This window comes from Nerophis ophidion, linkage group LG04 (genome assembly GCF_033978795.1).
Source record: "Nerophis ophidion isolate RoL-2023_Sa linkage group LG04, RoL_Noph_v1.0, whole genome shotgun sequence".
NCBI classification, from domain to species: Eukaryota; Metazoa; Chordata; class Actinopteri; order Syngnathiformes; family Syngnathidae; genus Nerophis; species Nerophis ophidion.
The window spans coordinates 18,771,436-19,059,793 of NC_084614.1; the positions used below are offsets into that span (position 1 = coordinate 18,771,436).

General features: G+C 39.7%; 3 protein-coding genes across 9 annotated transcripts; 2 read left to right on the top strand and 1 right to left on the bottom strand.

The window, feature by feature from the left end:
- Positions 1-17,139: 17,139 nt before the first annotated feature.
- cpsf1 (cleavage and polyadenylation specific factor 1) lies at positions 17,140-57,939 on the top strand. 2 transcript variants are annotated; one of them, XM_061897349.1, is made up of 38 exons: positions 17,140-17,303; positions 19,609-19,778; positions 19,859-19,886; positions 25,119-25,252; positions 25,322-25,402; positions 25,485-25,636; positions 28,497-28,643; positions 29,819-29,958; positions 30,063-30,185; positions 30,244-30,337; positions 30,428-30,515; positions 34,008-34,151; positions 34,230-34,281; positions 34,360-34,433; positions 36,620-36,694; positions 36,781-36,861; positions 39,347-39,436; positions 39,516-39,698; positions 39,778-39,919; positions 41,653-41,831; positions 42,175-42,314; positions 42,377-42,557; positions 44,503-44,709; positions 44,788-44,877; positions 44,948-45,091; positions 45,162-45,314; positions 47,599-47,715; positions 47,804-47,894; positions 48,030-48,114; positions 50,472-50,613; positions 50,693-50,845; positions 50,917-51,093; positions 55,720-55,786; positions 55,864-55,911; positions 55,989-56,144; positions 57,249-57,378; positions 57,455-57,593; positions 57,778-57,939. In XM_061897349.1, the coding sequence occupies exons 2-38, from the start codon at positions 19,635-19,637 to the stop codon at positions 57,823-57,825; spliced, it is 4,419 nt and encodes a 1,472-aa protein (XP_061753333.1). In that variant the 5' UTR covers positions 17,140-17,303; positions 19,609-19,634; the 3' UTR covers positions 57,826-57,939. The 2 variants fall into 2 exon arrangements, with proteins under 2 accessions (XP_061753333.1, XP_061753334.1); XM_061897350.1 differs by having other exon boundaries at positions 30,063-30,173.
- Positions 57,940-59,049: 1,110 nt separating this feature from the next.
- adck5 (aarF domain containing kinase 5) lies at positions 59,050-73,653 on the bottom strand. 2 transcript variants are annotated; one of them, XM_061897351.1, is made up of 14 exons: positions 73,495-73,653; positions 72,842-72,921; positions 72,631-72,780; positions 68,703-68,778; positions 64,559-64,759; positions 64,229-64,483; positions 62,685-62,816; positions 62,533-62,616; positions 62,388-62,469; positions 60,222-60,300; positions 60,059-60,150; positions 59,744-59,996; positions 59,560-59,676; positions 59,050-59,496 (listed from the first exon to the last, which is right to left on the bottom strand). In XM_061897351.1, the coding sequence occupies exons 1-14, from the start codon at positions 73,516-73,518 to the stop codon at positions 59,394-59,396; spliced, it is 1,728 nt and encodes a 575-aa protein (XP_061753335.1). In that variant the 5' UTR covers positions 73,519-73,653; the 3' UTR covers positions 59,050-59,393. The 2 variants fall into 2 exon arrangements, with proteins under 2 accessions (XP_061753335.1, XP_061753336.1); XM_061897352.1 differs by lacking the exons at positions 72,842-72,921; positions 73,495-73,653 and having other exon boundaries at positions 64,559-64,754; positions 72,631-72,778.
- A 5,024-nt stretch (positions 73,654-78,677) lies between these two features.
- On the top strand, positions 78,678-240,355 carry ctdp1 (CTD (carboxy-terminal domain, RNA polymerase II, polypeptide A) phosphatase, subunit 1). Of its 5 annotated transcripts, XR_009806414.1 has the most exons (15): positions 78,679-79,190; positions 88,974-89,057; positions 89,390-89,483; positions 91,870-91,998; positions 92,070-92,220; positions 96,188-96,278; positions 97,200-97,366; positions 112,349-113,326; positions 123,580-123,721; positions 130,300-130,519; positions 135,266-135,424; positions 174,298-174,494; positions 237,716-237,879; positions 237,976-238,012; positions 238,274-238,380. XR_009806414.1 is itself a non-coding variant. In XM_061897354.1 (14 exons), exons 1-13 carry the CDS (start codon positions 78,898-78,900, stop codon positions 237,858-237,860), a joined length of 2,850 nt encoding a protein of 949 aa, XP_061753338.1. In that variant the 5' UTR covers positions 78,679-78,897; the 3' UTR covers positions 237,861-237,879; positions 237,976-240,355. The 5 variants fall into 5 exon arrangements, 4 of the variants coding, with proteins under 4 accessions (XP_061753340.1, XP_061753338.1, XP_061753339.1 ...); XM_061897354.1 differs by having other exon boundaries at positions 237,976-240,355; XM_061897355.1 differs by lacking the exon at positions 237,976-238,012 and having other exon boundaries at positions 238,274-238,382.
- The last annotated feature ends 48,003 nt before the right edge of the window (positions 240,356-288,358 follow it).

A 288,358-nucleotide genomic window follows, 5' to 3' on the forward strand; every position in this document is an offset into this window, starting at 1 on the left:
ACACTCTGCTTGTCTTTTCCTGCAGCACATATGTTCCTGTGATGAACAGGATAAAGGCCAACAAAGATAAGGTATTGTATCATAATGTATGTATAATGTAACATACTGTATGTATAATGTAACATACTGTATGTATAATGTAACATAATGTATGTATAATGTAACATACTGTATGTATAATGTAACATAATGTATGTATAATGTAACATAATGTATGTATAATAGAATAGAAAGTACTTTATTGATCCCTGGGGGAAATTCAGCACCATAATTTGCTTACAATAGACAATAATACATAATATATAACATATATTATATATATAATATATAATATAAATATATGCTACATATATTCTACATTTAAGTACAGTCAAGAAGGAACATATGCATTATACAGTCTGATGCAACATACTGTGTGTATAAAATAATATACTGTATGTATAATGCAACATACTGTATATATAATGTAACATATTGAATGTATAATGTAATATACTGTACGTATAATGCATTATGCTGTATGTATAATGCAACATACTGTATATATAATGTAACACATTGAATGTATAATGTAATAAGTGAAGTGAAGTGAATGATATTTATATAGCGCTTTTTCTCTAGTGACTCAAAGCGCTTTACATAGTGAAACCCAATATCTAAGTTACATTTAAACCAGTGTGGGTGGCACTGATAGCAGGTGGGTAAAGTGTCTTGCCCAAGGACACAACGGCAGTGACTAGGATGGCGGAAGCGGGGATCGAACCTGCAACCCTCAAGTTGCTGGCACGGCCGCTCTACCAACCGAGCTACACCGCCCCAATAATATACTGTACATGTAATGCAATATGCTGTATGTATATTGCAACATACTGTATATATAATGTAACACAGTATGTATAATGCAATATACTGTGTGTAATGTAACATACTGTATGCATAATGTAACATACTGTATGTATAATGTAATATACCGTATGTATAATGCAACATACTGTATGTATAACATTGTCTGTATAATGTAACATACTGTGTGTATAATGTAACATAGAGTATGTATAATGTAACATACTGCATATATAATGTGACATACTGTATGTATAATGCAACATACTGTATTTATAATGTAACAGAGTATGTATAATGCGATATACTGTATGTATAATGGAACATACTGTATGTATAATGTAACATATTGTGTGTATAATGTAACAGAGTATGTATAATGTAATATACTGTATGTATAAAGCAACATACTGTATGTACAATGCAATATACTATACGTATAATGCAATATACTGAATATATAGTGTAATAATGTAACATAAAGTATGTATAATGTAACATAGAGGATGTATAATGCAATATACTGTAAGTATACATTTGATTATTTCATGTAAAATCCAGTTTCTAATGGAAAAATGCAGCATTTCCAAAATCTGATTCAAAGCACTTTCTTAGTTACCATGGAATAAATATGAAGATTAATAACTAACTAATATTACCAAACAAGTACGAAATATTATATTTTCTTCTATTGTTAATATTCTCTCTCCTCTCCTTCACTTTCTTTTGTTTCTCCACTTTGCCCTTTATTCTTTTCTTTCTTTTTCTTTCTCTCTCTTTGCTTTCTTACACTTTCCTTATCTTCTTTTTTGTTTCCCTTTCTCACACATGCTTTTCTACGCCAAAATATATCTATTAATTCAACTTCTTCTTCTCCAGATTTTGGAGCGCTCTACCTTGCACATTTTTCACCCGGTTCAAACCGTTCTAACGTCAAACTCTTCAGCCTATTTGGGAATTGACAAATTCACAAAAAAAATCCCAGATTTCCCAGAATTTCCAGTTTTCCGGGACATTTTTCCCATTCAAAATGAATTGACCATTTTTCAAACTTCCTCCATTTCCACATTTTTCAACCGATTCAAACCATTCCACTTTCGACACATTCCACTCACCCTGGACATTCAAACTATTATTTTTCCAAGTTTAAAAAAAAATCCAGGATTTCACAGAATTCCCGTTTTTTCAAACCCTTTTTTTTTTTTACCCTGTTTTCTGACGAGTATTCCTTCCACATTTTTCAACCCACTTCAGTTGTTCTACCATCAAAACATTCTTCTTAATCAGGTCAAAAAACAACGTTATTTTTCGAACTAAAAAAATTCCCGGTTTTCCCGAAATTTCAGGAAATCTTTAATACCATTTCTCAATTGAAAATGTTACCGCTTCAACATTTCCTCAACCGATTTGGAAAAATTCCAACACCAACCATTTCAACTCATTCAGACCATCATTACCATTTTCAAAAAAAATCTCGCTGTTCCCGAAATTCCCCATTGAAATCAAAGGGCCATTCTTCAAAGTTCCACATCCCTCACATTTTTCATCTGATTCAAACGGTTCCAACTTCAAAATATTCAACCTGTTCGGGAATTTTGGCTCGACTTCAACAATACTAAAAAAAAAAATTCCAGGATTTCAGTTTCAGTTGGAGCATTCACGCGCAATCCTCTTTCCTTTCCTTTAATGTATTTCTCTTTTTCTTTTTTCTTGCCCTTTCTTTCTTTTACTTTATTTTCGTTTTTCATTCCCTTTCCGTTCTTCTTTCATTTTGTTTCTTTCTCGTTCCCTTCTATTTCCTTTTTTTCCTCTTTCCTTTCCTTCTCCTTACCTTCTTTCATTTCATCACCTTTCTTTCTCTTTCCTTCTCTTTCATTGTTCCACCTTTTTTCTCCTACCCTTTTTCTTTTATTCCCTTTACTTTCTTTGAGCACAGGCTTGTCGAAAGGGAATAAAAAGATCTTCAGTAGATCAGTATGTGGAATTAAATTATGGAATGGATTAAATACAAACCCCGTTTCTATGTGAGTTGGGAAATTGTGTTAGATGTAAATATAAACGGAATACAATGATTTGCAAATCCTTTTCAACCCATATTCAATTGAATGCACTTCAGAGACAAGATATTTGATGTTCAAACTCAGAAACTTTATTTTTTTTTTGCAAATAATAATTAACTTAGAATTTCATGGCTGCAAAACGTGCCAAAGTAGTTGGGAAAGGGCATGTTCACCACTGTGTTACATCACCTTTTCTTTTAACAACACTCAAAAACGTTTGGGAACTGAGGAAACTAATTGTTGAAGCTTTGAAAGTGGAATTCTTTCCCAATCTTGTTTTATGTAGAGCTTCACTCGTTCAACGTCGTATTTTACGCCTCATAATGCGCCACACATTTTCGATGGGAGACAGGTCTGGATTGCAGGCGGACCAAGAAAGTACCCGCACTCTTTTTTTTACGAAGCAACGCTGTTGTAAAATGTGCTGAATGTGGCTTGGCAGTGTCTTGCTGAAATAAGCAGGGGCGTCCATGAAAAAGACGGTGCTTAGATGGCAGCATATGCTGTTCCAAAACGTGTACGTACCTTTCAGCATTAATTCACCAATTATTTATTTATTTATATATCTATTTTTATTGTTACCTATGGAGTATGTTGTGAATAAATTGAGAACAGGAAGCGAACAAAAGTGTTAGCAAAAGGGGAATGATTAAATATGCTCTGCTCCTTTTCGAACATGTTAAACAGAGAAACTGGAAATTGTGATGTATCGTGTTGTATGCACGTATGTTCCAAATTAACTCAAACTCAACAAGTTTCTAATATTTATGTAGTAAAAATGTCCATTTTAACATAATGTAATTGTATTTGCTGAGTGCACACATAAGTGAATGTGTAAAAATATTACTAATTGTCACATGTGGCGAGGTCGGGTCGGGGTTTGTCCTCCCGGAATGCAGAACAGACAGCTCTGGACGACAGCGTGAGGTAGGAACTGATTTATTTTTTTATAAATCATAAACGTACCAAAAAGACAGAACAAACAAAAGAAAAATGTGCCGATCGCACGGGAAGCTAAGGAAACACAGGAGCGGGACTCAGGAACATGAAAACGTAACCGTTGCGTATAGCAAACAATGAAGCCAACCCGACTGTGGCGAGCAACGTGAATAAATAGCTCTCTGATTAGTGGTCAACAGCAGGTGAACGTGCCGAGCACTATTTATTTTATTTTATTTAGCCTTTATTTAACCAGGTAAAATCCCATTGAGATCAAAGAGCTCTTTTCCAAGGGTGACCTGGCCAAGAGGGTACATTAAAAACAGTAAGCAACAAATAAAACATCACATTTACAAAGTTTAAACTTGCTCATATGACACATGTGCATACAGACAAGGTAAACTGCAATCCTTTCACAGAAGCTTAAAGGGGAACATTATCACCAAACCTATGCAAGCATCATTATATACCCTGATGTTGCAGTAAAAAAGACCATGTATTTTTAAACCGATTTCCAAACTCTAAATGGGTGAATTTTGGCGAATTAAACGCCTTTCTGTTTATCGGTCTTGTAGCGATGACGTCAGAACGTGACGTCACCGAGGTAACACACCCGCCATTTTCATTTTCACATTACAAACACCGGGTCTCAGCTCTGTTATTTTCCGTTTTTTTCGACTATTTTTCGGAACCTTGGAGACATCATGCCTCGTCGGTGTGTTGTCGGAGGGTGTAACAACACTAACAGGGAGGGATTCAAGTTGCACCACTGGCAAGAAATCTGCCGCCAGACCCCCATTGAGTGTCAGCACATTATACCGGCGATGCTAAGACAGACATGGCACAGAGATGTATGGATAACCTGCAGATGCATTTGCAACGATTAAGTCAACGAAATCACAAAGGTGAGTTTTGTTGATGTTGTTGACTTATGTGCTAATCAGACATATTTGGTTGCAGCATGACTGCTAGCTAATCGATGCTAACATGCTACGCTAATTGATGCTAACATGCTATTTACGCTAGCTGTATGTACATTTGAAACTACATACCCACATTTAATGCGAAACAAAAACTTACCAATCGACGGATTTAAGTTGCTCCAGTGTCACAAGATGCGAAAGTCCTGATCGTTTGGTCTGCACATTTTACCGGCGATGCTAATAAGGCAGCCATGCTATGGGCCACTTCATTAGGTACACCCATGCTATGGCCGAACAGCGTCAATAGCTATTCGCTCAATAGCTTCAGTTTCTTCTTCAATTTTGTTTTCGCTATCTGCCTCCATACTCCGACCATCTGTTTCAATACATGCGTAATCTGTTGAATCGCTTAAGCCGCTGAAATTCGAGTCTGAATCCGAGCTAATGTCGCTATATCTTGCTGTGGTAACCGCCATGTTGTTTATATTGGCAGCCCTGTATGACGTCACAGGGAAATGGACAGTCGCATCGCAAATAGCAAAAATCAAGAACTTTGAAGCTTTTTTTAGGGATATTCCGGTAGGTGTAAAATTTTGAACAAAACTTCGAAAAATAAAACAAGCCACTGGGAACTGATTTTTATTGTTTTTAACCCTTTTGAAATTGTGATAATGTTCCCCTTTAAACTCATTTAATGTAACAAGGGTTTGAAGTTGAATAGTACTAATCAGAAACCCATTAGCACCCATGGTAACCAAAACAAACACCCAAAGTACACAAAACAGGAACTAAGGGAGTCCAAAACTAACCGAAAATAACTAAACAAAACTTGATCCGGACCATGGATCATGACACAAATGCCAACAAGTTACAAATACAGTCCTGGAAAATATTCTGTAAAAATGTGCATTTTTGGTGTTATTATTTAATTAGTATCAAGTATGGTACATTCCATTTGACAATAGAAAAACAAATCCAGCATTTTCTCACGTCTTCTCACATCCTGTCCTCTGCAGGTGTTGATATACAACCCAACGTTTTTCAAGTACGTCTACGAGTCTTGGCTGGAGGGACATGGACGCTATCCTTCCACTGGCTTCCTGAGCTTGATGCTGGCGGTCCACATATGTGATGAGGTATCGTCATCAGTTCTTCTTATTCCTTTCATGAAAATGCTTATAAACAAGCCACGTTAAGTTGACACTTTCATTGTTTTTTGTTTGTTTCTTATACATTTCCATGATCACAAAGGAGCAGATGGAAGAATAATATTCTTATGTTTATCTAAACCCCGTTTTTTAAAACAAAATATTTCAGATAACTTGATTAGTAAACCCGGAAAAGGGTGGAGTGCCATCTACGGGTTGGGGAGGAGATCTTTCCCCAAGTGGAGGAGTTCAAGTACCTCGGAGTCTTGTTCTTGAGTGAGGGAGGAGTACATCGTGAGATCGACAGGCGGATCGGTGCGGCGTCTTTAGTAACGTGGACGCTGTATCGATCTGTTGTGGTGAAGAAGGAGCTGAGCCGGAAGGCAAAGCTCTCAATTTACCGGTTAATCTACGTTCCCCATCCGCACCTATGGTCATGAGCTTTGGGTTATGACCGAAAAGACAAGATCACGGGTACAAGAGGCCGAAATGAGTTTCCTCCGCCGGGTGGCGGGGCTCTCCCTTGGAGATAGGGTGAGAAACTCTGTCATCCGGGAGGAGCTCAAAGTAAAGCCGCTGCTCCTCCACATAAAGGAGCCAGATGAGGTGGTTCGGGGATCTGGTCAGGATGCCACACGAATGCCTTACTGGGGAGGTGTTTAGGGCATGTCCAACCGGTAGGAGGCCCCTGGGAAGACCCAGGACACGTTGGGAAGACTATGTCTCCCGGCTGGCCTGGGAACGCCTCGGAATCCACCCGGGAAAAGCTGTACGAAGTGTCCTGGATGAACTGAAATAATTTTTTCCAATCATTTTGGAACTTGCAAGCGTACTTCTTCTTCTCACTCATCGTCTCCATATCTCTTCTTCGTTCTTCTGCTTCGTCTCAAACATGTTTTTGGACATTACTACTTGCCGTAGTTTTGAAGCAATGCATGATGGGATTCCGGATGTTGTTTGTCAGTGTATTAACGTGCCGGCTGGAATAAACACGCGCTGAGAAATAGCTCCGTGCCGGCCTACTTTATGGGATATAGATAAACCTATGGATATTGGAGACATTTATAATAGTCTCCTTTTCTGGTGAGAGAGGTGCCCTTAAGGCCCGCCCCCAATATTGTTGTCCGGGTGGAAATCGGGAGAAATTCGGGACAATAGTTTCCCCGGGAGATTTTCGGGAGGGGCAACCATTTTTTAATTTTCCTGAAGTTTTAATTTTCCTGAAGGAAATCTCCTGAAGGAATCAATAAAGTACCATCTATCTATCTATCTATCTATCTATCTATCCATCTATCTATCTATATATCTATCTATCTATCTATCTATCTATCTATCTATCTATCTATCTATCTATCTATCTATCTATCTATCTATCTATCTATCTATCTGAAATTCTGGAGTCTACCAGGAAAATCGAGAGGGTTGGCAAGTATGACCACCTGTGAAATCTAATCACCTGCCAGCTGTGTCTCTCCGTCAGCACTGCTACGCCCCCGTCTGATGGTGCTCTGTCCTTAGCACCATGGACAGAGGCGGTGACCTTTGCTCCCGCAGGCAACGCTGACAAAATCTCCTTCCACAGCCACTAACATAGGAGCGCAAGACAAGAACTAAACCACTACACAGAGGAAAACAACAAAACATTCCAAATAAGTCAGAGGGTGATGTGACAAGTGGTGACGGTACACCTACTTTTGGGACAAGAGCTTGGTTATGGTTTAAAGCAGACCTGGGCATGCGGCCCGTTGAGCTTTTCAATTTGGCCCGCCGGACATTCCCAAATAATTGTTTTGGATGTTTAAGATGGAAAGTGTTGCTGCCATTATGATGTGCATGGATGTTTTCTAATCCCCAAACAATACTAAGTCTTTCATTGCTTGAAATTTGCATCATATACTAGTTACTATGGTCATCTAATTAGTTACTATGGTCATCTAATAACTTACTATGGTCACTATGAGATATCTCAGAATGTAGGTGGGGGTTTTTTCACTATGTTTGTTGCATTTTGTTTGTTTTTCGGTTGATTGTAAAATATGTTCTTAATATTCAGTGTTTTATCATTCATAGTTAATATTGCAAATCCCACATTCTTTATTTTCACGTACATTCTGGGTGTCTCATTCAGTAAAAAAACATTTCAAATTGCATTCTGTTAAGGCGGTCTGCCATAACGTTTTTAGCTTTCAGTCATTATTGTGAGGTTGTCATGTCTTTGTGATCATGTTCAATCAATCAATCAATGTTTACTTATATAGCCCTAAATCACTAGTGTCTCAAAGGGCTGCACAAACCACAACACAAAGTTCTGTTTAGTTATGTTCTGTTTTGTTTTTGACTCCATTATTTTCTGTTTTTGCGCACCCTGGTTTGTTTTAGTGTCCATGACAACCATTAGTTTCACCGGGCTCATTTGTTTGGACTCATGCACCTGTCAATAATCTCAGCACTATTTAAGCCTGTAGTTGCCAGGCAGTCAGCCTGGCGACATCACCCTCTACACACCCTTGATACCTGATTGCTCACTTCTTGCCATAGATTCGTGCTTTTCACGTCACAGTAAGTGTTTTTGTTTTTGTGGTCCATAGTTCTGCCTTTGTGCGAGTTTTTGTTTTCATAGCCGAGTTTGTTCTCCGCCTTGTGCGCATCTTTTGTTTGTTCCTTTTTCGAATTAATATTAAAAGATGTCACGACCTTCACGTCGTGTCCGATCCAGTCGCTTTGCACCACGGGAAAACAAACCACACCATAGCCCAAGTTATGACAGAGGTTTTGTATTAGTGTTCCTAAAAATAGATATACCGGCCCCCAGACACACTTTTTTTTATCTAAATCTGGGCCCCCGAGTAAAATAATTGCCCAGCCCTGGTTTAAAATCATATCTGACTATTGTGACAATAACTTTTTACTGTCAACTGAGTTTAGTTTTTTAATTATTTCTGCCGGTGGTGTGCCTCCGGATTTTTTCAACTCTAAAAAATTGGTTGAAAAATTTTCTCTACAGTGGTGATGCTGCTTTTCAGAGCCACTCAAAAGTTTCTGCATTTTTTTCTTTCAGGTGAACGTGTTTGGCTTTGGCGCAGACCAGGACGGCAACTGGCACCACTACTGGGAGGACAATCTTCTGTCCGGCGCTTTTAGACACACGGGCGTCCACGATGGAGATTTTGAACATAACGTCACGCAGCTTTTGGCAGACAAACACAAAATCCGAATGTTTAAAGGTAGATGATGCCAGGCGCCATTTGTGCTGTTGGATGACCACCAAATGAACCAGGGGGGGGGAGAAATGTGCCACTTCAGTGGATGAGCTCTGGAGGTTGTTTTGTTTTTCACTTTTGCTATATTGCCAATCAAACAGCTTTGCCTCCATTGTGTGCCAAACCATGTCGGAGTCATACAACTACCTACAAACCCAAACCAATCAAGAACCTAATATTGATGCTCCTTATGTTTATTTTCATATATGTGTGAGTTTGGATCTTGTCACTGCTGTTAATACCACTTAAATCATCTGAAAGGTAGTTTCTGATACCTAAAATTAATCTATTGCTGCTCTTTGTCTATATCAGGGGTCTCAGACACGCGGCCCGCGGACCAATTGCGGCCTGCAAAACGTTATTTTGTGGCCCCTACCTTAAAGGGGAACATTATCACAATTTCAGAAGGGTTACTACCAATAAAAATCAGTTCCCAGTGGCTTATTTTATTTTTCGAAGTTTTATTAAAATTTTACCCATCATGGAATATCCCGAAAAAAGGCTTTAAAGTGCCTGATTTTCGCTATCTGTGAAGCCACCGTCCATTTTTATGTGACGTCATCCAGTGATGCCAATACAAACAAACATGGCTGATAGCACAGCAAGATATAGCGACATTAGCTCAGATTAAGACTCGGATTTCAGCGGCTTAAGCGATTCAACTAATTACGCGTGTATTGAAACGGATGGTTGGAGTATGTAGGCAGATAGCGAAAACTAAATTGAAGAAGAAACTGAAGCTATTGAGCGAATAGCTATTGACGCTATTCGCCCATGTCGGCCTTAGCATCGCCGGTAAAATGTGCAGACCAAACGATCAGGACTTTCGCATCTTGTGACACTGGAGCAACTTAAATCTGTCGATTGGTAAGTGTTTGTTTGTCATTAAATGTGGGTGGAGGGAAACGCTGGATGCAAATATAGCTACAAATGTATATACAGCTATCCTAAATAGCATGTAGGCATCGATTAGCTGCCAGTCATGCCGCGACCAAATATGTCTGATTAGCACATAAGTCAATAACATCAACAAAACTCACCTTTGTGATTTCGTTGACTTTATCGTTGGAAATGCATCTGCAGGATACCCATACATCTCTGTGCCATGTGTGCCTTAGCATCGCCGGTAAAATGTGCAAACCAAACGATCGGGACTTTCGCATCTTGTGACACTGGAGCAACTTAAATCTGTCGATTGGTAAGTGTTTGTTTGGCATTAAATGTAGATGGAGGGAAAGGCTGGATGCAATTATAGCTACAAATGTACATACCGCTAGCCTAAATAGCATGTTAGCATCGATTAGCATGCCGTGCTAATCGATGCACACTCTACGTAAATCAACTTGAATCTGTCCCTGATCGTGTGTTGTTACACCCTCCGACAACACACCGACGAGGCATGATGTCTCCAAAGTACGGAAAAAAGTTGAAAAACGGAAAATAACAGCTGATTTGACTCGATGTTTATAATGTGTTTGAGAAAATGGCGGATTGACTACCTAGGTGATGTCACAACGCTCTGAGAGCAAATAATAGAAAGGCGTTTAATACGCTAAAATTCACCCATTTAGAGTTCGGAAATCGGTTAAAAAAATTAATGGTCTTTTTTCTGCAACATCAAGGTATATATTGACGCTTACATAGGTCTGGTGATAATGTTCCCTTTTAATATGAAAGTGTAATGTTAGTGCAGCCCACAAGTTTTATATGAATGGCGCTTGACAGCGTTATTATTTGGGTCCAAAATGGCTCTCAACGTTCTGAGTTGCCTACCCCTGCGTTAGTGGAAAAGCGGCAAATGAGTGAAAGCCACAGAAACGTTGCCATGGAGACGAGGGTTTTCTTACGTGCCTGGCTGCAGTCACACCGCGACACCTGTCCGTCAGTAATAACAGTCCCCAATAACCTGGAACAATTCAAACCATTGTTTTTTTTATTATTGTTTAATTTGCATTGCCTCACACGATGAACACTGCATATATTTCTATATGACACCAGATAACACTCCGGGAGTCGTCACTTTTTTTGCGCTCGCTATCCTGGTACTTTCCCGGTCCTATTATCCGCTGACCGCCGTGTTGCTGTAGCGGAACGACACACATTGCGGAAATAACATTGTTCGCCGTGCATCGGCTAAATACAAATATATTCCACATGTCGTTTTCAAAGCCTGCAGTGAAGAATAAGGTTTGTGATGAGCAAAGACAATTCCAGGAAAAGTGGGAGATGCAATATTTCTTTGTTGAGCACAGGGGCACCCCGACGTGTCTTGTTTGCTCAGATAATGTTGCGGTGCACAAGGAATACAATTTAAAACTTCATTATACAACTAGACATGCTGAAGAGTATACACTTTTTTTTCAAAGAAATCTTTTCTCGCGGCCCGGTCTCACCCAGACTCTGCATCCAGTGGCCCCCAGGTAGTGTGAGTTCGGGACCCCCTGGTCTATATGTTACGACAGGAGCTAGCGTAGAAAATGTGTGCTAATTATTGCCGCTCTTTGTCATTTGTATTAGTATTGTTTTGTATAATCAGTCACCAAAAACTGCTGTGCCTTACGGATGTCCATGTTTGTGAGACGAGATGAAAAGTGCCTTAACTGAATTTAGCTTGCATTGTGGCTTTTAAATTCAACGACATTACAGCAATGTGTTTGTCAAATGTTTGCATGTTAGAATATCATATGGTTGGAGTTTTGCCATGTAATGTTTTGCTCCATGTGCCTTTAAACAGCAGTGCTTTTTTCCTTGTATTTCTCTTATTAGAGCACTTTCTGCGTGTGCAGCTGCCATTAGGTGTCAACAGTGCTATCTAGTGGACGTTAACGGTTACAACAACTCTTCGTTTATCGTCTGGTTAACTCACAGAAATAGTGGGCTTAGTTTTGTTGTGTTTTTTGCAATGATTTACACAATGACGATTAAAGAAACGGTACATGTGATGACTGTTGCCTTTTTTCAAAGAATTTAAAATGTTATATTGCTCTCATTTAATTGTTTTATACCCGTGTGCAGCTGAAATCGGCTCCAACACCCCCTGTGACCCCATAGCATAAGGGACAAGCGGTATAAAAAAGGGATGGATGTTTTATTGAACAATGAAACACACACAGTACATATTGAAAATATACACAGACAGTAAGGCACTTGTAATATATTACAATATATCAAATATTAACAAGGCTGAGCAGTCAATGAAATACAGTATGAGACAACAGAAATGGATTACAGTGAATACATTTATTTTAAAAACATATATTTATATATATATGTGTATATGTGTGTGTATGTATGTATATGTATGTATATATGTATGTATGTATATATACTGTGTATATATTTGTATATACATATATATATATACATATATATATACACAGTATATATATGTGTGTGTGTGTATCTATGTATATAAGTGTATATATATATGTGTACATATATGTGTGTATATATGTATATAAATGTATGTATATATATGTGTGTATATATAGGTGTATGTGTGTATATATGCGTATATATGTGTATACATATATATGTATATACATATATATATATGTATATATACATATATATGTATATATACATATATATATACATATGTATATTGCATACGTATATATATATATATTATACATATATGTATATATGTATGTATACATGTTTATATATGTGTTTATATATGTGTGTGTGTGTACATTTGTATAAATGTATGCATATATGTATATATATGTGTGTATGTATGTATATTTTTTTAAATTTTATTTTAATCTTCTATCCCCCCCCCCCTTGTTTACCTGTATGTCATCTTTTTTGTAAGGGGCGCTGGAAGCCGGCAGACCCGTCAGCGATCCTGTTCTGTCTCCCTGTAATGTTTGTCTGATCCTGAATGGGATTGTGCTGAAAATTGTAATTTTCCTGAAGGAACTCTCCTGACTGAATAAATAAAGTACTATCTAATCTAATCTAATCTAATATTTTTTGCAAGCCGGAGCTGTAATGTTTTTCTGATCTTGAATGGGATTGTACTGAAAATTTTAATTTTCCTGTAGGAACTATCCTGAAGGAATACATAAAATTTTATCCATCTATTTATCTATCCATCCATCCATCCATCCATCCATCTATCTATCTAAGTGTATATATGTATATATATATATATATGTGTGTGTGTGTGTATGTATGTGTGTGTATATATATATACATTTATGTATATATATGTATAAATATATGTATATATATGTGCATGTATGTATATATATGTGTGTGTATACAAATCCCGTTTCCATATGAGACGGGAAATTGTGTTGGTTGTAAATATAAACGGAATACAATGATTTTCAAATCCTTTTCATATTCAATTTAATACGCTACAAAGACAAGATATTTTTGATGTTCAAACTCATAAATTTTATTTTTTTTTGTAAATAATAATTAACTTACAATTTCATGGCTGGAACACGTGCCAAAGTAGTTGGGAAAGGGTATGTTCACATGTAACAGTCTGGATGGTTCGATTCCCCTTTGGTCCGGATGACACAATGTCGAATGTTTCCAAAAACACGAGATAGGCACCAGCGACCCCAAAGGGAATAAGCGGTAGAAAATGAATGAATGGATAGATGGGCTTGGTCCCTTAGTTCCAGTGATAGGAACTTTGAATGCTCCAGGATACCAAAACATTTTGGACAATTCCATGTTCCCAACTTTAGGGGAACAGTTTGGAGCGGGCCTCTTCCAACATGACTGTGCACAAAGCACTTGACTGGCTTTCACAGAGTCCTGACCTGAACACGATAGAACACCTTTGGGATGAATTACAACGAAGACTGAGAGCCAGGCCTTCTCGACCAACATCAGTGTGTGACCTCACCAATGCGCTTCTGGAAGAATGGTGGAAAATTCTTATAAACACACTCCGCAACCTTGTGGGCAGCCTTCCCAGAAGAGTTGAAGTTGTTATAACTGCAAAAGGTGGACCGACGAGATATTCAACCCTATGGGTAAGGAATGGGATGGCATTTCCTGTTCATATGTGAGTCAAGGCAGGTGGCCAAATACTTTTGGCAATATAGTGTATGAACTCTATTGAAATATATCTATTGATAAAGTGCTGTGGTGTTCACATTATTTTCTGTCATGACATTTTTGCTGGGCTTCACGGTGGAAGAGGGGTTAGTGCGTCTGCCTCACAATACGAAGGTCCTGAGTAGTCAGGGTTCAATCCCGGGCTCGGGATCTTTCTGTGTGGAGTTTGCATGTTCTCCTCGTGAATGCATGGGCTCCCTCCGGGTACTCCGGCTTCCTCCCACCTCCAAAGACATGCAGCTGGGTATAGGTTGATTGGCAACACTAAATTGGCCCTAGTGTGTGAATGTGAGTGTGAATGTTGTCTGTCTATCTGTGTTGGCCCTGCGATGAGGGGGCGACTTGTCCAGGGTGTATACCACCATCCGTCCAATTGTAGCTGAGATAGCCTTTAAAGGCCTACTGAAACCCACTACTACCCACCACGCAGTCTGATAGTTTATATATCAATGATGGAATATTAACATTGCAACACATGCCAATACGGCCTTTTTAGTTTACTAAATTGCAATTTTAAATTTCCCGGGAGTTTCTTCTTGAAAACGTCGCGGAATGATGACGTGTACGCTTGACGTCACGGACTGTTAGGAATATGAGCGCTGCGCACACACACAGCTAAAAGTCGTCTACTTTAACCGCTTAATTACACAGTATTTTGGAGATCTGTGTTGCTGAATCTTTTGCAATTTGTTCAATTAATATTGGAGGAGTCAAAGTAGAAAGATGGAGTTGGGAAGCTTTAGCCTTTAGCCACACAAACACACGGTGATTCCTTGTTTAAAATTACCGGAGGTGAAACTTTACTATGGATCACAGCGAACATGGATCCTGACCGAATGTCAACCAGCAGGTTTCGGTGAGAAAATTGTGGTAAAAAGTTGCTTCTTACCGGGGATCTGCTGAGCTTGTGCCGCCCATAAAGCTGCCGTCGACTTCCCTGAGACTTTGCGCGTCAAGACACCCATGGACACACCCCTCCGACTATCAGGTACTGTTAAACTCACTAAAACACGAGCAACACAATAGAAAGATAAGGGATTTCCCAGAATTATCCTAGTAAATGTGTTTACAAACATCTGAATCCGTCCCAATGCAATCGCTTTTTTTTTTGTAACTTGTTTTTTTTTCTAGTCCGTCGCTATCAATATCCTCAAACACAAATCTTTCATCCTCGCTCAAATTAATGGGAAAATTGACGTTTTCTCGGTCCGAATAGCTGTTTTTGATGGAGGCACCCATTAAAAACAATGTGAAGATGTGAGGAGCCATCAACATGTGACGTCATCAACTGCGACTTCCTGTACAGGCAGGGCTTTTCTGTTAGCAAACTTTATCATCGATGTTTTCTACTAAATCCTTTCAGCAAAAATATGGCAATATCGCAAAATTATCAAGTATGACGCATAGAATGGACCTGCTATACCCGTTTAAATAAGAAAATCTAATTTCAGTAGGCCTTTAAGTCCTCTTAATTCAATTTATATCTCATGACACACTATCTGTATTTAATATGGCTTTTAAATTTTTGCGGCTCCAGACAGATTTGTTTTTGTATTTTTGGTCCAATATGGCTCTTTCAACATTTTGGGTTGCTGATCCATGAAATAGAGCAGGGGTGTCAAACTTAAATACAGAATGGGCCAAAATTTAAAACTGAACAAAGCCGTGGGCCTAGGTTGAACAAATTAAACTTTTAAACAAGTTTTGCATTGAATATTGAACAAGCAAGGCTTATATAACTTTAAAGTGACATGCAAAATCTAATTTCAAATAATAGTAATACTAATACTTCAAAAATATCAATGCATATCAAGTAAAATTTTAATAAAAATTACATGCCTCTTTTCTATTTGCAACCTTCTGAGGTTAAATATCAAAATATTTTTTTTCCACAGGCTAATAATAAATTTCAAAACAAAATAACAATAATGAATGAACCAAACATTCAAGCTTTGAGGTAGCAAGAGAAAGTGCATGAATAAAACGTTAATTATTGCTCAGTGTGCTACACTGATTTGCTTTAACAACGCTTATACAACTTAATAGTGCAAAATCAACTTTCAAAAAAACACCAAAGAAATACAATTTAAATTAAAAAAATGTATAGCCTCTTTTTTATTTGCAGCCATCTGAGGTAAATATCAACATTAACTTTTTCCACAGACTAATACATTTTAAAATAAAATAACAATGAGGTGGGCGGGGTTGGTGGGGGCGGGGTTTGGTGGTAGTGGGGGGGGGGGGGGGATATTGTAGCGTCCCGGAAGCGTTAGTGCTGCAAGGGGATCTGGGTATTTGTTCTGTTGTGTTTGTTGTCTTACAGTGCGGATTTTCTCTCGAAATTGTTTGTCATCCTTGTTTGGTGTGGCTTCACAGTGTGGCGCTTATTTGTAACAGTGCATTCACTTATACAGGTAGAGGGACTATTTTTGCGGGCTTCACGGTGGCAGAGGGGTTAGTGCGTCTGCCTCACAATACGAAGGTCCTGCAGTCCTGGGTTCAAATCCAGGCTTGGGTTCTTTCTGTGTGGAGTTTGCATGTTCTCCTCGTGAATGCGTGGGTTCCCTCCGGGTACTCCGGCTTCCTCCCACTTCCAAAGACATGCACCTGGGGATAGGTTGATTGGCAACACTAAATGGTCCGTAGTGTGTGAATGTGAGTGTGAATGTTGTCTGTCTATCTGTGTTGGCCCTGCGATGAGGTGGCGACTTGTCCAGGGTGTACCCCGCCTTCCGCCCGATTGTAGCTGAGATAGGCGCCAGCGCCCCCCGCGACCCCGAAAGGGAATAAGCGGTAGGAAATGGATGGATGGATGGATGGAGTTGGAAAGCGCTGCTGTATCAAGCTTTCAGTGCAATGCCATCAAAATAACGCTAGGGGCGTCATAAACGCACACCAACGAAGAAGACAGACGCCGCAGCAACAACATAACAAGGAATTATACTCCCACGGCTGCTAAAGACTCCGCAACCTTCCTACGTGTGAAATGACGAATGAAAAAAGGAATAGCGGGACTTATTTGTTTTTCTAGTGAGTTCAAGATAGGTATGTCCACTTTTTTTCATTCATTTAGTAGTCGGCGGCGGCACGCACGGCGTCATGCTATGCTAATTTAGCTAGCACGGCTATCTGCGCCGCTATATTCCCAATGTCCACTTTCACTTGTTTTTTCCCCTTTTACAAGTTCCACTTGGCGAGTAGAAACACGCACATTGTCACGACTGCTCCAAACAATTGTGTGCTTTGGGTAACAGTTGGCCATTAAAAGGTAGCGGTCCACCTGTGTAGCATCTTTAACACGTGAATGCAGCGCAGTTGTTAGCGAGTGTCTTTTTTGTTGCGTACAATGCGGCAGTTTAATTAATTAATTTAATTAATGTTAGACAACTAAATCAAAGTTTTTGCTGTGTTTTTAATTCAATGGCAGTTGTGGGTTGCGTGGTGTTAAGCGCTACAATCAATCAATCATTGGGACGTCGCAACCCTGAAAGGGACTCGCGGTAGTAAATGGATGGATGGTTTAAGTGAAATCAGCATTATGACGATTCCGGTTATATAAGTTAGGGCTGGGTGATATGGCCTTTTATTAATTTCTCAATTTTTTTTAAGCCATGTCACAATACACGATATATATCTTGATATTTCGCCTTAGCTTGGAATTAACACCTGATGCATATAATCATAGCAGTATGATGATTCTTGCTCATACTGCATTCATATATGCTCATTTTAAACTTTCATGCAGAGAGGGAAATCACCACTAAGTCAATTGACCAAAACTGTATTTATTAAACAGTTAGCAGTAGCTCAAACGTTCATGTCATTTCAAAACAGAAAGTGCTAGATAGTCAGACACATTTTAAAACAAGCTATGAGTGCACTTTTTTGCATTATGTCACTAAGATGACATATCCAAACAACACTAAATTAAAGTGCAGTTTTTGTACAGAACGCCACTACAATAGTTTAAAACAAATAGTGCACTTTTGTGCATGTCACACAAGATATTTCAATGATTGTCAAATAAAAATGAGCTGCATAATAGGAAATCAAATGGTTTATGTCCTTCGCTATGTGGCAGGTTCGTGCGGACGTTATCTCCTTCTGTTGTTGACTAATTTTTTCATATGGTGTTGATCTGGAAACACCAACAGATGTTGACATTCTGAGTTTCAAACACTTCATTCTTTCACGGGTGAGTTTTCAAATGATGCTACAAATTAGCAGTGCTGCTACTTTTTGTAGCAACGCTTTTGCCACATACTTTTTCGTCATCTTCCCGCTTGAAGCCAAACCACCGCCAGACGATGGATCCCGTGCTGTTTTTCTTGGGAATTAATTAATTCCTTCATTTGTTACCAGATTTGCACGTTCTTTCTCTCGTATTACCACTCGCACCACTCCGCTAGCATCACAGTTAATATTACCCATGATGCTACCTCTTTGCTCAGCGAGGGTGTATGACGCGACAGTAGGTGACGTATGTAAAAGGTACGCTTGTTTTAAGTCTCTGTGAGAAGGAGAGACAAGAAAGAGTGGAAAAAAAGCCTGTTGTGTAACGCCCGCAGCTAAAAGCAATTGCGTGAGAACATATACTCGAATATCACGATATATATCAGAGACAAACCCGCGATATATCGAGTATATCAATATATCGCCCAGCCCTACATCCATCCATCTTCCGCTTATCCGAGGTTGGGTCGCGGGGGCTTCAGCCTAAGCAGGGAAGCCCAGACTTCCCTCTCCCCAGACACTTCGTCCAGCTCCTTCCAGGGCATCCCGAGGCGTTCCTAGGCCAGCCGGGAGAGATAGTCTTCCCAACGTGTCCTGCGTCTTCCCTCTGGCCTCCTACCGGTCGGACATGCCCGAAACACCTCCCTAGGGAGGCGTTCGTGTGGCATCCTGACCAGATGCTTGAACCCCCTCATCAGACTGTTCTCGATGTGGAGGAGCATCGGTGTTACTTTGAGCTCCTCTCGGATGGCAGAGCTTCTCACCCTATCTCTAAGGGAGAGCCACCAGCCACCCGGCGGAGGAAACTCATTTCGGCCGCTTGTACCCGTGGGATTAAAATGAACTTTTTACTCGCCAAACTTTGTGGCGGAGGTGCTTGTCCAATCCGAAAATTTAAATATTCCGTATAAACTAGGATGTGTGTTCTACGTCATAAGTAGTGGTGGTGAAAACAACACTTCCGCATGATCAAGCGCGAAACCGCTCTGAGCTGCCACTGCAGATATCCGGCCAGCGGCAAACATTCGTACCCACCTGGGTTGCCTCATGTTAAATGGTACTATCGTATTTATGTGAACGTATGCACATGGCCTGCAAGATGTGATGTGTTTTGCAGTCAGAAGGTGAGGGCAGCCTGCTGAGATGTATGCGGTGCACAGGCAAGCCCACACGCCCACCTCTGTGGAGTTCTCCGTCTACTGCAACTTCATTTCCAACAAGGAGAAGAATCTCGTGGTCGCCGGGACGTCACAGGTGTTTGTCTACAGGATTATCCACGATGTGGAGGTATTTGCACTGCCAGTACATCAAAAACAACAAAAAACAGTCATCGAGAAGCCACCTCTAACATTACATATATGTTTCAGACTACATCGAAGTCCGACAAGCCCTCAGGTATGTTTGAATATGGTTGTTGTACCATAGTCTAAGTCAGGGGTCACCAACGCGGTGCCCGCGGGCACCAGGTCGCCTGTAAGGACCAGATGAGTAGCCCGCTGGCCTGTTCTAAAAATAGCTGAAATAGCAGCACTTACCAGTGAGCTGCCTCTATTTTTTAAATTGTATTTATTTACTAGCAAGCTGGTCTCGCTTTGCTTGACATTTTTAATTATAAGAGAGACAAAACTCAAATATAATTTGAAAATCCAAGAAAATATTTTAAAGACTTGGTCTTCACTTGTTTAAATAAATTCATTTATTTTTTTTACTTTGCTTCTTATAAATTTCAGAAAAACAATTTTAGAGAAAAAAATACAACCTTAAAAATTATTTTAGGATTTTTAAACACATATAAATGGGTTGTACTTGTATAGCGCTTTTCTACCTTCAAGGTACTCAAAGCGCTTTGACACTACTTCCACTTTTACCCATTCACACACACATTCACACACTGATGGAGGGAGCTGCCATGCAAGGCGCTAACCATCAGGAGCAAGGGTGAAGTGTCTTGCTCAGGACACAACGGACATGACGAGGTTGGTTCCAGGTGGGATTTGAACCAGTGACCCTCGGGTTGCGCACGGCCACTTTCCCACTGCGCCACGCCGTACCTTTTAACCTTTTAAATTATTTCCTCTTCTTTCCTGACAATTTAAATCATTATTCAAGTATTTTTTTTAATTTTTATTTTAAAGAATAATAAATACATTTTAATTTAATTCTTCATTTTAGCTTATGTTTTTTCGACGAAGAATATTTGTGAAATATTTCTTCAAATTTATGAGTAAAATTCCAAAAAATTATTCTGGCAAATCTAGAAAATCTGTAGAATCAAATCTACCTTGAAGGTAGAAAACAGCTATACAAGTACAACCCATTTATCATTTATCATTTAAATCTTATTTCAAAGTCTTTGGAATTTATTTTAAAAATTTTGTTCTGGAAAATCTAGAAGAAATAATGATATGTCTTTGTTAGAAATGTAGCTCGGTCCAATTTGTTATATATTCTAACAAAATGCAGATTGGATTTGACCTATTTAAAACATGTCATCAAAATTCTAAAATTAATCTTAATCAGGAAAAATTACTAATGATGTTCCATAAATTATTTTTTTAATTTTTTCAAAAAGATTCGAATTAGCTAGTTTTTTTTGTTGTTTTTTTGGGTTGAATTTTGAATTTTAAAGAGTCGAAATTGAAGATAAACTATGTTTCAAAATTTAATTTTCATTTTTTTCCTGTTTTCTCATCTTTTAAACTGTTCATTTAAGTGTTTCTCTCATCATTTATTCTCTACAAAAAACCTTCCGTAAAAGGAAAAAAAATATACGACGGAATGAAGACAGAAATACCCATTTTTATATATATATATTTATTTATTAAAGGTAAATTGAGCAAATTGGCTATTTCTGACTATTTATTTAAGTATGTATCACACTGGTAGCCCTTTGCATTAATCAGTACTCAAGAAGTAACTCTTGGTTTCAAAAAAGTTGGTGACCCCTGGTCTAAGTCCATTTGTGGGCACCTTTTCTTGTAATTATTTTTACCGTTAACATTTGAACCCATGCAATACCAATTCCCAGTGCCAATTTTGGGTACTTTTGTGGGGTAATAAATGTTGATTGTTTGATGATGAAATTTTTTTTCTGTCCCTGGGGATAGGTTGATTGGCAACACTAAATTGGTCCTAGTGTGTGAATGTGAGTGTGAATGTTGTCTGTCTATCTGTGTTGGCCCTTGGTGGCGACTTGTCCAGGGTGTACCCCACCTTCCGCCCGAATGCAGCTGAGATGGGCTCCAGCACCCCCTGAGACCCCAAAAGGGACAAGCGGTAGAAAATGAATGGATGGATAATGTAACATTTAAAGATTAGCTAACTATGGCAACTGATGTCCATTCGTTATATCTTGTTTTCTTACACACATGAGTCTCATTGGCACATTCAAGACATTAGATGGCAATACTGTATAGGCTATCTAAGTTATGTTGTCTTAACGAGGAAGTAGCTTTTTACAGGAAGCTGATTGTGTTATGTTGCACCCTACAAACTGTTTATACTGTAAGGCATACTTGCCAACCCTCCCGAATTTTCCGGTAGACTCACGAATTTCAGTGCCTCTCCAAAAGATCTCCCGGGACAACCATTCTCCCGAATTTTTCACGATATTTAGCCGGACCTGAGTGAGGACAGCCTGTCGTCACATCCACTTTTCCTCCATATAAACAGTGTGCCGGCCCAGTCACGTTATAACATCTACGGCTTTTGGAGAGTGCACAACTGCACACACTACAAGAAGGAGACTATTATATATGTCTCCGTTATCCATAGGTTTATCTATAACCCATAAAGTAGGTAGGCACAGTGCTATTTCTCAGCGTGTGTTTATTCCAGCCGGCACTTTAATACACTGACACACAACATCCGTAATCCCATTATGCATTGCTTCAAAACTACGGCAAGTAGTAATGTCCCAAAAAAATAGTGACAGAGAATAGAACAAGGATGGACAATTCAACCCTAAACTCACTCCTTTCCTGCAAATTAAATGTCACAGATGCTGCCCATACCTATGCTCCTTCAAAGGCTGTGCTACTGGCTGCAAAGCGTTGCAGTTTCAAATACAACAATGAGTAGAGAGTGTTATGTGTGTGTATACGTGTAAATATATGAACACTAAAATTCAAGTATTTATTTTACATGTATATATATACCACATTTTTCGGATTATAAGTCGCTCCGGAGTATACGTCGCACCAGCCGAAAATGCATAATGAAGGCAAAAAACATATATGTCGCACTGGAGTATAAGTCCCATTTTTGGGGGAAATTTATTTGATAAAATCCAACCCCCCACACACACACACACAATCTCCCGAATTCGGAGGTCTGAAGGTTGGCAAGTATGCTTTAAGTATGGTGCTTATTACACACCAACTGTTTGGTTGTAACATTCATTATAGTTGTAGTTTTTATTACCAAATTTGGATGCGTTAAAATTGCCATGTAAAATCGCTAATGCCTGTTCTTGGCAAATCGCATGTAAATTAGCATCAAGCTAACACATTTTGGAAGAGTGGAGACATACTTTACCTTAGAGCGTTTCCCATCAAGCACATTTGCTTTATTGGTATTGAAAAATACAACATTACATGGAGGGAGTTTGGCTGAGTCCGCCCTCAGTGCTGCTTGAGTGATTGTTTATGTGAGCTGATGTTCAGTTTGCAGCTGTATGTGACATTACATACAAAAAAAGTATTGAAATATGGCACTGTTTGATGTGAATCGATGCCCGGTAGTACCGACGGAATTTGCAGGGTGCCTACACTGCAAAAAGTGAGTGTTTAAAAACAAGAAAGAAAAATACAAAAATGAGGGGTATTTTAATTGAACTAAGCAAAATTATCTGCCAAAATAACAAGAAAATTTGGCTTGTCAAGATTTTCCAAAACAAGTAAAATTAGCAAACCTCAATGAACCCCAAAATACCTTTAAAATAAGTATATTCTCACTAATAACAAGTGCACTTTTCTTGGTAGGAAAAAAACAAGACCTTTTTGCTCTATGTTGAAACATATTCTTAAAGTAAGTAAATGCTAGTGCCATTATCTTGACATGATGATTTGCGCACGGCATCATGATTTTTTTTTTCATGCTTGAAGTAAGAAATTATTACTTTTAAAATGTACTTTTATACTTGTGAGTGTTGATGACAGAGCTTTGCAACAGTTGATATTCTAGTTTCAACGGTGTTTTACTCAATATAGGTCATAAAATCTCAGCAACAAGCTCTAATATTTTACTGAGATAATTTGAGACCAAAACCCTTAAAACAAGGGGCCACCAACCTTTTTGAAACCAAGAGCTACTTCTTGAGTACTGATTAATGCGAAGGGCTACCAGTTTGATACACACTTAAATAAATTGCCAGAAATAACATATTTGCTCAATTTACCTTTAACTCTATGTTATTATTAATAATTAATGATATTTATCTTTGTAGAAACACTGATCATCTTAATAAATTCTCACAATAAATATATATAGAAACAGATACATATCAATATGCAACACTTTATTTTTATATTTTCTCTAAGTGCACATTTTTCAAATTGAACATTTTCAAATGATCACTTCTAAGACAGTCTTGTGAAATCACACTATCCCATTTTAACTAGCTAGCCACAAACATTTTTTAACAATTCATAAATTACTTTACACCATGTTTGTACAAATAATAACTCATGTAAAATACAAAATTCAACTCTCAATTTTTTAAATAAATCATGTCACACTTTGAACTAGACACCAAATCTGTTATGTTTCTTTGTCAGTTAGTGGGAAGCCTGGCATTGCTGTTAACTAGTGTGTTGTACTCTGGTGTGTGACTTGACATTGCAACTCTGAGTCTTGCAGATGTGCATCAGTGAGGCGTGTTCTGTGTTTGTTCTTGATGAAGTTTATGTAAGGAAAAGGCTGATTCACAAAGATAAGTTGAACCAAACAGGCTTGCAACCTTCATAGCTGCTGCGCATACACCACTGTACTTTTCTGTATCAACAAGGCACTAAAAGTTAGTTTGGTGCAGCCTGGTGGGCTTTAAATTTTAAATTGTCAGGAAAGAAGAGGAAGGAATTTAAAAGGTAAAAAGGTATATATGTTTTAAATTCCTAAAATTATTTTTGAGGTTATATTTTTTTCTCTAAATTTGTCTTTCTGAAAGTTATAAGAAGCAAAGTAAAGAAATAAATGAATTTATTTAAACAAGTGAAGACCAAGTCTTTAAAATATTTCCTTGGATTTTCAAAATTCTATTTGAGTTTTGTCTCTCTTAGAATTAAAAATGTTGAGCAAAGCGAGACCAGCTTGCTAGTAAATAAATACAATTTAAAAAAAATAGAGGCAGCTCACTGGTAAGTGCTGCTATTTGAGCTATTTTTAGGACAGGCTAGCGGGCGACTCATCTGGTCCTTACGGGCACCACGTTGGTGACCCCTGCCTTAAAACAAGTAAAACCCTCTAACATAAAATCTGCTTAGTGAGAATAATTATCTTATCAGACAGACAATAAGCAAATATCACCCTTATTTGATATATTTGATGTTACTTAGATTTCAGTTCTTGCAGTGTATAAAAGTGCAGAATTCGATGGCAATTCCAACTCTCCTTTTGTTTTTGTTTTAGATGGCAAAGCTCGCAAGGAGAAGCTGGAGCAGGTGGCCAGCTTTTCGCTCTTTGGTAACGTCATGTCCATGGCCAGCGTGCAGCTCGTAGGAGCCAGCAGGGATGCGCTCCTCCTTAGCTTTAAAGACGGCAAGGTCTGGGCAGAAAGAAGATAATTGAAAATTATTTGGGTTTGCCAACATTTTTCTATGTGCTCTCATCAGCTGTCTGTGGTGGAGTACGACCCGGGGACACACGACCTAAAGACGCTGTCCATGCACTACTTTGAGGAGCCCGAACTCCGAGTATGTACAATACCACAACGAAACATACAATCCACTTATATTTGGACACACTGACAGCAACCTGATGATTTTGAAATTGCAGGATGGCTTTGTACAGAACGTACACATTCCTATTGTCCGTGTGGATCCGGAGAATCGCTGTGCAGTGATGCTCATTTATGGCACCAAACTGGTGGTGCTGCCCTTCCGGAAAGACACGCTAACTGATGAACAGGAGGGTGGGGTCGGAGACGGGTGAGTGACCTAAAAAGTACATTACTATGGAAACGAAACTAAGTGATCTGTGAAGCGCAGCATTCATGCAGCCCCAGGTCACTACACGACCTCCACCATGCTTGACTCCTGTTGGTTATTTTCAGTGGAGCGTAAATCCATACTGCCACTAAAACTATACACTGACAGCTCTAAAGTAGGGATGGAAAAACGGGTTCCTAAGGCTCCTAATTTGGTTGCTGACATATGTGGTAACATACCGTATTTCCTTGAATTGCCGCCGGGCATATAGTATGCGCCTGCCTTGAATTACTGCGGGGTCAAACTCGCTTCGCAAAATAATTAGCGCATGCTTAGTATTACCGCCGGGTCAAACTTGTGACATCACGAGTGACACTTCCCCTGTCATCATTTTTAAAATGGAGGAAGCTGATTTCAATACCGGTAATTTGAAATCGCAAAAAGAGATGAAGATTCAGAGCTATTCAGTAGGATTTAAGTTCCAAGCTATTGAATACCGGTATGCTAAAAAGAACAGTAAGAAGCTATGTTATATTATATATACCGTAGCTGTGTATGTCAAAAATGAGTCATTAAATAACTCCCGCCTCCTCGTGGTAGAGGGCGCTAGTGATCCTTCTCGTGACTACTCGGCTGCAGAAGAAGTGACAATGAGTGACGTGATATGTGCTGGGACGGATATGACGCGGGGGGTAAACGACGGACCTTTTAGGATGGAACACTCCTCTACTGGCTATGTAAACAACCGGGCTGAAATAAAGCATGTTCCAGTCCTAAATACCCAGTATATTATTTATACAATAACACTTCATGGTGGCAGCGGTGGGATAAAGAGATGACTCACGGAGCAGAACGGGAGGGGGAGTTGTTCGAGGTTAATTCTGTCGTCGCCTGCACTTGAGGAGACGAGCTAACTGATAGCAGCGGTCTGATAGCAGTTTTCTAAACTGGACTTTCAATCGAAGCAGGAGGTAATAAAGGAAGATCTCCATCGAGACAGAGAGACTTTTAAAACTGAAGAAAGATAAGGAAGACTTCTATAAACAAGTTATTGATGCTTTTGATCAGAAGGAGCTGGCATGGACTTCATTTATAAGTAAAAGTAAGACCATAATAACTTTATTTTTATTAAATGTGCTTTTCATGATGTATCCTTACATCACACTCAAATTTTTACTGCATGCCTTTGGTAAGTGCCGCAGTGAGAAGAGTTTTTAAAATATTTAGTGCATGCTCACCATTACTGCATGCCTTTGTTAAGCGCAGGAGTGAGAAGAGGTTTTAAATTAATTAGCGCCCCAGCGGCAATTCAAGGAAATACGGTATTTCCGTATTTTTGGACTATTAAGTCGCTCCGGCGTATACGTTGCACTGGCCGAAAATGCACAATAAAGAAGGAAAAAAACATATTTACGTCTCACTGGAGTATAAGTCGCATTTCTGGGAGAAATTTATTTGATAAAATCCAACACCAAGAATAGACATTTGAAAGGCAATTTAAAATAAATAAAGAATAGTGAACAAAAGGCTGAATAAGTGTTCGTCATATGACGCATAAATAACCAACGGAGAGAGTGCCTGGTATGTTAACGTAACATATTATGGTAAGAGTCATTCAAATAACTATAACATATAGAACATGCTATATGTTTACCAAACAATCTGTCATTCCTAATTTGATAAATCCGATGAAATCTTCTTCCTCGATGTCGCTTCTAAACAACTCTGCCAACTCCAAAGGTACGCGCCGCTTCCTCTTGTCATTTTCTGCTGCATATTTCACTACGTCCATCTTGTAATCTGCAGTACATGATTTATTTTTCGGTGTTGTTTTTGTTCAGCCCTTCTCAGTTTACATAAGTTACCGTCAACGATGAAATGATCCATTTTAATAGGTACAGTACGGCAGTAGCATATAGCAGTTAGCATTCCATGACCCACAACGCACTTCTGCCATGACCCTCCCCCGCTGAATTCAACCACTTGTACGTGACGATTACTGACATTTTCTTGGTCTCTTCCGCGAATGAGATAAACAATAATATTTGATATTTTATGGTAATGTGTTAATAATTTCACACATATGTCGCTTTGGAATATAAGTCGCACCCCCGGCCAAACTATGAAAAAAACTGCGACTTGTAGTCCGAAAAATACGGTATATCCTCCTACAGTGTGTAGTGTAGCATGTTTGGCTATTTTTTGTCCTCTAGGGATTACACTTGTAAAAAAAAAAAAAAGGTTTTAATTTGCCACCATGCAAGTAATGATTGCTGATTTATTTGTGACTTTGCTGCACCCTGGAGGGACATTAGCCGCTAGCAAGGATGCGACATTGCATTGAGGATGCAGCGTGCGTTCGCTTGCCGCTGTCAAATTTGTAAGACACAGCTAGTTTTGTCATCAATATGCATTGTCTCGATGTAAGTGCAGTTATATGGTCAGACAAATTTATATAATTTAAATCGTCTATATTGCACAACCTTACTCTAAAATCCATCCATCCATTTTCTACCGCTTATTCCCTTCGGGTTTGCGGGGGGCACTGGAGCCTATCTCAGCTACAATTGGGCGGAAGGTGGGGTACACCCTGGACTAGTTGCCAACACAGATAGACAGATAACATTCACACTCAAATTGACACACTAGGACCAATTTAGTGTTGCCAATCAACCTATCCCCAGGTGCATGTGTTTGGAGGTGGGAGGTAGCCGGAGTACCCGGAGGGAAGCCACGCAGTCACGGGGAGAACATGCAAATATCCAAGTTTAATTTATTTAGTAATGTCTCCTTGGGAAGATTTGCTGCAATGAAAATACTTGCCTAACTGTGAGATGCTGTTTTGTGTACTTTCCTGCAGTCCCAAGTCCAGCTTCCTGCCGAGTTACATCATTGACGTCCGCGAACTGGACGAAAAGCTGCTCAACATCATCGACATGAAGTTCCTCCACGGCTACTACGAGTCTACGTTGCTCATCCTGTTTGAGCCTAACCAGACATGGCCCGGGTCTGTCCCCTGCACCCCACTCAATTCCTCACCTTTTAAAGGCCTACTGAAACCCACTACTACCGACCACGCAGTCTGATAGTTTATATATCAATGATGAAATATTAACATTGCAACACACGCCAATACGGCCTTTTTAGTTTACTAAATTGCAATTTTAAATTTCCCGCGAAGTATCCTGTTGAAAACGTCGCGGAATGATGACGCGCGCCCGTGACGTCACTGGTTGTAGCGAACATGTTCTTCCAGCACCGCTCACGGCTAAAAGTCGTCTCTTTTCATCGTATAATTACACAGTATTCTGCACTTCTGAGTTGCTGAATCGTTTGCAATTTGTTCAATTAATAATGGAGAAGTCAAAGAAAAAAGATGTAGGTGGGAAGCGGTGAATTGAAGCTGCCTTTAGCAACACAAACACAGCCGGTGTTTCCTTATTTACATTCCCGAAGGTGAAGCTTTACTATGGAACAGAGCGGTCAAGCGAACATGGTTCTCTACCACATGTCAACCGGCAGGCTTCCGTGAGAAAATTGTGGTAATAGGTCGGCTCTTACCGTAGACATGAGCGGAGCTTGCGTGCTCCTGCAGCTGCGTGGCTTCCCTCAGAGACACTGGCGGTCACCACAGCTGTGGCCACACCCCTCCGACTTTCAGGTACCACATAATCTCGCTAAAACACTAGTAACACAATAAGCAGATAAGGGATTTTCCAGAATTATCCTAGTAAATGTGTCTAATAACATCTAAATCGCTCTCACTGCCCTCGCCTTTTTTTTTTTTTTCTTCTAGTCCTTCACTCTCACTATCCTCATCCACAAAATTTTCATCCTCGCTCAAATTAATGGGAAAATCGTCGCTTTCTCGGTCGGAATCGCTCTCGCTGCTGGTGGCTATGATTGTAAACAATGTGAGGATGTGAGGAGCTCTACAACCAGTGACATCACGCGCACATCATCTGCTACTTCCGGTACAGGCAAGGCTTTTTTATTAGAGACCAAAGGTTGCGAACTTTATCGTCGATGTTCTCTACTAAATCCGTTCAGCAAAAATATGGCAACATCGCGAAATGACACATAGAATGGACCTGCTATCCCCATTTAAATAAGAAGATCTCATTTCAGTAGGCCTTTAAATCAAACAATTTATGTCACGTTCTTCTACCTCCTCCCTTCCAGGCGTGTGGCCGTGCGGCAGGACACGTGCAGCATTGTCGCCATCTCTCTCAACATCATGCAGAAAGTCCACCCTGTCATCTGGTCATTGAACAACCTGCCGTTTGACTGCTCGCAAGTCATGGCCGTTCCCAAGCCCATTGGTGAGCATCCTTCTTATCTTCAGAATCCTTTCTGTATTTTGTTTGTTTCCTGTGTGGTCATTTTTGTTTTGTATTTTCATTTCACTCCGCACCAATCTCCACAGGTGGTGTGGTGGTCTTCGCTGTGAACTCCTTGTTGTACCTGAACCAGAGTATTCCACCGTACGGAGTGTCTCTTAATTCCCAAACAAACGGGACCACAGCATTCCCTCTGCGTGAGCACAAAAGTGAACACACACTTCTTACCCTAAGTTTTGCCGATGTAACATGTTTTGGCTTTCTCAGGCGTACAAGAGGAGGTGAAGATTACCCTGGACTGCTCCCAGTCTGACTTTATTGCCCATGACAAGATGGTTATCTCTCTGAAGGGGGGAGAGATGTAAGTGCTCGCTGTTATTATTACTTAGGTTCAGCCCTTATATCACAATGCAATTATAAATGTCTTTCCCTGTCTCTTTTCTTGCCATAGTTATGTTTTGACCCTCATCACCGACGGCATGAGGAGCGTCCGAGACTTCCACTTTGACAAAGCAGCCGCCAGCGTCCTCACAACCTGTGTAAACGTTATAAGCAGTCTTTATTTCATATGCCGTAATTTCCGGACTATTACATGCACCTGGGTATAGGTTGATTGGCAACACTAAATTGGCCCTAGTGTGTGAATGTTGTCTGTCTATCTGTGTTGGCCCTACAATGAGGTGGCGACTTATCAAGGGTGTACCCCGCCTTCAGCCCGAATGCAGCTGAGATAGGCTCCAGCACCCCCCGCGACCCCAAAAGGGACAAGCAGTAGATAATGGATGGATGAATAGGCACTACTTTTTCCCCAAACTTTAAACCAGGCCTTGGCAAATTAAGGCCGGGGGCCACATGCGGCCTGTTAAGCTTTTCCATGTGGCCCGCAGGACATCCCCAAATAATTTAATTAGATCTCTAAGATGGAAAGTGTAGCTGCCATTATGATGTGCAGTGATGTTTTCTAATGACTCTAGGGTTGGAATGGTTGGAATCTGCACTTTTGCATGATATATTAGTTACTATGGTCTTCTAATGAGTTACTATGGTCATCTAATTAGTTAGTCATCATTGTCACCGACGTCCCACTGGGTGTGAGTTTTCCTTGCCCTTATGTGGGCCTACCGAGGATGTCGTAGTGGTTTGTGCAGCCCTTTGAGACACTAGTGATTTAGGGCTATATAAGTAAACATTGATTGATTGATTGATACTATGGTCATCTAATTAGTTACTATGGTCATCTAAGTCACAGCAGCTCAGACAAAGCACCAGGCAGTGTGGGTGGGGAGCATTTCCAGAGCCTGAAATGTGGGGGTCAGGGACAAATGCGGAAGGAGATTTTTACAACAAACTTCTGAGGCTTAGTGATATATCAGATGTATCAGACTTTTTTTTTTTTTTTTTTTTTTTACCCTTCGCGTTCATATTTCGCTGTTTGGTGCATTTTTGTTGTGTTTTGCTTTATTGTAAGATATTTCAATCAAGAGGGGGTTCATATGTTGTCAATATTCAGTGTTTTATTCTTCAAATTCCATTCCGTTGTTTAAGGCAATCTTTAATAACGTTTTTAGCATTAAATCTGACATTATTGTGAGGTTTTGTATTATGGTAAATGGTAAATGAGTTGTACTTGTATAGCGCTTTTCTACCCCTTTTTTAAGGAGCCCAAAGCGCTTTGACAGTATTTCCATGCAAGGCGCTTACCAGGACCCATCAGGAGCAAGGGTTCAGTGTCTTGCCGAAGCACACAACGGACGTGATTAGGATGGTAGAAGGTGGGGATTGAACCAGTAACCCTCAGATTGCTGGCACAGCCACTCTACCAACTTCGCCACGCTGTTTTTTTCTCAACATTTGGCCCCCCGGGTCAAAATACATGCCCAGGCCTGCTTTAAACCCTGCGCTTTTAATTAATCAATCATCCATCCATCCATCCATCTATCCATATGTTTTCTATCGCTTTTCCACTCTGGGGTTCCAGTGGTTCTGGAGCCTACCCTTGCTGCATTCGGACAGAAGGCGGGGTACACCCTAGACAAGTCGTCACCTCATCGCAGAGCCAACACAGACAGACAACACTCACATTCGTACACTATGGCTAATAGAAATTTATTTATATAGCCATTAATTACAAATGCCTCAAACAGCTTCACAAACTCACGACAACATCCCCTGAGCCAAACCATGATAATAAATCTCCAAACACACTAAACCCAAAAATTTGCGGATAATTTATGGATATTTTTTTTTTAGCATTTTTTTGGGTGAGATTAAAAAGAGATTACAGATCATAATGAATGAATCAGTATTGCTTGTAGGGATTTAAACATATTAATGATACCTGTGGTAAATCTCTTAAATTAAAATTATGGAAAAACCGTGATCAATTTACATACTGATACCGCCATCTTGGTAGCTCAAATGCTTACATGAAAACAAGACACATTAACATCATTCTCCATTAAGAAACAACATACCCCTAATCTAAATTTATATAAACCCATTGCTGTCTGAGTAACTAAGATATTCAATTGGGTACATTCAACCTACAAGCTCTGCTCTCTTTAAGTTAAAGTACCAATGATTGTCACATACACTAGTTGTGGCGAAATTATTCTCTGCATTTGACCCATCACCCTTGATCACCCTCTGGGAGGTGAGGGGAGCAGTGGGCAGCAGCGGTGGCCGCGCCAGCGAATCATTTTTGGTGTTTTAACCCCCAATTCCAACCCTTGATGCTGAGTGCCAATTAGAGCGGTAATGGGTCCCATTTTTTATAGTCTTTGGTATGACTCGGCCGGGGTTTGAACCCGCAGCCTACCACTAGGCCACTGAGTAGGTGGCCTAGTGGTTAGAACAGAGTGATCGCTCTATACTCGGATACGAGATGGAGGTCTTTTTACGGACCGCTGAACAGAATAGGACGCCCGCCAGAAGTAATGAATAATAATAATGGATTTGGTTTGTTAACGCACTTTTCCATTTGAATACATCTTAAAGTTCTACAGTACAAGACAATATTGAAAACAATAAATGCTTAGCAATTAAAAGTACGAAGACTTTTCAGTGAAAAAATACAAAACATCCAAAATAGTGGGTTTTCTATTTTATTTTATTTATTTAAATTTAAAAAAAAAAACTTTGTCAAAGGATTTCAATGTGTGTGTATAAGTACCGTATTTTCCGCACTATAAGGCGCACCTACAATGAATGGCCTTTTTTAAAACTTTGTTCATATATAAGGCACACCGCATTATTAGGCGCATAGAATAGATCTACAGTAGAGGCTGGGCTTACGTTATGCATCCATTAGATGGAGCTGCGCTCAAGGGAATGTCAACAAAACAGTCAGATAGGTGAGTCAAACTTTATTAATAGATTACAAACAAGTGTTCTGACAACTTTGTTCACTCCCAAAATGAATAAACAGCTGTTTTATTATTTTCCCCGTGGTAAAGTCAGTGACGCTGTATTTCGTTTGACGCAGGTCATCTTGTTGCTTCCTCCACTTCCGCACCACTGATTCGTTAATGTTAAATTCTCTCGCTGCTGCTCTATTCCTGTATTTCCTGCGTGACTGATCGCCTTGAGTTTAAACTGCGTCGTAAGAGTGTCTCTTAATAGGAGCCATTTTAGGGTCTTTACATGAACACACAAATGGAAATGAAACGGCACCCTTGCGCAGTCATATATCCCAGCATGCACCGCACGCTGCTTCTTCTACGGGGGAAAATTAAGTCTGCGGCTGCTTACCGTAGTTGCGAGACCTGCTGTGGCTCAGTATTGGTCCATATATAAGGCGCACCGGATTATAAGACGCACTGTCAGCTTTTGAGAAAATTGGAGGTTTTTAGGTGCGCCTTATAGTACGGAAAATACGGTACCTATTGTGATCATAATGATAACCATGATCCTTTTGGTCATGATAACCTTCATATGAAATGTTCATATCGTTACATCCCTAATCGCTTGACAAGACTACGTTTTAGCCGAGGCAGTCCTTCCTTCATTTGTTTGCTCCTTGTCCACCTCAGATGACCACCATGGAGCCGGGCTATCTCTTCCTCGGGTCCCGCCTCGGTAACTCCTTGTTGCTGAAGTACACGGAGAAGCTGCAGGAGACGCCGCCGGACGAGGTGACAGAAAAGCAGGACAAAGAAAAGGATAAGGACAAACAGGTGAGCATGTGTGACAATCATTTGTATCAGCTTTGTGTCCTGTTGTCGTTTTACTGAACAACAGTCAATGGTTTCCAGGAGGAGCCGCCGAGCAAAAAGAAGAAAGTCGAATCCTCCAGTAACTGGACTGGTATGTTTGCAAATGTGCTCTGTTTTTTTTTCACGTCAGGTTTGTTTCATTGTTGTGCTTCTTTGCCCACTTTAATAGATGAAGTGGACGAGATTGAAGTGTACGGAAGCGAGGCCCAGTCAGGCACCCAGCTGGCCACATATTCATTTGAGGTGAAAGAACATGCATGGATGGAATTTTAATTCCGGATGTCGCAGAGAAATACAACTTGTTTGGAGGTCGTGGCTTAAAGGGATTTGATGTGTGTTTTGGAGTAATGTTGTTATTGTATTTTTCGCACTATAAGTCGCAGTTTTTTTCATAGTTTGGCCGTGGATGCGACTTACACTCAGGGGCATCTTATGTGTGAAATTATTAACACATTACTGTAAAATATCAAATAATATTATTTAGCTCATTCACGTAAGAGACTAGCCGTATAAGATTTCATCGGATTTAGCGATTAGGACTGACAGATTGTTTGGTAAACTTATAGCATTTTGTATATGTTATTGTTATTCGGATGACTCTTACTATAATATGTTACGTTAACATACCAGGCACCTCCTCAGTTGGTTATTTATGCGTCATATAAGGTACACTTATTCATCCTGTTGTTCACTATTCTTTATTTATTGAACATTTCCTATCAAATGTCTATTCTTGGTGTTGGGTTTTATCAAATACATTTCCCCAAAAAATGCGACCTATACTCCAGTGCGACTTATATATGTTTTTTTCCCCTTCTTTATTATGCATTTTCGGCAGGTGCGACCTATACTCCGGAGCAATTTATACTCCGAAAAATACGGTAGATTGGAAAATAATTTTTCATTGATTTAATTTATGTATTAAATACCAAAATTAACAGAATGAAAAACTTCAGGTTTTCATGATCGCTTGATAATGTAGTTTTTTTACCTCGTACAATAGTATCTCAACTTTCTGAACTATTGTATCTATAATCGATCTGATTCCAAATAGTAGTAGTATCGGTGCCGATAACTGATATTTGGAGCCGTTAGTCCTTTTAAGTAAAAGTTATTTAAACATCAATAGTATCTGTCAATAAGCAGCTGGACAAGGCTTTAAGCGTTTTTTTAACATTATTTTTGAGGAAACTTCAGACCAGTATGGTAATGTTTTATGTGCACTAGTATTGTGGTATATTTAGCACCAAAGCACCTTCATTACGTGTGCCTAAGGCTGCGGGTCGGAGGAACATTGATATTTGAATTTCAAAATATAGAAAATCTCCTGAGAAAATTTGTAAATATATGGGATATTGCTACATCACAATAACTTATCATCTCAATTTTTTACAATTTTATAGCAATTTATGGATTTACTACATTGTAACGTTTCCTCATGAGGAACCCTGAAATATTGCGAACATTTAAATAAAAACTATTCTTTTAAGTAGCTTATAGCTGAGACAATTTTCAAGCTGGCTGACATAATTTTTCCCGGAAGTTACGAACATTATGAGAATGTGTGAGCTGCTGCCTGCTCTTCTTTACTTATCTAGTAATCTCCTATATGTTGAATAATTTACTCAAAGTTTGCAGGGCAAATTGTTTAGTACTTGAGCAGTGGTTGTCTACTTCACTATATATATATATTTATATATATATATGTATTTATATATTCACACATACAGACGCACACTAAATACTACTATCGTGTGTATATATTGTATCTGTTGTAGTTGTAAAAAAAAAAAAGAAGGCCGATATCAGTATAAAGGGGCCGATAGCAATACACGTCAAATTGCCAAATATAACTTGAGCTTTAATTAAGACCCTTATTTTTTTAAATTTATTTATTTTTTATTTTTTCATTAAATCTACATAAAAACACAAGATGAACTTACAAATAGTGTACCAACCCAAAAAACCTCCCTCCCCCATTTACACTCAATCACACTCATTCACACAAAAGGGTTGTTTCTTTCTGTTAGTAATATTCTTTTTCCTACAATATATATCAATACAATCTGCTGCTGGTACACTAATAGTACTAACCTTTAACAGTTAATTTTACTCATTTTTATTAATTACTAGTTTCTATGAAACTTTTTTTATATTGTAAAACCCTTATTAAAAATAAGTTTACCACATGTGTTATTGATATGACTTCTGATGAATTGCACAAAAATGACAGCCATATTGTAAGTAGCTAAAGCGAGCTCATGTTAGAATAAGTATCGTAAAAAATCCATCATTTAATGGACGCGGATATCTGGCCTGATGTCCCCTATGATAATTGTTATTATTGTAGGCCTTTTTACAATCTGTATTATGTTTAACTGAACATGTATTTCTTGCTTTTTCTGAGAGGTCATAAATTGTCTATACAGGTGTGTGATAGCATACTGAATATTGGGCCATGTGTCAATGGCTCCATGGGTGAACCTGCCTTCCTGTCAGAAGAGGTAGATGTATTTCAAATTCTAATCTAAGTCTTACTTAAATGTGTCACCGCTTTAGACCTAAACCACAACTTGTGTCCCGCCTACAGTTCCAGGGCAACGCAGAACCTGACCTGGAGGTGGTGGTGTGCTCTGGCTTCGGCAAGAACGGGGCGCTGTCGGTACTGCAGGTGAACACTTGTGTGCATGTTTCTAAAAGTCCGCACCAAAAACAAAAACCTGTGGTCGCAAGGCCCGTCTATCACAGGTTCAATGTTGGTGCTACATGAATTCTGGGTCTACCAGGGCTGTCTCAGAGAAACACGGAGTCGCCTGTAAATAACTCAGATACACATGCTTTTGTCTGCAGTACTTGTGTATAGTATCTCACATTTCAGCAATATTTTTTGTTATATCTTCTAAGGGGACAATACTATACAATTTTAGAGTAGTCTGCGTACTGAAAAAAGGTGCCAAACCGCCTAGTTTCCCAAAGGAGGGGATCTCTGCTCTTTTTTTACAATGACACAGCACTTTTGTTTCCCTCAATGAACCACAGCTCCCTAATGCGGACAATATTCATGCAACCCCAGACCGTGTTGCCAGCTACAGTAAGGGTTGTGTGTTGAGTCATTTGCAATGGATAGTAAATCTGCACCACTATAAAAACTGTACACTGGTTTAGGACTGGGCGATATATCGATATACTAAAAATATAGAAAATGACTACATTGTGATATTCGAGTATAGATAGATAGATAGTACTTTATCGATTCCTTCAGGAAAATTTAAAATTCCAGCAGCAGTATACAGAGTTGAGATCAATTAAACAGTAAAAAGTAAATAATGGGGTTATAATGGAAACAAAATAGAAAAATATTACAATAAGAATAAAAATAAAAAGCAACAATGAGAACAAAAACATAACAGCAAAATAAGAATATAACAAGAGAAACTAAGCAGTAGTGACCATGTTATGAAAACGTATTGCACTGTTATTGTTTTGCATCCCCTGTCATCCGAGTACCCCCACCTCCCCTCCCCAGAGAGGAGTTGTACAGTCTAATGGCGTGTGGGACAAAGGAGATTTTGAGTCTATTAGTCCTGCACTTGGGATGGAGCAGTTTAGCACTGAACAGGCTCCTCTGGCTACTGATAACTGTATGCTGAGGGTGACTCGCATCATCCAGGATGCTCACTAGTTTGTCCACAGTCCTCTTCTCTGCCACCGTCACCAGTGTGTCCAGTTTCATTCCGAACGTAGGACCAGCCAGGCTAATCAGTTTCTCAAGTCTGGAGCTGTCCTTATTAGATGTACTGCCCCCCAAGCACACCACCATGTAGAACAGAACACTGGCAACCACGGACTGGTAGTACATCCACAAGAGTTTTTTGCAGATGTTGAAGGAGCGCAGCCTCCTGAGGAAGTATACGTTTTCACGCAGTTGTTTTTAGCTGTTGGCATTACACTACAGGCTCTAATCACTCGTTCTTGTCTCTCTTTCTCACAGAGACAAAAAACAAGCGCGCCTTTTTACATACGTCACATATTGTCGCATCATACGCCCTCGCGGAGCAGAGAGGTAGCAGCATGGGTAACGTTAGCTGTGGTGCGAGTAGTAATATGAGAGAAAGAAGGTGCCAATCTTGTAACAAATGAAGGAAGAATTAATTCCCAAGAAAAACAGCAAGGGTTCAATTGTCTGGCGGTGGTTTGGCTTCAAGTGGGAATATGTCGAACAGACAACCGTAATTTGTCAAGTGTGGAGCAAAAACGTTGCTACAAAAATTAGCAGCACTGCTAATATGTAGCATCATTTGAAAAGTCACCTGCTAGAGAATGAAGAGTGCGTACTCCGCACGTCAACATCTCCATTCGGTGCGAGACGCCCACACCATCAAAATGCTGAGGCAAACATTTCCAGATCAACACCGTATGAAAAAAATAGTCAACAACAAAAGGAGATAATGTCCGCAGTAACCTACCACATAGCAAAGGACGAACACTATTTGATTTCCTATTATGCAGCTCATTTTTATTTGACACTTATTGAAATATCTTGTGTGACATCATGCACAAATGTGCACTTTATTTGTTTTAAATTATTGTAGTGGCGTTCTGTACAAAAAGTGCACTTTAATTTAGTGTTGTTTTGATACGTCATCTTAGTGACATCATGCACAAAAGTGCACTCATAGCTTGTTTTAAAATGTCTGACAATCTTGCAGTTTCTGTTTTGAAATGACATGAATTTTTTTGCCACTGCTTAATAACTGTTTAATAAATACAGTTTTGGTCAATTTACTTAGTTGTGATTTCCCTCTCTGCGTGACAGTTTAAAATGAGTATACACTGTACATTAATGCAGTATGAACAAGAATGTTTTAATGTAGACACATAGAATCATCATACTGCTGTGATTATATGTATCAAGTGTTCATTCAAAGCTCAAAAAGGCTCAAACTATTGAGATATATATCGTATATCGCGATATGGCCTAAAAATATCGATATTAAAAAAAGGCCATATCGCCCAGCCCTTCATTGACCACTGTAAAATATATTAATTTTTCACTTCGACAGTATTATCCCTTGGGAATATGAACTCCAAAATGTTTTGCTGAAATGTGTGGGGTGTACTTACATATACTGTAACCTTTCCTTTTATGTCATTAGCGGAGCATCAGACCGCAAGTAGTCACCACGTTCGAGTTGCCAGGGTGCCACGACATGTGGACTGTCATCTCATGTGAAGCCAAAGAAAAAGTACTGTTGTCACCTGACAGCCTGAGTTTCAAATCAGCATGTTTTTTTTGTTTTTTTTGTAACTTTGTTCTTATTCCAGGCAGCAAAGAGTGAGGAATCGGACGACAAGGCCGAGAAGGAGATGGGTGAGGACAAGGGGGAGGAAGACAAGAAGGAGGAGGAGGAAGGGAAGAAGACAGAGGAGGAACAAAAAGAGACGCCACTGGAGGACGACGCCAAGAAGCACGGTTTCCTCATTTTGAGCCGAGAGGATTCAACAATGGTAGAAGCCCCTTTTTTCACTTTATAGGCATCTTTTCTTATTTTATATCAAGAATAACCAACGCTGTTTTGTGCTGCAGATCCTGCAGACCGGTCAGGAGATCATGGAGCTGGACACCAGTGGATTTGCTACTCAGGGACCTACTGTGTTTGCCGGCAACATTGGTGACAACAAATACATCATCCAAGTCTCCCCCATGGGCATCCGGCTGCTAGAAGGGGGTAAAAACAACACACAATAGTATACATTTTTACTTTGTTACAGTACGTGTGTTCATCCTAAACATTCCTGCCACTTCATTTTACACTCTATAGCAGGGGTATCAAACTCAAATACAGAGTGGGCCAAAATTTAAAACTGAACAAAGCAGCAGGCCGAGGTTGAACAAATTAACCTTTTAATAGGGACCCAAACAAGTTTTTCATTGAATATTGACCAAGCAAGGCTTATATAACTTAATAGTGACATGCAAAATTGAGTTTCAAATAATAATAACAAAAATGATAAAAAAATGGGGCTTCACGGTGGCAGAGGGGTTAGTGCGTCTGCCTCACAATACGAAGGTCCTGCAGTCCTGGGTTCAAATCCAGGCTCGGGATCTTTCTGTGTGGAGTTTGCATGTTCTCCCCGTGAATGCGTGGGTTCCCTCCGGGTACTCCGGCTTCCTCCCACTTCCAAAGACATGCACCTGGGGATAGGTTGATTGGCAACACCAAATTGGCCCTAGTGTGTGAATGTGAGTGTGAATGTTGTCTGTCTATCTGTGTTGGCCCTGCCATGAGGTGGCGACTTGTCCAGGGTGTACCCTGCCTTCCGCCCGATTGTAGCTGAGATAGGCGCCAGCGCCCCCCGCGACCCCGAAAGGGAATAAGCGGTAGGAAATGGATGGGATGGATGGATGGATGGATAATAAAAAAATATCAATGGCATATCAAATCATATTTAAATATAAAATGAATGCCTCTTTTGTATTTGCAGCCTTCTGAGGTAAATATCAACATTAACTTTTTCCACAGGCTAATACATTTGAAAATAAAATAACAATGAATAAATCAACCATTTAGGCCTTTTTACTGCTCAGTTAATGCTCAGGTGGGCAGGCGGGTTTGTTGGTAGCGGGGGGGGGGGGGGGGGGGGGGGGGTGGGGGGGGTGTATATTTTAGCGGTACGGAAGAGTTAGTGCTGCAAGGGCTCGGTATTTGTTCTGTTGTGTTTATGTTGTGTTACGGTGCGGATTATCTCCCAAAATGTGTTTATTTTTGTTTGATGTGGGTTCACAGTGTGGCGCATATTTGTAACAGTGTTAAAGTTGTTTATATGGCCACCCTCAGTGTGACCTGTATGCTGTTGATCAAGTATGCCTTGCATACATGTGTGTAGAAGCCACATATATATTACGTGACTGGGTGGGCACGCTGTTTGTGAGGAGGGAAAACAGACTTGGCGACAGGTTGTAGAGGACGCTAAAGACAATGCCTTTAAGGCACACCCCCAATATTGTTGGGGGTGTGCCTTAAAGGCACACCCCCAACACAGATTATTAACACAGATAATATATAATATTATCTGTGTTAATAATACTAACACAGTCACTTGGAATTCGGGAGAATGGTTGCACCGGGAGATTTTCGGGAGGGGCACTGAAATTCGAGAGTCTCCCGGGAAATTGGTGAATGCGGTGTTACAGCGGCACCGCCGTATAACACCGGCGGGCCAGTTCTAATGTTAATTTGATATTGCCTCAAGGGCCAAATGAAATTACTTGGCGGGCCACATTTGGCCCGCGGGACAGAGTTTGACACCCATGCTCTATAGCATTTTTGGGTCTTTTTTGTTGGACATGCACTACAATAATATTGTACAGTGGCCTTAATATTGTGATTATCATACCAAGAGATTTTTATATCGTTACATCCCTTTTTCTAACCATTTTTTTTAATTTTTTTTCCCCCAGTTACGCAGCTCCACTTCATCCCAGTGGACCTGGGCTCTCCCATAGTTCACTGCTCTGTGGCAGACCCCTTTTTGGTTATCATGACTGCCGAGGGAGGAGTCACCATGTTTGTGCTAAAGACCGACTCGTACATGGGAAAGACGCAGCGGCTGTCTCTGCAGAAACCTCTGATCACCATGGTGAGGAACCCAACATTCATTGTCATAACATGCCTCTTGCTGGCTTAAACGAAAACCGTCATCATGCAGACCTCTGAAGTCTGAGGGATAATGTTACAATATGTTTATTGTTGTGGTTGTAGTTTGCACAGCCTTTTTCGTGTAGCTAAATAATCCAAATGTTATCAACAGCTCTTCGTGTGATGAAATTTTACACCACTGCAAACTACATCCACCCTCATAAACGTCAAGTTTAATTAATACAGAGATAGTAATTGGATCTCATTACACCTAATGAAGCGTCTAGAGGGTGTTCACCCTTCTTTCACTATAATTAAAAAGTTTTAAATTGTCTCCCGCCAAGCAACCTCGGGTGATAGCGCTGTGTGCGTACCGAGACGTGAGCGGAATGTTCACCACGGAGAACAGGGTGAGCTGTCCTGTCTTGGAAGACACAACCATGAAGAGTATGTCTGAAGTGGAGACGGTCATTCAGGACATCAGGTAACAACCACTGGGTTTAATTTTATAAGCTGCATGTGGACTGATGGTGGATGTTTGCACAGTCACGCAATGGACGATGAAGAGGAAATGCTATATGGAGATTCAAGTACGGCCACAGCGGCTCCTAGGGAGGAAATGAATCGCACTTCTGGTCAAGCGGCGAGCTCTGGGAGTGAAGGAGGTCCTTTCAAAGCTGAGCCCACCCACTGGTGTATGATTGTGCGGGAAAATGGCGTCATGGAGGTCAGGGGCACACATGACCTCATCACAACTTCTATTTACATTGGAACCTCGATTTATGAACTTATCGCATTTTCCTGGTTATAGGGCGCCAGAACCCACCAAATTGTAGTAAAAATATATTTTTTTACGTACATTAGTCGCACCACATCGTAAGCCACAGCTTTATACTGGTACAAAATAATTTGTAAGTGTTTATTTATTTACCGAAGATGTCATTGTGGTTTGTGTTGTGGTTTGTGCAGCCCTTTGAGACACTACTGATTTAGGGCTGTATAAGTAAACATTGATTGATTGATTTACCTTAATTGTGTCCCTGCAGTGCTTGTAACACTGCAGTAATACAGCTGATCAAACAAAACTGAAGTCATCGTCATGGACCGACTAGCTAAACAGACTCAATAACTCCACGGTAACCAATTTGGACAATTTACGAAATGGAAACAATACAAGAAGAATGTCATTGTAAGTTAATAATACTAACACAGTCACTTGTAAACGTGTTAGCATATTTGCTAATGCTAACGATCGCTTACATGATTACATTACGATAGCACACACAAATATTCATGAAAACACTTATAAAACATCACACATTTGACAGTTTAGTAAGTATGAATTGTTTGTAGTCAATTTGTGAAACTGCTTGGAGTGATAAATGACAAATCTTTTTAAACAGAAAACGCTATGGACAAATACAGGAGTTGCATTGTCACCCCTCAGCACCTGCAGTGAGCGAACTCGTCCAATGATGGCGCCATAGCACAAACAATAACACTTTTTTAGTGTGTCTGTCTGTGTTTTATTAAAACTATTTGTTGAGTACAGAAGATTATGGCCTATAGCGAAGAATAATCCATACATAAGCCGCACCATTTTACAAGCAGCCGGGTGTAAATCGTAGGAAAAAGTAGAGTTGTTGTCTGAAAAATATGGTAATTGCTTCTTAAATAGTGTTCTTAAATCCAAAAGTTTGTATAGTGAAGCAAATTTCTTCATAAAAAATATGTACAAATATGAATAATGGGTATCAACCTCGACAAATGTCCATATTTTAGTGAAGGTTTGTCCACTTTGAACACAATACAAAGTGCAATACAGTACTGTATAGCAAACAAACCTAAAGGGGTGATTGATTTAATTAATTTTAATTATAAAACCAAAAAACAAGAAGCTGCTTTGCTCTATGTGCTACTGTTCGAAAAAATCCCACGCACGGAAGTCACTTTGGTGCCCTCACAAATAATCAGAAATCACAAAATTAATAGATTTACCAACCATATTGCTACAATTACAAAAAAAAAATACTTTCATTACCATCGCAAAGGAGGAGCTGACGGGAAAGGAGCAGACAGTGGGAGGGAGAGAAGGAAAGGTACAGGGGAGAAAGACGCTGTGTGTGCTTTGAAAAAGTCCCCACTGAACATGAGATAGCTTTTCTCCGCTGTGGAGGAAGTTTGCTTTGGCATCTTTTTGCAGAAAAATTCAGTCTCATTACAATTAAAACTCGGTGTAGTCCAAAGCCTCTTCTGTCGATTCTTCCGTACGTGTGGGAGCTATTAAGGTACTGCTCGCAAATAGTCTTTTTTATTTTTTACTCCAGAGCGATTCCCTCTTTTTTACCACGCTTTTTTGGGTTTTTTTTGGGACTCATTGAGTTATAAAAATGGACAAAAACTTGTCAAAAGGTAAAACAAACTGAGAAAGGTCACACAAGCTGAAGCACTGAGAAGTGACTAGTACTTGTACTGCCCCCTGCTTTTTACCTGCAAGCGGGACACAAAACGAATGATGTGTAAAACGTTTGTACCCAGAGATAAGGTTCGCCCGCCGAGGCATATTTGGCTCAATTGAAAAGTTCATAAATCGAAAAGTTTGGAAATAGAGGGGGCTTGTAAATCGTAGTTCCACTGTATACATATTTTTACCTAAACTTTTCTTTAAACAGATATATCAGCTGCCAGACTGGAGATTGGTTTTCCTAGTAAAAAACTTCCCCGTTGGTCAGAGGGTGCTCGTGGACAGCTCGTCCGGCCAATCAGCAACGCAGGGTGAAGGGAAGAAAGAGGAAGTCACTCGTCAGGGAGACATCCCGGTGGTCAAGGAGGTGTCTTTGATTTCGCTTGGCAACAACCGCAGTCGCCCATATTTACTAGTGAGTAGATTTTTTTCCCCCGAAAGGTGCCCCCCCCCATGCATCATTCCTCCGTTTCAACATGCTGTTGTTTCCCAGGTGCATGTGGAACAAGAGCTCCTCATCTATGAAGCCTTCCCTTATGATCAGCAACAACCTCAGAATAACCTCAAAGTGCGCTTCAAAAAGGTATGATTGCAATCACACCAAAAGGGGATCACTTCTCGACGATGCCAATCCTAAGTTCTGCCCGACACAGGTGCCCCACAACATTAACTTCCGAGAAAAGAAATCGAAGCCAAAGAAAGATAGGAAGGCAGAAGGTGGCCTCGCTGATGACACAGCGGTCAAAAGTCGTAGTTTGAGGTTTAGATACTTCGAGGACATCTCTGCATACTCGGGGGTAAAAACATCATACAACAACATTTTGTCCGTAATTTCCGAACTGTTTTCATGTATTGTATGTTTCTCAGGTGTTCATCTGTGGACCCTCCCCTCATTGGATGCTGGTCACCTCTCGAGGCGCCTTGAGACTCCACCCCATGACCATCGACGGCACCATCGAGTCCTTTTCCCCCTTCCATAACATCAACTGCCCCAAAGGCTTCCTCTACTTCAACAAACAGGTAAGCACAAGACATATACGTGCTACTGTATCACTTAAACCCGGTGTGTCTAAACTTATTCCACTGAGGGCTGTATATTTAAAAAAAAATCAAAGGACGCATTATTTGGATATTATTTTATGTTTAGGCTGTCAAGCGATTCAAATATTTAATCGCAATTAATCACGTTGTTCATTGTTAATTCAAAATTAATCGCGAGAATCACAGGTAAATACAATTTTCAACATTAATAAGTATACCATACACAGATCATTTTCAAGTTTTTTAAACTATGCTTGGACAATTTGTTCGCTGTAATGACATGTTTATTATACATTATGCTTTTTTAAGAGAGCTCAACACGAGATGGACATGAACACACCTTTAACGACAATATTAAATTATCTGCAGTGCGTGGGTGTATCCCCGACAGAATTTTAATTCCTGCTGTAGGGCCACTAGCATTCAGAGGAGAGGAGCTACAGTACATTCCATTTTCAGATGCCTGTTTCACGCATTAATAATACAAAATGTGGATTGTTACGAAGATGTTTGGTAATGTATTGTGATATTTCTACCTGAAAATTGCTTCTGATATTTTTTATATTACGTGTTGTACAAGTCAATGGTATTCATATTTTTGCATGACGATGTCTCAACCTTCTCAATGTATTAATAAAATACAATATTCAGCCATCTAAACATTCAAGTACCCCTGGGAGTACTTGAAGGTATGTCAAGGGGTACGTGAGATTTTTTTTTAAATATTCTAAAAATAGCAACAATTCAAAAATTCTTTATAAATATATTTATTGAATAATACTTCAACTGAATATGAATTTCAGTTCATAAACTGTGAAAAGAAATTCAACAATGCAATATTCAGTGTTGACAGCTAGATTTTTTGTGGAAATGTTCCATAAATATTTATGTTAAAGATGTATTTTTTGTGAAGAAATGTTTAGAATTAAGTTCATGAAGTGAAGTGAAGTGAATTATATTTATATAGCGCTTTTCTCTAGTGACTCAAAGCGCTTTACATAGTGAAACCCAATATCTAAGTTACATTTAAACCAGTGTGGGTGGCAATGGGAGCACGTGGGTAAAGTGTCTTGCCCAAGGACACAACGGTAGTGACTAGGATGGCGGAAGCGGGAATCGAACCTGCAACCCTCAAGTTGCTGGCACGGCCACTCTACCAACCGAGCTATACCGCCCCAGATGGATCTCTATTGTAATCCCCAAAGAGGGCACTTTAAGTTGATGATTACTTCTATGTGTAGAAATCTTTATTTATAATTGAATCACTTGTTTATTTTTCAACAAGTTTTTACTTATTTTTACATCTTTTTTTCCAAATAGTTCAAGAAAGACCACTACAAATGAGCAATATTTTGCACAGTTATACAATTTAATAAATCAGAAACTGATGACATAGGTGCTGTATTTTACTTCTTTATCTCTCTTTTCAACCAAAAATGCTTTGCTCTGATTAGGGGGTACTTGAATTTAAAAAATGTTCACAGGGGGTACATCACTGAAAAAAGGTTGAGAACCACTGAAGTAGAACATATTAATAGTTAATATAAAAAAATAGACTCAATATTAGAGCCTTCCTCAAAAAATCTCCACCCCTATTCCTCAACTGATGTACTCGCAGTTATTTAGAAAGAAGTATCACAGATATGACTCATAGCGCTTTTTTTTTTAAGCCGGATGCATGTGATTGGTTTGAGAAGAGGTGTCTATAAATGTTTTGCCGACAGACCAAATGCTTGCACTAAAAAACTTCCTGCCTACCGTTTTGTTTTTTCTTGAGCTTGTGTCCTATCTTACTAAAGCAGTTACGGTAACAATCTACATTTTTTGTTACCACTGCACTGAACTGTGAACACAGAGAGAAACTCCACCTCTCTGAAGGCAAGCGCACTGGCGGAAAGGTGCACTAGTGGTGACCGCTCATGGTAATCATGAATAAAACTAGTCTTGTCGGGAGAACGACTTAATATGTCTTTGGATCTGGGCTTTTCATAATGTACCCTTTTCTTTGTCCGTTATTGCTCGCTGTTTTAAATTTTCCCACAGTACTGAGGGTCAGACAGAACGTGTGCACGTTAATCTGGGGTCAGAAAAAAATAGTGCCGTTCAAGGAAATGATAGTTAACTATCATTGCCCTGATTTTTTTATGTTGTAAAAAGGCTCTATTTTCCCATTTTGTATTTGTTAATTCTACAATGTGCCACTCTTTGGACATCCGTCACTTAAACCACGTTTCACTGTGTGTGTGTTTGAACATGCCTGCAGGGGGAGCTGAGGATTAGCGTTCTGCCCACCTACTTGTCCTATGACGCTCCATGGCCGGTGAGAAAGATCCCATTGAGGTGCACCGTCCACTACGTCTCCTACCATGTGGAATCCAAGGCAAGGCTCTCACAGCTACAGGAATTTCAGGAATGATCTCTGATATGACGTTAATCTTAACTAAGTATTCTGGTGTCTTGCGCTACAGGTGTATGCTGTGTGCACCAGCGTGAAAGAGCTGTGTACGCGCATCCCCAGGATGACGGGAGAGGAGAAGGAGTTTGAAACCATCGAACGAGGTAACATATGAACAGACATGTATACGTTGGACACATTAGGTACACCAAATGTGCTTATTGAAGTGGTTAGTTTTTCCTTTCATGTTTCTACATTGATCCAGTGTTGTTTACTATTGCGCTTTTGTCCCCTTGCAGATGATCGCTACATTAACCCTCTACAGGAGAGGTTTTCCATCCAGCTCATCTCGCCGGTCAGCTGGGAGACAATTCCCAACACACGGTAAAATTGATCAAAATGTAGCATTTTTGAACAAGTTCTTGGACAAAATCTAGCAGTGAGGTTTAAAAGTGCTTTTAGTAACCCCTACTAAAAATTTGTGATCAACCGATATGGTTTTTTTCAGGGCTGAGTCAAAATTAATTGGTAGTAAAAGTTAACAAAACAATATTAGTATACGTCAGAAAATAGCTGAACAAAGCTCTCAGTTGTAGTTGTTTTTTGTTTTTAATTAAAATTTTAGGAAGCATTGGAGAAATAGCAAAATATTGTTTTATGCGGCGATAATGTTGTTGTAATTTAGCACCAAATAAAGTCGGAGGATTTCACAAAAACACTTTTATTACGTGTGTCTAATGCAATTTTACAAGGAAATCTCCCTCTGAATATGGGATTCAAATCAATAGAAAAAATGAAACAAATATTTAATGGCCTACTCTGGAACAAAAGTTATTTCCATCACAATAACTCGCCATACACTCAATCACATTTTTTGTAGTTTATGAATTTAAGGTTTTCTTGTGAGGAACATTTAATATGAACAATTCTGTCTTCTTTGACATAGCTTATATGTGAGACATTTTTCAAGCTGGCTGACATTATTTCTTCCTTGATGTGACAGAAAGTATGAGAATGTGTGATCTGCTGCCTGCTCTTCTTTACTTGTATATTAATTATTCAATTTGTCTAGATATTTATGCAAAATTTAGATTTGTGGCCGAGATATATTTTTTGTCGTATTCATGTCCATCCATCTATGTTGCATTGTCATTTGATTGAATCATTGAACATTAAGCTTGCAATACTTCTCTATAAAGTTAAAGTACCAATGATTGCCACACACACACACACTAGGTGTGGTGAAATTCTCTGCTTTTGACCCATCACCCTTGATCACCCCCTGGGAGGTGAGGGGAGCAGTGAGCAGCTGTGGCGGCCGCGAATTAGCACACGTTCAGAGTGTTGCGAACGAAGGCTTATCGAGCGACTCCATTGCTGCAATAACGAAAACAAATAAAGTGGGAAGACGCCAGGAAAGAAGGACAAAATATGGATATCGCTGCAAAAAGAGGAAACATGTTCTGTAGATCAACATTGCCTTTAGAAGGAGGGCGTGGTCGCGTGGGCGCCGTTGTGAACACAGCTCAGCAGACCGAGGAAGAATCCTCACAAAAACTCAGATAAATGCCTCATCAGATATCAACACATATTTGGGGGAAATTATTGACGATGAGAGTATTTTTAATTGAATGTTTTAAAATTAAAGGGCTCGAACAAATGGGACACTTTTCTCATGCAGGGAAAATGGGCTGGTGCTTGAACACTGCCTGGGTTTTTACAATCTATTTGACCATTTTTTTGCATTTTTTCTTTTTTCAACAGTGGTATCAAATCAAATTTGTATATATTCTGTATGCTGGTGTAGTTATAGTTGTTAAAAAAAAAAAAAAAAGTACTATGCTGATATATGTCAAAATATCAAATATGCCTGTCTTACAAACTGTATCCACGCCCCTTACATTGTTGGTTAATCATCTTGCTGTGCAGTCGAGGAGAGGAGGAGGGAGGCAGTGTCAACAACGCTGTAGATACTTAATAAATACTGCAAATACTTACTCCTGCTGGAATTTTGATTTTCCTGAAGGAATCAATAAATTACTGTCTGTCTATCTAAATGTTTTGAACCATGCATCATTTATCCATGGTTGTCTATGGATACATTGAGCTGGCAGAACTAAAAAAAAATAAAAAGGCTAAAAAAAACATTTAAAAGCACACAACGTGGCAATTAGCACAGTAGCTAACAGCAGCTCTGCTGACTGAATGAGCATGGTTATCAATAAGCCCGCTCACAATAGATATGCTGCCGGCCAGAAAACAGATCAATCAATCAATGTTTGTTTCTATAGCCCTAAATCACTAGTGTCTCAAAGGGCTGCACAAACCACAACGACATCCTCCGTAGAGCCCACATAAGGGCAAGGAAAACTCACACCCAGTGGGATGTCGGTGACAGCGACTATGAGAAACCTTGGAGAGGACCGCATATGTGCGCCCCCCCCCCAGGGGACCGAAAACAATGGATGTCGAGTGGGTCTAACATAATACTGTGAAAGTTCAATCCATAGTGGATGAATGAAACGTTTGTACACTGAGACAAAGTTTGTACGGCAAAGCATTTTTTTATTTGGCCTGTGGTTTGAAATGAAAAATATCCTATAACGAGGAGTTTGTAAATCAAAGTTTCACTGTATATTACTGTTACAACTTTATCAAAAAGCCCATTATGCGTCACAGGGGACCTTTACAAACATTGCGTCGTATTCATCCCGGTTGTTGACCTTTTCTCTCTCAACCAGGATCGACCTGGAGGAGTGGGAGCATGTGACCTGCATGAAAACGGTGGCCCTGAGGAGTCAGGAGACGGTGTCCGGCCTTAAGGGCTACATCGCCGCTGGGACCTGCGTCTTGCAGGGGGAGGAGGTCACCTGCAGGGGGAGGGTGAGCAGCACACAGCCATGTGATCATTGCAAAGGTGTGTCACACTGGCAAATTCTTTTTCCTGTGTTCATCTTTCAAGATTTTGATCCTGGATGTGATTGAAGTGGTGCCAGAGCCGGGTCAGCCACTCACTAAGAACAAGTTCAAAGTGCTTTATGAAAAGGAGCAGAAAGGCCCTGTGACGGCGCTGTGTCACTGCAGTGGTTACTTGGTGTCGGCCATTGGACAGAAGGTATCCCTTTTTAAAAAGAACCACATTTGGGGAAAGGTCTGTATTAAAACCTGTTCTCACATTTTTCCTAGATCTTCCTGTGGGTCCTTAAGGACAACGACCTTACCGGCATGGCCTTCATCGACACGCAGCTTCACATCCACCAGATGTTCAGCATCAAGAATTTCATCCTGGCCGCCGACCTGATGAAGAGCATCTCGCTGCTGCGCTACCAGGAGTCGAGCAAGACGCTCTCGCTCGTCAGCAGGGTAAGCCGCGAACACAAACCTTCAAAGGGGACCTGTGATGATTTTCATCTTCTCTGACTTCTAAATGTTGTTACAATGTCGGATACTTGTGTTAAACTACCGTATTTCCTTGAATTGCCGCCGGGGCGCTAATTAATTTAAAACCTCTTCTCACTCCGGCACTTACCAAAGGTATGCAGTAAAAATTTGAGTATGATGTAAGTTTGGACCTTAAATCTTACTGAATAGCTCTTAATGTTCTTCCCTTTATGCGATTTCAAATTACCGGTATTGAAATCAGCCTCCTCCATTTTGAAAATGATGACAGGGGAAGTGTCACTCGTGATGTCACGAGTTTGACCAGGCGGTAATACTAAGCATGCGCTAATTATTTTGGGAAGTGAGTTTGACCCGGCAGTAATTCAAGACAGGCGCATACTATATGCCCTGCGGCAATTTAAGGAAATACGGTATGCCAAATCAGTAGGTTCATGCGTTTACGTGAGGGCTTGCATGCAGTTTTGTATTCCTCTGCCTGCAGTGTTTGAGTCTTTTTTTAAGATTGGCTAAGCTACGACGTCAGTTAACATTGCTTACTTACTTGTTCGCTCTCCGAGCCACAACGTTAACAGCTTTCTACTTTGCTACACTGTTAGTTCCGAACCAGTCGTAGTTGTAAAGTATTTAATAGCAGCCAGCAAGGAGGTACATTTTTGAAGGGACTGATTGTAAACAGAGGTCACAACACAGGGAGTACGTTACCGGAAGGGGTGTGGCTACAGGATAGAGTTGCCAAATGGGAAACAAGTTTTTTGCATGCATGTTATTGAATTGGACATTTTCACTATTATGTTAGAGCCACCATGGACTGGACTTTCACAATATTATGCTAGATCCACTCGACGTCCACTGCACCGGTCACCCGAGAGGAGTGGGGGTCTACCACATCTGCGGTCCTCTCCAAGGTTTCTCATTGTCATCCCACTGGGTTGAGTTTTTCCTTGCCCCGATGTGGTATCTGAACCGAGGATGTCGTTGCGGCTTGTGCAGCCCTTTGAGACACTTGTGATTTAGGGCTATATAAATAAACATTGATTGATTGATTGATAATAATGTTTGTAAATGATCTAGTAAAATTGGTGTGGTCGATTACATGGGACATGTAAATGTCAAAAAGACTGCTGAAACAGGTTAATTCTAATGTTAAAATAATTTTTTTTCCGTCAGTTTTCCATTTTTTTTTTCTTAAAGGGTGCTCACATGCCTGTAGTCTAATTTAATGCCCTCCCATTTGCACTACCGTCTATAAAATAAAAATGTTCATGTTAATTTGTCTTTACGACATTTTACACGGGACTGTTCTCTCAAGATGCACCAGTGCAAACTGGATTAGCCGCGAAACTCTAACGGGAAAAGACTGCACTATTGTGACAATATTACTTGGTTTGAGAGACCATAAGAGAAGGTAGGATGAAGTGTTATTTTCATATAATCTTGGGATGTGCATAATAACGTTGACGTGTGACATGCAGTGACATAAATTCTGCTAAAAATAGTGTGTAAAAAAAAAAAAAAAAGGTATTGTGTGAATGTTCAGGTGTAGAGTGGGTTAAGGAAAGTATTCACATCCCTTTAAATGTTTCACTCTATTTCATTCCAGCCATTCGCTAAAAGAAATTTAAAAAATCACTTTATTTCTCATAAATGTACACTGAGCACCCCATATTGACAGAAAAAAAGCAAAATGTAGAAATATTTGCAAATGTATTAAAATTTAAAATACTTTTGGCAGCAATTTTTGGCAAAGGTTGACAGCCTCAAGTCTTTTTGAACATGATGCCACAAGCTTTGCACACCTATATTTGGGCAGTTTCGCCCATTCATCTTTGCAGCACCTCTCAAGCTCCATCAGGTCTGATGGGAAAACTTAGTTTTCATCCAGAATGTCTCTATACAATCATCGTAGTCCAGTCAGGGAGGTGACCAAGAACTGAAGGGTCACTTTCAGAGCAACAGCATTCTCCTCTGTGGAGAGAGGAAAATCTTCCAGAAGGACAACCATCTCTGCAGCAATCCACCTGTATAGCAGAGTGGCCAGACGGAAGCCATTTCTTAGCAAAAAGTTTTCCAAAATGCACCGAAACGACTCTGACCATGAGAAAAAAAATTCTTTGGTCTAATGAGACAAAGATTGAACTCTTCGGCATGAATGCCAGGCATCATGTTTGGAGGAAACCAGGCACCACTCATCACCAGGCCAATACCATCCCTATAGTGAAGCATGGTGGTGTCAGCATCATGCTGGTGGGATGGTTTTAAGTGGAACTAGGAGATTTGTCAGGATAAAGGGAAAAATGAATGCAGCAATATAAAGAGACCACCTGAATGAAAACCAAAAAAGTATGTTCTTACCACATTTAAAACTTGCTGTGGCACAAAGTCTGCTTCGTCAATCTTTTCAACACGAGCAAATGAATGAACATAGCTTTTGTACACAGACACAGAAGAATATTTGATGCGATATAAAAGTTCATTAATCGGAAAAGTTCGCAAACAGAAGGGTTCATAAATCCTGGTTCCACTGTATCATGTTTATGAAGTGTATTTTTGACCGTGTCTGGAAATAACAGCAGTGACATTCCTCTTCAAGATATACAAACCCCGTTTCCATATGAGTTGGGAAATTTTGTTAGACGTAAATATAAACGGAATACAATGATTTGCAAATCCTTTTCAATCCATATTCAATTGAATGTACTACAAAGACAAGATATTTAATGTTCAAACTCATAAACTTTGTTTTTTTTTGCTAATAATAATTAACTTAGAATTTCACGGCTGCAACACGTGGCAAAGTAGTTGGGAAAGGGCATGTTCACCACTGTGTTACATCACCTTTTCTTTTAACAACACTAAATAAACGTTTAAGAACTGATGAAACTAATTGTTGAAGCTTTGAAAGTGGAATTCTTTCCCATTCTTGTTTTATGTAGAGCTTTAGTCGTTCAACAATCCGGGGTCTCCGCTGTTGTATATTACACTTCATAATACGCCACACATTTTCGATGTGAGACAGGTCTGGACTGCAGGCGGGCCAGGAAAGTACCCACACTCTTTTACTACGAAGCCACGCTGTTGTAACATGTGGCTTAGCAATGTCTTGCTGAAATAAGCAGGGGCGTCCATGATAACGTTGCTTGGATGACAACATATGGTGCTCAGAAAACTTGTATGTACCTTTGAGCATTAATGGTGCCTTCACAGATGTGTAAGTTACCCATGCCTTGGGCACTAATACACCCCCATACCATCACAGATGCTGGCTTTTGAACTTTGCACCTATAACAATCCGAATGTTTATTTTCTTCTTTGTTCTGGAGGACACCACGTCCTCTGTTTCCAAACATAATTTGAAATGTGGACTCGTCAGACCACAGGACACTTTTCCACTTTTCATCAGTTCATCTCAGATGAGCTCGGGCCCAGCGAAGCCTGCGGTGTTTCCGGGTGTTGTTGATAAATGGGTTTGGCTTTGCATAGTAGAGTTTTAACTTGCACTTACAGATGTAGCGACCAACTGTAGTTACTGACAGTGGTTTTATGAAGTGTTCCTGAGCCCATGTGGTGATATCCTTTACACACTGTCGGTTTTTGATGCAGTACCGCCTGAGGGATCAAAGGTCCGTAATATCATCGCTTACGTGCACTGATTTCTCCATATTCTCTGAACTTTTTGATGAATTTACGGATGGTGAAATCCCTAAATTCCTTGCTCGTTGAGAAATGTTGTTCTAAAATTGTTCGACAATTTGCTTACAAAGTGGTGACCCTCACTCCATCCTTGTTTGTGAATTACTTAGCATTTCATGGAAGCTGCTTTTATACCCAATCATGGCACCCACCTGTTCCCAATTAGCCTGCACACCTGTGGGATGTTCCATTTAAGTGTTTGATGAGCATTCCTCAACTTCTATCAGTATTTATTGCCAACTTTCCCAATTTCTTTGTCACGTGTTACTGGCATCAAATTCTAAAAGTAATGATTATTTGCAACAACAAAAAAAATGTATCATTTTGAACATCAAATATGTTGTCTTTGTAGCATATTCAACTGAATATGGGTTGAAAATGATTTGCAAATGATTGTATTATGTTTATATTTACATCTAACACAATTTCCCAACTCATATAGAAACAGGGTTTGTATATTCAAACAGTTGTTTTTAAGAAAAAAAATATATATACATATTTATGATTACTTTTGGAGAGGTTTGGGTGGGGTTTTATTTGCAATCTGGGAACGCCTTGCAGACATATGCAAAAAGTAGGTTTAAACTATGACTCTGGAGCAAAATGTACACTATAGCATATCCAATACATGATGTATATTAAAATCATCATAGGTGCCCTCTAACAATGGTTAAGCACTTGTGTCATATATTGGATGTTGGACTCTCTTTTGCTGTGGGTCCTTAAAACAGCAGAGTGGTCTGGTCATATAAAGGATCTTTAACTAGCTTTTTTTGCAGTAGGTTCTTTAAAAACAGGTGTTCCAACCAGTCTTGAAGGCAGCAACACAGGCAGTAGACGATCATTCTGGGTCATCTCTGGTGGCATTGAGCTGTTTTCTTCTTGTTTTGGGAACAGGACGCAAAGCCCTTGGAGGTGTACAGCATTGAGTTCATGGTGGATAACAACCAGCTTGGGTTCCTGGGTAAATATACAGATGCCCTTTTGGGAGAATGGAGGGGGGGCAGAAAATACCTTTCACTTAGTATTATGTCCTTACAGTGTCTGATCGAGACAGGAACCTCTACGTCTACATGTATTTACCTGAAGGTAAAAGTCATATTGTTTCCCATTAAAAATCTAAACAGCCAACCACACATTTGCTGTGACGTTGTTTGTGCTTGCAGCCAAAGAGAGCCTCGGAGGTATGCGCCTGCTGAGGCGAGCGGACTTCAACGTGGGCGCGCACGTCAACACGTTCTGGCGCATGCCCTGCAGGGGAGCTTTGGACGCCAGCACCAAGAAGTCTCTCACCTGGGACAACAAGCACATCACCTGGTTTGGTGAGTGAAAATAAAAACTACCTAAAGGCCTACTGCAATGAGATTTTCTTATTTAAACTGGGATAGCAAATCCATTCTATGTGTCATACTTGATCATTTCGTGATATTGCCATATTTTTGCTGAAAGGATTTAGTAGAGGACATCCACGATAAAATTCACAACTTTCGGTGTTAACAGAAAAACCCTGCCTCTACCGGAAGTCGCAGACGACGTCACATGTTGATGGCTCCTCACATCTTCACAGTTTTTAATGGGAGCCTCCAACAAAAACAGCTATCCGGACCGAGAAAACTACAATTTCCCCATTAAATTGAGCGAGGATGAAAGATTTGTGTTTGAGGATATTGATAGTGACGGACTAGGAAGAAAAAAAACGGATTCAGATGTTTTTAAGACACATTTACTAGGATAATTCTGGGAAATCCCTTATCTTTCTATTGTGTTGCTAGTGTTTTAGTGAGTTTAACAGTACCTGATAGTCTGTGTGTGTCCACGGGTGTGTTGACGCGCAGTGTCTCAGGGAAGTCGACGGCAGCTTTATGGGTGGCACAAGTTCAGCTGATCTCCTGTAAGAAGCGACTTTTTACCACAATTTTCCCACTGAAACCTGCTGGTTGAAATTTGGTCGGGATTCATGTTCGCTGTGATCCATAGTAAAGTTTCAACTCTGTGAATTTTAAACAAGGAATCACCGTGTGTTTGTGTGGCTAACGGCTAAAACTTCCCAACTCCATCTTTCTACTTTGACTTCTCAAATATTAATTGAACAAATTGCAAAGGATTCAGCAACACAGATCTCCAAAATACTGTGTAATTATGCGGTTAAAGCGGACGACTTTTAGCTTCGTGTGCGCAGCGCTTATATTTCCTTACAGCCCGTGACGTCAAGCGTACACGTCATCATTACGCGACGTTTTCAAGAAGAAACTCCCGGGAAATTTTAAATTGCAATTTAGTAAACTAAAAAGCCCGTATTGGCATGTGTTGCAATGTTAATATTTCATCATTGATATATAAACTATCAGACTGCGTGGTGGGTAGTAGTGGGTTTCAGTAGGCCTTTAAGTTGAGACTTTCCCCTTCATGTTTGCCTGTTTCCATAGCTACACTGGATGGAGGGATGGGGTTTCTCCTCCCCATGCAGGAGAAGACATATCGCCGACTTCTCATGTTGCAGAATGCTCTCAACACAATGTTGCCTCATCACGCCGGGCTCAACCCAAAAGCCTTCAGGTTCCCGTCAGCCCGCCGCGCAATTTTTACCACAACCTGGTCGGCAGTCGCTTACATGTTCATGTCCGTGCTCCAGGATGATGCACAATGACCGACGAGGCCTGCAGAATGCTGTGAGGAACATCCTGGATGGGGAACTCCTCAACAAGTACTTGTATCTGAGCATGATGGAGCGCAGCGAGCTGGCCAAGAAGATCGGTACCACTCAAGATATTGTAAGGAAACCAGCAAGCAAGTAGCTTATATTTTTAGCAATAATAGTTATGCTTTTGATTGAATCTCTGCCTCTCACCCAAAGTCGGCTGGAATAAGCTCCTAATCACCTGTGATCCTAACAAGCATAGGAAGTACATTAGAGTTTTCCTTTCATTTATGATTTTCCTTTTTTTTTCTTTACAGATCTTGGATGACCTCTTGGATATTGACAGAGTAACAGCTCATTTCTAAGAGCCACATTCCCGTATTTTATCTACTGATTACTGTCTGTTTCATATCTAATTTGCTAAGTCATCATGATGGAAAACCTTTAGATTTTTTATTAAAAAAAGGTCAGTAAACTTATTACAGTTTTTTTTTTTTTATAAGTTTGTAATATTTTGTTTAGCGATTAACCAATTTTTTTTTTTCAAGGTCGATACCAATTATAAGTAGCCAAGGAGGCTGATTATGGATATTTGGAGGCGATATTCGTTTGCAGTAAAAGTTTGCTAATTTGTCACTAAACAGCTGCACAAGGCTTTAAGGTGTTTGAAAATAGAAACAAAAAAAGCAAATGTCAGTAGCAACATAATGTTTGGGTAAATTTAGCACCAAAAACCGCAGGGGATTTCACAAACACTTATGAAGAGCATTGACATTTGCAAATGTCAAAAATAGAACATTTCCTGGGGAAAAATGTCCTTCCTCGACATCACAATAACTTGACATCTACTGAATTTTACAGCAGTTTATGGATTTATTTCATTGCAAGCTTTCCTCGTGGGGAACCCTGCAATTTAAATAACAAATCTGGACTCCTTCCTTATAGATGAGACATTTTTCAAGCAAGCTGACATTTCTTTCTGGATGGTACAGAAAGTATGAGAATGTGTGAGCTGCTGCCTGCTCTTCTTTACTTTTATATTTGTCAAAATATTTACACCAAGTTTGGGTTTTTGGAAAAGATATATTTTCGGTCAGCACCTCTTTGTCGTGTTATTGATTGAATCACGGAACATTAAACTTTGTGCGGACAAAGACTTGTTAAGCATACTCCCAATCGCTGCAGTTGCGAAAACAAACAAAACTAGACTGGCAAGACACCAGAAAACGAGGGCAAAAATTGGATTTCCACACAAAAATGTAAAGTTTTGATGGTAGACCAGAGAATAATTCTCACAAGAACTCAAATGTCCTCTCAGATATCAAAACATATTTGGGGAGAATTACTGATTTTTTTTTTATACCTAAATACATTTTTAAAAATGGGCTCCATCAAAAAGGGACTTTTTCTCATGCAGGGCAAAAAGGCTTGTACAAATAGTTGTTTTTTTAACTAAAAAGTGGTATCATGTGTATATATTTTTTTTAATTTTTACAACAGAACTACATCAGCAAAAAATGACTATGTAAAAATGCCAAATATCGATAATCCATCAATTTCTAATTCGCAGTGATAATGACACCAGTATCTTGGAAAAACAGGAGGTAGAGTAATTTATTAACATTGTCAAAATAACTTATGAACATTTGGTTGTTTAAAGCATTGAAAGTGAGAAATGAATGGACCCCAACATCAGGACACACTTATCTCAATCAAGCAGATATCCTTTTAAAAATTGTCTTCCATTTAAAATATCGGCTAAATACGCTGCTGCAAAACCAAATCCAGCAGCTTAAGGCAATATAGTTGCCTTCAAAAGTCAGTACCTATGTTTCATTTCCTTCATTAAAAGCATAAAATTGTGGCGTGAGTACATCCTGATTGTCCGACTGCGTAGCTTTAAAGAAAAGGTCCACAAGTTGAGGTAGGAGAACTATCTCAGGTATTCGTAAAGGTCAGAGTCCAGAGAGATGAGACCAAAGTAGCTCAGCAGGTTTACAAGTGAGCGCGTCATGCTCATCGCCGCCATCTCCGTCCTGCGGGGGAATTTATTTTAAGCGTGACAAACACCGTAAAGTAAGAATTCAGATTCGTCTAACCTTAACGCCAGCTCAAACTTGAGGCCCTCCCATCCTGTCCACAACCAGCGTACGACCCAGAACCTGTGCAGCATGCTGGTCCTCTCCGCCTGGATCTTCCCCCAGCACCGCACCGCGCTAAGGACCAATCACAAATCTGATCACTTCCCGTTGATTGGATGGGGTCGCCCGCCGTGCTACCAACCTCTTGGCCATGATGAAGTAGCGGTCCACGGGTGCCCCCAGGGTAATGTTGATGCTTCGGACTGTGTTGATGTTGCGGAAGACCAGCAGCATGGGGCGAGGCATGGACTTAAGCACTTGCATGATGCTGTTGAAGCGGTGGATGGCCATCTGGCGCATGTAAGCTGTCTCCTCCCGACTCAGGATGTTGGACAGACGCAGCTGCCGCATGTTGATGGGCCGCTGCAGCAGCATCTCGCAGAAGAGGAAGTACTCTGCCAAAGTAGGTTTTTTACTTTTAACACTGGCACTCACTGACGACTGAATTTGTACTTACCTTTCACCCCTAAGGCGTTGGAGTACTTCTCCATTGCGGCCTCGTTTCGCAGGACGATGGACCTCCATAGTTTGCACAGAGCCGCCCTGTCGCTGAAGGAGAGTAGAAATATGGTGTTATGGTCAGAAGTAGAAAGAACTCTTTTGAACAAGACAACTCTTACTGTTGGCTGAGGTATTCGTACAAGCCGTGATCCAAAAGCACCAACTCTGCCTTGCTGTCGGGGCCTCGCCTCACAAGGACTGCAGAAACACAACAAGGCTGTAGTTATAGACAACTTGCAAGCTTTTGTTAGAATTATAAAAGCATTACCGTATTCCCCAAAAATAGTGGCCATTCATTGGCTCAAACGGGTTTAGTTTGTAACAAAACATATACTCAAGGAAAAGACAATCAGTTTTAATAGATTGATTTTTTTATCTAGACGTGTCAACTGTTTATTACAAGTGCAACATTTATACCCATACAATAGTTTTTTATTTTAAAGGTGACTTAATCAGGTTTTGAATCATTATTTCCACAAAAAAATACTGAGAATTCAATGTTGAAGTATGTATTGAAAAAATAACAGGCATGCACAACTAAATACTAGTACAAGTATAGTAATCCCTTGTCTGTCACTGGTAATTGGTTCCAGACATTACCGCCATAAATAAGTTTCCGCAATGTAGGAGTGATTATTATAAATCAAATACCTTGTTTATTACCTTCTTATTAAATACATCAACATTATGAGAGCCCTATTGACATAAAATAACACCCTTTTGTCCAGGACTTCTCAAATAGTGGGCAGGTCTACTTGGGGGGTGTGGTGTGATGCAAGGGGGGAACATGCTTTATCAGTATAATTAATGCTTTAAAACGCACTTGGAAAAGCTGCTCACTATAAAAATTGCTCATTTTAGCTATTATTCCTGACATCTTAATTTTGATTTTTTTAAAAAGCAGCACAAATTGTTTTAATATTTTTTGTCCAGTCGGTTAAACTGTTTTCTGTATTGTCCTTCTGAGTTAATGTTACTGATAAATTTGAATTTATTGAGCTAATTTAATTTTGTGTATCAAATGGTAATAGTTTAATACTTATATATATATTTTTTTTCAGGCAAATTGATTCACTTTAAATATTTGTTTTATTGCAGACTAAAACAACTATACACTACAAACATACTTATAGATATATACATAAGGATACAGTGTGCATAAAACAAGATAGTACTTTATTTATTTCTCTTGAAGGAATAAATAAAAGTACTATATCTATGCACATGTGTACTTAATTTTCTTAGAAATGGTACTTTATAGTTGTGGGGTGTGGAATTATTTGTTCTTTCTACAGAGGGCGTAACAAAATAATTAAGCCACACTGGTTTAGTCATGTTGACACTCTTAATCCAATATAGTAATGCTCACTAAGACTTGAGCCAATCAGTGGCGATTATATTGAAAAGTATCATCTGATTGGTTTGGTATTCCGCCAATGCTATTGCAGGATTGATTTCTAAAGTTCCATTTTAATGCTTGGAAATGCTTAATTTAGGGTAAAAATATTATAAAATAGGCTTTAAAAATAAACTACCATGTGGTCAATATTTGACGTGGCGAGGGACAACTGTACAGTGTTCCATTTGGCAGGAGGCATTTATTTATACAATATTACATTTACAATATTACTTAATCATTAAGTCCACAAAAATACTGGTAATTTTACGCGATTGAAATTTTTAAATAATTTGTATAATACATTAACATGCAAGTCCAATTTAATTTTACTCCTGCAATACATGGCATGTTTATTAGAAATGACACCTATTGTATTGTTTGTTTTACCTTTTACACAATAAATTATGGTAGTTTTAATTATTTCAATATATATCATAAAATGCTGCCAAAATATTAGGTTCTCATAGTCATCATTGTCACCGACGTCCCACTGGGTGTGAGTTTTCCTTGCCCTTATGTGGGCCTACCGAGGATGTCGTAGTGGTTTGTGTTGTGGTTTGTGCAGCCCTTTGAGACACTAGTGATTTAGGGCTATATAAGTAAACATTAATTGATTTAGGTAATGTTGTGATGACTTACCAATATCATGAAATTGTATTTTGTGAGTGATTCTGAATATTTTAATGAGTATTATTCATCATGGTTCAAGTTATTTACCTGTGTATATATTTTTTTAAAGGAGTTATTTAAAGTGTAGCATTTCATTTGTCCAAGTCAACAACACAAGCGGCTTAATTGAGGTGGGCGCCTATTTGGGTAAATGGGATGATTATACTGTTTCAGTATAATTTTTAGTTTTACATTTAAAAATCCCAAACTTCCTTACCGTTTCCTGGGTGAGGATCAGCATGGATGAAACCCGTGTAGAAGATTTGCTCAGCAAACGCTCGGATCAATTTGTCTGCAGTCTGTGAAAGTTGGATGGTAATTTCATCATGACAGTTTATTCATAGAAAAAAAAACTAACGTACGTCTTTCAGGCTCAATCCTTGTCTTTTAATTTCTTCCACGTTGTTGATCTTGCAGCCGTTGCAAAACTCAGCAGTCAGCACTCGCTTTGAAGTGAAAAGGGGGATTTTAATAGATCAGCACATCAAGTCATCTTACGAGTCCTAAACCTCACCTTACTCGTTTGTTCCCAGAAGACTTTGGGCACCACGAGGAACTTGAAGTGTTTCAACTCATCGGCGCACCTCTCAGAGTTCCTGGCCTCGTTCTCAAAGTCCAGCTCTTGAGCCAACGTGCCCTTTAGGTCCTAAACGGTGATCAAAGTCAGAAATAATCTGCATCTGTCAAAGGTGCCCTATTATGCCTTTTTATTGCTGTGTTCAAGGTCCTGTGTCCCTAAAGCTTGGTTCTGTGAAGGGTCAAATGGGACATGTTTAAATGTGTCAATTTAATTACTTCAAGAACCTCTGTAGTGTCAGTGCATCATTAAATTAGTTTTCACCCATTAAAGTCAATGGGCGGATCCTAACACCTGATTGGTTATTCGGAAAATCCACTTGTCTGTGTGAAGCAGAGGAGTATTTAGTGTGACTAGATTAGATTAGATTACTTTGTTTCCAAGGGAACAATGCAATCTCATAAAACAGATGGTTAAATAAGCCAGAATTAGGCTAGTTTTTATCTGTAGTCCCCTGGCCGTGTGCAGAAATAACTTCCAACGATTTCAATAAATTGATCTACATAAACTAACATTCTCTGGGTCAGTAGGTCTTGCTTCCACAAACGCTGCAAGGTCTGAAATAAATAGAACCAAAAAGAAAAAGTATACACTCAGACTCCAAAAGACTAAGTTTCAAGTTTTAGACCAATCATTGATCTAAATTTGTGTTAGCCCCACCCATTGTTTTTGATGGGTGAGTTACACGTATAAAATACATTCATGAACCCAGGTCTGTGAAAAAAATTAAATCATAGAGATGTAACGGTATCAAAATTAGACAAACTTTGTTGATCCACAAGGGAAAGTGCATCTCACATTACGTTATCACAGTATTAAGGCCGCAGTATGTCGTACTGTACATACAAAAAAAAAAGATTTCGTAAAGTGTGTAAAATGCAGGCATGTGGGCACCCTTTGGGGAAAAAAACAAGGACCATTTTTATCAGCACAAAGTGCTGCCACGCAAACTCCGAAAGAAAATTTTGAAAATCAAGACTACATTTTCTGCAATTGGGTACATGTATATAGTAAATTTTACCTTTAGATGTATTCTCATTACAAACCTCTTTTGACTGTCTTTTTGACACTTACATGTGCCGTGTAATATACCACATATTTTTTTTGTTTTTTTTTCCATAAATAATTTACCAACATTATCATCATTCGAAAGTTTCTCATTTGGCAATTTGATTCTGTAGCCATGCCCCCACAGGTGATATGCTTCCGGTGTTGTGACTTCTGTCTACATCCATCCAACCTACTCAGTGGCCTTATTAGAGTGTGCGCCCTGAGATTGGTAGGTTGTGAATTCAAAGGGAGGAGGCAACTTCACACAGATATATGCTATAATAATACAGCCTGACCCACCCAGTGTGTACATTCACCAGTTGAAATGTGGAGAGCAGCATTGTAAAACAAGAAAATAAATGCAGGCTTCGCTACACATCTTAAAGCCTGGGGCTCTGCTATATGAATTATGTATTTAAATGCTTGCTGACCTTAAGGACCCATCGGAAGCCAAAGCTTGGGTGCATGAACTTTACGATGTCCAGCAGGATCTCCAAGGTTCTGATGTCGCCGTCAAAGCGGTCCCTGAGGTCGATGTACTGCACTTTGACGGCGACCAAGGTTCCATCAAACAGTTCCGCCTTGTGAACCTGTGCCAAGCTAGCAGCAGCTAGGGGCTCGTAGTCAAAGGTTTTGAAAATCTGCAGTGGACTTTTGTTGAAGTCTTCTTGGAAAAGAGCATCCACCTGTTGTGTAGGGGAAAAAAGCCTGAGAAATCTCACCATGTGCTCTTTAGGTTTGTTTTCCCTTTCAGTCCTCACCTCTTTGTACCTCCTGTTCAAGGCTTTGTCTTCCAGGATCTGCAGCGTGCGGATGTACTCGGGCGGCAGGAGGTGGTTAAAGGAACAAAGACCTTGGCCCAGTTTGATGTATATGCCGCCGTTTTTTACCGCACCCTCCACCATGCTCTCTGCTGCCCTCCGGTGGCATTCCGACATGCCGGCCAAGTAGGATGGGCTGCTCTGGCAGGTAAGACGTGAACAGTAGTAACGCTCGCCGTCATTTGGCGTTCAAAAACAGCAATATGAGCATTTTAAGATTGCAGTTCAGGACATAGATAGGGAGCACATTCTTGCTAATGAAAAGGACTGTGACAAAAATAGTAACTTAATACCAACCACATTGAAGAAAACGATTCAAAACTTTACATGCAAAATTAAACAAAAATAACACAAACTCGCTACCTTGGATGAACTAAAATATTAGACTTATAAAGGATCATGACCATGCTATACAAGTATTACTTAAACCAGAGTCAACGAATCGGCAGCTTTTTACATGCTTAAAGGCCTACTGAAACCCACTACTACAGACCATGCAGTCTAATAGTTTATATATCAATGATGAGATTGCAATTTAGTTTACTAAATTGCAATTTGAAATTTCCCACAAAGTATCCTGTTGAAAACGTCGCGGAATGATGACGCGTGCGCGTGATGTCACCGGTTGTAGCGGCTAAAAGTCGTCTGCTTTAATCGCATAATCACACAGTATTCTGGACATCTGTGTTGCTGAATCTTTTGCAATTTGTTCAATTAATAATGGAGACTACAAAGAAGAAAGATGTTGTTGGAAAGCGGAGTATTGCGGCCGGCTGTAGCAACACAAACACAGCCGGTGTTTCCTTGATTACATTCCCGAAGGTGAAACTTTACTATGGAACAGAGCGGTCAAGCGAACATGGTTCCCGACCACATGTCATCCGGCAGGTTTTGGTGAGAAAATTGTGGTAATACGTCGGCTCTTACCGTGGTTATGAGCGGAGCTTGCGTCCTCCTGCAGCTGCGGATTCTCTTACCTCCTCCCACCGGAGACACTGGCGGTCACCACACCCGTGGCCACACCCCTCCGACTTTCAGGTACCATATAATCTCACGAAAACACTAGTAACACAATAAGCAGATAAGGGATTTTCCAGAATTATCCTAGTAAATGTGTCTAATAACATCTGAATCGCTCCCACTGCCCTCGCCTTTTTTTCTTTCTTCTAGTCCTTCACTATCCTCATCCACGAATCTTTCATTCTCGCTCAAATTAATGGGGAAATCATCGCTTTCTTGGTCCGGATCGCTCTAGCTGCTGGTGTCCATGATTGTAAACAATGTGAGGATGTGAGGAGCTCCACAACCCGTGACGTCACGCGCACATCGTCTGCTACTTCCGGTACAGGCAAGGCTTTTTTATTACAGACCAAAAGTTGCGAACTTTATCGTGGATGTTCTCTACTAAATCCTTTCAGCAAAAATATGGCAATATCGCGAAATGATCAAGTATGACACATAGAACGGACCTGCTATCCCCATTTAAATAAGAAAATATCATTTCAGTAAGCCTTTAAATTACCAGTGGAGTGTAAAAACAAGTTGACTTTATATGCCTAGTTGTTTTTCCTTGTATCCAGTAAACCATATCCAATTGTATTTACAATCTGCAAAGTATGTGAAAACACAGTGTAAAGATAAAAAAATGCAACAAATTCAGTCAGCCATTTTGAATATTGCGCTCTGAATACCCTTGACTATTTTCGGACATTGACGTCAGAGTATGAACACTTCTGCTCTCTGACCAAGTTATCATATCAGTCATACTGGAAATATGCAAAAAATTGGAAAGAGACGTACTGTTTTATTCACAATCCTTATGTCAGACAAGAAATCATATGTGTGGCTTTTTTATGCATTTGAAATCGGAAATAAATCGTCAACAATTGATTCAACAAATCAAGTGTCCTTAATTGTTCCCATTGTACTCTCTTTAAAAACATCCAGGAGCTGCCAACAATATTCCATTTACCTGAAAATTATCCAAGTATGAGTGATATCATCATAAGCACCAATGCAAGCTTGACTATTTTAGTGGCGCATTAACAGCATTGAGCTAATGCTGGCTCACACTGCTATTGTTGACACTGAGCCGGCGGCTGTTTCTGCTTCGTCTCATTAAACTTACTAAAAGTAAATTCTAGATTACAATTCAAGCATCTCTCACCTGGGACTAGACAAACGTGGCCATGGACCGAGAGACTGGTAGACTTTGACATCCCCCAGGATAACAAAATGAACCCCACAAGACTTTCTGCTGGAACAGTTTCTAACCCTTCACGAGAATTGCGATTGAATCTTCCTTATGTGAGCGTCCCGTCAGTCGGCATCCCAGCAAGAGTGGAAATATTACAGTGTTTGTTTTATTCTGTTTTTTTATTGTTAGTTTGAATGTTTAGCGCCTGGCCATGCAGCAGATGCTAGTGTCACAAGGAAATTGCATCCATCAGTCAGCTTCTAAATCGTATTGCTCATCCTCGTTGTGTTCGGGCTCAAAAATACAAAGTCTTGTATCATAATTTTTCCAAAAGTAATCGTTGTTGGCTCTCACAAAGTCTGCCTATTTATCATTGTTGTTGATGGGGAAAGGATCTTTGGTTCCTAGCGCAAAGTCAAGTTATCACATGACTGGCTTCCTCATCATCTCTCAAATTCATACTATTTTAACCATATCTATCTGTTCGCAACCTTTGGAAGTATTTTGGTGTCATAAAAGAGATATATATGATAATAGCTTCAATATAGAGGCAACTTGTTTTTACACTCTACTGGTACTTTAAGAGAACAAAGTTGTCAGAATGATAAGAACATCCATCCATTTTCTACCGCTTGTCCCGTTCAGGGTCGCAGGGACATAAATAATTATGAATGACTTAATAAATAATTATGAATGACTGTCATATAGTTGTTCATAAAATAACTAAAAAATAATAAATAAAAAATCGATCCATTGTCATGTCTCAATGATCGTGAACGATAGGCAAAATTCCAAAAAAGTGCAGTTCCCCTTTATGCTGCATTTAGAAGTAGATGTAAAAATTAAAGCCATAAATATGTGTATGCTTTATTATCCGACAAGTTGAATACTCGTTAAGCTAGTCAATGAATGACTAATACATTACAAATAAACTACAGCTTAACATAAAAGCCATTGGCAATGTTATTTTAAAAAAAATATCAATTTCAATGTGCAACCGGATGTTTATGTGTCAGGTCAAATGCTTCAGGTTACATTTTTTGGACTTCAGATGGATTATTAATTAAAATTGAAATCACAAGTTAAAAAGGTATGCAATAAAATCTCTCAAACTACTGTTTCATCAGAACGTAACTATCACTCAGTGGCGCAACTGTTTCCATGCACGCCTTGATACGCTCCCATATCAAATACTGTTTAACTACCTGGTCAAATATAAAGGTCACCACCTTCAAACCACTGGAATCCTTGTACAAACAAACAAAGATACTGGATGGAAACCCATGGATTATCACTTTCGTACAGTATCACGCAAACGCAAGCTTCTAAATTGGGATAAAATTATCAAATACACAAATCTCTATGTCTCCCATTTAAAATGTTCAATGGGCTGCCTTCACCACCACTCAGTTTATCAACATCAGATCAGCTCAAAGGGGCAGTTGGCCAATCCTCCTGTCTTACAGCAGTGCATCTCTGGATCTCTATCCCCAAAAGCATGAGAGAATCAACATCTCTCAATAATTGTATAATTATTTTAAAGAAATGGCTGATGGATAACAATCAGTGTTCACATGGGTGTCTACTATCATGAATGTTGTCTCTTGTTCAAGTGTGTGTGCATTTGCAGAGCTGTATGCTCAACTGTGTGTATGTAGGGAGCTGATTGTAACAGCCCTTGCGTGTCTCCATGCATGGTAATAGTTTTAATTAGAAAGGTACGTTTATTGTTTTACCCTGTCTTTTTCAGGGTCTAAATGTAACATCTGTACAGGGTCTGCAGATGAAAATGTGCCTGATAGCTAGATCTGGTGCATTTACAGAAATGCTCATTAATGTAAACTTTTCCTGTTGGTGCAGCATTGTTGTTGTGTACATGAAGCTTACCTCATCCAGGCCACGAAGAGCCACATTGGTGGTCCACCAGTAATCCGCCGATATGAATAGTCCCACAGAGAGAGATCTAAAACAAGCGAAATGTGATTTAAAATGGAAGTAAATACTATCCAAAAGCCACGCGGGCCAAAAACGCCACACAAAACCAGTAGATCTGACCCCTTGTACGCTTCTAAAGCTCACAAACGCTCTTTATTAGAGATGGCCGATAATGGCTTTTTTGACGATATCCGATATTGTCCAACTCTTAATTACCGATTCCGAAATCACCCAATACCGATATATATTGTTAACACATTATTATGCCTAATTTTGTTGTGATGCCCTGCTGGATGCAATAAACAAAGTAACAAGGTTTTCCAAAACAAATAAACTCAAGTTATGGAAAAAAAATGCCAACATGGCACTGCAATATTTTTAATTGAAGTCACAAAGTGCATTTTTTTTTTTTAACATGCTTCAAAACAGCAGCTTGGAATTTATATTGTAACTTCCCGGAAAAGTTAGTGCTGCATGGGATTCTGGGTATTTGTTCTGTTATGTTTATGTTGTGTTATGGTGTGGATGTTCTCCTGAAATGTGTGTCATTCTTGTTTGGTGTGGGTTCACAGTGTGGCGCATATTTGTAACAGTGTTAAAGTTGTTTATACAGCCACCCTCAGTGTGACCTGTATTGCGGTTGACCAAGTATGCCTTGCATCCAACTGTGTGTGTGAAAAGCCGTAGATATTATGTGATTGGGCCGGCAGTCAAAGGCACCAAATCTGCCCAAAGCCTTCAGAATCAATAATGCGGGGTGTAAGTGAATTGACAAACAGTTGCGATAGCCAACCAGATCACAAGTTTTTGTCAGTGAGGCCTTTTATATGGCCTAAGGCAGAGATATATATATATATATATATATATATATATATATATATATATATATACATACATACATATATATATATATATACATACATACATACATATATATATATATATATATATATATATATATATATATATATATATATATATATATATATATATATATATATATATATATATATATATAGAGTAACGTTCGAGCTACGTAACATAAGAACTCCCATTACCCAGCATGTGCAACAGCCCTGTTTAGGTTGTTGAATGTAGACATGCAGCAGGATGTTTTTGATGAGCACGCTGGGGAGTAAACTTTAAGAACTCAGCCAACACGCCTCGTCTGCATCTTTAATGATTACACAAGACAACACATATTTGCAAGGCCATTTTCAAGAAGGATAGTTAAAGAGAAACTACATCTTGTGAGCCAGAATCAAGCTCAGCTGTCCCGGCGATGAAATGAGAGTTCAGATATTTTATTTCTTAATTTTTTCCACGTTGAATATGGTTTTTGGCAAATTTAAATTTTGACACTACCACATAAGATACTTTTTAATTGCTGATGTGGGTTTATTGATTTTTATATGCGCCAGAAAATAACCTATTTTGTACAATTTGCAGTAGTGCGTAAATGTGTTTCTGTGTAGTATTTCTCCAGCAATGGTCATATGGTGACATCAATGATGGTTTTTTGAAAGGTAATCCGTGAAGTCGGACATCACTTAAGGCATAGGTGGGAAAGGCACGGCCCCCCACTGCTTTTTAAGCTACATTAGTGGGCCAAAATGTTGTAACTAGAGATGTCCGATAATAGCGGACTGCCGATGTTATCGGCCGATAAATGCTATAAAATGTAATATTGGAAATTATTGGTATCAGTTTCAAATGTATGACTTTTTAAAAACGCCGCCGAGAGAGAAACAGAGGGCCAATAAACCTTAAAGGCACTGCCTTAGCGTGCCAGCCCAGTCACATAATATCTGCGGATTTTCACACACACAAGTGAATGCAAGGCATAATTGGTCAACAGCCATACAGGTCACACTGAGGGTGGCCGTATAAACGACTTTAACACTGTTACAAATATGCACCACACTGTGAACCCACACCCAACAAGAATGACAAACATTTCGGGAGAACATCCGCACCATAACAACATACACAAAACAGACCGAATACCCAGAACCCCTTGCAGCACTAACTCTTCCAAGACATTACAACAGGGGTCGGGAACCTTTTTGGCTGAGAGAGCCATGAAAGCCATATATTTTAAAATGTATTTTTGTGAGAGCCATATAATATTTTTTAACACTGAATACAACTAATTGCGTGCATTTTTAAGTAAGACAAACATTTTTAGAGTATAATACGTCTATTATTTTAAATAAATAACATTGTTATTCTGAAGCCAACCAATTATAAATAAAATACTTCTTACCATTAATGGGACTTCTTGAACAGGTGCGGTATAAAACGGATGGATGGATTAAAATGCATGAGAATGTTTTATATTTTGAACCTGATTTTTAACACATTGTATACCAGCGGAATTATCGTGTTAAACAATATCAGCTGAGATTTAACTGAGAGCCAGATGCAGTCATCAAAAGAGCCACATCTGGCTCGAGAGCCATAGGTTCCCTACCCCTGCACTACAATATACACCCCCCACAACCCCACCTCAACCTCCTCAACCTCCTCATGCTCTCTCAGGGAGAGCATGTCCCACATTCCAAGCTGCTGTTTTGAGGCATGTTTAAAAAAAAAAGCACTTTTTGACTTCAAAAATAAATATGGCAGTGCCATGTTGGCATTTTTTTCCCATAACTTGAGTTGATTTATTTTAGAAAGCCTTGTTACATTATTTAATGCATGAGTGTCAAACTCTGGCCCGCGGGCCAAATCTGGCCTGCCGTGTAATTTAACTTGACCCTTGAGGCAATATCAATTTAGCATTAGAGCTGGCCCGCCGGTGTTATACAGTGTCGGTGCCTCTGTAACACAGCATTCACCGCTAATACTCATACTTGCCAACCCTCCTAATTTTCCCGGTAGACTCGTGAAGTTCAGTGCCCCTCCCGAAAATCTCCCGGGGCAACCATTCTCCCGAATTTCTACCGATTTCCACCTGGACAACTATATTGGGGGTGTGCATTTAAGGCACTGCCTTTAGCGTTCTCTGCAACCTGTCGTCATGTCTGCTTTTCCTCCATACTAACAGCGTGTCACATAATATTTGTGGCTTTTACACACACGCACAAGTAAATGCAAGGCATACTTGGTCAACAGCCATACAGGTCACACTAAGGATGGCCGTATAAACAACTTTAGCACTGTTACAAATATGCGCCACACTGTGAACCCACACCAAACAAGAATGACAAACATTTTGTGTGAACATCCGCACCGTAACACAACAGAAGAAATACCAAGAATCCTTTGCAGCACTAACTCTAACGGAAAACTTCCAGCAAACTGACCAATAATTAACGTTTTATTCATGCATTTTCTCTTGCTACTTCAAGGCTTGAATGTTTGGTTCATTCATTATTATTTTATTTTCAAATTTATTATTAGCCTGTGGAAAAAAATTGATATTTACCTCAGAAGATTGCAAATAGAAAAAAAGGCATAAAATTTGTATTTAAATTTTATTTGATATGCCATTGATATTTTTTTTATTATCATTATTATAGTTTAAAACTGGATTTTGCATGTCACTAAAGTTATACAAGCTTTGCTTGTTCAATATTTAATGCAAAACTTGCTTGGGTCCCTATTAAAAGGTTAATTTGTTCAACCTCGGCCGGCGGCTTTGTTCCGTTTAAAATTTTGGCCCACTCTGTATTTGAGTTTGACACCCCTGATTTAATGCATTCAGCGGGGCATCACGACAAAATTAGGCATAATAATGTGTTAATTCCACGACTTTATATATCGGTTGATATCAGTATTGGTAATTAAGAGTGGGACAGTATCGGGATATTGGCAAAAAAGCCATTATCGGACATCTCTAGTTATATCGCCACTCATTATGCAGTTTTACACATACCTGCAAAAACGGCCAAAGCCTTCGACGACTATCCTCATCTTCCTCCTCTCTCTCGGGTCCGACACGGCGTACTTGACGCCTGTCGCCGCCGGCACGCCGACAGCAACGGCAGCGAGCGTCTTCCATAACAATCCCCCGCGTCTGCCTTCCCTGTCAAATAAAATAGATTAATTATCATCCAGTTGGGACAGTGTGGGCTCACATTTAGTACCTGAGAGTAGTGAAATGTCTGGAGCTCTGCAGCGAGGAGTCTGAATGTCTTTGGAGAAGATTCTGCACACATAATCTACACTAGAGGGGAAGAAAGCACAACATTAACTATTAAGTATTTGTAAGTAACGATCCGGCAAAAAAATAAAGTGAACTGTGGACTTTAAGCCGAGCAGTGGTTTGCCTGATATTTAAACAAGGCAGAACCCAAGCAGGCTCTAACATTCCTATAATAACATGAGTTTCATGGAGTGTTTGCCGTGTGTTATGAGAGGAAAGAGGGCAAGGAGGGTGGGAGTGTAAGCCAAGGCCAACGTAGCCAGCCCAGGACATGTTTGTTGTTTTTGTTTTGAACGCGAGGGACGCAATGTCTCAAATATATGCCCGAGATGGTCAAGTCACGTCAAATAAATAAGATAATTATTCTTGTCGACAAAGAGGCTGACTAGTTACACATTCTCAAACTAGATAGTTAATAACAACCATGACCAAATTGATGGAAAGACATAACAGCATGCAAAAAAACAACTTCGTACGCCTAATTAGCATATGTTACTCAGTTGGTCACTAAGCACCTTTGTTAGCGTCTCGCTAACTTTAGCTGACTAGGCTACTTTGAAAACACGGCTTCGAAATGAAATGTGAGCGACATACAGCTCCCTGGATCCTCCTCGTCATGTTTCCTGAGTTAATGACGCCTCTTCGCCGGACGAACTTGTGTCCAAAGTGACCACTTTCGCGTGTAAAAAAAAAAGTGCTTCTTAATGACGTCCGCCTGGCCAGCCTTTCACCACGTGTCACCGTACGAGCACGCTATTGGTCAAACTGGTCAAAGAAGGCGGGAACTTAAAGAAGGTTCCCGCCGACTCACTTCCGCTTTCGCCGTTAAGAACATCATTAACTAATATACCATCCAACGATCCATTTCTACTGCTTGTCTTTTTCTATTTGCTCACGAGAGTAAATAGAAATAGAGATGCTATTCACACACTTATTTCCACTGTTTTATTTCCTTGAATTGCCGCCGGGGTGCTAATTAATTTAAAACCTCTTCTCACTCCTGCGCTTACCAAAGGCATGCGGTACAAGTAAGCATGTAAGATTACACACCTCCTCTTTCTGCTGTAAAAAATGTGAATGATCCAGTTGACACTGCTGTGGGGAAACTTTGCTTTGATCAGAAAAATAACAGAAAAATCCGCAGCTTATTCCAAAATGATTGTGTGTCTGTGTCCTATGTAATTGCCCCCTGGAATAAAAGTGAAGTGAAGTGAATTATATTTATATAGCACTTTTCTCTAGTGACTCAAAGCACTTTACATAGTGAAACCCAATACCTAAGTTACATTTAAACCAGTGTGGGTGGCACTGGGAGCAGGTGGGTAAAGTGTCTTGCCCAAGGACACAATGGCAGTGACTAGGATGGCGGAAGCGGGAATCGAACCTGCAACCCTCAAGTTGCTGGCACGGCCGCTCTACCAACCGAGCTATGCCACCCCACAATAATGTTGTAAATGATATCTGTTGGGTCTAAATGTGGTCCCTTCCTAACAGGTATTTACTTACCAACAAAGTCAAAGAGATATCTTTTAAAATCATTCATGTTATTACTCTGTAAATACTGTGATGGTTAGATACAAGAAGGACATTGATGTTACCTGCATCTTTTGTAACATGCACCCAGAGACTGTTAACCACTTGTTTGGGGCTTGGGAAAACACTCGGTCACTATGACAGGGCATCTGTCGCTTCATCCTGGACAATATTCATGACAAATTTGTGCTTTGTTTTAAAGCTGTGATGTTTGGTTTTACACTGTATGAACAAAAATTTGAAAATTAATTCTACCTTCGCAACCTCCTTATTCTATTGGCTGAGTTTTATATTCATAAATGTAAGTTTCTCAATACCCGACCTGTCTTTTGTGCCTTTAAAAAAGATTTTGAACTTTGCATTAAAACGCTCTCTACATCTAACAACAAAAAAAGCTGTGAAAACGATGATGCTGTGTTCCAAATTTTAATTTATTTAATGATTCTGAACCTGGGGATAGGTTGATTGTCAACACTAAAATGGCCCTAGTGTGTGAATGTGAATGTGAATGTTGTCTGTCTATCTGTGTTGGCCCTGCGATGAGGTAGCGACTTGTCCAGGGTGTACGTCGCCTTCCGCCCGATTGTAGCTGAGATAGGCGCCAGCGCCCCCCGCGACCCCAAAAGGGAATAAGCAGTACAAAATGGATGGATAATGATTCTGAATGAGCTTATGGCTTTGCACTTTGTTTATTAAATACCGTATTTCCTTGAATTGCCGCCGTTTCGCTAATTAATTTAAAACCTCTTCTCACTCCTGCGCTTACCAAAGGCATGCGGTAAAAGTAAGCATGCGCTAATTATTTTAACACCTCTTCTCACTCCGGCACTTACCAAAGGCATGCAGTAAAAATTTGAGTGTGATGTAAGCTTGGACCTTAAATCCTACTGTATAGCTCTTAATCGTTTTCCCTTTATACGATTTCAAATGACCGGTATTGAAATCAGCCTCCTCCATTTTGAAAATGATGACAGGGGAAGTGTCACTCGTGACGTCACAAATTTGACCAGGCGGTAATACTAAGCATGCGCTAATTATTTTGGGAAGCGTGTTTGAGCCGGCAGTATTTCAAGGCAGTCGCATACTATATGCCCTGCAGCAATTCAAGGAAATCCGGTATATATATTTTTTGTATTCTATTTTTGTTATTTTGAATTTACAACCCCCTGGTGCTGTTTTGTACTGAACTCTGCAGCCCGGATAATCACCAGAACCCCTTCAATCCAGCACATCACCCCTGTTCTGCAGCAACTCCACTGGCTACCCATCACACATCGTATTCACTTTAAAATAATTCTCCTCACTTTCAAAGCCATCCATAACCTCTCTCCATCATATCTCTCTGACCTAATCCATGTCGCCCACGCCCTCACGTTCCCTAAGATCCTCTTCATCCATCCATCCATCTCACTGTCCCCTTATTTAAACTGTCCACCATGGGTGCCCGAGCTTTTACAAAATGCCAAAAAAGGAAATTTTTCTTAATATCTCAATGACAAAATGATTCAACCCTCTAGTTACATGCATCTTTAGTACTTAGTAGAACACCCTTTGGCAGTAATGACATCCTTCAAATGTGATACATAACCGGACACAAGCTTCTTGCAACCATCTACAGGTATTTTAGCCCATTCCTCTTGGGCAAAGGCCTCCAGTTCATTCATATTATTGGGCTTGGGTGCTGCGACTGCCTTCTTCAAGTCCCACCACAGGTTTTCTATAGGATTTAGGTCTGGCGACTGTGAAGGCCACTCCAGAGTCTTCCAGCCCTTCTTCTGCAACCACTCTGATGTTGATTTGGAGGTATGCTTGGGATCATTGTCCTGTTGGAAGGTCCAACGTCTCCCAAGCCTCAGTTTCGTCACTGACTTCATGACATTTGCAGCTAATATATCCTGGTAGGAAATAGAATTCATAATGCCTTGAACGTGCTGGAGATTCCCGGTACCTGAGGCTGAGAAACAGCCCCAGAGCATGATTGACCCCCCACCATGCTTAACAGTAGGAAAGGTGTTCTTTTCTTTGTAAGCTTCATTTTTTCTCCTCCAGACATAACGTTGATTCATAGGCCCAAAGAGTTCCAGTTTTGTCTCATCACTCCATAGAACAGTTTCCCAAAAACCTTTGGGGTTTGTCCCGATGACTTTTGGCATACTGGAGTCTATTTATCTTGTGCCTGCTAGTCAAAAGTGGGGTGCGCCTGAGAGTTCTGGCATGGAGGCCTTCATCTCGTAGTGCGCGCTTTATTGTCTGGGACGAAACCTGCGTTCCCCCCTTTTGCAATGTCCTGTTGTAGTTCCTCAGCTGTTACCCGGGGGTTTTTCACCACTGTACGCACACAGCATCCTCTTTCTACCACGCCCAGGTAGTGTTTCCACTGTGCCTTTAGCTTTAAACTTGCGAATTATGCTCCCAACTGTGTCTCTTGGAATGTGTAATGTCTTTGCTATTTTTTTATATCCACATCCTTTCTTATGAAGAGAAATTACCTCCTCTCTTGACTTCTTTGACCACTCCCTGGACTTCACCATGTTGCAAATACACCATTGACCATCTACAAGAAGCTGAGCGTCACAGTCTTTTTCAATCAGTTTAATTGTTGCTCGTTATGGTTCTAATCACATCTACAGGTGTTTTCAACACCTGATTGAAAAGACCTTGTTCAAATTCTGTTCTTAAGAGTTATGATCTTCAAGGGGTTGAATCATTTTGTCAATGAGATATTAAGAGAAATGACACTGTTTGGTATGTTACAAAATATCAATCAATCAATGTTTATTTATATAGCCCTAAATCACAAATGTCTCAAAGGACTGTACAAACCACTACGACTACGACATCCTCGGAAGAACCCACATAAGGGCAAGGAGAACTCACACCCAGTGGGACGCCAGTGACAATGATGACTATGAGAACCTTGGAGAGGACCTCATATGTGGACAAATCCCCCCCCCCCCCCAAGGGACCGAAAGCAATGGATGTCGAGCGGGTCTAACATGATACTGTGAAAGTTCAATCCATAGTGGCTCCAACACAGCCACGAGAGTTCAGCTCAAAGCGGATCCAAGACAGCAGCGAGAGTCCCGTCCACAGGAAACCATCCCAAGCGGAGTCGGCTCAGCAGCGTAGAGATGTCCCCAACCGATACACAGGCGAGCGGTCCATTCTGGGTCCTGACTCTGGACAGCCAGTACTTCATCCGTGGCCATCGGATCAGAACACAAGGGAGGTGGTGACAGAGGAGAAAAAGAAAAGAAGCGGCGGATCAACTGGTCTAAAAAGGAGGTCTATTTAAAGGCTAGAGTATACAAATGAGTTTTAAGGTGAGACTTAAATGCTTCTACTGAGGTAGCATCTCAAACTGTTACCGGGAGGGCATTCCAGAGTACTGGAGCCCGAACGGAAAAGGCTCTATAGCCCGCCGACTTTTTTTAGGCTTTAGGAATCACTAATAAGCCGGAGTCCTTTGAAAACAGATTTCTTGCCGGGACATATGGTACAATACAATCGGCAAAATATAATGTTGTAATTCACGTTGCATTCGTCTATTTAATGCATTTTTATTTGATATGACTATAAACAAAATACAGAATAAATGTCCAACTTGCTAAAACACCAACATGGTGTGGGGGTTAAATAATTTTGATCACAACTGTATCTTTGTTGTTATTATTGTTGTTTTTATCCTATTTGATTGTTATTGTTTTGATTTTGCCACCCAAACGCCTCCCTAGGGAGGTGTTTAGGGCAAGTCCAGCCGGTAGGAGGCCACGGGGAAGACCCAGGACACGTTGGGAAGATTATGTCTCCCGGCTGGCCTGGGAACGCCTCGGGATCCCCCGGGAAGAGCTAGACGAAGTGGCTGGGGAGAGGGAAGTCTGGGCTTCCCTGCTTAGGCTGCTGCCCCCGCGACCCGACCTTGGATAAGCGGAAGATGGATGGATGGATGGATGTATTGATTTTGTACGGTGTCCTTGAGTGCCCAGAAAGGCACCTTATAAATAAAATGTATTATTATTATTATTTTCATAATTTTTTTGTAATGTTTTATATTGTTGTTGGACTTGTTTTTGTTGAAATGTATACATATATATATATTTTTTTTTGATATTTTAGAAAAAAAATACAATATATTGTGTTACAAAACTATAATTTTAATGAACTACAATGAATATCCGATATGAAATATAAAAACATTTCTATTATGCTTCGTGTTTTTCTTGTTTTAACCGCCGGAAGTTGTCGTCGTGTCTGCAGTGTTTCCACATCCTGTTTACGGGCGGGAAGAGTGAACGAGGCTGCGTGTCGACAGTGGCTTTAAATCCCGCACTTTTCTTTTAATTCCCCCCGCCAGCCTGTCGTTTAAAAGTTTTTAAATGTTTCTAAAATCCCAATTTGTGGCGGGTACACTTTAAACGGACCATTAGAGGCTAATATTTCTGCGTTCGCGCGGCCACGGAGCAGATGGAGGACCTCCCCGCAGATTCAGGCGGCGGCGGGGATACATCGAGGCTGGGCCCCGCGGTGCAGGTGTCGGATGTCCGCTACACGTTCGGCACGCACCCCTGTCGGCTCCTCGAATGGAAAGTCAAGCCTGGCTCTCACGTCAACGTGGACTCCGTGTTGGCGCTCTGCGTCCCCATCGTGGCGAACAAGCGGGCAGCGCCGACCAGGATCCCGGAGAAGAAGGTGAAGTCGGACCGCGCGGGGGTGGTGAAGGAGCTGTGCTGCCAGCCCGGACAGGTCATACAACCTGGGTGAGTGCTGCCCGCTTTTCAGGCCTGTTGTGGTTCAGGTGGAAGACATTGCTGCTGTGTTATGCTAACTTGGCTAACGAGCTAGCTCGTTTTGTACACAGCCATCAAGCGCGCTCGCACAATGTGTTAGTTTGTTTGGGCTTTCAAAATAAATGACTTATATGTTAGTGAAGCTAAGTCGTTGCGTTGTTGGTTTAAGTTTACTGGGAGGTTCTGAATTATTTAAATTGCTAAACATTGATAACTGGGATTACCACGCTTGATTTTAAGCAGCTACATGTGTTCGCTCTTATTTTGAAACCGGAAGTGGGACATTGTATGAAGCGCTCATTGATTCGTCACATAATTCCTTACATTTATTTTAAATGTCTACAACAGTGGTTCTCAACCTTTTTTCAGTGATGTACCCCCTGTGAACATGTTTTTAATTCAAGTACCCCCTAATCAGAGCAAAGCATTTTTGGTTGAAAAAAAAAGAGTAAAATACAGCACTATGTCATCAGTTTCTGATTTATTAACTTGTATAACAGTGTAAAAATATTGCTCATTTGTAGTGGTCTTTCTTGAACTATTTTGAAAAAAAGATATATACAAATAACTAAAAAGTTGTTAAAAAATAAACAAGTGAATTAATTATAAATAAAGACTTCTACACAAAGAAGGAATCATCAACTTAAAGTGCCCTCTTTGGGGATTGTAATAGAAATCCATCTGGATTCATGAACCTAATTGTAAACATTTCTTCACAAAAAATAAAAATCTTTGACATCAATATTTTTGGAAAATGTCCACAACAAATCTAGCTGTCAACACTGAATATTGCATTGTTGCATTTCTTTTCACAGTTTATGAACTTACATTCATATTTTGTTGAAGTATTATTCGATAAGTATATGTATAAAGGATTTTTGAATTGTTGCTATTTTTAGAAATTTTTTAAAAAATCTCACATACCCCTTGGCATACCTTCAAGTACCCCCATTTGAGAACCACTGGTCTACAATATTACTCGATTTACTGTATTTATGTAGCTACAACATTTCAATTATAAATGATTGTAAATTAAATAACTTTAACCTTTTAGATAATTTTTTTTGTTTCCCTGTTTCTATAAAACTGGTTCTCAAATGGGGGTACGTGTACCCCTGGGGGTACTTGAAGGTATGCCAAGGGGTACGTGAGATTTAAAAAAAAATAAATTTTAAAAATAGCAACATCTCAAAATCATTTATAAATATATTTATTGAATAAAACTTCAACAAAATATGAATGTAAGTTCGTAACCTGTGAAAAGAAATGCAACTACGCAATATTCAGTGTTGACAGCTAGATTTTTTTTGTGGACATGTTCCGCCCGATTGTAGCTGAGATAGGCGCCAGCGCCCCCCGTGACCCCAAAAAAGGGAATAAGCGGTAGAAAATGGATGGATGGATGTTCCATAAATATTGATGTTAAATATTCCTTTTTTGGTGAAGAAATGTTTTGAATTAAGTTCATGAATCCAGACGGATCTCTATTACAATCCCCAAATAGGGAACTTTAAGTAGATGATTAGTTCTATGTGTAGAAATCTTTATTTATAATTTAATCACTTGTTCAAGGAAGACCACTACAAATGAACAATATTTTGCACTGTTATACAATTTTATAAATCAGAAACTGATGACATAGTGCTGTATTTTACTCCTTTATCTCTTTTTTTTCAACCAAATATGCTTTGCTCTGATTAGGGGGTACTTGAATTAAAAAAATGTTCACAGGGGATACATCGCTTAAAAAAGGTTGAGAACTGCTGTACTAGGAGGTCTGAATTATTTAAATTGCTAAACATTGATAACTGGGATTACCACGCTTGATTTTAAGCAGCTACATGTGTTCGCTCTTATTTTGAAACCAGAAGTGGGACATTGTATGATGCGGTCATTGATTTGTCACATAATTCATTACATTTATTTTCAATGTCTACAATATTACTCGATTTACTTTATTTATGTAGCTACAACATTGCAATTATAAATTATTGTAATTTAAATAACTTAAACCTCTGCAGAACAATAATTCCTTAAATTTATTTTAAATGTCTACAATATTACTCCATCCATCCATATTTCAATCAATCAATCAATCAATGTTTATTTATATAGCCCTAAATCACCAGTGTCTCAAAGGGCTGCACAAACCACAACACAAACCACAACGACATTCTCTGTAGAGCCCACATAAGGACAAGTAAAACTCACCCCAGTCCAGTGACAGTGACAATGATGACTATGAGAAACCTTGGAGAGGACCGCATGTATGGACCACCTCTCTTCCCCTAGGGGACCGAAAGCAATGGATGTCGAGCTGGTCTAACATGATACTGTGAAAGTTCAATCCATAGTGGATCCAACACCGCTTATTCCCTTTGCGATTTACTTTATTTATGTAGCTACAAAATTGCAATTATTAATGATATTAAATTAAATATCTTTAACCTTTACAGAAGTTTTTTTCCCCTGTTTCTATAAAACGTGCACCTGGGGATAAGTTGCTTGGTAACACTAAATTGGCCCAAGTGTGTGAGTGTGAATGTTGTTTATGTGTGTTGAACCGTCAATGAGGCGGCGACTTGTCCAGGGTGTACACTGCCTTTCACCCGAATCCAGCTGAGATAGGCTCCAGCGACCCCAAAAGGGACAAGCGGTAGAAGATGCATGGATGGATGTTATGTAGGGCTGGGCAACGATTTATCACGATATAAGTAGTTTATATCGTTCGACATCGATATTTTTTATGTCCTAATTGAAAATAAATACCTGAAGAAGTTGTTTTTAATAATTGTACTTAAAATGTAATTAGACTTAGACTTAGACAAACTTTAATGATCCACAAGGGAAATTGTTCAACACAGTAGTTTAGTTACAATGATGGAAAGTGTAAGGATGGAAAGGACAATGCAGGTATAAATAGACTAGGTATTGCAATGTAAAATATAACATATCTGCGAATATATACAACATATACTTATCATGTGTACAGTATATAATATATACAGATATAATATGTCTATAACATATATACAATATATACCAAATGCTATGTACACTATCACAGTATATTTGGCAGCCCCAGCATAAAAAAGAGAGTAAATCCAGCAGAAAATAGAATATAGACATTAACAACAAAGAGAAGTAGCTGACATAGAAGGTGTCAGGTAATAGGCGGGTATTATCTGTTGCTGTATGGGGAGTGATTATACAGCTGGGTGGAGTGTGGAATGAAGGAGTTCTTGAATCGCTCAGTGCGGGAAGGAAGCTGAAGGAGCCTGTCCCTCAATGGTCTGGTGGAGTGGGTGGGAAGGATTGTCCATGATGGCCAGCAGTTTGTCCAGTGTCCTCTTGTCCCTCACTGATACAAACCCCTCTAACTGCGAGCCAATAGTTTGGCCGGCTTTCCGGATCAGTTTATCAATCCTCTGTCTTTATCAATCCTAATGTCTCTCTGATTGTAATCCCCTCAGATATCAAGGCAGAAAGGAAGGGAAATTTAAACAACTTTAACCTTTACAGACCTAGTTTTTTCCCCCTGTTTCTATTATGTAGGGCTGGGCAACGATATATCACGATTAGGGTTGGGTATCAAGTATCGAGTATCGATTGGAACTGGGACTAACTTTCCGATTTCTCCCGGAATCGTTCAAAAGTTTAAATTTCGATTCCTAGTTTCGATACCCAGTCCGCCGACTGGAAAAAAATAATACGTCCGCCGACCCAGAAGAAGAAGCCGCTTAACACCAACAAAGAAGCGCCCACCGCCGGAATTGTTAGCGAGTCAGTCAAGCATGGATAGCGGGCGTCAATGGTCGAAAATATGGCTTTATTTTACTAAAAAAAAATTAAATATCGGCGAAATGTAACACGTGCGACAGGACTGTTTCGTGCTTAGGAGGGTGCACGTCGAACATGATGAAGCACCTCCGAGTTCATGGAGTACAAATAAATGCGTGTCCCGTCTTCGACAGGAGACACTATCTGTCCAGAACACTCACGCATCCTTCCTGAGAAGGCAGATATGGTCATTTTCCTAAACAAGAACAGTCTCTGATTTTATACTGTACCTGCTGCTAATCTGGACTGGGTTTTGCAAGTTGTTTCTTATTGTTTATTTGCTTTTCTGCACCAGGTTAGCCCATCAGTGGGAGCACAGTAACATGTTTAAGTACCTGCAGCATCATACACTTGTGTGTGTAAATGTGTTTTCATGAGGTTTTCAAAAATAAAGCTCTCTTGATGAAAGTGTACCCCTGTGAAAATGTTCAAGTTCATAGATTTGATATTTATATTCTAGTTGAAAACAGCCCTTTGAGGAATTTTTAGTAAAGTTCATAAAAAGTTAATAGAATTAAAATTGATGGTGAATGTCAGACTATTTCATTCAGAAAGACTGTAGGTTAGCTAGCTCATTTCAAATATCCTAAACTTTTTTTTAAAGAAATTATCGGAATCGAGAATCGTCAGGAATCAGAATCGAAACAAAGAATCAGAATCGTTCGAATTCAAACAATACCCAACCCTCATCACGATATAAGTAGTTTATATTGTTTGACATCGATATTTGTTATGTCTAGGGATGTCCGATAACATTGGTCAATAAATGCTTTAAAATGAATTATTTAAATTGCTAAACGTTAATAACTGGGATTACCACGCTTGATTTTAAGCAGTTACATGTGTTCGCTCTTATTTTGAAACCGGAAGTGGGACATTGTATGATGCGGTCATTCATTCGTCACATAATTCCTTACATTTATTTTAAATGTCTACAATATTACTCGACTTACTGTCTTTATGTTGCTACAACATTGCAATTATTAATGATTGTAATTTAGATAACTTTAACCTTTGCAAAACAATAATTCCTTAAATGTATTTTAAATGTCTACAATATTACTCCATCCATCCATAATTCTACCGCTTATTCCCTTTGCGATTTACTTTATTCATGTAGCTACAACATTGCAATTATTAATGATTGTAAGTTAAATAGCTGTAACCTAGGGCTGGGCGATATTGCCTTTTTTTAATACCGCGATATTTTCAGGCCATATCGCGATATACGATATATTTCTCTGGATTTTGCCTTACCCTCGAATGAACACTGGATACATATAATCACAGCAGAATGATGATTCTATGTGTCTACATTAAAACATTCTTGTTCATACTGCACTAATATATGCACAATTTAAACTTTCATTCAAAGAAGGAAATCACAACTTAGTTAATTTACCAAAACTGTATTTATTAAAGTTATTAGCAGGTGACTTTTCAAATGATGCGACATATTAGCAGTGATGCTACTTTTGGTAACAACGCTTGTGCCCCACACATGACAAATTAAAGTTGTCTATTCGACATATTTCCGCTTGAAGCCGAACCACCGCCAGACGATGGGCCCCGTGCTGTTTTTCTTTGGAATTAATTCTTCCTTCATTTGTTATGAGATTCGCACCTTCTTTCTATCGCAACAACCCGGTAGCATCACAGCTAACGTTTGCCACGCCGCTACCTCTCTGCTGGGCGAGGGCATATACGTATGTGACGTATGTAAGAATGTGCGCCTGCTTGTCTGTGAGAAAGAGACACAGGAAAGAGCGAGGAAAGCCTGTAGCGTAATGCCCGCAGCTAAAAGCAAGTGCGTGTGTCGGAGGCGATGACCAAGAAGAACGCGTAGTTGGAATATAATTACAACACTTTATGTACATATTTATATCCAGATTTGAACAATTAGTTATTCACTGAAATATATTTATTAATTGTGCCCGATCACAGTTGAAATCTTGAAATCAAGGGCCTTTAATGGCTAAAACATTAACCTGAAAACATTTTAACAGCTGGTTGGCTCAGATTTTATTCTTTTCATTGCATTCAGTTGCTGCAGTGGACAGTGCACAATTTAGCTTTCAGTGTGTTTTATTGACAACAGGGTTATAACCTGGACACGTTAGCTCGTCAGTATGGTAACACAGTGGTTCTTAAATGGGGTACTTGAAGGTATGCCAAGGGGTACGTGAGATTTTTCAAAAATATTCTAAAAGTAGCAACAATTCAAAAATCCTTAATAAATATATTTATTGAATAATACTTCAACAAAATATGAATGTAAGTTCATAAACTGTGAAAAGAAATGCAACAATGCAATATTCAGTGTTGACAGCTAGATTTTTTGTGGACATGTTGCATAAATATTGATGTTAAAGATTTCTTTTTTTGTGAAGAAAAGTTTGGAATGAAGTTCATGAATCCAGATGGATCTCTATTACAATCCCCAAAGAGGGCACTTTAAGTTGATGATTACTTCTATGTGTAGAAATCTTTATTCATAATTGAATCACTTGTTTAATTTTTAACACATTTTTTAGTTATTTTTATATCTTTTTTTCCCCCAAATAGTTCAAGAAAGACCACTACAAATGAGCAATATTTTGCACTGATAAATAATTTAATAAATCAGAAACTGACTACACAGTGCTGTATTTTACTTCTTTATCTCTTTTTTTCAACCAAAAATGTTTTTCTCTGATTAGGGGGCACTTGAATTAAAAAAAATGTTCACAGGGGGTAATCACTGAAAAAAGGTTGAGAACCACTGCGGTAACAGGTAAGGCTGGGCGATATGACTAAAAAATATATCACGGTGTAAGTGTTTCATATCAGTCGATATCGATAATTATTGATAAAAAAAAAAAACTATTCTAAATAAAGACCAGGAGAAAAAAGGCTGAATTTAAATACTTTTATTTTAAATATAACTTTTTACCTTTAGAACAAGGTCAGCATTATGAAAAACAGTCAAATATGTGAAAATACTGGTCGATGTGCAAATAATGACTTTAAATAAATGCTTAATCCAACAAAATGTGCAAAGTATTGTAATTAAGAAATTAGTAGTGTACAACTTAGGCTTTAATGCCATATTGGTAACAATATATACAAATAAATAACAGTCACATTGAGCAAGCAGAAACAAACATGTCTTACAGAATATTGTAAACATCAGAATAAACTTGTGTCTGAACATCTGTGACAAAATACTGCCAAACTGGTGACGTGACGTTTCCTTTTTTATTTACAATTTCCTCTCGTGCTGCCGCACTCATATTCCCGTTTCGTATCATTCCTCGTCGTCAGCTAGCCGATGTTGCCTTTTTTTGTTTTTTTTCCTGTTAGCATTTCCCAGATTGGTCGTGATAGGTCGAGAGGCCAAAGCCCTTCCTCTGCCTACACCCCCCAGAATGCCGTGCGGTTCCGCATCGGCCTTTCTTCCTATTTTTTTCTAACAGAACTCAGTGAAATTATCGAACCTTGTATCGACCCCATTTTCTATTGATATTGATCACATGTCTATCGCGATATATATTGTTATTGTTTTATCGCCCGACCCTAGTAACAGGTGACTGTTACTGCGTGCGTCTGCCTCGGTCCTGAAAATAAAAATTAAGGAAATCCGAGTCGGTGCTTCACACTGCACAGGTTCGGACCACTTTTGAACTTGTTTGCCAAGACGTCTTACCCTCGTATTTTGGTCCGGTCGGTCCGTTATTCCTTTACTTCGTCGTCGTCTTCTTCATCTTCTTCTGACCCACCAGGGGAATTAAGTGCAATTGGCGGCGTTACAATGCATAGTAGGCTACCGCCACCTACTGCACCGGAGTTGTAACAACAAGCTCCATTCACAGACAAGAGTCCCATTGCTTTTATGAGCTTTCGAGCAAGTCAAAAGCCGAAAAATCTATTTGTGGCGACCGTAATTATTTCGTGGCGGGCCCCCACAAATAAATGAATGTGTGGGGAACCCTGACCCTGCCTTTCACCCGAATGCAGCTGAGAGAGGCTCCAGCGACCCCAAAAGGGACAAGCGGTAGAAGATGGATGGATGGATATTATGTAGGGCTGGGCAACGATTTATCACGATATAAGTAGTTTATATCGTTTGACATCGATATTTTTTATGTCCTAATTGACAGTGTTACCTGTTTCTATTATGTAGGGCTGGGCAACGATATATCGCGATATAAGTAGTTTATATTGTTCGACATCGATATTTGTTGTGTCTAGGGATGTCCGATAACATCGACCGATAAATTTTTTAAAATGAAATATCGAAAATTATCGGTATCGGTTTCAAAAAGTATAATTTATGACTTTTTTAAAACGCCGCTGTGTACATGGAAGTAGTGAGAAGTGCAGAGCGCCAAAATACCTCAAAGACACTCCATCTTCTTGCCGGCCCAGTCACATAATACCAACAGCTTTTCACACACACAAGCGAATGCAAGGCATACTTGATCAACAGCCATACAGGTCACACTGAGGGTGGCCGTATAAACAACTTTAACACTGTTACAAATATGCGCCACACTGTGAACACTAGGGGTGTAACGGTAGGTGTATTTGTATTGAACCGTTTCGGTACGAGGGTGTATCAAACGAGTTTGTATCTAAAGTCTTAACAAGCTGCTCTGCTTTCTGCCTCTGTCTGAGCAGTGAGCACCCAGCATTGGCCCGCCCACACAACCATCTGATTGGTTACATACAAAGCCAATCAGCAGTGCGTATTCCGAGCCATGTAACAGCCGATCAGCAGTGCGTATTCAGAACGCATGTTGTAAATGCTTCATTGTCGAGCAGAGGTGTTTAGCAGCGGACATCGTACACTTCCCAAATTATAAAAAACACTTTCCAGTCACAACTATTACAAACCTCAGTATGAGCCCGTTGACATTTTAAAAACTTAAACTGCAGTTCACAGTTCTGGCTTGAGGTGATGTGAAGGCTAATTAGCTTTTAGCGTTACGTTAGCTCATTTTGCTGTGTTTGGGTGTGTGTACGTGCGTGTGAGTACGTGCGTGTGTGTGTGTGCGTGTGCTAGGGGCAGCAAAGCCCTGTCTGTCTGTTATTTCACATGAACTAACATAAACTCCATAGATTTCCGGGATGAATAGTCTCTCCTATTGCTATTGTACTATTTTTCAGCTATAGTTACATTAATCATACGTAATGTAGCAGCCTAGTTCTGAATGTCAGGGTCCCTGCTATCACATGTTGACAAAAATATAACATTTACATAAGAAAAGTCAACTACAGGCTTCCCAAATGCTGTGATAAATCAAGCATGATGAGTTGACTTGAAACTGTTTAATGTTGCACTTTTTATATGTAGAAGAAAAGTTTTGTCATTTTATTTAATCAAAGCAACAAATTGAGGCAGATTAACGTGGGCAGAATTATTATAGTGTTCCCAATGTTAAAAGGATAAAGCCATTGTTTACAAATTTGGTAAATAAATAACCCAAAAAATTATATTTCTTTGTTTTCTTACTGTACCGAAAATGAACCGAACCGTGACCTCTAAACCGAGGTATGTACCGAACCGAAATTTTTGTGTACCGTTACACCCTTAGTGAACAAACAAGAACGACAAACACATTTCGGTAGAACATCGGCAACGTAACACAACATAAACACAACAGAACAAATACCCAGAACCCCTTGCTCGGTTACCAAAGAGCTATTGTCTTTATTCATGCAACCAACCTTGCTTCACTAACTTCTTGGCTTCGCAACTTCCGGGTCTCTTACGGCGAAGAAAATTTTTATTTTTATTTTATATAACTTACGTGTCTGTCGTAAGATATAATCATATAGTTTTATCGCCCAGACCTAGTTTTATGCTCATATTCATCACTGTCAACACTTACTAAATTTGTACTGTCTTTTTGTGTGTTTTTATTTTTCCAGGGGTGTCATCGTCAGAATATTAGGATGCAACCACCCTATAGTGATGAAAGGCTTATGTGCTGAATGTGGACAAGACCTGACTCAGTAAGGAAATATAATAACAAAAACAAGCAATGTTTGTTTACACATATTGTCAACTGAGTTTGTGATGCATCAAGTTGATTGCTAAGCCAGCTGCTTGAGTCCGTTATTGTAGCTAATAGTATTTGCTCTGCCTTCATTTTGAGATCATACCCTCAGGTGGCGCCAGAAGACAATATTGTGGTAATAAATCATTTAGCTCGAATCTCGCCAAATTCAATTGGAAACACCTCCAACTCAAAAGCGTTTCTCTTCTGAGTCACCTTGTGTTCAAGGACGTAATAGACACCGGCAAAAAGCATGACACCCACTCTCTCTCTTTGGCTGTCTCTCAGGCTGCAGAGCACAAATGGGAACCAGCAAACTCCCATCTCCACGGCAACAGTCTCCATGGTGCACAGTGTGCCGGAGTTGATGGTCAGCTCTGAGGTGAGGCATGTGACAGTGGTACCTGTTTTTTTTCTTCTTTGTGTGCATTATTCTTATTATATGATATACATCACAGGGACATTTTGTGTCATTTTTTTTTTTTTTTCAGTGTTAAAATGATCTAGGTTAAATTATCCACTAGTTTCATTACATTTGCCTAAAATGGCAACACTACACCAGAAAAGTGTCTTTTTATTGCAAATGAATGAAAATTATTTTTTGATACCACATTCGTTGCGTGAAGAAGCCTACAACTTTTGGTTGTGTTTTTCCGGTCCATTTGCTGAATGGCGATATACGATATATATCTGTATATTTTTTCCGTAAAGTAAAAACAAAACAGTCCTAGTTACCTGAGATACTAAGTACGTCATTATTATGACTTAGTAATTTACTAAGTCAAAATAATGACAAAATAATGGCTTACTAAGTCAAAATAATGACTTACAAAGTCAAATTAATGACTTACTCTATGTAAGCGTTTGCAATAAGTGTTAGGAAAAAAAAGAGTTAAAAGTCGGGCCATATGCTGACATATGCTCAACTCATCGTGCGTATTTTATTACAGCATTTGGGAAGCCTGTAGTTGATTTTTATGATGTAAATGTTATATTTTTATCAACGGGATAGCGGGGACCCTGCCATTCAAAACTGGACTGCTACATTACCAATGATTAATGTAACTATAGCTGAAAATATAGTACAATGGCAATAGGAGAGACTATTCATCCCTTAACACCATGGATTCATGTAGGCTTTATGAAGCAGTTACATTATTATATCAACTACCAGAGAGAGAAACTCTTCGTTTAACGTAATGTCGTTTTTTGCTGCTTCAACAAAGCTCAATCAACACAGAAAAAAGTCAAGTGAAATAACTTAGTTTTTAATGTAAGTCAATATTGCTTGTCTTTCTCTAAGGCAGACAGGGCTTTGCTGTCCGTAACACACACACACACACACACACACACACACACACACACACCGCACAGTGAGCTAACGTTAGCTAAAAGTTAATTAGCCTTCACCTCAAGGACTACGAACAAGCTGAGCTGCCGCTTTTGTTTATAGTTCGTCACCAGGCTCATAGTGATGTTACTAGTAGTTGACTGGGAGGTGTTTTTTATAATTTGGGGAGAGTCCGCTGCATTATGCTCACCTGCTAAACACCTTTCTGCTCACCCGACCATCTCTCCTCTCTGCCTGCCTGAGCATTGACTCCATGCGCTCTGAATACGCACTGCTGATTGGCTGTTACCGCTCTGCAATCAGATGGTTCTGTGGGTGGGACAATGCTGGGTGCTGCAAAGACATATTGAGAGAGGCAGAGGCAGAACTAAGCGGAGGAGCTTGTTAAGACGTTAGTTTAGGCTTTGGATAGCAACAAACCGCCGCGGGAAACCCTGGAATAGATGACATCATTGTCTTAATTTGCATAATTGGCCATGACTCATGTGGATGTAATCGTCTAATTCGAATAGACCTTGTAGGAGAGACCAAAAGTGAGTAAAAACCTGTAACGCAAAGCAAATACTGTATGTGTGAATATATATATATATATATATATATATATATATATATACTTATTTTCCACCATAATTTACAAATAAATGCTTTAAAATTCCTACAATGTGAATTCCTGGATTTTTTTTTTCACATTCTGTTTCTCACAGTTGAAGTGTACCTATGATGAAAATTACAGACCTCTCTCATCATTTTAAGTGGGAGAACTTGCACAATAGGTGGCTGACTAAATACTTTTTTGCCCCACTGTATATGGGAAACATCAATGACGATTGGTTGGTTTACGGATAAGAAAGTCGTTGGTTGGTTGGTTTACTATGATGTGTCACGATTGGTTAAGATTGGGGCAAAACATTACGGACAGGCCAATCAGAGGTGGGTCATCGATCTAGGAAAGGAAATCACAACAGACATCCCAAATGACGACGAGAGAGTCGGAGAAGAGAAGAGGGAATTTTAGAGCGGGCAATTTATTTACAAAAAGCACTAGTGGAAGATGGCAGAGGAATTCTCTTCCTTAGATTTTTCTTTTAGCGATGTAGACAACGTCCAGGAAACCCACAATGCGTCTACCGTACTTGTCTGAGTATAAGTCGCACCGGCCGAAAATGCATAATAAAGAAGGAAAAAAACATACATAAGTCGCACTGGAGTATAAGTCGCATTTTTTGGGGAAATTTATTTGGTAAAAACCAACACCAAGAATAGACCTTTGAAAGGCAATTTCAAATACATACTTGGCTCAGATCCCACATCAGGGCAAGAAAAAACTCAACCCAATGGGAGCAATAAACTTTGATTGATTTATATTGTGGTCTAATATAACGGTCATTAAGGGATTTTTCCCTCTCCAACCAAACAGCAAGCAGAGCAGCTTGGCCGGGAGGACCAGCAGAGGCTGCACCGCAACAGAAAACTGGTCCTGATGGTGGACTTGGACCAGACGCTCATTCACACCACCGATCAACACTGCCAGCAGATGTCAAATAAGGTACTTTTCACAACACACATCGAGTTTATTTTACAAGAGCCAACGCTTTGATGCTCTGATTTTTCCTGCAGGGCATTTTTCACTTCCAGCTGGGGCGAGGAGAGCCAATGCTCCACACACGACTACGCCCACATTGCAAGGAATTCCTGGAGAAAATTGCCAAATTGTACGAGTTGCACGTCTTCACGTTTGGGAGTCGCCTTTATGCACATACAATTGCGGGTAATTTGCTGTCTCATTACCTGTTGTTATTATTATTAGTAGTAGTAGCAGTAGTAGTGGTGGTGGTATACAAGTACCAGTAGAGTGGAAAAACAAGTTGCCGCTATATTGAAGCGGCGTGGCGCAGTTGGGAGAGTGGTCGTACCAGCAACCTTCAGGTTTCTGATTCGATCCCCGCCTTGTACCAACCTCGCCAGGTCCGTTGTGTCCTTGAGGAAGACACTTCACCCTTGCCCCTAACGGGTCGCGGTTAGGGCCTTGCAAAGCAGCTCTTGCAATCAGTGTGTGAATGTGTGTGGGTGAATGTGGACATAGTGTCAAAGCGCTTTGTGTACCTTGAAGGTAGAAAAGCGCTATACAAGTTAGGGTTGTCCCGATCCGATATTTGGATCGGGTCGGCCGCCGATATGTGCCAAAAAATGCGTATCAAAAAGCCATGGGGAAAATGCCGATCCAGATCCAGTTTTTAAAAAAACTCCGGTTTAAATAATACATTCCACTCTTCTGCTGCTCCCTAAACTCCGTTCTACATTTTCCATAACACCTTCAAAACATCCACAGGTCTGCGTTCTAACCGTTCAGACAGCCGTGTGAATTAAAAGTTACGGTAAAAATGTCAGCTGTGTAGGATTATTTTATCCTACAAAACGAAAAAGATTACGAGGTGGAGTGCAAAACATGCCACAATATCCAGATCCAGTTTTTAAAAAAAAACTCCGGTCCGTGTTTTCCAACACCAGTTTAAATAATACATTCCACTCTTCTGCTACTCCCTAAACTCCGTTCCGCATTTTCCAGAACACCTTCAAAACACCCACAGGTCTGCGTTCTAACCGTTCAGACCGCCGTGTGAATTAAAAGTTACGGTAAAAATGTCAGCTGTGTGGGATTATCTTATCCTACAAAATGAAAAAGATGAAGAGGTGGAGTGCAAAACATGCCACAATAAAGTCAAGCGTGGTGGTAAAGTTGTAAGACATTTTAATGACTCTTTAGAGTGAGAGGCTTTTTAGCACTCATCATAGATGAACACAGGAGCAGGCTGACACCTGAGCATCTTGAAGTGCTTGTCTTTGTTAAAAAGAATCTCCCCATTATGCTTGGACTTCAATTGTTTGCCCCCCCCTGACTGGGGCAAACAATTGAAGGGAGTGTGTAGATATATATATATATATATATTTTAAGTTTACACTTGTTCAAAAACAAGTATTGATGCTGAGTTATAGACATTTTATCCCACTCAGGTTGTTTGTGTGTTTTGCTTTTTTTAGTAATGTTTAAAGCATTATTTGCACTTTATACTGTTCACTTTTTTACTATTTAATGATGCCATTTCTGTTTGTCATGTATAATTTTTGATATTTTGTGTTTATCCTTGAATACCAACTATTGTGTATTATTCAAACTCACCTAATTCAGCTGGATAGTTGTTATCAAGAGTACTAAAATCCTTTTCAGCATGAATCTGACCACTAAGTAGGCTAAATAACTTCAAACTTTAATACATGCTCGGATAGGCCAGTATCGGTATCGGATCGGAAGTGCAAAAACAATATCGGTATTGGATCGGAAGTGCAAAAACCTGGATCGGGACATCCCTAATACAAGTATAACTCATTTACCATTTATGACACCAAAAGACTTCCAAAGTTTGCAAATAAATAAAAATAATCAACATTGTATCAATCTCATGGAGACTACCAAGCCATTTGAGAGATAAAAACGTCACAAGATCGCGTGACATCGCGCTAGGAACCAAAGATCCCTTTCCCATCAACAACACTGCTAATCAAGCAAACTTTGCTAGAGCCAACAAAGATTACTTTTGGAAAAATTATGTTACAGGACCTTATATTTTTGAGCCCGAAAACAAAGAGGATGAGCAATACGTACATTTTAGAAGCCAACTGATGGATGCAGTTTCATTGTGACGCTAGCATCCGCTGCATTGCTCGGTGCTAAACATACAAACTAACCAGAACAAAACAAACACTGAAACACTGTAATATTTCCACACTTGCTGGGATGCCGACCGACGGGACGCTCACATAATTCGGTTCAGATGATGATTCAATCGCAATCCTCATGGAGAGTTAAAAAAGGTTCCTGCAGGAAGCTCTTGTTGGGTATATTTTGTCATCTCGGGTGATGTGAGAGTCGACCAGCCTGTCAGACCATGGCCACATTTGTCTACTACCAGTTTAGAGCTGCATGAATTGTAATCGAGAATTTACATCTAGCAAGTTTGAGACGAAGCTCAGTGTGTCAGCAATAGCAGCAAAAGCTAACATTTGTTCACTGCTATCAATGCTCCACTAAAATAGTCTGTCTGCATTGGCAGTTATAATAACAATATCACTCATACTTGGTTCATTTTCAGGTAATGACATGTAAATGGGATAATGTTGGCAGTTTCTGGATGTTTTTAGAGAGAGTTTAATGAGCGCAACATAATTTGTTGAGTCACTTGTTGGCTATTTATTTACGATAGTGAATGCATTAAATGTGTTTTTGTCCTCCATAAGGATTGAGAATGTTAAACAGCACGTATCTTTTCATTTTTTTGAGTATTTCCAGTATGACTGATCTGATAACACGGTCAGAGTGCAGAAGCGTGTAATCTGTGGTGTTACTGTGGTGTTAATTTCCCAAAATACCCCAAGGTGTTCAGAGTGCAATATTTTAAAAGGGCTGACTGAATTTTTGGCATTTTGTGATATTTTCAAATACATTGCAGATTGTAAATTGGAGATGGTTTAATAGATGCAATGGAACACAAATAAGCATATAAAGTCAACTTGTTTTTTCTTTGCTAGTTGTACTTCCTGTTTGTGTCCATATGGGGGAGCTCTCTGCTAGTTTTTTGTGTTCTATGTACAGTATGGTTAGCTATAGATCAGTGGTTCTCAACCTTTTTTCGGTGATGTACCCCCTGTGAATTTTTTTTTAATTCAACTACCCCCTAATTAGAGGAAAGCATTTTTGGTTAAAAAAAGAGATAAAGAAGTAAAATACAGCACTATGTCATCAGTTTATGATTTATTAAATTGTATAACAGTGCAAAATATTGCTCATTTGTAGTCGTCTTTCTTTAACTATTTGGAAAAAAAGATATAAAAATAACTAAAAACTTGTTGAAAAATAAGTGATTCAGTTATAAATAAAGATTTCTACACATACAAGTAATCATCAACTTAAAGTGCCCTCTTTGGGGATTGTAATAGAGATCCATCTGGATTCATGAACTTAATTCTAAACATTTCTTCACAAAAAAGAAATATATTTATGGAACACGTCCACAAAAAAATCTAGCTGTCAACACTGAATATTGCATTGTTGCATTTCTTTTAACAGTTTATGAACTTACATTCATATTTTGTTGAAGTATTATTCAATAAATATATTTATAAAGGATTTTTGAATTGTTGCTATTTTTAGAATATTTTTAACAAATCTCACGTACCCCTTGGCATACCTACAAGTACCCCCAGGGGTACGCGTACCCCCATTTGAGAACAACTGCTATAGATCAATCCAGCCATCAGATTCGGATTTATCAAGAGCATAAATTACACCTTCATGTGTATTTTCCATTTTTTTCCTCTTTCTCCACCAGTCCGACAGGAAATAGTCCAAAACTTTCAAATATGAAAACCTCAGCAAAATTGTGATTGAGTGTTAGATTAACTTGAGGCAGGCCAGCCATGCTTTATCACACGGTACAGTATATAACCCCGGTCCAGCACTATTTTGCCGCCATATGATGAATGTTTGATGCCTTTGGAATTGAAATTTACTACTCCCTGTGATGAGGTGAGCCCGGTGAGGTTCATTGCAGCCGCTGTGTGCTTGATGTATATCCCGTCAGGAATGAGAAAGCGCTTGTGAAAGGATTGAAATGGTTAAAGCAGGATGGTTTTTATCAGGCTCAATGTGCTCATATGCTCTTTTAATGTCGTTTTCTTAGGCTTTTTGGACCCTGAAACGAAGCTGTTCTCCCACCGCATCCTTTCGAGAGACGAATGCATCGACCCCTATTCTAAGACTGGGAATCTTAGGTGGGAATTTCCTCCATTTAGATCATGGGTGTCAAACTCTGGCCCGCGGGCCAATTTTGGCCCGCCATGTAATTTAATTTGGCTCTTGAGGCAATATCAAATTAACATTACAGCTGGCCCGCCGTTATTACACAGCAGCGGTGCCACTGTAACACCTCAATTTCTCACACTTGCCAATCCTCCCGAAGTTCAGTGCCCCTCCTGAAAATCTCCCAGGGCAAGCATTCTCCCGATTTTTACCCGGACAACAATATTGAGGGCCTTTAGCATTCTCTACAACCTGTCGTCACGTCCGCATTTCCTCCATACAAACGTGCAGGCCCACTCGCATAATATATGCGGCTATTACACACATAAGTGAATGCAAGGCGTACCTGGTCAACAGCCATACAGGTCACACTGAGGGTGGCCGTATAAACAACTTTAACACTGTTACAAATATGCGCCACACAGTGAACTCACACCAAACAAGAATGACAAACACATTTCGGGAGAACATCTGCATTGTAACATAACATAAACACAACAGAACAACTAACCAGAATCCCTTGCAGCACTAACTCTTTCGGGACGCTACAATATATTTTGATATTTACCTCAGAAGGCTGCAAATAGAAAAGAGGCATTAAATTTGTATTTAAATTATATTTGATATGCCATTGATATTTTTTAATTATTATTATTATTATTTGAATCTTGATTTTGCATGTCACTATAAAGTTACTGTATATAAGCCTTGCTTGTTCAATGTTGAATGCAAAACTTGTTTGGGTCCCTATTAAAAGGTTAATTTGTTCAACCTTGGCCCGCGGCTTTGTTCAGTTTTAAATTTTGGCCCACTCTGTATTTGAGTTTGACACCCCTGATGTAAATGCAAACACATGGCGTCATCAAGCTGAATTCCCTCCATTGTCCGAACAGGAATCTTTTCCCCTGTGGGGATTCAATGGTCTGCATCATTGATGACCGCGAAGACGTATGGAAGTTTGCACCCAACCTCATCACAGTAAAGAAATATGTCTACTTCGAAGGCATCGGGGACATGAACGCACCGCCCGGCTCGCAGGAAGCTGTCACAGCCAAGAAAGGTACATAAGTCGTGTCATTTTTTTTTTTTACTATACATCGTCCATGGTTTCCGCTTCCCTGCACAGTCCCCTCTTAGGAAGCGCTTTGAAGTTAACTACAAAGATCTCCTGTTAGGCTGTTGTCTAAAGGCAGTGCTGAGTTTTAAATGAGGGCACAGAGTGCAGCCCACTGTTTGTCTGAATATTATTCACTTTGACACAACTAACCACAGGACAAATACTTTACAAATGGGCACCCAATAGTTCTTTAAGTCAAAATGTTCGGTAGCAAGAGATATTTAGTGCAGAAAAAGTTAGTGAAGACAAAGAAGGAAAAAAAGATGACGTGTGTTGAATATATTCTAACACAGTTTCACTTAATATGGAAATTAAATTTAATGGGCTGTCATTAGTGTTGGCTGCACTGCACTGAAATGAAAGAAATTGTGAGAGTTAAAGTGGAAGATGTTACATAAGACCATTTATAATATGAGAATAGTATCATTATTATAGGGAACGGCGTGGCGCGGGTTGGGAGAGTGGCCGTGCCAGCGACCTGAGGGTTCCTGGTTCAATCCCCACCTTCTACCAACCTCGTCACGTCTGTCGTGTCCTTGAGCAAGACACTTCACCCTTTCTCCTGACGGGTCGTGGTAAGGGCCTTGAATGGCAGCTCCCGTCGCAGTTTTTTTCATAGTTTGGCCGGGGTGTGCGACATATTCTCGGGAGTGACTTATGTGTGAAATTATTAACACATTACCGTAAAACAGGGGTAGGGAACCTATGGCTCGCGAGCCAGATGTGGCTCTTTTGATGACTGCATCTGGCTCTCGAATAAATCTGAGCTGACATTGTTTAACATGATAAGTAATGAATAATTCCACTTGTATTGTGTTAAAAATAATGTTCAAAACATAAAACATTCTCATGCATTTTTAGTCCATCCATCCGTTTACTACCGCACTTGTTCAAGAAGTTGCGTTAAGAAGTTATTTATTTATTATTGGTTAGTGTGGGGCTTGTCCTCCTGGGGATTCTTCAGACCACCAAGCACCGACATGAGAGCCTGTTTCAGGGTTACACTATTGTTTTATTTTTCAATAAGTCTCTCAGTTGCTTTCCAGCAATTGTATTTTTCTATTTTGTTCTCTCTCTGGCTCTGGCTCCAGCCCCAACCCCGTCTCTCTTCCTGGCTGCTGGTTATAACAGAGCAACAGGTGATTAGATAACAAGGCTCAGGTGGGCCACCTACGCAGCTCTCGCTGATTTCGAGGCCGGTCCTGGCACACCCCAGTTTGCTGCAGGCCCGCGGGCCACGCCCCCTCCACAGTTAGCTTCAGAATAACAATGTTATTACAAAGAATAAGAGACGTATTTTACTCTAGAAATGTTGGTCTTACTTAAAAATGCACGCGTTTAGTTGTGTTCAGTTTTAAAAAAAAATATTATATGGCTCCTACGGAAATACATTTTAAAATATTTGGCTTTTTGGCTCTCTCAGCCAAAATGGTTCCTGACCCCTGCCGTAAAATATCAAATAATATTATTTATCTCATTTGTGGAAGAGACAAAGAAAATTTCAGCAATCGTCACACACACGTCAACCAATAAGAATCCGGCGGGGGAGGGTCATGGCAGAAGTGCATTGTGGGTCATGGAATGCTAACTGCTATATGCTATATGCTACTGCCATAGCTATTAAAATAGATAATTTCATCGTTGGCGGTAACTTATAGAAACTGAGAAGGGCTGAACAAAAATTGCACCTAAAAGGAAATCATGTACTGCAGATTACAAGCTGGACGTAGTGAAATATGCAGCAGAAAACGACAAAAGGAAGCGGCGCATACCTTTTGGAGTTAGCAGAGTTGTTCAGAAGCGACATCGAGGAAGAAGATTTCCTCGGATTTATCGATTAGGAGTGACAGATTGTTTGGTAAACATATAGCATGTTTTATATATTATAGTTATTTGAATGACTCTTACCATAATATGTTACGTTAATTGCATCATATAACGTACACTTATTCAGCCTGTTGTTCACTATTCTTTATTTATTTTAAATTGCCTTTCAAATGTCTATTCTTGGTATTGGATTTGATCAAATACATTTCCCCCAAAAATGCGACTTATACTCCAGTGCGATTTATATATGTTTTTTTCCTTCTGTATCATGCATTTTCGGCCGGTGCGACGTATATTCCGGAGCAATTTATAATCCGAAAAATACGGTACCTTGAATGTACTCATTTACCATTATTGAAGCTTTTTCTTCAAGAAAAAAAGTTCCTTTGTCATGAAAAAGGGAGGCTATTGTCATGAAAAATTGAGGTTTTTTTGGGGTGGGTGCACTAATTGTAAGTGTATCTTGTGTTTTTTATGTCGTTTTAATTAAAAAAACATTTTTATTTTATTTTTTTTTTTTTTTTCAATTAAAAAATAATTAAAATTAATAAAAAATTCTTCTGCGGCCCGGTACCAATCGCACTGGTCTACATAACATGTGATGGTGGTTCTTTGGTCAAAATGTTGCATAGATGATGTTTTACAGACAATCAATCAATGAATGTTTGTTTATACAGCCCTAAATCACAAGTGTCTCAAAGGGCTGCACAAGCCACAACGACATCCGCATGAGGGAAAGGAAAAACTCACCCCAGTGGGACGTTGATGTGAAACCTTGGAGAGGGCCGCATATGTGGGCAACACCTGTGTCCCCCCTTCCGCAAGGAAAAGGGGGGCAGAGGAGAAAAGAAGAGAAACGGCAGATCAACTGGTCTAAAAAGGGGGTCTATTTAAAGGCTAGAGTATACAAATACATTTTAAGATGGAATTTAAATGCTTCTACTGAGGTAGCATGTCGAACTGTTACCGGGAGGGCATTCCAGAGTACTGGAGCCCGAATAGAAGACGCTCTATAGCCCGCAGACTTTTTTTGGGCTTTGGGAATCACTAATAAGCCGGAGTTCTTTGAACGCAGATTTCTTGCCGGGACATATGGTACAATACAATCGGCAAGATAGGATTGAGCTAGACCGTGAAGTATTTTAAGTAGTAAAACCTTAAAGTCACATCTTAAGTGCACAGGAAGCCAGTGCAGGTGAGCCAGTATAGGCGTAACATGATCAAAACTATCTTTCTGACAGTTTCTTCAGGATGCGTCATTTTGTGGGACGGTCTTATTTACGTGGCTCCCCTTCGAGAGCCTCTTTTCCCCCAACATCTTTGTTGTACCGGTAGTTTTTAGCACTTCCATAGCGAGTCTACTCACAGCTATAAATTAGTACCGTATGCTACTTTATATTAGAAATAGCGACAGCAGAGGATGAATGTCCCACAACAGGAGGATACAGAAAAATAAGGAGCTTATTGACCACGGCAAAAGCTACAAAGACGGACGCGCGAACATTTTTGGGACTTATGCAGATACCAAATAGACAACAACAGTAACCAATAGGTAAGAACAAAGTGCCAGATTAAGTCTCCTTATAGGTGCCGTTTTGGGGTACTTATATAAACCCACCATAATAATACCTATATGCTGAAGCACAGCACGTCTGACCACGGTAGCCATAATATGGCGACTATCCATCAAGCGGAGGAGCTTTGTAGCCTACCAAAGTCATACTTCAACATTTTTGACACTGTGTGTAATCTTCCATATTCTCAGTGAAACATCAAAGTTTTGGGCTGGCTAACGTCATTTATTGAACAGGCGACAACCTGCAGTCAACACATATATCTAATGTGTAGCTGCCATCCACTGGTCACACTCAGCATTACACTATGCACTAATGCGGTTAAACCTCGGGTCGGACGGTTGACATGACGAAAAAATTGATTTTAATTAGATTCGGGCGGGTGGCGGTTGAATCATCCGGGAATATTTGATATACATGGTTCTGGGTTCGGTATTCTTTGCCATTCAAAGAGCCTTTTAGGACTCGTGTCATTAAGCGAAGGAGAAAATAGGGAACCCCATTCTATTTTAGGCCCCATCCTGTTCGCTCTTTATCTCCTCCCTCTTGGAGATATTTTTAAGAAACACTTGCGCGTCCCTCTTTGTAGCTTTTGCCGTGGTCAATAAGCTCCTTATTTTTCTGTATCCTCCTGTTGTGGGACATTCATCCTCTGCTGTCGCTATTTCTAATATATCACTTTTATGCAGATGACTGCCAAATTTATATGCCGATTTCAAAAAGCCACGGCCCCCTTACACCCCTTCTTAACTGTCTATGTGACGTCAAGGCTTGGTTAGCCCAGAATTTTTTAATAATGAATGAGGGAAAAATGGAAATTTTAGTTTTTGGTCCGGCCCTTACTGACTTGAGACCATTGCAAAATTATGTGCGTCCCAAAGTCACCAGCCTTGGCGTCACTATAGACAGCGATTTTAAACTAGACAAACAAATCAATGGCGTTTTAAAATCGTGTTTTTATCACCTTCGTCTTTTAGTAAAGGTTAAACCGTTTTTATCTTTTAACCTTTTTGAACAAGTCGTGCATGCTTTTATTTCAAGTCGCCTGGACTACTGCAATGCACTTTATGCTGGCATTAGCCAAAAAGCTCTCTCCCGGTTGCAGTTAGTCCAGAACGCGGCAGTACGACTTTTAACAGGGGCCCATATAACCCCAATTCTTCAGAGTTTGCACTGGCTCCCTGTTCATTTTAGAATTGAATTTAAAACATTGCTGTTTGTTTTTAAATCTTTACATGGACTTGCACCTCAATATATCTCGGACCTCATCCAAATTTACATCCCTGCGCGCGCTCTGAGGTCCGAGAGCCAGCTCCAGCTCGTGGTGCCCAAGACCAGACTTAAGACCAGGGGAGACAGGGCCTTCTCTGTGGTCTGCCCTAAGCTCTGGAACACTCTGCCGCTCCATGTTCAAACTGCTTCCACAGTGGAGTGTTTTAAGTCTCGTCTTAAGACCCACTTTTATTCTTTGGCTTTTAACACTACGTGAGTTGTGTGGTCCTCTGACCTCTGTTGTCCTCTGTGTTTTTTATACACTTTGATTTTTATTTTACTGTTTTAATTGATTTTACCCTTTAAAATAGTTTTTAATCATATTTGTTTTTATACTGTTTTTACTGGTTTTATTTTTATAATTTTTTTGTTTTATTCAGTCATTGGTGGAGCATAATATTGTTTTTAACATGGCTGTGCAGCACTTTGGAAACATTATTGTTGTTTAAATGTGCTATATAAATAAAGTGGATTGGATTGGATTGGATTGGAACGCTATTAATCACTTGAATTACTATCTGCAGTCACCCAGATATTAAGTATAGGGCGTGCTATGAAGCCATTGGCTTTGTCGCTTTCTACAACATGTACGATCTGCTTGTCAGTCCAGTATCATGTTGTGTGTTCCTTCCGCAGCAACACGCACACGACTGCAAGGCATACTGGGTGACACAGAGTACACTAATGGTTGTGATATAAACAATTTTAACACTCTTAGTAATATGCGCCACGCTTTGAAGCCACACCAATTAAGAACGACAAACACATTTCGGGAGAACATCCTCACAGTAACACAACATAAACGCAACAAAACAAATACCCATAATCCCCCCCCCCCCCGTGCGTCGGTAAGGTGGGCGGGGTCAAGGGCGTGGGGGTGTAAAATATATTCAGGGAGTGTCACGGATACAAAGGATTCTGGGTATTTGTTGTGTTGCGTTTATGTTGTGTTACTGTGAGGATGTTCTCCCGAAATGTGTTTGTCAATATTGTATTGTGTGGCTTCACAGCGTAGCGCATATTAGTAAGAGTGTTAAAGTTGTTTATATCCCAACCATCAGTGTACTCTGTATCACCCAGTATGCCTTTCAATCTTGTACGTGTGATTGCGGAAGCTGCACACAACACGTAGCTGGACCAATAATAGGTTCGTACATGTTGTTGAAGGTGTCTAAGGCAATGACTTCGCAGCATGCCCATGTTCTTGTCATCAGGATGAACGCTATTGGAGAGTCGCGAGAACGTTAACAACTCCAATTGTCTTCATTACTCTGTGAAACCGGTTCTAAATGGCTCTGTGAGTGGTAAAGATGTCCAACCTCTGATGAAATTCAGCGGGCGGGTACGGCCCTGATTAAATATTGGTTCGGGTGGACGGCGGGTGGATGACGACTTTGATGATGCGGATGCGGGTGATATAATTGCCTATCCGCGCATCTCTACTGGGCGGTATTCCGGTATTACAAACAATACTGGTATATTTTAGAAAGAGGTATGTATTTGAGACATTACCGCCATACTGATATTAAATCCTACATGAATACTCTTAATGAAAAAATAATTCAGCCAACAATATGGTCCGTTTGACTCAAGCTTTGGCATCACTGCAATTTACATAATTCTATCAAATCACCAACTTGAGAGAGATGGATGCACTTTAAAGCGATGAAGAAGAGAGTTCTGCCAAAATATAAAATGTGTAAAGAGATGCGGTCCACGTTGCAACGGTATGAAAAAAAAGGATTTAAAACGCTGCCAGAAATAATAAGTTTGTCGTGAGTTTCCCCAGTCACAACTACTTTGCTCAAGTACCACTGTCACAACAAATGTACACACAATCTGAAAGGGTGTTTAGCTGCAGTGACAATATTGTCAGCTGCCACAGAGCATCCTGGAGGTGACAGCTTGGTGTTCCTGGCTTAAAGTTTTAGGGGAAACGAGGGTCTTCTAAAAATTCTGAGCTAAAAAAAACACTTTTGTTTTAAGTTGCTGTTGATGTTTAAAATGTCCTCTTAAACCAGCGACTTTGTTTTGTATCTCCTTCTTTTGTGTTTTTCTTATTAGCTGAGGATTTCAGCATAGCTAAATGTTTGTTTTAATAAATATTATAGTTTACTATTCCATATTATTTTCAAGGCTTTTTATTATTTGTTTGTGCATCTATTTATTAGGGGTGTAACGGTACGTGTATTTGTATTGAACCGTTTCGGTACGGGAGTTTTGGTTCGGAGGTGTATTGAACGAGTTTCCACACGGACATATTAAGTAGCGTACCGCACGTTGTGTAAACAATGCACACTGATGTAAAACACACGGCATGCTAGCAATTACCGGGCTACGATAGACTGACCATACCTCCTCTTTTCACCGGATATGTCCTCTTTTGCGGGGCTGTCCGGGTGGAGTTTCTTAAATGCCTCAAATGTCCGGCATTTTAAGTTAGGGTTGCGTGTATTTTCAATGTACGTTCAGGGTTAGGAAGGGGTTAAAAACAAAACAATTTGTGCATGGTGCAACATTCGTGAGGGAGGGGCTGAGACCGAGAGAGCGAGAGAGTTATGATAAACGCGCATGCGTCGCCAGGCTCTGCTTTTTACCCATATATTTATCAGATTTTATTTTTTATGTTGTCCGTCTATCTGTAATGAGGTGGCGACTTGTCCAGGGTGTACTCCGCCTTCCGCCCGATTGCAGCTGAGATAGGCACCAGCGCCCCCCGCGTCCCCAAAGGGAATAAGCGGTAGAAAGTGGATGGATGGATGATCTATAGCAGGGGTGTAAAAAGTGTGCCCCGGAAACCCGGCAGCCCACAAATAATGTTTTAAAGGCCCACGGCATATTCTAAAAATACTATTAAAATAAAGAAAAACATAAACAAAAATGAAATAAAAAAGCTTAAAGGCTAAATGTAATCTAAAAAAAGTTGTATCTTTGACTAATAAAACAAAGCTGGTTTTTTTTTCTTTCAAACTGTCATTGCTCAAAACATAATATTGAATCAAAATCAATGTTATTATGAATTATTGACCTATCCAAGGTTCCCATTACTTCACATCAAATATTCCACTAAGAAAAATATTTTTGGTGGAAAATTTTGCAAATTTGGTAAATAAATAATTAGCACATGCTTAGTATTACCGCCTGGTGAAACTCGTGACGTCGCGAGTGACACTTCCCCTGTCATCATTTTCAAAATGGAGGAGGCTGATTTCAATACCGGTAATTTGAAATCTCATAAAGGGAAGAAGATTAAGAGCTATTCAGTAGGATTTATGGTCCAAGCTTACATCACACTCAAATTGGTACTGCATACCTTTGGTAAGTGCCGGCGTGAGAAGAGGTTTTAAAATAATTAGCGCATGCTTACTATTACCGCATGCCTCTTGGTAAGTGCAGGAGTGAGAAGAAGTTTTAAATTCATTAGCGCCCCGGCGGAAATTCAAGGAAATACGGTATCTCAGCTGCATTCGGCCAGAAGTCGGGGTACACCCTGGACAAGTCGCCACCTCATCGCATGGCCAACACAGATAGACAGACATCCATAAGGTTGCGACCATCGTGTTGTGAATGAGAAGGTTTGGCCTGTACTCAAAAAAATGAAATATTGTGCAAATGTTAGTTTCCATTCACACATTTTCTACCACTTGTCCCTTTTGGGGTCGCTGGAGCCTATCTAAGCTGCATTCGGGCGGAAGGCGGCGTTCACCCTGGACAAGTCGCCACCTCACCTTGAATTGATTAACGTGGACCCCGACTTAAACATGTTGAAAAACTTATTTGGGTGTTACCATTTAGTGGTCAATTGTACGGAATATGTACTGAACTGTGCAATCTAGTAATAAAAGTTTCAATCAATCAATCAAAACCACAGGCTGACAAGATCCTGTATTTGCTTTTAGATAGATAGATCTATTCACTTTATCTGTTTTGACGACATAGACTTCATGTAAAATTACATATTTTTTTCTTTATTTTCATAAATTAAAACTTTTGTCTTGCAGTGTAGCAAGTTTGAACTTGGTAAGGGGGACCAATGATGATTTTCTACACGTTGACTTTTAAATGTTGTTAAAATGTTGGATACACGTGTTAAATAATGCCAAAGCATCAAATTAAAAAGGTCATACATTTGTGTCTAAGAATGTGCGCAGTTTTGGATGCCTTTAATTTTTTTCTATTTTTTTTTAACTGTGGGCGATTTTAAACATCACAAATTGACAGATGTAGTTAAGTGGACATTTCTCATATCTGCTGTCGGTAAAGTGTTATGTGCATATTATCGAGGCATGCACAAAATAACACCAATGTGCAACATGCAGTGAGACAAATGCTGCTTTTTTCTGTGGCATTTATTCAGTTCATTTTTTTGTGTTTAAATGTTCTAATTCGAGATGTGTTTTTGTCTGTCAGGGGCCAATAATAAACAAGCTGCGAGCCTCAAATGGCCCTTAGGCCGTGCTTTGGAGACCACTGAACTTAATGTATTTTATAAATAAAGACTTGTTTGCATAAAATGTCGGATTTAGTATTTAAGATGATTATATCAAGTTATTAATTTTTGATTCATTCTTTTATTCTTGTAAAATCATTCTGAATTATTTTAAAGGCCTACTGAAATGAGATTTTCTTATTTAAACGGGGATAGCAGGTTAATTTTATGTGTCATAATTGATCATTTTGCGATATTGCCATATTTTTGCTGAAAGGATTTAGTAGAGAACATCCACGATAAATTTCGCAACTTTTGGTCGCTAATAAAAAAGCCTTGCCTGTACTGGAAGTAGCAGAGGATGTGCGCGTGACGTCACCGGTGTGAGGGCTTCTCACATCCTCACATTGTTTACAATCATGGCCACCACCAGCGAGAGTGATTCGGACCGAGAAAGCGACAGTTTCCCCATTAATTTGAGCGAGGATGAAAGTTTCGTGGATGAGGGTATTGAGAGTAAAGGACTAGAAAATAGAAAAAAGGCAAAGGCAGTGACAGCGATTCAGATGTTATTAGACACATTTACTAGGATAATTCTGGAAAATACCTTATCTGCCTATAGTGTTACTAGAGTTTTAGTGAAATTTTATAGTACCTGAAAGTCGGAGGGGTGTGGCCACGGGTGTGGTGACCGCTAGTGTCTCGGTGGGAGGAGGTAATGGTCCACAGCTGCTGCAGGAGGATGCCATCTCCGCTCATAACTACGGTAAGAGTCACAATTTTCTCACCGAAACCTGTCGGTTGACCTGTGGTCGGGAACCATGTTCGCTTGACCGCTCTGATCCATAGTAAAGCTTCACCTTCGGGAAATTTAAACAAGGAAACACCGGCTGTGTTTGTGTGGCTAAAGGCTAAAAGCTTCCCACCTCCATCTTTCTACTTTGTCTTCTCCAATATTAATTGAACCAATTGCAAAAGATTCAGCAACACAGATGTCCAGAATACTTATAAAGCAGACTACTTATAACTTGGATCGGGCTGGAAAATAATGTCCGCTACAACCCGAGACATCATACCGCGACGTTTTCAACAGGTCACTTAGCGGGAAATTTAAAATTGCAATTTAGTAAACTAAAAAGGCCGTATTGGCATGTGTTGCAATGTTAATATTTCATCATTGATATATAAACTATCAGATTGCGTGGTGGGTAGTAGTGGGTTTCAGTAGGCCTTTAAATATTATACTTACAAATTTTCATAATACTCCCCCAAAAATGTTTACGCAGCATTACACTAAGCATGTTGCGATCAGGGTTTTTTGCTATCGATTCAGATAGTGATTATGCGTAAGTGAGATGGCTCAATACTGATAAATGATAAATGGGTTGTACTTGTATAGCGCTTTTCTACCTTCAAGGTACTCAAAGCGCTTTGACACTACTTCCACATTTACCCATTCACACACACATTCACACACTGATGGAGGGAGCTGCCATGCAAGGCGCCAACCAGCAGCCATCAGGAGCAAGGGTGAAGTGTCTTGCTCAGGACACAACGGACGTGACGAGGTTGGTTCTAGGTGGGATTTGAACCAGGGACCCTCGGGTTGCGCGCGGCCACTCTCCCACTGCGCCACGCCGATTCCAATACCGATCATGTTGATTAACTTGACATTTTTCACCTTATTTATGGTGAATGCTATTATCAGTTTAACAATATCAAAACACACTATTTCAACTAGTTCTTTAAAGTTAAAGGATTGTCACACACACACTAGGTGTGGCGAAATTATTTTCTGCATTTGACCCATCACCCTTGATCACCCCCTTGGAGGTGAGGGGAGCAGTGAGCAGCAGCAGTGGCCGGGCCCGGGAATCATTTTTGGTGATTTAACCCTCAATTCCAACCCTTGATTCTGAGTGCCAAGCAGGGAGGTAATGGGTCCCATTTTTATAATCTTTGGTATAACTCGGCCGGGGTTTCAACTCATGACCTATCAGGGCAATCTTTTATTACATGCAGTTTTGCACAATAACTAAAGAAAGCAAAAACTACTCAACTAAATCTTTTAGTTTTTACCCTCTCAGTGCTCCTGTGTCCAGGCCCAAGGACTTATTCCCGGATTTTGCAAACATGAACAAAAATGAAAACAAAAACTATTTTTCCTAAAATAAGAATATCGTCCTAATCACTCCAGTATGGATCATAAACCGATGCTACCTTTGGTATAAATCATTGCTCGATCTGATCCTCGTCTTATATGTGACAATGCTGACAGACAACAATTGTTGTTATATTTTCTTCTCTCTACTTGTAAAATGTCCACCTAATAATGGCTTACTTTCTGCTGTAACATTGTTCCATCTACACTTCTTAAATTTAACCAAGTACTTTTTTTGTGTTGTTTCAAGCTAGTTTAGTGTTTACCGTATTTTCCGCACTATAAGGCGCATCGGATTATAAGGCGCACCTTCAATGAATGCCATCCATCCATTTCCTACCGCTTATTCCTTTTGGGGTCATGGGGGACGCTGGTGCCTATCTCAGCTACAACCTGGCGGAAGTTGGGGTACACCCTGGACAAGTCGCCACCTCATTCCAGGGCCAGCACCGATAGACAGACAACATTCACACTCACATTCACACTTTAGGGCCAATTTAGTGTTGCCAATCAACCTATCCCCAGGTGCATGTCTTTGGTCAAAGACCTTCAATAAATGGCCTATTTTAAAACTTTGTTCATATATAAGGCGCACCGCATTATAAGGAGCATAGAATAGATGCTACTGTAGAGGCTGGGCTCACGTTATGCATCCTTTAGATGGAGCTGCGCTAAAGAGAGTATCAACAAAACAGTCAGATAGGTCAGTCAAACTTTATTAATAGATTACAAACCAGCATTCTGACAACTCTGTTCACTCCCAAAATGAATAAACAGCTGTTTTATTATTTTCCCCGATTCAATAGACACGTAAAAAACAGTCTATTGTTTCGGTAAATCAAACGTTAGTGCAATCACAATATAGTAACACTCCAAATAGTGCAAAGCAATAATATATCAATAACTCAACGTTGCTCAAACGATAATGTCACACAACACAACACACAAAATAAACATGTAAAGCTCACTTTTTTAAGTTATTCCTCATCCACGAATCCCTCAAATTCTTCTTCCGTGTTCGAATCAAACAGTTGGGCAAATACGGCATCCTACATGCCCGGCTCCGTTTCGTCGAAGTCGTCATTAAACGAGTCAGTGTCGTTGCTGTTAATGTTAAATTCTCTCGCTGCTGCTCTATTTCCGTGTTCTACTGTGTGACTGATCGCCTTGAGTTGAAACTCTGCACAGAACCGGCACGCCTCCCGCAGTCATACATCCCAGCACGGGGGAAAATAAGGTTGGCGGCTGCTTACCGTAGTTGTGAGACCTGTTGTGGCATGTTTAATTCGGACACTAAAGAAGAATTTGAGGGATTCGTGGACGAGGAATAACTTAATAAAGTGAGCTTTACATGTTTATTTTGTGTGTTGTGTGACATTAATGTTTAAGCAACGTTGAGTTATTGATATATTGTTATTGCTTTGCACTATTTCGAGATGTCGTTAGTGGAGTCAGTGTCGCTGCTGTTGTCTAGCAGTTCAGTGACAATTCCTGCTTTCCTGAAATCATGTCTCTCAATAGGAGCCATTTTGGGTTCTTTACATGAACACACAAATGGAAGTGAAAACGGCACACTTGGCGCAGTCATATATCCCAGCATGCACCGCACGCTTCTTCTCCCACGGGGGAAAATGAAGTCAGCGTGTGCTTACCGTAGTTGTGAGACCTGTTGTGGCTCAATATTGGTCCATATATTAGGCGCACCAGATTATAAGACGCACTGTCAGCTTTTGAGAAAATTGGAGGTTTTTAGGTGCGCTTTATAGTGCGGAAAATACAGTAATTTGGCTATTAGCTGGCCTGTACCATGTTTAGCCTCGTCCTCCAGTTATAATGATACATGATGATACTTTAGATCAGGATCAGGGGTGTCAAACTCAAATACAGAGTGGGCCAAAATTTAAAAGCTGAACAAAGCCGCGGGCCAAATTGAACAAATGAACCTTTTAATAGGACCTAAACAAGTTTTGCAATGAATATTGAACAAGCAAAGCTTATGTTACTTTATAGTGACATGCAAAATTGAGTTTCAAATAATAATAATAATAATTAAAAAATATCAATGGCATATCAAATAAAATTTGAATAAAAATGTAATGCCTCTTTTCTATTTGCAGCCCTTTGAGGTAAGTATCAAAATGAACTTTTCCAAAGGCTAATAATACATTTGAAAATAAAATAACAATAATGGATGAATCAAACATTCAAGTAGCCAGAGAAAGTGCAAGAATAAAAACGTTAATTATTGCTCAGTTTGCTAAACTGATTTGCTTTAACACCGAATATAAAACAAGCAGCGCTTATATAACTTAACAGTGCAAAATCAACTTTTAAAAAACAAACGAAAGAATATCAATGGCATATTAAATAAAATGAAAATTTAAAAAATGGTGGTAGCGGGGGATGTATATTGTAGCGTCCCGGAAGAGTTAGTGCTGCAAGGGATTCAGGGTATTTGTTCTTTTGTGTTTATGTTGCGAATGTTCTCCCGAAATGTGTTTGTCATTCTTGTTTGGTGTGGGCTCACAGTGTGGCGCATATTTGTAACTGTGTTAAAGTTGTTTACACGGCCACCTTCAGTATGGGTGTTGACCAAGTATGCATGCATTCATTGCGGTGCGTAAAAGCCGCATATATTATGTGACTGTGCTGGCACGCTGTTTGTAGGGAGGAAAAGAGGACATGACGACAGGTTGTAGAGTACGATAAAGGCAGGGTCCTCAATATTGTTGTCCGGGTGGAAATCGGGAGAAATTCGGGAGAATGGTTGCCCCCGGGAGATTTTCGAGAGGGGCACTGAAATTCGGGAGTCTTCTGGGAAAATCGGGAGGGTTGGCAAGTAAGAGTATTAGCGGTGAACGATGTGTTTCAGCGGCACCACTGCTGTATAATACCGGCGGGCCAGCTCTAATGTTAATTTGATATTGCCTTTAGGGCCAAATTAAAATACACGGCGGGGCAAATTTCGCCCGCGGGCCAGAGTTTGATACCCATGCTTTAGATAGTAAACAAATCAGTTTATTTTCCATAATGGAGGTGATTATTAGCGTAGTGGAGCGGCTACACACTGTGTATGGAAATAGATAATTAGTTGCGAGTTGCTTGTCAGGCAGTAGGGGTGCACAAAAAATATCAATCCACATTTAAAACAAATTATATATGTAAACTTAAAAAAAAAAAAAAGTTTTTAGGTCATCTCAATGCAATCAGAAGAAGCTTTTTGAGGGTAAACTTTTTTGAAAAAGTTTCATTAAAATTATTTTATCAAATAATCGATTTGAATCGTGTTGGATCGAGAATCGGTTATAAATCGAGTCATCACCCCAAGAATCATAATTGAATCGAATTGTTAAGTACCCAAAGATTCACTTCCCTATCAGCGTTTGTGATCGACATTTCCCAAAAATCGGCCGAGACTGATCAAATGGCACATCACAAACGACAATTCCATTTTTGTTCAATTATGACTTTTTCTAAAATAGCCTTAGTAATGGATTTACAGGTATATTCTGGTAAAGATCATTCCCATTAGATTCCAACTTTATTCTTGTGAAATGTGTCATCAAGACTTGACCCATTTGCCAAGCTTCCTAAAACTGTTCATCCAGTCCCTCTGATGTCCTTGAATTCCAACTGATTGCTGTGCCTTGTGTTCCCTGCAGGAAGCCCACCATGTCGTCAGTCAGAGAGCACAGAACCATCAGAGACCCCCGGTGCAGACGAGCACAATAACGGCCTCAGGAAAAAGTCAGTAAACGAGGGCGCCGCGGCGTCTCTGCGCTCTCAGGGAGTCCCCGCAAATGAACGGACGCATCCCGCCGGGCCAGTGCAGGACGATGCGTTAAGTAAAACATCAGAGGCTGATGACGAGGCGTCTGAGGCCACGTCGAAGGAAACTCAGGGCAGTGATAGCCAAGAAACCAGCAAAGAGGAGAGTGTTAACCGGACAGATGATGCTCAGGACACTGTCAACTCTTTAACAGCAAAAGGTGACTCCAATAATTTAGACTTTGACCTTTCCAGTGACAGCGACAGCGAGTCTGTAAGAGACAAGACTGTGGCGGACGGCAACAGTGGCGTCAGCCAAGCAAAGACGTCTGAGCACGAAGGAACCTCACAAGATATCCAAGAGGAGACTAAAGATAAAGCTCAAAGCGAGTCACAAACAAATTCTGATGTTCTTCTCCCCGAGCTTGGGAACGGCTGCTCAGACAGGAGGGAACCGGAAACCGAGTCGCAGAATAGCGAACAATCTGGGGTGACCATGGGGGAGGAGCTCCTGGACCAGAGCATGGAGGACGAGGAGGACGAGGAAGCCGACCACGACCAGGACGATCACCTCATCTACCTGGAGGAAGTGCTGGAGAGGATCCACACAGAGTACTACGCCCGCTATGAGTCCTTCCTGAAGAAGGAGGCGCCTGACACGCCGGATATTCGCAAGATTGTTCCTGAGCTAAAGAGCAAGACCTTAGAAGGCACCACCTTGGTATTCAGTGGCTTGTATCCAACCAACTACACGTTTGAGAGGACTCGGGAGTACTACCACACCAAGGCACTGGGAGCAAAGATCTGCAAGAATCTGGTTCTTAATTCCCAGGAACCCAATGTAACAACGCATCTCATTGCAGCAAAATCTGGTAAGTAAATATCTACAAAATACTCTCGCTAAATATCTATTTAGCGAAAATGCTATGAAGATGGAGGTGCTTTAGTAGGAAATGGTTAATAAAAATGTATTTAATTTGTGTTGTATAAAGCAACTTTAATATTGGATTTGATTTTAGTTAATTTAAAGAGGACAACACATATCAGAGTTTCCCGCAGCGCTTTGTTTTTAAGGCAGCCGCCTTAACAACAAAGAGCCACTTCCTAAACTAAAGTCTTAACAAGCTGCTCCGTTTAGTTCTGCCTCTGGCTCTGTCAGTACGTCTCTGCAGCACCCAGCATTGTCCCACCCACAGAACCATCTGATTGGTTACACGCAGAGCATGTAACATCCAATCAGCAGTGCGTATTCAGAGCGCATGTAGTCAGTGCTCCTTCGGTGGAGTGAGCAGAAAGGTAAGCATAATGCAGCGGACTCTCCCCAAATTATAATCAACACTTACAAGTCTACTACTAGTAACATCACTATGAGCCCGTTGACGTTTGAGAAACATAAGCTGCAGCTCAGCTCGCTCGCATTCCTTGAGGTGAAGGCTAATTAGCATTTAGCGTAACGTTAGCTGACTGTGCAGTGTGCCTGCCTGCATGCATGTGTGCGTGTGTGTGTCTGTCTGAGCGAAAGACAAGCATTATTGACCTACAATTAACAACTAAGTTATTTCACTTGACCTTTTTCTGTGTTGATTGAGCTGTGTTGAAGCAGCAAAAAAGGACATTTATGTTAAATGAAGAGTTTGTGTCTCTGATAGTTGATACAATAATGTAACAGCATCATAAAGCATACATGAATCCATGGTGTTCAGGGATGAGTAGTCTCTCCTATTGCACCATTTTTTTTCAGCTATAGTTACATCAATCATTAGTAATGTAGCTGCTTAGTTTTGAATGGCAGGGTCCCTGCTATCAGATGTTGATAAAAATATAACATTTACATAATAAAAATCAACTACAAGCTTCCCAAATGCTGTAATAAAACAAACATGATGAGTTGAGCATATGTCAGCATGTGGCCCCACTTTTAACTCTCTTTTTTTAAGACGCTTATTGCAATCGCTTACTTACAGTAAGTCATTAATTTGACTTTGTAAATCATTGTTTTTGTATCTCATGTAGCTAGGACTGTTTTGTTTTTACTTTACGGGAAAAAAATATATATACATACATACAGGCTTCTTCACGTGACAAAGCCGGCCTACGTCACCACAGTCTGTAGTCCTTTGCCCCTCAAAGTAGAATATTGCAAATTTGCAGGCACAGAAGCAGAGGTTCAGAACCTTCCTATCCCTTTTTAAAAGTATCACAGTTGTACCATTATTTACGAGCACATAACGAGCTCGTATTTTAAATCACCCCATTGAAATGAATGGAAATCAATTATATTTTTGCTTGGCGCTCCTAAAATACCGATATTTTACCATGATGTAATATGTCTTTGGAAGAAACCCAACAAACTTTTAGATAAGAAATATTGATTGAAAAACATTACAATAGCATGTATTACAAACAACTCCAGTAGTTTTATTTGGGAGCAGACCTTTGTAGGGGTCTCCAACAGGCTGCTTCTCCGTCGTTAGGGATCGATACCGCAATAACAAATGCCAACAAAAAAATGGACTCAAAAAATGCTGAAGCATAAGTTAAGTAAGGCTCCACTTTTTGAAAATGTGCTAGTCTAATGCTCATAGACATTGGCTTTGTTATTGACATTCTACTGATTAGCATTAGCGATTTTACATGGCGATTTCAACACCTCCAAATTTGTTAAACATAAAAGTGCCTAATAAATACAATATTTAGAGTATTAACACGTTGTAGGGCGCAGCAGATAGCAAATACTGAACTGAAAACCCAGGACACAGTCGGCTTGTAACTTCAGTTATTCTCGCTACTTAAAGCATAAAAAAGCCCAGAAACAGCTCGTACCTCAAACTACTCATAAATTGTGGTTTCTACTCTAAATAAAAAAAAAAAAAATCCTTAAAATGTCTTAGAACCTATTTCACACCTACCAATTAAATGAAGGGCCTGTTTTTGTGGTTTTTGTCCCAAATTTCCCTTCAGTGGATTCAGCCAGCTGAGACGTGCTCATTGAGGTGGAAGTGATGGAAGGTTCTCTTTCAGCTTAGTGATGCTGGAGTGATCGAAGGCTTGTTTTCATGTTCAGCTTTACTGGCATATTGGCAGTAACGTATGACCGAGCCCTGTCGAAAACTTGATAAAGAATTCCTATATACAGGTAATGGATAATTGAGTTTATTTCAAAAGAGAACGTTAGTAAAATGCGTTTTTACTCTTGGCTCGGAAACAGCGAGGAAACATTTCAAAAAGGCTGTTATATGCCACCAATTTAATTTGCTTTGCAAGCAAACGCAGGAAGTGGCGACGGTTGCCTTGGGAGCCTCACTTGGCAATCACTCACATTGTTAAGAAGAAGACTGGGAAGTGGGTATGGGGGGAGGAACACAAAGGAAAACAGGACATTGCAAAGTTTACTTAATTTGGAATGAACCCAAAAATCTCTTGGGTGTGTTGTCAGCAGAGAAGCACAAAGCGGTGATTGGACAGGTAGTCATCCAGAATCTGCGTTCTCTTGCCAATTAGCTCCACAAAGTTAGTTTTATTTTTTTCCCCCTACAACTTCTTGAAATACTCTCAGAGAAGTAATTTGTGCACAAGAGCAGGGTTCTCCCCTACCTTTTGTGTGTGTTAAACCTGCAGTGTTTTTAAAAATGATGTCTTTAATTGTGTATAGAAGCAAATTAATCTCGCCATTCATATTGACCTCACATGCTTCTTTACCTTAAAGGCCTACTGAAATTAGATTTTCTTATTAAAACGGGGATAGCAGGTCCATTCTATGTGTCATATTTGATCATTTCACGATATTGCCATATATTTTCTGAAAGGATTTAGTAGAGAACATCGACGATAAAGTTCGCAACTTTTGGTGCTGATAAAAAAGCCTTGCCTTTACCGGAAGTCGCAGACGATGACATCACAAGGGTGAGGGCTCCTCACGTCCTCACATTGTTTATAATGGGAGCTTCCAGCAGCAAGAGCTATTTGGACCAAGAAAACGACAATTTCCCCATTTAATTTGAGCGAGGATGAAAGATTTGTGGATGATGATATTGATAGCGAAGGACTAGGAAAAAAAAAATTATATATATATATAAAAAAGGCGATTGTATTGGGACAGATTCAGATGTTTTTAGACACATTTACTAGGATAATTCTGGGAAATCCCCTTATCTTTCTATTATGTTGCTAGTGTTTTAGTGACATTAAATAGTACCTAATAGTTGGAGGGGTGTGTCCACGGGTGTCTTGAGGCCAGTCTCTGAGGGAAGTCGACGTCAGCTGCATGGACGGTGCAAGCTCAGCTGATCTCCGGTAAGAGGCGACTTTTTACCACAATTTTCTCACCGAAACCTGCCGGTTGACAAGTGGTCGGGAACCATGTTCGCTTGACCGCTCTGATCCATAGTAAAGCTTCACCTCCGGGAATTGTAAACAAGCAGTACATGACCACCGGATCGGACCGGACCCCCTCCACAAGGGAGAGTGGGACATAGGACAAAAAGAAAAGAAACGGCAGATCAACTGGTCTAAAAAGGGAGTCTATTTAAAGGCTAGAGTATACAAATGAGTTTTAAGGTGAGACTTAAATGCTTCTACTGAGGTGGCATCTCGAACTGTTACCGGGAGGGCATTCCAGAGTACTGGAGCCCGAAATGAAAACGCTCTATAGCTTGCAGACTTTTTTTGGGCTTTAGGAATCACTAATGAGCCGGAGTCCTTTGAACGCAGATTTCGTGCCGGGACATATGGTACAATACAATCGGCAAGATAGGAGGCAGCTAGACCGTGTAGTATTTTATACGTTAGTAGTAAAACCTTAAAGTCACATCTTACGTGCACAGGAAGCCAGTGCAGGTGAGCCAGTACAGGCGTAATGTGATCAAACTTTCTTGTTCTTGTCAAAAGTCTAGCAGTCGCATTTTGTACCAACTGTAATCTTTTAATGCTAGACATGGGGAGACCCGAAAATAATACGTTACAGTAATCGAGGCGAGACGTAACAAACGCCTGGATAATGATTTCAGCGTCTTTAGTGGACAGAATGGAGCAGATTTTAGCGATATTACGGAGATGAAAGAAGGCCGTTTTAGTAACTCTTTTAATGTGTGACTCAAACGAGAGAGTTGTGTCGAAGATAATACCCAGATTTTTTACCGTGCCGCCTTGTTTAATTGTTTGGTTGTCAAATGTTAGAGTTGTATTATTAAATAGAGGTCGGTGTCTAGCAGGACCGATAATCAGCATTTCCGTTTTTTTGGCGTTGAGTTGCAAAAAGTTAGCGGACATCCATTGTTTAATTTCATTAAGACACGCCTCCAGCTGACTACAATCCGGCGTGTTGGTCAGCTTTAGGGGCATGTAGAGTTGGGTGTCATCAGCATAACAGTGAAAGCTAACATCGTATTTGCGTATGATGTCACCTAGCGGCACCATGTAGATGCTGAAGAGTGCAGGGCCAAGGACCGAACCCTGGGGAACTCCACACGTTACCTTAACGTAGTCCGAGGTCACATTGTTATGGGAGACGCACTGCATCCTATCAGTAAGATAAGAGTTAAACCAAGACAGGGCTAAGTCTGACATACCAATTCGTGTTTTGATAAGTTCTAATAAAATGTTATGATCGACGGTATCGAAAGCAGCGCTAAGATCGAGGAGCAGCAACATAGATGACGCATCAGAATCCATCGTTAGCAATAGATCATTAGTCATTTTTGCGAGGGCTGTCACCGTAGAGTGATTTGCCCTGAAACCGGATTGAAAGGTTTTGCATAGATTAATAGACGCTAATTGTTCATTTAACTGCTCCGCAACAATTTTTTCGAGGGTTTTTGAAATAAAGGGAAGGTGAGACACCGGTCAGTAGTTTACCATGAGGTCAGGATCGAGGTTAGGTCTTTTAAGAAGAGGATGAATAACCGCTTTTTTGAATGCTAGGGGAACAGTGCCCGAGGAAAGTGATAAGTTTATAATATTTAGCACTGATGGACCTAATAATACAAAGAGCTCCTTGATAAGTTTCCCAGGAAGAGGGTCAAGTAAACATGTTGTTTGTTTTATTCCAATTACACGTTGTAACAATTACTCTAATGTTATTTCCTCAAAACGAGGACAATTTGTCAAGTGTGGGGCAGAAGCGTTGCTACCAAAAGTAGTATTACTGCTAATATGTAGCATCATTTAAAAAGTCACCTGCTAACAACTGTTTAATAAATACAGTTTTGGTCAATTGACTTAGTTGTGATTTCCTTCTTTGCATAAAAGTTTAAAATGAGTATCAATTCAGTATGAAGAAGGTTTTAATGTAGACACACAAAATAATCATACTGCTGTGATTATATGTATCATGTGTTTATTCAAGGCAAAATATCGAGATATATATCTTGTATCGCGATATGGCCCAAAAATATCGAGATATTATAAAAAGGCCATATCGCCCAGCCCTGATTGGTATGACCATTACTGACTCTGGCTGTAAAGACTCGGTATTGGACCAATAACCAACAGTGTAGTAGTATCTGTTGGGCTCGGTTGTGATCCCAAAACGCGGAAGTCAGCAGGAGAACAGCTTCCAGGTAAAAATATATTACATGTAGGCGTCGGCGAAACGCAAAAACTCTCGTGCAGGCAAGCGCATGCAAACAAAAACCTGAGAGCACGAAGACATAAAATAGCTAAACAACAATTACCAGGAAAAACTGACGGTTTAGCATGAGACAAACCATAGTAGTCAATAATTCAGAAACTACAAATGCGTGAAACTGATTGCAAATAATAAACAGGTCTTCACAACAACGCTCTGAGGCAGGGGTCGAGTCACTGTCCACTAACACATACAAAACTGGAAGTCAGCCAAAACCAAAATCACCAAAAACTATTCCCGAGCGCAGCCACCGCTGCTGCTCACTGCTCCTCTCACCTCCCAGGGTTGTGGAAAAAGGAGTGTGTGTGTGTGACTATCAGCGGTACTTTAACGTTAAAACAAGAGCGACAGATTGGAACTGTAAGACCAAACATAGGGAAAGGCCAATAAATTCAAAATAGAACACGAGCTGTCATGACAGATCCTGACAGTATCGTCTAAAACTATCCCAAAAAACAGAAGAATGCATATTTGTATTATATTTCAACAGAAGTGTAGATACAACCATGTTAGAACGGAAAGTAACCAGCAAGTAATTTAGCAAGTGGAATAATAATACGACTGGAAATTATGCAATATGTTACCACACATGTCAACAGCCAAATTAGGAGCCTTTTAGCCTGTTTTAAAATGCTTCTAATATCAATTTCATTCCAAATATTATATCATATTTGCAGGAGGCTGCAATACATATCGCAACATAGATTTCTGTACTTATCGCACATCCCTAATAAGAAGAGTAAATGCTCTAATCATATATATTAAAGTATGACGTTTTCTTATCACGGTTATTGTGACCAAAATTATCACGGTTATCATTATCGCGGTATTTTTAAAATAGTTTAAAATTTTCAAAAAGTCCTTATGCTCAAATCTTTTAACCAAGTTGGATTTAACAAAACACACATTCAAAATGGTTTTCTTTGTAGAAGAAACATTATTGTAGATAAAAACGCTGTTTCAAGTACCTCGAATACAAATTTTATGTGCAAATAAAAGTAACACAGACATTATAAACAAAATAATATGGCAGGAAAAAATAATAACATAAATACATTAAATAAATGTGACAATTTTGCAGGATGGCACTAGACATAAAAACAAATGTAAAAAAATTGCAAAGTGGATCCTGATGGCAATAAGATGTAACTGCAATTTTTGTCCATACAGATAAAAATAGTGTTCATGTTGTTTTTATCAATATTGAAATTACTATTATTGATTATGTGAGATTTAACAGTTTGGGTGGGGTGTGAACGCGACCCCATCGTGTAATTTGTAATGTCTAATAAAAAGGCTATAAATGTTTCCCCTATATATAAAGACAAATGTTTTTTTGTTCAATGATATTATCAACGTGTAATCTTTTTCTCATTTTCTATCTCTATTTTTACATTTGGATGGATGTATTTTTGTTGAAGTTATGTACATATATGTAACATGTAGATGCTGTATTGGCACAGATCCATTAAGAGTTTGAGCAGAAATATGTTGTATAGGAATTAACTATACACAAAAAAACATGATTAAAATGCTATGTCACATGAATGTTTTTTTAAATTAATAGCTTTGAAATTAAAAAAACACAAGTAGTGTAAAAAAAAAAAAGTCTAATAAACAAGCTTTGTTTTTCTCCAACTCCACCAAGATTGGCCAACAAAAGTAGAGTGATATCTCTCACATCGAATACACAATCTTCCCAGTCTGCGTTCAATTAGATGAGATGACAAAACATTTAGATAGTATTTATGTTATTTGAACACTGATAAAGGTTGCAGTTAAATGAAGGACAAGTGAGTATCCCAGTGAATAAACTAAACACTTTATGAACAAATTGTGGCAACAACTCAATGTTCCCGAAACATCGCCTGCTGCATGTTTACTCACATCACTAACTCTCAGTCACAGCAGGACGCTGTATTGAGAAAATGAATACATCAACTAGTTTTCTCCTTCGCTGTATATTTTTAGTGTGGGACAAGTGAGTCAGTCTCCCTTATTGTCCACACCTGTTGCCATCTAAAAACAGCAGTGCACTCTTAAACGCACGCCGAGACTCCACGGAAATGAAGCGAGATAAACCAAGCGCTCGGCTCTGTTTACTCCGAGAGGAAATCTCTGTAGCAAAATTGGTGTAGTTGTGTTCCTCCATAGAATTTCAAGCTAAACGACGATAGTGCGCATGCACCAGAGCTGCTGTGACTCCGTTTCCAGGAAGTAGGCGGTATTGCCTAAAACTAGGGGTGTAACGGTACGTGTATTTGTATTGAACCGTTTCGGTACGGGGGTTCCGGTTCGGTGCGGAGGAGTACCGAACGAGTTCCACTCGAACATATGAAGTAGCCGTCTATGCTAAAGTCTTAACAAGCTGCTCCGCTCCGTTCTGCCTCTGTCTCCTACACAGCACCCTGCATTGTCCCTCCCACACAACCATCTGATTGGTTACAACCGTAGCGGTAACAAGCCAATCAGCAGTGCGTATTCAGAGCGCATGTCGTCAGCACTTCAGCGTCAAGCAGATAGGTCTTTAGCAGGGGAGCAACGGACTCTCCCCAAATTATACTAAACACTTCCAAGTCAACTACTTTCTAAACATCACTATGATCCCGTTGATCTTCTAGAAACAAATTAAAGTTCAGCTCACAGTCCTGGTTTGAGGTGAAGGCTCGTTAGCTTTTAGTGTAACGTTAGCTCATTTTGCGGTGTGTACTTGTGTGTGTGCGTGTGTGCGTGTGTGTGTGTGTGTGTGTGCGTTTGTGTTACGGACAGTGTTGATTGAGGTGTGTTGAAGCAGCAAAAAAGGACATTATATTAAATGAAGAGTTTCTGTCTCTGATAGTGTATATAATAATGTAAGTGCATCATAAAGCCTACATGAACTCCATGGTGTTCAGGGATGAATAGTCTCTCCTATTGCTATTGTACTACTTTTTCAGCTATAGTTAGGATAATCATTAGTAATGTAGCTGCCTGGTTTTGAACGGCAGGGTCCCTGCTATCACATGTTGATACAAATATAAAATTTACATAATAAAAATCAACTACAGGCTTCCCCAATGCTGTAATAAATTAAGCATGATGAGTTGACTTGAAACTGTTTCATGTTGCACTTTTTATATGTAGAAGAAAGGTTGTCATTTTATTTCATCTAAGCAACAACTTGAGGCAGTTTAATGTGGATTAACGTGGGCAGAATTATAGTCTTCCCAATGTTAAAAGGATCATGCCATTGTTTACAAATTTGGTAAATAAATAACCAAAAAAATTGTATTTTGTTGTTTTCTTACTGTACCGAAAATGAACCGAACCATGACCTCTAAACCGAGGTACGTACCGAACCAACATTTTTGTGTACCGTTACGCCCCTACCTAAAACGCATTAATAAATGACTGTTTTTCGGTAATTATAAATTGAAAAGGTATCACTAACCGTCTGGAATTTTACAGCGGTTTATCAATACATCGTATATCATTACATCACTATTGTATCTTAACTTCAACTGGTGAGAGGACGGGGCATGAATTTTAAACCAGCATTAATCATTAGATATGTCCGGGGGGTGTTATATTGTAGCGTCCCGGAAGAGTTAGTGCTGCAAGGGGTTCTGGGTATTTGTTCTGTTGTGTTTATTTTGTGTTATGGTGCGGATGTTCTCCGGAAATGTGTTTGTCCCTCTTGTTTGGTGTGGGTTCACAGTTTGGCGCATATTTGTAACAGTGTTAAAGTTGTTTATACGGCCATCCTTAGTGTGACCTGTATGGCTGTTGACCAAGTATGCATTGCATTCACTTGTGTGTGTGAAAAGCCGTAGATATTATGTGACTGGGCCGGCACGCAAAGACAGTGCCTTTAGGGTTTATTGGCACTCTTCTCCCTACGTGTACCACTCCGTACAGCGGCGTTTTAAAAAAGTCATAAATTATACTTTTTGAAACCAATACGGATAATTTCCGATATTACATTTTAAAGCATTTATCGGCCGATAATATCGGCAGTCCGATATTATCGGACATCTCTTTTAATCATAAAGAGGGTTTTACTTCCCCAAAAAAACCCCAAATTGTTATATTCTCCTGAGAACCAGTGTATTCTGCTGTGGACATTTTGTTTTTGGTCTGTTTTTTGTGTCAGTGTTTCAAATTTAGGGGAAGAATGTAGCCCTGTTATGCACAACACAAATGTTGTCAGGGGGATACGTAACAAGCTGTGCCACGATATCAGACATCATTACGTTTCATCCGAGCACTACTCTGGGGATTTGCCCAATGAAGACATGCCTTTTGGATGCAGAGCGTTGACAGCAAAGTGAAAGGACAGCGATTGCAGAAGACTAATCGTCCTTGTTATCTTTATCAGCCTATCAACCTGGCAATTATTTTCTCCTCTCTCTTCCAAAAAAAAAAGGATCATTGATCCAGGTTTGTTTAGTGGTTTTGATTGGGCAGGTCAAAACTGTCACCCCTTATGACCTTTTTTTTTTTTTAATCTTTGTCAACCAGGCACGGAGAAGGTCCGTCAGGCGTTGGGGTGCCAGCATCTCCACGTGGTTAACCCTGATTGGCTGTGGAGTTGCCTGGAGCGCTGGGAGAGGGTGGAGGAGTCGCTCTTCCCTCTAAAAGAGGACTACTCCAAGCAGACACGGTACGGTAAAGATCGAAATAACCAGAGTTGATTCATGACTCAATAGAGAGCAGACATTCACCAATGCTGATCTGTAATACCAGATGGTGAAATCAACCCCATTTTAATTGTTTTAATTATTAAATTAGTTGTAAATTGACCGCTTAGTTTATAGTCCAGGAGCGTAGGTAAAAAATAATCACTACTCACACTTAAGGATGGGCCAATTATGGATTTGTCTCCAATAAATTGATTATGACACACTGTTGATTGATTTCATCTTGAAGCAGCTGAAACAAATTAGAGTAATAACATAATCTCTTATTGCATGATGCATTTTTTTTTTCTGGTTTGCACTTGCATGACGAGTGTCAATGTTCCAATGGCTTTAAACATTTAAAAAATAAGTTGTAACAGCTGAGTATTTTCAATAGGACGAAGCGGTTTTTCAAATTAAGGCTATATTCACACGAGGTCCATTACGATTTTTTTGCAAACACGGTGACGTCTTTTCTCTGATGCGTTCCGTTCACATTAGACCAGGGTCTCAAACATGCGGCCCGCGGGCCAATTGCGGCCCGCAAGACGTTATTTTGCGGCCCCCACCTTGATATGAAAGTTTAAAAGCCTACTGAAATGAGATTTTCTTATTTAAACGGGGATAACAGGTCCATTCTATGTGTCATACTTGATCATTTCGCGATATTGCCATATTTTTGCTGAAAGGATTTAGTAGAGAACATGGACGATAAATTTCGCAACTTTTGGTGCTGATAAAAAAGCCTCTCCTTTACCGGAAGTAACAGACGATGACGTCACAAGGGTGAGGGCTCCTCACGTCCTCACATTGTTTTTAATGGGAGCCTCCAGCAGCAAGAGCTATTCGGACCGAGAAAACAACAATTCCCCCATTAATTTCAGCGAGGATGAAAGATTCGTTGATGATGATATTGATAGCGAAGTGGTCCGGTACCTTCCGAAGGACTGAGCGACAATACATAACTGTGGTGCACTGGACCCTAGTGCTGATACTCCAACAGAGAGTCGCTGGGCGAATGGGACGTGTAACACGTTAGTCGTGATGTTAGCCCGTTCGGGGCTAATTGTGCTACCGTAACTGTAAACTCCACGGCGAGCCCTCCCACCCCCCACTCCCTGCGGCTCCAGACCGATACAATTTTTGTTATTTGGCTCCAAAATGGCTCTTTCAACGTTCTGGGTTGCCTACCCCTGCGTTAGTGGAAAAGTGGCAAATGAGTGAAAGTGACGGAGACGTTGCCATGGAGACGAGGGTTTTCTTACATGCCTGGCCGCAGTCAGTCACACCGCGACACCTCTCCCGTCCAAAGGCAAAACCCAGTAACTCAATTTTGGTCAAAACTGAGCTGATAATAATTTTGGAGTTCCTAGGTGATATGTTTTACATTAGCGTATGCGATATTGTAATTTGTTCCGTAAGTAAGCTGTTACGCCTCCCTAGGGAGGTGTTTAGGGCACGTCCAACCGGTAGGAGGCCACGGGGAAGACCCAGGACACGTTGGGAAGACTATGTCTCCCGGCTGGCCTGGGAACGCCTCGGGATCCCCCGGGAAGAGCTAGACGAAGTGGCTGGGGAGAGGGAAGTCTGGGTTTCCCTGCTTAGGCTGTTGCCCCCGCGACCCGACCTCGGATAAGCGGAAGATGATGGATGGATGGATGGTAAGCTGTTACGCGCATGGCAGGACCTAGCAACTACCACATAACCGCGTAGATATAACAGAAAAACATAGTATCTCAAGGGACCAATCGGAGCTTCTTTGTCAGTCGCCTTATTGTCTTTAATGAGACATTTGCACGAATGGGGGCCGACGGTCAACCTGATTATGTGATATTATGGCACGAGGGGATATTTGGAAGATTGGCCCAGGACGTTGCAAGCACCTTCATTAAATGTATTGTTCTTGATTCTTCCCCTTGCATACTATTTTGGGCAGATAACTGTGGAGGTCAAAATAAAAACTGGACGCTGTACACGGCTTTTGCCCAATGTGCAAACGCAGAATGGGGCCCACCCGAGATTGTGATAAAATATCTGGAGAAAGGGCACACGTTCATGAGAGCAGATTCAATCCATGGCTTAATCGGCAAGAAAATGAATGCTCAGGAAAACATCTATACGTTTGATGACTTTGTAGATCTTTGTAAGACAGCATCAAGATAGATTGGTTTTCCTTTGTTTTCTCAAAATCCGTGAGTTACTAGGTTTTGCCTTTGTACGGGAGACCTGTCCGTCAGTAATAACAGTCCCCGATAACGGGATGAATTCAATCTGTTAGTTGTTTTTTTTATTGTGTAATTTGCATTGCCTCACACGATGAACACTACATATATTTCTATATGGCGCCGGATAACTCTCTAAAGCCGTCACTTTTTTGCGCTCGCTATCACAGTACTATTATCCACGGAGCGCCGTGTTGCTGTAGGGAGGAAAAGCGGAACGACACATATTGCGGAAATAACATTATTCTCCGTGCGTCGCCTAAATATATTCCACAACCCCAAACATGCATTTTTCAAAGCCTGCAGTGAAGAGAAAGGTTAGTGATGAGCAAAGACAATTCCAGGAAAAGTGGGAGATGCAATATTTCTTTGTTGAGCACAGGGGCACGCACCCTAACGTGTCGTATTTGCACAGAGAAAGGTGCGGTGCACAAGGAATACAATTTGAAACGTCATTATACAAATAGATATGCTGAGGACTATGCAAATACCAGGGAAATGAGAGCCTGAACCGGGTTGAAAATTTTAAAACCAGTCTACTGAGGCAACAAGACTTCTTCAACAAAGCAACTGAAAAGAGCGATCAAGGCAGTCAAAGCTGGTTAAATAGTGAGTGAGATGGTTGCTAGGGTGGGAAAGCCATTCAAAGAAGGTGAATTCATTTAAAAATGCTGGTTAGATTTTTTTAAAGAAATATTTTCTTGCGGCCCAGTCTCACCCAGTTTCTGCATCCAGTGGGCCCCAGGTAAATTGAGTTTGAGACCCCTGCATTAGACCAACAGACCTCATAACAACATAAAGTGGCAAGAAATATGTCACTATTGAATTTAGCTAAATATGTTCTGGACCAAACATCACTCCATATTCTCTACTGCTCGCCACTGTTGTGTTACCATATCTTAGTTGTTGTGCAAATATATGGGGAAATAAGTACAAAAGTAGACTTATACACATAGCATGTTACAAAAAATAAAGATCAGTCAGTATAATACATAATGAGTGATTCATACAGTGATTACAAATACATTAGATGCAGCCACCGCAGTTGATTGATTGAAACTTTTATTAGTAGATTGCACAGTACAGTACATATTCCGTACAATTGACCACTAAATGGTAACACCCGAATAAGTTTTTCAACTTGTTTAAGTCGGGGTCCACTAAACGGGAATATAGCATGATTCTATCAGTTGGCATCCTAATGACAGCAGACATTATACAGTAAGTGCCCACGTTGATCAGTTCATGGTTCAAATATATACTATCAGCATAATAAAGTCATCACACAAGTAAATCATCAGGGTATATACATTGAATTATTTACATTATTTACAATCCCGGGGGTGGAATGCGGAGGGGGTTGGGGCGAGGGCGTTAGGTTAGGTTGCTATCAGCATGCTTCAGTCAACAATTTTATCATCTGAGAAATGGACATTGTAACAGTGTAGGTCTCACTTCGTAGGATATGTACAGCGAGCGGTGAACATAGTGAGCTCAGAAAGCATAAGAACAAGTACTGTATATACATTTGATTATTTATATTTGATTACCGTATTTTTCTGAGTATAAGACGCTCCGGCTGAAAATGCATAATAAAGAAGGAAAAAAACATATATAAGTCGCACTGGAGTATAAGTCGCATTTTTGGGGGAAATGTTTCTGATAAAACCCAACACCAAGAATAGACATTTGAAGGGCAATTTAAAATAAAGAATAGTGAACAACAGGCTGAATAAGTGTACGTTATTTGAGGCATAAATAACCAACTGAGAAGGTGCCTGGTATGTTAACGTAACATATTATGGTAAGAGTCATTCAAATAACTATAACATATAGAACATGCTATATGTTTACCAAACAATCTCTGTCATACCTAATCGCTAAATCCCATGAAATCTTATTCGTCTAGTCCCTTACGTGAATGAGCTAAATAATATTATTTGATATTTTTCGGTAATGTGTTAATAATTTCACAAAGAAGTCGCTCCTGAGTATAGGTCGCACCTCTGGCCAAACTATGAAAAAAACTGTGATTTATAGTCCGAAAAATACGGTATTTACAATCTGGGGAGGTGGGATGTGGTGGGGGCAGGGGGTTAGGCTCAGTGTTAATTTTGTTGCCGAAAAATTTTCGTCATAGTTATCGTCAACAACCTTTTTTTTCTGACTAAAACGAGACAATAACTAAATAAAAAATAATTTACGTGGAATAAGACGATGACGAGGTGTATTGACATATTCGTCAACGAATAAAAACGAGACGAAAATGTCTGCCAGAGACAAGATCCAATCGGAACTCATTTTGTTAGGAAGAGGCGGGAGGAGTTGGTAAGAGAACCAATCACAGCGACCGGGTAAGGAAGTTCCGTAAACGCAGTTTGCGTTTGAAACTGACCCGGGAAAGCGCTGCAGAAGACAACATGTCAACGCCGGGGAGGAAGAGGAGAGAGGACATATGGGGAAATTTTATATTTGAGGTCAAAGATAACAAGACGCAGTGTAAGAAATGCAGCGCGAGGATTACGGGGAAAAACACAACAAACTTGAAGCGACATTTACAGTCCAATCACCCCGAAATCCACACACAGGTAAGCATTTTCCACAACATACAACTCACTCCACGTTATCCCGTTTATTACACGGCTTACTCGTGAAATACTAAATTTGAGACATGATTTTCATCAAAATACGACTTGTATCGGTGATTTTTCCGCTGTTTTGCTTTGACTTTCAGAAATTGAAGGGAAAGTTTACAAGTTACCCTTTAGTCGACTATATCTACTGTAGTTTTCGTGGACTATAATCTTATGATATTTCGTCAACTAAAACTAGACTAAAACTAAAACAATTTAAATAACTAAATTATGACTAAAACTAAATTACATTTTAGTCAAAAGACTATGACTAAAACTAAATCAAATTTCGCTGTCAAAATGAACACTGGTTAGGCTAGGGTTGTAGTTGCCTGGAGGTGTTTTTTTAGTGCGATTTTGAACGGGGGTAGAGATGAACTTTCTTTTTACACCTGAGTGTATTCCATATCTATGTGGCATAGAAAGTTGAAAAACTTCACAGAAAAGTCATCATTTCTCTGCAATTGTTGGTCCAAAGCTTATGAAGTTTTTGGCAAAATGAAGAAATAAGTTATTTTTTCTGTCGTTGTGTGTATTTATTTTTTTTTACAGTTTTTTACAGCGCCGTCAGGTGCCTGTTAGAGTGCCTGCTGCTCACTAAACACTGCAAAAATGTAGCAGCAGATTGGGTCAAATACAGCCGGAAAATTCATGTCTCACAAAATAAAATCATGTTTTATTGTAAGATTAATGAGCTGGGGTATGTTTAGGGCATATTTTTTTTATACACGACTTTGCTCCGAGCCAAATCCGTGTATGGCAGTGGTTCATAACCTTGTTGGAGGTACCAAACCCCACCAGTTTCATATACGCATTCACCGAACCCTTCTTTGAAGAAAAATAAAATGTTATTTTTTTCAAATTCAAGACAAATTTATATGTTTTTGGTCACACTTTAGTATGGGGAACATATTCCTTAGTAACAAAGACTTAATTGAGAGTTATTTGGACACTAGGGGAAGATACCGGTATTCTAAGTAATAAAGACTTAATTTTGAGTTATTTGGTTATGGTTAGGGTCAGGGTTAAAGGGTTAGGGTTATAATAAGGCCATGCAGAATAAGGCATTAATAAGTACTTAATAATGACTAGTTAAGAGCCAATATGTTACTAATTTGCATGTTAACTAATTAATGGTGAATGTGTTTCCCATATTAAAGTGTTACCATGTTTTTTTTTTTACATGAACATCACCTTGTTCAAACAACAGAACCAACTCACAACAAAATACACACCGGCAAATCAGTCAGCTGTTGCCGTATCCGTAATACGCCGATAGGGAGAAGTTTGTATTCACACGATGAGTCGGGTGTGTTTTGACCTCCGCCGAACCCCTGAGGCCAACTCACCGAACCCCTAGGGTTCGATCGAACCCAGGTTAAGAACCACTGGTGTATGGAGAGAGTATGGACAACTCGGTTTCATATTTTGTCCTAAACATGGCGCCCTGTAGTCACATGAGGGTCTTTTGACCAGTTAGAGAGAGTTTTGCCCGACAATCTCTTAAATGATTGATCAAAAGCCCCTCACCTGACTACAAGGCGCCATGTTTAGGATCAACTGTGAAATTGAGTTGTTTATACTCTCTATAGACAGCTCTGCTCCAAGCAACAATACATCAGAAAAGGTGTTGTTCCAAGGATTATTACAGGATTGACTTGCATCGTCAATAGGATCTTTCATTTATTTTCTTTCTCCTGATCGAAGGAGCAACAGCCCAGCGGCTTTACAATGGGACACCCGGCAGCAGCCTCATTTCCAACACCCCGCTCCAATTCAACACAAACCTCAGCCACCACCTCCCGAGGTGCGAACCTACGACCCCATCACCGGGAAGCTGATTCGCAGGGCCCCTCGGGCATTGCCGTCAGCGCCTTACCTCCAGACGTCGAGACCTTCCCTGTCTGATCAACAAGAGCAGACGTATCTCAGGTACTGCTGTATATTGATTACATAGTCATGCAATTATATTCTAGCACAGTGGTTCTCAAATGGGGGTACGCGTACCCCTGGGGGTACTTGGTCTGCCAAGGGGTACGTGAGATTTTTAAAAAATAGCAACAATTCAAAAATCCTTTATAAATATATTTATTGAATAATACTTCAGCAAAATGTAATGTAAGTTCATAAACTGTGAAAAGAAATGCAACAATGCAATATTCAGTGTTGACAGCTAGATGTTTTGTGGACATGTTCCATATATATTGATGTTAAAGATTTTTCTTTTTTTTGTGAAGAAATGTTAGGAATTATGTTCATGAATCCAAATGGATCTCTATTACAATCCCCAAAGAGGGCACTTTAAGTTGATGATTACTTCTATGTGTAGAAATCTTTATTTATTGAATCACTTGTTTATTTTTCAACAAGTTTTTCGTCATTTTTATATATTTTTTTCTAAATAGTTCAAGAAAGACCACTACAAATGAGCAATATTTTGCACTGTTATACAATTTAGTAAATCGGAAACTGATGACATAATGCTGTTTTTATGGGGTACTTGAATTAAAAAAAATGTTCATCAATGGGGTGCATCACTGAAAAAAGGTTGAGACCCACTGCCCTAGGGCAGTGGTTCTCATATGGGGGTACGCGTACCCCTGGGGGTACTTAAAGGTATGCCAAAGGTTACGTGAGATTTTAAAAAAATATTCTAAAAATAGCAACAATTAAAAAATCCTTTATAAATATATTTATTGAATAATACTTCAGCAAAATATGAATGTAAGTTCATAAACTGTGAAAAGAAATGCAACAATGCAATATTCAGTGTTGACAGCTGGATTTTCTGTGGGCATGTTCCATAAATATTGATGTTAAACATTTATTTTTTTGTGAAGAAATGTTTAGAATTAAAGAGGGCACTTTAAGTTGATGATTATTTTTATGTGTAGAAATCTTTAATTTAATCACTTGTTTATTTTTCAACAAGTTTTTAGTTATTTGTATATGTTTTTTTCTAAATAGTTCAAGAAAGACCACTACAAATGAGAAATATTTTGCACTGTTATACAATTTAATACATCAGAAACTAATGACAAAGTGCTGTTTTTAGGGGGTACTTGAATTAAAAACATGTTCACATGGGGTACATCACTGAAAAAAGGTTGAAAACCACTGCCCAAGGGCAGTGGTTCTCATATGGGGGTACGTGTACCCCTGGGGGTACTTGAAGGTCTGCCAAGGGGTAGGTGAGATTTTAAAAAAATATTCTAAAAATAGCAACAATTCAAAAATCCTCTATAAATATATTAATTGAATAATACTTCAGCAAAATATGAATGTAAGTTCATAAACTGTGAAAAGAAATGCAATATTCAGTGTTAACAGTTGGATTTTTTTTGGACATGTTCCATAAATATTGATTTTAAGGATTTCTTTTTTTTTGTGAAGAAATGTTTAGAATGAAGTTCATGAATCCAGATGGATCTCTATTACAATCCCCAAAGAGGGCACTTTAAGTTAATGATTACTTCTATGTGTAGAAATCTCTATTTATAATTTAATCACTTGTTTATTTTTCAACAAGTTTTTAGTTATTTTTATATCTTTTTTACCAAATAGTTCAAGAAAGACCACTACAAATGAGCAATATTTTGCACTGTTACACAATTTAATAAATCAGAAACTGATGACATAATGCTGTATTTTACTTCTGTATCTCTTTTTTTTCAACCAAAATTGCCTTACTCTGATTAGGGGGTACTTGAATTAAAGAAATGTTCACGGGGGGTACATCACTGAAAAACGGTTGAAAACCACTGATCTAGCAGATATCAGCGAGAGTATTGTTTGCTCTAATGGCTATGTTTTGAGAAATAATGGCAACATGCAAGCACCAACCTTCGGGTATTCAAAGCTACTATATATTTGTCTGTGTTCTATTGACCAAAAGACTCATTCATAACGTATCTTAACTACATTGTTAAGTCCACTGTGTCCCGTTTGCTTCCATTCCTTCTCCTTAAACAAGCGCCTGTGCTTCCGATACGACTCCCAATGGAAACATGCTGTTGCCTAGTCTCCTCAACAGTGCGGCAAAACACACGCTTAAGGGGTTATTTGTTGTTTCTCTATTACTGCTATGTCAACATTACACAGGAAGAATTACGTTCTATTTGGAAATGATCCACAGGGGGGGTGAGCACGGCTTGAGTTGCGTCTCTATAGTGGCCGACTTGTGGAAAACAATTTAGACCAAATGTCTTTGATATTGGATAATGATGAAGAAGGATAAAAGTATCTTAAGTACGCCCGCGTGTCTATTTACCTAAACAGGGTGTTAATTGGACGAAGGCCATTATTTCTCAAATTTGAAAACTCATAGTATACTGTATGAAAACTTTTATACGGTTGTTTTTTGTGCTGCCGATAGGGCTGTGCGATATGGCCTTTTTTTAATATCTCTTTATTTTTAGGCCATATCGCGATATACGATAAATATTACGATATTTTGCCTTGGCCTTGAATGAACACTTGATGCATATAATCACATCAGTATGATGATTCTCTGTGTATACATTAAAACATTCTTCTTCATACTGCATTAATATATGCTACTTTTAAAGGGGAACATTATCACAATTTCAAAAGGGTTAAAAACAATAAAAATCAGTTCCCAGTGGCTTGTTGTATTTTTTGAAGTTTTTTTCAAAATTTTACCGGTCCCGGAATATCCCTAAATAAAGCTTTAAAGTGCCTTATTTTCGCTATCTTCGAAACCACTATCCATTTCCCTGTGACGTCATACAGGGCTGCCAATACAAACAATATGGCGGTTACCACAGCAAGATATAGCGACATTAGCTCGGATTCAGACTCGGATTTCAGCGGCTTAAGCGATTCAACAGATTACGGATGTATTGAAACAGATGGTCGGAGTATGGAGGCAGATAGCGAAAACGAAATTGAAGAAGAAATTGAAGCTATTGAGCAAATAGCTATTGACGCTATTCGGCCATAGCGTGGGTGTACCTAATGAAGTGGCCCATAGCATGGCTGCCTTATTAGCATCGCCGGTAAAATGTGCAGACCAAACGATCAGGACTTTCGCATCTTGTGACACTGGAGCAACTTAAATCCGTCGATTGGTAAGTGTTTGTTTCGCATTAAATGTGGTTATCTAGTTTCAAATGTACATACAGCTAGCGTAAATAACATGTTAGCATCGATTAGCGTAGCATGTTAGCATCGATTAGCTGGCAGTCATGCCGTGACCAAATATGTCTGATTAGCACATAAGTCAACAACATCAACAAAACTCACCTTTGTGATTTCGTTGACTTAATCGTTGCAAATGCATCTGCAGGTTATCCATACATCTCTGTGCCATGTCTGTCTTAGCATCGCCGGTATAATGTTCAGACACTCAATGGGGGTCTGGCGGCAGATTTCTTGCCAGTGGTGCAACTTGAATCCCTCGCTGTTAGTGTTGTTAAACCCTCCGACAACACACCGACGAGGCATGATGTCTCCAAGGTTCCAAAAAATTGTCGAAAAAACGGAAAATAACGGAGCTGAGACCCGGTGTTTGTAATGTGAAAATGAAAATGGTGGGTGTGTTACCTCGGTGACGTCACGTTCTGACGTCATCGCTAAAAGACCGATAAACAGAAAGGCGTTTAATTTGCTAAAATTCACCCATTTAGAGTTCGGAAATCGGTTAAAAAAGTACATGGTCTTTTTTCTGCAACATCGAGGTATATATTGACGCTTGCATAGGTTTGGTGATAATGTTCCCCTTTAAACTTTCATGCAGAGAGGGAAATCACAACTAAGTCTATTGACCAAAAGTTTATTCATTAAAGTTATTATGCAATGACACAAACATTCCAGTCATTTCCAAAACATAAAGTGCAAGATTGTCAGAGACATTTTAAGTGTCAAATAAAAATGTAATATGAACCATATTACATTTTTCTTTTTTCCTTTTCCATACAATTTTGAAAAAGCTCCACGGAGCCACCAGGGCGCCGCTTAAGAGCCGCGGGTTGCTGACACCCGATCTAAACCCTTAATTTTTAGTTTTGTTTAAAGCTAACTGATGGGTTCGCTTAGCTATTAGCATGCCTGCTCATGGCTTTCTCTCGTTGAGTTCCATGTTTTGCCCTGTCCTCCAGTGATAATGTTACTTGGTAATGATAAGATAACATTAATTCAGTTCATTTGCCACAATGGAGGTCATTGTTATTAGCTCAGGGGAGCGGCTTCACACTGTGTATGGGAATACACAATTAACTGCTTGTCAGCTGGGGAACTAAAAATTAAAACAGTTTCAGTAAAACAATGGCAATCACATCATCTTTTACAAAAATCGGCATATTGCTCGGTGGCCCATCGATCGGTACATGCCTACTATATTTTTGAAAAAGTGAAGAGTAGCTCTTTTTATCACTGTGGTGATTTATTAACTGCTGCTGCCACAACTCTGATAAGGAGGAGGAAATGTAAGGATGGATGGCAGAGGTGCATAAGGTTGCTCATTATGGGCGGCGTGGCTCAGATGGTTCAGCGGTCGTCCAGAAACCGGAGGGTACATCCTAGTGGATTTTAGTCATGACAGAAGATCTCATTAATGAAGTAGAAGATTAAAATGAAACATGGAAATAAATAATGTTATTCTTGGATTTCCTTTTTCAAACTGCTGTATGTTGTCTTCTTTTTTATTTCATACCTCAGGAGAACGCCAAATAGTCAACAAGACGTGGCAGCGGGGCCCAGCCAGGATGACAATTCATCAGGGCCAACGCGTCGAGAACGTCAGCCGAGCATGTCAGAAACTATGCCGCTATACATGCTTTGCAAAGAGGATCTGGAGAGCATGGATAAAGAGGTAAGTCCGGTCGATACTGGTCTTTGTTTTGATACACTCAATTTCATTAGTACTCAATGACGCTCTATGCCTTTAAGAGGAAGTTAATAAGTACAGTGGGGCAAAAAAGTTTTCAGTCAACCACCGATTGTGCAAGTTCTCCCACTTAAAATGATGACAGAGGTCTGTAATTTTCATCATATGTACACTTCAACTGTGAGAGACAGAATGTGGAAAAAAAATCCAGGAATTCACATTGTAGGAATTTTAAAGAATTTATTTGTAAATTATGGTGGAAAATAAGTATTTGGTCAACCATTCAAATCTCTCACTGATGGAAGGAGGTTTTGGCTCAAAATCTCACAATACATGGCCCCATTCATACTTTCCTTAACACGGATCAATCGTCCTGTCCCTTTAGCAGAAAAACCACCCCAAAGCATGATGTTACCACCCCCATGCTTTACAGTAGGTGTGGTGTTCTTAGGATGCATCTCAGTATTCTTCTTCCTCCAAACACGACAAGTTGAGCTTATACCAAAATGGATACATGGATGATACAGCACAGGATTGGGAGAATGTCATGTGGTCAGATGAAACCAAAATAGAACTTTTTGTTATAAACTCAACTCGTCGTGTTTGGAGGAAGAAGAATACTGAGTTGCATCCCAAGAAGCATGGGGGTGGACACATCATGCTTTGGGGCTGTTTTTCTGCTAAGGGGACAGGACGATTGATCCGTGTTAAGGAAAGAATGAATGGGGCCATGTATCGTGAGATTTGGAGCCTAAACCTTCCATCAGTGAGAGCTTTGAATGGTTGACCAAATTCTTATTTTCCACCATAATTTACAAATAAATTCTTTAAAATTCCTACAATGTGAATTCCTGGATTTTTTTTCACATTCTGAACTGTACCTATGATGAAAATTACAGACCTCTGTCATCATTTTAAGTGGGAGAACTTGCACAATCGGTGGCTGACTAAATACTTTTTTGCTCCACTGTACATACTGGGGAAGCATTGCTTCTCACGCCGTGACTTTCCTGATGTTTGCGGTATGAGTGAACAATACACTTTATTTATGAAGATTTCATATGTTTTTGTCGTTATCCTTGAGCTTACTCATTAACGGTTATATGTCATACATGGAAATGAGACTTTGTTAAATGGAATGTGACCGTAAGAACTTAAATGTGACTAGGGCGGTTTAGCTCGGTTGGTAGAGTGGCCGTGCCAGCAACTTGAGGGTTGCAGGTTCGATTCCCGCTTCTGCCAACCTAGTCACTGCCGTTGTGTCCTTGGGCAAGACACTTTACCCACCTGCTCCCAGTGCCACCCACACTGGTTTATATGTAACTTAGATATTGGGTTTCACTGTGTAAAGCGCTTTGAGTCACTAGAGAAAAAGCGCTATATAAATCTAATTCACTTCACTGTGATTGGTGACTCTTTGAATGATAAACTTGACAGAATTGATTTTGATACAGATCTAAAGCCAGCCCACAGTTAATAACTCATTTTAAGTAACTCTGTATAGCTCTAGGCGGCAATTCAGGTTTGGAAACTGCTGAGCCATGCCGTTTTATTTTTGTTCCACACTTTTTTCTTTCCCAACACATAAGTATTAAAGATGCAGCCTTCTATAATGCTTGCAATGCAAGGATGGAGCCAGATTCAATAGGAATGGTAAAGCATTTAGATAACAATAATTCTCTGTAATCATCTTAATTGAAGTTGGCAATCTGTTTAAAATAATTACATGAAAATAACGGGCATAAAAATAAAAAAAATATATTGTGCCTATTCACTGCTATTATTGTATTTTATTAATAGAATTAATACAAAATAGAACATGTACTTAATATAAAATAAATGAGTGTCTTTGGAAAGCACATACCCTTCCTGATCCCGCCCGGGATGTCAAATAGAATGTAGTTTTAATTCTAAAAAGTGTTCACTGGAAGCAGGCTAATTTTTTTACTTTTAAAATGTTTTGGAGTGCATGAAAAAGTGGATAGGGAAAATGTAGTTGTCTTTGATGGATATTGCACAGCACTAACAAAGCAGGGGATGTGCCGATCAATCGGCCTCCAATCAGTTTTTGATGACTTTCCTGAATATGAATGTCACCATCACAAATGCCGCTCCCCTCTGATTAATTTTGTATTTACTTTTAGTCCCTAGGCTGACAAACTAGCACCTATTTCTGTATCACCATATACAGTCTTTTACCACTCCCTTATGTTAATAATAATCACTTCCACTTATGGCAAATAAAAATGTATTTATATATCAAAGATATCAAGTATCATTATCAAGTATTAAGACAAGGCTAAACATGTTTGATATTAGAGTGATTAGGTCCATATTTTTTATTTTCTAAAAAAAAATGTTTTTATTGTTTTCACTCATGTTTAGAAATTCAGAGAATATATATGTTCCTGGACATAGATTAGTTTAGATTTATATTTATTTGTCCCCGTTGGGGAAATTCATTTTCACTGCTGTACAGTTAAACAATAGACATTACACATCATGAACAAAAATAACAAAAAGACATCATACATGACCAACACGCTTGTCAGACAGGTCAGCCGGGCTGGCTGTTTAGGACGGCTATAGCTGCAGGAATAAGGCTTTTCCCAAGGTGGGCCCTCCGGAATTTGATGGTTCTGTACCTGCGCCCTGACGGTAGTAGGATGATGTATTGGTGTAGTTGGTGAGTGATATCCTTGACTATCATGTTTGCTAGTCGAATGATGGACCTGTGGTTTAAATCTGAAATGTTGGGTGTGGGTAGGCCGATGATTTTAGCTGCAATGTTTGTACCGTATTTTTCGGATTATAAATCGCAGTTTTTTTCATAGTTTGGCCGGGGGTGCGACATATACTCCGGAGAGACTTATGTGTACTGTAAAATATTAAATAATATTATTTATCTCGTTCGCGGAAGAGACGAAGAAAATGTCAGCAATTGTCACACACACGTCAACCAATAAGAATTCGACCTGGGAGGGTCATGGTACTCTAACTGCTATATGCTATATGCTACTGCCGTAGCCATTAAAGGGGAACATTATCACCAAAACTATGTAAGCGTCAATATATACCTTGATACTGCAGAAAAAAGACCATATATTTTTTTAACCGATTTTCGAACTCTAAAAGGGTGAATTTGGCGATTTAAACACCTTTAAATTGTTCGCTGTCGGAGCGATGACCTTTCACCCGTGACGTTACAATGGGAAGCAATCCCGCCATTTTCTCAAACACATTACACACACACAAGTCAAATCAGCTCTGTTATTTTCCGTTTTTTTCGACTGTTTTCCGTACCTTAGAGACATCATGCCTCGTCTGTGTGTTTCCGGAGGGTGTAACAACACGATCAGGTACGGATTCAAGTTGACTTACGTGGAGTGTGGTAATCAGACATATCAATGGTCACGGCATGCTAATCGATGCTAACATGCTATTTAGGCTAGCTGTATGTACATATTGCATCGTTATGCCTAATGTGTAGCTATATTTGCATCCAGCCTTTTCTTCCACCCACATTTCGTGCCAAACAAACACATACTAATCGATGGATTCAAGTACACCAGTGGTCAAAAGTTGCGAAAGTCCCTCATTTGTTCTGCACAATTTACCGATGCTTTCGACAGAGATGGCACAGAGATGTGTGGATATCCTGCGACACTCAAAGCAGATGCATTTCCAACGATAAGTCAACGAAATCACAAAGGTGAGTTTTGTTGATGTTATTGACTTATGTGCTAATCAGACATATTTGGTCACGGCATGACTGGAAGCTAATCGATGCTAACATGCTATTTAGGCTAGCTGTATTTACATTTGCAGCTATATTTGCATCCAGCCTTTCCCTCCACCCACATTTAATGCCAAACAAACACTTACCAATCGACGGATTTAAGTTGCTCCAGTGGTCAAAAGATGCAATCGTTGGTTAGAAGGCGATCGCCGAATGGCTTCAATAGCTATTCACTCAATAGCTTCAGTTTCTTCTTCAATTTCGTTTTCGCTACCTGCCTCCCCACTCCAACCATCCGTTTCGATACATGCGTAATCTGTTGAATCGCTTAAGCCGCTGAAATCCGAGTCTGAATCCGAGCTAATGTCGCTATATCTTGCTGTTTTAACCACCACGTTTGTTTGTATTGGCGTCACAATGTGACGTCACAGGAAAATGGACGGCTGGATTTACAGATAGCGAAAATCAGGCACTTTAAAGCCTTTTTTCGTGATATTCCATGATGGGTAAAATTTTGAAAAAAAATTCGAAAAATATAATAAGCCACTGGGAACTGATTTTTATTGGTTTTAACCCTTCTGAAATTGTGATAATGTTCCCCTTTAAAATGGATCATCTCAACGTTGGCGGTGACTTGAAAAACTGAGAAGGGCTGAACAAAAAATGGCACCGAAAAGGTAATCATGTACTGCATAGTACAAGCTGGATGTAGTGAAATATGCAGCAGAAAACGACAAGAGGAAGCGACGCATACCTTTGGAGTTGGCAGAGTTGTTTAGAAGCGACATCGAGGAAGAAGATTTCATCAGATTTATCGATTAGGAGTGACAGATTGTTTGGTAAACTTATAGCACGTTCTATATGTTATAGATATTTGAATGACTCTTTCCATAATATGTTACGTTAACATACCAGGCACCTTCTCAGTTGGTTATTTATGCCTCATATAACGTACACTTATTCAGCCTGTTGTTCACTATTCTTTATTTATTATAAATTGCCTTCCAAATGTCTATTCTTGGTGTTGGATTTTATCAAATAAATTTCCCCCAAAAATGCGACGTATGTATGTTTTTTTCCTTCTTTAATATGTATTTTCGCCCGGTGCGACGTATAATCCGGAGCGATTTATAATCCGGAAAATACGGTAATACGTGTGAGTTTGGTCCGGTTGTTTACAGAAAGCATAGTGAAGACACATGTGGAACAGTACATAAGGATGGGTTGAACAATGCTTTGGTAAAGTAATAACAGGAGGTGAGGTGCAACATATAGTCCTTTAAGTTTACGGATGGCGGACAGTCTTTGTTGACTTTTATTTTTGAATGTCCCTGTTGTGCTGATCAAAAGTGAGTTTATTGGACACAGGAAGACTTTGAGGGCAAAAATGTTTTCAATGAGTAGTAGGTACCGTATTTTTCGAACCATGGGGCACACCATATCTTAAAGTGCACTGCTGATGAGCGGGTCTATTCAGGTGTATTTTAATACAAAAGGCGCACCGGATTATAACGCACATTAAAGATGTCATATTATACATTTTTTGACATGTAATGGTCGTTCTTTGATCAAAATTGTGCATAGATTTTGTTTTACAGACCGACTTCTGCCCACATCTGAGGTCCTCTCCAAGGTTTCTCATAGTCAGCATTGTCACTGGCGTCCCACTGGATGTGAATTCTCTCTGCCCACTGGGTGTGAGTTTTCCTTGCCCTTTTGTGGGTTCTTCCGAGGATGTTGTAGTCGTAATGATTTGTGCAGTCCTTTGAGACATTTGTGATTTGGGGCTATATAAATAAACATTGATTGATTGATTGACTTCAAAACGCTTTCTGACCTTCTTTTCAGGATGCGCAGTTTTGTGGGCTGGTCTTGCTTATATGGCTCCACTTCAACAGCGTCTTTTCCCCGTCATCTTTGTTGCACCGATAGTTTTTAGCACTTCCATAGCGAGTCAGATACAAGTTCAAACTCTGCGCTACTTTGTATTAGAAATGGCAACAGCGGAGGATTAATGCCATACTACAAGAAGATTGAGAAAAAGGAGGAGCTTTAGGAGGACGGTGTCGCGCAGACTTGTGCAAATTTATGCAGACTTATGCAGATCCCAAATACAGAACAGCAGGAACCACTAGGTAAGAAAAGTTTGTTTTGCGTAATAGGTCGAAAGAAAACACCAGATGTTTTGTAATGGGTGACAATTTAGGGTCCTTTACGGTAGCCGTAATGCGCCGACAATCCATCAAGCGGTACGTAGCTTACCAAAGTCATACTAAAACATTTTGACGGATTTTTGAGCACAGTGTGTAATGTTGTATATTCTCAATAAAACATCAGCTTTTGGTCTTGCTGGCTCAAGTTATTTACAGGGGGTCAACCTGCAGTCTACACATATCTCTTATATGTGACTGCCATTTACTGGTCACACTTATCATTACACCATGTACCAAATGAAATTTCTTCGAGGTCAGGTAAATACAGACAAAATGAATCCATACATTAGTCCGACAAATATGGTAGTCGTTTTTGTTCAGATATTGTGTGCGATTGACCTTTTTTCTTTTTTTGCTCAGTTGTATGTACAAACCCCGTTTCCATATGAGTTGGAAAATTATGTTAGATGGAAATATAAACGGTATACAATGATTTGCAAATCAATTTCAACCCATATTCAAATGAATATGCTACAAAGACAACATATTTGATGTTCAAACTGATAAAGATTTTTTTTTGCACATAATCATAAACTTTAGAATTTGATGCCAGCAACATCTGACATAGAAGCTGGGGAAAGGTGGCAATAAATACTGATAAACTTGAGGAATGCTCATCAAACACTTATTTGGAACATCCCACAGGTGTGCAGGTTAATTAGGAACAGGTGGGTGCCATGATTGGGTATAAAAACAGCTTCCCAAAAATGCTCGGTCTTTCACAAGAAAGGATGGGGCGAGGTACACCCCTTTGTCCACAACTGCATGGGCAAATAGTCAAACAGTTTAAGAACAACGCTTCTCAAAGTGAAATTGCAATAAATTTAGGGATTATAACATCTACGGTCCATAATATCATCAAAAGGTTCAGAGAATCTGGAGAAATCACTCCACGTAAGCGGCATTGAATGACCGTTACTTTCGATCCCTCGGACGGCACTGTATCAAAAAGGACATCAATCTCTAAAGGATATCTCCACATGGGCTCAGGATCACATCAGAAAACCACTGTCACTAAATACAGCTGGTCGCTACATCTGTAAGTGCAAGTTAAAGCTTTACTATGCAAAGCGACAGCCATTTATCAACAACATCCAGAAACGCCGCCGGCTTCTCTGGGCCCGAGATCATCTAAGATGGATTGATGCAAAGTGGAAAAGTGTTCTGTGGTCTAACAAGTCCACATTTCTAATTGTTTTTGGAAATATTCGACATCGTGTTATCCGGACCAAAGGGGAAGCGAACCAGCCAGACTGTTATCGACGCAAATTTCAAAAGCCAACATCTGTGACTGTATGGGGGTGCATAAGTGCCCAAGGCATGGGTAATTTACCCATCTGTGAAGGCACCATTAATGCTGAAAGGTACTTACAGGTTTTGGAACCACATATGCTGCCATTTAAGCGTCTTTTTCATGGACGCCCCTGCTTATTTCAGCAAGACAATGCCAAGCCACATTCAGCACGTGTTACAACAGCGTGGCTTTGTAAAAAAAGAGTGCAGGTACTTTCCTGGCCCGCCTGCAGTCCAGACCTGTCTCCCATCGAAAATGTGTGGCGCATTATGACGCGTAAAATACGACAGCGGAGACCCCGGACTGTTGAACGACTGAAGCTCTACATTGAACAAGAATTTTGAAAGAATTCCACTTTCAAAGCTTCAGCAGTTATTTTCCTCAGTTCCCAAACGTTTATTGAGTGTTGTTAAAAGAAAATATGATTTAACACAGTGGTGTTACATGTGTTGCAGCCATGAAATTCTAAATGAAATATTATTCTTTTTTTGAATAATTAAGTTTATGAGTTTGAACATCAGATATCTTGTGTTTGTACTGCATTCATTTGAATATGGGTTGAAAAGGATTTGCAAATCATCGTATTCCGTTTATATTTACATCTAACACAATTTCCCAACTCATATGGAAACGGGATTTGTAATACAAGATAATAAGGAACTAGTTTAGATATTGTGTTGATATTGTTAAGCTGTCAATAGCACTCACAATAAATCAATTTAAATTTTACAGTTGATACTTGTGATCGGTATTGGTATTCACGCAATTTCACGCAAGGATTATCGTGTTAGTCGCGTAAATCTCTGATCGGAACATCGCTAAACAAAACCAATGTTTTAGTAGCGTTAAGGAGCAAGCTGCTCAGTCAGCAATAACCAGTTCCTTGTAAACAAAAGTACGGCAACTGGAACATGCACAAGTCTCATACCAACCGCTGAGTAACTACCAATAAGCACATGCAGAGAGCTGCTGGATGCTTAAACTGCAGCTACTGCCACCTGGTGGGAAAAGTACATCAGGTTGTCCACAGCCACAGCCTTTAATGTTTTGTCCACCACGCACCCATCAACTATAAGAGACTCGGCTCTCAGAGATAACTCACAGAATTTAGAGTTTTAACAGTCAAATATTATTGTCTATTGCTTTGGGTCAATCTTCATGCAGCAGGGAAACATTTTCGCAGCATGATGCCGACTGAATCACTTTTCTTTGTCATTAATAATGTGGAAATGGCTTATTATTGCAGCCGATATTAGGAGGCATGCCAGGGAGACTTACTGTGAAGTGTGTTTTTTTTCACCTTCTTTCTATTCATGTAACGAACGTCTGAGAACTATAATAGCCCCCGCGGACGTTGCTATGGCAAGTCTCGGACCGACTGTGAAAATGATGTCACCAGTGTTGTTCCATTATGTCCTTCCACCGAGATATCAGCTGGATAATCTGTCCAATAATTGTCACTGCGTGTAGAAGGAAATTGCGAGCTCAGATCATTGGGCGAGGACATGCACTTTCATTTTATTTATTTTTAAACCGCCAACGATCTGTTCTGTTCTGTTTGGAGCGCTTATTAATTAGTGGCATTGTGTACATTGGCATGTTGTAATGGACATAATTAATTTTGTGCAATAATTACAGGCCATCTTATTGTGATGTAGCACTGTTCTGCCTGGTTAATGAGGCGCTCAGTTCTCCAAAGGCGATTGTTGTGTAAATTGACTTTTTTTGCATAAACATTAAGTCGGTGTAGTTCATCTAGAAGTGTTAACGACGTTAGATGATAATGTCATGGATTCCTATGATGGTGTGTTTTCTGGAGCTTATTGTTTTCAATGTTCATTTGGTTGCTTAACTCTAACCACAGAATGAGATGGTTTTATGTAGAGAAGTCCGATAATGGCTTTTTTGCCGATATCCGATATTGTCCAACTCTTAATTACCGAATGATATCAACCGATACCGATATATACAGTCGTGGAATTAACACATTATTATGCCTAATTTTGTTGTTATGCCCCGCTGGATGCATTAAACAATGTAACAAGGTTTTCCAAAATAAATCAACTCAAGTTATGTAAAAAAAATGCCAACATGGCACTGCCATATTTATTATTGAAGTCACAAAGTGCATTATTTATTTTAACATAATAAAAATAATAATAATGGATTAGATTTATATCGTGATTTTCTATCATTAGGTTAGTGCGTCTGCCTCACAATACAAAGTTCCTGCAGTCCTGGGTTCAAATCCAGGCTTGGGATCTTTCTGTGTGGAGTTTGCATGTTCTACCCGTGAACGCGTGGGTTCCCTCCGGGTACTCCGGCTTCCTCCCACCTCCAAAGACATGCACCTGGGGATAGGTTGATTGGCAACACTAAATTGGCCCTAGTGTATGAATGTGAGTGTGAATGTTGTCTGTCTATCTGTGTTGGCCCTGCGATGAGGTGGCGACTTGTCCAGGGTGTACCCCGCCTTCCGCTCGATTGTAGCTGAGATAGGCGCCAGCGCCCCCCGCGACCCCGAAAAGGGAATACGCGGTAGGAAATAGATGGATGGATAGATACTCAAAGCTCTCACAGAGAAGGCAGCTTGAATTTTGGGATATGCTCTCCCTGATTTTGGGACATGCGCTCCCTGAGAGAGCATGAGGAGGTTGAGGTGGGGTGGGGGGTGTTATGGAGTAGCGGGGGTGTATATTGTAGCCTTTGATTGATTGATTGATTGATACTTTTATTAGTAGATTGCACAGTTCAGTACATATTCCGTACAATTGACCACTAAATGGTAACACCCGAATAAGTTTTTCAACTTGTTTAAGTCGGGGTCCACGTTAATCAATTCATGGTAGCGTCCCGGAAGAGTTAGTGCTGCAAGGGCTTGTGGGTGTTTGTTTGGATGTGTTTATGTTGTTGTTGGTGCAGATGTTCTCCCGAAAATTTTGTTATTCTTGTTTGGTGTGGGTTCACAGTGTAGCGTACATTTGTAACAGTGTTAAAGTTGTTTATACGGCAACACTCAGTGTGACCTGTATGGCTGTTGACCAAGTATGCGTTGCATTCACTTGTGTGTGTGAAAAGTCGTAGATATCATGTGATTGAGCCGGCATGCAAAGGAAGTGCCTTTAAAGGCCTACTGAAATGAGATTTTCTTATTTAAACGGGAATAGCAGGTCCCTTCTATGTGTCATACTTGATCATTTCGCGATATTGCCATATTTTTGCGGAAAGGATTTAGTAGAGAACATCGACGATAAAGTTCGTAACTTTTTGTCGCTAATAGAAAAGCCCTCTTTTACCGGAAGTATGTGCGCATGACGTCACGAGTTGCAGGTCTCCACACATATTCACATTGTTTATAATGGGAGCCACCAGCAGTAAGAGTAATTCGGAAGGAGAAAGCGACAATTTCCCCATTAATTTGAGCGAAGATTCGTGAATTAGGATATTGATAGTGAAGGACTAGAAAAAAAAGCGATGGCTCCGGGCGGCGGCAGTGTAAGCGTTTCAGATGTAATTAGACTTTTACTAGGATAATTCTGGAAGATTCCTTATCTGCTTATTGTTTTAATAGTGTTTTAGTGAGATTTTAAAGATTGTAAAGTCATACTTCGAGGTCGGATGGCTGCGGTGAACACGCAGTGTCTCAGAGAGAAGCCGAGGAACCAAGCTCATAGCTGCCTTTTTTGACAGCTGCTGCAGGACGACAAATAATCCACTGATGTCTCCGGTAAGATATATTTATCACAATTTCCCCATCCCAAAACATGCTGGTTGACGTAGAGGAAACATGTTCGCTTGACCGCTCTGCTTCACAACAAACAAAGAAACACCGGCTGTGTCTCGCTGCTAAAGACATCTGCAGTCAACCGCTTTCCACCAACAGCATTATTCTTAATAGTCTCCATTATTAAATGAACAAATTGCAAAAGATTCAGCAACACAGATCTCCAAAATACTGTGTAATTATGCGATTAAAGCCGACAACTTTTAGCCGCTAGTGGTGCAGCGCTAATATTTCCTTACAGTACGTGACGTCACGCGTAAGCGTCATCATTCCACAACGTTTTCAACAAGAAACTCGCGGGAAATTTGAAATTGCAATTTAGTAAACTAAAAAGGCCGTATTGGCATGTGTTGCAATGTTAATATTTCATCATTGATGTGTAAACTATCAGACTGTGTGGTCGGTAGTAGTGGGTTTCAGTAGGCCTTTATGGTTTATTGGCACTCTGTACTTCTCCTTACATCTGTTTTACAGAGTCGTAAATTTTACTTTTTGAAACCTATACCGATAATATCAGATATTACATCGTAAAGCATTGATAATATCGGCAATCCGATATAATCGAACATCTCTAGTTTATGGTTACATAACATTTTTCTTCTTTACCACAATGCTTTTTTTTTCACCAGACCTTCCAAAAACTGAAATGTGTTAAACTCTGCCTTCAAAGCAGAGATTAGGACTCTTTGCTTTTTTAAAGACCAATCCTTGTCGTACACGTTTGTACCCCAGGAAAGGTAAATGGAATGACAGAGCTTCTGCAGAAACATTGCATTTCAAATGTCACTTGAGCTAAAGGGCAGTTTGTGACACTACTAAACGTTCTCTTTCTTCAGGGCAAAAGCAGGGGAATAAAACAGGTTTAATTGAGTGAAGCGAGGTATACATCCTGAGTCGCGGCGACAGGCGCACACTTATATGTTGTAGATGGTGCTGTGTCGTAATCGTAGGTTTGTCCTGCAGAGAAAATATGATGTATATAAGGTCGAAGACAAGTAGGTACGTTTGGACTAAAATGTTACTATCTTCCGTCCATGTTCTAGTTGGGAAATCTATTTTAATCGTGTAATTGTGTGAATGCTCCTTTTTTCTGTCAAAGACTCTTTCCACATTCTTCAACCCACTTCAACCGTCTCACCGTCAAAACATTCCTCTTAATCAAGTCAAAAAACAAAGTCTTTTTTGGAATTACAAAATTCCCGGTTTTCTCGAAAAGCCAGGAATTCCATTAATAACATCTTCTAGTTAAAAATGTTACTACGTAAACATTTCTCGACCGGTTTGGAAAATTGCAACACCATACACTATTTCAGAACATTCACATTGTATAGCATTTAAAAAAAAAATCCTGCTTTTCCAGAAATTCCCTAATTTCCATGAAATTTCTATTGAAATAAATAGGACATTTTTCAAAGGTCCACAACTCCCACATTTTTCATTCGATTCAAACCGTTCAAACTTCAAAATATTCTGTTGTGTTCATGTTGTGTTCTCCCTTTCAACAATCATAAACAAAATTCCCGGATTTCCTCGCATTAAACTGTAAATTCAGTTTTAACAAAAGAAAGTATATATAAAAAAACATTTCAAGTACCATATTTTTCGGACTATAAGTCGCAGTTTTTTCATAGTTTGGCCGGGTGTGCGACTTATACTCAGGAGCGACTTATGTGTGAAATTATTAACACATTACCGTAAAAAAAATCAAATAATATTATTTAGCTCATTCACGTAAGGGACTAGACGAATAAGATTTCATGGGATTTATCGATTAGGTATGACAGATTGTTTGGTAAACGTATAGCATGTTCTATATGTTATAGTTATTTGAATGACTCTTACCATAATATGTTACGTTAACATACCAGGCACCTTCTCAGTTGGTTATTTATGCCTCATATAACGTACACTTATTCAGCCTGTTGTTCACTATTCTTTATTTATTTTATATTGCCTTTCAAATGTCTATTCTTGGTGTTGGGTTGTATCAAACAAATTTCCCCCAAAAATCCGACTTATACCCCAGTGCGACTTATATATGTTTTTTTTTCCCTTCTTTATTATGTATTTTCGACAGGTGCGACTTATACTCCGGAGCGACTTATACTCCGAAAAATATGGTAAATAAAACGTGGAGCATTTTTGTAATGGGGACTGAGTCTTACAAATTTTTCATTAATAGCACATAAAAGTGGCTGTGTTATAGGCTACATTAAAGGGGAACCACACTTTTTTGGTGTGTTTTTTGCCCATCATTTTAAAAACATTATGTGAGAATTATTTTTTTTAATGCTTTCTCGCAACTTAATGAAAATTACAGTCCACTTAGAACGAAGCCACTGGTGGGCCCTCTATGCTGCCCATAAAACCAAACAAAATAACTAGAAATGTCTGATAATGGCTTTTATGCCGATATCCGATATTCTGATATTGTCCAACTCTTAATTATCGATTCCAATATCAACCGATACCGACATATACTGTCGTTGAATTAACACATTATTATGCCTAATTTTGTTAAGATCCCCCGCTGGATGCATTAATCAATGTAACAAGGTTTTCCAAAATAAATCAACTCAAGTTATGGAAAAAAATGCCAACATGGCACTGCCATATTTATTATTGAAGTCACAAAGTGAATTTTTTTTTAACATGCCTCAAAACAGCAACTTGGAATTTGGGACATGCTCTCCCTGAGAGAGCATGAGGAGGTTGAGGTTGGTGGGGGTTGGGGTTGAGGTGGGGGGTAGCAGGTGGTGTATATTGTAGCGTCCCGGAAGAGTTATTGCTGCAAGGGATCCTGGGTATTTGTTCTGTTGTGTTTATTTTGTGTTACAGTGCGGATGTTCTCACGAAATGTGTTTGTCATTCTTCTTTGTGTGGGTTCACAGTGTGGCGCAAATTTGTAACAGTGTTAATGTTGTTTATACGGCCACCCTCAGTGTGACCTGTAGGGCTGTTGACCAAGTATGCCTTGCATTCACTTGTGTGTCTGAAAAGGCCGTTGATGTTATGTGATTGGGCCGGAATGCAAAGGCAGTGCCTTTAAGATTTAGTGGCACTCTGTATTTCTCCTCGTGTACCACTCCGTACAGCTGCGTTTTAAAAAGTCATCAATTTTACTTTTTGAAACCGATACCAATAATTTTTGATATTACATTTTAAAGTATTTACCGGCCGAGAATATCAGCAAACCGATATTATTGGACATCTCTAAAAATAACCATCCAAAAAATCGCCAACAATACAATAATTTTGTGACTTAAATATGAACCAGGTATGAGTGATAGTGTTAATATAAGCGCTAACGGAGACAATCTATTTATAGCGGCGCCTTGAGCACAAGGTTATGCACCTTTTATTGACATCTTATTGACGCTGTTTCCTTGCTTCCTTCCTTGTGGAAATTCATGGTAGGTCATAAATCATGCCTTCCACCTGGATAATAAATGGTAAATGGTTGTACTTGTATAGCGCTTTTCTACCCCTTTTTAAGGAGCCCAAAGCGCTTTGACAGTATTTCCACATTCACCCATTCACACACACATTCACACACTGACGGTGGTAGCTGCCATGCAAGGCGCTCACCAGGACCCATCAGGAGCAAGGGTTAAGTGTCTCTCCCAAGGATACTACGGACGTGACTAGGATGGTAGAAGGTGGGGATTGAACCAGTAACCCTCAGATTGCTGGCACAGCCACTCTACCAACTTTGCCACGCCGTCCCCAATAACCAACTATGTCAAATTTTCCCCCAACGTGTCCCAATAGTTTTTGCTACATTTGTGCTGGTTTGTGCCGTAATAATTTTTTGTTTAATAACATTAATAAGATGAAACAGATTATTAAGAAAAACTATGTTAATTTGACCCAAAACATTTTGCATCTTTCGGTCCAAGTTTGGAGAGATTTTGACATGGTTGGTGGTGTGGTTATGAATAATAACACGCTAATTACACAGCAATAACATAATAACTATAATAGAGAAAAAAGATTGCATCACAAACAATTGGGACAAGTTTGGGGGGGGATTCGACAACACTGCAAAAACTGAAATCTAAGTAAGATTAAATATTTCAAATAAGGGTGATATTTGCTTATTTTATGTCTGATAAGATAATTCTTCTCACTAATCAGTTTTTATGTAAGAGTGTTTTACTTGTTTTAAGGGTTTCCGTCTTAAATGATCTTAGTAAGATTTTACAGCTTGTTGCTGAGATTTGATGACCTATATTTAGTACAAAAATGCTTGAAACTTGAATATCAACTGTTGCAAAGCTGTATCATTAACACTAACAAGTATAAAACTACTTTTTTAAAGTAATAATTTCTTACTTCAAGCATAAAAAAAAATAATCATAATGTCAAGATAATTTCACTAGCATTTACTTAATTTAAGAATCATTTTCAACATATTGAGCAAAAAGATCTCTTTTTTTCCACCAAGAAAAGTGCACTTGTTATTAGTGAGAATAAACTTGTTTTAAGATATTTTTGGGTTCATTTTGGTTAGCTAATTTTACTTGTTTTGGAAAGTCTTGACACGCCAAATGTTCTTGTTCTATTGGCAGATAATCTTGCTTAGTTCAAACAAAATACCCCTAGTTTTTGTATTTTTTTAAACTTGTTTTTGAACACTGACTTTTTGCAGTGAAGGTGGGAGCTTGTTTTTAATAACACGTTAATCACATACCAATAACAAAAACCATGAGAGTTGTTAAGAGTAGTAACATGTTGATTACACAAAAACAAAAAAGATTGATAGGAAAAGCTGTATTAATCCGACAAAACATGAATAACTGTAAAATGTTAACAACATAAAAACTACAATAGACAAAAAAACTGTTTGCATCACAAACAATTGGGACACGTTTGGAGGGAATCCGATAGGGTGGGAGCTTGCTATGAATAATAACACGTTAATTACACCTTAATAACAAAAGTAGAATGGGAATGACATAAAAACTATAATAGACAAAACATGTTTGCATCACAAACAATGGGGACAAGTTTGGAGGGAATCTGACAAGGTGGGAGATTGTTTTGAATAACTACACGTCAACAACAAAACTGTAAATTGGTAATGACATAAAAACTAAAATAGACCAAAAATGTTTGCATCACAAACAATTACAATAAAAAGATGAGGACATAGCCATAAAAGTTGGTACACAGCCAATTCAGACCTGGAAATGGCGTAAATGACACACGAAAAGACGTTACACCCCCATTTCCTTCATGAGGATTATGAGTCATTCTTCACCTAAAAGAAAATATAACACCATTCTGTCAATTGGCATCCTAATGACAGCTGACTTTGTACAGTCAGCAATGTTTTATTATGTTTGTTGGTTCTCAGGAAGTCTGCAGTGAGTTATAATCAATGATGTTGGGGGGAAAAAGCAAACGTCGTGATGCGTTTTTGAAATTAATGCGGCGCCGTATGTTTAAAATGAGTAAAATGCATTGTTATTATAAAAGTGCCTGTTACTACTTTACATATATACTTACCAGTGTGCATATTAAACCTTAATGGATGTGTTTGGCTTTTTTAAGGGCCTTTATAGGCAGAAAAGAACTACTCCCACATGCTACCTTGCAAGCAGAGTTTTGATTGCATTAATTTACTATTTAGAATGTAAAAAAAAAAAAAAGATAAGCATGTGTTCTTCTCTTACATAAAAGATGTCAATGATAGGCTACATTTCCAAAAAAGTGAGGTTCCCCTTTAAGTTGTGTACAATTTCAAATGAATCCGGGGTCAAATTTTGAAATGTGAATGAAGAATTGAGCAGTGAATGCAGGTAAAGATTTAGACATGACACATCTGCCTTTGTGCGACCCTTGGAGACATACCTCGTTAAGCCCTGTTATGGTCGGAGATGGTGCCCCAGTCATCACTCACAACGAGCCCAGCTCTTGCAGATATTGATCTAGAGGTTTAATCCTTTTAGACGCCGGAGGGATCGACACGCTTCTCCTTCAGTCTTCAGAAAGTTTATCGGAAAATGCGGCCATCTCAAACCCGCAACAGATAATTTTTTTGTCTCCCTTCTGTCGCCCTAACCCCGGTAGTCATGAAGTGATTAGACAACCATAATGTCAATGTGAATCCCTTACTGTGCGCTAGGGCTGGTCGATATGGCCTTTTTTTAATATCTCGATATTTTTAGGCCATATCGCGATACACGATGTATATCTCGATATTTTGCCTTAGCCTTGAATTAACACTTGATGCATATAATCACAGCAGTATGATGATTCTATGTGTCTACATTAAAACATTCTTGTTCATACTGCATTCATATATGCTCATTTTAAACTTTCATGCAGAGAGGGAAATCACAACTAAGTCAATTGACCAAAACTGTATTTATTAAACAGTTATTAAGCAGTGGCACAAACATTCATGTCATTTCAAAACAGAAAGTGCAAGATTGTCTGAGACATTTTAAAACAAGCTATTAGTGCAGTTTTGCGCATGATGTCACTAAGATGACATATCAAAACACTAAATTAAAGTGCACTAAAGTGCAGAACGCCACAACAATAGTTTAAAACAAATAAAGTGCACTTCTGTGCATGATGTCACACATGAGCTGCATAATAGGAACTCAAATAGTGTTCGTCCTTCACTATGTGGTAGGTTACTGCGGACATTAACTCATTTTGTTGTTCACAATTTTTTTCATACGGTGTTGATCTGGAAACGTTTGCCTCTGCATTTTGATGGTGTGGGCGTGTGGCACCGAATGGAGATTTTGACTTGCGGAGTAAGCACTCTTCATTCTCTAGCAGGTGACTTCTCAAACGACGCTACATATTAGCAGTAATGCTACTTTTTGTAGCAACGCTTTTGCCCCACACGTGACAAATTACGCTTGTCTGTTCGACATATTCCCACTTGAAGCCAACCCCCCACCAGACGATGGACCCCCTGCTGTTTTTCTTGGGAATTAATTCTTCCTTTATTTGTAACCAGATTTGCACCTTCTTTCTCTCGTATTACCGCTCGCACCACAGCTAACGTTGCCAATGCTGCTACCCCTTTACATCCAACACAATTTCCCAACTCATATGGAAACGGGGTTTGTAGTTTAGCTTCTTACTTTTCACCCTTATATTTGAAGTCCTTGTTTACATTTAAATAACATAATATGATGCGTATGCCAACAGGAGACAACTTGCTGACATTGCCGATCTCCATTTTCAGAGGTTTTGCAAAAAGATTTCAGTTTTACCTTTCAGCCTTCATGTCAACACAAACATCTCTCAAGACTGAATTGAGTGTCTTTAAACCTAGAACACTGTGACGATTCACCCTGCTCTCATTTCCATTCGAACACAGTTCTTGGCAGGCAATGCAGAAATATTTTCATTCACCCGACTGTGGCAAGATGTCTTGCTTTTTCGCTTGCTTAAAGGACGTGTTGTGGCATAAGGATTCCAGAACAGTCTCTTCTTATGTTCAAGACGAGCCATCTGTATCTGGTCTTTTAATCATCTTTCACATTTTAAACAGTAACATATGTTGAATGGTCCAAGGAAATCGAAAGAAAATGTGGAGTTGGTCACCGAAAGACGGCCTTGATCTCCTTTCTAGTTTATTTAATTGACTTCATGCGGTTTTCCCAAGTGTGCCTTAATGGGCTTTTTTATTATATATATATATATATATATATATATATATATATATATATATATATATATATATATATATATATATATTACAGCATTTGGGAAGCCTGTAGTTGATTTTTATTATGTAAATGTTATATTTTTATCAACATTTGATAGCAGGGACCCTGCCATTCAAAACTAGGCTTTTAAATTACTAATGATTAATGTAACAATAAATGAAAAAACTAGTACAATAGCAATAGGAGCGACTATTCATCCCTGAACACCAAGGAGTTCATGTCAGCTTTATGATGCGGTTACATTATTACATCAACTATCAGAGACAGAAACTCTTTATTTAACATTATGTCCTTTTTTACTGCTTCAACACAGCGCAATCAACACAGAAAAAGGTAAAGTGAAATAACAGACAGACAGAGCTTTGCTGTCCGTAGCACACACACGCACGCACACACACGCACGCACACACACACACGCACGCACACACACGCACGCACACAAACACACACTCCACAAAATGAGCTAACGTTCCGCTAAAAGCTAATTAGCCTTCACTTCAAGGACTGTGAGTGAGCTGAGCTGCCGATTATGTTTCTAGAACGTCAACGGGCTCATAGTGATGTGGCTAGTAGTTGACTGGTAGGTGTTTATTATAATTTGGGGAGAGTCCGCTGCCTAATGCTTACCTGCTAAACACCCATCTGCTCATCACGACGCTGAAGCACAGACTCCATGCGCTCTGAATACGCACTGTTGATTGGCTGTTACCTCTCTGAATACGCACTGCTGATTGGCTGTTACCGCTGTGCATGTAACCAATCAGATGGTTCTGTGGGTGGGACAATGCTGGGTTCTGCAGAGACGTACTGACAGAGCCAGAGGCCGGACTAAGCGGAGCAGCTTGTTAAGACTTTAGTTTAGGCAGTGGCTCTTTGTTGTAAAGCGGCCGCCTTAGCAACAAAGCGCTGCGGGAAACCCTGATAGATAGGTATAGCCTATACATATATATATATTTACATATCTTATAATTAAACAATATTTATTAAGAATATGTGAAAGTTTGACCATTTTACCTTGTTTACTTCAATGGCGACTTTACATTTTTGTAATCGATCAGAAATATGAAGCAACTAAAATGCGCCAACCATGGATAAGTGATTTGCATTTTTCCCATCATGCATTGTAATGGATATAAATTGGTGTAATGTTCAATTGTTTACAATTCTTTGACATTTTTTTAATAATATGCACAAAGGCCTGTTTTGTTATGTTTTTGTGTTAGCTGCATATTTTTGTGACATTTGTCACTGCAAAAACTGAAATCTAAGTAAGATTAAATATCTGAAATAAGGGTAATATTTGCTTATTTTCTGTCTGATAAGATAATTCTTCTCACTAAGCAGATTGTATGTTAGTGTTTTACATGTTTTTTAAAGGGTTTTGGTCCTAAATTATCTCAGTAGGATATTACAGCTTGTTGCCGAAATGTTATGACCTATATTGAGTAAAACATGCTTGAAACTAGAATATCAACTGTTGCAAAGCTGTGTCATCGACACTCACAATTATAAAACTACTTTTTTATCATAATAATTTCTTATTTCAAGCATGGAAAAAATCATGACTTTGACACAATTGTGTCTCGTGGCGACTTGTCCAGGGTGTACCCTGCCTTCCGCCCGATTGTAGCTGAGATAGTCGCCAGCGACCCCGAAAGGGAATAAGCGGTAGAAAATGGATGGATGGATGGATTAAAACAGATGACATCCAAATGGACTTTGCTGTTTTATTTTCTATGAAACAATACAAAAATACGTGCTCATATAGTAGTGCAGTTGTTATTAGTGAGAATATACTTATTTTAAGTTGTTTTTGGGTTCATTGAGGTTAGCTAATTTTACTTGATTTGGAAAGTTTTGACAAGCCACATTTGCTTGTTCCATTGGCAGATGATTTTGCTTAGTTCAAATAAAATACCCCTAATTTTTGTTTTTGTTTTCTTGTTTTTAAACACTGACTTTTTGCAGGGTATGGAAGTTGTTTGGTTTCGGTCGTATAACTAAATGCTGTACCGTGTTCAGTACCAAGCACTATTAATAGTCATTGACCTGATTCACTCACTTTAGCCACATGATGGCGGCAAAATTGAAGCAATCAGTCAGGTATTTAAAATTAATTTGAATACACCCCGCGGGCCAGATTTCTTAATAAACTTATGACGTCTCGTGGGCCAAACTGAAGACACTTGCAGGCCGCAGCTTGGACACCCCTGGGATAGAGAAATAGTGTTGACAGTCAAAAATCATAAGTATACTCTAAATCAGGGGTCATCAACCTTTTAGAAACCAAGAGCTACTTCTTGGGTACTTATTTAATGTGAAGGGCTACCAGTTTGATACACACTTTAAAAAATTGCTAGAAATAGCCAATTTGCTCAATTTACCTTTAATAAATAAATCAATATATATATATATATATATATATATATATATATATATATATATATAAAATGGGTATTTCTGTCTGTCATTCCGTCGTACATTTTTTTTCCTTTCACGGAAATTTTTTTGTAGAAAATAAATAATGAATAAAACACTAAATTGAACGGTCTAAAAGAGGAGAAAACACGAAAAAAAAGAAAACTAAATTTTGAAACATAGTTTATCTTCAATTTTGACTCTTTAAAATTCAAAACTCAACTGAAAAAAATGAAGAGAAAAACTAGCTAATTCTAATCTTTGAAAAAATCTAAAAATAATTTATGGAACATCATTAGTACTTTTTCCTGATTTAGATTCATTTTCGAATTTTGATAACATGTTTTAAATAGGTTAAAATCCAATTTGCACTTCGTTAGGATATATAACAAATTGGACCAAGTTATATTTCTAACAAAGATTTTCCAGAACACAATTTTTAAAAGGAATTCAAAAGACTCTGAAAAAAGATTTAAATTTGATTCTTCAGATTTTCTTGATTTGCCAGAATATTTTTATTTTATTTTAATCATAATAAGTTTGAAAAAATATTTCACAAATATCATTTGTCAAAAAAACAGAAGCTAAAATGAAGAATTAAATTAAAATGTATTTATTATTCTTTACAAAAAAAATACTTAAACATTGATTTAAATTGTCAGGAAAGAAGAGGAAGGAATTTAAAAGGTAAAAAGGTATATGTGTTTAAAAATCTTAGAATCATTTTTAAGGTTGTATTTTTTCTCTAAAATTGTCTTTCTGAAAGTTATAAGAAGCAAAGTAAAAAAAATAAATGAATTTATTTAAACCAGTGAAGACCAAGTCTTTAAAATATTTTCTTGGATTTTCAAATTCTTTCTGAGTTTCGTCTCTCTTAGAATTAAAAATGTCGAGCAAAGCGAGACCAGCTTGCTAGTAAATAATAAAAAAAAAAAATAGAGGCAGCTCACTGGTAAGTGTTGCTATTTTTAGAACAGGCCAACGGGCTACTCATCTGGTCCTTACGGGCTACCTGGTGCCCGCGGGCACCGCGTTGGAAACCCCTGCTCTAAATAGTTCTATTCTTAGCTTGTCCTTTAAGTAACAGGCAGTTGAGTTAACACCTCAGAGCTATCTGCATGGCCTTGAGTTCACCCTGAGCTAATAAACAACTCAGGTGAATGTTTTTCTGGCTGCCTCTCTCCTATTGTGTGTTTTTTGATTCTATCCAAAATCCCCCCAGGCTTCAAATGAGCTTTCCGGTATGAACGCAAATACTTAATCCTCCTTTGTTGCGGCAGCATTAAACGACTACCTCGCCATCTTCCGATTGAAACGTCAAGTGCCTGACCTGTTAGCACCTCCTCACAAATTAAGTTGGTATTTCAGACGGGATAAAGCCCACGTAATCCTTCTTCAGTGGGTGTTTGCTGTGTAAACATTGAGGTTGCCTGCCGCAAACAAAATTGGACGGTCAGAAGCTGCCAGTGCGGATTTACACCTTTCTTAAGGTTAGATGGTTTATGAACATAACAGTGCAATATCCTCCGTTCTCTTAGGTGGAGATTATTTTTTGCTTTTTGGTCTAGGTCTTTTATCAAAGTTGCGCATGTTGCAAATAAAATAGCTCTGTTATGCAAAACACAAAAACCCACTGCAGAGGCTCTCAGGAGGATATATTCCCAGTGAAACCTATGAAGTATACGTCAATTGGGTCTACCCGGTACTAAGGATAAACTCTGAAACTTGGTACCATAAAGGTATTACCGCATTTTTCGGAGTATAAGTCGCTCCGGAGTATAAGTCGCACCTGCCGAAAATGCACAATAATGAAGGAAAAAAAACATTTATGAGTCGCATTTTTTGGGGAAATGTATTCGATAAAACCCAACACGAATAGGCAATTAGAAATAAATAAAGAATAGTGAACAACAGGCTGAATAAATGTACGTTATATGACACATAAATAACCAACTGAGAAGGTGCCTGGTATGTTAAAGGCCTACTAAAACCCACTACTACCCTCCACCCAGTCTGATAGTTTATGCATCAATGATGAAATATTAAAATTGCAACACATGCCAATACGGCCTTTTTAGTTTACTAAATTGCAATTTTAAATTTCCCAGGAGTTTCATCTTGAAAACGTCGCGTAATGATGACGTGTACGCGTGACGTCACGGACTGTTAGGAAATATGAGCGCTGCACACACACACACAGCTAAAAGTCGTCTGCTTTAACCGCATAATTACACAGTATTTTGGACATCTGTGTTGTTGAATCTTTTGAAATTTGTTCAATTGATATTGGAGAAGTCAAAGTAGAAAGATGGAGTTGGGAAGCTTTAGCCTTTAGCCACACAAACACACGGTGATTCCTTGTTTAAAATTCCCAGAGGTGAAACTTTACTGTGGATCAGAGCGGTCAAGCTAACATGGATCCCGACCGAATGTCAACCAGTAGGTTTCGGTGAGAAAATTGTGGTAAAAAGTCGCCTCTTACCAGAGATCAGCTGAGCTTGCGCCGTCCCTAAAGCTGTCTTCCCTGAGACACTGGCGTCAAGACACCTGTGGACACACACCTCCGACTTTTAGGTACTGTTAAACTCACTAAAACACTAGCAACACAATAGAAGGATAAGTTATTTCCCAGAATTAGCCTAGTAAATGTGTCTAAAAACATCTGAATCTGTCCCAATGCAATTGCGTTGTTTTTTTTTTTAACAATTTTTTTGTTTTTTTTCTAGTCCGTCGCTATCAATATCCTCAAACACAAATCTTTCATCCTCGCTCAAATTAATGGGGAAATTGTCGTTTTCTCGGTCCGAATAGCTCTTTTTGTTGGAGGCTCCCATTAAAAACAATGTGAGGATGTGAGGAGCCCTCAACGGGTGACGTCATCGTCTGCGACTTCCGGTAAAGACAGGGCTTTTCTGTTAGCGACCAAAAGTTGCGAACTTTATCGTGGATGTTCTCTACTAAATCCTTTCAGCAAAAATATGGTAATATCGCGAAATGATCAAGTATGACACATAGAATGGACCTGCTATCCCCGTTTGAATAAGAAAATCTCATTTCAGTAGGCCTTTAACGTAGCATATTATGGTAAGAGTCATTCAAATAACTATAACATATAGAACATGCTACACGTTTACCAAACAATCTGTCACTCCTAATCGATAAATCCGATGAAATCCTATACGTCTAGTCTCTTACGTGAATGAGCTTAATAATGTGTTAATAATTTCACACATAAGTCGCTCCTGAGTATAAGTCGCACCCACGGCCAAACTATGAAAAAAAACTGCAACTTGTAGTCTGAAAAATACGGTAATAGATGGAAAAACCAACTTTTGGTGACTCATTTCAACATCAACAGTACAACACACGCGAGTCGTTACAAGAGCTGCAACAATTAATCTGCTATTTCAATAAGTAACTCGCCTTGATTTATATTCTGTAGCTTCGATTAATCGTTAAATAGGTGAAGGGTCTAGAACATGGGTGTCAAACTCTGGCCCGCGGGCCAAATTTGGCCCCCTGTGTAATTTTATTTGGCCCTTGGGGCAATATCAAATTAACATTAGAGCTGGCCCGCCGGTATTGTACAGCATTCACCACTAATACTCATACTTGCCAACCCTCCTGAATTTCACTGTCCGTCCCCGAAAAACATTCTCCCGATTTCCACCCGGACAACAATATTGGGGGCGTGCCTTTAAAAGCACTGCCTTTAGCGTCCTCTACAACCTGTTGTCACTTCCGCTTTTCCTCCATACAAACAGCGTGCCGGCCCAATCACATAATATATGCGGCTTTTACACACAGGTATGTGAATGCAAGGCATACTTGGTCAACAGCCGTACAGGTCACACTGAGGGTGGCCGTATGAACAACTTTAACACTGTTCCGAATATGCGCCACACTGTGAACCCACATCAAAAAAGAATGACAAACACATTTCGGGAGAACATCCGCACCGTAACACAACATAAACACAACAGAACAAATACCCAGAACCCCTTGCAGCAATAACTCTTCCGGGACGCTAGAATATAAAATCCCCGCTACCAACAACCCCACCCCCCCACCCCATTTATTTTCAAATTTATTAGCCTGTGGAAAAAGTTAATGTTGATTTTTACCTCAGAAGGCTGCAAATAAAAAAGAGGCATTTATTTTTTTGTTAAAATTGTATTTAATATGCCTTTAATGTGTTTTTTTTTTAAAGTTGATTTTGCACTATTAAGTTATATAAGCGTTGCTTGTTCCATATTCAGTGTTAAAGCAAATCAGTGTAGCAAACTGAGCAATAATTATTGATATTTTATTATTATTATTATTATTATTTGAAACTGGATTTTGCATGTCACCATAAAGTTATGTAAGCCTTGCTTCTTCAATATTCGATGCAAAAGTTGTCCGGGTCCCTTTTAAAAGGTTAATTTGTTCAACCTTGGCCCGCTGCTTTATTCAGCTTAAAATTTTGGCCCACTCTGTATTTGAGTTCGACACCCCTGGTCTAGAACTTTGCATACACTGACATAGTTTCTGCACGGCCACTGCAACCAACCGCAGATGAGAGTGGTGGGGTGTGGGTGCCTGTGTGGCAGAGAGGGTTTTTTGTTGAGTTTTTTTGTATAAATGCACTCATGTTGAAGGTGCAATTTTAATGTTGGTGATATATGCTTTCATTCAGGGTAGAACTGAGCGATATGGCCTTTTATTCATATCTTGATATTTGTAAGCAATGTCACAATATTTTGCCTTAGCCTTGAATCAACACTTAATGCCACTACAATAGTTTAAGACAAATAAAGTGGACTTTTGTGCATGATGTCACACAAGATATTTCAATAATTGTCAAATAAAAATTAGCTGCATAGTAGGAAATCAAATAGTGTATGTCCTTCACTTTGTGGTAGGTTCCTGCGGATGTTAGCTCCTTCTGTTTTTGACAATTTTTTTCGTACGTTGTTGATCTGGAAATGGTTTCTTGGGTATTTTGTTGGTGTGGCATCGAATGGAGCTGTTTACATGCAGTGTTTCAAGCACTCCTCATTCTCTCGCGGGTGAATTTTCACATGATGCTACAAATTAGCAGTGCTGCTACTTTTTGTAGCAACGCTTTTGCCGCATACTTTACATGTTACGGTTGTCTGTTCAACATTGAAGCCAAACCACCGCCAGATGATGGAACTTGTGCGTTTTTTCTTGGGAATTAATTATTCTTCCTTAATTTGTTACCAGATTCACACCTTCTCTCTCTCGTATTACCATACGCACTGCTCCTCTAGCTTCACAGCTAACGTTACTCATGCCGTTACCTCTCTGCTCCGCGAGAGCGTATGACGTTGCATGTGCGACATTATGTGACGTATGTAAGGTGTGCTTGTTTTATGTCTCCGTGAGAAGGAGAGACAAGAAAGAGTGAGAAAAGCCTGTAGTGTTATGCCCGCAGCTAAAACTACTGCGAGAGAACGCATACTCGAATATCACGATATAGTCCTTGTCTACACTGCACAGAGTCAAACCCGCGATATATCGGGTGTATTCGATATATCACCCAGCCCTAATTCAGGGTATCAGCGGTGTCTTAAAATGTCTTAAAGTCTTAAGTCCAATAATTCGAATTTAAAGCCTTAAAGTGTCTAAAATGATCCTTAAAATCTCATCAAAGGTCTTAAATACAATTATGAAAGGTCTAAATATCTATAAATTTGACATTTATTTAAAACATACATAGTTTTGTTCACGAGTGAGGGGAACATGGATCGTGAGATTGACAGGCGGATCGATGCGGACGTTGTATCAATCCGTTGTGGTGACGAATGAGCTGAGCTGGAAGGCAAAGCTCTCAATTTACCGGTGGATCTACGTTCCCATCCTCACCTAAGGTCATGAACTTTGGGTTATGACCAAAAGGACAAGATCACGGGTACAAGCGGACGAACTGAGCTTCCTCCGCCGGGTGGTGGGGCTCTCCCGTAGAGGTAGGGTGACAATCTCTGCCATCCGGGAGGAGCTCAAAGTAAAGCCACTGCTCTAGAGAAGCGCGGTTTGCGGTCTCATCCGCGGAGTCCGCGGATAAACCGCGGGTCGGGCGGGTGACATGACGAAAAAATATATTTTAATTAGATTCGGGCTGGTAGCGGTTGAATCATTCGGAAATATTTGTTATACATGGTTCAGGAATCGGTATCCTTTACCACTCGAAGAGCCATTTAGGACTTGTGTCACAAAGCGAAGAAGACAATAGGAGCCGCAATCATTCTCTAGAATGACTGCCGGCAGTCACCCAGTTAATAAGTATTAGGGCGTACTATGAGGCCATTGGCTTTGTCGCCTTCTACAGCATGTACGATCTGCTTGTCAGTCCAGCAACATGTACACGTACAAGATTGAAAGGCATACTGGGTGACACAGAGTACACTAATGGTTGTGATATAAACAATTTTAACACTCTTAGTAATATGCGCCACGCTGTGAAGCCACACCAAACAAGAATGACAAACACATTTCGGGAGAACATCCTCACAGTAACACGACATAAACACAACACAACAAATACCCCAAATCCTTTGCATCCATGACACTTCCTGACTATTTTATACACCTCGCTAGCAGCAGCAACCCCCCCCCGCTTGTGCGTCGATAAGGTGGGCGGGGTTGGGGCGCGGGGGTGTAAAATGTATTCAGGAAAAATCACGGATGCAAAGGATTCTGGGTATTTGTTGTGTTGTGTTGTGTTACTGTGAGGATGCTCTCCCGAAATGTGTTTGTCATTCCTGTTTGATGTGGCTTCACAGTGTGGCACATATTAAAGTGTTAAAGGTGTTTATATAACAACCATCAGTGTACTCTGTATCACCCAGTATGCCTTTCAATATTGTACGTGTGATTGCGGAAGCTGCATACTACATGTTGTTGTTGAAGGTGCCAAAGGCAATGGCTTCACGGCACGCCCTTATTCTTGTCATCAGGAAGAACACCATTGGATATTCACGAGAACGTTAGCGGCTCCAATGTCTTCTTTACTCTGTGAAACGGGTTTAAATAGCTCTTTGAGTGGTAAAGGTAGCCGACCTCTGATGTATTTCAAGGGGCGGGTGGCAGGCGGTTGCGGTTCTGATAAAATGTTGGTTCGGGTGGACGGCGGGTGGATGACGACTTTGGTGATGCGGTTGCGGATGATATAATTGCCTATCTGCGCATCTCTACACTGCTCCTCCACATGGAGAGGAGCCAGGTTCGGAGGTTCGGGCATCTAGTCTTCCTAGGGAGGTGTTTAGGGCACGTCCAACCGGTAAGAGGCCACGAGGAAGACCCGGGACACGTTGGGAAGTCATCTGGCTGGCCTGGGAACGCCTCGGGATCCCCGGGAAGAGCTGGACGAAGTGACTGGGGAGAAGGAAGTCTGGGCTTCCCTGCTTAGGCGTGAGAAGATGGATTGATGGATGGATAAACTTTACTCTTGCTTTTAAATGTTGTGATTTTTGAGGACTCTCTACCGTGACTAAAAACAGGACCAAAGTAGGCAAACTGTGTTGCCATGGTTGGAATTTTCTGGCACCATCAGCTAGTGTGCTGGGCGCTCGCAGCAATGCATTGTTACAGCTTAGCATAGCAGCGGTGGAAACTAAACGAAAACTCACAGCAAAGCCGAATTACTCGCAGAAGATGGTTCAGTGCAAGTTCAATGATCAATTGAATGTACAGGTGCGGTTCATATTATTAGAATATCATGAAAAAGTGGATTTATTTCAGTAATTATATTCACAACGTGAAACTTACATATTATATCAATTCATTACACACATAGTGATATATTTGAAATGTTTATTTCTTTAAATTTTGATGATTAGTACTGACAACTACTGAAAATCCCAAATTCAGTATCTCAGAAAATTAGAATATTAGTTACGACTAGTACCAAAAAACATTTTTTAGAAATGTGGGCCAACTGAAAAGTATGAACATGGAAAGTTTCAGCATGTACGGCAATCAATACTTAGTTGCAGCTCCTTTTGCCTGAATTGCTGCAGCAATACGGCGTGGCATGGAGTCCACCAGTCTGTTGCACTCCTCAGGTGTTATGAGAGCCCAGGTTGCTTTAATTGTGGCCTTCAGCTCTTCAGCATTGTTGGGTCTGGCATCTCGCATCTTCCGCTTCACAATACCCCATAGGTTTTCTATAGGTCAGGTGAGTTTGCAGGCCAATCAAGAACAGGGATACCATGGTCCTTAAACCAGGTACTGGTAGATATGGCACTGTGTGCAGGTGCCAAGTCATGTTGGAAAATGAAATCTTCACCTCCATAAAATTGGTCAGCATAAAGTGTTCTAAAACTTCCTGGTAGACTGCTGCATTGACCCTAGACCTCAGGAAACACAGTGGACCAACACCAGCAGATGACATGGCACCCCAGACCATTACCGATTGTGGAAATTTGACACTGGACTTCAGGCAACGTGGATTCTGTGCCTCTCCTGTCTTCCTCCAGACTCTGGGACCTTGATTTCCAAAGGAGATACAAAATTTACTTTCATCTGAAAACATAACTTTGGACCACTCAGCAGCAGTCCAGTCCTTTTTGTCTTGAGCCCAGGCGAGAGGCTTTTGACATTGTCTCTTATTCAAGAGTGGCTTTACACAAGGAATGCGACAGCTGAAGCCCATATCTTGCATACGTCGGTGCGTGGTGGTTCTTGAAGCACTGATTCCAGCTGCAGTCCACTCTTTGTGGATCTCCCCCACATTTTTTAATCGGTTTTGTTTTACAATCCTCTCCAGGGCGCGGTTATCCCTCTTGCTTGTACACTTTTTTTCTACCACATCTTTGTCTTCCCTTTGCCTCTCTATTAATGTGCTTGGACACAGAGCTCTGGGAACATCCAACCTCTTTGGCAATGACCTTTTGTGTCTTGTCGTCCTCCTTTAAAGTATAAATGGTCATCTTTCGGACAGTTGTCAAGTCAGCAGTCTTCCCCATGATTGTGTGTCATGCAGAATCAAAACGAGAGACCATTTAAAGGCTTTTCCAGGTGTTTGAGTTAGTTAGCTAATTAGAGTGTGGCACCAGGTGTCTTCAATATCTGACCTTTTCACCACATTCTAATTTTCTGAGATGTTGAATTTAGGGTTTTCATTGGTTGTCAGCTATAATCATCTCCTTTTTGGCAAAAAACACTTGAAATGTATCAGTCTGTTTGGAATGAATGTATACATTCTACAAGTTTGACTTTCTAAATGGAATTAATGAAATAAATCAACTTTTTCGTGATATTCTAATAATATGACCAGCACCTGTATGCTCGAAGCCGGTGGATGGAAGCGTGTAAAGTGTTTTGAACCCGGATGTGGAGCCATCAAGGAGGGAAACTTTTGTAAACATGGTGGTGAAAAGTCAAAAATCTGGGATAAGTCTTTTGATTTATTGATTGATACTTTTATTAGTAGATTGCACAGTACAGTACATATTCGTACAATTGACCACTAAATGGTAACACCCGAATAAGTTTTTCAACTTGTTTAAGTCGGGGTCCACATTAATCAATTCCTGGTACAAATATATACTATCAGCATAATGCAGTCATCACACAAGTTAATCATCATAGTATGTACATTGAATTATTTACATTATTTACAATCCGGGGGGTGGGATGAGGACCTTTGGTTGATATCAGAACTTCAGTCATCAACAATTGCATCAACAGAGAAATGTGGACATTGAAACAGTGTAGGTCTTACAGTAGGATATGTACAGCCAGCAGAGAACATAGTGAGTTCAGATAGCATAAGAACAAGTATATACATTAGAAGTACATTTGAGTTGTTTATAATCCAGGGAGATGGGATGTGAATGGAGGAGGGTATTAGTATTGAGTGATTGATTGATTGATACTTTTATTAGTAGATTGCACAGTACAGTACATATTCCGTACAATTGACCACTAAATGGTAACACCCGAATAAGTTTTTCAACTTGTTTAAGTCAGGGTCCACGTTAATCAATTCATGGTAGAGTAAAGTGTTGAAGTTGCCTGGAGGTGTTGTTTTAGAGCGGTTTTGAAGGAATATAGAGATGCACTTACTTTTATACCTGTTGGGACTGCATTCCACATTGATGTGGCATAGAAAGAGAATGAGTTAAGACCTTTGTTAGATCGAAATCTGGGTTTAACGTGGTTTGTGGAGCTCCCCCTGGTGTTGTGGTTATGGCGGTCATTTACGTTAAGGAAGTAGTTTGACATGTACTTCGGTATCAAGGAGGTGTAGCGGATTTTATAGACTAGGCTCAGTGCAAGTTGTTTTACTCTGTCCTCCACCCTGAGCCAGCCCACTTTTGAGAAGTGGGTTGGATTGAGGTGTGATCTGGGGTGGAGGTCTAAAAGTAACCGTATTAGCTTATTCTGGGATGTTTGGAGTATAGATTTGAGGGTTTTGGAGGTGCTGGGGTACCACCAAGATGTTGGAATGCCAACAACACATGCACAACTATACAAGGATCAACTTGAGCAACTGTGGGTGTAAAGTGGCGCCAATTACTGAAGGAGATCAATATGAGATGTTTACTAGTAAAATCAAACTACTCCATACAGTAAGCACATGCTAATTAGTACGCGAATACTACTGTACTCACAGCAGTAAAACTATTTAAAAAAGATATACTTCTCATATATTATTTATATTATTTATTTCAATAATTTCAAATCACCTTTTCATTCCTGATCTGTCATCCAAGTGTATACAGCAACCGACATTGAAAGCTTTCAAGGTTGCATTTTTAGTGTTTACACTCAGTTTATGGGTGAGTGAGGAAAGCAAGGAAGATTTGCGATGAAATGAAAACGAGTCCTTGTACATGAGCAATATGTTGTCAAAAACAGTTAAACATGTATTCATAAATACCAATGAGCTGAACAAATTTGAATGTTATCCACATTTACATCAAAATTCTGCTTGCAAGCCATAATCGCCTTCTTTCTTTTTAGACAATCGCTCTCGCCGCACTGTTTTTCTCACCTTTGTGCAGGTAAAGTAGTAGTACTGTAGATGTTTGTATCTGTTTGCTCAATTCTGGCAGTCTCAAAAATAGTGTAAAAGCTAAACATTTAGATTTGGCAAAGATCCTAATAGTCCATTTCACAGAACATATATTGTTGTTTTCCTCTACCATTGCTTACATTGTGGTTGTTGTTACACAAAAACACTTTATATAAAGCACACTGCACCTTTTGCAAGAAATTTTTTTAATGGCAAATCTGGAAAATGGCTGTTTTAATGTTTGCTAGTTTTTTTTCAAGTTGTTTACCAAAGAGAAGGTTGTGGTATGTTTAGTTCATTTAACCGTTTTGTTTTTTGAATGTGAAAAAGCAGTGAATGAAATCATATGCTTACAATTCAATTCTGGCCCTCTGGTTTTCCTTTGTCTTTATACTTGATGCGAAACGGTCTGAAATTATGTTCAATATGGTCTTAAAAAAGTCTTAAATTTGACCTATTAAATCTGCAGAGATCCTGTTATTATAACAAACAGAAAAACCCTTAAAACATATTTTCCTTAAAGTACACATTGAGCCTATAACGTGTGATTTATCTGATTAGTCGATTAATTAAACAAATTAATAGCAAGATTACTTGATACTAAAATAATTATGTCACAAAATCGGCTAACAATTTGGCACCAGTATTGGATGGCATGTAAACGGTACTAAACTGGCACCGGTACTGGTTTATCAGGTCTTGTTGGTATACAGTAGGCTCCACGAGAATTTAACATAATAAAACATCACTTACTGTATAGTGTCTGCTGTCATTAGGAATGCCAACTGATAGAATAATGCAATATTCCCCTTTAGTGGACCCCGACTTAAACAAGTTGAAAAACTTATTCGGGTGTTACCATTTAGTGGTCAATTGTACGGAATACAGTGGGGCAAAAAGTATTAGTCAGCCACCGATTGTGCAAGTTCTCCCACTTAAAATGATGACAGAGGTCTGTAATTTTCATCATAGGTACACTTCAACTGTGAGAGACCGAATGTGAAAGAAAAATCCAGGATTTCACATCGTAGGAATTTTAAAGAATTTATTTGTAAATTATAGTGGAAAAGAAGTATCTGGTCAACCATTCAAAGCTCTCACTAATGGAAGGAGGTTTTGGCTCAAAATCTCACGATACATGGCCCCATTCATTCTTTCCTTAACACGGATCAATCGTCCTGTCCCCTTAGCAGAAAAACAGCCCCAAAGCATGATGTTTCCACCCCCATGCTTCATAGTAGATATGGTGTTCTTGGGATGCAACTCAGTATTCTTCTTCCTCCAAACACGACGAGTTGAGTTTATACCAAAAAGTTCTATTTTGGTTTCATCTGACCATATGATATTCTCCCAATCCTCTGCTATGTCCATTTTGGTATGAACTCAACTCGTCGTGTTTGGAAGAAGAAGAATACTGAGTTGCATCCCAAGAACACCATACCTACTGTGAAGCATGGGAGTGGAAACATCATGCTTTGGAGCTGTTTTTCTGCTAAGGGGACAGGACGATTGATCCCTGTTAAAGAAAGAATGAATGGGGCCATGTATCGTGAGATTTTGAGCCAAAATCTCCTTCCATCAGTGAGAGCTTTGAATGGTTGACCAAATACTTATTTTCCACCATAATTTACAAAAAAGTATTTAAAATTCCTACAATGTGAATTCCTGGATTTATTTTTCACATTTTGTCTCTCACAGTTGAAGTGTATCTATGATGAAAATTACAGACCTCTGTCATCATTTTAAGTGGGATAACTTGCACAATCGGTGGCTGACTAAATACTTTTTTGCCCCACTGTATGTACTGAACTGTGCAATCTACTAATAAAAGTTTCAATCACTGAAAGATGAAGAATGACTCATACTAGGGCTAAGCAATATTGCCTTTTTTTAATATGTTGGTATTTTTAGGCCATATCGCGATATACGATATATATTAAGATATTTTGTCTTGTCCTTGAATTAAAACACTTGATACATATAATCACAGCAGTATGATAATTCTATGTGTCTACATTAAAACATTTTTCTTCATACTGCATTAATATATGCTCATTTTAAACATTCAATGCATTGAAGGAAGTCACAACTAAGTCAATTGACCAAAACTGTATTTATTAAACAGTTATTAGCAGGTGACTTTTCAAGTCATGCTACATATTATCAGTGATGCTACTTTTGGTAGCAACGCTTGTGCCCCACACTTGACAAATTAAGGTTGTCTACTTGACATATTCCCGCTTGAAGCCGAACCACCGCCAGACGATGTTTTCCTTGGGAATTATTTCTTCCTTCATTTGTTACCAGATCACCTTCTTTCTCTCGTATTACCACTAGCAACACTCTGCTAGTATCACAACTAACGTTAGCCACGCTGCTACCTCTCTGGTGGGCGAGGGCGTATACGTATGTGACGTATGTAAAAAGGTAGGCTTACTGTCTGTGAGAAGGAGACACAAGAGGGAGTGGGAAGAGCCTGTAGTGTAATGCCCGCAGCTAAAACAACTCAATCAATCAATCAATGTTTACTTATATAGCCCTAAATCACTAGTGTCTCAAAGGGCTGCACAAACCACCACGACATCCTCGGTAGGCCCACATAAGGGCAAGGAAAACTCACACCCAGTGGGACATTGGTGACAATAATGACCCAGTGGGACGTCGGTGACAATGATGACTATGAGAACCTTAGAGAGGAGGAAAGCAATGGATGTCGAGCGGGTCTAACATGATACTGTGAAAGTTCAATCCACAATGGATACAACACAGTCGCGAGAGTCCAGTCCAAAGAGGATCCAAGACACAGCAGCGAGAGTCCCGTTCACAGCGGAGCCAGCAGGAAACCATCCCAAGCGTAGGCGGACCAGCAGCGCAGAGATGTCCCCAGCCGATACACAGGCGAGCAGTACATGGCCACCGGATCGGACCGGACCCCCTCCACACGGGAGAGTGGGACATAGAAGAAAAAGAAAAGAAACGGCAGATCAACTGGTCTAAAAAGGGAGTCTATTTAAAGGCTAGAGTATACAAATGAGTTTTAAGGTGAGACTTAAATGCTTCTACTGAGGTGGCATCGCGAACTGTTACCGGGAGGGTATTCCAGAGTACTGGAGCCCGAACGGAAAATGCTCTATAGCCCGCAGACTTTTTTTGGGCTTTGGGAATCACTAATAAGCCGGAGTCCTTTGAACGCAGATTTCTTGCCGGGACATATGGTACAATACAATCGGCAAGATAAGATGGAGCTAGACCGTGTAGTATTTTATACGTAAGTAGTAAAACCTTAAAGTCACATCTTAAGTGCACAGGAAGCCAGTGCAGGTGAGCCAGTACAGGCGTAATGTGATCAAACTTTCTTGTTCTTGTCAAAAGTCTAGCAGCCGCATTTTGTACCAACTGTAATCTTTTAATGCTAGACATGGGGAGACCCGAAAATAATACGTTACAGTAATCGAGACGAGACTTAACAAACGCATGGATAATGATCTCAGCGTCTTTAGTGGACAGAATGGAGCGAATTTTAGCGATGTTACGGAGATGAAAGAAGGCCGTTTTAGTAACGCTTTTAATGTGTGCCTCAAAGGAGAGAGTTGGGTCGAAGATAATACCCAGATTCTTTACCGTGTCGCCTTGTTTAATTGTTTGGTTGTCAAATGTTAGAGTTGTATTATTAAATAGAGTTTGGTGTCTAGCAGGACCGATAATCAGCATTTCCGTTTTTTGGGCGTTGAGTTGCAAAAAGTTAGCGGACATCCATTGTTTAATTTTATTAAGACACTCCTCCAGCTGACTACAATCCGGCGTGTTGGTCGGCTTTAGGGGCATGTAGAGTTGGGTGTCATCAGCATAACAGTGAAAGCTAACACCGTATTTGCGTATGATGTCACCTAGCGGCAGCATGTAGATGCTGAAGAGTGCAGGGCCAAGGACCGAACCCTGGGGAACTCCACACGTTACCTTAACGTAGTCCGAGAACGTATACTCAAATGTTACGATATAGTCATTTTCTGTATCGCACAGAGACAAACCCGCGATATATCGCGTATATCGATATATCGCCAACCCCTAACTCATACTACTCGCAAAGAAAAGGGGCGTGGAACCAATCGTTTTTTTGTGTGTGTCATTCTTGCCCTTTCTGGGTATAAATTGGCTGTCAATTGTAACAACTTGTCAGATTACATCCTCATCCTTCTGCTATCAATCAATCAATCAATCAATGTTTATTTATACAGCCCTAAATCACAAGTGTCTCAAAGGGCTGCACAAACCACAACGACATCCTCGGTAGAGAGGATGATCTACAATAAACTTCCACAAGCAGGGTAGTGAGGAAACAGCAAACCCCCTGATGTCAACTTAGGCACACACGCTATAAATAGTTGGTCTGCGTTACTGCTTATAATAACAATATGATTAATACGTGGTTAATATTCAAGTCACAAAATGTAAATGGGGTATTTTGGGCATTTTTTGGATGTTTTGTTATTGAGTTCCATGGTGTAATAGAACAGTGCTTCTCAACCTTTTTTCAGTGATGTACCCCCTGTGAACATTTGTTCTAATTCAAGTACCCCCTAATCAGAGCAAAGCATTTTTGGTTGAAAAAAACAGGTAAAGAAGTAAAATACAGCACTATGTCATCAGTTTCTGATTCATTAAATTGTATGACAGTGCAAAATATTGCTCATTTGTAGTGGTCTTTCTGGAACTATTTAGAAAAAAATATATAAAACTAATTAAAAACCTGTTGAAAAATAAACAAGTGATTCAATTATAAATGAAGATTTCTACACATAGAAGTAATCATCAACTTTAAGTGCCCTCTTTGGGGATTGTAATAGAGATCCACCTGGATTAATGAATTTACCGGTAATTCTAAACATTTCTTCACAAAAAAAGAAATCTTTAACATCAATATTTATGGAACATGTCCACAAAAAAATCTAGCTGTCAACACTGAATATAGCATTGTTGAATTTCTTTTCACAGTTTATGAACTTACATTCATATTTTGTTGAAGTATTATTCAATAAATATATTTATAAAGGATTTTGGAATTGTTATTTTTAGAATTTTTATGACAGAATTTTTTCTTCATATAAAAAGTGCAACATTAAACAGTTTCAAGTCAACTCATCATGCATAATTTATCACAGCATTTGGGAAGCCTGTAGTTGATTTTTATTATGTAAATGTTATATTTTTATCAACATGTGGTAGCAGGGACCCTGCCATTCAAAGCTTTTCTGTCCGTAAAACACACACACACCGCAAAATGAGCTAACGTTACGCTAAAAGCTAATTAGCCTTCACCTCAAGCCAGAACTGCGAGCGAGCTGTTTAAGTTTCTAGAAGGTCAACGGGCTCATAGTGATGTTAGTAGTAGTTGACTGGGAGGTGTTTATTATCATTTGAGGAGAGTACGCTGCCTTATGCTCACCTGCTAATCACCTATCTGCTCGACGCTGAAGCATTTACTCCATGCGCTCTGAATACGCACTGCTGATTGGCTGTTACCTTTTATATATGTAACCAATCAGATGGTTGTGTGGGTGGGACAATTCTGGGTGCTGAGGCAGAATAAGCAAAGCAGCTTGTTAAGACTTTAGGTTTGAAACTTGTTCGGTACACCCCCGTACCGAAACTGTTCAATACAAATACACGTACTGTTACACCCCTACCATTGGATGAAGTAAAGCAAACTGATACATGGTTCAAATAATTTGACAACTTGATTGAACCTTTCTGTAAGATTAACTGCGACCGCTTTCTATTTTCCGCAAAAGACATAAAAGAAAATCACTGCATTTCACCTTTCACCAACTTGAAGAAAATATATCCACTTCCTTGGGTACACACTTTGACTGCAGTGTATTTGCAGCTTGTGTACTAGCTTTAGGGAAGGAAGAGGGTGGTGGAGCTGTGTTCTGCTGAGCTCTGAAAGCCTCTTTTGCACTTGGCGTGGCCTTTGGATACAGCCAGGAATTGGATGTTGTCATATATCTCAGGATTGTTCACACGTCCACTTTGGTAAAAGGTCACATGCGTCATGACAGATTTTTAAATTGTGGCAATCGGCATCACATGAATGCATCGTGCATTCACTGTTGTGAGGTTAGAACCAAGCTGTAATCATTTTTAGCTTTACTGGGGAAAAGATGTCAAGACAATTGACCGCCATTGTTGTTCTTGCTTTTTAGCCGTCTTGCTTTTGTAACTAAAATAATGATGCTGCAGCACTTGAGTGTATTTTACATTTTTCAAAAGGAGCGGTTAATGTGCCTTCAAATGCCGTGTTTCATATGAGCACATTAAAGTCTCATAAAAGGCAGAGAATGACATTTGTTTGAATTTCTGTGGAAGGCATTTGGAAATTGTAGCAGCAGATTTACTGACCTCATGTAGCGAATTGAAATAGCTTTCTTGACCATAATAATTATATTACTACAGGCTAAATGAACGAACACTACTCCAGGGGTGTCCAAACAATTTTATTACTTAATTATTTTGCTAAACTGCTACATTAAAAAGTATACATAGCCTACATAAAAAGGTTTATTTGTTTGGACAAATTTGAGAATTCAGTTCAGTTGGTCCACAATGCAGCAAGTCTCATTAATTAGTCCCCTGTCTATACTGTCAGTCCACTGCCATTCATCTTGTCTTTTTTTTTTTGAATAGGTGGATGACATCCTTGGCGAGGAGAGCGACAACGAGAGTGAGGGACGAGGGAAAGAGAAAGCTGGTAATGAGGAAGTAGAGGAAGAACAGCAGCAAGGAGCTGGACCCCTAACAGGAAGAAGAAGAGGAGGAGGTCCTCAGGAGCTGACACTGGGTGAACAGGTCCAAGCGACAACAAGTGGGACTACTGTGTCAAGGTGAGACCGACAACCCATTCATATTATTATTTTTACGGTGAAAATAGTTCAATATAAGCGGTCTCACTGTTTCAAATACAGTCAAGTAGAGATGTTCGATAATATCGGCCTGCTTTAAAATGTAATATCGGAAATTATCGGTATCGGTTTCAAAAAGTAAAATTAATGACTTTTTAAAATGCCGCTGTATGGAGCGGTACATATCCCAGTCAGCAGCTTCTACCCTCTCCCGTCTCCCACACACAACACAGGAGTTGACGACAGCAGCATGAGAGATTTACTGGCAACGCTTGATGACCTCATCAAACCGCCGCGAGCGCTGCATAACAACAACAAGAGTGTGTTGTTGCCGGTGCCGTAGCCGTGGCTAACAAGCCAGCGAGCTCGGTGACTGACTAACGACACCATGTCTATGGTTTGGAATTATTTTAAAGTGTCTCTGACGGATAAAAAACTGGAAATTAGCAATGACTGCAAAAAGTTGGTTATGCGAGGAGGAACCGAGATGTCTTCCTTTAATACGAGCAATTAGATCTCCCACCTCTTCAAGAATCATAAGGAGATACACGATGAATACAAGCGCAAGATGGACGAAAAGCAAACACCGAAAAAAAGTAGTACCACACAGTTTTCGCTTAAAGGGGAACATTATCACAATTTCAAAAGGGTTAAAAACAATAAAAATCAGTTCCCAGTGGCTTGTTTTATTTTTCGAAGTTTTTTTCAAAATTTTACACCTCCCGGAATATCCTTAAAAAAAGCTTTAAAGTGCCTGACTTTCGCTATCCGTAAATCCCCAGTCCATTTTCCTGTGACGTCATACAGTGCTGCCAATACAAACAACATGTCGGTTACCACAGCAAGATATAGCGACATTAGCTCGGATTCAGACTCGGATTTCAGTGGCTTAAGCAATTCAACAGATTACACATGTATTGATACAGATGGTGAAAGTATGGAGGCAGATAGCGAAAACGAAATTGAAGAAGAAATTGAAGCTATTGAGCGAATAGCTATTGACGCTATTCGGCCATAGCGTGGGTGTACCTAATGAAGTGGCCCATAGCATGGCTGCCTTATTAGCATCGCCGGTAAAATGTGCAGACCAAACGATCAGGACTTTCGCATCTTGTGACACTGGAGCAACTTAAATCCGTCGATTGGTAAGTGTTTGTTTCGCATTAAATGTGGGTACCTAAATCTAAATGTACATACAGCTAGCGTAAATAGCATGTTAGCGTCGATTAGCGTAGCATGTTAGCATCGATTAGCTGGCAGTCATGCCGTGACCAAATATGTCTGATTAGCGCATAAGTCAACAACATCAACAAAACTCACCTTTGTGATTTAGTTGACTTTATCGTTGCAATTGCATCTGCTGGTTATCCATACATCTGTGTGCCATGTCTGTCTTAGCATCGCCGGTAAAATGTGCAGACACTCTGGCAAATTCAATGGGGGTCTGGCGGCAGATTTCTTGCCAGTGGTGCAACTTGAATCCCTCCCCGTTAGTGTTGTTACACCCTCCGACAACACACCGACGAGGCATGATGTCTCCAAGGTTCCAAAAAATAGTCGAAAAAAACGGAAAATAACAGAGCTGAGACCCGGTGTTTGTAATGTGAAAATGAAAATGGGGGGTGTTACCTCGGTGACGTCACGTTCTGACGTCATCGCTAAAAGACCGATAAACAGAAAGGCGTTTAATTTGCCAAAATTCACCCATTTAGAGTTCGGAAATCGGTTAAAAAACTAAATGGTCTTTTTTCTGCAACATCAAGGGATATATTGACGCTTGCATAGGTTTGGTGATAATGTTCCCCTTTAAAGACTCTGCCGAGAAAAACAAATATAAAACAAAAACCACCCCAGGGCGAAAGCCCTCGTTGTGGTCAGGGACAACGCACGCAGTTTGGCAAAAGCTACGCCGGAGTTTGGTATGGCGCACACTTTGCAGCTTGCAGTGAACGGAGGTGCCCTGTCTCAACGCAGCATTTCAGAAGCTCTGACTGACTGCTAGGCCACTTCAAGCACTCACCACTCGCTTGCAGCACATTTTTGTTACTCATACAAATACATTAGAGCAGGGCGGATTTAGCCCAGTTTATAATTTCCTGTTATACAGTATGCCAGGCAGTCTACTAATTGTTATTGTTATTGTTTACTTTATTACTCTAGTATACTCTGGTCAGAAGCTGTTTGCCTTCATTGTTTTTGTAGCTGTTGTTTTGAGGCATGTTTAAAAAAAATAATGCACTTTGTGAAAGTCAAAGTATAGCATTTCCCATAGTTGTAGTGAGTATCAGGATTATCTCAGGGAGAGTATGCCTAAAATTGCAAGCTGCTGTTTTGAGGCATTTAAAAAAAATAATGCACTATGTGACTTCAATAATTAATATTGGAGTGCCAATTGGCACTTTTTTCCGTAACTTGAGTTGATTCATTCAGGAAAAGCTTGTTACATTGTTTAATGCATCCAGCAGGGCATCACAAAAAAATTAGGCATAATAATAATGTGCTAAATGTACGACTGTATACATCGGTATCGGTTGATATCGGAATCGTTTTTTAAGAGTTGGGGAATATCGGATATCGGCAAAAAAGCCATTATCGGACATCTCTACAGTCAAGTAACGTATTCGGTCAAACATAATTGACCCACATATAAGACAGTGTTCATTGTCCCATCTTATATTTGAGGTCTCAAGATTTAGACATACAAAAAACTTCAAACTAGTCTGAAGGCTGTAACATTTTGCAGCACCACTGAAATTGTAGTGAAGAAACATGCATTACCTGTATTGCCTGATGTGTCACATTGTTGCGCTTTACAGAAGAATCCTTTATTCCCAGCCAAGCGCTAAACTTTAAATGCTAATCTTAGCCAATCCCAGGAGTGAAAAACTACACTGACTCAGATATAAGAGTATTTTTTCACAAGACAGAGATGTCTCAAAAACTCAGGTTGTTTTACATTCTGGGTCTGTTTTATGACTTCTTCCAAAATGATTCTGAGCTTTTCTTCTTGTCACTTACGCCAGCGACCCGGAGCGTGGCAGCTGAAATGAAGTTTCCCAAAAGTTGGGAAAGTTAAGAAAATGAGTTTTGATGCTAATAATGGTGATTAATAAATTAATGATCCAAGAACTGTTAAGCAGTTAGGAAATATACAAAATAAAACACTGTTCTCTTCCCAATCCCCGCCCTCTCCTCCCCCACAACCCCCCCCCCCTCTCCATACTATAAAAACATCTTAGATTGTTCCGAAAGTATGCCTAATGTAAAGCTTTGTCTTGGTCAGTACGGTCATTTAATTGGCGCAAGTGAGTTAAATTGTATGATTGGACTTTCCCACCTCCAAAAACATGCACCTGGGGATAGGTTGATTGGCACCACTAAATGGTTTATAGTGTGTGAATGTTGTCTGTCTATCTGTGTTGGTCCTGTGATGAGGTGGCGACTTGTCCAGTGTGTGCCCCGCCCTCCGCCCGAATGCAGCTGAGAAAGGCTCCAGCACCCCCGCGACCCCAAAAGGGAAAAGCGGTAGAAAATGAATGGACGGATGGATTGCTACGATATGCTGTGATGTATTTATTTCCTTAGCATTGGCATTTATTAGGGCAGGGGTCTCAAACTCAATTTACCTGGGGGGCCACTGGATGCAGAAACTGGGTGAGGCTGGGGTGCAAGAAAAGGTTTCTTTAAAAAAATCTAACATGCACTTTTTAATAAATTCACCTTCTTTGAATGGCTTTCCCGCCCTAACAACATACTTGACAACTCTCGCGATCTTTCCGGGAAACACCCTAGTATTAGTGCCCCTCCCGACAATCTCCCGGGGCATTTATTCTCACGGTTTTCACCCGGATAACAATATTTAGGGCTTGCCGTGATGGCACTGCCTTTAGCATCCTCTACAACCTGCCGTCTCGTTCGCTTTTCCACTATACAAACAGTGTGCCACCCCAGCCACTTATAGTATGAGGCTTCTGCAGACCCACGGAAATGACTGCAAGACATACTTGGTCAACAGCCATACAGGTCACACTGAGGGTGGCCGTATGAACAACTTTATCACTGTTACAAATATGCGCCACACTGTGAACCCACACCAAACAAGATTGACAAACACATTTTGGGAGAACATCCGCACTGTAACACAACAGAAACACAACAGAACAAATACCCAGAATCCAATGCAGCCCTAACTCTTCCGGGCTACAATAGGGGGCGGGGTTTGGGGGGCGGCGGTGTATATTGTAGCCCGGAAGAGTTAAGGCTGCATGGGATTCTGGGTATTTGTTGGGTTGTGTTTATTTTGTGTTATGGTGCGGATGTTCTCCCAAAATGTGTTTGTCATTCTTGTTTGGTGTGGGTTCACAGCGTGGCGCGTATTTGTAACAGTGTTAAAGTTGTTTATACAGCCACCGTCAGTGTGACCTGTGTGGCTGTTGATCAACTATGTCTTGCAGTCGCTAACTATGTCTACAGAAGCCAAATACAACATGTGACTGGGCTGGCACGCTGTTTGTACAATTTGTAGAGGACTATAAAGGCAGTGTCTCCATGGTGCCCCCCTAATGTTAAGTTAGGGTGAAATTGGGAGAATGATTACCCCTGGAGAGGCACTGAAAATTGGGAGTCTCCCAGAAAACTCGAGGGTATACAAGTATGACGCTGTAAAGCACCATTTATATAAATCTTGCAGGCCGAACCGCACAAACAATAAATTTTCATATCAAGGTGCGGGCCGCAAAATAACGGCTCGCGGGCCGCGTGTTTGAGACCCCTGCATTAGGGCAACAGCATTTTCTTGAAACCGTAAATAAATAATACCTATTTTATTCAGGTTTTGTAATTGGAAAGAATGCGAAACGTGTATCAAAAATCCTTTACGAGTCATTCGCCACTTTGCCGTTGCTACCATTTTGAAAAACTGGCCACTTAGGTTGTTGGTTTCTCACCAGGAGCAGGCAGAGTGGTCTGCTGCCATGGAGACATCTAAAACGGAGAAAACCGTTGTGAGCAGGAGTCTTACTTTCTTCCGAAGGACACTGAGCTTGCGCAGTTTAATTCCAATTCTCATGTCTCTTATATGCCTCATAATTATCTTACGCTGTTTATTTTTTCAGTCTCGAGTTTCAGGGCTCTTGTTTTCAATCAAAACCTCCATTATTCCTCTGTTACTCCTGAGCAAGGTGAATTAGTAGTTGTCTATTCAGGTTCTCAGCACCATAACAGACGTACATCTGTTGCTAAGATACCACAGTGATGCAGGTGTCCCTCGCCTTGTTCTTACCCTTTCCGGATGATGACAATAATGTTGCTGTCTGCCCTTTGCCAGCCCAAATGCGCCGCTTTTTTAAGGGCATTGATTTCGGTCATTGTACACAAATCTCCGCTGCCTCATTGCAAGTCCCGGAAATCGTTCTGCAATATTAGCTTCATTTAATTTTTCGCCAGAGAATAACCTTTGAGTGATTACGCTGATTCCAACTGGTGATTATTTTCAGCACATTATCCTGACTATCATCCCCAAGTGTTGGCAGCCCGGTTCATTTTAAGGGTAAACATCTGGCAGACCGTTGTTTCAATCTCTCCAACTTTGAAGCTTATTAGATGATTTTTTTTTTTGACTCGCGGGACTCTACAGTGGAGCAGCTCATCCGTTTTGAGGCTGGTTTAATTGATGTGTCTGAAAAGTAGTTGATGTAATTGGCATGGCGTGATCAAGCAGCCCCAGTAGATTGTTCATGACAGGCAAATAAAAACAGCCAGTACTTAGGGGAACCAGGCAGAATACTCTTTAATGTACTCTAACCCAGTGGTTCTCAAATTGGGGTATGCGTACCCCTGGGGGTACTTGAAGGTATGCCAAGGGGTACGTGAGATTTTTGAAAAATATTATAAAAAATGCAACAATTCAAAAATCCTTTATAAATATATTTATTGAATAATAATTCAACAAAATATGAATGTAAGTTCATAAACTGTGAAAAGAAATGCAACAATGCAATATTCAGTGTTGACAGTTTGATTTTTTGTGGACATGTTCCATAAATATTGATGTTAAAGATGTCTTTTTTTGTGAAGAAATGTTTAGAATTAAGTTCATGAATCTAGATGGATCTCTCTTACAATCCCCAAAGAGGGCACTTTAAGTTGATGATTACTTTTATGTGTAGAAATATTTATTTATAATTGAATCACTTGTTTATTTTTCAACAAGTTTTTAGTTATTTTTATATCATTTTTTCCAAATAGTACAGGAAAGACCACTACAAATGAGCAATATTTTGCACTGTTATGTCAATCAGAAACTGATGACATAGTGCTGTATTTTACTTCTTTATCTATTTTTTTTTTTCCAACCAAAAATGCTTTGATTCGGGGGTACTTGAATTAAAAAAAATGTTCTCACGGGCTACATCACTGAAAAAAGGTTGAGAACCACTGGTCTATGGTATCATTATAGTCCTCAATTGAAACTGGGTCTGGAATCCTTTCTTCCAATTTTGGTCCAATATTTACAAAATAATTATTAAAGCTTTCAACTAATTCCTTTATGTTGTCATTATGTTTATTTCCATATAAGAAGTATCGGGGGTAATCCCTCTTAGGGCCATTTTTAATAATGCCCCATGTTGCTCTCATATTATTTTTGTTCCTGTCCAATAATTCACTGTAATATTCTTTTCTACATGATCGTAGTATGTTTGTTAACTTGTTTTTAAACGTTTTGTACTTAATTTCTACCTCTTTAGTTCTTTGTGCTGAAAATGTTCTATACAGGTGCTGTTCATATTATTAGAATATCATGAAAAAGTTGATTTATTTCAGTAATTATATTCAGAACGTGAAACTTACATATTATATCAATTCATTACACACGTAGTGATATATTTGAAATCTTTATTTTTTTAAATTTTGATGATTAGTACTGACAATTACTGAAAATTACAAATTCAGTATCTCAGAAAATTAGAATATTAGTTACGACTAGTACCAAAAAATATTTTTTAGAAATGTGGGCCAACTGAAAAGTATGAACATGGAAAGTTTCGGCATGTACGGCAATCAATACTTAGTTGCAGCTCCTTTTGCCTGGATTGCTGCAGCAATACGGCGTGGCATGGAGTCCACCAGTCTGTTGCACTCCTCAGGTGTTATGAGAGCCCAGGTTGCTTTAATAGTGGCCTTCAGCTCTTCAGCATTGTTGGGTCTGGCATCTCGCATCTTCTGCTTCACAATACCCCATAGGTTTTCAATGGGGTTAAGGTCAGGTGAGTTTGCAGGCCAATCAAGAACAGGGATACCATGGTCCTTAAACCAGGTACTGGTAGATTTGGCACTGTGTGCAGGGGCCAAGTCATGTTGGAAAATGAAATCTTCACCTCCATAAAATTGGTCCGCGGCAGGCAGCATAATGTGTTCTAAAACTTCCTGGTAGACTGCTACATTGACCCTAGACCTCAGGAAACACAGTGGACCAACACCAGCAGATGACATGGCACCCCAGACCATTACCGATTGTGGAAATTTGACACTGGACTTCAGGCAACGTGGATTCTGTGCCTCTCCTGTCTTCCTCCAGACTCTGGGACCTGATTTCCAGAGGAGATACAACATTTACTTTAATCTGAAAACCTAACTTTGGACCACTCAGCAGCAGTCCAGTCCTTTTTGTCTTGAGCCCAGGCGAGACGCTTTTGACGTTGTCTCTTATTCAAGAGTGGCTTTACACAAGGAATGCGACAGCTGAAGCCCATATCTTGCATACGTCGGTGCGTGGTGGTTCTTAAAACACTGACTCCAGCTGCAGTCCACTCTTTGTGGATCTCCCCCACATTTTTGAATCGGTTTTGTTTGACAATCCTCTCCAGGGCGCGGTTATCCCTCTTGCTTGTACAGTTTTTTCTACCACATCTTTGTCTTCCGTTCGCCTCTCTACTAATGTGCTTGGACACAGAGCTCTGGGAACATCCAACCTCTTTGGCAATTACCTTTTGTGTCTTGCCCTCCTTCTTTAAAGTATCAATGGTCATCTTTTGGACAGTTGTCAAGTCAGCAGTCTTCCCCATGATTTTGTGTCATACAGAATCAAAACGAGAGACCATTTAAAGGCTTTTCCAGGTGTTTTGAGTTAGTTAGCTAATTAGAGTGTGGCACCAGGTGTCTTCAATATTTGACCTTTTCACCATATTCTAATTTTCTGAGATGTTGAATTTAGGGTTTTCATTGGTTGTCAGCTATAATCATCTCCTTTTTGGCAAAAACACTTGAAATATATCAGTCTGTTTGGAATGAATGTATACATTCTACAAGTTTGACTTTCTAAATGGAATTAACGAAATAAATAAACTTTTTCACGATATTTTAATAATATGACCAGCACCTGTATAGTGTATTCTTCTTCTTACAAGCATTTTTTAAACCTTTTAAACCTTTGTCATCGTTGGTTGATTATTCTTTCTCTGCTTACTACTGAGTTGTTTCCATGGACAATGTTTGTCATAAAGTATTATGAACTTGTTTAAGAAATGTTCATATGCTTCATCAACCTCTTCTTCATTGTGTACACATTGTCCCAATCTTGCTTTTGTAGCTCAATTTTGAAAGCAATCATCCTCTTCTCTGTGCACAGTCTTCAAAATGTCCTTTTGTCTTCCATGTTCTTTTTGCAGTTTCCATCATATATTGTAAAAACTGGCAGATGATCGCTAACGTCGGTTATAAGCAGACCACTTGTAGTGTTATCAAAATCATTGGTAAAAATATTATCAATAAGCGTGGCACAGTGCTTGGCTTTCTGATTTTAGGATATAAACTGATGCTGTACATTGTATCATCGATAGACTTTTGCTTTTTAGGGTTCAATAAGTCAATATTAAAGTCACCGCATAAGAAAATTATTTTTTTTACCATTGTCCATGTAAATTGCCTTAATCCAGTCTTCAAATGTTTCCATATGTGACTTAGGTGATATGTTTATACAACTATACAACTGATGAATATGTTTTTGCCTTTTTCCTGACACATTTCAATGGTAATACATTCTAAGATATTATCTATAGCAGTGGTCCCCATCCACCGCTCGATTGGTACCGGGCCGCAGAAGAATTTTTTATGAAATGTATTTTTTTTTAATTTATTTATTTATTTATTTATTTTTTTTATTAAATCAACATAAAAAACACAAGATACACTTACGATTAGTGCACCAACCCTCAAAACCACAAATTATCAAGCATTGACTGGTCCGCAGCTAATAAAAGGTTGGAGACCACTGATCTATAGCAAATGACATGTTTTTAACCACTTTGTAGTTCAGGTTCTTCATCACATACACAGCTACTCCTCCTCCATTTTTGTTGGTTCTGTTGATATAGCTTAGTTCATATCCTTCCAGATCAAAATCTATTACTTTTTTTTATCATCAATCCATGTTTCTATGACGGCGATCACTTTGAAGGGGTCGTTCATGTGTTCAAAGAAGTTCTTAATGTAGTTTGCATACAAGCTTCTGCTATCAAAATGAATAATTGACAATTTGTTATCACATTTAATGTTGCTATTATATTGCTCATCTGTGTAATAAAAACAATTATTACTGATGTGGGAGAAAAAATTTGTATCTGGATCTATATCGTTTTCCCAAATCCTGGTTTTTGTGATCTATGTTGCAGAAGTTTTTTAGTTCCATATTTTCTTGTTCAACAATCTTTGATGTTGTTTCAATAATCTCTATAAGTGTAGGTGGATGCAATCCTGAGTCTAGGTATTCTTTTTTAGTCGTCCCTTGGATCATAGTATTGTTGTTGTTGAATTTAGGTGCTTGTTTTCTGTCAGAGTCCACTATCATCGTTGTTGTGGAAGCTGTGTAAACTTTAAAAACTGTCCAGGTTCTTGATGTCATTGACAACAAGTACTCTTGCTTCTGGAACTCCATTCAGCTTGATGTAGATTTTACAGTTGGCGCTCCAAGTTCCCTGGATTTTTCCCTGCTTTCTCAAGTCGCGTCCTTTCTTGGCGATTCGAGTTTTGTGAGATGCTCATTCATGTACACATTTGTTCCCTTCCGCTTCTTTCCCTGTCTCAGCAATGCCATTTTAGATTTTCTGTTTATAAGTTTCACGAGCACGACTGGAGTGGCGTTGTTGTTTCTTCTGTCCAGTGGGATGCATGTCTCGATGATATTATTGTCGATTTCAATTTCCTTTGATTGCAAAAAGTTGACCACTTGCTGTTCTGCTGAGACGATTTCGCCTGGTTAACCTTCATTATTCACAGCTTTCGCATAGGATGTTAGTTTATTTCGGTGCCCTATCACAATGATATCATTCATTCGTTTATCCTGCTCCATTTCATCTATGATATTCCACATCATGTAGTTGTCTTCTTGAAGGGTCTTCATTTGTTGCCGCATATCTTCTTGAAGGGTCTTCATTTATTGGAACATATCAGCGACTTCATTTTTTTTTTGGTGTTCTGAGTTTGCAGACTTTCTATATTTTGCTGCAGACTTTTCACATCTTGTTTGTGTTCTGTTGTTGCTTTTCTGAGACTGAAAATGTTCTTTTATCTGTGCTCGACAAAAGAAAAGTAGTGAGAATATCTCCATGTTAAGAAACTCAGCTTCGGCTCCGCTATGTTGTCTTGTTAGTAAACACACACACACACACACACACACACAGCGCGCCTCTTGTGACACAGGAAGAATCAGGACAACACCACAGCTCTCCAATAAAACAGTCAGATCTTCTCAGTTTCTAGCCGAAACTACATAAAAAATACCGTAAAATAACGCATCATGTACTAACGGTAACTGAGTTACTGAATTTAAAAAATAACGCGTTAGACTACTACTTACCGCCGAAAATAATGGCGTTACAAGTAACGCGTTAGTCCCAACACAGCCAATAGGTAAGAAAAGTTGGTTTCACATATTAGGTCCACTTTAAAACAAGTAAACATGCACCTTTTTTGATGACATATTAAAATGAAGAAGTAAACGGAAGTTAAGTACTAAAGGATGACATATGATATGATCACAAATTAGCATACTTGCCAACCTTGAGACCTCCGATTTCGGGAGGTGGGGGATGGGGGGGCGTGGTCGGGGGTTTGGCGGAGGCATGGTTGGGGCGGAGGGCGTGGTTAAGAGGGGACAAGTATAATTTACCAACTCGAGTATTTCAAATACATTTAATATATATATATATATATATATATATATACATATGTATGAAATACTTGACTTTCAGTGAATTGTAGCTGTATATATTTATTTTATTATATATATATAAATAAAATAAATAGTTGAATTTCTGACGGCACCAATCAAATACACAGTAATAAAAACACAATTTTTCTACTAACTGTACTGTGCTTGCTGGTTACTAAAAAACAACAACACTTACCTTTCACTATTTGAGTAACCTTTGTTCTGCCATTTGCGTACTGGCGAGCAATCTCCGAATCCGGGAACATATCCTTCACGGATTTGTTGTAGACATCCGCAAATGAGAACAGGATGTTGCTTCCAAGTTCCAGCATAGCCATTTTTGTCTCAGCAAAAGTTACACCATCGGGTCTCCATTTTGGGAGGTGACCCATAATACTGGGTTGTGAACGATGCTGCGCTGCGGACGCTTTGTGCTTCGCTGACCGTTCATGACTGAGTATGTCCGTTTGGCCACCTGTTCTACAAAATTTACAGGCAGCATACCCCTTCTCCTTCGAACTCTCCTGGATAAACTGAAATTCTTCTTTCCATTTGTTTTGGAACTTGCAAGCGTATTTCTTTATTTTGCTCTACGACGGTGTAATATATTGGGTTGGAGTCAATAACCAGGCGTCATGATGAAGTTACAACTCTTTACTGTGGGCTTCAGAACAGACTCTCTAATGCATATGTTCCTTGACTGCACTTAAATGTAGAATATAGGAAGAATATATTTATATTATTCATATATTCCATCCATTTATTTTCTACCACTTATTCCCTTTTTGAGGTCGCGGGGGGCGCTGGCGCCTATCTCAGCTACAATCGGGCGGAAGGCGGGTTACACCCTGGACAAGTCGTCACCTCATCGCGGTGCCAACACAGATAGACAGACAACATTCACACTCACATTCACACACTAGGGTCAATTTAGTGTTGCCAATCAACCTATCCCCAGGTGCATGTCTTTGGAAGTGGGAGGAAGCCGGAGTGCCCGGAAACCACGCAGTCACGAGGAGAACATGCAAACTCCACACAGAAAGATCCCGAGCCTGGGATTGAACCCAGGACTGCAGGACCTTCGTATTGTGAGGCAGACACACTAACCCGTCAGCCACCGTGAAGCCCTATTCATATATTATATTATTTATTATTATCATTTTTTATTGTGAGCGAACTGTGGTGCTGAATTTCCCCCAGGGATCAATAAAGTACATTCTACTCTATTCTATGTACAGTAGATGGCAGTATTGTCCTGTTTAAGAGGGTCACAACATTGCTGAGTCAGGTCCGCATGGAGCTGGAGGGGGCGTGGCCTCCAGCTCCGCCTGAATTTCGGGAGATTTTCAGGAGAAAATTTGTCCCAGGAGGTTTTTTTGTGAGAGGCGCTGAATTTCGTGAGTCTCCCGGAAAATCCGGGAGGGTTGGCAAGTATGCTAATTAGCTAGTCAGCAGCTAATACTAGCATCTATCCATTTTTCCACCGCCTGTCCCTCTCAGGTCGCCGAGGTGCTGGAGCCTACCCAAGCTGCATTCGGGCGGAAGCAGCGCTAATGTTAAAAGCTTAAGAAAAAACAAAACAAGTTATTTATTGGATGGTAACGACATTTGGCTCCAGAGAGGTATTTAAGGATTTGAGGTCATACATCAAAAGTGAGGGCCGTTAAGGTATCACTGTAAAATTCACGACCATAATTGGAACCACTCGTTCCCACGCGTCCGCCGTTATGAGCTGTTGTCTTGTTTCATTTCCTCTCTCTGTGGACACGTTCACTCTGCTGTGGATTTCATTTCCGATTCGGGGTGTGAAACTTGACGCTTGGTCCAAGCGGAGGGAAGGTGGCAGTGGGGGCTGCTGCGGTGGTGTTAGGGTTGCTGTGGGTTGTTAGGGCCGTGGCTCAGGTTCTCGGAGGACCATGTGTGAAATACGAAAATGTGTTTCATCTCGTTTATCCTTGTAAGTAAAGTTAGTCCGCTGGCTTGATTGGTTTGTTTCTTTGTTGTGATGGATGCGTGAGTCAGTCTTTTAAAACTCCATCAGCCCGAAATAAACATATTAAATATTAATAATATTTATGGCTTTTTGAAGGCCTGTGTTTTTACATGACTTGTTTTTTTTGTTGTTGAAAGAAACAAAAATGGGTATATTTTCAGGCGTATTTGCCTTGAGTATAATTATTTTATTATTGTTGTTAAGCCCTGAGTGTACTGACTAGAATTTTTGAAACACATATTTTAAAAAAATATACAGTGGGGCGAAAAAGTATTTAGTCAGCCACCGATTGTGCAAGTTCTCCCACTTAAAATGATGACAGAGGTCTGTAATTTTCATCATAGGTACACTTCAACTGTGAGGGACAGAATGTGAAAAAAAATCCAGTAATTCACATTGTAGGACTTTTAAAGAATGTATTTGTAAATTATGGTGCAAAATAATAATTTGGTCAACCATTTAAAGCTCTCACTGATGGAAGGAGGTTTTGGCTCAAAATCTTAACACGGATCAATTGTCCTGTCCCCTTAGCAGAAAAACAGCCCCAAAGCATGATGTTTCCACCACCATGCTTCACAGTAGGTTTGGTGTTCTTGGGATGCAACTCAGAATTATTCTTCCTCCAAACACGACGAGTTGAGTTTATACCAAAAAGTTCTATTTTGGTTTCATCTGACCACATGACATTCTCCCAATCCTCTGCTGTATCATCCATGTATCCATTTTGGTATTGACTCAACTCGTCGTATTTGGAGGAAAAAGAATACTGAGTTGCATCCCAAGAACATCATACCTACTGTGAAGCATGGTGGTGGAAACATCTTTGGGGGCTGTTTTCCTGCTAAGGGGACAGGACGATTGATCCGTGTTAAGGAAAGAATGAATGGGGCCATGTATCGTGAGATTTTGAGCCAAAACCTCCTTCCATCAGTGAGAACTTTGAATAGTTCACCAAATACTTATTTTCCACCATAATTTACAAATAAATTCTTTACAATTGCCACAATGTGAATTCCTGATTTTTTTTTCACATTCTGTCTTTCACAGTTGAAGTGTACCTATGATGAAAATTATAGACCTCTGTCATCATTTTAAGTGGGAGAACTTGCACAATCGGTGGCTGACTAAATACTTTTTTGCCCCACTGTATACAATATTGTTCCACTTAAAACAATTAAAATACATATTTGGAAAAAAATTTAGACAGAAATATATATCAAATGAATCACTATGGACTGGACTCTCACTATTATGTTAGATTCACTTTGGACTGGACTTTCACAATATTATGCTCGATCCACTCAACGTCCATTGCACCGGTCGCCCGAGATGCGGTCCTCTCCAAGGTTTCTCATTGTCATCACACTGGGTTGAGTTTTTCCTTGCCCTGATGTGGGATCTGAACTGAGGATGTGGTTGTGGCTTGTGCAGCCCTTTGAGACACTTGTGATTTAGGGCTATATAAACAAACATTGATTGATTGATTGATTGAAATACTTATACATTTTCCATGGATATCTCTACTCCAATATTTTATTAATCAAAACCCACCTGACATATACAGTAGGAAGGGGATTTATATGGCCCCATTCTTCACGGTTTACCTGACACCTGAAATGTGACAAATTTAGTCACCAGATGGCAGTAGTGTTGAACATCCTATAATGTGTTTTGTGGCATTTCCAACTTTAACCACATTGTCACTTGCGTTTTCCATGCTTTTTTTTTTTTAGCAGACATAATTCGAATATGATTAACCTCCCTTTCTCCTATCCCGCGAGATCCACCCAGGAATGTGGCCATAGGCGTCCCTTCCCCACTGTATATCAATCAATCAATCAATGTTTACTTATATAGCCCTAAATCACTAGTGTCTCAAAGGGCTGCACAAACCACTAGACATCCTCGGTAGGCCCACATAAGGGCAAGGAAAACTCACACCCAGTGGGACATCGGTGACAATAAAGACCCAGTGGGACGTCGGTGACAATGATGACTATGGGAACCTTGGAGAGGTGGAAAGCAATGGATGTCGAGCGGGTCTAACATGATACTGTGAAAGTTCAATCCATAATGGATCCAACACAGTCGCGAGAGTCCAGTCCAAAGCGGATCCAACACAGCAGCGAGAGTCCCGTTCACAGCGGAGCCAGCAGGAAACCATCCCAAGCGGAGGCGGATCAGCAGCGCAGAGATGTCCCCAGCCGATACACAGGCGAGCAGTACATGGCCACCGGATCGGACCGGACTCCCTCCACAAAGGAGAGTGGGACATAAAAGAAAAAGAAAAGAAACGGCAGATCAACTGGTCTAAAAAGGGAGTCTATTTAAAGGCTAGAGTACCGTATTTTCCGCGCTATAAGCCGCCCCGTGTTATAAGCCGCACCTTCAATGAATGGCATATTTAAAAACTTTGTAAACCTATAAGCCGCACCGGGTCATAAGCCGCGCCCACGCTGCGCTAAAGGGAATGTCAAAAAAACAGTCCGATAGGTCAGTCAAACTTTAATAATGCAAACCAGTGTGCGAATGTGCAATCACAACAATAGTAACACTCAAAATATTGCAGAGCAATAGCAACATCAATAACTCAACTTTGCTCGAACGTTAATGTCACAGCACACAAAATAAACATTTAAAGCTCACCTTCAGAAGTTATTCCTCATCCATAAATCCCTCGAATTTTTCTTCTTCTGTGTCTGAATTAAAAAATTGGGCGAATACGGCATCCAAAATGGCGGGCTCCGTCTTGTCGAAGTCATCAGAGTCAGTGTCGCTGTTGCTGTCCGGCAGTTCCATGAATCCTGCCTTCCTGGCCGGATCTTTTTTCAGCTATCTTGTTTTTACAATATGCGTGGAAAGTAGCCAGCTTTTCTTGAAAGTCTTTTGGCAGTTGCTGTGAAATAGTAGTCCGTGTGCGGATGGAGAGATTGCGTCTTTTCATGAACCGGAAACACCAAGAAGCACCACCTTTTAAAATCATCCAAGTGAAGTTCGCTTGCAGGCGCTGTTGCCTTCATTGGAATAGTGATGGTACAGACACTTCTGCTTGCTGCTCGAGTTTGTCCTCCAACTGTTGCCATCTTGCTTTGTTCCCTCAAACTCTGTGTTGTCTTCTTTACTTGGCGCAGGTCATCTTGTTGCTTCCTCCACCTAAGCACCATTGATTCATTTATGTTCAATTCTCTCGCTGCTGCTCTATTTCCGTGTTCTTCTGCGTGACTTATTTCCTTGAGTTTGAATTCGGATTAGCCGCGCGCTTCTTCTTCTACGGGGGCGGGTGCTTACCTTGGCGGTTGCGTACCGTAGAAGAAGAAGCGCTTCCTCTTTCCCGGTGGGCGGGTGCTTACCGTAGAAGAAGAAGCACTTCCTCTTTCCAGGTGGGCGGGCGCTTACCTTGGCGGTTGCTTACCGTAGAAGAAGAAGCGCTTCCTCTTCTACGGGGAAAAAAGATGGCGGCTGTTTACCGTAGTTGCGAAACCTAAACTCTATGAAAATAAATATTTATATTAATACATATATAAGGCGCACCGGGTTATAAGCCGCACTGTCATCTTTTGAGAACATTTTTGGTTTTTAACTGCGGCTTATAGCGCGGAAAATACGGTATACAAATGAGTTTTAAGGTGAGACTTAAATGCTTCTACTGAGGTGGCATCTCGAACTGTTACCGGGAGGGCATTCCAGAGTACTGGAGCCCGAAATGAAAAAGCTCTACAGCCCGCAGACTTTTTTTGGGCTTTGGGAATCACTAATAACCCGGAGTCCTTTGAACGCAGATTTCTTGCCGGGACATATGGTACAATACAATCGGCAAGATAGGATGGAGCTAGACCGTGTAGTATTTTATACGTAAGTAGTAAAACCTTAAAGTCACATCTTAAGTGCACAGGAAGCCAGTGCAGGTGAGCCAGTACAGGCGTAATGTGATCAAACTTTCTTGTTCTTGTCAAAAGTCTAGCAGCCGCATTTTGTACCAACTGTAATCTTTTAATGCTAGACATTAGGAGACCCGAAAATAATACGTTACAGTAATCGAGACGAGACTTAACAAACGCATGGATAATGATCTCAGCGTCTTTAGTGGACAGAATGGAGCGAATTTTTGCGATATTGCGGAGATGAAAGAAGGCCGTTTTAGTAACGCTTTTAATGTGTGCCTCAAAGGAGAGAGTTGGGTCAAAGATAATACCCAGATTCTTTACCGTGTCGCCTTGTTTAATTGTTTGGTTGTCAAATGTTAGAGTTGTATTATTAAATAGAGTTCGGTGTCTAGCAGGACCGATAATCAGCATTTCCGTTTTTTTGGCGTTGAGTTGCAAAAAGTTAGCGGACATCCATTGTTTAATTTCATTAAGACACGCCTCCAGCTGACTACAATCCGGCATGTTGGTCAGCTTTAGGGGCATGTAGAGTTGGGTGTCATCAGCATAACAGTGAAAGCTAACACCGTATTTGCGTATGATGTCACCTAGCGGCAGCATGTAGATGCTGAAGAGTGCAGGGCCAAGGACCGAACCCTGGGGAACTCCACACGTTACCTTAACGTAGTCCGAGGTCACATTGTTATGGGAGACACACTGCATCCTATCAGTAAGATAAGAGTTAAACCAAGACAGGGCTAAGTCTGACATACCAATTCGTGTTTTGATACGTTCTAATAAAATATTATGATCGACGGTATCGAAAGCAGCGCTAAGATCGAGGAGCAGCAACATAGATGACGCATCAGAATCCATCGTTAGCAATAGATCATTAGTCATTTTTGCGAGGGCTGTCTCCGTGGAGTGATTTGCCCTGAAACCGGATTGAAAGGTTTCACATAGATTGTTAGACGCTAAGTGTTCGTTTAACTGCTCCGCAACAATTTTTTCGAGGATTTTTGAAATAAAGGGAAGGTGAGACACCGGTCGGTAGTTTACCATGAGCTCAGGATCGAGGTTAGGTCTTTTAAGAAGAGGATGAATAACCGCTTTTTTGAATGCTAGGGGAACAGTGCCCGAGGAAAGTGATAAGTTTATAATATTTAGCACTGATGGACCTAATAATACAAAGAGCTCCTTGATCAGTTTCCCAGGAAGAGGGTCAAGTAAACATGTTGTTTGTTTTATTCCATTTACACGTTGTAACAATTCCTCTAATGTTATTTCCTCAAAACGAGAGAAACTATTTTAGAGGGCAGTATCCACCGTATATACAATCGTGTCAGTGTTAATAGAACCCCGTTGTAGCTGGGACGCATTGTCTTTAATCTCCTTTCTAATGACTTCAATTTTCTTACTAAAGAATTGCATAAAGTCATCAGCTGAGTGGGTGGAGCTACTGGAAGGAGTCCCTTGTTGGGTTAGCGATGCTACCGTGCTAAACAAAAATTTAGGATCGTTTTTATTACGGTGGATGAGATTTGAGTAATATTTAGCTTTAGCTAAGGTAAGCATGCGTTTATAAGTTATTAAACCATCACTCCATGCTTGATGGTGCACCTCAAGTTTAGTCGTGCGCCATTTGCGTTCCAGCTTTCTGCATAATAATTTCTGAGCTCTAGTTTCTTCTGTAAACCAAGGGGTGCGCTTTTTTGGAGCCTTTTTTAACTTTAGCGGTGCTATGTTATCAATGGTTTCGCGCAGGGCGTCGTTAAAGTTGTTAGTGAGGTTATCAATAGAGCCCACATACTTTGGGAATGGTGCCGTTACCGAGGGCAGTAGGTCAGCATGAGTTGTCGTTGTGGCCGTATTAATGTTGCGGCTGCTGTAGCAGTTGTTATTATTATTAGTTTGACGAACATGCGTCTGAACCTCGAATTTTATAAGGTAATGATCGGACAATACTTTAGTATACGGGAGTATCGTAACTTTGGAAACGGTGATACCCCTGACAAGCACTAGGTCTATCGTATTACCGTTGCGATGCGTGGGTTCATTTATTATTTGTGTGAGACCACAGCTATCAATTATAGTCTGGAGCGCTACGCACGGTGGGTCCGATGGGGTATTCATATGGATATTAAAGTCCCCCATTATGATTATATTATCGGCGTGTGTCACTAGATCAGCAACGAACTCTGAGAATTCATTGATAAAGTCCGAATAGGGCCCTGGGGGGCGGTAGATAACAGCCAGGTGTAGAGGGAGCGGTGTGACAGACTTCATAGTAAGCACCTCAAACGATTTATATTTACTATTTATGTTAGGACTAAGGTTAAAGTTTTCGTTGTATATTAGTGCGACCCCCCCACCCCTTTTAAGCGGACGGGCAATATGCGCATGTGTAAAGTTAGGAGGACATGCCTCATTTAGCGCAAAAAAGTTGTTTGGTTTAAGCCAGGTTTCACTGAGACCGATGACGTTAAGATTGTTGTCTCTGATGATATCATTAACTAACAACGTTTTGGGAGACAATGATCTTATGTTTAAAAAACCTATATTATAAGTAGTCGGCTGTTTTAGGGAATTTTTGATCAAATTATCCGTAGTAGAAATATTAATAATGTTGTGTTTATTATGCCCAGTGCATTCAGTATAATTACGACCATATCTAGGAATTGATACGACGGGAATTTTCCGATTGTTTGATTGTTGCTTTGATAAACTGCACGCATCATGGTTAGCCACCTCATATCCAATGCTAATACTTCTGAATGGGTATCTCTACTCCAAAATGTTCCATCGATATGATTATTTGTGGGAATGATTGTCTGTCTTTGCCCTGCAATTGGCCATGCTATTTCGAGTTATCTTATCTGTGAGCAAGTAGCTCACAGATAAGATAAGATAAGAGCACTAACGGTGGCGTTAGTGCTCAACTTTCATCCTCCACAATTGTATTGCTTTTTTCCAGTTTATTCCAAATTATATTTATAATATAACATGATTTCTACATGCATGTGCACTTCATGTGAATATATAATGTACTTTCTTTATATGTGTGTATTTATTATATTAATATAATGCATATATATTTAATGTAATTGGATAAAAACAATATGTGAAAGTTTAACTCATTTTGATTACTTTTGTGACGACAAGTTTTGTAATCAATCAGAAATATCAAGCATTTAAAGTGCGCCAAAGATGGATAAGTGTAAAGAGAGTGTTTTGCATTTTCCTCAACATGCATTATAATGGATTTAAATGAGTGCACTTTTTTATGGTGCGTGGATATTTAAAGTTCAGTGAGCAGGTTGTGTTATGTGTGATCACGTGTGTTGACATTTTGTGTTTGTTGCTTTTTTTTGTTGCGCCATGACTAGGGAAGGTTGTTCGGATTGGTTCATATAAGTACATGCTGTGCTATGCTCACCTCAAAGAACAATTCTTTGGAATTGACCTGAATTATTCACACTGTCCGCACAATGGCGGCAAAATTGCAGCATTAAAAATAGCCAGATATGTAAAATTTAGGGTTGTAACGGTACACAAAATTTTTGGTTCGGTACGTACCTCGATTTAGAAGTCACGGTTCGGTTCATTTTCGGTACAGTAAGAAAACAAAAAAATATAAATTTTTTGGTTTGAGGTGGCGACTTGTCCAGGGTGTACACCGCCTTCTGCCCGATTGTAGTTGGGATAGGCGCCAGCGCCCCCCGCGACCCAAAAAGGGAATAAGCGGTAGAAATGGATGGATGGATGGTTATTTATTTACCAAATTTGCAAAATCTTCCACCAAAAATATTTTTCTTAGTGGAATATTTCATGTGTGGTAATGGGAACCTTGGATAGGTCAATAATTCATAATAACATTGATTTTGATTCAATATTATGTTTTGAGCAATGACTGTTTGAAAGAACAATAACAGCTTGGTTTTATTAATCAACATTGCAACTTTTTCTAAATTACATTCAACTTTTAAGCTTTTTTATTTAATTTTTGTTATGTTCTTGTTTATTTTAATACTATTTTTAGAATGTGCCGTGGGCCTCTAAAACATTAGCTGTGGGCCGCAAATGGCCTCCGGGGCGCACTTTTGACACCCCTGCTATAGATAATGAAAAATAAAATCTGATAAATCTATGGATAAAAAGCAGAGCCTGGCGAAGCATGCGCGTTTATCATAACTCTCTCGCTCTCTCTGTCTCTACCCCTCCCTCACGAATGCTGCTGCGTGCACAATTTGTTTTTTTTTTAACCCCTTCTTAACCCCAAACGTACATTGAAAATACGCGCAACCCTAACCTAAAATGCCGGACATTTGAGGCATTTAAGAAACTCCACCCGGACAGCCCAGCAAAAGAGGACATGTCCGGTGAAAAGAGGAGGTATGGTGAGTCAATCGTAGCCTGGTTGCTGCTAGCATGCCGTGTGTTGTGCCTCAGTGTGCATTGTTTACACAACGTGCGGTACGCTACTTAATGTGTCCGTGTGGAAACTTGTTTGGTACACCTCCGAACCCAACCACCATACCGAAACGGTTCAATACGAATACACGTACCGTTACACCCCTTGTAAAACTAATTTGTAAACACCCACGATCTAGATTCTTTAATAGTTAAAAAGATGACGTCTCGCTAGTCAAATTGAAGACGCTGGCGGTCTGCACTTGGCACGTGGGCCGTAGTTTGGTCACCCCTGTCTTAAGTGTTGAACACATCGGCAAGGATTGTTTTCATAAAATGAGACTACGATATTCTTGAGCGTTCCGTCGTGTAGCAGTTACCCCTTATTGCCACCTGTCCTATTGCAATGATGGACACTGTTCTTAGTAATACATTTGTAATAACAAAAACATGAGGACAATTTTCTGAATAATAGCTTAAAAGGGAACATTATTACCAGACCTATGTAAGCGTCAATATATACCTTGATGTTGCAGAAAAAAGACCATATGTTTTTTTAACCGATTTCCGAATTCTAAAAGGGTGAATTTGGCGATTTAAACGCCTTTCAATTGTTCGCTGTCGGAGCGATGACCTTTCACCCGTGACATTACAATGGGAATTAATCCGCCATTTTCTCAAACACATTACACACACCAAGTCAAACCAGCTCTGTTATTTTCCGTTTTTTCGACTGTTTTCCGTACCTTCGAGACATCATGCCTCGTTGGTGTGTTGTCGGAGGGTGTAACAACACGATCAAAGACGGATTCAAGTTGACTTACGTGGAGTGTGCATCATTTAGCATGACATGCTAATCAATGTTAACATGCTATTTAGGTTAGCTGTATGTACATATTGCATCAATAAGCCTCATTCGTAGCTATATTTGCATCCAGCCTTTCCCTCCACCCACATTTAATGCCAAACAAACACATACCAATCGACGGTTTCCCGTTGCACCAGTGTCAAAAGATGCGAAAGTCCCTCGTTTGTTCTGCACATTTTACTGACGATAGCGATGCTACGACAGCGATGTGTGGATATCCTGCGACACTCAAAGCAGATGCATTTCCAACGATAAAGTCAACAAAATCACAAAGGTGAGTTTTGTTGATGTTATTGACCTATGTGCTAATCAGACATATTTGATCACGGCATGACTGCCAGCTAATCGATGCTAACATGCTATTTAGGTTAGCTGTATGTACATTCGTAGCTATATTTGCATCCAGCCTTTCCCTCCACCCACATGTAATGCCAAACAAACACTTACCAATCAACGGATTTAAGTTGCTCCAGTGGTCAAAAGATGCAATCGTTGGTTAGAAGGCGATCGCCGAATTCGTCCACGTTGCCTCAATAGCTTCAGTTTCTTCTTCAATTTCGTTTTCGCTATCTGCCTCCATACTCCAACCATCCGTTTCAATACATGCGTAATCTGTTGAATCGCTTAAACCGCTGAAATCCGAGTCTGAATCCGAGCTACTATGCTATACCTTTCTTTGCTATCCGCCATGTTTGTTTGTATTGGCGTCACACAGTGACGTCACAGGAAAATGGATGGCTGGATTTACAGATAGCGAAAATCAGGCACTTTAAAGCCTTTTTTCGGGATATTCCATGACAGGTAAAATTTTGAAAAAAAAATTGAAAAATAAAATAAGCCAATGGGAACTGATTTTTATTGGTTTTAACCCTTCTGAAATTGTGATAATGTTCCCCTTTAAGTGTGTGCACTTTTCTTCAGCTAATGTTTGCTCTAGGCAGATGTGCCTCGGTTGTTAAACTAAGTGTACACTTCACAGTGTGAAATGCACTGCACCTTAACAGATTGTGAGCAGTGTTGTCATAAGTGATGATCCAGCAGTATTAGTTGTAGTGTGTTGGATGAATTATTGAAGGTGCACATAGGGAATTAATTACCCTACACGCATTCCCGCATAGACAAAAGTCTGCCACGTATTTTCCTCCGACCTACTTGTGAGCTGTTTTTAAATTCTCAATCTAGACATTTCTTCAGGTGCAGTTCATTCTGCTCAATATTTGCTCGGTGCAGAAGTGCAGCCTATTTTCCCAGGAAAAGCGTTTCCCAATATACAGTACGTCCTTGTGGAGGTTTAGTCTGGGGCTGATGAAACTACTCCTGGTTCCAATTTCTCCTATAGTCATTATTGCAGTGGTCGGAAGAAAAATCGATTTAATTTTCGCAGCTTGTGAATTACTTTTTCATGTGGTTCGAGCTCAAGTCTTTATCTTGAATATATAACTTGATCAAAGAAATATGGAGTACAAAGTGTCCCAAGATTTTGGGGGGTGTTAAAGTCTGGTTTTTTTTAGAGTGGAATCAAACTTGATTCGTTAAGGCCCGACGTAGGGCTGGGCGATACATCGATATACTCTGCATGAAAGTTTAAAAAGAGCATATATAAATGCAGTATGAACAAGAATATTTTAATGTAGACACAGAATCATCATACTGGTGGGATTATATGCATCAAGTGTTAATTCAAGGTTAAAAGGGAACATTATCACCAAACCTATGCATGCGTCAATATATACCTTGATGGTGCAGAAAAAAGACCATGCATTTTTTTAACCGATTTCCGAACTCTAAATGGGTGAATTTTGGCAAATTAAACGCCTTTCTGTTTATCGGTCTTTTAGCGATGACGTCAGAATGTGACGTCACCGAGGTAATACAGCCACCATTTTCATTTTCACATTACAAACACCGGGTCTCAGCTCTGTTATTTTCCGTTTTTTTGACTATTTTTTGGAACCTTGGAGACATCCTGCCTCGTCGGTGTGTTGTCGGAGGGTGTAACAACACTAACAGGGAGGGTTTCAAGTTGCACCACTGGCAAGAAATCTGCTGCCAGACCCCCATTGAATTTGCCAGAGTGTCTGCACATTTTACCGGCGATGCTAAGACAGACATGGCACAGAGATGTATGGATAACCTGCAGCTGCATTTGCAACGATAAAGTCAACTAAATCACAAAGGTGAGTTTTCTTGATGTTGTTGACTTATGTGCTAATCAGACATATTTGGTCACAGCATGACTGCCAGCTAATCGATGCTAACATGCTACCCTAATCGATGCTAACATGCTATTTACGCTAGCTGTATGTACATTTAAATTTAGATACCCACATTTAATGTGAAACAAACACTTACCAATCGACGGATTTAAGTTGCTCCAGTGTCACAAGATGCGAAAGTCCTGATTGTTTGGTCTGCACATTTTTCCGGCGATGCTAATAAGGCAGCCATGCTATGGGCCACTTCATTAGGTACACCCACGCTATGGCCGAGTAGCGTCAATAGCTATTCGCTCAATAGCTTCAATTTCTTCTTCAATTTAGTTTTCGCTATCTGCCTCCATAATCCGACCATCTGTTTCAATACATGCGTAATCTGTTGAATCGCTTAAACCGCTGAAATCCGAGTCTGAATCCGAGCTAATGTCGCTATATCTTGCTGTGGTAACCGCCATGTTGTTTGTATTGGCAGCCCTGTATGACGTCACAGGGAAATGGACAGTCGCATCGCAGATAGGGAAAATCTAGAACTTTAAAGCTTTTTTTAGGGTTATTCCGGGAGGTGTAAAATTTTGAAAAAAACTTCGAAAAATAAAACAAGCCACTGGAAACTGATTTTTATTGAGTTTAACCCTTTTGAAATTGTGATAATGTTCCCCTTTAAGGCAAAGTATGGAGAGATGTATAGTGTATTGCGATATGGCCTAAAAATATCGAGGTATTAATAAAAGCCCATGTTGCCCAGCCCGAGCCCTAAGGTTACTGGATTCTCATGATTTAATGGTTGAGATGAAGCCCGGTTCGGTAGCCGAGTAGCTATTGCTAAAACACCAATCAAATATCTTCTATAAGACAAGACTGCACTGCTCTTATTAAGAACACTTGTCAAATATTCTCTGCATGCCCCTGACAATCAAGTACTTCAAATATATTTTATTGACAATTACTCCATCTGTGCAAGACATAAGAAAGAATTGAGACATTTTTCTCTCACTTTTACTTAAAAGCACATTTCTGGGAGAGAGTGGGTTGAATCCAAGCTTGCCACCAAACAGTTGTACAACAAAAAAGGCAAGGAAAATGAAACTTCAAAGACACTACAGACAGACGCCATGTTGTTGCCACTGGACAAAAACGCACACTACTCCTCTGCAAAACAACCAAAGTCCGGACTTGGGGGAAAGAACTGTCACTGACTGATTTTTTTCAGGTTTTTTTAGATAGATACCTAATTGAGCTCGAGGGAAACTCAAGACATCCAGTAGCAGTGTACAAGACATGTTACACATTTTATAAGAAAAAAAAAATCCCCTTGTAATGCTAAACACATTGTCCACTGCCGAGGCCGCCGGTTCTCAGACATGCTTCAAAAACACTTATCAAAGCCCCTGTATGTAGCAAGGTTGTGATGGCCCCATTTGCTCCCAGGTTTTGACACTCATGTGGAAAATGTGGCCCCATCTATTTCAGGTGAATAGCCATGGTCTTCACTAACAATCAAATTTTTTTGCAAAGACAGGCTGAAAAGATGCAAGGCAGAGTATCATTTGTAGAGTAAAGTACCTTGCTTGTATGTTGTTGGTGTGAAAGCATGGAATTCTCAAAAAAGAACGACTTAAAAAGATGTCAGAATATCTTTGAATTTAAAAAGAGTTACAAAAAGAGAAAACTTTTTTCTTTCATTTCTTTTCATAGTTTATTTCGAACATGAGCACATTTACAACACAATACATCACACAGTTTCATATCACCTGTCTGAAAAGGAGTAGGAAGAAGCAAAGCTTATTTATCACGTCAGAGCGCCCAGAAATATATACATTCATCTACTGACTTAACTTATAGCAAAATTACATCCATGAATGAGTAATAGAACAGATCTGTAACATGTTATTAATTAATTCAGTCATTACCAACATACTGAGATGAAGAACATCTTATTTTCAATAAGGTTGAAAGTGTTTCTTATAATTCTTCTTCTTTGTACTTTGTAAGCACTATTAATTTGAGCATCCTCTTAAACTGGATCATATCAGTACAATGTTTAATTTCTTTACTTAATCCATTCTATAATTTAATTCCACATACTGATATGCTAAAGGTTTTACAAACCCCGTTTCCATATGAGTTGGGAAATTGTGTTAGATGTAAATATAAACGGAATAGAAGGATTTGCAAATCCTTTTCAACCCATATTCAATTGAATGCACTACAAAGACAAGAAATTTGATGTTCAAACTCATAAACTTATTTTTTTTTTGCAAATAATAATTAACTTAGAATTTCATGGCTGCAACACATGCCAAAGTAGTTGGGAAAGGGCATGTTCACCACTGTGTTACATCACCTTTTCTTTTAACAACACTCAATAAACATTTGGAAACTGAGGAAACTAATTGTTGAAGCTTTGAAAGTGGTATTCTTTCCCATTCTTGTTTTATGTAGAGCTTCAGTCGTTCAATAGTCCGGGGTCTCCGCCGTCGTATTTTACGCTTCATAATGTGCCACACATTTTCGATGGGAGACATGTCTGGACTGCAGGCGGGCCAGGAAAGTACCCGCACTCTTTTTTTACGAAGCCACGCTGTTGTAACATGTGGCTTGGCATTGTTTTGGTGCAATAAGCAGGGGCATCCATAATAACGTTGCTTGGATGACAACATATGTTGCTCCAGAACCTGTATGGACCATTCAGCATTAATGGTGCCTTCACAAATGTGTAAGTTACCCATGCCTTGGGCACTAATCCACCCCCATACTATCACAGATGCTGGTTTTTGAACTTTTGTGCCTATAACAATCCAGATGGTTATTTTCATCTTTGTTCCGGAGGACACCACGTCCACAGTTTCCAAATACAATTTGAAATGTAGACTCGTCAGACCACAGAACACTTAAGCACTTTGCATCAGTCCATCTTAGATGAGCTCGGGCCCAGCGAAGCCGGCGGCGTTCCTTGGTGTTGTTGATAAATTGCTTTCGCTTTGCATAGTACAGTTTTAACTTGCACTTACAGATATAGCGACCAACTGTAGGTACTTACAGTGGTTTTATGAAGTGTTCCTGAGCTTATGTGGTGATATCCTTTACTCACTGAGGGATCAAAGGTACGTAATATCATCGCTTACGTGCAGTGAATTCTCCAGATTCTCTGAACCTTTTGATGATTTTACCGACCGTAGATGGTAAAATCCCTAAATTCCTTGCAATAGCTCGTTGACAAAATGTTGTTCTTAAACTGTTCGACAATGTGCTTACAAATTAGTGACCCTCGCCCCATCCTTGTTTGTGAATTACTTAACACTTCATTGAAGCTGCTTTTATACCCAATCATGGCACCCACCTGTTCCCAATTAGCCTGCACACCTGTGTGTTTTATGTGCATTCCTCAACTTTATCAGTATTTATTGCCACCTTTCCCAACTACTTTGTCACGTGTTGCTGGCATCTAATTCTAAAGTTAATGATTATTTGCAACAACAAAAAAAAAGGTTAATCAGTTTTAACTTCAAATATGTTGTCTTTGTAGCATATTCAATTGAATATGGGTTGAAAATGATTTGCAAATCATTGTATTCCGTTTATATTTACATCTAACACAATTTCCCAACTCATGGAAACGGAGTTTGTAAGTGTTGTGCGTGCATACAAATGTTTTCAATTAGATTTTCCTCTAAGGTTATATTTCTCCTCTTTTGTTGAGAAGAATTGTTGTACACTCTTTGGTAGCAGGTTATAATTTGCTTTGTACATCATTTTAGCTGTTTGCAATTTTATCAAATCATCTAGCTTTAATATTTGTGACTCATTAAATAAAAGGTTCGTATGTTCTCTATATCCAACATTATGTATTATTCTAATTGATCTTTTTTTTAACAGGGATAATGAATGTAGCGCACATTTGTAATTATTTCCCCATATTTCTACACAATAACTCAGATATGGTAACACTAGCGAGCAGTAGAGAATATAAAGTGATTTTTGGCCCAGGACGTATTTTGCTTTATTTATTTTTGAAATATTTTTGCCACTTTATGTTTTATGTTTTGTATATGACATTTACAGTTCATTTTATCATCTATTAATACTCCCAAAAATCTGGTTTCTTTTACCTTTTCAATATCTACTCCGTCTATTTGTACTCGTGTATGATGCTCTTTTCTACTGTTACCAAATAGCATTATTTTAGTTTTACTGAGATTCAAAGATAGTCTTTTTTTATCAAACCATTTTTTTAATTTGTTCATTTCTTCCGTTATTATTTGTATCATCTTCTGTGTGTTCTCTCCTGAACAGAAAGCAGTTGTGTCGTCTGCAAATAAAACTAACTTCAAGTCCTTTGTAACTTTACAAATGTTGTTTATATAAAGATCAAACAATCTTGGTCCCAGTATTGATCCCTGAGGTACACCACAAGATATATCCAACTGTGTTGACATATTTTCACCCATCTTTACATATTGCTTCCTGTTGGTTAAATAGCTTCTTACCTAGTTCAATACCAAACCTCTGATGCCATACCGTTGTAGTTTCTGTATTAAAATATGATTAATTGAGTCAAATGCTTTTTTTTAATCCATGAATACTGCGGCTGCACATTCTTTACCGTCTGTTGCATTGGTAATTTCCTGTTATTTTGATTAATGCTATTGATGTTGAGAAATTTGCTCTGAATCCAAATTGGTTCTCCACGAGCGTCCCACTTTTGTTGATAAATGTATCTAATCTGCTATTGAATAGTTTTTCCATGATTTTGGAAAAACTGAAATTATATCAAACTGAATTTTGATTTAGATTGGACGTGTCATTGTGAAAATGCTTAAAGGAAAGACAAAAAGTATGTTGGAGTTTGGGTGTTGGTGGATGGAACAATTATAAAGTCATCTAAAATAATTTGTGTTAAAGGGGAACATTATCACAATTTCAAAAGGGTTAAAAACAATAAAAATCGGTTCCCAGTGGCTTGTTGTATTTTTTGAAGTTTTTTTTTTCAAAATTTTACCGGTCCCGGAATATCCCTAAAAAAAGCTTTAAAGTGCTTGATTTTCGCTATTTGCGATGCGACTATCCATTTCCCTGTGACGTCATACAGTGCTGCCAATGTAAACAAACACCGGCGAATGCCACAGCAAGATATAGCGACATTAGCTCGGATTCGGACTCGGGTTTAAGCGATTCAACAGATTACGCATGTATTGAAACGGATGGTTGGGGTATGAAAGTATTGAAGAAGAAACTGAAGCTATTGAGCGAATAGCTATTGACGCTATTCATAGCCATAGCCTGGCCAAATAGCTGCGTTAGCATCGCCGGTAAAATGTGCGGACCAAAAGATCAGGACTTTCGCATCTCTTGACACTGGAGCAACTTAAATCCGTTGATTCGTAAGTGTTTTTTTCGCATTAAATGTCGGTGGAAGGAAATGTAATATAGTTGCAAATGCATCTGCAGGTTATCCATACATTTCTGTGCCATGTCTGCTTTAGCACCGCCGGTATATAGCATGTTAGCATCGATTAGCGTAACATGTTAGCATTGATTAGCTGGCAGTCAACATCAACAAAACTCACCTTTGTGATTTTGTTGACTTTATCGTTGCAAATGCATCTGCAGGCTATCCATACATCTCTATGCCATGTCTGCCTTAGCACCGCCGGTAAATAGCATGTTAGCATCAATTAGCGTAGCATGTTAGCATCGATTAGCTGGCAGTCACGCCGCAACCAAATATGTCTGATTAGCACATAAGTCAACAACATCAACAAAACTCACCTTTGTGATTTCGTTGACTTTATCGTTGCAAATGCATCTGCTGTGTTATCCATACATCTCTGTGCCATGTCTGTCATCGCCGGTAAAATGTGGAGACACTCCGGCACATTCAATGGGGGTCTGACGGCAGACACTTTCGCATGTTCGGGCCGGTGGTGCAACTTAAATCCCTCCCTGTTAGTGTTGTTACACCTTCCGACAACACACCGACGAGGCATGATGTCTCCAAGGTTCCAAAAAATAGTCGAAAAAAGGGAAAATAACAGAGCTGAGACCCGGTGTTTGTATTGTGTTGAAAATGAAAATCAAGGCATATACTGACGCTTACATAGGTCTGGTGATAATGTTCCCCTTTAAAAAGGGGGCAGATAAATATAGGAATAGTATTCTTCCATCTGCTCCTTTCTGATCATGGAAATGTATAAAAAAAGAAAAAAACAATGAAAGTGTCAACTGTACATGGCTTGTGTGTATGCATTTTCATGAAAGGAATAAAAATAAATGATGATGAAGAACTCAAACAAACAAATGAGACTGTAGCCAAGCCCGTTGATGATTTGTTGTTTTGTTCCTCAAACTAAACTGCGTTTGGGTTGATAAATATTCATCAGTGGTACACAATGCCTTCTGTGCGACAGGCAGCTATTAAGGCAGCATTCACATGAAAAAGTTAAATATTTGGCTAAATACTACCTTCCAGGACAGTTTATTCATCAATTGTTGGCAGACAATACCTTATTGAACAAATCATCCGTGAAATGTACTGCCTCATTTATTTGAATGGGCAAGTAGAACGACAGTAGATCTGTTTCAACAGCAACCACAAGCAGTTTGCTTGATTGTAAATTGGTTTTCTCCACTTGAATAATATGCTCTACCCGGGTTTAATCGGCCCAAATGCAGTAAATTGCCTTACTTTGCATTGATCACCTCATCAGCCCTGTGGCGGTGTTGGAAGTATTACCTCCTTTGAGTTGGCAAGGCCTTGTAAGCAATATTTCCTGAGGACAGACTGCATGTCAGCTCCCAATAAGTGTTGTCAACCTTAAATGCTCAAATTTTTAATATGCATGTCACATATTTCAGGAGTGTGATTTTTCCGTCTAAAGTCGGAATTAAGTCTTTTTTAATCTCGGGGGAAAAAAGTGTTGACCAATCAACTTACGCCGTCGTTGATTGGTCGATATGTTCCTTGTGACCAATCAGGACATCTGTTATGAATGATGACGTTATTACCGCCATTTTCCAAATGTAAACGATGTCGGTTCTCGAGACGAAGGACGCTTCACGAGTAAAAGAAATTGATAAACATGTCAGAAATAAGTTTCAATGGGACTGGATGGAAAGGGAAATCACTGATACTGTTGGGAAGAAGGAAGTTACGACTTTGTTCGGCGATTTTATTTGGAAAATCGATCATCCCGGAAAAGTTTTGTGCACGTGGTGTCATGATAATATTCACTATGGATCACGAGGTTTCAAGGCTTTGGAAGTACATGCGAATCGCCAAAAACATAGGAAACAACTTGAAGCAAGGAAAACAAACTTTTTCACTAGCTGGTACTTTTGAATGTCAACCGAAAGTCAGCAAACCTTACGGACTTCATCCTTTGTTTACATCGACAACTGCCGTAGACATCGAGAGGAAAGATCCACTTCAGTTGCAGACAGGGTAGTTAATAATGAGGTAAGCTAAAAAAATATTTGCTTGCGAAATACGCATATTTGTTTTAAATATTAACCAATTATTGTTTTCCGAAATATAAATGGGTTTTTCTAAAAATAAAATGCCACGTGAAAATATATTATGAAATTACAGAAATTCAAACAGTCGCATTATTGATTCCAGTTAACAATTTATTTGAAATAAATTTGCATATGATACTAGAGGCAGAAGTTGGCAGTGAAATCCAAAAAAGAAGCTACAAAAGCAGAGACCAAAAGGAAAATCCAGGCTGTTCAGAAATGTCCAAGGAAAGCTCATGTTAGGGCTCTCAAGGCAAGTAAATGTGTGAAGTGAACTGAAGTAATGTGGTAATACTGTAAATAAACTGTAGATAATAACACTGATCAATGTGAAATGAACACAAGATGTAAATATTAGTGACTAAATACTGTTGGGACTGAACCATATACAGTGATTCAATGGATAATTGGGGTATGTATGTTCTATTAGTGATGTTTTCATGTCTTTAAACTAAAATATTTTCTTCAAATGGTGCTGTCTTTGTTAATTTTAGCATGTTAAATTGGTGAAAAACCAGGAGCTTCGGGGGGCGTTGCCCCCCTTGTACCCCCCCACCAGGGCACCGGAAATTTTTTCAGTCTTTTTCATTGTGGTCAAATCACATGCCTGATATTTACTATATATTAAATATTAGGGGTGTAACGGTACACAAAATTTTTGGTTTGCTACGTACCTCGGTTTAGAGGTCACAGTTCGGTTCATTTTCAGTACAGTAAGAAATCAATAAAATATAAATTTTTTGGTTATTTATTTACCAAATTTGTAAACGATGGCTTTTATCCTTTTAACATTGGGAACACTATAATAATTCTGCCCACGTTAATCCACATTAAACTGCCTCAATTTGTTGCTTTGATTAAATAAAATGAAAAAACCTTTCTTCTACATATAAAAAGTTTAACATTAAACAGTTTCCATTGAAACTGTTTAATGTCAACTCATCATGCTTAATTTATTACAGCATTTGGGAAGCCTGTAGTTGACTTTTATTATGTAGATGTTGTATTTTTATCAACATGTGATAGCTGATTGGCTTTGTATGTAACCAATCAGATGGTTGTGTGGGCGGGACAATGAGGCAGAGACAGAGGCAGAAAGCAGAGCAGCTTGTGAAGACTTCTGCTTCCGAACTTGTTCGCTACGCCCGCGTGCCGAACCGAAGCCTCCGTACCGAAACGGTTCGATACAAATACACGTACCGTTACACCCCTATTAAATATATGTTGAGCCTTTCAGAATCCAATGTTTTTTGTTTTTTTGGGGGTTGATGAAATAGGGCTGAGCGATATATCGAGGGTTTGTCTTTGTGCGATATGGAAAATGACTATATCGTGATATTCGAGTATACGTTCTCACGCAGTTGCTTTTAGCTGCGGGCATTACACTGCATGCGATTCCCACTCTTTCTTGTCTCTCATTCTCACAGAGACTTGAACAAGCGCACCTTCTTACATATGTCACATGTGCAATGTCACACTCTCCCGCGGAGCAGAGAGGTAGCGACATGGTAACGTCAGCTGTGATGCTAACGGTGCGGTGCAGGTGGTAATATGAGAGAGAGGTGTGACTCTGGTAACTAATGAAGGAAGAATTCATTCCCAAGAAAAACAGCACGAGTCCATCGTCTGGTGGTGGTTTGGTTTCAAGCGAGACGATGTCGAACAATTATGCGGCAAAAGCATTGCTACAAAAAGTAGCAGCACTGCTAATGTAGCATCATTTGAAAAGTCACCTGCTGGAGAATGAGTGCTTGAAACTCCGCATGTCAACATCTACGTACGGTGCCACACCAACAAAATGCTGATGCAACCATTTCCAGATAAACACTGTATGAAAAAAATAGTCAACAACAGAAGGAGCTAACATCAGCAGGAACCTACTACATAGTGAAGGAAATATACTATTTGATTTGCTATTATGCAGCTCATATTTATTTGACGCTTATTTGAATATCTTCCGTGACATCATGCCTAAACGTGCACTTTATTTGTTTTAAACCATTGTAGTGGCATTCAGTACAAAAAGTGCACTTTAATTTAGTGTTGTTTTGATAAGTCATCTTAGTGACATCATGCACAAAAGTGCACTCATAGCTTGTTTTAAAATGTCTCTGGCAATCTTACACTTTCTCTTTTGAAATGACATGGATGTTTGTGCCACCTCTTAATAACTGTTTAATAAATACAGTTTTGATAAGTTGACTTAGTTGTAATTTCCTTCTCTGCATGAAAGTTTAAAATAAGCATATATTAATGCAGTATGAAGAAGAATGTTTTAATGTAGACACATAGAATCATCATGCTCCTGTGATTATATGCATCAAGTGTTCATTCAAGGCTCAGGCAAAATATCGACATATATATCGTGTATCGTGACACGGCCTAAAAATATCGAGGTATTAATAACAGGCCATATCGCCCAGCCCTAGGGGGAAGATGTCCATAAAATAATTTCTAAGGACTATACAGCATATTAAATGTCGAGTTGTCCCGATCGCGACGATAGCCCAGCCGATTTTTACCACATCTGTGGTAGAAAATAAACTAGGTTTCTTGCAAGTAGAATTATCTATGCAGGACATGGCTAGGCATGATAAACACCAAGCAGGACGACACAAGAAGCCATGCTAAGTGCTAAATCTTCAATGTAAAAAGGAGTGATTAGTCCAAATATTTATACTATGAATAACTAGTATAGTATCAATATATAAACAATTTTAAAACTATTGGATCAATATTTTTCTTATTCTTATTATTACAAAATAACGTTTAATGTCATTTGGATAGGTTGATTGACAACACCAAATTGGCCCTAGTGTGTGAATGTGGGTGTGAATGTTGTCTGTCTCTCTGTGTTGGCCCTGCGATGAGGTTGCGACTTGTCCAGGGTGTACCCCGCCTCCCGCCCGATTGAAGCTGAGATAGGCGCCAGCACCCCCCGCGACCCCAAAAGGGAATAAGCGGTTGAAAATGGATGGATGGATGGGTAATTTGTTGTTATAGTGTACAAACTCAGGGAATAAGTCCCTGGATATAGAAGTGTTTGGGGGCAAACCCAAATAGTTTAAATAAGAGTCAATAATAATGTTTGCTTTTTTTTTTGTTATTGTTTACTAGCCACTTTATTTTTCTCAAAAATGTGTATGTAGAATTTAATTCCACACGTTGAATATGTTATTGGACATAAAACAATACTAACAAATTCCAAATTTTATGAATATCCATCCATCCATCCATCCATTACCTACCGCTTGTCCCTTTTTGGGTCGCTGGAGCCTATCTCAGCTGCGTTTGGGCGGAAGGCAGCGTACACCCTGGACAAGTCGCCATCTCATCGCAGGGCTTTTTATGAAATCTTCATAAAAATGTGTCAGTGTTTACTTTGTGTTTACTGTGTTTACTTATTTCAGTTCCATAATCCATTGTCAAAGTATCCGATCAGCACTCGAAATTAGATCGACTTTGAGGCCAAAACATCAGAGAGGGATATTAGTGGATTATTTTACTGCATGCTTTGACTAGGAAAAAGTAGCACCATCTTGTGGACGAATGTTAAAATTGACAGCCAGTTATCCAAATAAAACCTTAACAAATGGTTACATTAGTTGAGATACATTTAGGATAAAAAAATATATAATCTGTATTTCTTTAAATAGCCGCCAGGGCGCCAATTAATTTAAAACCTATTGTCACTCCTGCGCCTATTCAAGGCATGCGGTAATAGTAAGCAGGCGGGGTGCATTCTGGGTAATTGTTATGTTGCGTTTATAATGTGTTACAGAGCCGATGTTCTCCAGAAATGTGTTTGTCATTCTTGTTTGGTGTGGGTTCACAGTGTGGCACATATTAGTAAGAGTGTTAAAGTTCTTTATATCACAGCCTTCAGTGTAACCGGTGTGGCTGATGTACAAGACCCTTGGTTTACACAATAGTACAAGCAGAAAAAACTATTTTTGCTGTGTAATTTCATTATACATTTCAAAAAAGTTATGCGGCTCCTGTTGTCGTTGTGAAATGGGTCAAAACAGCCCTTTGAGTGGTAAAGGTTGCCGACCCTGCTGCCTCCGCCATTTGAAAATGACGGCAGGGGAAGCATCACCCGTGACGTCACGACTTTGACCCGGCGGTAATAGTAAGCATGCGGTAAAAATTCTGGCAAGCAAGTTTGACCCGGCAGTAGTTCAAGGCAGGCGCATATTACATGCCCGGCGGCAATTCAAGGAAATACAGTATATATTGTGTGTGTGAAGTTTTTATCTCTGCCATTTTAGGAATATTTAAGGCACAGAGATGACATTTCTAAAATGTTTTAGAAAAAAAAAAATATCTGGCTAATGTAATTTAATGATCATCCAACTCAGCCAAAATGGCTTAAAGTAAAAACAGGATGGCGGCAAAGGGTTAAAAATGTCCATTATGGATATATTCATATTGATTTCCGCTGTTAGGTTGGATTTCCTAATCTTTCTATCATAAGAAACAAGTCTGCATGCGAGGCGTCGTATGTCGTATTCCCCAGACGTGAAATCTTATTGATGGATGGAGAAATAAGCAACGTCATCATATTAAAACGCACTCAAGCACACGCGTGTTCAAATAAAATATGCTGCGGCGCACCGGGGAAAAAGAAATTCAATTATTCAAATCTGGCAGCTTATCTGACTCCTCTGCGAACAGCAAAACACAAACAGTCGCCTCAGTGTTTGTTGTCCTTTTGATCACTGTGTGCTTTGACCCACATGAAAAATACACAACAAAAATATAGTCCATCCTGCAGCGTAAATTGGCTCCTCTAACTCCCTACTCCAGTCTTTGCACCCTATATGGAAGACATGTTGTCTTAAAGGGGAACATTATCACCAGACCTCCGTAAGCATCAATATATACCTTGATGTTGCAGAAAAAAGACCATATATTTTTTTAACCGATTTCTGAACTCTAGATGGATGAATTTTAGCGAATTAAACGCCTTTCTATTATTCGCTCTCAAAGTCCGCCATTTTCTCAAACACATTACAAACATCGAGTCTAATCAGCTCTTTTATTTTCCGTTTTTTCGACTGTTTTCCGTACCTTGGAGACATCATGCCTCGTCGGTGTGTTGTCGGAGGGTGTAACAACACGATCAGGGACGGATTCAAGTTGACGTACGTGGAGTGTGCTTCGATTAGCACGGTGTGTTCATTGATGCTAACATGTTATTTAGGCTAGCGGTATGTACATTTGTAGCTATATTTGCATCCAGCCTTTCTCTCCACCCACATTTAATGCCAGACAAACACTTACCAATCGACAGATTTAAGTTGCTCCAGTGTCACCAGATGCGAAAGTCCCGATCGTTTGGTCTGTACATTTTACCGGCGATGCTAAGGCAGACATGGCACAGAGATGTATGGGCATCCTGAGACACTCAATCGAAGGCGATCGCCAAATAGCGTCAATAGCTATTGGCTCAATAGCTTCAGTTTCTTCTTCAATTTCGTTTTCGATATCTGCCTCCATACTCCAACCATCCGTTTCAATACATGTTGAATCGCTTAAGCCGCTGAAATCCGAGTCTGGATCCAAGCTAATGTCGCTATATCTTGCTGTGCTATCCGACATGTTGGCATCACTGAATGACGTCACAGGAAAATGGACGATGGATTTAAAGATAGCGAAAATCAGGCACTTTAGGGCCTTTTTTCGGGATATTCCATGATGGGTAAAATTTTGAAAAAAACTTCGAAAAATAAAATAAGCCACTGGGAACTGAATTTTTATTGGTTTAAACCCTACTGAAATTGTGATAATGTTCCCCTTTAAGATATTTTCCACTGCTTTTCATCGTTTTCAGTGAATGTAATCAATTGCTTTTAAAATGGTTTTATATCACTGCTGACTCACCCGTATGGTACTGATTAGCCAGGACAACACAATGAGTTAGTTGTCTTTACCAGTTCTTTGCCATGCTGGTGGTATCTTTTCGGGATGGCTTCCAGTTTTTGTGGTACTTGAGTAACTACTTCCAACTAGGGCTGGACGATACATCGATTATACTCGATGTATCGTGTGTTTGTCTATGTGTGGTGTAGAAAATGACTATTTTGTGAGTATTCGAGTATGCGTTCTCACGCAGTTGCTTTTAGCTGCGGGCGTTACACCACAGGCTTTTCTCACTTTTTCTTGTCTCCCCTTCTCACAGAGACATAAAACAAGCGCGCCTTGTTACATACGTCACATACTTCCGCACGTGTAACGTCATACGCCCTCGTCGAGCAGAGAGGAAGCAGAATGGGTACAGCCCCAAAGTATGATGTTTCCACCCCCATGCTTCACAGTAGGTGTGGTGTTCTTGGAATGCAACTCAGTATTCTTCTTCCTCCAAACACGACGAGTTGAGTTTATGCCAAAAAGTTCTATTTTGGTTTCATCTGACCACATGACATTCTCCCAATCCTCTGCTGTATCATCCATGTATCCATTTTGGTATAAACTCAACTCGTCGTGTTTGGAGGAAGAAGAATACTGAGTTGCATCCCAAGAACACCACACCTACTGAGAAGCATGGGGGTGGCAACATCATGCTTTGAAGCTGTTTTTCAGGCCGATCCGTGTTAAGGAAAGAATGAATGAAGCCATGTATTGTGAGATTTTGAGCCAAAACCTCCTTCCATCAGTGAAAGCTTTGAATGGTTGACCAAATACTTATTTTCCACCATAATTTACAAATAAATTATTTAAAATTCCTACAATGTGAATTCCTGGATTTTTTTTCTTATTCCGTCTCTCACAGTTGAAGTGTACCTATGATGAAAATTACAGACCTCTGTCATCATTTTAAGTGGGAGAACTTGCACAATCGGTTGCTGACTAAATATTTTTTTGCCCCACTGTATGCATTAATTGTTTACTCAAGGCTAAGGCAAAATATCGAGATAAATATCGTGTATCGTGACATGGACTAAAAATATCGAGATATTGAAAAAAGGCTATATCGCGCAGCCCTACTTCCAACTGACATATGATTGCAAGTTAGGCTTCAAGAGTTTTCTAATTAGACGAGCCCAAAGGCTCTATTGTGAGTAATTGTTTTTAAAGATTTTCTGATAGCCTTAAGAGCACTCTGCGGACGTAGCTTCTCTTTTAGCATGTGTTAAAATGACTGCATTGGTTTCATGAAGCCAGCTGATTAACAGCACTAAGAGGTTGTACTGCAGCCTTGCAAAACTTTTCATGCATAACCTCTATGACAAGACTCACTGCTCCAGATGATTTATAAATGTCTGACATAGTTAGGGAAACCAAACAAATGTAATTGTGTGCTCATAAACACTGTGTTGCTACTAATGAAACATACCAGATTCAAACTGTACTCAGCCAGCTTTGGTGACTCTCACCAAACCTTGTATATTGACAGTGATGCTCGGAAGGAGTACTAGAGCTTTGTTTTGGTCTTTTAGAGGTTGCCTGGCAGACAACTGAGGGGAAAATGTTGACCCGTCTGCCGCAAATGCTTCACTGCCTGGGGATTGGCTGCTGAGTGCTTTTGTCAGCCTCACAATTACAATGTCAGTTATTGCTCGCTATCATTCTTTTACATTGTCTTCTTGTTTTTGTGTGGAAAAATAAACTGAATGGGCTTTTGGACTTTCAGTCGTGAAATTCTCAAAACACAATACATTGACTTGGTCATTTGTCATTTTTGAATATTGTTTGTGGGTGAATAATATGTTAGCATTGGTAATTGTATGTCAGAAGAAGTGAAGTGAATTATATTTATATAGCGCTTTTTCTCAAAGTGACTCAAAGCGTTTTACATAGTGAAACCCAATATCTAATTTTTACATTTAAACCAGTGTGGGTGCCACTGGGAGCAGGTGGGTAAAGTGTCTTGCCCAAGGACACAACGGCAGTGAATAGGATGGCAGAAGCGGCGATCGAACCTGCAACCCTCAAGTTGCTGGCACGGCCGCTCTACCAACTGAGCTATACCGCCCTAAACTGAGCTAAACCGAAGAGAGGTTTACATTGCCAGCAACTTGAGGGTTGCAGGTTCGATTCCCACTTCCGTCAGACTAGTCACTGCCGTTGTGTCCTTGGGCAAGACACTTTACCCACCTGCTCCCAGTGCCACCCACACTGGTTTAAATGTAACTTAGATATTGGGTTTCACTATGTAAAGCGCTTTGAGTCACTAGAGAAAAGCGCTATATAAATATATAATTCACTTCATTTAATTCACTTCACATACTGCAAAGATATCTAAACAAGAATGAATATCTGAATTTTTAATTTTTTTAACTTACAAGAACTTTTGCGACAGTGTTAGATCAATGTGCTCGTATTTTGTAAATATATGATTAAAACGAAGATCAATCAATCTTTACTTATATAACCCTAAATTACGAGTGTCTCAAAGGGCTGCACAACGGCATCCTCGGCTCAATTCTCACATCAGGGCAAGAAAAAACTCAACCCAATATGATGATAATGAGAAACCTTGGAGGGGACCGAAGTTGTGGGGATCCTTCCCCCGCCACCCTTTGGCGACCAGTGCAATGGACGTCGAGTGGATCTACCATACTATTGTGAGAGTCCACGCCATAGTGGATCTAACATGATAGTGAGCTTCCAGTCCGTAGTGCAGGTGTGTCAAACTCAAACACAGAGTGGGCCAAAATTTTAAACGGAACAAAGCCGCAGGCCAAGGTTGAACAAATGAACCTTTTAAAATATTGAACAAGCAAGGCTTATATAACTTTAGTGACATGCAAAATCCAGTTTCAAATAATAATAGTAATAATAATAAAAAAAATATCAATGGCATTTTAAATAAGATTTAAATAAAAATGTTATGACTTTTTTTCTATTTGCAATCTTCTGAGGTAAATATAATTTCTTTTCCACAGGCTAATAATACATTTGAAAATAAAATAATAATTAATGAACCAAACATTCAAGCTTTGAAGTAGCAAGAGAAAATGCATGAATAAAACGTTAATTATTGGTCAGTTTGCTGGAAGTTTCCCAGAAGAGTTAGTGCTGCAAGGGGTTCTGGGTATTTGTTCTGTTGTGTTACGGCGCGGATGTTCTCCCGAAATGTGTTTGCCATTCTTGTTTGGTGTGGGTTCACAGTGTGGTGCATATTTGTAAAAGTGCTAAAGTTGTTTATACGGCCACCCTCAGTGTGACCTGTATGACTGTTGACCAAGTATGCCTTGCATTCACTTGTGTGTGTGTGTGTGTGTGTAAAAGCCACAAATATTATGTGACACGCTGTTAGTATGGAGGAAAAGCGGACATGACGCCAGGTTATAGAGAACGCTAAAGGCAGTGCCTTAAATGCACACCCCCAATATAGTTGTCCAGGTGGAAATGGGTAGAAATTCGGGAGAATGGTTGCCCCGGGAGATTTTCGAGAGGGGCACTGAACTTCGAGAGTCTACCGGGAAAATTAGGAGGGTTGGCAAGTATGAGTATTAGCGGTGAATGCGGTGTTACAGCGGCACCGACGCTGTATAACACTGGCGGGCCAGCTCTAATGCTAAATTGATATTGCCTCAAGGACCAAATTAAATTACACGGCGGGCCAGACTTTGACACCCAATGCCATAGTGGATCAAACATGATAGGGAGCGTCCAGTCCATAGTGGGGCCAGCCGGAGGCCATCCTGAGCGGAGACACGTCAGCTACGCACAGACGAGTGGTCCACCCTGGATCCCGACTTTGTACAGCTGGTGCCTCATCCGTGGTCACTGAATCTGTGACCCCAGAGAGAGGGGCAGAGCAGAAAATAAACGGCAGGTCAACTGGTGTAAAAGAGGGTTCTATTTAAAGGCCAGAGTATACAAATGAGTTTTAAGATGGGACTTAAATGCTTCTTCTGAGGTAGCATCTCTAACTGTTACCGGGAGGGCATTCCAGAGTACTAGAGTCCGAATAAAAAACGCTCTATAGCTTGCAGACTTTTTTATTTTTTTTATTTTTTTCTGGGAATCACTAATAAGTGAAGTGAAGTGAATTATATTTATATAGCGCTTTTCTCTAGTGACTCAAAGCGTTTTACATAGTGAAACCCAATATCTAAGTTACATTTAAACCAGTGTGGGTGGCACTGGGAGCAGGTGGGTAAAGTGTCTTGCCCAAGGACACAACGGCAGTGACTAGGATGGCGGAAGCGGGAATCGAACCTGCAACCCTCAAGTTGCTGGCACAGCCACTCTACCAACCGAGCTATACCGCCCCACAAAATAAAAGCACTTTGTGACTTCAAGAATAAATATGGCAGTGCCATGTTGGCACTTTTTTCCATAACTTGAGTTGAAGTTGTTCTCTTATTTTGGAAAACCCTATTACACTGTTTAATGCATCCAGCAAGGCATCACAACAAAATTAGGCATAATAATGTGCTAGTTCCACGACTGTATATATCGGTATCGGTTGATATCAGAATCTGTAATTAAGAGTTGGACGATATCGGCAAAAAAAGCAATTATCAGACATCTCTATTAGCTAGTGTCATCAACGTCTACAGCTTCAGTATTGTGCAAACAAGCAGTTACGCTCAAACTGCTTTACTTTTGCTCATGTTTACGATTTCCTTCTTTATTCAATTAATATAATTGGAGGTGGAGGAAATCAAAATTTTAGATGCATCGCAATTCAGACATGAACGATTAAATAATCGACTAGTAAACGTCAATAATTGCTAATTTATTCATTTATTGTAAATAAAGTAATGCAGACAGTTCTAAAATTTGGCTGACTGCAGCGAGCTACCTCTCCGAGAGATCTGACCAACTCTTTTATTATCGAGCAGAAAAGTACTTAGTCAGCCACCGATTGTGCAAGTTCTCCCACTTAAAATGATGACAGAGGTCTCTAATTTTCATGATAGGTACACTTCAACTGTGAGAGACAGAATGTGAAAAAAAATCCAGGAATTCACATGGTAGGAATTTTAAAGAATTTATTTGGATTTTATGGTGGAAAATAAGTATTTGGTCAACCATTCAAAGCTCTCACTGATGGAAGGAGGTTTTGGCTCAAAATCTCACGATACAAGGCCCCATTCATTTTTTCCTTAACACGGATCAATCGTCCTGTCCGTTTAGCAGAAAAACAGCACCAAAGCATGATGTTTCCACCCCCATGCTTCCCAGTAGGTATGGTGTTCTTGGGATGCAACTCAGTATTCTTCTTCCTCCAAACACGACGAGTTGAGTTTATACCAAAATGGATACATGGATGATACAGCAGAGGATTGGGAGAATGTCATGTGGTCAGATGAAACCAAAATATAACTTCTTGGTATAAACTCAACTCGTCGTGTTTGGAGGAAGAAGAATACTGAGTTGCATCCCAAGAACACCATACCTACTGTGAAGCATGGGGGTGGAAACATCATGCTTTGGGGCTGTTTTTCTGCTAAGGGGACAGGACGATTGATCCGTGTTAAGGAAAGAATGAATGGGGCCATGTATCGTGAGATTTTGAGCCAAAACCTCCTTCCATCAGTGAGAGCTTTGAATGGTTGACCAAATACTTATTTTCCACCATAAATTACAAATAAATTCTTTAAAATTCCTACCATGTGAATTCCTGGATTTTTTTTCACATTCTGTCTCTCACAGTTGAAGTGTACCTATGATGAAAATTACAGACCTCTGTCATCATTTTAAGTGGGAGAACTTGCGCAATCGGTGGCTGACTAAGTACTTTTCTGCTCAATAAAAGAGTTGGTCAGATCTCTCGGAGAGGTAGCTCGCTGCAGTCAGGCAAATTTTAGAACTGTCTGCATTACTTTATTTACAATAAATGAATAAATTAGCGATTATTGACGTTTACTAGTCGATTATTTAATCGTTCATGTCTGAATTGCGATGCATCTAAAATTTTGATTTCCTCCACCTCCAATTATATTAATTGAATAAAGAAGGAAATCGTAAACATGAGCAAAAGTAAAGCAGTTTGAGCGTAACTGCTTGTTTGCACAATACTGAAGCTGCGATAATTGCTTTTTTGCCGATATCGTCCAACTCTTAATTACCGACTCTGATATCAACCGATACCGATATATACAGTCGTGGAACTAGCACATTATTATGCCTAATTTTGTTGTGATGCCTTGCTGGATGCATTAAACAGTGTAACAGGGTTTTCCAAAATAAGAGAACAACTTCAACTCAAATTATGGAAAAAAGTGCCAACATGGCATTGCCATATTTATTATTGAAGTCACAAAGTGCATTTTTTTTTTAACATGCCTCAAAACAGCAGCTTGGAATTTGGGACATGCTCTCCCCGAGATAATTCTGATACCCACTACAACTATGGGAAATACTATACTTCGACTTTCACAAAGTGCATTAGTTTTTATTTTTTTAAACATGCCTCAAAACAACTGCTACAAAAACAATGAAGGCACACAGCTTCAGTCCAGAGTATACTAGAGTAATGAAGTAAACAATAATATAGTCCTCCTTTAGTGCAAGACTGCCTGGCAGACTGTATAACAGGAAATTATCAACTGGGCTCAATCTGCCCTCTTCTAACGAATTTGGATGAGTAACAAAAATGTGCTGCAAGCGAGTGGTGAGTGCTTGAAGTGGCCTAGCAGTCAGTCAGAGCTTCTGAAATGCTGCGTTGAGACAGGTCACCTCCGTTCACTGCAAGCTGCAATGAGTGCGCCATGCAGGGCAGACTAACCACACCAAACTCCACTGTAGCTTTTGCCATACTGCGTGCGTTGTCCTTGACCACAACGTGAGCTTTCGCACTGGGGTGTTTTTTGTTGTATTTTTGTTTTTTCTCGGCTGAGTCTTTAAGCGACAACTGTGTTTGCTTTTCATCCATCTTTCGCTTGTATTCATCGTGTATCTCCTTATGAGTCTTGAAGAGGTGGGAGATCTAATTGCTCGTATTAAAGGAAGACGTCTTGGTTCCTCCTCACATAGCCAACTTTTTGCAGTCATTGCAAATTGCCAGGTTTTTATCCGTCAGACACTTTACAATAATCCCACACCATAGACATGATATCGTTCGTCAGACATCGAGCGAGCGAGCTTGTTGGCCACGGCTACAGCACCGGCAACAACACATTCTTGTTGTTATGGTCCGTTCGCGGCGGTTTGATGAGGTCATCAAGCGTCGCCAGTAAACCTCTCATGCTGCAGTCGTCAACTCCTGTGTTGTGTGTGGGAGAGGGGAGAGGGAATGGGATGCTGACTGGGAGACGCATCTGCTCTGTACTTCCCCCTACGTCCGTGTTTTACCGGATATGTACCGCTCCGTACAGCGCCGTTTTAAAAAGTCATTAGTTTTGCTTTTTGATACCGATAATTTCCGATATTACATTTTAAAGCAGCGGTATGGCTCTTTTGATGACTGCACCTGGCTCTCAGATAAATCTTAGCTGACATTGCTTAACACAATAAGTAATGAACACCGCGACCCCAAAAGGGAATAAGCGGTAGAAAATGGATGGATGGATAAGTAATGAATAATTCCGCTGGTAATCACAGTGTTAAAAATAACGTTCAAAATATAAAACATTCTCATGCATTTTAATCCATTCATCCAGTTCCTACCGCACCTGTTCAAGAAGTCGCATTATGGCAAAAAGTATTTTATTTATTGTTGGTGGTGCCCTGCGATGAGGTGGCAACTTGTCCAGGGTGTACCCCACCTTCCGCCCGATTGTAGCTGAGCTAGGCGCCAGCGCCCCCCGCGACCCCAGAAGGGAATAAGCGGTAGTAAATGGATGGATGGATGGATGGTTAGCTTCAGAATAACTTTGTTATTAAAAAGGTTGTGCTTACTTAAAAAATGCACACATTTAGTTGTATTCAGTGTTAAAAAAATGGTATATGGCTCTCACGGAAATACTTTTTAAAATATTTGGCTTGTATGGCTCTCCTCAGCCAAAAAGGTTCCCGACCCCTGTTTTAAAGCATTTATCGGCCGATGATATCGGCAGGTCGATATTATTGGACATTTATACTAGCCAAGGACATTAAAGTTATATCGAAACGGGGGAAATGTACATATGAAGATATGGAAAAGCTGCTGATGGTGTGTTTGACGGAGCAGCAGGTCAAAAGAGATGCCGCAGAAGTTCACTCACGTAAATGCTTTACATTTGTATTACATTACTTCATAAAACTACTGTAGTTGTCATACATTCTATTTTCATACATTATTCATCAAAAAGTTTGTTTTTCTAAATTTAATTTAGAATGCAAGTTTCTGGAGGTACGAACTGCGGCATAGAACCTATTAAACTCGTGTCTCGAGGAACCACAGTACCACTTATGCTAACTTGTTAAATTCGACGCACAAAAAACTAATCGGGGGTGGGTTGTCTCTTTACTAAGAGTGGTATTCTAAAAATTAAACATCCTACGAGCGTATACAGTATTTGTACTTTCCAACTATAAAAGGACTCGAATGATTCTATTTCAGTTGACTCTCAGACCCTGTTCTCTTCCAATATTTAAGTTCATTCTATGGTTCAGGAATGCTGACTCAGGCTGTCAACAAGGAGGAAAATGGCAATACCAAAAACTGCAAGTACTCTGACATAGGTTTTTCCTTTTCTCCTGGCCCGTGCCTTAAAGCTGCATGTGTCAGCACTTTTTCCCATTATTGTTGAGTCATAGCTCAATGCGAAGCAGGGAAAACATGCATCTCAATGGGAAACGGCTGTTCAATGGTGATGTTCATGGCAATATGTGCACAAAGGGAATAAGCGTTAGGAAATGGATGGATGTATTTAGTTAACGCAAAGGTTTGTCATCAAATGATGTACATTAAGAATCATACACTAGGAACAAAATATACATTTGGGTTTTAGTTGGCTTCCCGTCATGCATGGCGTCACATAATAAGTCAAAGATGTGTTTAACATTTCCTTTGGCTTTTTGTGCACTTATTCCCAAATATTTACTATAGTTTTCATATATATATATATATATATATATATATATATATAAACCTGAATTTTTCTCTTTTTATTCGGCATTTATTTTTTAAAGGACCATCTTTATGCATATATTTGAGTACTTATATTTATTTTAAACAAAAACATGTTTGAATGTATGAAACTACAATACTTGGTGGAATATCACACCAAGTTTAAAATGTATAAAATTGCATTTTCAATTTTTCTGTCAACATTGAAAGTTAAATATATTTAGTAAGAAAATAATCATATTATTCCAGGCTAATGTGGGCCACACAAAAATGATGTGGTGGACCAGATATGCCACCCGCTGCTTGGGTCTCACACCTGTGCCGTAAGCATTTGTTATCAAAGTTAAGTAGTGTTGTTTTGGTTTTTGTAACTTTTTTACATTTGTAACACACATTAAGTTTTCAATCGTCACATTTCTTCATTCATTGTTGAAGTCAAGAGATTCCCAGACAACAGGTCTTTTCATGTTGTCTGGGAATGTGTACAAAACTAGGGTTTCCACTATTATTTCCAAACACTATATAGTACATGTAGTATGTTCCATGTATGGATAACTATACAGTCGTGGTCAAAAGTTTGCATACACTTGTGAAGGACATAATGTCACGGCTGTCTTGAGTTTCCAATAATTTCTACAACTCATATTTTTTGTGATAGAGTGATTGGAGCACATACTTGTTGGTCACAAAAAACATTCATGAAGTTTTGTTCTTTTATTAATTTATAATGGGCTTACTGAAAATGTGACCAAATCTGCAGGGTCAAAAATATACATACAGCAACATACATGATCAATGTTGGTGAGGTAGAAAAGTTACAATCAAATCAAATTACCGTAGTTCCTTGAATTGCCGCCGGGGCGCTGATTATTTTAAAACCTCTTCTCACTCCGGCACTTACCAAAGGTGGCAGTAAAAATCTGAGTGTAATGTAAGGATACATCATGAAAAGCACATTTAATTAAAAAAATGTTATTTTGGTCTTACCTTTACTTATAAATATAGTCCATGCCAGCTCCTTCTAATCAAAAGCATCGATAACCTGTTTATAGAAGTCTTCCTTATCTTTCTTCAGTTTTAAAAGTCCCTCTGTCTCGATGGAGATCTTCCTTTATTACCTCCTCCAGCACTTATCACGTCACTCGTTTCACTTCTTCTGCTGCCGAGTAGTCGCAAGAAGGATCACTAGCGCCCTCTACCACCAGGAGGCGGGAGTCATTTAATGACTCATATTTGACAGACGCAGCTACGGTATTGTGACGGTCTCAAGCCGTCGTCTTGCGGGTTCCCAGGACCACCAAGGAAGGACGTGGCTTGAGCAGTTTGACTTTGTTTATTTTTCAATAAAACCTCAGTCCAGGTCGCTCTTCCTTTCCTTGTCTCCGCTCGCTCGCCGTCTCCTCGCCGCCATCTTGGGCGTGCCCCGGCTGTCTGTCGGACCGTCAGCTCCACAGGTATATTAATAAAACATAGCTGCGTACTGTTATTTTTAGCATACCGGTATTCAATAGCTTGGACATTAAATCCTACTGAATAGCTCTTAATCTTCTTCCCTTTATGCGATTTCAAATTACCGGTATTGAAATCAGCCTCCTCCATTTTGAAAAGGATGACAGAGGAAGTGTAACTTGTGACGTCACGAGTTTGACCCGGCGGTAATACTAACTAAGCATGCGCTAATTATTTTGCGAAGCGAGTTTGACCCGGCAGTGATTCAAGGCAGGCGCATACTATATGCCCGGCGGCAGTTCAAGGAATTACGGTAGCTTCATGGCATGGCCTCTTAACTTCATGCGAGTGATTATGATTGACGACACCTGTTGACTTCTCTGAGCCCATTTGAATGAGGCTCATGTGATGCAGTCATTAGACTCTGTTACAATCGCGACAATGGGAAAGTCAAAGAAACTCAGCACAGATGTGATAAAACGAATCATTGACTTGAACAAGTCAGAAAAGTCACTTGGCGCTATTTCAAAGCAGCTTGAGGTCCCAAGAGCAATTGTGCAGGCAATTGTTCGTAAGTATAAAGTGCATTGCACAGTTTTATCACTGCCACGATCAGGAAGAAAACGTAAGCTATCACCTGCTACTGAGAGAAAATTGGTCAGGATGATCAAGAGTCAACCGAAAACCACCAAAAAGCTAGTCTGCAATGAATTGGAAGTTGACGAAACACGTGTGTCAGTGTCCACAATCAAGCGTGTTTTGCATCGCCATGGACTGAGAGGCTACCATGCAAGAAGGAAGCCCTTGCTCCAGAAGCGACACCTTAAGTCTAAAGTTTGCTGCTGATCACATGGACAAAGATAAGACCTTCTGAAGGAAAGTTCTGTGCTCACATGAAACACAACTTGAGCTGTTGGCCACTGTATTGTACCTAGCAATATGTTTGGAGGAGAAAATCCAAGGAAAACCATACCTACCGTCAAGCACGGTGGTGGTAGTATTATGGTGTGGGCCTGTTTTGCTGCCAATGGAACTGGTGCTTTACAGAGAGTAAATGGGACAATGAAAAAGGAGGATTCAAATTCTTCAGGACAACCTACAATCTTAAGCCCGGAGATTGGGTCTTGGGCAAAGTTGGGTGTTCCAACAAGACAATGACCCCAAACACACAAGTGGTAAAGGAATGGCTAAATTAATGTTTTAGAATGGCCTTCCCAAAGTCCTGACTTAAAACCCTTTGAGAAAATGTGGACAATGCTGAAGAAACAAGTCAATGTCAGAAAACCAACACATTGAGCTGAACTGCACCAATTTTGTCAAGAGGAGTAGCTAACAATTCAAACAGAAGCAGTGCCAGAAGCTTGTGGATGGCTACCATAAGCGCTTTATTGCAGTGAAACTTGCCAAGGGACATGTAACCAAACTTCATGACTGTTTTTTGTGACAAACAAATATGTGCTCCAATCACTCTATAACAAAAAAATAGGAGTTGTAGAGATTATTGGAAACTCAAGTTCTTTACAAGTGTTTGTAAACTTTGGACCACGACTAATATTACTATTGCCTGTGTTACCATCAGAACTGTAATATATTTGTGGTGGTGGATTGCAGGCCGTGTTAGAGAAAGTCATCGTCTCATATGCATGTGGCATGTAATTGTAATAGACACCGTAGCACAGGGGTGCCCAAAAGTTATGCCTCCAAGGGCCAAAGTGATAATGTGCCAAACAGCAATTTTAAAGGCCTACTGAAACCCACTACTACCGACCACGCAGTCTGATAGTTTATATATCAATGATGAAATATTAACATTGCAACACATGCCAATACGGCCTTTTTAGTTTACTAAATTGCAATTTTCAATTTCCCGGGAGTTTCTTGTTGAAAAGGTCGCGGAATGATGACATGTACGCGTGACGTCACGGACTGTCAGGAAATATATCGTCGGCTTTAACAGCATAATTGCACAGTATTTTGGACATCTGTGTTGCTGAATCTTTTTCAATTTGTTCAATTAATAATGGAAAAGTCAAAGTAGAAAGATGGAGTTGGGAAGCTTTAGCCTTTAGCCACACAAACACAAGGTGATTCCTAGTTTAAAATACCCAAAGGTGAAGCTTTTCTATGGATCAGAGCGGTCAAGCGAACATGGATCCCGACCGAATGTCAACCAGCAGTTTTCGGTGGGAAAATTGTGGTAAAAAGTCGCCACATACCGGAGATCAGCTGAGCTTGTGCCGTCCATATTGCTGCCGTCGATTTCCATCAGACACTGGCCACAAGACACCTGTGGACAAACCCCTCCGTCTATCAGGTACTATTAAACTTACTAAAACACTAGCAACACAATAGAAAGATAAGGGATTTCCCAGAATGATCATAGTAAATGTGTCTAAAAACATCTGAATCCGTCCCAATGCAATCGCGGTTTTTTTTGGGTTTTTTCTAGTCCGTCGCTATCAATATCCTCAAACACAAATCTTTCAGCCTCGCTCAAATTAATGGGGAAATTGTCGTTTTCTCGGTCCGAATAGCTCTTTTTGTTGGAGGCTCCCATTAAAAACAATGTGAGGATGTGAGGAGCCCTCAACGGGTGACGTCATCGTCTGCGACTTCCGGTAAAGGCAGGGTTTTTCTGTTAGCGACCAAAAGTTGCGAACTTTATCATGGATGTTCTCTACTAAATCCTTTCAGCAAAGATATGGCAATATCGCGAAATGATCAAGTATGACACATAAAATGGACCTGCTATCCCCGTTTAAATAAGAACATCTCATTTCAGTAGGCCTTTAACCTTACAGCAGCGCCATGAGTGAAGAATGTTGGTTGATAGTAAAATCAGAGTCTTCCAAATCGAATAGTTGACTTTTTTAAGGCTTGTTGTAAAAGTTGTTTTGCACCATTGAGTCCATTGCGTTCCAAAATTATACGACTATTACTGCTGTTATGAAAAAGCAGCTCGAAATGGAAATGCCTCCTCGTTAGGAGTACTTCATTATATAGTAGCCACCCTTTTTTGCGCCGGAGCAATTAGCGCGATGTGGAGCGAACACTTTTAGCACGGCTCTCTCTCTCTCCCTCTCTCCTCCACCCGCCCCCTCAAGTGGCTTATGAGGCAGGAGGGCATGAACAGTGGGGAGGAAGGACTATCAAAGTAAGTTGTTCTCTTGCTTTGATTTGGAATTTTCATGTTCAAAAAACATGTTCCCCTTTTAATAAACATTTCCATAGCCTCGTGGCCGGGGTTCATAGTGCATAGTAAATGCAGCATTTTAATTTGCCGCATATGTGCAATCCTTAATTAAAATCCATCTCGTCCACTAGCTGATCCTAGTTAAGTGGAGAGATGGTGTAGATCAGGGGTCACCATCGCGGTGCCCGCGGGCACCAGGTAGCCCGTAAGGACCAGATGTGTCGCCCGCTGGCCTGCTCTAAAAATAGCAACACTTACCAGTGAGCTGCCTCTATTTTTTTTTTAAATTGTATTTATTTACTAGCAAGCTGGTCTTGCTTTGCTCGACATTTTTAATTCTAATAGAGACAAAACTCAAATAGAAAATCCAAGAAAATATTTTATAGACTTGGTCCTCACTTGTTTAAATAAATTCATAAATTTTTTTACTTCCATCTTATGACTTTCAGAAAGTCAATTTTAGAGAAAAAATACAACCTTAAAAATGATTTTAGGATTTTTAAACACATACACCTTTTTACCTTTTAAATTCTTTCCTCTTCTTTCCTGACAATTTAAATCAATGTTCAAGTAAAAAAAAAATGTTATTGTAAAGAATAATAAATACATTTTAATTTAATTCTTCATTTTAGCTTCTGTTTCTTTAATGAAGGATATCTGTGAAATTATTTCTTCAAACTTATTATGATTAAAAAAATATATATATTCTGGCAAATCTAGAAAATCTGTAGAATTACATTTAAATCTTATTTCAAAGTCTTTTGAATTCATTTTAAAATTTTCGTTCTGGAAAATCTAGAAGAAATAATGATTTGTCTTTGTTAGAAATATAGCTTGGTCCAATTTGTTATATATTCTAACAAAGTGCAGATTGGATTTTAAACTATTTAAAACATTTCAACAAAATTCTGAAAATAATTTTAATCAGGAAAAATTACTAATGATGTTCCATCAATCTTTTTTTTATTTTTTCAAAAAGATTCGAATTAGTTAGTTTTTCTCTTCTTTTTTTCGGTTAAATTTTTAATTTTAAAGAGTTGAAATTGAAGATAAACTGTTTTTCAAAATTTAATTTGAATTTTTTTGTGTTTTTACCCCTTTTAAACCGTTCAAATAAGTGTTTTTTTCATCATTTATTCTTTACAAAAAACCTTCCGCAGAAGGAAAAAAAAATGTACGACGGAATGACAGACAGAAATACCCTTTTTTTTAAAATATATTTATCTGTTTCCATATATATTTATTGTGAGGAAATAATTAAGATGATCAGTGTTTCCACAAAGATAAATATCATTAATTATTAACAATAACATAGAATTAAAGGTAAATTGAGCAAATTGGCTATTTCTGGCAATTTATTTAAGTGTGTATCAAACTGGTAGACCTTCCCATTAATCAGTACCCAAGAAGTCGCTCTTGGTTTTAAAAAAGGTTGGTGACCCCTGGTGTAGATAATAGAATAGTTGTGACATTGCGTACATATTTTAAAATACGGAGGCACATTTACAGCATGTGTGCTTCCAATTAAGTAGAAATACCTCCAGAACTCGCCCCTCAATTCCCGCATTTTAAGACAACCATGTAGCACAACAACTTGTATCAAAGTAACCACAACATAGAAACCGGAGTTGACAACATCCCCAAATAGTTGTTTTAATGATTGATGATTGATTGCTGAATTTCTTCATGAAATGCCCCATATTCTTTTTTCAACAATTTTAAAATATTCAGTGGTCCAACGATGATATATTTGAAACAGTGATGCTAAAATGCAATGTCTTTAAAAGAGTTTTTAGTAAGTTAACATTACTTGCAACACAATTCTGTGTGTATCTGTAGCTTTAATGCTAATGACCTGTGTTTGTCCACAATAGTGTGTCTGTCCAAGAAGAGCTGTTGAACACTAGAACATAGGGTTGGGCGATTATAGCCTTTTTTTAATATCTCGATGTTTTTAGACCATATCGCGATGCACGATATATATCTCCATATTTTGCCTTAGCCTTGAATGAACACTTGATACATATAACCACAGCAGTATGATGATTCTATGTGTCTACATTAAAACATTCTTCTTCATACTGCATTAATATACCGTATTTCCTTGAATTGCCGCCAAGCATATAGTATGCGCCTGCCTTCAATTACTGCCGGGTCAAACTCGCTTCGCAAAATAATTAGCCCATGCTTAGTATTACCGCCGGGTCAAACTCGTGACGTCACGAGTGACACTTCCCCTGTTATCATTTTCAAAATGGAGGAGGCTGATTTCAATACCGGTAATTTGAAATCGCATAAAGGGAAGAAGATTAAGAGCTATTCAGTAAGATTTAAGGTCCAAGCTATGCTGAAAAGAACAGTAAGCAGCTATGTTTTATTAATATACCTGTGGAGCCGATGGTTCGACAGACAGGCAGAGAATGCCCAAGATGGCGGCGAGCGGAGAGGAGGAGCAGAAGAGCAACCTGGACTGAGGTTTCATTGAAAAATAAACAAAGTCAAACTGCTCAAGCCATGTCCTTCCTTGGTGGTCCTGGGAACCAGCAAGACGACGGCTTGAGACCGTCACAATACCGTAGCTGCGTCTGTCAAATACTCCTGTCCAATGGCAAAACCCAGTAACTCAATTTTGGTCAAAACTGAGTTGATAATAATTTTGGAGTTACTAGGTGATATGCTTTACATTAGTGTATGTGATATTGTAATTTGTTCCGTAAGTAAGCTGTTACGAGCCTTTGTAGGACCTAGCAACTACCACATAACCGCGTAGATACAACAGAAAAACCTAGTATCTCAAGGGACCAATTGGAGCTTCTTTGTCAGTCGCCTTATTGTCTTTAATGAGACATTTGCACGGATGGGGGCCGACGGTCAACCTGATTATGTGATATTATAGCACGAGGGGATATTTGGAAGATTGGCCCAGGACGTTGCAAGCACCTTCATTAAATGTATTGTTCTTGATTCTTCCCCTTGCATACTCTTTTGGGCAGATGACTGTGGAGGTCAAAATAAAAACTGGACGCTGTACACGGCTCTTGCCCAATGTGCAAATGCAGAATGGGGCCCACCCGAGATTGTGATAAAATATCTGGAGAAAGGGCACACGTTCATGAGAGCAGATTCAATCCATGGCTCAATCGGCAAGAAAATAAAAGTTCAAGAGAACATCTATACGTTTGATGACTTTGTAGATCTTTGTAAGACAGCATCAAGATAGATTGGTTTTCCTTTGTTTTCTCAAAATCAGCTAGAAGTGAGTTACTAGGTTTTGCCTTTGGACGGGAGAATATGAGTCATTAAATGACTCCCGCCTCCTGGTGGTAGAGGGCGCTAGTGATCCTTTTTGAGACTACTCGGCTGCAGAAGAAGTGACATGTGTGACGTGATATGTGCTGGAGGAGGTAATAAAGGAAGATCTCCATCGAGACAGAGAGACTTTTAAAACTGAAGAAAGATAAGGAAGACTTCTATAAACAAGTTATCAATGCTTTTGATCAGAAGGAGCTGGCATGGGCTATATTTATAAGTAAAGGTAAGACCGTAATAACGTTTGTTGTTTTTTTTAATGTGCTTTTCATGATGGCATCCTTACATCACACTCAAATGTTTACTGCATGCCTTTGGTAAGTGCCGGAGTGAGAAGAGGGTTTGAATTAATTAGCGCCCCGGCGGCAATTCAAGGAAATACGGTATGCTCGTTTTCAACTTTCATGCAAAGAAGAATATTACAACTAAGTCAATTGACCTAAACTGTATTTATTAAACCGTTATTAAGCAGTGGCACAAACATTCATGTCATTTCCAAAACAGAAAGTGCAAGATTTTTAGAGACATTTTAAAACAAGCTAGGAGTGCACTTTTGTGCATGACGTCACTAAGATGACATATCTAAACAACACTTTTAGTTTATTTTTTTTTATATTAACATTTTTAATGATAATATCAATGAGGGATTTTTAATCACTGCTATTTTGAAATTTTTACTAATATTGATAATATTCATTTTTGTTTCACTACTTTTATATACTACTTTCACTACTTTTATACTACTACTTCGGGCATCTGGTCAGGATGCCACCCGAACGCCTCCCTAGGGATGTGTTTAGGGCACGTCCAGCTGGTAGGAGGCCACGGGGAAGACCCAGGACACGTTGGAAAAACTATGTCTCCCGGCTGGCCTGGGAACGCCTCGGGATCCCCCGGGAAGAGCTAGACGAAGTGGCTGGAGATAGGGAAGTCTGGGCTTCCCTGCTTAGGCTGCTGCCCCCGCGACCCGACCTCGGATAAGCGGAAGATGATGGATGGATGGATGGATACTTTTATATTGTACCGTGTTTGTGTGTCCTCAATTGCTCCGTTTATTGCTATTCTGAATGTTGCTGGGTCAACGGGTTATGGTTTTGGAATTGGAATTGGATTGCATTGTTATGGTATTGTTTTGTTGGATTGATTAATAAATTCATTTTAAAAAAAAGCAACACTAAATTAAAGTGTACTTTTTGTACAGAACGCTTTACAATAGTTTAAAACAAATAAAGTGCACTTTTGTGCATGATGTCACACAATATATTTTAATAACTGTCAAATAAAAATGAGCTGCATAAGAGGAAATTAAATCGGTACGTGGTGGGTTTTACTGCGGACGTTATGCATTCACTTGTTTGTGTGTGTGTGTGAAAAGCCGTAGATATTATGTGACTGGGCCGGCATGCAAAGACAGTGCGTTTAAGGTTATTGGCGCTCTGTACTTCTCCCTTCGTCCTTGTACACAGCGGCGTTTTAAAAAGTCATTAATTTTACTTTTTGAAACCCATACCGATAATTTCCGATATTAGATTTTAAAGCATTTATCGGCCGATTGTATCGGCAGTCCGATATTATCGGAGTGAGTTCACTGCGTCATTTCTGATAAAGCATCAAGTATCCGTATTTAACATGAATGATAGTTAATATTTTTCTAGCAACCTACTGAGCACCAGTATAAAATACAATTTCTTAATGATAAAGTCATCTTTGTTGTCTAGTTTGTTAGTTCAAGTATCGTAAGCTGAAATTAAAAGCCGATTAGTAGGTGTACGCTTCATTGTCCGCGTTTTCAACTAATCATTATAATATTTAATGAGTAGTTACCCCCAGGCTTTATTTTAAGATGTGTAGTGAAGTCTTTCCCCCCCTTTTTTAAAGCTGTCTTCCATAAAGTAGAGGGATCTACATGGACATTCTCGGATCATCTTGCCATTGAAAAGGAAGGCAACATTAAGACATAAAAGATAAATAAATGATAAATGGGTTGTACTTGTATAGCGCTTTTCTACCTTCAAGGTACTCAAAGCGCTTTGACACTACTTCCACATTTACCCATTCACACACACATTCACACACTGATGGAGGGAGCTGCCATGCAAGGCACTAATCAGCACCCATCAGGAGCAATGGTGAAGTGTCTTGCTCAGGACACAATGGACGTGACGAGGTTGGGCCTCGGTGGGGATTGAACCAGGCACCCTTGGGTTGCGCACGGCCACTCTTCCGCTGCGCCACGCCGTCCCTTAAGACATGGTCAAATATCATATATGAATTGATTTCAAGTAATAAACTGAGTGAGAAATGAAATTGGGTAGATGCTTTGAGTCTGTGTGTGTGTCAGTTAGGGGTGTAATGGTACACAAAAATTTCGGTCCGGTACGTACCTCGGTTTAGAGGTCACGGTTCGGTTCATTTTCGGTACAGCAAGAAAATAACAAAATGTAAATTTTTTGGTAATTTATTTCCCAAATTTGTAATTAATGGCTGTATCCTTATAACGTTGGGAACACTATAATAATTCTGCCCACATTAATCAACATTAAATTGCCTCAAATTGTTGCTCAGATTAAATAAAATGACAAAACTTTTCTTCTACATATAAAAAGTGCAACATTAAACCGTTTCAAGTCAACTCATCATGTTTAATTTATTACAGCATATGTGAAGCTTGTAGTTGATTTTTATTATGTAAATGTTATATCTTTATCAATATGTGATAACAGGGACCCTGCCATTCAAAGCTTTTCTGTCCGTAAAACACACAAACACCGCAAAATGAGCTTACATTACGCTAAAAGCTAATTAGCCTTCACCTCAAGCCAGAACTGCGAGCAAGCTGAGTTTCTAGAAGGTCAACGGGCTCATAGTGATGTCAGTAGTAGTTGACTGGGAGGTGTTTATTATCATTTGGGGAGAGTACGCTGCCTTATGCTCACCTGCTAAACACCTATCTGCTCGACGCTGAAGCATTTACTACATGCGCTCTGAATACGCACTGCTGATTGGCTGTTACCGATATATATGTAACCAAACAGATGGTTGTGTGGGTGGGACAATGCTGGGTGCTGAGACAGAGGCAGAAAGCAGAGCAGCTTGTTAAGACTTTAGCTAAGAAAATTGTTTGGTTCACCCCATACCGAACCGAAACTCCTGTATGGAAAAGGTTCAATACAAATACACGTACCGTTATACTCCTAGTGTAAGTGAGTGTTGGGATTCACAGATAAATAGATTGGACATAACGCGTTTATTGGCACCGCCGCAAATTGTCTCTCCCCAATGTAAAAGGAGAAAAATAATACGTGTTTTTTTTTCTCTCTCTAATTTGAATTGCTTCTACATGTTTATATACACATCGTAATTGCCCAAGCAGGTCCATTAAGTAGCCTCGATTGGAGAAATCCTATTACTGAAGGAAGGAAGGTGCCTTGTTTTCTCACATCTCCACCAAATAATCGTTAATCTGGCCTGCCATTAACCTCCTGATTAGCCAGCCTTCAATGTATTAAGCTTCTCGTCAATGCCGGGAACCCCTCGTTGCCTTGTTCTAACACTCGCCCCTCATTTCAACGTAAAATCTACAGAGGGTCCGCCGAGCCCCGTCCCGTCAGCGAGCATCTGTGTCTGATACAAGCTGACATCTAACCTTTAATGAACTCCAAACCACAGTCCTGCTGTGGTGGGAGGCTGTGTGACAGCACTGTGGTCTAATGAGAAGGGGAAGGGGTTTAGTGTCAGATCCCCTCAACAAAAAGACGTAGACCCTTACACTCCTCATTAGCAGGATGCAAAGAACTCCTCGATGGTGCAGGAGAAGCCCAAGTGGTTTGTTTTGAAAGATGGAAGGCATGTTTACTGCTCGAGCAACCTGTTCTCCCGACAAGTGGACACTCCATTTTTACTCATTGTGTTGGAAGTATGGACCCGACCAACATATTCACAAGTAGATATCCTTAGAGCTCTAATCAACATTCAATAATTATTACCGTTTTTTTCGGAGTAGAAGTCGCACCTGCCGAAAATGCATAATAAAGAAGGAAAAAAACATATACAGTCGTGATCAAAATTATTCAACCCCCACACAATTTTGGTGTTTTAGCAAGTTGGACATTTATTCCATATTTTGTTTATAGTCATATCAAATAAAGATGTGTCAAATAGACAAATGCAACTTAAATTGTAACACTGTATTTTACAAAATACCAAAAAAGGAACATTTTCTTAATATTTCATTGACCAAATGATTCAACCCCCTAGTTACATGCATCTTTAGTACTTAGAAGAACAGCCTTTGGCAGTAATGACATCCTTCAAATGTGATACATAACCGGACACAAGCTTCTTGCAACCATCTACAGGTATTTTAGCCCATTCCTCTTGGGCAAAGGCCTCCAGTTCATTCATATTCTTGGGCTTGCGTGCTGCAACTGCCTTCTTCAAGTCCCACCACAGGTTTTCTATAGGATTTAGGTCTGGCGACTGTGAAGGCCACTCCAGAGTCTTCCAGCCCTTCTTCTGCAACCACTCTGATGTTGATTTGGAGGTATGCTTGGGATCCTTGTCCTGTTGGAAGGTCCAACGTCTCCAAATACCGGACAGCATCCTCTTTCTACCACGCCCAGGTAGTGTTTCCACTGTGCCTTTAGCTTTAAACTTGCGAATTATGCTCCCAACTGTGTCTCTTGGAATGTGTAATGTCTTTGCTATTTTCTTATATCCATATCCTTTCTTATGAAGAGAAATTACCTCCTCTCTTGACTTCTTTGACCACTCCCTGGACTTCACCATGTTGCAAATACACCATTGACCATCTACAAGAAGCTGAGCGTCAGTCTTTTTCAATCAGTTTAATTGTTGCTCGTTATTGTTCTGATCACATCTACAGGTGTTTTCAACACCTGATTGAAAAGACCTTATTCAAATTCTGTTCTTAAGAGTTATAATCTTCAAGCGGTTTAATAATTTTGTCAATGAGATATTAAGAAAAATGTCCTTTTTTGGTATTTTGTAAAATACAGTGTTACAATTTAAGTTGTATTTGTCTACATGACACATCTTTATTTGATATGACTATAAACAAAATACGGAATAAATGTCCAACTGGCTTAAAACACCAAAATTGTGTGGGGGTTGAATAATTTTGATCACAACTGTATAAGTCGCACTGGAGTATAAGTCGCATTTTTGGGGGAAATTTATTTGATAAAACCCAACACCAAGGATAGACATTTGAAAGGCAATTTAAAATAAATAAAGAATAGTGAACAACAGGCTGAATAAGTGTACGTTATATGAGGCATAAATAACCAACTGCGAAGGTGCCTGGTAAGTTAACGTAACATATTATGGTAAGAGTCATTCAAATAACTATAACATATAGAACATGCAATACAATTACCAAAAAATCTGTCACTCCTAATAGATAAATCCCATGAAATCTTATACGTTTAGTCTCTTACGTGAATGAGCTAAAAAATATTATTTGTTATTTTAGGGTAATGTGTTAATAATTTCACACATATGTCGCTCCTGAGTATAAGTCGCACCCCCGGCCATATTGAAAAAGCTCTTTCCCGGTTGCAGTTAGTCCAGAACGCGGCAGCACGACTTTTTTAACAGGGGCCAGGAAACGCCAGCATATAACCCCAATTCTTCAGAGTTTGAACTGGCTTCTTGTTCATTTCAGAATTGATTTTAAAGCCTTGCTGTTTGTTTTTAAAACTGTACATGGACTGGAACCTCATTATATCTCGAACCTCAGCCAAACTTACACTCTGAGAGCCAGCTCCAGGTCGTGGTGCCCAAGACCAGACTTAAAACCAGGGGAGACAGGGCTTTCGCTCTGGTCGGCCCTAAACTCTGGAACACCTCCATGTTAGAACTGCTCCCACAGTGGAGTGTTTTAGGTCTCGTCTTAAAACCCACTTTTTTTCTTTAGCTTTTTTACATGAGTTGTGTTGTCCTCTGTGTTTTTTATTTTTTTATTTTGATTTCTATTTACTGTTTTAATTGGTTTTACACTTTAAAATCGTTTTTAATCATTTATTTTTGTATTGGTTTTATATGTATTTATTTTTTGTTTTTATTCAGTCATCGGTGGAGCTAAGTATACTATTTGAATTTTTAATATTGTTATGCAGCACTTTGGAAACATTTTTGTTGTTTACATTTGCTCTATAAATAAAGTGGATTGGATTGATTATTAAATTATTTCTATTGGACGTTCAGCCGCATTCATTAAAGTATGGCACTGTGGTTTTAGAATGTGTTTGTTTTGGCTAACATCCATATTTGAGTATACTGCAAAAAAAAGTATACAAATGTCGTTGGCCATGCAGAGTATATTTTAGAGATGCGCTTTTTGCGGTCTCGTCCGCGGATAAACCGCGGGTCGGGCGGGTGACATGACGAAAAAATAGATTTTAATTAAATTTGGGCGGGTGGCGGTTGAACCATCCGGAAATATTTGATATACATGGTTCTGGGATCGGTATCCTTTACCATTCAAAGAGCCATTTAGGACCCGTGTCATAAAGCGAAGAAGACAATAGGAGACGCTAATATACTCTAAATGACTGCCGGCAGTCACCCAGGTAATAAGTATTAGGGCGTGCTATGAAGTCATTGGCTTTGTCGTCTTCCACAGTATGTACGATTTGCTTGTCAGTCCAGTAACATGATGTATATGGCTTCCGCGGCAACACGCACACGACTGCAAGGCATACTGGGTGACACAGAGTAGAGTAATGGTTATGATATAAACAATTTTAACACTCTTAGTAATATGCGTAACGTGCGTCGGTAAGGTGGGCGGGGGTGTAAAATATATTCTGGGGGTGTCATGGATACAAAGGATTCTGCGTATTTGTTGTGTTGCGTTTATGTTGTGTTACTGTGAGGATGTTCTCCCGAAATGTGTTTGTCAATCTTGTTTGGTGCAGCTTCACAGCGTGGCGCATATTAGTAAGAGTGTTAAAGTTGTTTATATCGCAACCATCAGTGTACTCTGTGTCACCCAGTATGCCTTTCAATCTCCCATCCATCCATTTCTACCGCTTATTCCCTTTTGGGGTCGTGGGGGGCGCTGCCGCCTATCTCAGCTACAATCGGGCGGAAGGCGGGGTACACCCTGGACAAGTTGCCACCTCATCGCAGGGCCTAGACAGACAACATTCACACTCACATTCACACACTAAGGCCAATTTAGTGTTGCCAATCAACCTATCCCCAGGTGCATGTGTTTGGAACTGGGAGGAAGCCGGCGTACCCGGAGGGAACCCACGCATTCAAGGGGAGAACATGCAAACTCCACACAGAAAGATCCCGAGCCTGGATTTTAACCCAGGACTGCAGGAACTTTGTATTGGGAGGCAGACGCACTAACCCCTCTGCCACCGTGAAGCCCCCCTTTCAATCTTGTTCGTGTGATTGCGGAAGCTGCACACAACGTGTTGCTGGACTAACAATTGGTTCGTACATGTTGTCGAAGGTGTCATATGCAATGGCTTCACAGCACGCCCAAATTCTTGTCATCAGGATGAACGCTATTGGATATTCGCGAGAACGTTAGCAGCTCCCATTGTCTTCATTACTCTGTGAAACGGGTTTAAATAGCTCTGTGAGTGTTAAAGGTGGCCGACCTCTGATGTATTTCAGCGGGCGGTTGCGGTTCTGATTAAATGTTGTTGTGGGTGGAAGACGACTTTGGTGATGCGGTTGCGGATGATGTAATTGCCTATCTGCGCATCTCTAGTATATTTTATAAGAATAAACTCGTATTCTCTGTAATTGTTGTGTGCTAGCGGGAGGACTTTTTAAATAATTATTTCTGAGCAGCTTCTCTCGATTCGTTTGTCTCTTTGCTCAGTGCGCGTGCGTTAGTGCGTGCTTGCGTTTTAATTGTAAGTCTTAAGGGGCCGTGCTGTGCTCCGACCATCAGATGATTTCCTTCTTTTGTTGTTGTCCTGCCTGTCGGGGTATGTCGTCATCCTTTTGTGTTTACCAATAACATCAAAGCGTCGCATTTTCCTCCAATTTCTGTTTGCAGACGACATCACAGGAGCTCATTTTCATTCCAATGTAAATGAGAATCAGTTTGGATTTGACTATTTGAAGGATGCTGTTGTTATTATACAAGCCGTTAAGTCAGGGTTCTCGACTGGTGTTGTTAGCGTACGAGTTTGGCGAATATCTCCTCTCTATAACGTTGCTTCTTGTCCACACAGGGTCAAGCGAAAGCGCGATGATGCCATGGAAGATGAGGACAAGACTGACGAGTCCTCTAAAGAAGAAGAAGAGGAGGATGGCAGTTCCTCAGAGGCTGACGAGATGGCAGCGGCGTTGGAGGCGGAGCTTAATGACTTTATGTGACGTGGGACGCTGACAAGCTGTAATTATTATTAAAAGAAGAATGAATGTCCTGTACAGTATTGCTGTGTTTCGTAGCGTTAATATTTGTCGTGATCGCCCTCTCTTTTTTTTCCAGGCGGGCGTCAATTATTTTATTGTGAAGAAAATAAATGGTAGGGGAAAAAAATGAATATACTTTTAACTTTTTTTAATTATTTATTTAGAATAAAGTGGCGTTAAACCTTCTAAATGTGTCCGCTCATGCCAAAGAATTTGAAGTTGTGCAGCTAAATTTCACTTTTTTGACTTCTCACATCATTGTGTACATACAGTAGAGGACGATGTCATGTGATTTAATTTTTTTTTTTTTTTTAAACACGCTTCTCGTGCACTTTGACCTTTTTAACTCAAGTCGACCTTTTTCTTGTTCTCAGCTTTTTTTGGACAAATTACACTGGAGCCAATCATCTTTCATACTTGGTGGTTTTAAAAGCGACATTCTGCACAGCAGCTTCTACCGCTGGAAGGAAGTGAGGTACAAATTGACTATTTGAAGTGAAAATATTAACATTATTAGGATTTGTTTTTATTTTTTACTACAGCTGTTGGCAGTGATTTGATGTACCTTTTTTTGCTAAATCCTTGTGATGTATTTTTTACCACAAATAGGTGTCTTAATGAATGGTAGAATGCATATTTGTTTAGGCACTAAGCCAAGGGTCCTTAACCTTTTTGACCTCGGAGCCCAACTTTGCCACTACAGAGGGACCCAGGGCCCACTCAAATATTAACTCTGAAATAGTGATCTTACTTTTGATTTAATTATATTCAATAATTATATTTAACCGACATACAGTTAAACAGGATGAACCTTTTCAACCGATATGAAACCATGTGTTAATCACACAGTTTGTTATTTATTAAGGCTTAGGTCAGGCTGATTGCAAAAATACATATGAAAATAAATATACAATTACGCAGTGATAAAATAAATACATTCTTATTAAGTTAATGATAAATACTAGGGGTGTAACAGTACACAAACATTTCAGTTCAGTACGTACCTCTGTTTAGAGGTCACGGTTAGGTTCATTTTCGGTACAGTAAGAAAACAACAAAATATAAATTTTTTGGTTGTTTATTGACCAAATTTGTAAACAATGGCTTTATCCTTTTAACATTGGGAACACTATAATAATTCTGCCCACGTTAATCAACATTAAACTGCCTCAAATTGTGGCTCAGATTAAATAAAATTACAAAACTTTTCTTCTACATTTAAAAAGTGCAACATAAAACAGTTTCAAGTCAACTCATCATGCTTAATTTATCACAGCATTTGGGAAGCCTTTAGTTGACTTTTATTATGTAAATGTTTTTTTTTATCAACATGTGATAGCAGGGACCCTGCCATTCAAAGCTTTTCTCTCCGTAAAACACACACAGCAAAATGAGCTAGCATTACGCTAAAAGCTAATTAGCCTTCACCTCAAGTCAGAACTGCGAGCGAGCTGAGCTGCAGTTTAATTTTCTAGAAGGTCAACGGGCTCATAGTGATGTTAGTAGTAGTTGACTGGGAGGTGTTTATTATCATTTGGGGAGAGTACGCTGCCTTATGCTCACCTGCTAAACACTTATCTGCTTGACGCTAAAGCATTTACTACATGTGCTCTGAATACGCACTGCTGATTGGCTGTTACCGCTATGTATGTAACCAATTAGATGATTGTGTGGGTGGGACAATGCTGGGTGCTGAGACAGAGGCAGAATAATCAAAGCAGATTGTTAAGACTTTAGCTTAGAAACTCGATCGGTACACCCCCTACCGAAACGGTTCAATACAAATACACGTACCGTTACACCCCTAATAGTACTAATAATATACATGATTCTTAACTAAATTCTCAATAAAATTTAAGTGCAAATAAAAATACAGCTTAACCACTTTTGTCATATTTTTTGCGCTTCGGAATCTTCACTACGACTTTAGATCCAGACTTCTTCTGTTTGTTTAATACTGCCATCACTGCCACAAGTGGTGGAAAAGTGTATTACAACTGAGTACCCATTTATTTATGGCCAACCAGCTAGGGGGCGCTCCCCTTATGGTTAAAAAACACGGCACTGAGCAATATATTAAACATATTTTAAAGCTGTGTAGCAAGAATCCCTGAAAAACATATTTACAACAAAACATTCTAGGAAGTCTGGGAAAAAAATGTTGTATAAAGAAATCAGCTTAAAAAAAATATATATATATATTTATATATAGACATTGGGTTTTGATAGGTTCCCTCATTGAGCTACAATAGAAATAATCATGTTGGGGTTATCATATTCTTCATTTTCACATCAACCTTCTCCTGGCTCCAGTATTAAATACAGCTGTCATTTCCTGTTCTTATTTCACTTTGTACTCGTGTTTTGTTGTGTTTTTTTAGTCACAAACAAATAGATTAGATATACCAAGAGAGCTACTTTGTCTAAATAAAGATCTTTATATTGAAAAACAAAAATGTTGCTATAGACTTATTTCCCAGTGATGCTCCATCCATTAGCGTTTTGCTGCAGTGTGACAGTGGCAATTACGCCGTACGACACAGTGAGGCTCTCCTAATGACTCCTTTTGTCACAAAGACCATCGCTGAGCTGTTAGGCCAGCTCAAGACAGGCAGGGTCATTAGACAGGAGGAGGTGTTCAGACATGCATGAGTTTAGGGAACATAATAACAGGAGTTGTTTTCATGTCTCTTTATGAACAATGATGTCAGGATGCTGCTTCTAAGGTGTCCACCAATAGCACGCCTTGCCATCTGTTCTATGGCTCTCATCATCTTGTCAGGCTGCGTAATGGCCCCGGCAGGTGCCAGCTTGATTATACCCTGAATGCAACAGCGCAAAGTCAGCCATCAGCCTATTAAAAGACACATTTTAATGGAAATGTTTTACCGAGAATGTGACCGTGGGTCCTTAAAGAGTCAGGAATTAATCTATACCAGGGGTCACCAACGCGGTGCCCGTAGGACCAGACCAGTAGCCCGCTGGCCTGTTTTAAAAATAGCAGCACTTACCAGTGAGCTGCCTCTATTTTTGTAAATTGTATTTATTTACTAGCAAGCTGGTCTCGCTCTGCTCAACATTTTTAATTCTAAGAGAGACAAAATTCAAATACAATTTGAAAATCCAAGAAAATATTTTAAAGACTTGTTCTTCACTTGTTTGAATAAATTCTTTTTTTTTTTGTTACTTTGCTTCTTATAACTTTCAGAAAGACAATTTTAGAGAAAAAAGACATCCTTAAAAATTATTTTTGGATTTTTAAACATACCTTTTTACCTTTTAAATTCCTTCCTCTTTTTTCCTGACGATTTAAATCAATGTTCAAGTATTTTTTTTTTATTATTGTAAAGAATAATAAATACATTTTAATTTAATTATTCATTATAGTTTCAGTTTTTTCGACGAAGAATATTTGTGAAATATTTCTTCAAACTTATTATGATAAAAATTCCCAAAAATATTCTGTCAAATCTAGAAAATCTTTAGAATCAAATTAAAATCTTATTTCAAAGTATTTCGAATTTCTTTTAAAATTTTTGTTCTTGAAAATCTAGAAGAAATAATGATTTTCTTTGTTAGAAATGTAGCTTGATCCAATTGGTTATATATTCTAACAAAATGCAGATTGATTTTAACCTATTTAAAACATGTCATCAAAATTCTAAAATTAATCTTAATCAGGAAAAATTACTAATGATGTTCTTTTCAAAAAATTTCTAAAAGATTCGAATTAGCTAGTTTTTCTCTTCTTTTTTTTCGATTGAATTTTGAATTTTAAAGAGTCAAAATTAAAGATAAGCTATGTTTCTAAATTTAATTTAATTTTTTTTCCTGTTTTCTCTTTTAAACCATTCAATTGAGTGTTTTTTTCATCATGTATTCTCTACAAAAAACCTTACGTAAAAGGAAAAAAAATGTACGACGGAATGACAGACAGAAATACCCATTTTATATATATATATATATATATATATATATATATATATATATATATAGATTTATTTATTAAAGGTTAATTGAGCAAATTGGCTATATTGCTCATTTGTAGTGGTCTTGTACTATTTAGAAAAAAAAGATAAAAATAACTAAAAACTTGTTGAAAAATAAACAAGTGATTCAATTATAAATAAAGATTTCTACACATAGAAGTAATCATCAACTTAAAGTGCCCTCTTTGGGGATTGTAATAGAGATCCATCTGGATTCATGAACTTAATTCTAAACATTTCTTCACAAAAAAAGAAATCTTTAACATCAATATTTATGGAACATGTCCACAAAAATTCTATCCGTCAACACTGAATATTGCATTGCTGCATTTCTTTTCACAGTTTATGAACTTACATTCATATTTTGTTGTTCAATAAATATATTTATAAAGGATTTTTGAATTGTTACTATTTTTAGAATATTAAAAAAAAAAAATCTTGTACCCCTTGGCATACCTTCAAGTACCCCCAGGGGTACGCATACCCTTATTTGAGAACCACTCATCTATATAACAGGAGTATGCACTTTAAAAAATGGCCATTATAGTGCTAAGTTATCTTTTCTGACATACTTCAAAAACATTAGTCAAAGATCCTTTGTATGAAAAGAGTGCTCTGCCGTTTTTAGGACCTCTTGTAGAAATGCTAGGCAGAAACCCTTGAACAAGTATTTTTGTTGTTGGTCCTAAAAAAACAGCAGCGCACTCAAATATCTATAAGAGGAGTTTTCTGCTGTTTTTAAATATCTATTGCAAAAATATTTGTCAAAAATGCTCTTTATGTCCGGAGTATTCCATATTTTTTAAGATCTACTGAAAACATCCTCATCAAAGATCCTCTAAATAAGTGGTCCCCAACCTTTTTTGCATCACAGGCCAGTTTATTGTTGACAAATAATTTTCAGGGACCGGCTTTCCACTTGTGCCAGATAAATACAGCAAAAATAAGTGCATGAAAGATACAATTCACTATAACGCTGATTTAGTCTGAGTTTGGAGCTTGTTTCTTTGCAATGAGATGCAGATGGAAATCTTCTTCTGGCTACAATCTGTCACATTTATATTTTATTAGTTCATTATGGTGCGTTGTATCATGTCACACAGCTAGAACCAATATAACAAATTGCAACTTCCTATGAGGAGTTTTATTGGGGTTAGGGTTAACCCTACAAACAAGCTTATTGGCGTCTACTAGGACAGGAGAAAGTGAAGTCAGAGAAAATGCAGTCTTTTATAAATTATTTAATGTTTCTCTGCGGTCCGGTAGCAAATGCGTTACAGACTGGTATTGGTCCCCGGACCGGTGGTTGAGGACCACTGCTCAAAATGACAGGAGTGCTCAGGTCTTTTTTTCTGGTATATTACAAAAACACTAATCAAAGATCCTCTATATGACAGGAGTCATCAGTTTTTAGTAGGGGTGTGGGGAAAAATCGATTAGATTTTAATCGCGATTCTCACGTTGTGCAATTCAGAATCTATTGTCATTTGAAAAAAAATCTATTTTAATTTTTTTTAATCAATCCAACAAAACAATACACAGCAATACCATAACAATGCAATCCAATTCCAAAACCAAACCTGACCCAGCAACACTCAGAACTGCAATAAACAGAGCAATTGAGGAGACACAAACATGACACAGAACAAACCAAAGCAGTGAAACAAAAATGACTATTATCAACAACAGTATCAATATTAGTTATAATTTCAGCATAGCAGTGACTAAAAATCCCTTATTGACATTATCATTAGACATTTATAAAAATAATAAAAAAGAACAATAGTGTCACAGTGGCTTACACTTGCATCACATCTCATAAGCTTGACAACACACTGTGTCCAATGTTTTCACAAAGACGGTTGGTTCGTTTAATAGTTAAAACAAATTTACATTATTGCAATCAGTTGATAAAACATTGTCCTTTACAATTATAAAAGCTTTTTACAAAAATCTACTACTCTGCTTGCATGTCAGCAGTCCTTGGTAGATCCTGCTGAAATCCTATGTATTCAATGAATAGAGAATCCTTTTAAATCAGGAAAAAATCGTATTTGAATCGAGAATCGTGTTGAATCAAAAAAAAAAAAATCGATATTAAATCGAATTGCGGGACACCCAAAGATTCGCAGCCCTAGTTTTTAGCACTTATTGCAAAACATTACTCAAAGATCCTTTGTACAACAAGAGTGCTCTGCTCTTTTTAGGACCACCTGCAGATATGCTCGACAAAGATCTTCTACATGAGAGAAGTGTCCTGCTGTTTTTTTAGGACCTAGTGCAAAACGCACTACAAAGATTCCCTATATAAGATAGTGCGTTGCTGTTTTTTTAGGACCTCCTGAAAAAAACAGTCAAACAACCTTTGTAAGACAGTAGCACTCTGTTTTTTAGAACGTAATACAAAACAGTAAAATATATTTTGTAAGACTTGGACAGGAGTGCAGTTTTAAGTACCTACTGGAAAAACGCTAATCAAAGATCCTCTGTATGACAGGGGCACTCTGCTGTTTTTAAGTAACTACTGGAAAGACGCTAATCAAGGGTCCTCTACACGACAGGAGCACTCTGCTGTTTTTGAAGACTTACTGCAAGTACGACGCTAATCAAATAATCAAAGCTCCTCTGTTTGACAGGGGCAGTCTGCTGTTTTTAAAGACCTACTGCAAAGATGCTTGTCAAAGATCATATATATATATATATATATATATATATATATACAAACCCCGTTTCTATATGACTTGGGAAATTGTGTTGGATGTAAATATAAACTGAATACAATGATTTGCAAATCAGTTTCAACCCACATTCAGTTGAATATGCTACAAAGACAACATATTTGATGTTCAAACTGATAAACATTTTTTTTTTTTTTTTTGCAAATAATCATTAACTTTACAATTTGATGCCAGCAACATGTGACAAAGAATTTGGGAAAGATGGCAATAAATACTGATAAAGTTGAGGAATGCTCATCAAACACTTATGTGGAACATCCCACAAGTGTGCAGGCTAATTGGGAACAGGTGGGTGCCATGATTGGGTATAAAAACAGCTTCCCAAAAAATGCTCAGTCTTTCACAAGAAAGGATTGGGCGAGGTACATCCCTTTGTCCACAACCGCGTGAGCAAATAATCAGACAGTTTAAAGACAACGTTTCTCAAAGTGCAATTGCAAAAAAATTAGGGATTTCAACATCTACAGTCCATAATATCATCAAAAGATTCAGAGAATCTGGAGAAATCACTCCATGTAAGCGGCATGGCCGGAAACCAACATTGAATGACCGTGACCTTTGATCCCTCAGACGGCACTGTATCAATAAGACCGACATCAATCTCTAAAGGATATCACCACATGGGCACAGGAACAAATCAGAAAAACACTGTCACTAAATACAGTTTGTCGCTACATCTGTAAGTGCAAATTAAAGCTCTACTATGTGAAGCGAAAGCCATCTATCAACAACATCCCGAAACGCCGCCGGCTTCTCTGGGCCCGAGATCATCTAAGATGGACTGATGCAAAGTGGAAAAATGTTCTGTAGTCTGACGAGTCCACATTTTAAATTGTTTTTGGAAATATTGGACATCGGACCAACAGGGAAGCGAACCATCCAGACTGTTATCGACGCAAAGTTCAAAAGCCAGCAACTGTGATGGTATGGGGGTGCATTAGTGCCCAAGGCATGGGTAACTTACACATCTGTGAAGGCACCATTAATGCTGAAAGGTACATACAGGTTTTGGAACAACATATGCTGACATCTAAGCGCCGTCTTTTTCATGGACGCCCCTGCTTATTTCAGCAAGACAATGCCAAACCACATTCAGCACGTGTTACAACAGCGTGGTTTCGTAAAAAAAGAGTGCGGGTACTTTCCTGGCCTGCCTGCAGTCCAGACCTGTCTCCCATCGAAAATGTGTGGCGCATTATGAAGCGTAAAATACGAATGTTGAACGACTGAAGCTCTACATAAAACAAGAATGGGAAATAATTCCACTTTCAAAGCTTCAACAATTTGTTTCCTCAGTTCCCAAACGTTTGAGTGTTGTCAAAAGAAAAGGTGATGTAACACAGTGGTGAACATGCCCTTTCCCAACTACTTTGGCACGTGTTGCAGCCATGTCATTCTAAGTTAATTATTATTTGCAAAAAAAAATTTAGTTTGAGTTTAGACATCAAATATCTTGTCTTTGTAGTGCATTCGATTGAATATGGGTTGAAAAGGATTTGCAAATAATTGTATTCCGTTTATATTTACATCTAACACATTTCCCAACTCATATGGAAACGGGGTTTGTACATACGACAGGAAAGAGCTACTCTTTTTTTTTTAGGACCTCTTGCAAAAACACAAGTCAAATACTAAAACAGAGCAACGCTGTGCTGTTTTTTAGGATCTACTACAAAAACAAAAACACAAATAAGAGTTAAAGAGCCTCTATATGACAAAAGCACTCTTGTTTTTTTAGGATTTACTGCAAAACAAAAGTCAAAGAGCTTCTATATGACAGCATTGCTGTGCTGTTTCTAATGACATCCTGCAAAAATGCTCGTCAAATATTGACTGTATGACAGCAGTGCTCAGATATGTTTAGAGCAGTGGTTCTTAACCTTGTTGGAGGTACGGAACCCCGGTAGTTTCATATGCACATTCACCGAACCCTTCTTAGTGAAAAATAAAATGTTTTTTTTTTCAAATTCAAGACAAAGTTATGTGTTTTTGGTAACACTTTAGTATGGAGAACATATTCTAAGTAACAAAGCCTTAATTTGGAGTTTTAGGGTTAGGGTTAGAGCATGGGTGTCAAACTCTGGCCCGCGGGCCGAATTTGTAATTTAATTTGGCCCTTGAGGCAATATCAAATTAACATTACAGCTGGCCCGCCGTTATTACACAGCAGCAGTGCCACTGTAACACCTCAATTTCTCACACTTGCCAATCCTCCCGAAGTTCAGTGCCCCTCCCAAAAATCTCCCGGGGCAAGCATTCTCACGATTTTTACCCGGACAACAATATTGAGGGCCTTTAGCATTCTCTACAACCTGTCGTCACGTCCGCATTTCCTCCATACAAACAGCGTGCAGGCCCACTCGCATAATATATGCGGCTATTACACACATAAGTGAATGCAACGCATACTTGGTCAACAGCCATACAGGTCACACTGAGGGTGGCCGTATGAACAACTTTAACACTGTTACAAATATGCGCCACACAGTGAACTCACACCAAACAAGAATGACAAACATCTGCACTGTAACATAACATAAACACAACAGAACAACTAACCAGAATCCCTTGCAGCACTAACTCTTTCGGGACGCTACAATATATTTTGATATTTACCTCAGAAGGCTGCAAATAGAAAAGAGGCATTAAATTTGTATTTAAATTGTATTTGATATGCCATTGATATTTGTTAATTATTATTACTATTATTTGAAAATCGGTTTTGCATGTCACTATAAAGTTATATAAGCCTTGCTTGTTCAATGTTCAATGCAAAACTTGTTTGGGTCCCTATTAAAAGGTTAATTTGTTCAACCTTGGCCCGCGGCTTTGTTCAGTTTTAAATTTTGACCCACTCTGTATTTGAGTTTGACACCCCTGGGTTAGAGGGTTAGGGTTATAATGAGGCCATGCCGAATAAGTACTTAATAACGACTAGTTAAGAGCCAATATGTTACTAATTTGCATGTTAATAAACAACTAATTAATGGTGAATATGTCCCCATACTATAGTGTTACCATGTTTTTTTTACTGGTGCACAAAATGAACCGTGCATGAACATCCCCTTGTTCAAAGAGCAAAACCGACACTAAACTCACACTAGACTGCATAAACTCAAAACAAATTACACACCTGCAAATCAGTGTGACTTCTCCTGATGCCGTATCCGTAATACGCCGATAGGGAGAAGTTTTTATTAAGACGATGAATCGGGTGGGTTTTGACCTCTGCCGAACCCCTGAGTCCGACTCACCGAACCCCTAGGGTTCGATGGAACCCAGGTTAAGAACCACTGGTTTAGAGACATCCTGCAAAAATGCTCGTCTGTATGACAGCAGTGCTCAGATATGTTTAGGACCTCCTGCAAAAATGGCAGTCAAAGATTTTCCTGACAGTTGTCCATGAATAAGGCATTTTTGAACTGTGTGTGACAGAAGTGCCACTCCTGTCAAAACACCTTTAGGCAGCCAGAATGAGGCAGCAGATGGTCATAAAAATGAATTTGCATTCAGACTCACTCCTGTCAGCGCACCTCTAATGACACAATTACAACCAACGTACACAATCATAATCAGAGGATCGTCGGACAATAGTTCAAGTGGCCTGCAGAACCCAGACCTAAATCCAATAGTAAATCATGTCAGGGCTACAGTGACATCAATGACATCATCTTATCACGAACTGATGACAATATTAATCATAATCCTACAGCCAGAAATATGACTCTCTCTCTTCTTCTCCTTGTTTATTGTTATAGTTTGCATGTTTCAAACATCAAAGTAAGATGTAGTCTGGTGGTGCCGTGCACTGTTTGCATAAAGAAATTTTGTTTTCCTTCCAACCAGTTGAAAACAAGAACGCAATTATTCATGTGGGAAATAAAATATGGACAAAAGTATCGAGACACTACAAATGAACACAATGCTGGGATGACTGGAAGGTGAAACTCCATGTTTTTTTTTTCAATGTCACTTTCTGTACATGTCTCAATACTTTTGTCCATACAGGAAAACTAAATGGTACCTTAATCAAAATTAAAAATGTATAATTTTAAATAAAAGATTATGTATTTGTTACTTTTTTAGTTTTTTTTTTCTTTATTATTTAATATAATAATGAGCACTAAAGGGATTTTTCGATACATTTGTAACAATTTCTAACAGTGTCTAAACCAGGGGTCACCAACGCGGTGAGACCAGATGAGTAGCCCGCTGGCCTGTTCTAAAAATAGCTCAAATAGCAGCACTTACCAGTGAGCTGCCGCTATTTTTTAAATTGTATTTATTTACTAGCAAGCTGGTCTCGCTTTGCTCAACATTTTTATTTCTAAGAGAGACAAAACTCAAATAGAATTTGAAAATCCAAGAAAATATTTTAAAGACTTGGTCTTCACTTGTTTGAATAAATTCATAAATTTTTTTTTACTTTGCTTCTTATAACTTTCAGAAAGACAATTTTAGAGAAAAAATACAACCTTAAAAATGATTCTAGGATTTTTAAACACATACCTTTTACTTTTTAAATTCCTTCCTCTTCTTTCCTGACAATTTAAATCAATGTTCAAGTGTTTTGTTTTTTGTAAAAAATAATAAATACATTTTAATTGAATTCTTCATTTTAGCTTCTGTTTTTTCGACGAACATTAGTGAAATATTATTTCAAACTTATTATGATTAAAATTCAAAAAGATTATTTTGGCAAATATAGAAAATCTGTAGAATCAAATTTAAGTGTTATTTTAAAGGCTTTTGAATTTCTTTTTAAAATTTTTGTTTTGGAAAATCTAGAAGAAATAATGATTTGTCTTTGTTAGAAATATAGCTTGGTCCAATTTGTTATGTATTTTAATAAAGTGCATATTGGATTTTAACTCATTTAAAACATGTCATCAAAATTCTAAAATTAATCTTAATCAGGAAAAATTACTAATGGTGTTCCATAAATTCTTTTTTAAATTTTTTTCAAAAAGATTCCAATTAGCTAGTTTTTCTCTTCATATTTTTCGGTTGAATTTTAAAGAGTCGGAATTGAAGATAAACTATAAATCAAAATGTAATTTTAATTTTTCTTCATGTTTTCTCCTCTTAAACCGTTCAATTAAGTGTTTTTTTCATCATTTATTCTCTACAAAAAACCTTCTGTAAAAGGAAAAAAAATGTACGACGGAATGAGAAATACCCATTTTTATATTTATATATAGATTTTTTTTATTAAAGGTAAATTGAGCAAATTGGCTATTTCTGGTAATTTATTTAAGTGTGTATCAAACTGGTAGCCCTTCACATTAATCAGTACCCAAGAAGTAGCTCTTGGTTTCAAAAAGGCTGGTGACCCCTGGTCTAAACCAAGGGTGTCTAAAGTGCGGCCTGCAGCTTACAAGTAAACAAATATTAAAAAGTGAAATAAAATAGCAAATGGGTGCAATGTAATGAGAAAATGTTGTAATAATAACACCAGTAACAAAAAGCTGCCATACTTTAATCAAACTGTCATTGCTCACAAAATAATAAAACTTACAATCCAAGGATAGATCTGAAGTTGATCCATTTATCTTTTAGCGTTGAAATGAATCATATATATTGATATATGACTTATTTCTAACACTTATGAGTGGGGTCCTTATGGATCCCAGAGAACATTAGTCCGACTTTTTTTTAAACTGTCATTGTTCAAAAACTAATGAGTAAAAGGAGTGTTGTTAGTTATTTACCTATTAAAGGCTCTAATTACTTCACAAACTTTTTTCCACTTTGAATATTTTTTGTGAGCAAATATTTCATATTTTGTGTTTTTGACGTTAAAAAAACAACTGGATTTTCTTTGGCAAAATTGTCATGAAACATAAAACAATATATTAGTGTTGAAAGTAGAATAAATAAATTATGTATATCAATGTGTGTGTGTGTGTGTATATATATATATATATATATATATATACATATACAGTATATATATATATATATATATATACAGTATATATATATATATATACAGTATATATATATATATACTGTATATACTGTGTATATATATATATACACAGTATATATATATTAGGGCTGCGAATCTTAGGGTGTCCCACGATTCGATTCAATATCGATTCTAGGGGTCGCGTTTCGATTATATATCAATTTTTTTCGCTTCAACACGATTCTCAATTCAAAAACGATATTTTTCCGATTCCAAAACGATTCTCTATTCATTCAATACATAGGATTTCAGCAGGATCTACCCCAGTCTGCTGACATGCTAGCAGAGTAGTAGATTAAAAAAAAAAAAAAAAAGCTTTTATAATTGTAAAGGACAATCTTTTATCAACTGATTGCAATAATGTAAATTTGTTTTAACTATTAAACGAACCAAAAATATGACTTATTTTATCTTTGTGAAAACATTGGACACAGTGTGTTGTCAAGCTTATGAGATGTGATGCAAGTGTAAGCCACTGTGACACTATTGTTCTTTTTTACATTTTTATAAATGTCTAATGATAATGTCAATGAGGGATTTTTAATCACTGCTATGCTGAAATTATGACTAATATTGATACTGTTGTTGATAATATTAATTTTTGTTTCACTACTTTTGGTTTGTTCTGTGTCGTGTTTGTCTCTTTTCAATTGCTCTGTTTATTGCAGTTCTGAGTGTTGCTGGGTCAGGTTTGGTTTTGGAATTGGATTTAATTGTTATGGTATTGCTGTGTATTGTTTTGTTGGATTGATAAAAAAAATAAATGGATTTAAAAAAAAATTTGAATCGATTCTGAATCACACAACGTGAGAATAGCGATTCGTATTTGAATGTTTTCTCCATGTCAACCAGCATGTTTTGGGATGGGGAAATTGTGATATATATCTTACCGGAGACATCAATGGTTTATTCGTCGTCCTGCAGCAGCTGTCATGTCAAAAAAGGCAGCTGTGAGCTTGGCTCCTCGGCTTCTCTCTGAGACACTGCGTGTTCACCGCAGCCATCCGACCTCGAAGTATGTCTTTACAATCTATAAAATCTCACTAAAACACTATTAAAACAATTAGCAGATAAGGGATCTTCCAGAATTATCCTAGTAAATGTGTCTAATTACATCGGCAATGCTCACACTGCCGCCGTCCGGAGCCGTCACATTTTTTTTTTCTTTGTAGTCCTTCACTATCGATATCCTAATTCACAAATCTTTCATCCTCGCTCAAATTAACGGGGAAATAGTCGCTTTCTCGGTCCGAATTGCTCTTACTGCTTGTGGCTCCCATTATAAACAATGTGAATATGTCTGGAGCCCTGCAACTCGTGACGTCACGCACACATACTTCCGGTAAAGGCAGGGTTTTTCTATTAGCGACCAAAAGTTGCGAACTTTATCGTCGATGTTCTCTACTAAATCCTTTCAGCAAAAATATGGCAATATCGCACAATGATCAAGTATGACACAAAAAATGGAACTGCTATTCCCGTTTAAATAATAAAATCTCATTTCAGTTGGCTTTTAATGCTCACCAAAACTGAGGGAATAATGGTTACAATAAATATTGTATTTTGAAAATGATGATAATCAAAATGGAACCCACAAGCTTTCATTTTTCAGTCCGTGGAAATAGTTTGGACACCCCTGGTCCTGACCATCATTCGTTGAAATAAAAATTTTCATCTTTCGATTATATGTGGGATTAAAATGGGTGTATAACATATGTTTATGCAACTTTTGATTTGATTGTATTTTTTGTGACGTAATGCATCTATTTTTGAATTTGTTTTGTATTTTTCAATTATTTTTGATCTAATATTTATTTGAAAAAATTCCCCTCACAATTCCAAACCCCTAATAGACACCTGGTACTCTCTGCGGTTGAGTAAATAAACGCCCCCAGCCAGCATAAAAGGATATATTGTATCATCTGTGTTGCAATATTTTGCATCACATTTCATGAAGACATGTTTTTTTTGGCTGCATTCCTCTTGCTGGTATTAACATGAAGTTTATGCTACTTTTCATTATAGTTCATTATCATTACCACATTTATTTTAACTTTGTGACAACGACGCGTCATGTTGTTTTACTGCCCTCAAAGGCTCAGGCTGCAAGTTAGAGTACGACCCCGCCTGCCCTCTCGTGTCCTCGGAAAAAATGCTTAATTAACCAAGAAGTTTCTTTTTGTGGCCTTGATGCTGCAGTCATGCTCTGTGCTGATTGCCTTCGACACGCCGCAGCTTCCCGGTTGCTTGTAATGGAGTTCAAGCGAAAAAACAGCTGCACCTTTTCTTGGATCGACTGCCTTCGGTGAGGCTGATGCTGCCTTTTGCTGACTTTACTGACTGACTTTGTGTGTCATGGAGCTGCCATGATGGCCTAATGCTGCAAAACCACCTTCTCTTCAAAGGACCATAATGTTGCTCCTGTCGATAGACCCGTGATGTAGACAACCTTTGTTTTGTATCTTTGACATGTGTGTCACACCTGTCAACACATCTTTTAAGGCAAAACATCTCAGGGCATTCAATCGATCGCAACTGAACTGTTTGGTTTGTCTTAGACGACGTTTCGCCTCTCATCCGAGTAGGCTTCATCACTCATAGACTTAGATGGGTCAGATCTAGTCTGTGACTCAGATTGGTCGGATGTAGTCTTTGATTCAGATTGGTCGGATCTAGTCTTAGACTCAGATTGGTCTTAGACTCAGATTGGTCGGACTCAGATTGGTCAGATCTAGTCTTTGATATAGATTGGTCAGATCTAGTCTTTGACATAGATTGGTCAGATCTGGTCTTAGTTCCAGATTGGTCAGATGTAGTCTTTGATTCAGATTGGTCGGATCTGGTCTCAGACTCAGATTGGTCAGATCTGGTCTTTGACTCAGATTGGTCAGATCTGGTCTTAGACTCAGATAGGCCAGATCTAGTCTTTGACTTAGATTGGTCAGATCTAGTCTTAGACTCAGATTGGTCAGATCTGGTCTTAGACTCAGATTGGTCAGATCTGGTCTTAGAGTCAGATTGGTCGGATCTAGTCTTTGATTCAGATTGGTCAGATCTGGTCTTTGACTCAGATTGGTCAGATCTGGTTTTAGACTCAGATTGGTCAGATCTAGTCTTTGACTTAGATTGGTCAGATCTGGTCTTAGACTCAGATTAGTCAGATCTAGTATTTGACTCAGGTTGGTGAGATCTAGTCCTAGACTCAGATTGGTCAGATCTGGTCTGTGACTCAGATTGGTCAGATGTAGTCTTTGATTCAGATTGGTCGGATCTAGTCTTAGACTCAGATTGGTCAGACTCAGATTGGTCAGATCTAGTCTTTGATATAGATTGGTCAGATCTAGTGTTTGACATAGATTGGTCAGATCTGGTCTTAGTTCCAGATTGGTCAGATCAAGTCTTTGACTCAGATTGGTCAGATCTGGTCTTAGACTCAGATTGGTCAGATGTAGTGTTTGATTCAGATTGGTCGGATCTGGTCTCAGACTCAGATTGGTCAGATCTGGTCTTTGACTCAGATTGGTCAGATCTGGTCTTAGACTCAGATTGGTCAGATGTAGTGTTTGATTGAGATTGGTCGGATCTGGTCTCAGACTCAGATTGGTCAGATCTGGTCTTTGACTCAGATTGGTCAGATGTGGTCTTAGACTCAGATAGGCCAGATCTAGTCTTTGACTTAGATTGGTCAGATCTAGTCTACGACTCAGATTGGTCAGATCTGGTCTTAGACTCAGATTGGTCAGATCTGGTCTTAGAGTCAGATTGGTCGGATCTAGTCTTTGATTCAGATTGGTCAGATCTGGTCTTTGACTCAGATTGGTCAGATCTGGTCTTTGACTCAGATTGGTCAGATCTGGTTTTAGACTCAGATTGGTCAGATCTAGTCTTTGATTTAGATTGGTCAGATCTGGTCTTAGACTCAGATTAGTCAGATCTAGTATTTGACTCAGGTTGGTGAGATCTAGTACTAGACTCAGATTGGTCAGATGTAGTCTTTGACTTAGATTGGTGAGATCTGGTCTTAGACTCAGATTGGTCAGATCTGGTCTTTGACTCAGATTGGTCAGATCTGGTCTGTGACTCAGATTGGTCAGATGTAGTCTTTGATTCAGATTGGTCGGATCTAGTCTTAGACTCAGATTGGTCAGACTCAGATTGGTCAGATCTAGTCTTTGATATAGATTGGTCAGATCTAGTCTTTGACATAGATTGGTCAGATCTGGTCTTAGTTCCAGATTGGTCGGATCAAGTCTTTGACTCAGATTGGTCAGATCTGGTCTTAGACTCAGATTGGTCAGATGTAGTGTTTGATTCAGATTGGTCGGATCTGGTCTCAGACTCAGATTGGTCAGATCTGGTCTTTGACTCAGATTGGTCAGATCTGGTCTTAGACTCAGATTGGTCAGATGTAGTGTTTGATTCAGATTGGTCGGATCTGGTCTCAGACTCAGATTGGTCAGATCTGGTCTTTGACTCAGATTGGTCAGATCTGGTCTTAGACTCAGATAGGCCAGATCTAGTCTTTGACTTGGATTGGTCAGATCTAGTCTACGACTCAGATTGGTCAGATCTGGTCTTAGACTCAGATTGGTCAGATCTGGTCTTAGAGTCAGATTGGTCAGATCTGGTCTTTGACTCAGATTGGTCAGATCTGGTCTTTGACTCAGATTGGTCAGATCTGGTTTTAGACTCAGATTGGTCAGATATAGTCTTTGATTTAGATTGGTCAGATCTGGTCTTAGACTCAGATTAGTCAGATCTAGTATTTGACTCAGGTTGGTGAGATCTAGTCCTAGACTCAGATTGGTCAGATCTGGTCTGTGACTCAGATTGGTCGGATGTAGTCTTTGATTCAGATTGGTCAGATCTAGTCTTAGACTCAGATTGGTCAGACTCAGATTGGTCAGATCTAGTCTTTGATATAGATTGGTCAGATCTAGTCTTTGACATAGATTGGTCAGATCTGGTCTTAGTTCCAGATTGGTCAGATCAAGTCTTTGACTCAGATTGGTCAGATCTGGTCTTAGACTCAGATTGGTCAGATGTAGTGTTTGATTCAGATTGGTCGGATCTGGTCTCAGACTCAGATTGGTCAAATCTGGTCTTTGACTCAGATTGGTCAGATCTGGTCTTAGACTCAGATAGGCCAGATCTAGTCTTTGACTTTGATTGGTCAGATCTAGTCTTGGACTCAGATTGGTCAGATCTGGTCTTGGACTCAGATTGGTCAGATCTGGTCTTTGATTCAGATTGGTCAGATCTGGTCTTTGACTCAGATTGGTCAGATCTGGTTTTAGACTCAGATTGGTCAGATCTAGTCTTTGACTTAGATTGGTCAGATCTGGTCTTTGACTCAGATTAGTCAGATCTAGTATTTGACTCAGGTTGGTGAGATCTAGTCCTAGACTCAGATTGGTCAGATCTGGTCTGTGACTCAGATTGGTCAGATGTAGTCTTTGATTCAGATTGGTCGGATCTAGTCTTAGACTCAGATTGGTCAAACTCGGATTGGTCTAATCTAGTCTTTGATATAGATTGGCCAGATCTAGTCTTTGACATAGATTGGTCAGATCTGGTCTTAGTTCCAGATTGGTCAGATCAAGTCTTTGACTCAGATTGGTCAGATCTGGTCTTAGACTCAGATTGGTCAGATGTAGTCTTTGATTCAGATTGGTCAAATCTAGTCTGCGACTCAGATTGGTCGGATGTAGTCTTTGATTCAGATTGGTCGGTTCTAGTCTTAGACTCAGATTGGTCAGACTCAGATTGGTCAGATCTAGTCTTTGACATAGATTGGTCAGATCTGGTCTTAGTTCCAGATTGGTCAGATCAAGTCTTTGACTCAGATTGGTCAGATCTGGTCTTAGACTCAGATTGGTCAGATGTAGTCTTTGATTCAGATTGGTCGGATCTGGTCTCAGACTCAGATTGGTCAGATCTGGTCTTTGACTCAGATTGGTCAGATCTGGTCTTAGACTCAGATAGGCCAGATCTAGTCTTTGACTTTGATTGGTCAGATCTATTCTTAGACTCAGATTGGTCAGATCTGGTCTTAGACTCAGATTGGTCAGATCTGGTCTTTGATTCAGATTTGTCAGATCTAGTCTTGGACTCAGATTGGTCAGATCTGGTCTTAGACTCAGATTGGTCAGATCTGGTCTTTGATTCAGATTGGTCAGATCTGGTCTTTGACTCAGATTGGTCAGATCTGGTTTTAGACTCAGATTGGTCAGATCTAGTCTTTGACTTAGATTGGTCAGATCTGGTCTTTGACTCAGATTAGTCAGATCTAGTATTTGACTCAGGTTGGTGAGATCTAGTCCTAGACTCAGATTGGTCAGATCTGGTCTGTGACTCAGATTGGTCAGATGTAGTCTTTGATTCAGATTGGTCGGATCTAGTCTTAGACTCAGATTGGGCAGACTCAGATTGGTCAGATCTAGTCTTTGATATAGATTGGCCAGATCTAGTCTTTGACATTGATTGGTCAGATCTGGTTTTAGTTCCAGATTGGTCAGATCAAGTCTTTGACTCAGATTGGTCAGATCTGGTCTTAGACTCAGATTGGTCAGATGTAGTCTTTGATTCAGATTGGTCAGATCTAGTCTGTGACTCAGATTGGTCAGATGTAGTCTTTGATTCAGATTGGTCGGATCTAGTCTTAGACTCAGATTGGTCAGACTCAGATTGGTCAGATCTAGTCTTTGATATAGATTGGTCAGATCTAGTCTTTGACATAGATTGGTCAGATCTGGTCTTAGTTCCAGATTGGTCAGATCAAGTCTTTGACTCAGATTGGTCAGATCTGGTCTTGGACTCAGATTGGTCAGATGTAGTCTTTGATTCAGATTGGTCGGATCTGGTTTCAGACTCAGATTGGTCAGATCTGGTCTTTGACTCAGATTGGTCAGATCTGGTCTTAGACTCAGATAGGCCAGATCTAGTCTTTGACTTTGATTGGTCAGATCTATTCTTAGACTCAGATTGGTCAGATCTGGTCTTAGACTCAGATTGGTCAGATCTGGTCTTTGATTCAGATTGGTCAGATCTGGTCTTTGACTCAGATTGGTCAGATCTGGTTTTAGACTCAGATTGGTCAGATCTAGTCTTTGACTTAGATTGGTCAGATCTGGTCTTAGACTCAGATTAGTCAGATCTAGTATTTGACTCAGATTGGTGAGATTTAGTCCTAGACTCTGATTGGTCAGATGTGGTCCGTGACTCAGATTGGTCAGATGTAGTCTTTGATTCAGATTGGTCGGATCTAGTCTTAGACTCAGATTGGTCAGACTCAGATTGGTCAGATCTAGTCTTTGATACAGATTGGTCAGATCTAGTCTTTGACATTGATTGGTCAGATCTGGTCTCAGTTCCAGATTGGTCAGATCAAGTCTTTGACTCAGATTGGTCAGATCTGGTCTTAGACTCAGATTGGTCGGATGTAGTCTTTGATTCAGATTGGTCGGATCTGGTCTCAGACTCAGATTGGTCAGATCTGGTCTTTGACTCAGATTGGTCAAATCTGGTCTTAGACTCAGATAGGCCAGATCTAGTCTTTGACTTAGATTGGTCAGATCTATTCTTAGACTCAGATTGGTCAGATCTGGTCTTAGACTCAGATTGGTCAGATCTGGTCTTAGAGTCAGATTGGTCAGATTTAGTCTTTGATTCAGATTGGTCAGATCTGGTCTTTGACTCAGATTGGTCGGATCTAGTCGTGGACTCAGATTGGTCAGATCTAGTCTTTGACTCAGATTGGTCAGATCTGGTCTTTGACTCAGATTGGTCAGATCTGGTCTTTGACTCAGATTGGTCAGATCTGGTTTTAGACTCAGATTGGTCGGCTCTAGTCGTAGACTCAGATTGGTCGGACTCAGATTGGTCAGATGTAGTCTTTGATTCAGATTGGTCGGATCTAGTCTTAGACTCAGATTGGTCAGACTCAGATTGGTCAGATCTAGTCTTTGATACAGATTGGTCAGATCTAGTCTTTGACATAGATTGGTCAGATCTGGTCTCAGTTCCAGATTGGTCAGATCAAGTCTTTGACTCAGATTGGTCAGATCTGGTCTTGGACTCAGATTGGTCAGATGTAGTCTTTGATTCAGATTGATCGGATCTGGTCTCAGACTCAGATTGGTCAGATCTGGTCTTTGACTCAGATTGGTCAGATCTGGTCTTAGACTCAGATAGGCCAGATCTAGTCTTTGACTTAGATTGGTCAGATATATTCTTAGACTCAGATTGGTCAGATCTGGTCTTGGACTCAGATTGGTCAGATCTGTTCTTAGAGTCAGATTGGTCAGATTTAGTCTTTGATTCAGATTGGTCAGATCTGGTCTTTGACTCAGATTGGTCAGATCTGGTTTTAGACTCAGATTGGTCAGATCTAGTCTTTGACTTAGATTGGTCAGATCTGGTCTTAGACTCAGATTAGTCAGATCTAGTATTTGACTCAGATTGGTGAGATCTGGTCTTTGATTTAGATTGGTGAGATCTAGTCTTTGACTTAGATTGGTCAGATCTGGTCTTGGACTCAGATTGGTCAGATCTAGTCTTGGACTTAGATTGGTCAGATCTGGTCTTTGACTCAGATTGGTCAGATCTGGTCTTTGACTTAGATTGGTCAGATCTGGTTTTAGACTCAGATTGGTCGGATCTAGTCTTTGACTCAGATTGGTCAGATCTAGTCTTTGACTTATATTAGTCAGATCTAGTCTTGGACTCAGATTGGGCAGATCTAGTCTTTGACTCTGATTGGTCAGGTCTAGTCTTTGACTCAGATTGGTCAGATCTATTCTTAGACTCAGATTGGTCAGATCTGGTCTTAGACTCAGATTGGTCAGATCTGGTCTTAGAGTCAGATTGGTCGGATTTAGTCTTTGATTCAGATTGGTCAGATCTGGTCTTTGACTCAGATTAGTCAGATCTAGTATTTGACTCAGATTGGTGAGATCTGGTCTTTGATTTAGATTGGTGAGATCTAGTCTTTGATTTAGATTGGTCAGATCTGGTCTTAGACTCAGATTGGTCAGATCTAGTCTTGGACTTAGATTGGTCAGATCTGGTCTTTGACTCAGATTGGTCAGATCTGGTCTTTGACTTAGATTGGTCAGATCTGGTTTTAGACTCAGATTGGTAGGATCTAGTCTTTGACTCAGATTGGTCAGATCTAGTCTTTGACTTATATTAGTCAGATCTAGTCTTAGACTCAGATTGGGCAGATCTAGTCTTTGACTCAGATTGGTCAGATCTAGTCTTTGACTCAGATTGGTCAGATCTGGTCTTAGACTCAGATTGGTCAGATCTAGTCTTTGACTCAGATTGGTCAGATCTGGTCTTAGACTCAGATTGGTCAGATCTAGTCTTTGACTTAGATTGGTCAGATCTAGTCTTAGACTCAGATTGGTCAGACTCAAATTGGTCAGATCTAGTCTTTGACTCAGATTGGTCAGATCTAGTCTTAGACTCAGATTGGTCAGATCTAGTCTTTGACTCAGATTGGTCAGATCTGGTCTGTGACTCAGATTGGTCAGATCTGGTCTTAGTTCCAGATTGGTCAGATCTAGTCTTTGACTCAGATTGGTCAGATCTGGTCTTGGACTCAGATTGGTCAGATCTAGTCTTTAACTCAGATTGGTCAGATCTGGTCTTTGACTCAGATTGGTCAGATCTGGTTTTAGACTCAGATTGGTCGGCTCCAGTCGTAGATTCAGTTTGGTCAGACTCAGATTGGTCAGATCTAGTCTTTGACTCAGATTGGTCGGATCTAGTCTTTGACTCAGATTGGTCAGATCTGGTCTTTGACTCAGATTGGTCGGATCTAGTCGTGGACTCAGATTGGTCAGATCTGGTCTTTGACTCAGATTGGTCGGATCTGGTCTTAGTTCCAGATTGGTCAGATCTAGTCTTTGACTCAGATTGGTCAGATCTGGTCTTGGACTCAGATTGGTCAGATCTAGTCTTTAACTCAGATTGGTCAGATCTGGTCTTTGACTCAGATTGGTCAGATCTGGTTTTAGACTCAGATTGGTCGGCTCTAGTCGTAGACTCAGATTGGTCGGATCTAGTCTTAGACTCAGATTGGTCAGACTCAGATTGGTCAGATCTAGTCTTTGATACAGATTGGTCAGATCTAGTCTTTGACATTGATTGGTCAGATCTGGTCTCAGTTCCAGATTGGTCGGATCAAGTCTTTGACTCAGATTGGTCAGATCTGGTCTTAGACTCAGATTGGTCGGATGTAGTCTTTGATTCAGATTGGTCGGATCTGGTCTCAGACTCAGATTGGTCAGATCTGGTCTTTGACTCAGATTGGTCAAATCTGGTCTTAGACTCAGATAGGCCAGATCTAGTGTTTGACTTAGATTGGTCAGATCTATTCTTAGACTCAGATTGGTCAGATCTGGTCTTAGACTCAGATTGGTCAGATCTGGTCTTAGAGTCAGATTGGTCAGATTTAGTCTTTGATTCAGATTGGTCAGATCTGGTCTTTGACTCAGATTGGTCAGATCTGGTTTTAGACTCAGATTGGTCAGATTTAGTCTTTGACTTAGATTGGTCAGATCTGGTCTTGGACTCAGATTAGTCAGATCTAGTATTTGACTCAGATTGGTGAGATCTGGTCTTTGATTTAGTTTGGTGAGATCTAGTCTTTGACTTAGATTGGTCAGATCTGGTCTTAGACTCGGATTGGTCAGATCTAGTCTTTGATTCAGATTGGTCAGATCTGGTCTTTGACTCAGATTGGTCAGATCTGGTTTTAGACTCAGATTGGTCAGATTTAGTCTTTGATTTAGATTGGTCAGATCTGGTCTTGGACTCAGATTAGTCAGATCTAGTATTTGACTCGGATTGGTGAGATCTGGTCTTTGATTTAGTTTGGTGAGATCTAGTCTTTGACTTAGATTGGTCAGATCTGGTCTTAGACTCGGATTGGTCAGATCAAGTCTTGGACTTAGATTGGTCAGATCTGGTCTTTGACTCAGATTGGTCAGATCTGGTCTTTGACTTAGATTGGTCAGATCTGGTTTTAGACTCAGATTGGTCGGATCTAGTCTTTGACTTATATTGGTCAGATCTAGTCTTAGACTCAGATTGGGCAGATCTAGTCTTTGACTCTGATTGGTCTGATCTAGTCTTTGACTCAGATTGGTCGGATCTATTCTTAGACTCAGATTGGTCAGATCTGGTCTTAGACTCAGATTGGTCAGATCTGGTTTTAGAGTCAGATTGGTCAGATTTAGTCTTTGATTCAGATTGGTCAGATTTGGTCTTTGACTCAGATTGGTCAAATCTGGTTTTAGACTCAGATTGGTCAGATCTAGTCTTTGACTTATATTGGTCAGATCTGGTCTTAGACTCAGATTAGTCAGATCTAGTATTTGACTCAGATTGGTGAGATCTGGTCTTTGATTTAGATTGGTGAGATCTAGTCTTTGACTTAGATTGGTCAGATCTGGTCTTAGACTCAGATTGGTCAGATCTAGTCTTGGACTTAGATTGGTCAGATCTGGTCTTTGACTCAGATTGGTCAGATCTGGTCTTTGACTTAGATTGGTCAGATCTGGTTTTAGACTCAGATTGGTAGGATCTAGTCTTTGACTCAGATTGGTCAGATCAAGTCTTTGACTTATATTGGTCCGACTCAAATTGGTCAGATCTAGTCTTTGACTCAGATTGGTCAGATCTAGTCTTAGACTCAGATTGGTCAGATCTAGTCTTTAATTTAGATTGGTCAGATCTAGTCTTTAATTTAGATTGGTCAGATCTGGTCTTAGACTCAGGTTTGGTCAGATCTGGTCTTAGACTCAGGTTTGGTCAGATCTAGTCTTTGACTCAGATTGGTCGGATCTAGTCTTTGACTCAGATTGGTCAGATCTGGTCTTTGACTCAGATTGGTCGGATCTAGTCGTGGACTCAGATTGGTCAGATCTAGTCTTTGACTCAGATTGGTCAGATCTGGTCTTTGACTCAGATTGGTCAGATCTGGTCTTTGACTCAGATTGGTCAGATCTGGTTTTAGACTCAGATTGGTCGGCTCTAGTCGTAGACTCAGATTGGTCGGACTCAGATTGGTCAGATGTAGTCTTTGATTCAGATTGGTCGGATCTAGTCTTAGACTCAGATTGGTCAGACTCAGATTGGTCAGATCTAGTCTTTGATACAGATTGGTCAGATCTAGTCTTTGACATAGATTGGTCAGATCTGGTCTCAGTTCCAGATTGGTCAGATCAAGTCTTTGACTCAGATTGGTCAGATCTGGTCTTGGACTCAGATTGGTCAGATGTAGTCTTTGATTCAGATTGGTCGGATCTGGTCTCAGACTCAGATTGGTCAGATCTGGTCTTTGACTCAGATTGGTCAGATCTGGTCTTAGACTCAGATAGGCCAGATCTAGTCTTTGACTTAGATTGGTCAGATATATTCTTAGACTCAGATTGGTCAGATCTGGTCTTGGACTCAGATTGGTCAGATCTGTTCTTAGAGTCAGATTGGTCAGATTTAGTCTTTGATTCAGATTGGTCAGATCTGGTCTTTGACTCAGATTGGTCAGATCTGGTTTTAGACTCAGATTGGTCAGATCTAGTCTTTGACTTAGATTGGTCAGATCTGGTCTTAGACTCAGATTAGTCAGATCTAGTATTTGACTCAGATTGGTGAGATCTGGTCTTTGATTTAGATTGGTGAGATCTAGTCTTTGACTTAGATTGGTCAGATCTGGTCTTGGACTCAGATTGGTCAGATCTAGTCTTGGACTTAGATTGGTCAGATCTGGTCTTTGACTCAGATTGGTCAGATCTGGTCTTTGACTTAGATTGGTCAGATCTGGTTTTAGACTCAGATTGGTCGGATCTAGTCTTTGACTCAGATTGGTCAGATCTAGTCTTTGACTTATATTAGTCAGATCTAGTCTTGGACTCAGATTGGGCAGATCTAGTCTTTGACTCTGATTGGTCAGGTCTAGTCTTTGACTCAGATTGGTCAGATCTATTCTTAGACTCAGATTGGTCAGATCTGGTCTTAGACTCAGATTGGTCAGATCTGGTCTTAGAGTCAGATTGGTCGGATTTAGTCTTTGATTCAGATTGGTCAGATCTGGTCTTTGACTCAGATTAGTCAGATCTAGTATTTGACTCAGATTGGTGAGATCTGGTCTTTGATTTAGATTGGTGAGATCTAGTCTTTGATTTAGATTGGTCAGATCTGGTCTTAGACTCAGATTGGTCAGATCTAGTCTTGGACTTAGATTGGTCAGATCTGGTCTTTGACTCAGATTGGTCAGATCTGGTCTTTGACTTAGATTGGTCAGATCTGGTTTTAGACTCAGATTGGTAGGATCTAGTCTTTGACTCAGATTGGTCAGATCTAGTCTTTGACTTATATTAGTCAGATCTAGTCTTAGACTCAGATTGGGCAGATCTAGTCTTTGACTCAGATTGGTCAGATCTAGTCTTTGACTCAGATTGGTCAGATCTGGTCTTAGACTCAGATTGGTCAGATCTAGTCTTTGACTCAGATTGGTCAGATCTGGTCTTAGACTCAGATTGGTCAGATCTAGTCTTTGACTTAGATTGGTCAGATCTAGTCTTAGACTCAGATTGGTCAGACTCAAATTGGTCAGATCTAGTCTTTGACTCAGATTGGTCAGATCTAGTCTTAGACTCAGATTGGTCAGATCTAGTCTTTGACTCAGATTGGTCAGATCTGGTCTGTGACTCAGATTGGTCAGATCTGGTCTTAGTTCCAGATTGGTCAGATCTAGTCTTTGACTCAGATTGGTCAGATCTGGTCTTGGACTCAGATTGGTCAGATCTAGTCTTTAACTCAGATTGGTCAGATCTGGTCTTTGACTCAGATTGGTCAGATCTGGTTTTAGACTCAGATTGGTCGGCTCCAGTCGTAGATTCAGATTGGTCGGACTCAGATTGGTCAGATCTAGTCTTTGACTCAGATTGGTCGGATCTAGTCTTTGACTCAGATTGGTCAGATCTGGTCTTTGACTCAGATTGGTCGGATCTAGTCGTGGACTCAGATTGGTCAGATCTGGTCTTTGACTCAGATTGGTCGGATCTGGTCTTAGTTCCAGATTGGTCAGATCTAGTCTTTGACTCAGATTGGTCAGATCTGGTCTTGGACTCAGATTGGTCAGATCTAGTCTTTAACTCAGATTGGTCAGATCTGGTCTTTGACTCAGATTGGTCAGATCTGGTTTTAGACTCAGATTGGTCGGCTCTAGTCGTAGACTCAGATTGGTCGGACTCAGATTGGTCAGATCTAGTCTTTGACTCAGATTGGTCAGATCTGGTCTTTGACTCAGATTGGTCGGATCTAGTCTTTGACACAGATTGGTCAGATCTGGTTTTAGACTCAGATTGGTCAGACTCAGATAGGCCAGATCTAGTTTTTGATTTAAATTGGTCAGATGTAGTCTTTGACTCTGGTCAGATCTGGTCTTAGACTCTGATTGGTCAGATCTAGTCTTTGACTCAGATTTGTTGGATCTAGTCGTAGACTCAGATTGGTCAGGTCTAGTCTTTGAATCAGATTGGTCAGATCTGGTCTTTGACTCAGATTGGTCCGATCTAGTCTTTGACTTAGATTGGTCACATATAGTCTTAGACTCAGATTGGTCAGATCTAGTCTTTAACTTAGATTGGTCAGATCTGGTCTTAGACTCAGATTGGTAAGATCTCGTCTTTGACGTAGATTGGTCAGATCTAGTCTTTGACTCAGATTGGTCAAAACTAGTCTTAGACTCAGATTGTTCAGATGTAGTCTTAGACTCAGATTGGTCAGATCTAGTCTTTGACTCAGATTGGTCATATCTATTCTTAGACTCAGATTGGTCAGACTCAGATTGGTCAGATCTAGTCTTTGACATAGATTGGTCAGATCTGGTCTTTGACTTAGATTGGTCAGATCTGGTTTTAGACTCAGATTGGTAGGATCTAGTCTTTGACTCAGATTGGTCAGATCTAGTCTTTGACTTATATTAGTCAGATCTAGTCTTAGACTCAGATTGGGCAGATCTAGTCTTTGACTCAGATTGGTCAGATCTAGTCTTTGACTCAGATTGGTCAGATCTGGTCTTAGACTCAGATTGGTCAGATCTAGTCTTTGACTCAGATTGGTCAGATCTGGTCTTAGACTCAGATTGGTCAGATCTAGTCTTTGACTTAGATTGGTCAGATCTATTCTTAGACTCAGATTGGTCAGACTCAAATTGGTCAGATCTAGTCTTTGACTCAGATTGGTCAGATCTAGTCTTAGACTCAGATTGGTCAGATCTAGTCTTTGACTCAGATTGGTCAGATCTGGTCTGTGACTCAGATTGGTCAGATCTGGTCTTAGTTCCAGATTGGTCAGATCTAGTCTTTGACTCAGATTGGTCAGATCTGGTCTTGGACTCAGATTGGTCAGATCTAGTCTTTAACTCAGATTGGTCAGATCTGGTCTTTGACTCAGATTGGTCAGATCTGGTTTTAGACTCAGATTGGTCGGCTCCAGTCGTAGATTCAGTTTGGTCAGACTCAGATTGGTCAGATCTAGTCTTTGACTCAGATTGGTCGGATCTAGTCTTTGACTCAGATTGGTCAGATCTGGTCTTTGACTCAGATTGGTCGGATCTAGTCGTGGACTCAGATTGGTCAGATCTGGTCTTTGACTCAGATTGGTCGGATCTGGTCTTAGTTCCAGATTGGTCAGATCTAGTCTTTGACTCAGATTGGTCAGATCTGGTCTTGGACTCAGATTGGTCAGATCTAGTCTTTAACTCAGATTGGTCAGATCTGGTCTTTGACTCTGATTGGTCAGATCTGGTTTTAGACTCAGATTGGTCGGCTCTAGTCGTAGACTCAGATTGGTCGGATCTAGTCTTAGACTCAGATTGGTCAGACTCAGATTGGTCAGATCTAGTCTTTGATACAGATTGGTCAGATCTAGTCTTTGACATTGATTGGTCAGATCTGGTCTCAGTTCCAGATTGGTCAGATCAAGTCTTTGACTCAGATTGGTCAGATCTGGTCTTAGACTCAGATTGGTCGGATGTAGTCTTTGATTCAGATTGGTCGGATCTGGTCTCAGACTCAGATTGGTCAGATCTGGTCTTTGACTCAGATTGGTCAAATCTGGTCTTAGACTCAGATAGGCCAGATCTAGTCTTTGACTTAGATTGGTCAGATCTATTCTTAGACTCAGATTGGTCAGATCTGGTCTTAGACTCAGATTGGTCAGATCTGGTCTTAGAGTCAGATTGGTCAGATTTAGTCTTTGATTCAGATTGGTCAGATCTGTTCTTTGACTCAGATTGGTCAGATCTGGTTTTAGACTCAGATTGGTCAGATTTAGTCTTTGACTTAGATTGGTCAGATCTGGTCTTGGACTCAGATTAGTCAGATCTAGTATTTGACTCAGATTGGTGAGATCTGGTCTTTGATTTAGTTTGGTGAGATCTAGTCTTTGACTTAGATTGGTCAGATCTGGTCTTAGACTCGGATTGGTCAGATCTAGTCTTTGATTCAGATTGGTCAGATCTGGTCTTTGACTCAGATTGGTCAGATCTGGTTTTAGACTCAGATTGGTCAGATTTAGTCTTTGATTTAGATTGGTCAGATCTGGTCTTGGACTCAGATTAGTCAGATCTAGTATTTGACTCAGATTGGTGAGATCTGGTCTTTGATTTAGTTTGGTGAGATCTAGTCTTTGACTTAGATTGGTCAGATCTGGTCTTAGACTCGGATTGGTCAGATCAAGTCTTGGACTTAGATTGGTCAGATCTGGTCTTTGACTCAGATTGGTCAGATCTGGTCTTTGACTTAGATTGGTCAGATCTGGTTTTAGACTCAGATTGGTCGGATCTAGTCTTTGACTTATATTGGTCAGATCTAGTCTTAGACTCAGATTGGGCAGATCTAGTCTTTGACTCTGATTGGTCTGATCTAGTCTTTGACTCAGATTGGTCGGATCTATTCTTAGACTCAGATTGGTCAGATCTGGTCTTAGACTCAGATTGGTCAGATCTGGTTTTAGAGTCAGATTGGTCAGATTTAGTCTTTGATTCAGATTGGTCAGATTTGGTCTTTGACTCAGATTGGTCAAATCTGGTTTTAGACTCAGATTGGTCAGATCTAGTCTTTGACTTATATTGGTCAGATCTGGTCTTAGACTCAGATTAGTCAGATCTAGTATTTGACTCAGATTGGTGAGATCTGGTCTTTGATTTAGATTGGTGAGATCTAGTCTTTGACTTAGATTGGTCAGATCTGGTCTTAGACTCAGATTGGTCAGATCTAGTCTTGGACTTAGATTGGTCAGATCTGGTCTTTGACTCAGATTGGTCAGATCTGGTCTTTGACTTAGATTGGTCAGATCTGGTTTTAGACTCAGATTGGTAGGATCTAGTCTTTGACTCAGATTGGTCAGATCAAGTCTTTGACTTATATTGGTCCGACTCAAATTGGTCAGATCTAGTCTTTGACTCAGATTGGTCAGATCTAGTCTTAGACTCAGATTGGTCAGATCTAGTCTTTAATTTAGATTGGTCAGATCTAGTCTTTAATTTAGATTGGTCAGATCTGGTCTTAGACTCAGGTTTGGTCAGATCTAGTCTTTGACTCAGATTGGTCGGATCTAGTCTTTGACTCAGATTGGTCAGATCTGGTCTTTGACTCAGATTGGTCGGATCTAGTCGTGGACTCAGATTGGTCAGATCTAGTCTTTGACTCAGATTGGTCAGATCTGGTCTTTGACTCAGATTGGTCAGATCTGGTCTTTGACTCAGATTGGTCAGATCTGGTTTTAGACTCAGATTGGTCGGCTCTAGTCGTAGACTCAGATTGGTCGGACTCAGATTGGTCAGATGTAGTCTTTGATTCAGATTGGTCGGATCTAGTCTTAGACTCAGATTGGTCAGACTCAGATTGGTCAGATCTAGTCTTTGATACAGATTGGTCAGATCTAGTCTTTGACATAGATTGGTCAGATCTGGTCTCAGTTCCAGATTGGTCAGATCAAGTCTTTGACTCAGATTGGTCAGATCTGGTCTTGGACTCAGATTGGTCAGATGTAGTCTTTGATTCAGATTGGTCGGATCTGGTCTCAGACTCAGATTGGTCAGATCTGGTCTTTGACTCAGATTGGTCAGATCTGGTCTTAGACTCAGATAGGCCAGATCTAGTCTTTGACTTAGATTGGTCAGATATATTCTTAGACTCAGATTGGTCAGATCTGGTCTTGGACTCAGATTGGTCAGATCTGTTCTTAGAGTCAGATTGGTCAGATTTAGTCTTTGATTCAGATTGGTCAGATCTGGTCTTTGACTCAGATTGGTCAGATCTGGTTTTAGACTCAGATTGGTCAGATCTAGTCTTTGACTTAGATTGGTCAGATCTGGTCTTAGACTCAGATTAGTCAGATCTAGTATTTGACTCAGATTGGTGAGATCTGGTCTTTGATTTAGATTGGTGAGATCTAGTCTTTGACTTAGATTGGTCAGATCTGGTCTTGGACTCAGATTGGTCAGATCTAGTCTTGGACTTAGATTGGTCAGATCTGGTCTTTGACTCAGATTGGTCAGATCTGGTCTTTGACTTAGATTGGTCAGATCTGGTTTTAGACTCAGATTGGTCGGATCTAGTCTTTGACTCAGATTGGTCAGATCTAGTCTTTGACTTATATTAGTCAGATCTAGTCTTGGACTCAGATTGGGCAGATCTAGTCTTTGACTCTGATTGGTCAGGTCTAGTCTTTGACTCAGATTGGTCAGATCTATTCTTAGACTCAGATTGGTCAGATCTGGTCTTAGACTCAGATTGGTCAGATCTGGTCTTAGAGTCAGATTGGTCGGATTTAGTCTTTGATTCAGATTGGTCAGATCTGGTCTTTGACTCAGATTAGTCAGATCAAGTATTTGACTCAGATTGGTGAGATCTGGTCTTTGATTTAGATTGGTGAGATCTAGTCTTTGATTTAGATTGGTCAGATCTGGTCTTAGACTCAGATTGGTCAGATCTAGTCTTGGACTTAGATTGGTCAGATCTGGTCTTTGACTCAGATTGGTCAGATCTGGTCTTTGACTTAGATTGGTCAGATCTGGTTTTAGACTCAGATTGGTAGGATCTAGTCTTTGACTCAGATTGGTCAGATCTAGTCTTTGACTTATATTAGTCAGATCTAGTCTTAGACTCAGATTGGGCAGATCTAGTCTTTGACTCAGATTGGTCAGATCTAGTCTTTGACTCAGATTGGTCAGATCTGGTCTTAGACTCAGATTGGTCAGATCTAGTCTTTGACTCAGATTGGTCAGATCTGGTCTTAGACTCAGATTGGTCAGATCTAGTCTTTGACTTAGATTGGTCAGACTCAAATTGGTCAGATCTAGTCTTTGACTCAGATTGGTCAGATCTAGTCTTTGACTCAGATTGGTCAGATCTAGTCTTAGACTCAGATTGGTCAGATCTAGTCTTTGACTCAGATTGGTCAGATCTGGTCTGTGACTCAGATTGGTCAGATCTGGTCTTAGTTCCAGATTGGTCAGATCTAGTCTTTGACTCAGATTGGTCAGATCTGGTCTTGGACTCAGATTGGTCAGATCTAGTCTTTAACTCAGATTGGTCAGATCTGGTCTTTGACTCAGATTGGTCAGATCTGGTTTTAGACTCAGATTGGTCGGCTCCAGTCGTAGATTCAGATTGGTCAGACTCAGATTGGTCAGATCTAGTCTTTGACTCAGATTGGTCGGATCTAGTCTTTGACTCAGATTGGTCAGATCTGGTCTTTGACTCAGATTGGTCGGATCTAGTCGTGGACTCAGATTGGTCAGATCTGGTCTTTGACTCAGATTGGTCGGATCTGGTCTTAGTTCCAGATTGGTCAGATCTAGTCTTTGACTCAGATTGGTCAGATCTGGTCTTGGACTCAGATTGGTCAGATCTAGTCTTTAACTCAGATTGGTCAGATCTGGTCTTTGACTCAGATTGGTCAGATCTGGTTTTAGACTCAGATTGGTCGGCTCTAGTCGTAGACTCAGATTGGTCGGACTCAGATTGGTCAGATCTAGTCTTTGACTCAGATTGGTCAGATCTGGTCTTTGACTCAGATTGGTCGGATCTAGTCTTTGACACAGATTGGTCAGATCTGGTTTTAGACTCAGATTGGTCAGACTCAGATAGGCCAGATCTAGTTTTTGATTTAAATTGGTCAGATGTAGTCTTTGACTCTGGTCAGATCTGGTCTTAGACTCTGATTGGTCAGATCTAGTCTTTGACTCAGATTTGTTGGATCTAGTCGTAGACTCAGATTGGTCAGGTCTAGTCTTTGAATCAGATTGGTCAGATCTGGTCTTTGACTCAGATTGGTCCGATCTAGTCTTTGACTTAGATTGGTCACATATAGTCTTAGACTCAGATTGGTCAGATCTAGTCTTTAACTTAGATTGGTCAGATCTGGTCTTAGACTCAGATTGGTAAGATCTCGTCTTTGACGTAGATTGGTCAGATCTAGTCTTTGACTCAGATTGGTCAAAACTAGTCTTAGACTCAGATTGTTCAGATGTAGTCTTAGACTCAGATTGGTCAGATCTAGTCTTTGACTCAGATTGGTCATATCTATTCTTAGACTCAGATTGGTCAGACTCAGATTGGTCAGATCTAGTCTTTGACATAGATTGGTCAGATCTGGTCTTAGACTCAGATTGGTCAGATCTAGTCTTAGACTCAGATTGGTCAGAGTTGGTCTTTGACTCAGATTGGTCAGATCTAGTATTTGATTTAGATTGGTCAGATCTAGTCTTTGACTTAGATTGGTCAGATCTGGTCTTTGACTTAGATTGGTCAGATATGGTCTTAGACTCAGATTGGTCAGATCTAGTCTTTGACTTAGATTGGTCAGATCTAGTCTTTGACTCAGATTGGTCAGATCTGGTCTTTGACTCAGATTGGTCAGATCTAATCTTAGACTCTTATTGGTCAAATCTAGTCTTTGTCTCAGATTGGTCAAATCTAGTCTTAGACTCTTATTGGTCAAATCTAGTCTTTGTCTCAGATTGGTCAAATCTAGTCTTTGACTCAGATTGGTCAAAACTTGTCTTTGACTCAGATTGGTCAGATCTAGTCTTTGACTCAGATTGGTCAGATCTAGTCCTAGACTCAGATTGGTCAGATGTAGTCTTTGACTTGGATTGGTGAGATCTGGTCTTAGACTCAGATTGGTCAGATCTGGTCTTTGACTCAGATTGGTCAGATCTGGTCTTTGACTCAGATTGGTCAAATCTGGTCTTTGACTCAGATTGGTCTGATCTAGTCGTAGACTCAGATTGGTCAGATCTAGTCTTTGACTTAGATTGGTCAGATCTAGTCTTTGACTCAGATTGGTCAAAACTTGTCTTTGACTCAGATTGTTCAGATCTAGTCTTAGACTCAGATTGGTCAGATCTAGTCTTAGACTCAGATTGGTCAGATCTAGTCTTTGACTTAGATTGGTCAGATCTAGTCTTTGACTCAGATTGGTCAGATCTGGTCTTTGACTCAGATTGGTCAGATCTAATCTTAGACTCTTATTGGTCAAATCTAGTCTTTGTCTCAGATTGGTCAAATCTAGTCTTAGACTCTTATTGGTCAAATCTAGTCTTTGTCTCAGATTGGTCAAATCTAGTCTTTGACTCAGATTGGTCAAAACTTGTCTTTGACTCAGATTGGTCAGATCTAGTCTTTGACTCAGATTGGTCAGATCTAGTCCTAGACTCAGATTGGTCAGATGTAGTCTTTGACTTGGATTGGTGAGATCTGGTCTTAGACTCAGATTGGTCAGATCTGGTCTTTGACTCAGATTGGTCAGATCTGGTCTTTGACTCAGATTGGTCAAATCTGGTCTTTGACTCAGATTGGTCTGATCTAGTCGTAGACTCAGATTGGTCAGATCTAGTCTTTGACTTAGATTGGTCAGATCTAGTCTTTGACTCAGATTGGTCAAAACTTGTCTTTGACTCAGATTGTTCAGATCTAGTCTTAGACTCAGATTGGTCAGATCTAGTCTTAGACTCAGATTGGTCAGATCAAGTCTTAGACTCAGATTGGTCAGATCTAGTCTTAGACTCAGATTGGTCAGATATAGTCTTAGACTCAGATTAGTCAGATGTAGTTTAGCGGCCGGTGCCGAAACCCAAATATGTATACTCCAAAACCAAAAATAGCCTGATCAACTACTCGGATGAGAGGTGAAACCTGTTCTAAGAAAAACCAAACTGTCCAATTGGGATCGACTTCTGTCAACGCGGATCTAATAGGTGGACTGCAATCTTAAACGAGGCAAACTTTTTGTTGTCTATCTACAAATGACTCCAGTGTCACTCCTGTTAACATGTCTGCAATTGCTAGATTCTTAAATGAATGTGGCATGAAAACTAGGATCGTGTCACTCCTGTCAACACACATCTCCATGGCAAAACTGTTCTTAAATGAATGTGGCATGAAAACTGGGATTGCGTCACACTTGTCAACACACATCTCATGGCTAGACTGTTCAATTAAAGAGACATAAAAACTGGGATTGATTCACTCCTGTCAACACACCTCTGACGGCAAGACTGTTCTTCAATGAATGAGGCATGAATACTGAGATTGTGTCCCTCCTGTCGACTCATCTCATGGCAAGACTGTGTCCCTAAACGAGGCAACACTTTCTGTTGTCCATCTACAAATGACTCCTGTGTCAATCCTGTCAATACCTCTCATGGCAAGAATGTTTCTCAATGAATGAGGCAGCAAATTTTGTCGACTGGGGGACTGGATGTTAGCCGCTAGCTAGCTAGCCATGTCTTAAAGCACTTTTCAGTGTTATAACTTCACATTTATCTTTAGTTTTTAGTTTTTCTGTCTGCACACTGTCTGCTTGTAAGTACTCCGTGATTGTGCACTGCCGAACATGCTCCTCGGCTCATAAAACCAGTAGTGACACGACGTGACTGGCGTGCGGGGTGGTGGTGGACCGGTACTTTTCAGAGGCGAATATGATTCATTTGTATCGTGGTATGTGGAGGTCTTTCACCTCCGGGTTCTTCGGACCACCCAGAAGAGACATGACAGGCTTGCCGGTTTTGTGATTTTGTTTATTTTGCAATAAACTCATCGTTCTGCTTTGAAGCAATCGCCCCTTGTGACAGTCTCGTTCTTCTGGTTGCTTTTCAGCCATCCGCTCTGGTTTCGCTCGTGCTCGGGTTCTCTTTCCACCTCCAACCACCTCCTTCCCGGCTGCTGCCCTTTTACAAGGTGACAGGTGATCAGACAAAGGCGCCCAGGTTGGCCATCTACGCACCTGTCGCCGATCTCGGAGCCGGCCCAGGCACACCCCGCCTCGCTGCAGGTCCGCAGGCCACGCCCCTTCACATGGTACTATACCGATACCGGTATACCATACAACCCTAGACATTAGTAGCACCACAACTCCAATGGGATCTATTTGCTACGAACCAGGCAGCATTTTCTATCTTTAAACCCCATCACTCTTGTGTTTTTAATGTTTTCCTTCCTTCTCCTTTTTGTCTGCACCTGTTTATTTAGTGATTCGCCCTCGGCGAGGGGCGGACCTTTAGGCACACCTACTCGCAATTAGCACACCAGTATTTAGGCTCGTCACTGTCAGCTTGGCCTGTTTCCGGAACTCCTCTTGTGCATGGACCTGCTTCACCAGACCTGGTATGTTTTGGCTACTTTGTCCTGAATTCCCTAACCTCTTGTATGTTTATTTCCTGGTCCCCCTGTGGTAAAAGGATTTCTTTTGTTGGGACTCTTGCCCTGCTCAGTGTGCCTTGGCCCTTTTTTCTGCCAACCTTTGAGGAACCTATTTTGTCCATATTTCATGGTGTGCGTTTCTGCCCCATCGGCCTTAGTTATCCCTTTTTTGTCTAATTAAATGTTTTAATTTTTGGTAATTCCACCTTGTCTCCGGTCTCTGCATGCTGGGGTCACCCCCACTTGACCAAAACCCTAACAATCACATCACTTATGGCGAACCTTTTTGCATGAAAGGGGTCCGCCAAAAACCTCACTCAAGTCGACAAATGACGGGTGTCACTCCTGTTACCACACACCTTGCTCATCAGAAGTGTAATTCCTTAGCTCTGTAGCCGCGGCCTTAGACAGAGTTGACAATACGCTCGCTCCAAACTGAAAACCTCGTCTGATCCGCCCGTCTTTTGAGTTTTCCAGCGTGACGTTTGCCAGTAAACACAGCATGTTCCTCCTCCGCTAGAACAAATCAAAACAAAAAATTGTGGCTGTTCAGGCATCATTAAGCCACTTCATTCAATGATGGTTTAGCAGGGAAGAAGTGATCACATAAAAGGGTAGAAAAGCATTGGAGGTTGGATGCAGAAGGAGGGCAGGGAGGCGTGTTCTCTTCACAACAAACGCTGAGCCAGCACGGGTCCACCTGATGGGGCCAATAAAGCGAAGCGGTGCTGCTGCTTGTGAGTTGCCGGGAAAAGTGCACCTTTGAGATCATCGCGCCGCACATTTCTTCCCTCCTTCAGGCCGATTTGACTTTCTAATTCACGTGGGCACCGCCGGAATAAAGGCACGCACTGTAAGAATGCTCATAAGAGCGTGTCAGTCAAGCCCGCAGTGAGCGGACACTTCCATCGGCTACTTCCTGCTGACATTTAAGGAGGGGGAAAAAAACAGAAAAGATGGAATAAATGTATTCATCACTTAAGTGCTTTCTTCCGAAATGGATTGGTCCATTAGGAGTCATTATCGCACAGTGATGGAGGAGTATCGTTTTTCAGATAAAATCATTATATAATGTAGAATTTTTAAACAATAGTATTAAAGGCCTACTGAAATGAGATTTTCTTATTTAAACGGGGATAGCAGGTCCATTCTATGTGTCATACTTGATCATTTCGCGATATTGCCATATTTTTCCTGAAAGGATTTAGTAGAGAACATCCACGATAAAGTTCGCAACTCTTGGTCGATAACGGAAGTCGCAGACGATGACGTCACATGTTGAGGGCTCCTCACATCCTCACATTGTTTATAATGGGAGCCTCCAACAAAAAGAGCTATTTGGACCGAGAAAAACGACAATTTCCCCATTATTTTGAGCGAGGATGAAAGATTCGTGTTTGAGGATATTAATAGAAAAAAAAACGCAATTTGCATTGGGATGGATTCAGATGTTTTTAGACACATTTACTAGGAGAATTCTATTGTGTTGCTAGTGTTTGAGTAAGTTTAAAGGGGAACATTATCACAATTTCAAAAGGGTTAAAAACTATTAAAAAATCAGTTCCCAATGGCTTGTTGTATTTTTTGAAGTTTTTTTCAAAATTTTACCGGTCCCCAAATAGCCCTAAAAAAAGCTTCAAGGTGCTTGATTTTTGCTATTTGCGATCCGACTATCCATTTCCCTGTGACGTCATACAGTGCTGCCAATGTAAACAAACAACGGCGAATACCACAGCAAGATATAGCGACATTAGCTCAGATTCAGACTCGGATTTCAGCGGCTTAAAGGGGAACATTATCACAATTTCAAAAGGGTTAAAAACAATAAAAATTAGTTCCCAGTGGCTTGTTGCATTTTTTGATGTTTTTTTCAAAATTTTACCGGTCTCGGAATATCCCTAAATAAAGCTTTAAAGTGCCTTATTTTCGCTATCTTCGAAACCACTATCCATTTCCCTGTGACGTCATACAGTGCTGCCAATGTAAACAAACAACGGCGAATACCACAGCAAGATATAGCGACATTAGCTCGGATTCAGACTCGGATTTCAGCGGCTTAAGCGATTCAACAGATTACTCATGTATTGAAACGGATGGTTGGCGTATGAAAGTATTGAAGAAGAAACTGAAGCTATTGAGCGAATAGCTATTGACGCTATTCATAGCCATAGCATGGCCGAATAGCTGCGTTAGCATCGCCGGGAAAATGTGCGGACCAAACGATCAGGACTTTCGTATCTTGTGACACTGGAGCAACTTAAATTCCTCGATTGGTAAGTGTTTTTTTCGCATTAAATGTGGATGGAAGGAAACGTAATATAGTTGCAAATACATCTGCAGGTTATCAATACATCTCTGTGCCATGTCTGCTTTAGCACCGCCGGTATATAGCATATTAGCATCGATTAGCGTAGCATGTTAGCATCGATTAGCTGGCAGTCAACATCAACAAAACTCACCGTTGTGATTTTGTTGAGTTTTATAATTGCCATGTCTGCTTTAGCACCGCCGGTAAATAGCATGTTAGCGTCGATTAGCATAGCATGTTAGCATCGATTAGCTGGCAGTCACGCCGGAACCAAATATGTCTGATTAGCACATAAGTCAACATCAACAAAACTCACCTTTGTGATTTCGTTGACTTTATTGTTGCAAATGCATCTGCAGGTTATCCATACATCTCTGTGCCATGACTGTCATCGCCGGTAAAATGTGGAGACACTCCGGCACATTCAATGGGGGTCGGGCGGCAGACACTTTCGCATCTTCGGGCCAGTGGTGCAACTTGAATCCCTCCCTGTTAGTGTTGTTACACCCTCCGACAACACACCGACGTTCCAAAAAATTGTCGAAAAAACGGAAAATAACTGAGCTGAGACACGGTGTTTGTAATGTGTTGAAAATGAAAATGGCGGCTGTATTACCTCGGAGATGTCACGTTCTGATGTCATCACCACATGAGCGATAAACAGAAAGGCGTTTATTCGCCCAAATTCACCCATTTAGAGTTCGGAAATCGGTTAAAAAAATATCTGGTCTTTTTTCTGCACCATCAAGGTATATATTGACGCTTACATAGGTCTGGTGATAATGTTCCCCTTTAACAGTACCTGATAGTCAGAGGGGTGTCTTGACGGGCAGTGTCTCAGGGAAGTCAATGGCAGCTTTATGGACGGCGCAAGCTCAGCTGATCTCTGGTAAGAGGCGACTTTTTACCACAATTTTCTCACCGAAACCTGCTGGTTGACATTCGGTCGGGATCCATATTCGCTTGACCGCTGTGATCCATAGTAAAGTTTCACCTCCGGGAATTTTAAACAAGGAATCACTGTGTGTTTGTGTGGCTAAGGGCTAAAGTTTACAAACTATATCTTTCTACTTTGACTTCTCCAATATTAATTGAACAAATTGCAAAAGATTTAGCAACACAGATCTCCAAAATACTGTGTAATTATGCCGTTAAAACAGACGACTTTTAGCTGTGTGTGTGTGCAGCGCTCATATTTCCTAACACTCCGTGACGTCACGCATACACGTCATCATTACGCGACGTTTTCAAGAAAAAACTTTAAAATTTCAATTTAATAAACTAAAAAGGCCGTATTGGCATGTGTTGCAATGTTAATATTCCATCATTGATATATAAACTATCAGACTGCGTGGTGGGCAGTAGTGGGTTTCAGTAGGCCTTTAATATTCAAAGTAGCTTATATTTCATTAACACTAATAAAATAGGACACATACAAAAGCATGTTGTTAATGCAAGTTTTCTGTCTGCCTGTTACACAAATGTCTCACGCTGGCCCCCCCCCCCACCCCCCTAAATGAAAGTGCAGCAAAATGATTTCCATCACGCCTTTGCGACTATTTGTGTTGCTGCGTCTTGCTTTGCCCGCCATCAAAACGTGAAATAACGGAACCCATTTTTTTCCCCAGTGGCAACAGAGTAGTTTCACCAAGGTAGCTTTTGTACACAACAGGCTGCCAGTGGAATTTTGGAATAAAGGAACGCAATTTTCTAGTCTTCTAAGCACAATCGGGGGACTTTTTTTTTTGTTTTACAGGTGTGGTTCCTAATTTAGTAGAAAGCAACGCTAACCCCCACAGCGGTCTTCCTGGCTTTGTTATTTTGTATTTTGGAGAGTGCAAACTTCAATGCATTGATTTTCTATCTTCAAATGACAGGAGTGGCACCCCTGTCAACACAACTGTAATGTCAGCAAAACATTTTTTGGTTTTGTAACCTTAAATAACAAGACTGTCACTCCTGTCAACACACCTTTAATGTTAACACGGTGTTCTTGAGTGGTTTTTCTATCTTCAAATGACAGGACTGTCACCCCTGTCAACACACCTTTAATGTCAAAATCATGTTTTTGGGTGGGACAGCAAAACATGTTTGAGTTCTATCTTCATGTGACAGAAGTGTCACTCCTGTCAACACACCTTTAAAGTCCAACCCGTGTTTTGGGGTGAGACAGCAAAACATGTTTGAGTTCTATCTTCATGTGACAGAAGTGTCACTCCTGTCAACACACCTTTAAAGTCCAACCCGTGTTTTGGGGCGAGACAGCAAAACATGTTTGAGTTCTATCTTCAAGTGACAGAGGTGACACTCTTGTCAACACACCTTTGAAGTCCAAACTTTTTTTGCGTGAGGCAGAAAAGCATTTTTTTGGTTTCTAACCTTAAATAACAAGACTGTCCCTCCTGTCAACACACCTTTAAAGTCAAACCCGTGTTTTGAGGCGAGACAGCATGTTTGAGTTCTATCTTCAATTGACAGAGGTGACACTCCTGTCAACACCACTCCAAAGTCAAAACTATTTTTGGGTGCAGCATTTTTGGGTTTATATCTTTAAAATAAGACTGTCACTCCTGTCAACACACCTTGTTAACATGGTGTTCTTGGGTGATGCAGCCAAGGTCTGTTGGTTTTCTATCTTCAAATGACAGGACTGTCCCTCCTGTCAACACACTTTTAAAGTCAAACCTGTGTTTTTGTGTGAGACAGCAAAACATGTTTGAGTTCTATCTTCATGTGACAGAAGTGTCACTCCTGTCAACATACCTTTAAAGTAAACCCTTTTTTTGGGGCGAGGCAGAAAAGCATTTTTTGGTTTCTAACCTTAAATGACAAGACTGTCCCTCCTGTCAACACACCTTTTAAAGTCAACACTGTTTTTGGGCGAGGCAGAAAAGCATGTTTTGGTTTCCAACCTCAAATAACAAAACTGTAACTCTTGTCAACACACCTTTACAGTCAAACCCGGGTTTTGAGACGAGACAGCAAAACATGATTGAGTTCTATCTTCAAGTGACAGTCCTGTCAACACAGCTCTAAAGTCAACACTGTTTTGGGTGAAACGTTTTTTGGTTTCTAACTTTAAAATAAGACTGTCACTCCTGTCAACACACCTTAATAGTTAACATGATATTCTTGAGTGATGCAGCCAAGGTCTGTTGGTTTTTCTATCTTAAAATTACAGGACTGTCACTCCTGTCAACACACCTTTAAAGTCCAACCCGAGTTTTGGGGCGAGACAGCAAAATATGTTTGAGTTTTATCTTCATGTGACAGGCGTGTCACTCCTGTCAACACACATTTAAAGTCAAAACTGTTTTTGGGTGATGCAGAAAAGCATATTTTGGTTTCTGACCTTAAATAAGACTGTCATTCCCATCAACAAACCTTTAAAGTCAGACCGTGTTTTTGTGCGAGACAGCGAAACATATTTGAGTTATGTCTTCGAATGACAGAAGTGACACTCCTGTCAACACACCTTTAAAGTCAGACTATGTTTTTGGGCAAGACAGCAAAATCTTTTTTTGGTTCCTAACCTTAAATAACAAGACTGTCTCTCCTGTCAACACACCTTTAAAGTCAAAACTGTTTTTGGGTGAGGCAGAAAAGCATTTTTTGGTTTCTAACCTTAAATAACAAGACTGTCACTCCTGTCAACACACCTTTAAAGTCAAACCCGTGTTTTGAGGCGAGACAACAAAACATGTTTGAGTTCTATCCTTAAGTGACAGAAGTGACACTCCTGTCAACACCAATCTAAAGTCAAAACTGTTTTTGGGTGCAGCATTTTTTGGTTCCTATCTTCAAAATAAGACCGTCACTCCTGTCAACACACCTTGTTAACATGGTGTTCTTGGGTGATGCAGCCAAGGTCTGTTGGTTTTCTATCTTCAAATGACAGGACTGTCACTCCTGTCAACACACCTTTAAAGTCAAACCTGTGTTTTTTTGAGACAGCAAAACATGTTTGAGTTCTATCTTCATGTGACAGAAGTGTCACTCCTGCCAACATACCTTTTAAAGTAAAAACAACTTTTTTGGGGTGAGGCAGAAAAGCATTTTTTTGTTTCTAACCTTAAATGACAAGACTGTCCCTCCTGTCAACACACCTTTAAAGTCAAAACTGGTTTTGGGTGAGGCAGAAAAGCATTTTTTGGTTTCTAACCTTAAATAATGAGAGTGTTACTCCTGTCAACACACTTTTAAAGTCAAACCCGTGTTTTCGGACGAGACAGCAAAACATGTTTGAGTTCTATCTTGAAGTGACAGTCCCGTCAACACAAATCTAAAGTCAACACTGTTTTTCGATGAAAAGTTTTTTGGTTTCTAACTTTAAAATAAGATTGTCACTCCTGTCAACACACCTTAATTGTTAACATGGTATTCTTGAGTGATGCAGCCAAGGTCTGTTGGTTTTTCTATCTTCAAATGACAGGACTGTCACTCCTGTCAACACACCTTTAAAGTCCAAACTTTTTGGTTAAGACAGCAAAGCATTTTTTGTTTTTTAACCCTAAATAACAAGACTGTCACTCCTGTCAACACACCTTAATTGTTAACATGTTGTTGTTGAGTGATGCAGCCAAGGTCTGTTGTTTTTTTTATCTTCAAATGACAGGACTTTCACTCCTGTCAACACACCTTTAAAGTCCAATCCGTGTTTTGGGGCGAAACAGCAAAACATGTTTGAGTTCTATCTTCATTTTAGAATTGTATCTTCATTTTTTGTGTCTCTTTGACGTAAGCAGTCATTCATTCCCGTCCGTCCTTGATGGAATAAACGGCGCGCACGTTTTTCCGTGTCAAAAATACTTCAAGTTGTCTTGTTTTCGTGTTACAAGCGCAACAGTATGATTTTATGTTTCATTTTTGGGTACCGATTAAAATGTTGTGACATTTTTTTTGGAGCGACCAAGCTACGAACTATGGCAGACCGGGCTTTCTGCTCCGCTGCTCCCAGTCCGTGGAACGCTCTCCCTGACCACCTGAGGGCACCTCAGACTATGGATGCTTTTAAAAAGGCTTAAAAACCTGTCTTTAAAAAAATGCCTTTTTATAGATATACATGCTGGTTCTAGCTATTGGGCTGTTTCTAGTTTTATATTTTATTTATTTTTATTATTATTTAGGGACGGCGTGGCGCAGTGGGCGAGTGGCCGAGCGCAACCCGAGGGTCACTGGTTCAAATTCTACCTCTTGTCCCTTTTGAGGTCGCTGGAGCCTATCTCAGCTGCATTCGGGCGGTAGCACATGTTTTTGATTAATACCAAAGCAGGAATTGCGCAATTTATAACATTCTCTTTTGATATGTTGTTTACGTGGACCCAAGTTGAAAACCTAATTCGGGTGTGACAATTTAGTAATCAATTGTACGGAATATGCACTGTACTGTGCAATATACTAATGTCAGGTTCAAACACTGATGACATCTATTAATCAGACAAGAAGCAAGGAAACAAGCAGAGACTGAGTTCAATTTAGCTCATGAGGAGAACGCATGGAGCTGAACACTTAGTCACAGTCTTGCCCTACGTTTTAAGGTTCAGCTCTTTTTATTCAGAGTTCCATAGTCAACATCAGTGAGGCCACCCCTAAAAGGAGTGGTCATATATATCATGCAAAGCAGGTCCAGGACGCACAGTACGTGACGGAATGGGCTGGGGCTTGTGATTTCGCCTTGTCCCCGCTTCGTCCGCGTGTTTTCATCTTATCTTCGGTGAGGTCTTTGAAGTCCTTGGCTGTCTAACTTGAGCACAACAGCTAATAACTAGAGCAATGGACTTTAAGCATACTAAAGTTAGTGTGATAATGTATACACAATTATTCTAACAACTAATAAAAGTTCAAATCAATCAATCAATCCCCTGCTATTAGAGGGGTGTTGACAGTAATTGCACTCCTGTCAGCCGTAGACTGAGAAGTTGTGAATATTGACAGTCAAAACTTCCATTTATCCATTCTTTTTCTACCGCTTGTCCCTTTTTGGGGTCGCGGGGTGGTAGGCAGGGTACACCCTGGACAAGTCGCCACCTCATCATCTCATAAAAGTATAAACTTTAAAAAATATTTTTGTTTAGTAGCCCTAGTGTGTGAATGCGAGTGTGAATGTTGTCTGTCTATCTGTGTTGGCCCTGTGATGAGGTGGCGACTTGTCCAGGGTCTACACCGCCTTCCGCCCGATTGGAGCTGAGATAGGCTCCAGCAACCCCGAAGGGAATAAGTGTTAGAAAAATGGATGGATGGAAATATTGACCCCTTCAAAAAAAAACCTACGGGTATTAGTTTCGACAGAAACATCATGTGAGTGGTGGGGTTGGACGCATATCGGAAGTGTTTTTTTTGTCACGTTGTAAAAGGACCTTGTCTGTGGTAATCACCACTTGTGTTCCTCGTTAGGCGAGGACTTGAAAGTCAATGTTTCTCCAGGGAGGACAAGCTGTCAATAGCGTCCAACTAAAAAGACGTTATTAGAAGTTGCCGCAGGAGCCTATTTTGACACATCCTAATAACCCATTCATCACCATGACTACAATTGCATGCATTCTTTTTCCTGGCCACTTGTTGCTAGGCAGGGCTCATAAATCGTTGCCCTTTCATTCTTTACCCCTTGCGACCCGCGCCCAAAGCGAGCCCTGTCGACCAAGGAGCAAGTGACTCGCATTCCTTATTTATTCATCTTAACGTTACTTTATTTATAAACGATCTTCATAAATAACAAATAGGCATGGAGACTGTTTCTACAAACATTTGTGAAAGAATGGGCCGCTCTCAGTGATTTCCAGCGTGGAACTGTCATAGGATACCTACCACCTGTGCAACAAATCCAGTCGTGAAATTCCCTCGCTCCGAAATACTCCAAAGTCAACTTTATTATAAGAAAATGGAAGATTTTGGGAACAACAGCAACTCAGCCACCAAGTGGTAGGCCTTGTGAACTGACAGGGAAGAGTCAGTGGACGCTGAAGCGCATAGTGCAAAGTCTTCTGCTACAGAGCTCTAAATTTCATGTGACCTTCCAATTAGCCCACTTACAGTACGCAGAGAGCTTCATGGCATGGGTTTCCATGGCCGAGCAGCTGTATCTAAGCCATACATCAGTGCGTGGAAACGTCAGCTACGGATGTTAATAGACATTTTGTTGGCACGCCACACACCCTCATGTTGAAGTACGATATATTGCCAAAAGTATTTGGCCACCCATCCAAATGATAAGGATCAGGTGTCTTAATCACTTGGCCCGGCCACAGGTGTATAAAGTCTAGCACGTAGGCATGAAGACTGTTTCTACAAACATTTGTGAAAGAATGGGCCGCTCTCAGTGATTTCCAGCGTGGAACTGTCATAGAATACCACCTGTGCAACAAATCCAGTCGTGAAATGTCCTCTCTCCGAAATATTCCAAAGTCAACTTATTATAAGAAAATAGGAGATTTGGGGAACAAAAGCAACTCAGCCACCAAGTGGTAGGCCACGTAAACTGACAGAGAAGAGTCAGTGGATGCTGAAGCGCATAGTGCAAAGACTTCTGCTACAGAGCTCTAATTTTCATGTGACCTTCCAATTAGCCCACGTACAGTACGCAGAGAGCTTCATGGCATGGGTTTCCATGGCCGAGCAGCTGCATCTAAGCCATACATCACCAAGTCTCCACTGGACTCTAGAACAGTGGAGACGCCTTCTCTGGAGTGATAAATCCATCTGGCAATCTGATGTACCAGTCTGGGTTTGGAAGTTGCCAGGAGAACGCTACATTTTGAACTGCATTGTGCCGATTGTGAAATTTGGTGGAGGAGGAATAATGGTGTGGGGTTGTTTTTCAGCGCGTCTGCCTCACAATACGAAGGTCCTGAGTAGTCCTGGGTTTAATCCTGGGCTTGGGATCTTTCTGTAGGGAGTTTGCATGTCCTCCCCGTGACTGCGTGGGTTCCCTCCGGGTACTCCGGCTTCCTCCCACTTCCAAAAACATGCACCTGGGGATAGGTTGATTGGCAACACTAAATTGGCCCTAGTGTGTGAATGTGAGTGTGAATGTTGTCTGCCAATATGTGTTGGCCCTGCGATGAGGTGGCGACTTGCTCAGGGTGTACGCCGCCTTCTGGCCGATTGTAGCTGAGATAGGCACCAGCGACCCCAAATGGAATAAGCGGTAGAAAATGGATGGATGGATGGTTTTGCCCCTTAGTTCCAATGAAAGGAACTGTGAATACTCCCGGATACCAAAACATTTTGGACAATTCCATGCCCCCAACCTTTAGGGAACAGTTTGGAGCGGGCCTTTTCCTCTTCCAACATGACTGTGCACCGATGCACAAAGCAAGGTCCAAAAAGACATGGATGACTAAGTCTGGTGTGGATGAACTTGACTGGCCTGCGCAGAGTCCTGACTTGAACCAAATAGAACAACTTTGGGATGAATTAGAACGCAGACTGAAAGCCAGGCCTTCTCGGCCAACATCAGTGTGTGACCTCACCAATGCGCTTATGGAAGAATGGTGGAAAATTCTTATAAACACACTCCGCAACCTTGTGGACAGCCTTTCCAGAAGAGTTGAAGCTGTAATAGCTGCAAAAGGGGGAATATTGAAACCTTTGGGTTAGGAATGGGATGGCCAAGGCGGGTGTTCAAATACTTTTGGTAATTTTTATCGCGACTTAACATTGGAAAGGGAAGTTGAAACCTGAAATGTGATTGGATATCTGAATGGAGGGAGGAAAGTCCTCCCTGTCCCCCCGGGGGAGTCATGAAGCGGGATTCCATGGAAGCATCTTAATTTTGGTGCGTCGACAAGCAAGCTCTCACAGGATGCCGGCTTCCAGCCACTTCCTGTCCAACTCCATCATCCCCTCATCGTGAAATCATATTTAATTTAACCTTCCTGCCTCAGGCAGCTATTTTGGGTTTGTTCATCTACGACAAAGAACAAATACGCGGACCGGAGGCGCCGAGATTGGACTGAGAAAAGTTGGAGCGGCGCTTTTTTGCGGACGGGGTTCTGTAATCGGCGGCGGGAGCTTTGACGAGAACGAGGCTGTTATCAGCCGCCTGGGGCTGGCTTCTGACTTTGACCAACGACTTGTCCACAAACTTGCTGTCTCGGTAAACTCGGACTTCATCCCCTCGCCCCCCCTGGGACACAAGAAAAACTTTTCTAGACACGAGAACTTGTGTTGCTGATGTTTCCATTCCCAACCTTCCAACTGCAAGCAGCACGTTCTCTTTTCTAGGTTATTTCTGCACCTGATTGCTAATTGCAGCCTGACCCCCTCTGCCATTAATGAGATCCTCACCTTGGGGCCGGATCTCGCCCTAATCCAAGGTCGACGGAGAGGGATTTCGACATCGATGACCGGAGCTGCTCGTTTACGTGTCCTTCTGCAGCCGCAGCAACACTCCAATTATAGACTCATGGTCTTGCTATTAGAGGCGTGTTGACAGCAGTTACACTCCTGTCGTTTGAGAATGTGCAATACACACGTTTCATGCCTCAATCCTTTGACAACATTTTTTGCCCAACAAGGTGTGTTGACAGGAGTGACTCTGGAGTCAGTTGACGGTATACTATACCCATGTTACATACCCCAATCATTTTTAACAGCCTTGCCATAAGAGGTGTGTTGACAGCAGTTACGCTCCTGTCGTTTGAGGATGTGCAATACACACGTTTCATGCCTCAATCCTTTGACAACATTTTTTCCCCAACAAGGTGTGTTGACAGGAGTGACTCTGGAGTCAGTTGACGGTATAACATACCCATGTTTCATACCCCAATCATTTTAAACCGTCTTGCCATTAAAGGTGTGTTGATAGCCGTTACACTCCTGTCGTTTGAGGATGTGCAATACACACGTTTCATGCCTCAATCCTTTGACAATTTTTTTTGCCAAACAAGGTGTGTTGACAGGAGTGACTCTGGAGTCAGTTGACGGTATAGCATACCCGTGTTTCATACCCCAATCATTTTTAACCGTCTTGCCATTAAATGTGTGTTGACAGCAGTTACACTCCTGTCGTTTGAGGATGTGCAATACACACGTTTCATGCCTCAATCCTTTGACAATTTTTTTTTGCCAAACAAGGTGTGTTGACAGGAGTGACTCTGGAGTCAGTTGATGGTATAGAATACCCCTGTTTCATACCCCAATCATTTTAAACCGTCTTGCCATTAAAGGTGTGTTGACAGCAGTTACACTCCTGTCGTTTGAAGATGTGCTATACACACGTTTCATGCCTCAATCCTTTGACAATTTTTTTTTTTGCCAAACAAGGTGTGTTGACAGGAGTGACTCTGGAGTCAGTTGATGGTATAGAATACCCCTGTTTCATACCACAATCATTTTAAACCGTCTTGCCATTAAAGGTGTTTTGACAGCAGTTACACTCCTGTCGTTTGAGGATGTGCAATACACACGTTTCATGCCTCAATCCTTTGACAACATGTTTTTGCCAAACAAGGTATGTTGACAGGTGTGACTCTGGAGTCAGTTGACGGTATAGCATACCCATGTTTCATACCCCAATCCTTTTTAACAGTCTTGCCATAAAAGGTTTGTTGACAGCAGTTACACTCCTGTCGTTTGAGGATGTGCAATACACACGTTTCATGCCTCAGTCCTTTGACAACAGTTTTTGCCAAACGAGGTGTGCTGACAGGAGTGACTCTGGACTTGGTTGACGGTATAGAATACAAAAGTTTCAAGCTTCAATCACTTAAGAACAGCCTTGCCGTTAGAGGTGTGCTAATAACACTCCTGTCATTTGAAGACAGGAAATGCACACTTTTCATGCCCCAATCGATCAGTGAAAACATACTTGATGTTGGAGGTGTGGTGACAGGAGCTAGACTCCTGTCGTTTTAGGATGTGATATACACGCGTTTCAAGCATCAATCATTTGAGAACAGTTCTACGAATTGAGGCGTGTTGACACGAGTGACTCTGGAGTCAGTTGGCGGTGTAGAATACCAAAGTTTCATGCCCCAATCATGTTAAACAGTCTTGTCATTAAAGGTGTGTTGACAGCAGTTACACTTCTGTCTTTTAAAGGTGTAAAATATAACATCAGTGTGTGACCTCACCAATGCGCTTATGGAAGAATGGTGGAACATTCCTATAAACACACTCCGCAACCTTGTGGACAGCCTTTCCAGAAGAGTTGAAGCTGTAATAGCTGCAAAAGGGGGAATATTGAAATCTTTGGGTTAGGAATGGGATGGCCAAGGCGGGTGGCCAAATACTTTTGGTAATTTTTATCGCGACTTAACATTGGAAAGGGAATTTGAAACCTGAAATGTGATTGGATATCTGAATGGAGGGAGGAAAGTCCTCCCTGTCCCCCCGGGGGAGTCATGAAGCGGGATTCCATGGAAGCATCTTAATTTTGGTGCGTCGACAAGCAAGCTCTCACAGGATGCCGGCCTCCAGCCACTTCCTGTCCAACTCCATCATCCCCTCATCGTGAAATCATATTTAATTTAACCTTCCTGCCTCAGGCAGCTATTTTGGGTTTGTTGATCTACGACAAAGAACAAATACGCGGACCGGAGGCGCCGAGATTGGACTGAGAAAACTTGGAGCGGCGCTTTTTTGCGGACGGGGTTCTGTAATCGGCGGCGGGAGCTTTGACGAGAACGAGGCTGTTATCAGCCGCCTGGGGCTGGCTTCTGACTTTGACGAACGACTTGTCCACAAACTTGCTGCCTCGGTAAACTCGGACTTCATCACCTCGCCCCC

Coding starts and splice junctions, on each gene's coding strand:
- cpsf1 (XM_061897349.1), top strand. CDS start 19,635: ATGTATGCGGTGCACAGGCAAGCCCACACGCCCACCTCTGTGGAGTTC. Junction 25,637..28,496: donor GAGGGTGGGGTCGGAGACGG/GTGAGTGACCTA, acceptor ACTTTCCTGCAG/TCCCAAGTCCAGCTTCCTGC. Junction 30,338..30,427: donor TCTCTGAAGGGGGGAGAGAT/GTAAGTGCTCGC, acceptor TTCTTGCCATAG/TTATGTTTTGACCCTCATCA.
- adck5 (XM_061897351.1), bottom strand. CDS start 73,518: ATGACGAGGAGGATCCAGGGAGCT. Junction 68,779..72,630: donor GGCTTTGGCCGTTTTTGCAG/GTATGTGTAAAA, acceptor CGCTTGTTTTAG/ATCTCTCTCTGTGGGACTAT. Junction 60,301..62,387: donor TGATCCTCACCCAGGAAACG/GTAAGGAAGTTT, acceptor GTGTTTCTGCAG/TCCTTGTGAGGCGAGGCCCC.
- ctdp1 (XM_061897353.1), top strand. CDS start 78,898: ATGGAGGACCTCCCCGCAGATTCAGGCGGCGGCGGGGATACATCGAGG. Junction 89,484..91,869: donor AGTTGATGGTCAGCTCTGAG/GTGAGGCATGTG, acceptor CCAACCAAACAG/CAAGCAGAGCAGCTTGGCCG. Junction 123,722..130,299: donor GACTACTCCAAGCAGACACG/GTACGGTAAAGA, acceptor TCCTGATCGAAG/GAGCAACAGCCCAGCGGCTT.